This window comes from Xyrauchen texanus, chromosome 26 (assembly GCF_025860055.1).
Source record: "Xyrauchen texanus isolate HMW12.3.18 chromosome 26, RBS_HiC_50CHRs, whole genome shotgun sequence".
Lineage (NCBI taxonomy): Eukaryota > Metazoa > Chordata > Actinopteri > Cypriniformes > Catostomidae > Xyrauchen > Xyrauchen texanus.
Genome location: NC_068301.1, coordinates 21,346,175 through 21,634,532, shown reverse-complemented (window position 1 = coordinate 21,634,532; position 288,358 = coordinate 21,346,175). Strand labels below are relative to the sequence as shown.

The 288,358-nt window shown below is 41.0% G+C and overlaps 2 protein-coding genes across 2 annotated transcripts; one reads left to right on the top strand and one right to left on the bottom strand.

Moving 5' to 3' along the window:
- Positions 1-138,573: 138,573 nt before the first annotated feature.
- Positions 138,574-278,264, top strand: LOC127620394 (disks large-associated protein 3-like). Its single transcript, XM_052093619.1, has 11 exons — positions 138,574-138,625; positions 239,191-240,308; positions 260,002-260,219; positions 260,875-260,977; positions 261,746-261,935; positions 266,621-267,129; positions 267,242-267,336; positions 268,838-269,313; positions 270,631-270,722; positions 277,279-277,425; positions 277,965-278,264. Exons 2-11 carry the CDS (start codon positions 239,262-239,264, stop codon positions 278,262-278,264), a joined length of 3,177 nt encoding a protein of 1,058 aa, XP_051949579.1. The 5' UTR covers positions 138,574-138,625; positions 239,191-239,261.
- Positions 278,265-282,627: 4,363 nt separating this feature from the next.
- On the bottom strand, positions 282,628-287,179 carry LOC127620395 (interleukin enhancer-binding factor 2 homolog). The gene is made up of 14 exons (XM_052093620.1): positions 287,096-287,179; positions 286,533-286,592; positions 286,409-286,451; positions 286,213-286,317; positions 285,928-286,005; positions 285,709-285,811; positions 285,515-285,580; positions 285,238-285,354; positions 285,086-285,164; positions 284,912-284,999; positions 284,754-284,815; positions 283,375-283,489; positions 283,215-283,305; positions 282,628-283,102 (listed from the first exon to the last, which is right to left on the bottom strand). Exons 1-14 carry the CDS (start codon positions 287,098-287,100, stop codon positions 282,951-282,953), a joined length of 1,164 nt encoding a protein of 387 aa, XP_051949580.1. The 5' UTR covers positions 287,101-287,179; the 3' UTR covers positions 282,628-282,950.
- Between the last annotated feature and the right edge of the window lie 1,179 nt (positions 287,180-288,358).

The following is a 288,358-nucleotide window of genomic DNA, read 5'->3' as shown; positions in this document are numbered from 1 at the left end:
GATATAAGAATCCATACAGGACTTTAAATGTTACAGGACTTTTGAAACAGTGACAGTAGGTTTTATAAAGCATGATCTTGTTTCATTTTATTCTGCATTAAATATAATTGGGCCTGTGGGACATTGTTCAAGTTTTTCACCATAATAGTTACTAGAAACTGGTTTCCAAACTTCTCTTCTAATTGACAGATTCGTCCAAGTCTGACAAGCATCCTTAAAGTGATAATTCAAGCAAAAATTATTGTTCTGTCATAATTTACCCCCCTCATATTGTTCCAAACCTGTGTGACTGTGTATTGTTTGGAAACCAAAAAAGATATTAGACATAATGTTAGAGACTGGCAGACTTAGTCACCATTCCCTTTATTGTGACTATAAGGCTAACATTCTGTCTGACATCTCTTTAATTGTGTTGCATTGAAGATGCAACACAATTATCTGTTGCAAGATTCTGAGATAAGTAAGTCGTTAATTCAGAAAAACAGAGCAAAAACCTTTTTTTTCCATGAAAAATTATCTCGTAATTCTGAGATAATTAAGTCGTTAATTCAGAAAAACAGAGTAGATTTTTTTTTCTCAAGTGAATGCAATACGCTTCCGTAGGTAAGTGAGGTCTTTAAAGCTGAAGCATAATTTCTGCACCACTAGTGTCACCAAGATGTAATTCCAAAATTAAGCACATTTTAAAACAGCTTTCCGAGTATAAAAATTGTCATTATACGCCCTCATGTTGTTTCAAACCATATAAAGTGGTGGCTGCAAAGGATTGTTTCCAATTTCCAATAACTCAAGAGCGTTGTAAAGTCCAAAAGTCAACATGTTTTGAAAAAGGATAGATGTAATAATTTCCAAAATTCACAACATGTTTTTATCTAACGAAATATTCCGCCTCAATCCATGTTTGTGGGCGTTTAGACTTTCAAAACCCTTTTCACTGTGGTGGAAAAAACTTGCTGTACACAAAGCGAGGCACGCACCTTCCGGGCAGTCTAGCAGCTAATATATAATATATAGGCCTATGTATTTGTATAGTCTAGCACTATTATATATTACAAAAAAAGATCGTATTATGTAGGACTATCTGCGTTCAGCTTGGCTCCATTTGATCCATATTATTCTATTTTATTCAATAAATTTTTAGGGTGATGACGCCATAAAATATGACGACAGACTTTAGAAGCTTCATTCTAAAACCTCAATAGAAGTTTCGAATGTAAATATGACATGACATTTGGTACAGTCTAGTATGAATGGTCAGAATGACCGCTATGGCCATTCTAGTAGTTCTAGAATTCCGGTAGTTCTTGTGTTAAATGCAAGTACAAGTCTATTGCTTGATTAGTGTCCTTTGGAAGATCAAAGCGTGTCTCAGCCATGGCAGTATTACAAATGTCATAGACAGTAATGTCTTTGTATTGAAGGCCAAGTTTAAAATAAAATATAAAATATATATAAAACTGGATTAAACTTGAAAGGTGGGACATGTTTACTTCCATGCAATCCAGCTAAAATAGAGCTCCTGGCAGGATTTTGAGGGATCTCATTAATTCAGAAAAACAGAACAAAATATATTTTTTAATGAAAAATTATCTCATAATTCTGAGATAATTAAGTCGTTAATTCAGAAAAACAGATCAAAAACTTTTTTTCCATGAAAAATGATCTCGTAATTCTGAGATAATTAAGTCGTTAATTCAGAAAAACAGAGTAGATTTTTTTTTCTCAAGTGAATGCAATACGCTTCCGTACTTACCAGAACAGAACTGTGCAAAAAAAAACTGCTCTTTATTCTTTAGATTGCGGTAATGAATTGAGCAGTCCAGTAGCTGCTTAGTCACTGCTGGCACTGCATTAGAATTCTAAGACTTTGATATACTGTCTTTGCATGACCTTGGATCAGCTACAATCACAGGAGTTAAAGATTTCCCTCATCTTTCTTTTTTTGGTGTTAACATGGATATACCAAACCTTATCACTACTGCACCCTGCCAATGTACCAGGGATGTTCTAATTCCAACAACGGTCTTCATTTGCCCCTTACTGATCCATTTATTGACCCGTCCCATTGAGTGGCATCTCTTTACCATTCATTCTAGCGCAACAGTGACCGCTCACGTTTTCAGCCATTTGTGTACACTCACAATAACAACAAAACCTTGTACTTTTGTAAAATAAAGAAAATAAAAAGGGTGAGCTGTCAGCAGTCTCTGTGTAACGCACGGTGCCCAAGGAGTCAAGAGGAGACGCAGGAGTAGAAACTTTAAATCCTTTAATCATAATAACAGGAGTGGAACAAACACTGGAGTGGAACATACGCTGGCGTGACATCAAACATAACAATTCAAGGACTGACAACTACTGACAAAACTAGAGGGTATATACTCTTGGAACTTAGTAAGGGAATGACATACAGGTGGGGATAACGAGAGAGTGATCACGGCAGTGACTTCTGGGAAACGTAGTGCAGGAGAGAACTTCAAAATAAGAGTCTTTGAATGTGGTGAAGACAGACTGTGACACTCTGTGTTCACGAGCATATATCTGAAACACGTCACAATAATGAACTGAAACTCTGCGAATATTTATCACACAAACATGAAACATATGTCTGAAGAAAGCTTAAAATGTCTACTTTTAAATAAAACAATTCAAATTTAAAACAAATATTCTCCTGCAATGTAATATGTATGAAACAAAGCCATGTACAGTTTTTACTGGCTCTATTGTGATCACACCCACCAGCAGAGTGTTCCATTCATACTCTAATGTGCTGAGAAGATCAAATCAAATGGTAAACGCCCCCGACCTTAAAAATATAGCCATTCACTTTTCTGCGCGTTTGGAAGACAGCACGATACACAAGTGAGAAAACTCCTGGATAGTGACGAAGAGTTAACATTTTCCTCAGAAAAAGAGTGGGACTCTGATGAACGTTTGTATTTTGAAGAGAGACATGATCCAGCTGAGGATACAATTTCGGATGAGTAAGTCATTTAGTTTTCATTAGTTGACATGCTATTTTATATAAACATGTACATATTTTACTAGTGGTACTGTTTCCAGACTTGCCAGACAGGATTCAGAGTATTGAAATTTGAAAGATGACCTAATAAGCAAGTTTTAGTTACATGTAAATGCTGTTTTGGCTAAAGCAGGTATTTAAATTGTATGCTGTATTATATAAATATGATATGTAATATGATATAAAAATAATATGAATGTTTATATTATATTTTAACTAGTGTATATACTGCCTCAATATCATCAACAAAGCTTGTGCTTGCAAATATGTGTTCAGGTTAAATGAGTAAAATGCACTTTAAATATGCCCATATTAGAAAATCACCATCTTATAATGATTTCTGAAGGATCATGTGATACTGAAGACTGCAGTAATGATGCTGAATATTCAGCTTTGATCACAAATCCATTTTACAATATATTCAAATAGAAAACTCTTTCGGTCAGTTTTATAAGGCCTCCTCGCATATGACCTTTCTAACACTAAAAGTGTCTTTCAAAAGTTAAATTAGTATATTGTTTTGTATGAATGAGTGATCAGGATGTTTTTCACATCATTTTGTAGCAAAAACTCTAGGCTACAAGATCAAAAGTATTGTGGATAAATATTTAGTATGTGTTATATGGCTTTATTTCAGTGATTTAAAAAATTAGTTGTTTCAAAAAACATATATAAACTTGTAAACTTGTAAATTTTCTCAAAAATACAAACATGTACACACTAGGGTTGCAACGGTATGAGATTTTCACGGTATGATAACCGTCTCAGAAAATATCACAGTTTCACAATATCACGGTATACGGTATTACACAATTACTATTATCAGTGAAAACAGAAGGGTTATTTTATTTATTTATTTTTGAGCAAACACTTTATTATAATTGAAACTTGAAACCATTTATTTTATTGAAGTATGTGTAAAAAAGTCTCCCTTTTTGAAAATAAAATAAATAGAAAAAATAAGAAAGCTAACAGAATTATAATAAACCGAATTATAAATATGATAAAAAATATCAGGTAACTATAACATGTTATATAACTAAAGCATGTTAGTTTATATGTTAAATGATCTAAATGAAAAATAACATAGCTCTGTGAGCTTTTGAAGTAATGTCCTATGATTATTAACAGTGAATATATACTGTAGGTGCACGAAAGTGAGGCCAGACTGCTCCTGTCTGTACCTTTAACTCAGTGGTTCTCAACTGGTTTTGCTTCAGGACGCAGATTTTACAGTGGCGACCTGCCATAGATTAAAAATAACCTGTATTTAATGTATCTTGGGTGCAATTCTTTTTATGTTGCATAGTTTTGTTCATGGTTTTACAGTACAAGGACATGCATCAAGTGACATTATTTTTGTTGATGATGTCAATGTTTGACTTTCAGCACACAACTGAATAACACAGACTGACTGACTATGATAAATGAATACTGCAAGAGTTAGATTAACATACAGGCGCGAAGGGACTTCAACATTTCTAAATTGCACAAATAATAAATACATATACATATATGTCTCTGGCTTGCTTTTGCTCGCATGTCAGTGATTACCCCTCTGTGTGTCAATGATGCCGAGATCTACTTTTATATTTAATTTAATCACTGAGAAGGTTTACCTGCAAAATTAGTAGCACCAAACATCACAAGCAGCCTGAAGAATGGACACAGAGTAGCTGTAGAACACTTTTCCTTGTGCAGAATATTGCACTACAGATCGCTACATTTGTTCAAAGGGGAAAGCCAGATAGAAATGGCGCACTCGCTTGCATGATTGTCAGATTGCACAAAATAAGTATAACATTAGGCAGAATATTTCCAATTTGCGCAAGTATAAATCTCAAACTGGGGGTGTTGCGTCTCTTATCTGGCAACCATGAGCATGGTAAACGCTTGTGGATACGTGTTATGTCCCAATGCAAGTTAACTGAAATATCCAATGAAAAATAAAAACACTTTTACGATAAATGAGCCACGGGCCACATTAAACCATGTGGAGGGCCTGCACCAGGCCGCGGGCTGTATATTGCCCATGTCTGCTTTAGCTGTTTGCGAGATTATCATTAAATCTGCCTTGGCAGTCCTAAATGGTCTATCACTTGGGCGGCCGCCGAAATATCTTCAATGGGACAACCATGGCATTGCTCTTTCCCTGCTGTCCGCGACCCAGTCCAAATAAACCAGTTGAGAAACACTGCTTTAACTCACACACATGTCAGACACAACACTGCTTTAACTCACACTCATGTCAGACCCACTTCGCCTCGCTTCTCTCTGACATTTTCTCCGCTGCATTTGTGTGTGTGTGTGAGATGCAAGTTGGCGAGTCTGACAGGCAGACAAGGAGGAAAGGAGATGCGCAAGTGCATGTGAGATTCTCCATCCCGTTGCATTTTTTCTCAATACCGTAGATAAGAAAATGTACATGGTATGATAACCGTCAATTTTCAAACCGTGGTATACCGTGAAACCGGTATACCGCTGCAACCCTAGTACACACATGTTGCTCACATATTATTGTAGCCCAGTTTGTGTTGAATACAGTGTTATCAGACTTTAGCCATTAATGTGTTTTTAAGCAACTGAAAAAAGCACAAATGTCAAGGCATGTCAAAACTTCTCCAGGGCCCAAAACACCCTCAGACCCCAGAGGGTTAATCAATGAAGTTGAGATAAAACAGACGGATGGCTTCAACAGAAGCATATACCATCAATGAACAACCTCTAAGCTCACGGTAGGTCTGTCTTTAAAGTATCATTGAAGTATTTATAAGTATAGTTGAAAATCAATTTGTCTAGGGATAAATTAATGGGATTTTTACTTCCGGAACCAGACTGTTGTGCTCTTTTGGCCAGCAGCATTCGTCCAAGAAAAGATGCAAATTCAACAGAGTTCAGAAAAGGGGGATAAATAAAAAACACCAAAAACAAAGAGCAAGGCTATTTATCAGTCACTTAACAGAAAATCAGTTACAGCAATGACCATTTTCTAACATACAGTGTAGGCTACAAATTAGAAGAATAGAAGCCTTTATTTTGGTCACACATTATACATACATTTTTGCATATATACAGTGAAATAAATATATATATATATATATATATATAAAATAATACTTTTACTTCCTTTGCAGGGGTATAAACCTTAATTAGGTGGGTCAGACCACCTCTAAACCTCCTCAAAATTCATTTGTTTGATGGAGGGTCGGATATCATTGTCTTGTCATCGAATTATAAAAAAGAAAATTCAAATTTTTTTACCCAATCAGCATCACTTATGGATGCGCACAGAAGAATTTGAGTTTCAGAAAAGCAATGGTTAGAAATTCTAACTGCCTGATTGTGCCTTTGAAACTCTGTGTCCTCTGTTATCATCTGCCTGCGGTACCCTGCAGGCCCTCTCAATCATGGCCAATGCATTAATCTTTTCAACTGAGCCGAATCCCCATATCCAGTGATTTTGACCAAATTACTATACCCTGAAATAGCTCACACTGTTCAGCATTCAAGTGGGTGTCTGAGACAATTACAATATCAGATGTACATCGTCATGCATGAAAAAATAGCATGAGATGCCATTAACTTGCATCAGTACAGTAAACAAACAAAAAGTAGCCTAATACTGTAAGTAAACTCAATTCACCCTACACCTCAGCTCTTAGCACTAAAGCTAAAGTTATAAAACAGCCACAGAGCAAGAAAACATCTTAAAAAAATTATGAAGATGGGTACTCTGATGTGACGTCAACCCAGTGAAGTGCTGTGGATTATTTACTTGTGATATGAAGAGAAAGGCATCAAAGATATCTCTGGGATTACTTAATCAATTGCGTAAGAATGCATTATTCACCATTTTTGAACACACATGGGGGGATTCACTAAGAATGAAGTGTACTGGCACAAACACACCCAAAAACTTGTGCTAAATACAAGTTACACTACGCATTGCTCTAGTTTGCAGGCCGGTTGTGGAGGATACAATAGTGAATTCTTTAATGGGATTTTACAGTATCTCTTCACCACTGAAATTTGGGCACCTCAATGGGATTTTAGAATATATGCCCAGTTATAATATTCTTCACCATAATTTGATCCTCATTTGATAATTTATTACTTCCATCATGTTCGCTAAACATTTTCACAAACAGACCTTTTAAATAAAAATGTGTTTACTGCCTGCTTTTCTTCTTTTTTGAATACGGCACATTCTAACACATATAAGTCTCTTTGAAGTAGAAAGTCAAAATGAATGGCAATTACTTACTTGAAATCCTTAAACACTCTTTCATTGCAGATGATTAAACTGGATTGTGTTTTGTGAATTTCTCCCACAGTACGTTATACAAATAGGTAAAGCAGAATACTATTGACACTGGAAGATAGTAAAAATAATAGAGAAACTAATAATGCAGAAACATACTATGCACTGATGTGCTCATTTGACAGAGGTCAGGGTTATGTGACATGAGTCCGTTAAGGCTAGATGTCCTGTGCATTATTATGATTAAATCATTGTCCCATATACAGGACTAGATAACTGCCATGGTGAAGACTCCAACATATCTAACCTAAAGGATGGAGAGGGAGAAAAAAGAGAGCAGGAGAGAGAAAAGGAGAGGACAGGATACATGCAGGCAGGCAGGTGTTAGTGGTTGAAGCTCAAAGCCAGAGCAGAGCAATGGATGACTCAGTCAGTCACCATGGCAACCCCATAAAGACCAGTCCCCAATGCAATTTGGGGCGCTTAGGGTCTGGGGTTTAAAGGCCGAGATATGGTAAATAATTGGAGAAAACAACAACACAATGCAGAGTCAATAGAGAACAAAAGGAAGCTAAACAATGAGCATGTGCTCTGTAATACAGATGACACAGAGCATTGTGTGGACAGGAGAATGAGATGAGGCTAGCTGGCATAAACTGGACAAGAAGAACAAAGGTATCTTATTAGAAGTACCCAAGCCATGCAAATGGCCCACACAAGCAAAACTCGGTGTCCCACCACAATGGTGCTCTGCAGTAGAGATCAATATAGGAAGACGGTTAAGCTGTGGACCAATTAGAATTGAAATTAAAATAGAGCTGAGAGAAGCGGGCTAATACAAAAGCTTGGCTTGGAGTTCATGTCAATTTTGGAGGTGCAGAGGGAAATGTTGGATAGTGGAATGTGGTCCAACATTCAGAGGGACAGGAGTACTAAGGCAGAATGCAGAGGAACACAATTGAGTGGAAAGAGAACATTAGCTACCCAGGAGCCCTTTTCACATTTTTATTTTCCACTTTGTATCTGCAATGGAGCTACTGAAAGATTCTTGCCCCAAAACATAAGGGGATTCACAAAAGTATTCAGCAACTGATGCAGTGTTCTGTGGACCTGAATAAATAGTTTTCTTTCTGAACTTGTCACATCATTGCATGGTGCAGAAGTGCTTAACATGCTGATGCACTTTGTGAAGTGCTGTTACTGATCAAAGTTCCTCAATCTTGTTTTCAGTACAATCACTTCTCCCGTAAAATAGTTTTAAGCTCTGAATTTCCTGCTGAAAAAAGTCTAGGATGGTTTGATGGTCCAAGCTCTTCTTTTTGATGGTTTTTGAGGGGTTTTGGGTACTTGTCTGACTGGATGAGCAGCTGGCTGGCCAGCTAAACAAGCTGAGCATCAGCTTCACCAAGCTAGGAGACCAGTTAAACCATATGAAGACCAGCTAGGCCATGTTGGGAAACCAGTTAGACTAGCATAAACCAGCTAAGAACAGCAAAACATCTCAGGCTGGTTTAAATTTATTTTATTTTATTTTTTTCCTCCTCAATGGGTGGACAAGACTTCAGACCCCTGAAGGTGCATTTCTGCTTCCTGGTTAGTCTTTAATCACTTATTCAAAATGACTGTGTTCTGTTGCCTCTTGTTACTTCTCATCATTTAATGTTGCCACAAAGCCAATTTCTCCTGGTTCTGGTTTTATCCCTCTTTCTGGGTCCCACAACACTGCTGGACCCTTCTCTGATGTAGACTAGGTCTTAAGACATCTGAGATACAAGCAATGAGTCACTATTTCTTCCTCATAGGATGCTGTCTAACTGATTTTTGGATTGTTTAATATTTGCAAGCTATTTTCACAGACCCAGGGACCAGTCAACCCAGAATCAATCCAGATTCTCAGTCAACACAGGGACCCCCATATTACAATTTATAATATATATCTGTCTATTGGCCCACTATAGGACCTTCACAGACCCCCCAGGCTCTACGAAATTAACATTCCTTGTGCAAAATAAAATTATAGATTTCCTATTGCAATGTGGTGTATGTTTTTTAAATCACATCCAATTAAATATTTATTATTTTGAGCCGTATCTTTTGCCTCCAGGATGGAATGGCATCAGTGTGGTGGATAATAATGCCATTATAACTAATTACATTGTTTCCACTGATAAACGTATTGAAAGACATCAACGGAAACAACACTTTTAGTTTGAAGGAGCTCAGAGAAATGTATATGTCTTTATGCTTATAGCTCTGAGACCCATATTAACCCACCCACCCTTTTGTGCTAGCTTCCATTTTCAGATGAATGACAACGGATATTGAACTGTCAATCAAACTGTTTTCTGCCATTTATGACAGAAACTGTCAAATTTCATCTTTGCAGAAATCAGGTCTCAAAAGATGTGTTTGACATATGGAAATAGTGTCTTACATTTACATTACATTTACATTTATTCATTTGGCAGATGCTTTTATCTAAAGCGAATCATCAGTGGTACGAAAAGTGCCATACTACAAAGTTTCACTATCATCAGAATAGTATACAAAACAGATTTAAGTGCAACAAGAATTGTAAATGTTTTTAATTTTTTTTATAATTTAAAAAAAATGTTAGTGACTGGTTAAGTGCTCTTGGAAAAGATGTGTTTTTAGCAGTTTTTTGAAGATAGAGAGTGAGTCAGCTTCACGGATTGAGTTGGGAAGGTCATTTCACCAATGTGGTATGATGAAACTGAAAGTCCGGGAAAGTGTTTTGGTGCCTTTTTGTTTTGGTACATCAAGGTGACGTTCCTTAACCGACCGCAGGCTTCTGGTGGGAACGTAGCTCTGCATAAATGTTTTTACGTTTACATTTATGCATTTGGCAGACGCTTTTATCCAAAGCTACTTACAGTGCACTTATTACAGGGACAATCCCCCTGGAGTTGAGTGCCTTGCTCAAGGACACAATGGTGGTGCCAGTGGGGATCGAACCAGTGACATTCTGATTAACAGTTATGTGCTTTAGCCCACTGCGCCACCACCACTTTTTAGGTATGCTGGAGCAGACCCAGTGACTGTTTTTTTATGCCAGAATCAGGGCCTTGAATTTAGTACGTGCATGAACCGGCAGCCAGTGGAGAGAGACAAAGAGTGGTGTAACATGTGCTCTCTTTGGTTCAGTTAAAGACCAGACGTGCTGCTGCATTCTGGATCATTTGCAGAGGTCTAATAGCACATGCAGGGAGGCCTGCAATGAGAGCGTTACAGTAGTCTAGTCTAGTTATGACAAGTGACTGAACGAGCAGTTGTGTGGCATATACAGAGAGGAAAGATCTTATCTTCCTGATATTGTAGAGTGTAAAGCTACATGATCTTGCAGTCTTTGAGATGTGGTTTGTGAAATTTAGCTCATCATCAATGCTTACCCCTAGATTTCTGACCGTTTTGGAAGGCGACACTGTAGTTGGACCCAGCTGCATGGTGATGGTTCAACAGCAGGGTTGACTGGAAAGAGTGAATGGTGAAAGGAGTTCGGTCTTGGCTGGGTTGAGTTGCAGGTGGTGTTCCATCATCCATGCTGAGATGTCTGCCAGACAGGCAGCGATTCGAGCGGTCACTGTGGTGTCGTTGGGCTGGAAAGACAAGTAGAGTTGCGTGTCATCAGCGTAGCAGTCGTAAGAGAAACCATGTGACTGTCTTAAAGCTGAGGTTTGTTTTTGTACCACTAGTATCACTAAATGAAATTGCAAAAATAATGAATGCTTTCAAACATGCATCCCAAACACTTTCCACCTTTGCCATTGATCGGACAACAGGTTGCCCTGCCCCAAACCCACACTATTGGATGTGCCAATGTTGCTGTGTCAGGCTTATTGGGATGCTCAGAGCTCAGTTTTGATAGCACCAAAGTGTTTATGTCAGCCTAAAGATGGCTTCCTGGCTTTCATACAGTTGTCTCTGCTTAATATAGTGGTATAGGTTGGTATAGGAGAAAGTATTTTAAGACTTTTTGTTTGTCTTTTTATCTTTGTATTTTTTTATACACGTATATGCAGGGGCAAAGACAGTGAAATTCTTTTCCTGCAGGTAAGCTTCAGTTTAGCAATTATGCATATAAATGTGTTAACATCATATAAACAAGAAGAGAGTATTTAAATAATAAATAAATCAATAATAAAGGTCTTAAATAAATGAGAAATAATACAAGTATTGGTGTTTTTTATGACACACACAATAAATATTTTAACATAATCAAATTTGTCAGAGAATGTCAGAATTTCAGAGAATGAAATAGTCTCAGGACCCAAGCACAGAGATTATAAAAATACAAATATATATAAAAAAACAAACCAAAATACCCACAAGAGTAAAATAAACATACAAATCCCCATAGGGGAAAATAAATAATCCAGGACTGGGGCAGAGGGTAACGAGGAATCAGGACTGAACAGACAGAACAGGAACAGGGCTGAGGAACAGGACCAACATGAATGAGACCAACAAAAAAGACCAGCTGGAAAACACAAGACTGGAAACCAGATGAACTGACACAGGGCAGCAAACACAAGGAGACTAAAATAGGAAGAGAAATCGTATCGGTTACCTAACGTAACCTCGGTTCTCTCTAGATGAGGGAACGAGTATTGCGTAAGCTAGCTTACGCTACGGGAAAGATTCATCTTTTCTGAGATATTGAAGCCAAAAAATTATCCTTAATTTTTGTATCCATTGTCAACGCAGTGCGGCAGCTGCAGACCTTGAGCGGGCTAGCTAGCGAGCTCATAGGTTGCTCTGTGGCAACTGCTGCAGCCTATAGACGAGCTTGGGCGAACTCGCATCCAATGAGAGGCGTCCGCGCGCTCACTGCATGAAAGCTCGCCAAAATGGGCGTGACTAGAGTGCATATAAGTGTAGTTCGTAGGCTGGAACCCTGGTTTTCATTGACTGAAGCGAAAAGTCGCTCGTGGCGCGAGCACGGCCGGCTACGCAATACTCGTTCCCTCATCTAGAGAGAACCGAGGTTACGTTAGGTAACCAATACGTTCTCTTACGAGAGGTTCTCTCGTATTGCGTAAGCTAGCTTACGCTACGGGAACCCATTGTCAACGCCGTGCGTGCCAAGCATCCACTGTATGAGCCCCAGGGAATTAAGGGGGACCGGGGAGCCCTTATGAGTGGGGAGAAAATATTTGGCCGGCAAGAATGCGGGTCATTGATTGTGTAATACATAAGCACATAGTGGGAAGGGAACGACAGAGCGGCGGTGCCGGTCTGTGTGGAATGTGTCCCATCGGTGCAGCTCACCAGGGGAGCTGTAGCGTATTAAACCGCTAGTAGTTTTGCCTGCAGAGCGGGCACTTCCATATTGTAAACTCTGACAAAGGTGGAGGGGGAAGTCCATCCCGCTGCCACACATATGTCGTGAATGGAAATCCCGCTGGACCATGCCCACGAGGATGCCATGCCTCTAGTGGAGTGAGCCCTAATGCCCAACGGGCATGGCAGGTCTTTTGACGCGTATGCAGCAGCAATAGCGTCCACTATCCATCTAGATAGTGTCTGTTTCGAGGCGGCGAGACCTTTGGTGCGCCCTCGAGCGAAACGAAAAGCTGCTCAGAGCGTCTGAAAGCAGCGGAGCGCGCAGTATACAATCTCAGTGCTCTGACCGGGCAAAGGAGATTGGCGTCGCGTTCAGCTATCGGGTGCTGGCAGCGCCGATAGGAAATGACCTGTGCTCTGAAAGGAGTACCGATCACCTTGGGAACATAGCCGTGTCTAGGCTTTAAAATGACCTTGGAGTCACTTGGTCCAAACTCAAGACACGCAGCGCTGACAGACAGCGCGTGAAGGTCTCCCACACGTTTGACTGATGTGGTTCGAAAGGGGGGGCTTTCATAGTTTCGAGAACTATAGAAAGATCCCAGATAGGAACCGATGGGGGGCGCGGGGGGTTCATCCTTCTAGCTCCGCTGAGGAAGCGGATGACCAGCTCGTTTTTACCCCATGACTGGCCGTGCAGGGGTTCAGCGAACGCCGCAACAGCCGCCACATACACTTTGAGCGTGGATGGGGATCTGCCCTTATCCAGCAGCTCTTGTAGAAATACGAGCAGTGACGACACCCCACATGTCCACGGGTCCAGGTCTCTGTCGGTGCACCATTTTGAGAACACAGACCATTTTGACGCATAGAGTCTTCTCGTGGAAGGGGCTCTAGCGTGTATGATGGTGTTTATTACTCCTTTTGGCAGAGCGACGGGTAGTCGTTGATCACCCACGCATGCAGCGCCCAGCGCTCTGGGTGGGGATGCCAGATTGTGCCGTGAGCTTGAGAGAGGAGATCTGCTCTCACTGGGATGGGCCACGGTGCTGTCAGTGACAGCTGCGTAAGCTCCGGGAACCATGTCTGATTCTCCCAACGCGGGGCTATGAGGAGCACCGAGTGACGCGTTTTCCTGATCCTCTGCATTACCTGTGGCAATAGCGAGACGGGAGGGAAGGCGTAAGCGGGCGTCTGGGCCAGTCCTGGGCCAGCGCGTCCTCGCTTCGAGAAAAATATTGGGCAGTGAGAGTTCTCTTTGGACGCAAAGAGGTCTATCTCTGCTCTGCCGAATAGGTGCCATAACGTCTGGACTGTTTGAGCGTGCAGGGACCATTCCCCTGGGGAATATTGTCTCTGGACAGTCTGTCCGGGCCGTCGTTCAGGTGGCCTGGCACGTGCGTCGCCCTCAGCGAGCGCAGGTGGCACTGGGACCAACTCAGTATGCGTTTCGTCAGATGGAAGAGGTTCCTGGATCTGACACCGCCCTGACGGTTTAGGTAGGATACCACAGATCTGTTGTCCGAACGGACCAGGACGTGGTGACCCTGAATGACCGGGAGAAAGCGCACGAGCGCGTACTCGACCGCTATCATTTCCAGACAATTTATGTGAAGGAACTTTTCCTGAACTGACCATAGGCCGAAAACCGGAGAGCCCTCGCAGACCGCGCCCCAACCCGTGTTGGACGCGTCTGTCGAGATGACTTTTCGGCGAGATACAGCTCCCATTGTCACTCCCGCTGATACCATTCGGCCACTGTCCAGGGCTGCAGAGCTGATATACAGGTCTGAGTCACCTTGATGGGCTGGCGGCCTGTGGCCCAAGCCCGGTGAGACGCGCTGGTGTTTAGCCAATGCTGAAGCGGGCGCATGTGCAGTAAACCCAGCTGAAGTACTGCTGCGGCTGAGGCCATGTAACCTAGCACTCTCTGGAATTTCTTCAGAGGCATGAGGCTGTTCATCTGAAAATATGCGGCTAGTCGCTGAACACGGCGTGCGCGCTGTGTAGATAAGCGAGCCGTCATTGCCACGGAGTCTAGTTCTATTCCCAAGAAGGAAATGGTCTGACTGGGCTGTAGTGAGCTCTTGGTCCAATTGACTGCAAGACCCAAACTGTTCAGATGGCTGAGGAGAACTGCTGAAACAGAAGCTCCATATGTGACTGAGCCATAATCAGCCAGTCGTCCAAATAGTTCAGAATTCGCAAACCCTGACTCCGCATCCATGCACTTCGTGAAAGTACGGGGTGCTAAGGACAGGCCGAACGGAAGGACGGTGTATTGATAAACCTGGCCGTCGAAGGCGAATCTCAAGAATGGCCTGTGATGGGGATTTATCTGAATCTGAAAGTATGCATCTTTCAGATCGAGAGAAATAAACCAGTCCCCCTGGCGCACATGCGCAAGGAGTTTCCTGATTGTAAGCATTTTGAACGGTCTTTTTGCAAGCACCTTGTTCAAAACCCTGAGATCTAATATGGGTCTGAGGCCGCCGTCTTTCTTGGGAACAAGAAAATAACGGCTGTAAAGCCCCGACTTCGCTCAGAGAGGGTGGCACTTTTCTATGGCCCTTTTGCACAGAAGGCTTGCTATTTCTGAACGAAGCATGCACGCTGCTTCCGTGTTCACAGTGGTTTCGAGCCGGCTCTGAAGCGAGGAGGGCGGCGATCGAACTGTAGCAAATAGCCCTGTTGTATTGTGCTTAACACCCACTTGGATATCCCTGGAATAGCTTCCCACGCTTTGAAGTGTAACGCTAGAGGGTGAATGGCCAATTCTCTCTGATTGCCGCACACAGAGCTGAACAAAATGTGTGAGCGCGTTTAGTGTGTTTATGCATGATTGCCCGCAGACAGCATGAACAGGCTGTTTTGTGAGTGACTTCCGATTGGAATGAATGGGGAAAGAGTCACATCTGTTACGTGATGCGCAAGCATAGTCATGGGCACGGGACTTACACACAGAGGAATGTTTGCTGGCCGTGTAACAGAGCGGGCAGAGAATGGCGCGCGCACGCATTTGTGGGCGCCTTCATTGACTCTGGCGCTTCGAGCGGTTCATAACCGCTTTATGTGAGCGTGCTCTGGTGGGGACCACGAGACATGCATTGCTTGTGTGCAGAAGTGAACACTGGATTGTGGGCACATTTTCTACACATAGGGCTGGTCGTGTGACAGAGCGGGCAGAGAATGGGCACGCGCACACATTTGTGGAGCCTTCATTGACTGACGCTTCGAGCGGTTCGTAACCGCTTTATGAGAGCGTGCTCTGATAGGGGCACGGGATGTGTTATGCTTGTGTGTAGGGGCGAACACTGGGTTGTGGGCACTTTTTCTACACATAAGACATGTTTGCTCTTTACAAGATTTATTTGGGTCGCCGTGAAAGCGGCGTTTGAGTGCTGAGCAAGCGGGCAGTGTCACCGGCTTGTTGGCTGCTAAATTCACCACTGTAGTAGCCTGAGAGAAGGGGACTGACAGGGGCAAAGCTTTGACGGTGGTCCGGCCGCGGCGGGACTGAGCCGTCGTTTGTTCAACAAAGTTAGGAAGACTTCGGTTGCTCTGGTTTCAACGTTACCTTAAATCGAGGCCCGCGGGGGGGCGGCGGTCTGCGGCGGCTGTCTGAGCGCGATCGAGGGCGGCCGCCCTGTCGACGCTGAGAAGTCTGAGATTGTTGAACTGGGCGCTGTGAAGAGGCTCGTGCAGGAGGCTGATCACGTGAGCGGCCTGCAGAGGAGCTAGCGCGACGCGGCAGGAAGAGGTTCATGGCTTGGGTGGCTTTCTGGACTTCTGAGAAGCGGTCAACAATGCCACTCACCGCGGAGCCGAAGAGACCGGTCGGAGAGGCGGTGCGTTGAGGAACGTGGAGCGCTCTGCTTCTCCCATGTCGGCTAGTGTTAGCCATAAGTGTCTCTCGGTCACAGTCAGCGAGGCCATGCACTTCCCTAGAGCTTGGGCTGCAGCTTTGGTAGCGCGAAGGGCGAGGTCTGTCGCGCTCGTAGATCAGTAACAGCCTCTGGGTGCCTGCCTTTCTCATCCCACTCCCGAAGAAGGTCTGCTTGTAGGATCTGTAAAACGGCCATTGAGTGCAGAGCAGATGCGGCTTGGCCGGCGGCGGAATAGGCGCGGCCAACATAGGCGGAAGTCGCTCTGCAGGCCTTAGACGGGAGCACAGGCTTGGAACGCCATCTCGCGGAGGGCGGACAAAGGTGTGCTGCTACCGAGTCCTCGACCGGGGGGATGGCGGAGTAGCCCCTCTCAGTGGCGCCGTCCACCGACGCGAGAGAGGTGGAGACGTGGGAATGGGTCCTGGCTGAAAAAGGAGCGTTCCACGACTTTGCAAGCTCCGTATGTAATTCCGGCAGGAAGGGAGCGGCCCGGGCCGCGGGTGTAGAGCGGCGATGGCTTTGAAGAAAGCAGCCGTCGAGTCTGTTGGGTGCCTGCTCAGGGGGCGGTGACCACTCGAGCCCGAGGCGGTCGACGGCCTGTGTGAGGAGGCATGTTAACTCCCTTCGACTCGGCGCGGGTCCTGCTGGATTCCTGGGCCGAGGAGGAGGCTTGGGAGCCTGACCACTCCTCGCTGTCCGAAGCCATGATGGAACAGCGGCCCTTATCCTCCGCCTCGTCATCCGAGATGGCAGCAGTGCGGCCGCTCGGCGGCAACTGCGCGGCGTCGGGGCGGGGAGGGTGAAAACGATGCTCGAGAGAGAGGCTCCGGTGAGGCAGTCGCTTCAACCACAGTTTCCGGCAGCCTTTGTGAGCGGCGCTTCTTCCTGCACGGCTGAAGGTAAGCCGGCGCGGCGGTTTCTGCTTTGAGCGCTTCGAGTCGAGCCCGCAGGGTCGACATCGGTAGCTCCTCGCAGAAATCGCATCCGCCCTCAGTGAGGTCGAGCTCTGCGTGCCCCAGTCCCAGGCAGAGAGCACAGATGATGTGGCGGTCTCCTGTGCTGAGAAGGGCGCGACATGAGGCGCAAGTGGAGCGAGGCATCTTGAAAAAGACGCTCGTACTCTTTTGTGAATAGTTCGTGAGAACTAGCTTGCTGAATAAAAGGATACATCTCGGATGGCGTAGCTCGCAGGATGGCTGAAGGTGGCTGAGACGGCCGGCTTCTTCTAGCGCTGTCCACGCTTGCTTGATGCCCCTCGAACGGCGACGCGGCTTCCAGGTCAGCGATGCGAAGAGCTTTGCTGAAGAGATGAAAATCAGGGTTCCAGCCTACGAACTACGCTTATATGCACTCTAGTCACGGCCATTTTGGCGGGCTTTGATGCAGTGAGCGCGCGGACGCCTCTCATTGGATGCGAGTTCGCCCAAGCTCGTCTATAGGCTGCAGCAGTTGCCACAGAGCAACCTATGAGCTCGCTAGCTAGCCCGCTCAAGGTCTGCAGCTGCCGCACTGCTTTGACAATGGATACAAAAATTAAGGATAATTTTTTGGCTTCAACATCTCAGAAAAGATGAATCTTTCCTGTAGCGTAAGCTAGCTTACGCAAAACGAGAGAACCTCTCGTAAGAGAACAACAGGTTAACAAGACAGGGAAGGTGTGACTTATAAACTAATAATGTTCAAACAAGGAGACAGGGTATGACCTAAGACAGAGAGACATGCAGCGATACAGAAACAAAACAAAGCCACGTGCTCTTACAAGACAACAAAACATCTGAATGGCATGAGTGCACATCGCCAAGACAATAAGGCAATATACGCTCATGCCAACCAACAAACAAGACGAGAGAACTCGTAGCAATGCCAAACAAAGCAATATTATGCATTCTCACACTAAACGAATCATGAGCGTACATCGCGATGCAAATGGCAGATGAACCAGACAGGAAGTCAGGATACAGACACTGTGCTGCAGACATGAAACATGATGGACCAAAAAGCACACGGCAGGGAATACAACCGACCATGCTCACACAGAGACAGACAATGAAACACAAGACAGACATGGGGTGATGATGCCACGGTCCTGACAGACTAAAACCCAGACTGACATAGTGACATGACCTTGACCCAAATTAAGTGTATGCAGATGTGGTTTAAATTACAGGAACATCATTTTCAATCTATGTCTGTATTATATTGTTAGTCTTTTTATTTTTTTTTACCAGTGTATCTTGATTTTAATTTGTAATGGAGGTTGTTTCAGAGATTAGTGTTTATTGGCATTCATTTCTGTGTGTGTCTATAATCTGTAATATGGTAAATCTAAATCAAAAAAATGATCTGATTGAGAGCCAACAGATAATTTGACCTTCTTAAAAAATGTAAGTGTTTTCCAGTTACAATTTGTTTTTAGTTTTTCATTTTCCTCACTGTTGTGGCTCACTCTCTCCAAAGAACATTCAGACAAATTATTGTTTTGATGTGAAATGTATTAAACCATGAACAAATGTACTGTCGAAGCACAGGTGCACTATTCCATGTTTTAAAGATCCCTTTCAAAGGCTGAAACAGCAGTGGAAATGATCGGTTACAGCATTATTGTGGTTGAAAGGACATACATTGTTTCCAATATTTTGGAACACTTTTTACATGATATTGAGAAAATCATTGTAGGGTGTTTGCACTGCAGTGGTCCTTGTTTTGAGCCTTTCAGTATCACTGAAATAACATTTAATATAAAGTAATGGAGCCACAACCTAAAATATTTATTTTTTTCATCACTCATCTAAAAAAATCGCTGTGTAAATGCAGTTAATAGCTACACACTCATGACCAAATATCACTGGTGAACATGCAATACATTTTAAGATTGACAAGCCTGTGATGGAATCATCTGATCTGTGATGAGAATGCTACTGCAATGACATTTTAATGATGCAGGCAAAAAGTCATGAGTTCATGAGACTGCCCTGACTGTAGCATTCAGCTATGCAACATTCATTTTGATCAATACTATGTATAGATTGGAACAAATATATATACATAACAATGCAGAATTAATGAGAAATGTCTCAGTTTACTTTACTGTAACCCTTGTTCCCTGAAAAAGCGGAGCTGATTCAGCACTTTGGGAACATTGTTTAGGAATGACCAGCTGTGAATATGTGTGCAACATATCAATAAAATTGACTAGAATTTATAGCCTCTGTTGGTGACATCATCAGAATGTGCCAGTAGCAGGGCTATAAATAGATGTGCCACAGGTGCATGTCAGGTCTTTTGTCTAAAGAGCAGTCCTGGGACATGAGTCCTTGCCTCCCATTCCGCTTTTTCAGAGAACAAGGGTTACAGCAAAGTAACCCGAGACTTTCTCTTATCAAAAGTTGCATTTAATGCTGCACTGATTCAGCGCTTTGGGAACGAGAATACTCACGCCACCGCACTGTGGGTGTCTGGACCCCTTACGGTTGTGTTGTGTGTGCTCACAAGAGCGTGAGAGGTCTCAAACATGAGCTTGTGATGTTGACTCAAGAACGTAAGAGCCCGGAGTGGCATCATCATCCAAACTATAAAATCGGAGAGGACCAGCCTGCCTCATCACAAACATGCTGTAGAGGGACACCCCCAGCCAAAGCTTTAGAAGAAGCGGCCCCTCTGGTAAAATGAGCCCTGATGCCTGCTGGGGAAGCTTGACCGCGTGCCTCATAGGCCAGGGCAATAGCATCCCTCACCCAGTGTAATATTGTCTGTCCCCTTGTTATGGCCCCCATGGCAGATGAATAGTTGAGGTTCAAAGGGGGTCTCAACCAGACCCTCAAGGACTATAGCTAAGTCCCATGAAGGGATCCTGGTCCTAACGGGAGGCCTCAGTCACCTAGCTCCATGACCAAAGCGAGTAGGAAAAGGATGTTCAAGCCGATAGGCCGGCCACATAAACCCTGAGAGGGTTGGGGCATGTGCCTGCTGGTAAGTTTTCCTTTCAAAGACACACCATTTATTGGCATAAGTTCTTCTAGTAGAAGGAGGCCTAGCATAAATAACTTCTTCTAGTAGAAGGAGGCCTAGTCTCAATAACTTCACGAGAAAACCCAGTGTACCTCAGTTGGTACCCTTCAGGGGCCAAACATGAAGGTTACACAACTCAGGCCGGTGATGAAATATAGTCCCTTGCGCTTGAGACAGGAGGTCCCTCCTTACCAGTATTGCCCAAGGCGGACCATCGAGGAGAGCTATTATTTCCGAGAACCATACTCTGTTTGGCCAATGCGGCGCCATCAGTAGGAGGCAAGACCCTTGTTTACAAACTCTTGCTAGAACTCCCGGGAGCAGAGAAACTGGAGTGAATGCATACAAGCATATTTTGGGCCATGTATGTACCATTACGTCCAGACCCAGGGGGGGCTGGATGGCTCAGAGAGAAGTAGATGGGACATTGCGCTGTCTGTTAGGAGGCAAAGAGGTCTACTTCTGCTTCGTAAAATCTTTTTGCGTAAAATCTACCTGTGGTTTCCAGAAAAATCTGTATTTTTTGTCTGGACAATAAGTCCGCTCCCACATTCAGGCACACAGGGATATATACTGCACTGAGTGACAGGAGCTTGCCCTGGGCACAAAGGAAAATCTGTCGTGCCAGTCTGTTTAACTGGCGTGACCATAGACCTCCTTGATGGTTTATGTAAGAGACTGCCGCTGTGTTGTCCACTCGCACCAGGACATGGCAGCCTCTCAAATGCTAGAGGAAGTATTTCAGGGCCAGAAATACAGCCATCAACTTCGACACAGTTGATTTGCCAGTCGAGCTGATAGGCCTCCCATTCCCCTTGAGCTGGACGACCACTTAAGACCGCTTCCCAGCCCGACAGGGAGGCGTCCGTCGTTAGCAATCTGAAATGGCAAGACGCACCTAGAGTGGGTCCCAAAGCGAGGAGCCGGGGTCTGAACCACATAGAAAGGGTACATAGCTCGTGGCACGTAACCCTTATCTGCCTTCAGGGATTGGCCCTAGGGTGAAATCCCCTGGCTTTGAGCCACAACTGAAACTGTCTCATATGCAGATGACCCATAGGAATCACAGAGGACACAGATGCCATGAGACCTAAGTAAAAATTGTTTGGCCTAGCCTGACTTTGCTCAGGGTATACTGAATGGTCTCGATTCTAGCGGGAGATAGCTGTGCCAACATCATGACCAAATTCCATATGATCCCTAAATACGTCATTCTTTGGGTAGGAGCAAATGCTTTTCTTGGTGTTGATTTTCAACACCGAAGCAACCAGGTGAGCTAAGATAATATTCCTGTGCTGTTATGTCAGTTCTCATGACTGTGCTAGAATCAGCCAGTCATCTATATAATTCAAAATGCGGATGCCCCGGAGTCGTAATGGAGCCAGTACTACATCCATGCACTTTGTGAATGTGCGAGGTGATAAGGCTAGGCCGAATGGAAGAACCCGATATTGGAAAGCTTCGCCCCCAAAAGCGAACCTCAGGAACCTCAGGATGTTGTATTTGTGACATAACCGTTTTGACAGTTAACATCTTAACCTTGAGTTTCTTGACCAAACAGTTCAAGCCTCGGAAATCTAAGATTGTATGCAATCTTTCATCCTTCTTGGGAACCAGGAAGTATCTGCTGTAGTAACCTGACTCTCTCCCTAGAAGGGGAACATGTTCTATGGCCCCTCTGACCAGAGTATATTGCAGCTCTTGCTTTGGAGGCTGCTGAGGGTGGCGAGCCGATCCCCATTCTTTGCGAGGGGGAGTGCGACTCGCCACACTCTGCTTTTGTACCTCCCTTCTAGAAGGACCGGGGAAGCTAGGTGGCCGACAACCCCTCCCTCTGAGTGTGGTGAGGAAGGAATTGCACAAAGGCTTCCTGGTTTCTTTTTACCTCCCGAAACCATGTTATGACTGTATTCATATAGTCACCGAACAGGCCAGAAGTTGAAATTGGGGCATTAAGTAGGAACACTCTGTCCTTTTCCTTAATACCTGAAAGATTTAGCCACAGATGCCTCTCTGTGCTGACCAAAGCAGCCATTGAACGGCCGACAGTGCAAGCCATTTGTTTGGTCAGACGGAGAGATCAATCAGTGGCTCGACGAAGCTCTGAAAATGCTTCCTTGTCGATAATACTCCCCACACTCAGGTCCTTCAATAGATCAGCCTGGTACGCTTGTAACACCACCATGGTTTATAGAGTGGCACCAGCCTGACCTGCAGCTTGATAAGCTTTATTATTACGTGAGGAATTCTCAGAGTGAACTGAACTGAAATGAACTGAAGAGGCGCTGAGGCAAGCTTCGAGATCATGCGAGGGACCGGTTGGATCTGGAGAGTGCGAGTGATAGGGACGAATCCGTCTCTCGCTCCTCAGCCAGATCCATACGTGAGCCCCACGACAAAATGGTGGGGCTGGCTCTTGGAAATAAGCGAGATGAGTGCGCAGCATCTTCACTGTAAGCAGCTGACAATGCTCATACCCACCTCGCTCTAACGCAAGAGCAGCATTCACTTCCCCCAAACAAACAAAATAAAACTGGTGTGTGTCATAGTCAGCCATATGGCGTAAACTGGGAAACACACACCGTTTGCTTTGTTTATCACTCATTTTCTCTTTGTCTTTCACACAGGTTTGTATTTATTATTATTTTTTTAAGTGATAGAAGAAAGAAGAAAAATATTTCTGCACACTGCCTGACAAATCTAACTCCTAACAGAGGTTGAGAGGCTTGAGAAGCATAACTCATCACAGAGTGGTCTGAAGACAAAGGACCTGACGAAGCACCTGTGGCACATCTATTTATAGCCCTGCTACTGGCGCATTCTGATGATGTCCCCAACAGAGGCTATAAATTCTAGTAAATTTTATTGACGTGTTGCACACATATTCACAGCTGGTCTCTCCTAAAAGATGTTCCCATTCGCTGAATCAGCGCCGCATTAAGTGCAGCTTATGATAAGGGAACATACTTCAAATAGCTGAAACTGATGTAAGAATACTCATACACTTAATTTGGGTTACTTTTGGGTTAGTAAGTAAATATAGTGGTCAAGAAATATTATGCTTGACAACTTTCTTTAGGTAGTATTTAGGGGTTTTCGGTAATTAAGAAAACTGATTCCTAAACCCATGCCAGCCTTTTCAAAACACACATTGCACACTTAGTAAAAAAACACAAATATGTGGTAATGGATACTTTCACTGCATTCAATTAAACCTAAATGTATTCTGTCAGTGTGCTGTCATCAGTGTTTGTTTTACTTTAAAGAAAAAAGGAAAGCTTTTGTATTTGTTCACTGCAAGTATTTTGTGGTAGTTATTGTTTATGCAGATGGTGAGGGAGAAATTATCTCATTGAACTTTCATTAGGCGCTTTGTGTATGTGGGTGTGTGCGTGACTGCAAATTATTATAATTTTTTTCTGTTAAGACACACTTCATTGAAAACCCATTTGAAGAGAGATCTCATTTGTGTGGGTATGGTTTATTCAGTAGAGCTCATGGCATTGCATACTCTATACTGTGCTACCTTTTACACTTTAATTGCCACCAGTTACAGCTTAAAAATTCTAACAGGGAACACAAACTCAAATACTTACATACAAAGAGGTTATTCTTAAGGAGTGTTGAACAAGCCCTTAGTGATAATATCATATTAATAGGGAATTAATTAATTATAATGATTATATAATCACGTTTACACAGGGCTATAAGCGCTTAATTGGGCATATAAGTAAAACAGTATAATTTTCAAGTGTCCTTGAAACAGATCCACTCGCTACACTTGTCATATAGTATAAGAAGAAGCCAAACTGAGACACACATTCGTCTGAACTATGGACTCTTTAATGCAGAAAAGGGCAAGACTACACTGTATGTCTGCATATGCTCACTAGTTATAACTCTCTTCTCCATTTTCTGTTGAATATGATCAATATATGAATGCAAACATGTCTTTTAAATAAAATTCTGGTTACCGTCTACTTTCCATGGGCATTAATAGAGGTTTGTGAATAAAGCACAATCTATTGTATGCCCAATTTACATAGATAGAAGGTATTTTTGCTAAAAAAAATTATGACAATGATTTAATTAGTACTCAAAACAACAGCAGCTTTTAGCACATGGTTAAACTGGATTTTGGGTTGTCAGTGAAAAAGATGTAGGTTTTTGTGCTGAATTACTGCACACAACTGCTTAGTGAATTCGCCACTCAGATTCGTGCACACAAAAATATCATATCCCCTTATAATGAGCCTGCTGAGAGTGCTCTTTCTTGTTTCAGAATGGAGCGAGGTGGGACTTTAGATAAACAGAATAGCGCTGACTGCTGGTTTTGCTGCATTGGTAACGCTTTGGCATAGGTTATTAGGCTGTGCGCCTGTGAAGCTTTTCCCTCTTTAATACTGTATCATTGCCCCTGGGTTTTACCCACACTGTGTGTGAAGAGACAGGAGAGTGAGGACAATACATTACAAACAGAAAGAAGAGGCAACCTCTCTCCAGCACCTGAGCTTACAGTACCTCACCAAGTCTCCGTCACAGCTTTGGACAAGAGTCCCGCCACCCACAGGCAGTTGGAACACTTATTCCCATGATTATGCAGAGCGTAGCTCACTGCAAACGTTGGCTTACCAGGCTAAACAGTTGATAGAAGAGATAAGACGAAAGTATGAGGAATTTAAAGGCAGATAACATGGCTGCTCCTGGCCAAGATCCAGTATAAACCAGGAGAGACAGCATGTAAAAATATATGTGGCCTATATTAGCAAGCAGACGAGGTTAAATGAGTTAGTTTGTGTGTGGGTAAGTTTGTGTGTCATTTGGACAGCTGTGAATGATGATAGGAAGGTGAGCTATGGTTCTAGCACTGTCTACTTAACAAGATAAATGTATTGCTATTATTAAAAAAACAAAAATGTGTGACAAAAGAATAAGGCATTTAATCACGCCCCCTGACCTGTACACATTCTACATCAGACAGCTTTATTGTGTTCCGCAGAAGAAAAATAGTAATAAGTATATGAGTTGGCACAAGGGTGAGTAAATGATGAGAGAATTATAATTTTTGGATGAGCTATTAATTTAATTGTGGCCAGTAGCGGTTCTAGCTTGTATGGCGCCCTTGGTGAAACTCCCTTGGCCACTGGCTAGTAAATGTTCAGATTTCACTCACCAGTTATTGCAACACTCTCACGGTGAAATCGTCAGGATTTGTACGACTTTTCTAAATTTGGCTAATTCGTTTGATATCATGCGACTGCACTTGTTTGGATTCCTATGACTTTTACTACAGCCAATGATGTTGCTGGACATCGTTTCCATCAATATGTGACAATTTCTTGCTTCTGTCACACACAACAGCTTCCTATTATGTTTACACACTCTAATGATTGGTTTAGTTTAGATAAGGGGTTTGGGTAAGGTCATAATATTAATAAGTATATCCTTAACGCCCTGTGCACGGATCTTGTGCTTACTTCCGCATTAGACATCCGGGAATTTGCACATGATGAAGTCGTAGGAGTTTATGCAAACAACATCGTGCAAGTCCATATTGTCATAGTCTGTCTGCACCTTATTCAAGGACTCTTATTTTGAAGTTCTCTCCCTCACTACATTTCCCATAAGTCACTGCCCTGATTACTCCATTATCCCCACCTGTGTGCCATTCCCTCGTTTAATCCTAAGTATATACTCTTTAGTTTTGTCAGTCTGGGTCAGTCCTTGAATTGTAATGAATCGTGATGTTTGATGTTACTCCAGTGTTTGCTCTACTCCAGTGTTTGTACCACTCCAGATTTATGATTAAAGGATATAAATTTCCTACTCCTGCGTCTCCTCTTGTTTACAGTGACACCCAAACGTTACAGAAGGACTGACCGATACTATGGATTTACCAGCGGTGAGAATCCTCCTCCTCGAACAAGGAGATCGTCCAGTCGAGTTTTTCCATCTTGTTGATTTGGCGCACTATTAGGACCACTCTCTGGTCTATTTCTTCAGAGCTGGACTAAATAGTGCACTGAAGGAGCGGATGCCTCCGGCGGGTCCTCACTGGACGCTGTGCGACTTTGTGGAGATTGCACTCGAACTTAGCGGCTCACCTTTCACTGTGGGTGTGGAGGATGAGAACTTTGAAGCTCCTCCCACAGTGGACATCCACAAGCCTCCCACGGCCCCAGTCTCCAAGCCTCCCACGGCCCCAGTCTCCAAGCCTTCCACGGCCCCTGTCTCCAAGGTAACTCCACACCATTCAACTTCCCTAAATTATTTTTTTGGGGGGCTCACCCGATCCTGTGTCCTGTAGCCGATTCACTACTGCAGTCAGCAGTAGCAGCCATGGTCAACGAGCCAGAGCCCACGCCTGCCACGATCAACGAGCCAGAGCCCACGCCTGCCACAGTCAGCGAGCCAGAGCCCACGCCAGCCACGGTCAGCGAGCCAGCGCCTGTAGCCTCGATCGTCCCAGAGCCAGCGCCTGTAGCCTCGACCATTCCATAACCACACTCCCGGTTGGCCAAAGAGAAGAGAAGGAAGAGGGCACCTTCTCCCCAGTCTCTGCTTGTGCTCAAGACCGCAGAGGTCATCCCCGGACCTTCCACGGCTCTGCCTGCCTCTGCTCCGCCCCCAGAGCCTTCCACGGCTCTGCCTGCCTCTGCTCCGCCCCAGAGCCTTCCACGGCTCTGCCTCCCTCTGCTCCGCCTCCCGAGCCTTCCAGGGCTCTGCCTTCCAGGGCTCCGCCTTCCAGGGCTCCGCCTCCCGAGCCTTCCACGGCTCGGGCTCCATCTTGGGGCACCAGGAGTCTATCCCAGGCCTCGACTGGGACATATCCTAAAGATCACACCCACCAAGAATAAATAAATCAATCTGACTGTTTGATGAATCTGACAATCTGACTTTAGATGCGCATTCATTTGCACTGTTTAGGGATTCTGGAAATTGTGAAGGCCTGAAGGGATGGAGCTCTGACTCACGTGCTAATTCTGCTAACAAGCTCTGCTTTGGGCATGAAATTTGTGTGGAAAGCTATTAAAAATACTTAGGCAAAAGGTGATTGAGAATGAAAGGATGGAAATTATTTATTTATTTGTCATGTTACGTCAGCACAGAAGGCTTTGCTGGCCCTGGGAATTTGTTTTTTTACCGTCAGCTGTTGATAAAATAGGCTGCTAGTCTTAAAGAGACAGTATGGATAAAGTATGTGATCTACATATGGAAATATTGTAAATAGAAAAAATTATTCAAGTAAATAAAAATTTAACAAACATATATATGCATCATAATTTATGAAACTTTAAGACATTCATTGATGGAATAGATCATTTCTGAATTATTTGTGCAATGTTTAATTATATGGAAATAAAGCAAACATCTTGACTTTTTATGGCATTTTTTGGAATGTCTATACAATCTACTGTTTGTCTGACAAAATAATGTAATATTATGAAATATATTTGTTTGGGGCCATGTTTTCAGGAAATATGAGTATTGGTGATTCATTTGATTAAATAATTTGGGGAGGCCTTTCCAATGTGTTTATCAATATAAAATTATTTAGAAAATGTCCTGTTGAAAAAAAAATGCATACCATTTGTTTGCTACTACATGCAAACCTGCAGTCTGTGAGAGTAGAAATGCTGGACATAAGAAAATGTGTGTGGTAAAGATTGCGGTATATCATACTAATGCCTAACAATTATAATATTGTGCTTAATATGTAATTCCACACTTACTGTACATTTATCACATGCTCTGACAAGCTCAAAAACATAGTGAAATTTACCTGAAATAAACATAACCTGCTCCGGAGTAGGTTAGGTTCATAGTTGCTATGGTTACTGGCCAGCAGCCATGTTATCTTGTAGCTCAAGACCAGTTGCCCACTGAATCTAAGCATGGTTGAGCCTGGTCAGTGCTTGGATGGGAGATCTTGTGGGGAAAACTAATTTTGCTGCAGGAAGAGGTATTAGGGAGGCCAACAGGGGGTGCTCACCCTGTGGTCTGTGTGGTCGTAATGCCCCAGTATAGTGATAGGGACACTATACTGTAAAAAGGTATCATCCTTTGGATGAGACATTAAATTGAGTTCTTGACTATCTGTGGTCATTAAATATCCCATGGCACTTCTCGTAAAGATTAGAAGTGTAACCCTGGTGTTTGGCCAAATTCCTCCCATTGGCCCTTCTCAAACATGGCCTTGTAATAATCCCCATCCATTAATTGTCTCTGTAACTATATTCTCTCCTCTCCATTAATAGCTGTTTTGTGGTGAGTGTACTGGTGCACTATGGCTGCCATCGCATCATCCAGGTGGATGTTGCACACTGGTGGTGGTTGAGGAGAGTCCCCTGTTCACTGTGTAAAGTGCTTTGAGTGCAGTTTCAGAAAAGTGCTATATAAATGTGAAGTTCATTCTTTCATATTAACACCCTGAAAGTTTTTTTAACAAAAAATTGAGGTTAACAGCATAATTTTAGTTAACTTACCCATAGAGATGCACCAATTGCAATTTTCTTGGCCGATTCCGATTTCTAATTTTTTGCAAGTGTGACCTGCCGATACCGATTTTTTTCCAATTCCGATTTTCTTTCTAAGAACTATTATTGACCGCATATACAAACAAAATCTACGTTTCTTCAATGCAACATTTTATTTTCATAATAAAATAAATTATTAAACATTACAATTTCCCCCAAACTGCACTAAGTTACAGGATCTTCTCTCACTTAAACAACTCTCAAAATAAAGTGCTATGTGACTGGAAAGAGGTAGAAATAACAATTAACTGCAAATGAGTTGCTTTATATAACAAATGTCATTTTCCACTATTTTTATAAATGGACCTTTTTCTCTTTATTACTCGTCTAACAAAACAATTCCAAAGATCTGAAAAACTGAAGTGTCCAATACGCTCAACTTATGTTAGATGTCCAAATATCAGTTGTAAAATTGAGCACTGCTTCGGGAACGGCTCAACACTCCCGTTTGTCTCGGGAGTCTCCCGTTTTGTTATTTCTCCCAAAAAAACTCCCATAATTTGTATGGCCCAAACCACGTTATATTAATAATAACATCAATATATTATTCCAAGGAGGTCCAGTTGCCAGATCTTGAATGAAACCCATCCTACTCACACAATCGACACATCATACACATTACAAATCATTTATGACCTCAACCTGGCAACCTACAACCCAGTTGCGCTGTTGATATCTGCGCAGGCAGTAGACGTGGAATGTTAAATCAAGCATCACATTTAGATGGGAGGAGAAGACTCAGCTGGTGCTCCGGTGAAAAAAACAAAATATACATGTACATTTAACAACAGCTGCGGTGGGAAAAATGACGTTACTCAGCACATTAAATCATAACGGCACAATTTCTATAGTATTTAACCTGCCTCTGCCATCCAGCACCCCAATTCCCCTCACCCAGATTTGTGTACCCAAATGTTGACAGATAACAGGCTCGGACAACGCGACGTCGGAAAATAACCACCTACTCTGTATCGAGGAAATTTATCAGATTTCTGAACCCTCTGTCCTCAACTATGGAGAACAGCTGGTCATCCAGGGCCATGAATTCCATAATTTCCCCCGTAATTGCTTTGGTCTTTTCGCTGCTCATTCCAAGGGATGATAGGAGAGGCTGCTGACTTGTGACTGGCTCTGAGCTCTGGCTAGCTTTAGCCACTTTCCCTTTTTAGCTTCTTTTTTAAATTGGGCATTTTCAGCTGGGTGATGGTGTTTTAAATGTCTAATTAGGTTTGTTGATCCGAAAGTTATTGTGGTGGTTCCCCCACGGTTTACTTTGGCCTCACAATTATTACACATTTCGAACTTTATGTATTCTTCACAGTGATGATCTTCCACGCCAATGACATGTTTACGTGCGGCTGTGACATTATTACCTGCGCCGCTGGCAACAAAACGGACTGGCTTGTTCCGGCCGAGCATCCGATCACCGGTCCGGCCGAGCATGCGGAAAATCTGCTAATTCCGTTCCCTGGCCGGTCGATCGGTGCATCTCTACTTACCCAGTTTAGTTGCTAAGCTTGCTTTCTGAAATATCCCCCTGGTGTGTCTTTATTGTGCTTGTTTTGATTGTGTGTGCTGTTACTAGCTCAGTGCCCCCATTGTCCAATTAAAGTGGAGGCATCAGTGAGTTTAGCTGTTCTAGGAGAGGGAGAGTACAGGCCTCCTTCTGTCCAGCCTTATTACCACCGTGCTTTGCTAGCATGTGTCCCCCAGGGGGCCTGTCTTTCCCAGCACCCCACCAATACCCTGCCTTTATTAACTCCTATTCACAACTCCAAAACAGCCAGATTATTCTGCAGGCCCTCAGCGAAACAGACATATTATTTAAATGGAGAGGAAAATAAAAACAATGGTATCTCATTAGACCAGCCATATTTACAGCAGGTTTGAGCTCAACCATGCCTTTAAAGTTTTTCATTTCTTACCTCTAGTTTTCAGGCAAGTTAATTCTATTCAGCCTTTGATGTCAGCTGCATCAAACCACATCTTCAATTCTTCTGTCTTATATTACCTAGAGGCTTGTGTTCTGATGAAGTTGATGTATCTAGTGCTTATCCATTAATGCATAAGAGAACTGCATTACTGCATGAGAAGCTGTTCATACTTTGATCCTATGTTGGAAAATCCTAGACTGCTTTAGCTTGGTCCATCAGACAGAAATGTGTCATTGCTTTCTTTGAGGGATGAAATGCTCTCACAATCCCCTCCACAAACTTTTCTGGTGTCCATCTCTTTACTTTACAAACAGACTCAGTCACTGACAGCCGGGGTGTCTCCATAGCTCCCATATCCTCAGTATTTCACTCAAGACCAGCATGCCATTTTTCATTTTAACTGTGTGACTACTTTGCATACAGGGTTGTTTCTGTATGTCATTTGATGATCTACCGTATATACAGTAAGCACTAAAAATGCTCCAGTACCAAAAACCGATACCAGATGATGTGCAAATGTCATATAAATATTCAGTGCACAGATTCAAATCACATCATGTCCTTGTGAGATTATTTAACAGCAAAAGCTGCGATTTAATGAGATAAATAGATAGTTTGCAAATGCAGCATTATACATGTGAGTGCTTGTGAATATGTGCAGCCAGCGTTGTGCTGACATAGAGACACAAACTGCTCATCCCTTTAGAGATCCTTTGCTCAAACACAGAAAACACTATTATGAGTATCGCATGTTCTGTTTGTAACAGATGACAGCAGGCAGAGCGCTAATTCATTTTTAGCATGAGTCATAAACAGATTACATATTTATTTATATTGAAGCCTTTTGCGGTTTAATAATTACTGTGATTCACACAGGGATGGATTATGACTTGGCCCTGGGGCCAATTATCTCCATGGGCCCCACTTCACCCAAAAGTTCACCAAACTAGATTGTGCAGCCTTACAGCCCGGGGCAACCCCGGGCTGTCAAGAGCCCCGTGGTTGTCAAGGGCCCCTGGGCACTGACATCATTGGCCCGCTCGGTATTCCGTCTCTGGATTCACATAGCGACTGGCTTTTCCGGTTTGTGAATCGTCATTAGTCAGAGCAGAAAGTAAACAGAAACACTTAAAAATAAAAGCTCTGCCAAAATAAGAGCTCAATTTAAATTAAAAATGTATGATAGAAATAGACCTCCTTGTTAGAATCATATGAAAAATTATGATTAATGAATGTCTGTTCGGGAGACGATCATTTCACAATACAGTTATGCTGCAGTTAAAATTAGGCTTGTTTGAGCATCATGTGTTGTTTCAAGTTTTGGCTTTAGTGCGTGGACGTGTTTTTAAAATGTCAATTGGTATTATTAGTTAGCTGCGACATAATGTATGATGCCCAAATGCATAGAGTGTCTTTTTACTACAGTTTTCTTAATGGCATGTATCACACTGAAGGCATAAACATTAAATGCACGGCCCACTACTGTGTAATATTCACTGTTATGCTTCTACTACTACTTAAAATAATAAATCAATAGTAACTGTGTTATATTTAGGCATTATATCACATCTGTAATGCTCTATTATGCAGAACTTTATTTGACAAAAAAATAACTCCAATGTTGTATTTAGGATTGTGCTGTGAGGTTCTGTATAACATAACTTAATTTGATAAAAATAATACAATTTCATGTTGAAAATCAATTGTTATTCTTTCATTTGATTAAAGGTTGAATTAATTAATTTATTTAAAAAATATTTTGATGATACAATTTAAATAAACTGCTGATATTGAGTTCAGAAAAAAAGAAGAAGAAGAAAAAAAAAACAGGTATCAGGGAGTAATAAAAAATGGAATATCATGACTAGTACTCATTCTCAAAAAAAGTTTTTATTGGAACATCCCTAAAGTTAACCAATCAATTCTTGCTCAGCTCCAAATGGTGCAGAATGCTGCTGCCATGCTCTTGAGTGGTGTACGAAAACATGAACACATTACACTTAATTTGTCACTGGTTACCGATTCGTTATTGTCACGATTCCCTGTTGTCTGCTCAGTGTTTCTCCCCTGTCACCTGTCCTGAACTACACTTCCCATAATCCCCTGCCCTCATCACTGCCAGTGTCATTGTTCTCACCTGTTAGTAATTGAATTATCATCCATGTGTATTTAAGCCCTGTTGTTTGTTAATTCGTTCGGTCGTTGTATGTTATGGTTGTCTTTGACTGTGTTCCTGCCGTGCCCTCCGTGGTTGTTTCTAGTGTTTACATTTTTGTTATCCCCTCGTGGATGTTTTGTTTGTTCCCTGTGCTTTGATTTATTCTGTGTTTTCTTGTTTAATTAATAAAGAACTGCATATAGATCCTCCCGCCTCGTCTGCCCTCGTCGGAATCTTAACAGTTATATAATTTAATTTAAGTTATTACTCTTTGTTTAAATAAATACATAAATTGATCTATTGGCTGAACACCATCCAGTGAGATCTCTTAGGTCTTCCAACCAGAGACTATTAACTGTCCCAAAGTCTAGACTGAGAGGTGACCGCGCTTTTGCTGTAGTAGCACCCAAGCTCTGGAATAGCCTACCTATTTCTATTAGAACTAACTTAACAGTACACAACTTTAAATCAAAGTTAAAAACTCATCTCTTTATTTTAGCTTATAATCAACCCTGATATACTGTGATGTTTTAATGTATTTTTGTATTTTACCTTTATTTTTTTACATCTATTTTTATATAGTATACTTTTATATTTTTCTACTGTAATGTTTGTACAGCAAATTGGTCAACTGTTGTTGTTTTTAATTTTGCTCTATAAATAAACTGACATTGACATTAAATGTCCACAGGGCTACGTGTTTGTTAAGTCCTGCCCCAAATCAGGTTTACTGGTAAACAATGTCAAATTGCAAGAGGAGGGAAAGCAAATTATGTATGAACACTGAGATTAAGAAATGAAGAATATAGGACAGAAGATGGAGAATGTAGTGCATGCAGGAAGAAAGACAAGAACAAAGTAATTTGAATGGGAGAAATCCTGGCATTTAGTGCCATGAGGAGAATATATATTTAAATCTCCCCACATTGTTGAGAAGAGAAATCACTCTTTTAAGAAATATATTGAATTCACAGTAGGGCTGGGCGACATGACATGACATAACCGGATATTGACGATGTCTTACAAAGATCCCGATGCGAAGGGATGATGATCAACAATATTGGGAAATGGCAAAACCATGGATCTGGGAAGTCGCCAAATATATTAAACAGTGGCCAGGGTGTGAAAATAGCATCTGCCACCCGCCAAATGCGACGAGGCAGTTAGCAAGCTCCTCATCCAAATGTATTTCATGTATTGGTAATTTTGCTCATCTAACCGCAACAGGCGAGCGACCTGTCTCGTGTGACACATGACAAGATATGCTGTTAGTCACAAAGACATGCACTTGAAGAAACACACTTTATTCTATTTTTAAAAACAGACAAAAGAAAAGCCGTCAATGCTTGTGTCTGATTTACTGTTTGTTCAGTGGTGTGCAGCACAAGCCTCTCTCGTGGAACAAGCACAAGTGTTTTTATGTCTGTTTCTCTGTTTCGTTCATCTGAAAACTATTTGCAAGAATAATGTCATCCCTGCGAATGCTGAAAATTATCTACAATCATCTCGGGAGGTGCTGTGAGTTGGCATGCATTACGGATTCCGTGATGCAAATGGAGCCGATGGAGACAGTAAATGTTTGGATTTGGGGAGGTGGTTACGCAAGATTTTTTGATCACTCCGTTATTTTATTGCTTTTTTGTTTAGTTTAAAGTGCAATTTGAATTTAGAAATGTCTTTTGTTTATGTTTTTTGTGTTCCAATGAATACATATTTGAAAGTATAATAAAGTTTAAAAAAATTACAACCCTCGGCAGGGGCGTTGACGATGTAATCGGATATCGCAATGTTTTTTTAGGGCAATTATTGCAAAAATATTTTTTACATATCGCCCAACCCTAATTCACAGTGTTCCAATGCCATGGGAGTGATTGCAGGCTTGGTGTAGGTTTTAATCTATTACTACATCAAGAGCTCAGGCTTCTGGATTGTACAATGAATTCTATCCTCCATCTGTGCCTCTTAAAGTTGTTTGTGCATCAAGCCCTACTAGTGCCTCTCCAATTGTGTGGAACGCTGTAAATGGAAGAAATAACTCTCTAGACAATGGCTTCTAAAATCAAAAAATGGCATACTCTCAGCCCAGGACTTGAATCATGTTTCTGCTTTAGCCTGCTGCAGGGCTTGACTGCATTAAACACTGGCGGTCCTCTTAGCAGTGTTATGCAAAACAGTGCACTAGCAGTCAATTTAGCTTTCCAAGCATAATATTTTAGAGCCCTGCACATAATTTATAATGCAAGCAAGAAGGAAAGGAACAGAAAATGGTGAAGATGCCCCCCATTAGGGATGAACATATTGGACCGATGTCTTTGGCTGCTGCATTGCATCCCATTGTTGTCCAGTGTCTTGCATAGCCATTATTAAAGGTATGTAGCCTGTTACAAAAAGTGCAAAAACTGTCAAAATATAATGCCTCATATTATGCCATTATGTGAAGTCTCACTAGCCAGCTCAATGAAAGAATGCTCAGAAAGTACTTCTCTCTGCTCTTTCTTCATGTTACTGTTATGATCTTAATAAGCGCGCACTATGGTTTTCTTCGTGGCTGGCTAACCATATATTTTCAAATGACAAAATGTCATTGCTTGACCGGAGATTCCATAACAATTGCTTTTTTAATACGCAGTGTTGAAAATAGATTTGAAGACCCTGCATTCTGTTCCATTCTAGAAATGAAAAACTTGCCTGGTGTGTGTGCACTTCTCTGGAGTGTTGAGTGCTGTCTTTGCCCTGGACAGAAGTCACAGTATGTTGTGTTGAAACTTGTTGCATTAATGATTGAGACCACAAGTTCCCACTGAAAATCATGGCATAATAAATCTCAAAATTCCAAATAAGGTCCCTCTTTGACAGGTTTGTGTAAAATTACCAATGCTTTTCTAATTTTCTGCAAAGTTATGTCATTCTTGATCATTATTTGTTAATCATTTTCATGATTGATCATTAGTAATCGAGAACTCTTGTCTGTGGTGTTATTAATGTTCTCATAGATCAATTGATAGAGCATGGAGCTAGCAATGCAAGAATAATAGGTTCATTTCCTAGTCAATTTGGACTGAAATTTAGGATTATCCATGAACAAAGCCATCAAATGAACACATCACATTCCACAGATCAGAGAGGTCCCCCAACTAGCCATTAGAGTGTCATAAAAATGAATTCATGGCACCTACATTGCTGAAAAAGACCATCTCTCCGATGCCTGCTTAATCTCAATCTAGGGTTTGTAATGACAGAGCTGACCAATAAAGAAGATCCTTCTTTGTTCCACAAACTTAAACCCTCAGCATGATCTTCTGAACTTCCACACAGAGCTAAAGCAGGTTTTATTTGAAAGGTTTCCTTGTGAGATCCTGATGAGCTCCTCAACCTAGTCCCAGTACTTGTGATATAACCCTATAAAATATACACCACTAGCCTTGCTAGATAATTCTAATAATGACTCTATGACCTGTGATCACTTGTATAACTTAGAAATGAATGATTATAGCCGATTTACCTTTTAAAATATGTGTAGTGATTGGTTATGACTTATAAACGACAACTCGATGATTATAATTATAATCTGGTATGATTCATCTCATTCTACTAAGAATGGTAACTATTCAACATGATATTATACCCCGATAATCTGGTTTCTCATAACGTGTAATGTATTATTCATGTTGTAAAACCAATGAATTAACCAGTGTGATTTGCAACCAGGGATGTTTTGTTCATGTTTTGTTACTTAAACATATAACATTCATGAAAGAATGTCAAATTTAGTATGTAATGCTTGCTTGTTTACATAGAGAATGTTGATGACAACGAATGTCATGTCTCTTGTACTGTTGTCAAGATATACAAATTAATGATTAAACATGCACTTTTTTAAGTGGGAGTTTGTAAGAATCCTCCACAAAGGGTTGTAAATCAACTTTGGAAATGGACAGACCAGTCGACCATGTTTCTCTGAAAAGCCACTTATGATTGGCTCAGGACACCTATGGGGTGCGGCCAATTTTCAGTTTAAAGCTGCCCTCCTTGCAGAAGGCCTTGCTTCATCCACACAATAACTATCCGCATAGTTCAGAACATCGATGGAACAAACTTTCGAAAAAGAGCCAAAGAACCAAGCAACACAAGAAACGCAATGCAAGGAAATGCAATGACACGAAAGTACATCTCCAGACTTTTGCTCAAAGTGCTGGTGTATTAGTTAAATACTTTGAGTAATCCGTTTCAAATGCCGATGCATATCGATTTAAACTCAAAGAAGGATAAATGGTTCTTAATGCATTGTCAACAGACACCATAAAGTTAATTTTCTTTGTACTGATAATTTACTTCACATTCTGTCACTACTCGCCAACCTGTTTCATGTTGTTTGTGTTAGAATAGTTTTATGTTTAGAATAGCAATAAAGTTTGTCTGTATTCAGAGATAATTTGAATGTGGTATATTTTGATAAATAATCTCATCCCTGTTTTTAAAAGATTTTGATTCAAAGCTGTACCTAAATATGTGTAATATTGTTTTCAATAAACCATAAGAATAATATTACTCCAATAAGTGAATTACTCATAATTCCCTTATTAAAGCTAATTCCTTACAATAGAAATTGTGAGCTGATACAACGAGACGTTGCATTACAAATTTAATGGTGGAGAATTTTATTCAGAAAAATAATCTAGTTATTTTTCATTTATCTTTCTTATAATGATTGTCGAACGTGACTAATTCCATTATAAATTTTCTTAAATAATAATGATGTAGAATAAGGACATTGTAAATTAATCACTAGCTCACATACTGTTTTCTTACATATAATGGTGGGAGAATTATGGCACTTTAATCTGTACTGTGTTCATTTATACTACTAAATTCTGAACAGATGTGTCTGCCAAGTGCATAAATGTATCTTCTGTTTGTCCACACTTGGCTTCCCTTCCCAAAAACAGCAAAGCTAGTCACCACATTTGTTGTGTTTTGAATGATGGTCCCCACTATGGGATGCTGGAGTAGTGGTTTACATGGCTGGCTTGAAGCCGTTTGATCAACTAATCTTTCTTCATGAGAAATACAATGCTATTCAACCAGCTTCACCACCTATGTTTTGACAAGGTTATTCACAGAGGTAATTTGTAACATGCAACATTTACTAGATTAATAGTAGTAATCTTTTTACTCTTATTTGAGTAAAGTTTGAATGACAATTTACTTTTATTTTGTAACATTGAATTGGACTAAATTCGTAAAATTGATGTCTAGCCTCAAATCCACATTTACAATCTGAGAAGAACAGTGAAATGGAAGCGTACATATTCCTTTGTTAAATTTACCCACTATGTGTAGAAACTAGCAAGTGGGTGGTCAAAACAGACTTTAGACATTCTGTCTCTTTAGAGAAGAGCAATAATTCAGCTGAGAGAGAGTAACAGATGTAGTCAGGGACCAGTTTGTGTGAAACATTGCTTCTCACTAATGACCAAGGGCGAGTCTAGCCCCTTTTTAGGGGTGCTTCAGCACCCCTAAAAAGGAGCTCAGCACCCCTAAAACTTGGAGTAAGAAATGTTGTTATTCTAAAAATGTTGTTCGTCTTTGACAAGGTTAAATAATGTCCAAAACATACTCCGTAGTTTGTGGTTTAAAATGTATGTGTTAAGGATGAAAATGAAAACACCCCCGCTTAGCAAATGGTATCATCCTCTTCTCTTCTTCTACTTCTCTGTACGTGCACCGCTCAGCACGACCGTCATCCAGCGCGAAACACACGCAGAGGGAGGACCCATTATGTAGTGTTGTGAATCAACTAAGCTGCTCCAAAGCTGTGTCTCACACTTCTTTCCTTTTACCTAAAGTTGTTCCGATTCCGAAACCATATCGGTGAGTACTGGAGTCAGTATCCTGAATCACCATGGTACACCTATAATAAGTGTTTATTTTTGGACTATTTTAGTCCAGCGGGTCGCCGCCGCTGTGGAGTAGCACAGGACCTGGGTGACTCGTCCATAGTCATAAACGGAGAGAAGTAGCGCCAGTTACAATGTTCTTCCGCAAGATGCATGCAGTTCTGTTTATTAACTGCTAGAGTGTGAAACAAAAACAGCAGCGCAACAAATAAACTGCGTACCTGTGTAGTGCATACGCGTGTCTCTGTTGGTAAAGTTTATCGTTAATTTGATACTCATTTTAACAATCGGGAGTCATGTAAACATGACATCACGTGCGTCTTTTCTGGTCAGTCGTCATGGAAACATGAAGCCCTGGCGTTTGGACCAGAGTAAAACAAACATATCACTGTATATCACCAGTATGTGTGAAAACACTCACTGTGGCTTTTTAAATGAATTGTTATTCATTCCTAGATTTATATCTGTTATTTTTTCAGTTGTGGCTGACTATCAAACTAGACAATAAAAGAAAGTTTAACTCCTGAACTCCTAGCATTACTCTCTCTCTCTCTATCTCTGTGTGTGTGTGGCCTGCCAGTGAGCAATGGACATACGACAGTTTTTTAAAAGAAAAAAGACAGATTCAGGTGAGAGACTAGGGACAGTCCATAATGATCTCTGTCTTGTTTTTTGTTTTTGTTCTTCTTCAGAAAAGTGTTAAGCTAAAGTAACAGATAATGCAAACCAGCTATCTGTTGTTGTATCAAATTACTTATCTAGGCAATGGTCCCCTGCTTTTATTTTTTTTATTTATTTCAAACCCACAATGGAGAATACAGCTTCTCTTGTGAAAGGAATTTGTGATTTAAAAAAGTTTCTAAGCCCAATAATAATAATAATAAAGACATTTAAAATGGCACGCCTCTGTGTGCCTTTTGATCATATCTTTAGAATCTGTAAATGGTCTCCATGACATTTTTGTGACATGACAAACTGACCTCAACTCTCCGGACTACAATATATTTGTGTATGATTGTCAGTGCCAAGGGAAAGAGAGGGAGATGGAGAAGGAGAAAGGGAAAGAGAGAGCATGCAGGAAGAACCAGGTGAGGAAACAACAACAATAAATTGACATATAGTGAGTAGTGGCAAGCAAAACAGTAACTACTCATACTCCTATACTAACTTATTGGCATTAAGTAGCCTATATTACATTTACTTTTTATAACATTATTTTACCCCACATTTTTTCATAATAAAGGAGGAGGAAAACAACAGGGAGAGTCCATAAGGGATGAGAGGGAATTACATTTTGTTGTCCAAGTACTGTTCAATGACAATAAAGTTGAATCTAATCTAACCAATCTGATGACTGTTGATACAAAAGGAGGCACATGGAGTTAACGGTCAGGAAAACCAGCTGAGTGAAGAAGGTTTTGTGTTTGTTACAGGGGGCTGTCTGTGTGAACTCTCACAATTAAGCTGGTGCTCTGAAAAGGTCTAAAAAAAAAAAAGAAAAAAAAAAATCTGGATTTTGGAGTTAGTTGAACCAATGTTAAAACGATAAAGTTATTTTTCAATAGACATATTTTTTGTTTTTGTGTGAAAAGAGGGTGGGTGGTGGCAGTGGGGCTCATTGGGTGCTCAGCACCCCTAAAGCTCTGACCCTAGAATTGCCCCTGCTAATGACAGAAACAGGCAATAACTTTTCATTCTCCAGACAAAGACACCCTGTATGTGAACTGCTTAGGAACCATATTAGAGCAGCGCTGTAGACTATTGACGCATACTGTAGTCACCAGTGTATTATGGACTCTCATAGTTGGATTACAGCACCAGGCTTTATTACAGAACCTTTAGTAAAATGGTATTATTGAACTGCAAGTGAGCCTCTCAAGAACCATTAGCAAGGAGGGATAAAAGGATAAATCAATTGTTATTCAGTGTGTGCCATCTGAAGGTAAGTATATATGTGTGAGAGATCAGCCAAGCTTGATTCCACCCTCCACTCAACGATCACTCTCCCCTGATGACTAATCACACACACCTGTTCACTATTAGCAACCTCATCAACACGCACTATAAATCACTCACCATAAGCCCAGTTCAGCGTTAAGCCTCCAACAGGAACAGACCCTTCATCTTCTGAACCCCTGATGCATCCCGATCGCTGAAAATGTAACGTTTACTCACCTGAAAACCTCTAACCCTTGTGTCCTCATTCTGTTGTTCTCCAGGACTCCTGTTCGTATCACCTACCGCCTGTTCTCCAGTATCCCTCCGATTCGCCAGTTAGTCTTCCGAACCTGGGTGCTAATGACTGCTTCTGAAAGAGAGGATTGGTATCACTAAACTGTTACTACCCAATGCCCATATTCCCGAAGTGTTTGTGCTTACCTGTTGCCTGCCCTGCACCGAGTGATCTTCACAGTATCTGCACCTGAACTTACTATATACTCGCCTAACACTCTTGCCACCAAAAATAAAGCTATGTTTGGATTCACTTACCTCTGCCTCCTTGCTTATATCCTGACAATGTGATTAGAGGATGTTGAAATTGAAAGTTCAGTTAGGGGTTAGGGATTTGTTGGATCCTGGGATGGGGATGGAAGAGTGTTTGTGGATGCGTGAGTGTGTGAAATGGGAGGGCAGGATGTGATTAACAAGAGGCAAGTGAGCGAGCAGAGTTTATGCTGTGTGGTTCAATATCCAAGCAATAAGCAAGTGGTATTGCTTGCAACTTTGTGTCTCGCTAGACTTTTGTAAAGATATGATAAGACTCAATGGCTTGTAATGCCCATGTTGGCTAGTGAGCTCATACTATCGTTAGCTTGCTTCCAAGCCTCAAGCTCTTTCATGTGCTATCTCATGTGTAATTTCGCCTTCATGCCCACCCCCTTCTTCGACATTGTACATCTCTTACATTCCTCCGATCCTCTCCTTCATGCTCTTATCTTTTCATTGCATCTTTTGCTTGAATGCTACATTTTGGCCCTTGGCCTTCTCACTTCCTCTATAACCATGATTCCAATGATATTTTGTCTTAATTCACGTTTCTCTTGGTCATTAACTGTGTTCCAAAACTTAGTGAGCTGTCTTGCTGCGTACTGCCTTCTATGGCAGTATACGGTTATGGAAGCTCATAAATAATGATTTGGAATTTTTTTTTATTGACAGGAACTCATACAAATAGTGATCTGCACGCAAAGCACATGAGACTTAACTAACATTTAATTTCGATACAGCCGACAAGCAAGCAAGCAAGTTAAAGTCAATATATTAATTGCAACTTGCCTGAATAATAACAAATGCAGTTTAATGACTTTTGAAGGTTTTGCAACTCTACTGTCCCTTTGAGAACTAAGGCTTGTTACTGCCTTGGTAACGCTAGAAAGCACGTCAAGCACATTCAACCAGACCGTGCATTGATTATAACTAGCTTAAGTAAAGTGTCTGCAGCGTCTGTCTGCGCTGCATTGTAAAAAACATTTTTCTATTTAAAAATTTGATGGACATCTTTGACAGTTGCACTACTTCTCACAGTTTTTTCAGCATCTTGAGTAGGAGAGCCATGTTTTTAAGACTGCATGTTGAGAGCCCCTTATATTTTGCAGAAAACAACATATCTTAGGAGCCAGCAAAATTATATTACTTACATTTTGGAACAGGCTTTGCATTGGAAGTGCCTAAAATGGCTTAAAATGCTGCATACAGAGGCAGCTCACTAGATTTTGGATCCTCACTGTCACCTCGTACAACTAGTTTACACATTTGTTAAAAAAAAAAATATATATTTTAATTGTCGTCATCTCTTTCTTGGCTAACCCCTTCTTTTCTCCCTCAAATGTCTCAATTATTCCTTGTTTTTGGAGCAGGCTACTTTTGTCAGAATTTGGGATTCTCCAAGTGTCCTCAACATTCCCCCAGGATCTCAAAACAGGCATGCTGGTTATTGAAAGGTTTACAGCTGGCAAGTCAACTTTTGGATTTATCAGCCCCACACTGGACAGTAACAGATGCCAGCTTGACTCCCACTCTTTTAATCCTTTCTTTGCCTTTCCTCTATCGCTCTCTTTGTTTTCCACTGATTCTCTTTCTCTCTCTTTTAAAGGTGAGACAGGGAAAGGTGAGCGAACACAATAGTTGCCAAGTCCTGCCTTCATCATGTGCTGCTGGGCTTAAGGCTTTTGCTAATGTTTGACTTGCAGAGAGAAAAAGAGAGGCAGAAGGGGAACAGGCATATGTGAGGGATATATATATATTGTGAGGTTTTGGAAGGCTACCCAAAACTACTGGCTACTGAAGGCTACTGTATATATATATATATATATATATATATATATATATATATATATATATATATATATATATATATACAGTTGAAGTCAGAAGTTTACATATATCTTAGCCAAATACATTTAAATTCATTTTTTCACAATTCCTGACATTTAATCATAGAAAACGTATGTCTTATGTCAGTTGGGAACACTACTTTATTTTAAGAATGTGAAATGTCAGGATAACAGTAGAGAGAATTATTTATTTCAGCTTTTATTTCTTTCATCACATTCCTGGTGGGTAAGTAGTTTACATACGCTTTGTTAGTATTTGGTAGCATTCCTTTTAAATTGTTTAACTTGAGTCAAACGTTTTGGGTAGCCTTCCAAAACCTCAGAATACATCCTGACAGAATTGGTGTACAGTAACTGGAGTCAGGTTTGTAGGCCTTGTGAAGTGCATCATTCCCTCCTGCAGAAAGCACCCAAAACATGATGTTGCCACCTCCATGCTTCACAGTTGGGATGGTGTTCTTCGGCTTGCAAGCCTCACCCTTTTTCCTCCAAATATAACAATCTCGTTTTATTGTGGATATAGATACTTTTCTACCTCTTTCCTCCAGTATCTTCACAAGGTCCTTTGCTGTTGTTCTGGGATTGATTTGCACTTTTCACACCAAACTACATTCATCTCTAGGAGACAGAATGCATCTCCTTCCTGAGCGGTATGATGGTCCCATGGTGTTTATACTTGAGTACTATTGTTTGTACAGATGAACGTGGTACTTTCAGGTGTTGCTCCCAAGGATGAACCAGACTTTTGGAGGTCCACAATTTTTGTTTCTGAGGTCTTGGCTAATTTCTTTTGAAGCAAAGAGTTTGAAGGTAGAAATACATTAGCAGACTCAATATCAGAAGCTAATTGGCTAAAGGCTTGACATAATTTTCTGGAACGTTCCACGCTGCTTAAAGGCACAGCTAACTTGGTTTATATAAACTTCTGACTCACTGGAATTGTGATATATTCAATTAAAAGTGAAACAATCTGTCTGTAAACAAATGTTGGAAAAATGACTTGTGTCATGCACAAAGTAGATGTCCTAAACGACTTGCCAAAACTATAGTTTACTAATATGAAATTTTTAGAGTGGTTAAAAAATTTGTTTTAATGACTTTAATGACAACATAGGTGTATGTAAACTTCTGACTTCAATATAAAAATAAAGTATATATTACTTTAACAGGGAGAGAGAGAGTTAAGAGATAACAAAACAAAGAGTGGTCTTGCGGAGCTTATTTTTTCATAGTTGGAGTCTTACATACAGGGCCCGAAATGAACTTTTTAGCTCACGAGCCAAGGTGGCTGGTAGATGAATAAATTTACCAGCCTGTCAGATTTTTTCCACAATAATAAATAAATAAAATTGTATTTTACAAGTACAGACATATGTGACAAATAAACAAAACTGTATGCATTTTTAAAAGTGAACTGCATTTTTTTCAAGAATTGTATTTAATATTTAATAAATAATAAAATATTTAATTGCCAGATAGTCCGTTTAGAATAATTCTTCATATTATTCACTTATTACAACAAAACAAAATTAGTATTTTAAAGTACATGTTGTCATAAGAACTGATGAGACTAAAGACAACAATTGTAACGTTGCTGGCATAGACAATGATGAAGACTTTGACGATGGAGTGACAAACCCAAGTGCAGTTTATTAAACAAAACGTGAATTTCAAAAACCCTAACAATAAACGAGAATTAAACATGAACTTGACTTGAACTAGACTTAGGGCTGGGCGATAAAACTATATAAATATTTAACAAGATAAAAAAAACTCCATGACATCGACAATAAGCTTTTGAGTAATTTTCAAAATTTAGCCTGTGTTCCCTGGCGTTGGGAGTGGCTTTGTGCGGATTCAGTGGAAATGCAACCTCAGACTGTATGAAGTTGCTATTGCCCCCGCTTTGCAGGTCACCGTGTTCCGGATCCCAGATTGACTCCATCTTGACTGCAAGACATCATGATGACGGTTACGCCCTCTCATCGTCTCTAGTGAGCAGCACGACTAAACAACAGAGCCAGTTACATCATATCTGATCTTTCTGCGCTGCATTCTTGAATATTTTTCTCTAGCACTGAAACACGCTTCACTGATGCCCTGTCCCAGGCCGCACCCGCTTCCTCTTTTCCCCACATGTGAGTAAACATGAGGTGCGTGTTTCCAGAGCACCTTTAGATCATAAAGTTTTTTAGGGACTGTTTAGGATTTAGTTTTCTCTGTGCAATGTGCAAATGTGATTGAATATCGTGATAAATATCGATAACGAATGATATGAAAAAGAATATTGTGATAATATTTTTTGCCATATCGCCCAGCCCTAACTAGACTTGGCTTGGCTTGGCTTGGCTTGGCTTGACCTGGTTTGGCTTGACTTGACTAGAACAAAACAACAACATAACATTCACAATACTAGACAAGAGACAATGGCAAACATGAGGGCTTAAATACACAGATATTGGGTAAAACAATAACAAGTTAACCAATGAACAGGCAGGACTATAAACAAGATAACAAGATTAATAAACTAAAACCAATTACAAGCTAGAAATGATAACAACCTAATGAAACAATAAACCAATGTAAACAAGATACATGAACATGGAGAGAAACATAAAATCACATGAAAAGGGAACCACATGACATGAACAGGAACTAAACTTTTCAAAATAAAAGACATGAAATACATGAACACACATATTAAACATTACTACAACAGAGTAGCATTCTTGGTTCACTTTCGAATCTTGATGTCTCTTCTCGTGCTGTAGATTCAGTAGCGGTATTTTAGTTTGGTTTTCTGTCTGCATGGAATAATGCACGTTCAAGAACCGTTAACGAAACGGAACATCCAAAAATAATTAGCTTTTTATTATAATGCAATCATTACCGTAGAAGTTGTATGTGTGTTGGTGGGTAGTTAAAACATACTCTGTAGTTATATATATATAATAGCACATCCACTGTAAATCTAAGAGTGGTCTTCCCTTCATCCCTTTATCCCGATGGCATTAATGCTCCTGTACATACTTTCATCTTGGACGTACCATTAGTTTTTCAAGATGTACTGCTAATGGTACGTGCCCAGTGGTGCGAAAGAAATCCGCTCAGGCCCACCCACCGCACAAGAGAACTGCCACATCAGGGTGAATTTGCCAGTGTGTATTTTCTACTATTACCTTTCAGTACACGAGCAATGATGTCATCTTAAATATGTGTGATTACAGTTGGAAAAATGCCAATTTAATTTTCAAATGCCCAAAGTATACAAAACATGTTTGCTTACCCACAAAGGTATGCCACAAAGAATGCGTGCAATCATCATTTGAAGTCTGGATTAAAAGCACTGAATCCACCTTCGCTCACCATGCACCAGTGGACACACAGCATTTGTGACTATTAATTAGAAGCAGGACTACATGCTAATAAGAACCGTTCTATGTATACACCTGTGTTACTGACTGTTCTGTAGGTCTACACTGAGCCTTGAGGACAAAACTAGAACATGTGGCCTGTGATTCACTGGCCAAGTAGAAAATGTACCTGTATTTGGCACATAGTGGGTGTTAATTTCGGAACCTGCTTACATATAAGGTATCAATAAAAGGACTCAAGTTGTGGTTTCAGCTTGGTTTAAGACTGCTTCAGTTATTGAGAGTGTGAATGATGGATTACACTCATAACAACCCATAAAAAAAGCATAAAACTAAATATTAAATGCAGTAAAATGCCACCACATCCTGTTGTCTTCCTATAAAAGGTTGAAAAATATGCTCTGATATTTATGACAAAATAAAAGTGAAGAGACTTTTGTGGAACATACAGAGCAACCAGTTTTCATGGGCAGAGATCCCTGAATTGCAGCTAATATGCTTTGTTTTCTTTTCTGATTTAATATAGGCCTAGATCAATGTCAGTTCCCTAGCAGCTTTACTGCAGTAATCTATGCCATATGAATAAAAAATGAATAAAACAAATGGATTACTGGATAATAATTTGTGACAGGACATACACTCACTGAGTACTTTATTAGGAACATTATGGTCTTAATAAAATGACCAATGTGGTCTTCTATCATTGTAGCCCATCCATCTCAAGGTTTGAGGTGTTGTGCATTCTGAGATGCTATTTTGCTCACTACAATTGTACAGAGCGGATATCTGAGTTACCATAGGTCTGGCCATTCTCCGCTGACTTCTCTCATCAACAAGGCATTTCCGTCCGCAGAACTGCCCCTCACTGGATATATATATATATATATATATATATATATTTTATATAGTAAACACTTGAGATTTTTGTCTGTGAAAATTGCAGGAGATCAGCAATTACAGAAATACTCAAACCAGCCTTTCTGGCACAATCAATCATTCCACTGTCGAAATCACTGAGATCAATTTGTTTCCCCATTCTGATGGTTGATGTGAACATTACTGAAGCTCTTCAACAAATCTGCATGATTTTGTACATTGCATTGCTTCCATACGATTGGCTGAGTAGATTACTACATGATTAAGTAGGTGTACAGGCGTTCCTAATAAAGTGCTCAGTAGAGTGTAGAGTGTTTTTTGTGTGAGGAACCAAATCTCTCTTGGTTTGACCTACCAATACATTAGACATGGCAGACAAAATATACTTTCTGTCTTCCAATGTAGATGAATTGTGAAAGTTTAACAGTCATAAATATTTATTATTTGCAATGATTCTGTATTTAAGCAAAGAGGTAGAAGAGGCCATGCTATATTTTGAATACAATGTAAATAATAACAGAATATTATTTTGTGTTATATCTTGGTTATTCCATTATAATGCACACTAATATATACAGTAATTAGGTGAACAGTTGTTTTGAGTCATAGCTATTATTATTTTGTGTATTTAAGTACAGCTGGGACAGTACTGACCAATCAGCATCCAGGACCAGAAATCTCCATTTTATAATTTGCACTACATAATTCATGTTTTGGTGGCTTAAAAGCAGGGGCCTGTTCCAGAAAACAAGTTTAGCTTTCTTTGACACAAACCCTGAACTCTGGGTTGATTAAACCAATCATTGCTTACTTGCAGTTACTGGTTCCAGAATACCAGATTTGGGTTAGTTCATTCAACCTTGAGTTTCAAACTAAAATTTTCATGCATTCACAGTGAACTCAGAAAGGCATTCTCAGCAAGTCACCATAGAAACAGACGCTAAGAAGAAATGTACACCATATATCAGTGATGCAGAACATGACATTTTAATGACCGCAAATGAGCATTATGAAGTGATCATTACCTGTAATAGTAATAAGGGCTGCATCTGTTTAAGAGTTGCTGCTTCAAGGAAGCATACTGAATCAATTCATGAGTTTTTAAATTCATAAAACTATAACTTTTTACTGTACTTGCAAAAGCCTAATTTAACAGTTATGTTAAATCTCTCTCACCCACATTAATGTTTAATAGATCCACTGTTTTGATATTTGTTTGCACTGAACTTATTTATTGTACTAATTTTTATGAAACAATTGGTATTATTCCATGTTATTTTATTTTATGTTATTTACCCAATTTAACATTTGGGTTTCTAAAAATGTATCTTATAATCTTCCCACGGTTACTGATTGTATTAATAGACCCTCTCTTAATTGTAGGAACTCGCACAGTTGTGATAATGTTTCATAGATTTATTGTTATGTTTTCAGTAAGCCACACATTATAAGTGCATTATAAGTTGAAGATCTACTCTAACAAATGTGGATAATATTGGGAGGCCCACAGAGTTATTTGTCCATATGTCCTTTTCTTATTTGTCGTGGCATTAAAACTAGCTTGTTGTCTTGTGCCCTAAAAGGCCATGAAAAATGAGTGATGAATTTTATTACTTAAAGCTAAAGTATGTAATTTCCACTGAAGGAATTGCAAAAATAAACAATGTTTGAAAAACAGCTCTCTGAATATAACACTTGTTTTCTGTTGTTCAAACGGCAGATAATCCCTCTCCCAACTCATACCATTTGTGGAGTAACGTTGTTGGGGTGTGTCTAAGCGGGTCGCTCAAAACAAATTGAGGAAAATTATGGAGCCACAGATTCACAGTGTTTTCAGTTTTAAAGAAAATGTTATTATGCATGGCTTACTTATAGTCTCTGCATATTAAGCTGGGATAGAAGAAAACATTTTAAAACAGACAAAGCTTTAAGCTGTGAATTTGCAGACATTACCTGCATAGTGATACTATGTAATGTCATTTTATAATTAACATTAACATTCATTGAAAGAATGATCTGTAAATAGAATGTCAGTTAAGTAATTTTGTTCTATGATATTTGAAGATTGGTTAATAATTAAAAATATCATAAAATAATTGGTTAGTAGTGCTAAATATAAATTCATAAATCCCTCTCTTTACAGTGTCTAGAATGGAAGCCATATTACAGCAAAAAAATAAATAAAAAAATTACACATTTGTTCTCTTTAAAATAATTTAAATCGGCGGTGTGTGAGAATGGAAATGCTGGGCAAAAAAAAAAGATTAGTGAGCTAAAGTAAAGATTGCTGTATATCATAAAAATACTTTAACATTAGAATGTATTCCACAACCACTGTGTCACTGTCAAAAGCCCATGCATGCGATGACAACCTCTGAAATATAATGACATTTACCTGAAATAAACTAACCCTGGAACATAACCTACTCTGGAGCAGGTTAGGTTCGCAGAGTAAGATGCTATGGTTACTAATATACTCTGAAATATAGTCTGAAATATATCACTAAACCTGCTTTCTGGATCATGCCCCAGGATTGTGTCACCACACGTATAAAAACGACTGATGGTAATTTCTGTACAGAGGTACCAACTGTTAATTAACTTAAACTTGTTGAGTGTTAACCCTACCTACCATCTTCTGTATGATTCTTCCCTTATTTCATTCATCAGGCACTACCATAACGCTCTTGATGTCTTTATCCTGGTCTGTCTGGCATAATCTCAGCTTTGATATGGTGTTTCACAAAGATATGATGACAGGATATGACAGAGTCAACAGATTAAAATGGTCTGTGTTTAGGCATATTTGTGTGTGATGATGTTACACTCCTAATTCGTCCATCCACACTTGGGAAAAGAAATGACAAAAAATAAAACATGTGGACAGAAAACAAGGAGCTTCAATGGCAGGCTGAAAGACCTGGAGTGGCAAATTATTTACTAAACAGCATCATCCAACTATTAAGTTATTTAAGGTGACCATACAGTACGTCCTCTTTTTCCTGGACATTGCCTCTTTTCGGACCTGAAAGAAGCATTGACAATATGGAGAAAACATTCAATATATTAAGAATCAATTCATTTTAAACTAATATGATGGCAAAAAGTCAGAAAACACAATGAAAAAGAACGCAGGTGAGGCCACGTGAGGGGAGAAACAAGAAACAAGCTCTTACATTTTTAAAACTGGCTTTATTGGTGACTGTCTCAAAGGTTTTCAGGGTTCATCTAGTGTAATTAAAACTATCCGATGACAATTGTGCATATACTAAATAAACTGGAACTCTGAAGAATAAAAGCTCATAAATGGTGGTGGAATGGTGGTGGTGTAGTGGTCTAAACCACATAACTGGTAAACTGGTAATCAGAAGGTCGCTGGTTCGATCCCCACAGCCACCACCATTGTGTCCTTAAGCAAGGCACTTAACTCCAGGTTGCTCCAGGGGGATTGTCCCTGTAAGAAGGGCTCTGTAAGTCACTTTGGATAAAAGCGTCTGCCAAATGCATAAATATCTAAATAAATATATAAACTAAATTTGCAGAGCTTGTTTCCCCCCTTTGCTGGATGAAGGGGCTGGTTAGCTTTAGCAGTTAGCCTCTGCTGGAAGATGTTAATACTGGACCATTATGCTGGCAAAAAGCCTTTTACTTCATTGCTGGCATTTCGAATGTAGGTGTGTATTCTCACAAATAATTATAATGGGGTTCCATTAGCTAATCAGAGTTGTCCTGACATTGTTTTTCTGTGGCCTATACGGCTCTTGTGATTGGCTAATAGCCGGATCTGTGTGCCCATGAAGCAAAGATGGCAACACGCAGGTGATGCATGCTTGTAGATATTGCAGAGTGATACGAGAAGTAGGAAAGATGACTTGCAATACCCGGTCGGTAACACTTTATTTTGATGGTCCCAAGTAGATATCTCTATTAATGACCTACTTACATTATTGTTCATTAAAAGTCAATTAAAAGGTCATTAATGAAGATCTATATATAGGCTACTGAAAGTCTACTGAATATTTGTTGAAACGCTGTTTACTAGCTATAGCAAGTCAGTCGATAAGCTGTTATTTTGCAGTTGTTATACAGACTATTGATTGTCTACTGAATATTTGTTGAAACGCTGTTTACTAGCTATAGCAAGTCAGTCGATAAGCTGTTATTTTGCAGTTGTTATACAGACTATTGATTGTCTACTGAATATTTGTTGAAACGCTGTTTACTAGCTATAGCAAGTCAGTCGATAAGCTGTTATTTTGCAGTTGTTATACAGACTATTGATTGTCTACTGAATATTTGTTGAAACACTGTTTTCTAGCTATAGCAAGCCAGTTGATAAGTCACTTATAGTCAGTTAAATAGTCACTTATAGTCAGCTAAATATCTACTTGGGACCATCAAAATAAAGTGTTACCAACAGGTTTGATATGAATTAATCATCGAATGTAGGGTTGTTACTCTAAATTCTTCTTCTTCTAATTTTCTAAATTTCTATTCTAAAAAGCTGTGTAATAAGTATAAATGAGACAAGTGATTGAAGAGAGTGAGAGAGATAATAAACTTGCACAAATATGAAACAAGCATGATTGATTGCAAGCCATTATTTAATAAAAAAAAATTCTGTATTGTGAGGCTCTGTAGAGAAGTAGATTAAAGTGTCCAATTTTCCAGTTAATGCAAGTATGGTTTTTGTGCGACTGAGATCAGTAAAGGTTTTTTTGTTGTTGTTTGTTTTTTGTGTGTCTGAATGAGTAAATGTGACTTAAGAATTAATATACTTTTGCTTGTAAAGACATCAAAGCCATGCATTTTTCGAAAAAGCTTTATATAATTTAAAAACACTATTTTGCTATTTTGCTGCTGTTGTTTTTAAACAAACGTTTCTGTGCGATGTCGCTTGTAATAAAGCTCAGTTGTTATCTTTGGAGTGTAGGGTTTTGGAACGAGGGTGTGTGGCTAATCCAACGGCTCAAAATCTAAAATCAATTACAGCACCTTTAAGGTAAAAATTTATATGAATGTATCAGGGCAATTATTTGACTAAGCTTCTGTGACTAGTTATTATTTTCTTGTAACATCCCAAAGTATATGAACTACCCTCTGGCAGTATTAGTTGTTAACAGTCGAGGCTGCCTGATATCAGTTTTGAGAAGATTTATTACTTTTTCATTGTCAGTAGAAACAGTCTGTTATTGTGGGACAACTGAATCTATTTCAGTCTTAGTTTCCCTGTGTCTTGCAGCTCATAAATTGTTTGTATGTATGCGATAGAGATGGGCATCTTTTTCAACTTTTTCATGAATATGAACCCAAATGTACCAACAAGTCTACATATAATTGTAGCTCTGTTGTTTCTCTGCTTGAAATTATCCTGCAGAGAGAGAGAGAGTGTTTTGGGGCCAAGCACAATGATATTACTGCTGCAAATCACACCACCACAGTGCTGTACCCAACACACTCCTGTGTTTGTACCAGACTAAAGACAAAGTGTAGGGAGAGACTTTTTTGGTTACAAACTGGTAATTACAAAGTTAATATGCTATAAATGGTTTATGAGGACATTTCTAGTGTCCCCATAATTCAAATCACTTTTATTGAAATTGTAAATATGCAGAACGTTTTTTTGAGGGTTAGGTTTAGAGGTAGGGTTAAGGGATAGAATATACAGTTTGTACAGTATAAAACTCATTATGTCTATGGAGAGGCCTCATACTGATAGCTGCACCAACATTATTTTTCAAACTTTTTTTTAATTTCAAAAATAGAATGATAATCTTACATTTTAAAAAATGTACATAAATAATCCTGGATGTTGTGATTTAACCAAGATATTAAGCTTAACCTGTCCCAGAAAAGCAAAACACAATGTTACAAATGTATTGCTTAAAGATATTGAAATACTGCACTACTTCATCAACATTTTCCTACATAATAGATGTATTATCTTCTTCTTTCCCTGAGGGCAACACAAATTATTTCACAATAGTTTCTTGTTCTCTCATCACTATTTTTCTTAATAATGTCTGTTTTATGCAGTAAAAATAGAGATTAATTAGAAAATTGCTGTAGAATCTGAGTGTGCAGACACTGGATATTGTTAGGCACATTTTTTTAAGGGGGAATTAATATATATTTATTTATATATAACTGAAAACAAATCAATGTATTTTAAGAGTAATACCAGTGTTAAATGCGTAAAATACCACAGTAAACACCAGCAAATGTATGATGCAAATTATCTTATAATTTAAAAAATATTAAACTAAATATGAAAAAAATCAGTTCACATGGTCAAAGACACCTTAATTGAGAAATATCTTGAGTAGCTGATCAAAAGACCACAAATTATAGTAAAAGGACTGCTGTGCAATTTTGACCCACATATCGTTTTTTTTTTTTTTACCAATGGCAGATCTCCCCGGTCTGCATTTGGCCATTGTATTTTGGAAACCTGTTTGTAAACAGTCATTATTGTTCAGTTCTATTTGGTGACACTAGTTGTGCAGAAATTACACACTTCACCTTTAAATAAAATACACTCATTGGACTCCATACAGTATATACATTTAGGAGTTGTTATATATTTTCCTTTTTGTCAGGGCATTTTGTGGTCCTAGTGATGACTCTGTAGAACCATTACTTTAGTCAGATATTATTTCTTTGTATCGAATACATCTTTCTATCTCAGTCTAGTGGATGTTGGTGTAATAGTGCGTGGGTCCAGGAGTTTCAGAACAAATCAGCACCTCTTCTGTATGTAGATGCACATTTCAGTGTAGTTTATCTGACAGATGTTCTCTTGAAAGTTGCAGAATAAACTGCCCTGTGCTGTCATGGAATCAAATGTGTCCAATGATGTATCTGTCCCTTCTGAGAAACAGACAGAGAGAGAGAGAGAGTCTTGTCTCTTGTTAGATTGCTCCTCAGGGAAAATTGATCTATTCTCTGCCAATTTCTAGCATTACAAAAGAAAACACATCACAAAAGTGGTTTATTTGATGCAAAAATGTTACATCTTGTACGATAATACAGCATCTTCAGATTTTGTTTGTTTCCAGAGTTTTTTGTCGAGTGCAGTTATTTTTTCCTTGTGACATTTTATTTAATATATTTCCTATTGAAAAATCTATGTTGGAACTCTTTTAAATAGCCAATAGCTTTTTGTTATGACACAGCCATCGTTGGAGGAGGGCCGTTCCCTATCGAGAGGTCTCTCCTATTGCGTAAGTAGCTTACGCTATGGGAAAACTCAGTTTCTCGAGAAATATTGAAGTCTTTATGTAAAACGCATTGCAGCTGCACAGCAGACAGTAATGAGCGAGGCAGCTCGGTCATTGGCTGTGCTGCGGCAACTGCTCGAACCAATGACGGGCGACTCTGAACGCACGACCAATGGGCGCGCGCCTGCGTTCACGGCTCAGAGCCCGCCGAAATTAGCATAGCCAGGCTATATAATGGGCACCCCGTCATGCGAGTTCCTTTAGATTTAATCTCCTTCAGCAAAGACCTTCTCTTCGCTGGATTCTCCGGATTGTTGGAGTCTTTCGCCCGCCGTCGAAAAGCCTACAGCAGGACCGCTAAGAGGACGCCGGCATCTTCAGCCGCCTTCGAAGCCTTCTGCTACGCCATCCGGCGCGCAACGCTATATCCTTTACTGCAATCGCTCGCCCCTGCGACGCTTTTGATTAGTAAAAGAGCAGTTTTTTCAAGGCGTTGTTGCAAATGCCTTCAGCCTGCGCCTCATGCAGAGGCCCTCTTCCTGATGGGGATCATCACATCATTTGCACTCGCTGCCTGGGACCGTACCACGCAGAAGCTGCTCTCATTCAGGGCGGATGCCCCGAATGTGACTCCCTGGGCCTCGCTGAGCTGCGCGCTCGCTTTGCCGCTTTCGCCGCAATCGAGCCTGCTTCCACCATGCTGCCGCCCCCTCCGTTCGAGCCGCGCAAGAAAAAGCGCCGCTCACAGAGGCTGCCAGAGCACATAGACTTCGGTGACGTCACACCGGCACAGTCCCCGCGTGCTTCACCGCTGCCTGAGATCTCCCTGCCGCCAGTCCATTTTATGAAGACGGACCAGCACCCATCCAGCAGAGCGGTGGGTCTCATCTCGTTCGGCGCGTCAGGGGACAACGATGAAATGGATGACAGCCTCTCTATTGACGCTGCATCCGACGACTGGCCGGGCTCGAGTTTCGACCCCGCGCTATCGACATCAGCGGACACGAGCACGGGCACCAGCATGGACTCTGAGATCGTCCGCATCCTGTCCAAAGCCGTAGAAGACCTCGGGCTCGACTGGTCTTCTCCGGAAGAACCCGCCCGCAGCCGGCTGGACGAGTGGTTCCTGCAGGGGCGCCGGCAGGCCCCTCGACAGAGACCCTCTCCTTTCTTCCCCGAAGTGCACAACGAACTCACAAAGTCGTGGAAAGCCCCGCACTCTGCTCGCCTGAAGCCTTCTTTTTCTTCCTCGCTCTCCTCAGTGGACGGCGCAAGAGAAAGAGGCTACGAGGAAACTCTGCCCCTCGAGGAGGCTGTGGCCAACCATCTGTGCCCACCCTCCACCGCCGGATGGAAAGCCAAAGCTTCTCATCCCTCGAAGCCCTACAGATCCACCTCAGCTCTCGCCGGTCGCGCATACGCCGCCGCCGGCAAAGCTGCGTCAGCGCTTCATTCAATGGCGGTTTTACAAGTTTACCAGGCCAAACTTCTCCGCACCATGGACGAGTCTGGACCTGAACCTGAAGCTTTCAAGGACCTGCGCAGCGCCACTGACGTAGCCCTGCGAGCCACGAAGGCCACCGCCCAATCCATCGGCCGGGCCATGGCTAATTTGACTGTCCTTGAGCGCCATCTGTGGCTGACGCTAACGTAGATGAAGGACGCGGATAAGGCGCCATTCCTTGACGCGCCTATCGCTCCAAGCGGCCTGTTCGGATCAGCGGTAAAACAATTCGCTGAACGCTTCACTGAGGCCCGGAAGGATTCGCAAGTTATGCGTCACTTCCTGCCCAAGCGCTCCAGCTCGTCTCACCAGAGACCGCCTCAGCAGCAGCAGCGAGCCAGGGCGGCCCCTCCCGTCTCCCAAAAGCCTAAGAGCAGACCTGAAACAGACGCTCGACGCTGCTTGCGTTCCGCTGGCCGAAGAAAGCCGCCTGAGCAACGAGGTCCTCGGCCCAAGATCGTGCTGAACCCAGAGCCTCGTAAGTCTTCCTAGCAATAGGAAGAAAAAGAGAGAGTACGTGTCTCGCAAAGGCCGGACCACTCTCTCTAAAACATGTAAATCATTACCCAGTCCCCTTACAGGCGGTTGGAAATGTCTGTACAGCAGTCAATGGGCCAGTCACAGAACTCGCTCACCTGCAATCAAACGCCGTTTTAACGGCGACACACAGAAATCACGAAAAGAGTCATTTTCTGCCTGTGTCACTAAGGGTTCACATGTCCACACTAAAGTGCGCATTCCCACATACCAATACTGTCCAAACAGTGCCAAATACAGTACTCTCACACGCACCTCTGCACTCGGTACTCGATACGGCTGCTCAGCGCACACCTGCGCCTCTGAGAGCTGTAAACTCAGTGTTAGCACAAGGCAATTTGCCGGTGGGGCCCATACGTCACAGAGACATGCCCCCAGCCAGCATTCAGCCCATATCTGTGCGAGCAAAAGCCTGGGAAAAAAATCCCCGACGTGCCGAAATGGGTTTTGAACATAATAAAACATGGTTACTCACTTCAGTTCGCTCGCAGACCACCCCGCTTTTCAGCGGTGGTCGAGACGAAAGTGAGGAAAGATGTGTCACATGTTCTACACACCGAGGTGCTCAAACTGATAGAGAAGGGCGCTATAGAAACTGTTCCTCCCTCTATGAGCGAGGCGGGTTTTTACAGCCGCTTTTTTCTCGTCCCGAAAAAGGACGGTGGCCTCCGCCCCATCCTAGATCTCAGACATCTGAACAAAACTTTAATGATTCGCTCGTTCAGAATGTTAACAACCTAACATATCCTCGCGCAAGTTCGCCCCGGGGATTGGTTTCTATCAGTGGATTTGAAAGACGCTTACTTTCACATTCCGATAGCGCCTCATCACAGGCCTTTTCTGAAATTCGCTTTAGAGGGACAGTCATACCAGTACACAGTACTACCATTCGGCCTATCATTGGCCCCCCGTACATTCACGAAATGTATGGATGCGGCACTTTCCCCCCTGAGACAGCGGGGAGTGCGAATACTGAATTACCTCGACAATTGGCTAATCATAGCACAATCAGAGGGTCAGTTAACGACGCACAGATCTTGGATTATCAGCCATCTAGAATGCCTGGGTCTGAGAATCAATTTTGCAAAGAGCGTGCTATCCCCCAGCCAGAATATCTCTTTTCTGGGAATAGTGCTAGACTCAGTGCAGATGACAGTGCGCCTCTCATCAGAGCGTGCGCTCTCTATTCGACGCCTTGCAACATCATTCAGAATGGGCGCACACGCCCCCATCAAACGATTTCAAAGAATGCTTGGTCTCATGGCCTCGGCATCAGCGGTACTCCAGCTAGGATTGTTGCACATGCGTCCTCTCCAGCGCTGGCTCAAGAGCCATGTCCCCACTCACGCGTGGCACTCAGGCCACTTTTTGATCAGAGCGAATCACGGCTGTATAAAAGCCCTGATGCCCTGGAAAGCCGTCAACTGGTATCAAACCGGCGTGAGTCTGGGCGTAAATACGCGGAGAAAAATGATCATGACAGATGCCTCCAAAATAGGATGGGGGGCCCTTTACGAGGGCAGGCCTGTATCCGGCTTTTGGTCAAACCCGGAAAAGTGCCTACATATAAACTGTCTGGAAATGAAAGCGGTCGCCTTGGCTCTCAGAGCCCTGCTTCCGTACCTGAAAAACGAACATGTCCTGGTCCGAACGGACAACATGACGGTAGTTTCGTATATAAATCGCCAGGGTGGACTCAGGTCGAGCTCCCTGCACTCTATGGCCAGGGAGCTCATCTTATGGTCACAACACCACCTGTGCTCGCTGAGAGCAGCGCATGTGCCAGGCGCCCTGAACCAGGGAGCAGACATGCTGTCCAGAGACAAGGTTCTCCCAGGAGAATGGTCTCTCCACCCCCTGATGGTTCAGTGGTTATGGCAAAACTTTGGCGAGGCAGAGGTCGACCTCTTCGCCTCCAGGGAAAACGCGCAATGCCCCTTTTCTTCTCAAAGAGCACGGACGCTTCGCCCAAGTCTGGCCGAGCCACCCCTTGTATGCTTTTCCCCCGATCACGATGCTACCTCAGGTCATCAGTCGGATCAGGGAAGTGAGATGTGCAGTGCTCCTGGTAGCCCCACTCTGGAACAACCAAACGTGGTTTCCAGAACTGATACAGATGATGCAATCTGCCCCATGGCCGATTCCGTTGAGGCTAGACCTCCTCAGGCAGGCCAACGGGATGATTCTTCATCCCCGCCCCGATCTGTGGGCCCTCCATGCATGGCCCCTCAACGGGTTCCCGAGAACCTCCCCAGTGGAGTTTTGAGATCCATCACTGAGGCACGAGCACCCTCTACGAAGCGCTTATATGCCCAAAAGTGGAAAGTGTTCAGTGACTGGTGTGATACCAAGAGCTTGAACCCCAAATCGTGCGAGATACCAAGTGTACTCGCCTTTTTTCAAGAGCTGCTGGAGGCGGGCCGCACACTCTCCACGCTCAAAGTCTATGTGGCTGCCATAGCGGCGTCACACAATCCTGATAAAGGACGTTCATTAGGGAAAAACGACCTAATCATTCGTTTCCTAAGAGGCTCTAGGAGGATGAACCCTCCTCGCCCCCTCGGTGCCGATCTGGGACCTGGCCACGGTCCTGGACGCACTCAAGAGTGCCCCGTTCGAACCTCTCCGAACCGTGCACCTTAAACAGCTCTCGCTCAAAACTGCGCTCTTGCTGGCGTCGCCTCAGTCAAGAGAGTGGGCAACCTGCACGCACTGTCATCAAGCGCTGCTTGCCTGGAATTTGGACCTAACGACTGCAGAGTTGTCCTTAGGCCAAAGCATGGGTATATTCCTAAAGTGCTCTCCACACCCTTCAGAGCACAGGTGATATCTCTGGCAGCCTATCGTCCCCAGCAGACTAAAGCGACGCTAATTTACTCTGCCCGGTCAGGGCGCTCAGAGTATATTTGGAACGTTCTGCCCTGTTCAGACAGACGGAACAATTATTCAGTATGCTTTGGCGGCCGCACTAAAGGTCTCGCAGTCTCAAAGCAAAGAATATCGTGCTGGATAGTGGATGCTATAGCGCTAGCTTATGAAGCCAAGGGCCTTCAATGCCCCTTAGGCGTCAGAGTTCACTCTACGAGGAGCATGGCCTCCTCGTGGGCTTGGTCGAGTGGGATACCCATTGAAGATATTTGTCGTGCGGCGGGCTGGGCCTCGCCTTCGACATTTATCAGGTTTTATAACCTACAGGTCCCCTCATTGCATTCCAACATTCTATCAGCCTGACTGTAGAATGGACTGGAGTATGTATATGCTGAGCATTATCTCCTCCCTTATAGGTCCGTCTCTGACCGACTTAGAGGATTTTTTATGCATATCAGTACATAGAAAAAATGCATTCCAACATTCTATCAGCCTGACTGTAGAATGGACTGGAGTATGTATACGCTGAGCATTATCTCCTCCCTTATAAGGTCCGTCTCTGACCGACTCAGAGGATTTTTTTATGCATGCCAGTACATAGAAAAATGCATTCCAACATTCTATCAGCCTGACTGTAGAATGGACTGGAGTATGTATATGCTGAGCGTTATCTCCTCCCTTATAGGTCCGTCTCTGACTGACTTAAAGGATTTTTTATGCATATCAGTACATAGAAAACTCAGTACATAAGATATGTGCTTGTGTTTGTACAATGAGCGCCCCACCTTGGGGCAAAGGCGCTCTGTGTTATCCCGTTATATAGCTCGCCGTTGGCCGGCTCGTGGAATAATCACTTTGCTTTAAGGCTCAGGCATCTGCCTCTGGCTTTATAGAGCGAAGTCAGCACGCACGGCGTTTTGCAGGGTGTTCCCATAGCGTAAGCTACTTACGCAATAGGAGAGACCTCTCGATAGGGAACGACTCGGTTACTAATGTAACCTCGGTTCCCTGAGAGGAGGGAACGAGTATTGCGTAAGCTGCAGTGCTTGTGCTTGGTCAGTTCGCTTCAGTCGATTGAACCTAAAGGAACTCGCATGACGGGGTGCCCATTATATAGCCTGGCTATGCTAATTTCGGCGGGCTCTGAGCGGCGAGCAGGCGGCGCCCATTGGTCGCTGCGTTCAGAGTCGCCCCGTCATTGGTTCGAGCAGTTGCCGCAGCACAGCCAATGACCGAGCTGCCTCGCTCATTACTGTCTGCTGTGCAGCTACAATGCGTTTTACATAAAGACTTCAATATTTCTCGAGAAACAGAGTTTTCCCATAGCGTAAGCTACTTACGCAATACTCGTTCCCTCCTCTCAGGGAACCGAGGTTACGTTAGTAACCGAGTCGTTCTGGTTCTAGAGAGCATTTGATTAGACTAAATGAGTGAGTGCAGGATAAGTCATCACTATTTTTTTATCTGTTTTCAGAGAAAGACTGGAAAATTTAAATGTAAAAATACCTGCTAGTTATTTAGTTTTGTCAACTTTTATAAGGTCACTATCATATACTGTTGATGGCCTCAAAGCGAATAGACATGGACTAAAAGTTAAGATGCAGTGTTTTTGTCTGAACCACTAAAAGCATTTTGCCATGTTGAGATGTGGTGAGGTAACACACGACTGAGGGCTTATCCAGATGCATTGTGCTGATCCATGGAGCTCAAGATGAGGCAGCAGGCCAGCAAGATGTGGAACACGTCAAGCCCTCATACACATATAAAAAACAATTAATCTTACACACTGCTCCATCTGCCCCTCAGCTGTTGTTTCACACAGCAATGGGACCTCCCGTTCCCTGAACCCCACCCCCACCCCCTTTTTTTTCTCACATACTAACTTTTCTTTACATCAATCATAAGTTATTTTTTTCCTCTTTATCATTACTCCTTCTCTTTGAAGTACTTATTCCCTCCCACCATACCATAATTGCACTTGGTAGCTGTGGGAACACTTTGTTTTTAGTTGAAAGGGAGGTCAAATAATTATTGAAAATCTATCTATCTATCTATCTATCTATCTATCTATCTATCTATCTATCTATCTATCTATCTATCTATCTATCTATCTATCTATCTGTCTATCTGTCTGTCTGTCTGTCTGTCTGTCTGTCTGTCTGTCTGTCATCTATTTTGTTTTATCCTGCAGTATTTGCCTCCTCTGGTGCACTCTGCAGTGAGCTGAATCAGTAATACAGATGGAACATTTCTAATCATTTTGCCTGCACTGACTCCTGCATCGGTTACAGTACTCAACAGCACTATTGATTTAACCATGGGCTACAGTCATTTGCGTTGTGACTGGGGAGCAAAAATAGAAATAACTGCCTTTGGCTCTCACTTCAAATATAGAAAAATGATTCAGGGTAATCTGTGGTCTTTAATGGTTGTGTAATTATTTTGTAGTGAATAGTATTCTTACAGTATGCAGTATGTCTTGTGCTTATGCTGCAGCATCTCCTCGTTTGTATACATGGCTTTCTGTGTGTGTGTGTGGTTGTGTTTTCTATTTCTGTTTTTCAAACTATTTTTGATTATTTTAGCTCTGAAAAATGTATGTTTAGTAGAGTAATAATAAAGTAGTGTTTAGCTACCTTTGACCATTGATTCCCAGTTGAGCATGGGAATGGCGTCACTCCCAAGTGAACGTGTGTTGTCTCTTTCGCTCCGCAAGGTGTAACAGTGGAGGATGTGGCAGTGGGGGAACAAATTGGATGTGAAAACATATCATCAGCATCAAGAATGAACAAAGCAGTTGTAGTGTTTCTTAAGGATGAATCATTAGTTGCTTGAGTGATTGAGAGTGGATTATTGGTTAATATACATTTTTATCAAGTTTTTCCACTGGCTGCTTTAACATTGAAAGTTATGATTTTCAGTATGCCACCATTCATTCATGATGATGTCATTGAGTGAGAACTTACTCGCTTTAGTAGGATTGCTACTCCATTCAAAGCCATTACATTGGGATGCAGAATTTTGTTCAGTTATGCCGTTTAGATGGCAACTGTTTATGTTTTCAAAAGAGCCTAAATTGGACATTTCTGTGTCTGGAATGATGGTAAGATATTTGTGATTTATGTGACTACGGGAAGTATGACATTTTTTGAGTGCATTGACATTGGGCACAAACAGTTTGCGTGTACACACAAGGCTCACAAAAGCTCTAGTGCCGAGGGTAACGCAGAACATTTATATTGACGTAAAGATGAGAAGTCTGAAGAGAGAACAGTAGATAAACAGATTGAAATAGTCAAAAGTGTGAGTGAGGTAAGACAGGCCATGATTGGAGTAAATGAGAATGCAAATTAAGTTGATGAACAGGATTTTGAGACAGGAAATGTAGGCGAGACTACTGATTTACAGAATACTCTTGAAGGAGATTAGTGGGAGTGTTGAAATAAAGTGTACTGATACTAACGCGATGAATAATGTTAATTTATCTGCAAAATCAAAAATGTTAGCAGCTGAGGTACTGGATGATGACAGTCAGGCAGAAATGAGGGACGATGATACACTTTTACTGATATCAGGTGTCTCTGAAATTAGTTTTCAGGCTGAAGAAGGATAATTTTATTCTATCCATGTAATCAATGATTTTTTAGATGAAACATTTGGCAAAACTCTAGATAACTAAGATTTTTTTCTGATGTGGATACATTTGTACTATTAGTAACAAGATTGCAATGTAATGTAGGACTTGATTATCTGAATGAGAAAAATATATTCCATTTAAAAATATACTGACTAAATTAAGGAAGTGCAAGGATTTATCTTCAAATAAGTAAGCAAAATGTGTCAGTTTCACTGGGTGTCTTCTCTTTTTTTTTTTACATCTTTCTCTTTTATATGGAGCTTATAAGAATAGGTTCTTTAAATATAAATGGAGCAAGAGATCAGAATAAGAGGGCAGTTTTATCTGAGTTTTGACAGTTAGGAATATTGATATAGTGATGTTACAAGAAACCCATTCTGACAGATCTAATAAGGTAGAATTGGGTATGTGGTGAGAGGGGTAGTATGCTCTTAATCATTGGCCAAATGTGAGTGTTTGGTTTTCAGTTTTATTCTTAGAAAGACTGACTTTTGATATTGTAAAAGTGGAAGAGGACACTAATAGTTAAGACTGAAGTGGGAGGCATAAAGTTAAAAAAGTTGTACAGAAGATTTCAAAATTGATAGAAATGGAGAGGAACCTTATTTTCTGTCATGTGTTATGCTTTACAGTATAGTTCGAGAGAGTGACTTAAATGATGTTTGCAGAAGTAGAAATAATGGAATAAGACAATATACTTGGTTAAAAAGGAATTATAATATAGTAAGTGGTGCCAGATTAGATATGATATATTTGAGCAGAAGTTTTAATAGTAGAGCAATACGTTTTAATTTGATCTGATGACCGATTTTTGTAACAGCTTCAGTGGAAGAGTTCTCCCCAGCCTGAACTGAGACAGACACTGGAGAATGGGACACCATTGGTGAAATATGACCCTTTTGCCATTCCATATTGGAGCATTTAGTAGAATGTGTGTGCAACTCATGCAATGAGTGCTTTGCTCTTATTGAACGGTATACACAGAAAAAATTTTCATCTTAGTGCCGGAGGATGGATAACAATTAGGATGTCACAGACCACAAATGACGGTGATAGCATCCAGTACATACCTCAAGTGTGATAAATAATAATTACTTTCCCTACTTCGGAAGGGAAGATTAACATAACCGGCATATGAACTGAATCGTGCAGCTGTGTCCGACCATTTTTAAAACCAAGTCGGACATGGCCGAGAGGGCACGCCCCTCATCCACGGAGCGGGAAAACTGCATGTCAGCTCACTCACTATATGAGACTGAGTGCCGCTCACCACCATGAAGCGTTTGTGCACAGTATTCAATACATGCCTTAAAGTGTGATTAGTAATGAGGAAGGAAATAATCAGGATGTCACAGACCACACAGGGTGGTGACAGCAGTCAGTATACACACCTCACACCACACATAGATGAGACTGAGTGCCGCTCGCCATTAAGAAGCAGTTGTGCACAATATCCATTAATACACACCTCATATGTTATTAATAGTAATTATTAATTTCCCCACATAGTGAATTTGGGAGGGAAGATTAACTGAGAGCTAGGTGGTCAACGTACAATCTGAATTGTGTAGCCATGTGGACCCGCCACGCATCCGCGGAAGGGGATAACGGGCGTGTCGGCTCGCTCGCTAAATGAGACTGAGCGCTGCTCGTCACCGGGAAGCTGTTGTGCACAGTACTTGTTTTAGGAGGGAATCAACTGACAACATTGGACCATCCGCAGTCTCTAATGCTGTTGGGGACATGGCATCATCTTCATAATCAGAACCGCCAAACGTAACAAGGTACCGCACTCCAACAAAAGACCGAAGCTTGTCAAACATATAATATATAGGTGAAGCTGCTTCAAGTGAAGATCGAGGGGCTCGCAGGGCTTGCGCCAGCATGAGATCCACCTCTGATTCATCTAGCTCAGCCTCTCTACCCCACTGTGCCCCCTCGTGTGATCCCTCGGGAGTCACAAAAGGGGCAAGTGGGAGAGCGTGTGAGGCGGAATCATCCCTCAGAACGAGGCCAATCCGAGAGCGAAGCATCTTGAGGCTCATGCTCTCACAGTGAGGGCAATCTGTCTCCATAAGAGCTGCTTCAGAGTGGCTGTGGCCCAAGCAACGAACACAGCTATCATGGTTGTCTGACGACTGGATGTGCCACTTGGAACACTTATGGAACGACGTCTTTAAAAAGACGTGTACATGCAAGTGGCTCTTTTGTGATATATATAGATACACCAATTAGTCACAATATTAAAACCTCTTCCTAATATTGTGTAGGTCCCCCTCGTGCCACCAAAGAAGCACCTACCCGCATCTCAGAATAGCATTCTGAGATGATATTTTTCTCACCACAACTGTACGGATTACCGTTGACTTTGTCAGTTCGAACCAGTCGTGCCATTCTGTTGAGACTGTTATGCGTGAAAATCCCAGGAGATCAGCAGTTACAGAAATACTCAAACCAGCCCATCTGGCACCAACAATCATGTCACGGTCAAAATCACTGAGATCACATTTTTTCCCCATTCTGATGGTTGATGTGAACATTTCGTGAAGCTTCTGACCCATATCTGCGTGATTTTATGCACTGCTGCCACACAATTGGCTGTGTTAGATAATCGCATGGATGATTGTTGGTGCCAGACAGGCCGGTTTGAGTATTTCATATTCAGAATGGTGTCAAAAACAAAAAACATCCAGTGAGGGGCAGTTCTGTGGACAGAAGTGCCTTGATGAGAGAGCTCAACAGAGAAAGGCCAGACTGGTTCGAACTCTCTCTCTCTCTCTCTCTCTCTCTCTCTCTCTCCCTCTTTCTTTCTTTGTCAGACTCTCATCTCTTGTAAGGATTGAGGTTTCTGCATAGTTGTGAGGATTAAGCTCTTTGAAATACCACAAGTATTGAAAACAGTGAAGTATGATTAATTCAAGAATTTAGCTTTTGCTGCCATTAGGAAAAAGCTAGGATAATGTTGCACATATAGACTGTCACTAACTGTGCACTTTGTGTGTGTGTGTGTGTGTGTGTGTGTGTGTGTGTGTGTGTGTGTGTGTGTGTGTGTGTGTGTGTGTGTGTGTACATGCCCAATTCATGTCATGCTAGGGCATACTTAGCCCATATGTGTGAAGTTTTTCCATCATTAGCTGTAGGTCATAATTAGTCCAATATATCATTACTGTACACTCGTAAATTAGTCTTACTGCTATACAGTGTGTTCCTGCATATCTCGTATCGATCACCATAGTTCTTTTGTTTCATCTTCTCTTCCTTCTCTTTGTGTCTATCCCCCTCATTTTTACACTCATGGACACACTCATGCTGGGGTTCTAACTTGGGCACAGGTTTGCTTATACTTGCTTTGAAAACCATTACTGAAATCTGTAAAAATGTATCAAGCTGCACTTTTGAGCTTGCAAAAAAAAATGTTTTAAGCCTAGAGTATTAAGCGTCTACTGTGTTCCAAATGTGTTACCTGGCATAATGTTTTTTTTTAATCGTGCTACAGTTACGATGAGTCCTATTATTATAATAGCAGCTAGATTTGTTTTTAAAAGGCAAAAATTGAAGACAGGTGATGCACAGAATCAACAAATGGGCTTGCCATAGAGACACACACATGAGTACAATAAGAGTACAGGCTGTGCTCGTGCTGCACACAAAGTGAATAACACTTCATGCACTAACAGTTCCTCAATTTGCAAACCATCACAACAAATTTCAGTGAAAATCTAAAACCTACAAACCGTTATACCTGCTGTTTGAGATCCCAGGATGCCAAAACCAAAACGTTCTTGTCATTGTTTACTTAGCCTCAACCTGTATGACTTTCTTTATTCCATTGAACTAGAAAGGAGACCTTTTACAGAATGTACTAGTCACTCTTTTTCTATCAGGAGAACTTGCAGACTTGAGTGAGATTTAAGATGACATTTATTTGATAAAACAGAAAAGTAATGACTCTCTTTGGCATAGGCCCTTCTGGCGGTCCGAAGAAGATGTACTCGGAACCGTCATATCCTGTCGGAGATAGGAGTCAGGGGCGAGGAGCCTACCCCCGTGCAGGACGGGACTCAACTGGTAGTGGTGGGGTGGAGGAGGTTGCCATGTTCGCACACTGAAACAGCAATTTGATAGATTGTGAGCAGACTTATAAAGAAACGGCTTACATGTGATTGGCTTGGAATTACCCAGCTAATAGTGTGATGATGTACAGCTGCTAGTCTTCCTGCTAGAACTACGCTGCGCTTACATTTCTTGCAATTGCAGTGAATAAGGACTGGAGCTTTCAAGCTTCAAAAAAGGACATGCTGCATAGAAGTGTCATAAAAGTGGTCCATATGACTCGTGCACTACATTCCGTGTCTTCTGAAGCCATACTATAGCCTTGTTCATGGAGCAAATTGAAATTAAAGTCATTATTCACTGAAAAACTTGTCATTCTCCCTAGCTTTCCTTTATTTACTGTATTTTCATTCATGTTAGAATGTGCAATGTCCGATTCCATGGATGAAAGGAAGTAATACAGATTTTGAACGACATCAGGGTGAATAAACTATGACAATTTATTGTGTATGTGTGTGTGTGTATAATGTTAACTAATGCTTTGGCAACACACTGTAAACCTTTGTTTAACATGGCAATAAGGTTTATGTGACTCTTAAAACAAGCAAAAATGACACAATTTGAAATAAGGGGAAGGAATGATGAATCCGTACTCATGTATGGAGGGAAGGATTCATCATTCCTTCCCTTTGCATATTTTTGGATCTACGCACCTGGATAATTGGATTATATCTTTGTATACTTGGACTGGTGTTTGGTGCAACGTTGTTTGCCACAGTGACAATTTGAAGCAAGGCCATGAATTCTCTTTTGTACTATTTGTGCTGGGATTCTTCCACTTTCATTCCATTCTCATTTTCAATGTGCATGTGCCAGTGAAAAACATGGTAACGCACGTAGTGGTATTTCTCGTCACTCAAGTTCACTTGGCACACTCTGTACTTTATTATATGTGCAGTGGGGTCTTATTGAATTAGCTGGGCTCGTTTAAATGTACTTTGTCATCCGTATGTGACTGTGGAATCACTCATCTTTTTTAAACCCTCTCTTTCCATTCTATCCTCTCTTTCCAATACACAATCACTCACATTTGATTAAATGCTAAAAACAGTTCTCATTTGAAATGAGGTTGGAGTCAGAGAACAGGAGTGCATTGGTAAAGCATTCTCTGAACAGTTCATTTCCCTTAAAAATTATTTGATACAGAACAAGAACACTCCCCCTCAGCATTGATTTGGCTAAGTGATCATTTATATCCATTTATAAGGCTTTGGGCATAAAGCTTTGTCTTGTTTGTTGCAGGCACTAGGGTAAAGCGACTAAACAGTTCAGGGACAGCTGTGTTATTGCTGCTCTCAGTATGTATCGGTATCAGCCCTGAAGCTCAGTTCTTAACCCAATCCTCTTATCTGAAATAACTTTAAGGGTTCAGCTGTACATGTTATTGTATTAAATATTTACTCATGAGCAGCAGCAGCTCAGAGGCTGAAATTTCACCTGTGTGTTATAATCAGTGAAATAACATACACATCTGAGGATGGGGTTATCTTTACAGTGAATGCTAATAATTGGAGTTTCTAATGCAATTTTGAGAGAGCATTGTCTATAGAAATATAAAAGAGTGATAGAATGGCAGTTAGGGGTCCCTGGATGGTCTTTCTAAATGGTTGTTATGATAATGCTTGCTTTCTTATAAGTGGTCACATGACAGTGGAGAAATAGCTACAGAAATAGAAATATACATGAGTGTGACGAGGAGGAGGGCGTGACCGGCCGTCAGGGTGCTTTATGTTGTTTTAAGTTCAGTTATGACATTAAAAGTTATGTTTACTGTTCAGCCGGTTCTCATTTTTGCCCATCCTGAACCCATTAAATTGGTGCCAAAATCCAGGAAAGAGGAGGGATACGCTGTCGCGGACCCTTGCCGCCTAATGTCCACCAGAATAGCAGCTGTGGCCATCTGGGGACGGAGGGTTCACTGCCAGCCGCCAAGAGTTGGAGGAACGGCTGCTGTCCGTCAAGAATGGAGTGGTGGTGGCAATTGAGTGGTGGTGGCCTAGTGGACTAAAGCACATAACTGGTAATCAGAAGGTCGCTGGTTCGATCCCCACAGCCACCACCATTGTGTCCTTGAGCAAGACACTTAATCCAGGTTGCTCTGGGGGGATTGTCCCTGTAATAAGTGCACTGTAAGTCGCTTTGGATAAAAGCGTCTGCCAAATGCATAAATGTAAATGTAAGAAGGGAAGGAGCTGTTCTGTTTGCCAGGGGTAGGGGGACTCACTGCCATCCACCAGGGGAGGAGCAAGCTGTTGTTTTCCAGAGGGCAGAGGAGTGGCTGTGGACCAGGCGACAGCGTGTCCGGGGACCGGCGAGCAAGATTTTCTCTCTCTGTCATCTCTCTCTCTGTTCGCCTCCCTTTTGCCCTTTCCCTCTCCCCTTTCCCTCCCCTCATCTCGCTTTAGGTTCCCAGGAGGTGGGGTGGACAATCGCATCTCCCCTCCAGAGGAGGGGGAGAGAGTAGGTCAGTCTGGATGGCACCCCAGCCTAAATCTGGTGGGTGAGGAGTGTGATGAGGAGGAGGGCGTGGCCGGGCCATGGGGGTGCATGGCCAGCACTAGGAGTCAAATAGTGGGAGAGAAAGATAAAGGGGAGCCTGAGATAGCAGTTCGATAGAGACATACGCATATGTGTGTGTTTATGTTGTTTTATGTGCAGTTATGACATTAAAAGTTACATTTACTCTTAAGCCGGTTCCATCCTCCTCCTTGCCCACCCTGAACCCATTGCAATGAGTCATAAGAGCACATTATATTATTAACTGTACTCTATGTCTTGTTAAATTTATGCTTGTTAATATATTTAAGTGCAAGCCACTAGCTGACACTAACATGTATGTGCGTGCTGGTAGGGATGGACCAATCAGAGTCGTTTACATAATTTTATGTAATTGTTATTTAGAGGAAGTAGGGGATTTTCATTAGTATCTCAGGTCAGATTGAGCGTACTGTGAATTCAGAATCAGTAGTTTGAACGTTTTGCTGCTGAAATCGGTCTGTGCTTTCCAAAATTCAAATCAATAACACCCATTGGCTGAAGCTGAAAGTGTTGCTGAATATAGGGGCATGTGTGACCACCAGTTTCTGGGTGAAATGGCCACAGAGTGGCTCCAAAAGCTAATATAGTATGTTTGTTTTTTTCGTAAATGATATAGCACAGTAAGGAGGAATGCATATTTTAATATCCCTGCCTCTAAACCCACACCCCAACCCTAAACCTTATTGTGGAGTAAAAATTTAATTTGAGAGCAAAAACGCATCCTATGAATCACCCTCAACATTGTTTTTGTGAATTAGATTACTTCCTGCTCTCCACAGGATCAGATCTTGTGTCTTGTAGGTTGTTTGCACATCATGCTTTCAGTAGCACTATAGGGATATTTGATCACACTAGAACTGACGCAAAAAATGTTTAATGGGGAATGCCGCTTGTCAGTTCTTTGGCGAAATGGGATTGATTTCATTGTACATGAATTTTCAGAAGCAACATGTCTTTTTCCTGTGTGATCATGTTTCTTTAGAAACAAATCCTTGGGAAAGTAATCCTAAAAAGCACATGTTTTTGTGTACAAATGGATTTTATGATATCTTATGCTTGTGGCCCTCCATTCCAGAAAGTATACCAAACCTGTCTACCTTTTTCCATTACATGACCATGTGACTTGTAAAATAAAATTAAAGGAGATGATTCAATATTGGGCTTCTCATTCCCACATTTCATAAAAATGATCTGTGATTTATTGCTACATCAGGAGTCTGGTACTTGTTTAGAATTACGTGGTTGACATCTTCAACTCACTTCACTATGTCTATCTCCTCACAGCTTTGCTAAATATAGTATCAAATGGTGTGGGATTGCTATATTGGTCATAGTGATGGAGTGTCATAAAGGGGACCTCAATCAGTGGCAGAGGCTTTCTGAGTGCCATATCACATGGACCAATTTGCTTTATTCCATTTGTCGGGAAAGTGGAGGGGAGGGTTAGAATCAGCCATGACTTTACCCTGAGCCCTGAGAATATAGTACATGTTGAAATGAAAAGCAAAGAGAATGAATAACTAGTCTGGCTAGCATCAAAGTTCACATCTTCTGCACTTCTACTGACCCTGGATCATAGTGAAGGATCCACAAATCCTCTTTTAAAAGAACACAACACAAATTAGATCTCTAGATTGAATATCTCAATAGTTTTTCCTAAACAGTAAAACGTTTAAATGGAGACCAGATGGAAACTATTGCTTTTGCTTTTCTGTGGTTTCTCCTTAAAAAAACTGTAACTAACAAGTAATCTCACATGTGTGTGTCCTCTAGAGTTTCACCAATGTCTCAAACTGTGCAAATAATTGGTATATTGCTATATATGCCATAATACCAAAGTATGAAATCAACAGTCAGAGATTTCAATATGAACTCAAACATTTCACAACCATTTCTTCCAAGAACAAATGATCTGACCAATGTAAGCCACATTGATTTTATTGCTCTATACTTTTACTGTATGTAAACAATTGTCTCATACATGAATGTTTATGTTTGTATTTATAATTTTTATGAAATTTTTGAAGAAACAAAATTGATATTTAAATGAGATAATACAAAAATATAATTTTTGGGGCTATGAAAGAGAAACTTCTAAGCATTAATTTGTCTTCTGTGTACATCCTTGAGTCAGTTTGGCAGACAGGTGAGAAATATTTGGAGCTTTGTAAAAGACAGCAACCTAGATTTATATAGGATTTTGGAGTGGATCATTTTACAAGTATTATTTTTGTAGCCATCAGTGTGTACCAGACTGTGTTGTCTCTGAGAATCACCATAGCTCTTTATTGTACGTAGTGAAGTAGTGAAGGAAAAAGAGGCTTTATGCAATATTAACTCAGGAGCTGCTCTAAGATCAGATACATTTCTGGTAAGGTTTCCCTTCCTGTAAAGTGTTTTCCCCCAGCTATCCGTTCAATCATTAGCAAGGGAAATGTGCTATTAATGGAAGATTGAAGAAAAGGCACAAAGGGAGATTTAACATAAAAGATTTTGAGGTGTAAAGTAAGTGCTGATCCTTGTTAACTGCAACTCATCCTTCAGTACCTGTCTTATCATCCGCACAACTGGCATGCCATACTAAATGAGGCAGATGAAAGAGAAATAGAACCAGAGAAGAAGAACATGTGGTGGTAATGTGCTTACAAATATGGCGTTATTTCCCTGTCAAATGTCGAGAGCGCATTATTGTAGCGCGAAAGTACATTAATGTTATGCGCGAGCGCGAATCCCTCTGCTCGCGCGCGGAATATAATGCGCCGAGCGCGAATCCCTCTGCTCGCGCGCGGGAACTGGGCGCGCGCTCTCAGATACACGCTGCACTTGAAAGAATTTTCTCTGCGCTCGCTCAGAGAATATGCCTGCACTTAAAACGTGTTCATTGCAATCGCGAATCTCTCCTCTTCGCTTAAAGTAAGCGTGTTTGTGCTTAGACTGTGTCCCGTGCGTTCGCGCATGCCCAAGTACTCTTCTCTTCGATTTCTTTCTCTTTGCTCTTGGCATAAACGCTGTCAAAACGGCAACAACCAATCAGAAAAGGCTTCAACGACTGACCAATGAAAACGCGACATCGTACATGGAATCTTATTGGTTGATATTGAACCGCACATGTTCATGTGTTCAATCAAGACGATTCAATTCAATCAAGACGAGCCGAGATGGATCCGCAGAATCGACGATCTCAGGTAAACAGTTTTATTTGTTTTGATGTTAAATATGTCAAATGTATCTTAGAAATGTCTGGGAAGAGGGCTGACTGGATTATTTTACATATAAATGACCTAGACTGTCAACCACATTCATACTACAGAGCTATGCCCATTGTAGTGAGATTTTTGAGCCAAATAGATTTGAAAGCCCATTCCAAAAGGCAAAAATAATATTTTACGTCTGATAATTAACACATTGTCTCGTGCAATCACACCAGTGATTAAACATTAAGTACGTAGCGAGATCAACTGCTAAATTAAAATCTGAAAAAAGACTTGGGGAAAGATAAGGTGGCAACATGCCCCGTAAAATTATGCTAGTCCTATATCTATTATGGCTGTCACGAATGAAGTGATGTGAAATGAAAAGTGTCATCTGCAATAGATTTTCTTTATCGCGGATTGCAGCGTTGAGTGTTATAACGTTAATCAATCACCCACTTTCTGTTGAGCTTAATTAATGCAGTTTGGCCAATCAGAGGCATTTTGATTAAAGGACAAGTTCAGTATTTTACACTTAAAGCCCTGTTTTAAGATCGTTTCTGATGAAATAGAACGGTTAAGATTAAAATTTGGACCAAGGCGTCATAAAACCAACGCACATGGCACCCTTTAGCGTCAATATGAGACGCAGATATATATGGGCCAGAAGGCACCTCCTAGTGGTCTAACCCTAACCAATCTTTCAATCTTAACCGTTCTATTTCATCAGAAACGATCTTAAAACAGGGCTTTAAGTGTAAAATACTGAACTTGTCCTTTAATCAAAATGCCTCTGATTGGCCAAACTGCATTAATTAAGCTCAACAGAAAGTGGGTGATTGATTAACGTTATAACACTCAACGCTGCAATCCGCGATAAAGAAAATCTATTGCAGATGACACTTTTCATTTCACATCACTTCATTCGTGACAGCCATAATAGATATAAGACTAGCATAATTTTACGGGGCATGTTGCCACCTTATCTTTCCCCCAAGTCTTTTTTCAGATTTTAATTTAGCAGTTGATCTCGCTACGTACTTAATGTTTAATCACTGGTGAGATTGCACGAGACAATGTGTTAATTATCAGACGTAAAATATTATTTTTGCCTTTTGGAATCGGCTTTCAAATCTATTTGGCTCAAAAATCTCACTACAATGGGCATAGCGCCTGTAGTATGAATGTGGTTGACAGTCTAGGTCATTTATATGTAAAATAATCCAATCGCCCTCTTCCCAGACATTTCTAAGATACATTTGACATATTTAACATCAAAACAAATAAAACTGTTTACCTGAGATCGTCGATTCTGCGGATCCATCTCGGCTCGTCTTGATTGAATTGAATCGTCTTGATTGAACACATGAACATGTGCGGTTCAATATCAACCAATAAGATTCCATGTACGATGTCGCGTTTTCATTGGTCAGTCGTTGAAGCCTTTTCTGATTGGTTGTTGCCGTTTTGACAGCGTTTATGCCAAGAGCAAAGAGAAAGAAATCGAAGAGAAGAGTACTTGGGCATGCGCGAACGCACGGGACACAGTCTAAGCACAAACACGCTTACTTTAAGCGAAGAGGAGAGATTCGCGATTGCAATGAATACGTTTTAAGTGCAGGCATATTCTCTGAGCGAGCGCAGAGAAAATTCTTTCAAGAGCAGCGTGTATGGATTCGCGCTCGGCGCATTATATTCCGCGCGCGAGCAGAGGGATTCGCGCTCGCGCATAACATTAATGTACTTTCGCGCTACAATAATGCGCTCTCGACATTTGACAGGGAAATAACGCCATATACAAAAGAGTGAAGTAAATTGAGCCCAGTAACAGGCTCAAACCTAACAGCAGTGGAGAGCAGATGGTATCTGTTCTTTCGCCTACAGCACTCTGAACTCAAAAACTGAACAAGAAAAAAAAAACACACTTTTAACAATGCTCAAACAGGGCTGACAGAGTCCAAGGCGAAAGGCATGACGCATGAAAGATGGCAGCTATTGTTGGCTTGTGATAATTCTCAGTCAAAACCCTGTAGAGGCGTCAAGAAATAAAAAGACAGTGTGAGTGGCTATTTGGATGTGTCACAGCTGGTAATTGCGAAGAGCTTGTTGAACACTCGAACAGCACGGTTGCCCATTTAGAACCTACAACCTGAGCCGAGGTCTCTCTGAGTGAAGTGCCGTGGAGTAATGATGTTGCAGGGAGTGCATTTTCACAAGGGTTTTACAAATTGCCAGGCAACCAGTGATGTGAATGCTGTTTGTGCCATATAGATTATTTTCTATCCGAGCTGCAGTGCATTGAGCAAATCTTGCAGAGTATCTCGGCTGTTAACCACCCTGATTTGAGATAATGATCCAAACCTGTAAAAAGGAGATAACCACAGGAATCTACATAGATGTTAATGGAGCCAAAGCTGTGACCATTTTTCACTGATTCAATCTGTCCTAAGGAATGAGCTGTCAAAGGATCACTCAAAATTAAGATCAAGTTGCAGCACATACAGGGCAGAAGCTTTCATTCATAATATGGAGCTCTTTTGTTTCAGGATCTAAGTGCTGATATTTGATGTCTCTTGTCTCTATACTATGTAGTTGCTAGTGGTCATTCCTGCTGCTGTCGCTCTAACGTTATTGGTGGACTGCACGTCTGGCCATGTCTTTTGAAAATATTATCACAGATGAGGCATTTTGCTAATAAAATTATGATTTCTTTCTAATTTGACGAATCAGTTTTCTTGTCCCTAAAAATGCACATTCTGAGTGTTTTTTTATGAACTGCAGCAGTGCTCAATGCATTATAACATTAATAAGACGAACGGACTAACAATGTATGAATTCAGACTGCTGACCATTTCTTTTCAATGCGTAATTTTTGCTATATCCATGTATGTGGTTACAGACGAATCACATAGAACAGAGAAATTGCTAACAGAAACTTCTCTTGTGTCTTGCCAGCACTTGACTATTATCTCATAGGAGACGGATGATGTGAGATTTACTGACACCATCTTAAATCCTATTGGTTGTCATTCCCGAAAGTCGCTCCTCATTTGCATATAGTTGAACTTTTCTCAACTTTGTCATGTCGTGCAATGGCCACATCTAGTCGCCAGAGGTTCACTGTCCCTTGTGTCGCGTGAAGTCGCCAGCTCTCATTGACAGTGAATGAGATGAGGACGCTTTGTCGCTGGAAGTTGCTGCATGTGTGCACAGGGCTTAAGACTTGTCAAGATCACACTTTGGGCTCTTGACCCATGACGCCTGGATCTAAAATTTCTGGTAATGAGATTGACGTTGGAAAGTGTCGCTGTTCATTACATCAGCCTGCAATTAATAATTATGTCATTTTACTTTGCAAGTTATTTAACTGATCAATACGATGAATGTTAAGCAAAGCAAGAGTGAAAACAGTGTATGGCGAAAAAGACAGATCTCTCTTAGGGAAATTAATAGAAGAAATTGTAATGTTCAATATGGCAGCTGTACTGTAGGAATAGTTTACTCTGTTACGTACACACACATCCAAGTGAAATTGCACTTGACCCAGCCCATTAGCGATTTCGCCAAACCTACTTGCATCTAGATTTTTGCTTGCTCAAAAATGACCAAAATTTCATGGCCATGCCCATTGACTTTGAGCTTATGACTTATGCTATAGCACTGCGCTAATCGCTAGTGTTCTTAAAATAGACCCCTCTGGTATATGATTCCAGCGCCACTAGCCTCAACAAACGGAATTGAAAAAATAAATATTGTTATCAAATATCTTTATTAATACAACCTCCTTATGCCATTGGTCGAACAAATAGATAGTACCGCCCAAACTCACACCATTGGTTCAGCCAATGTTACTGCATTGGGCATGCCGGGCCACTCAAACAGATCAAAATGTCATGTGCCAATAGCTTTGTTTCCATCCACTTTTCGTGCTTTTTTGTTTTCGACAAAGTGAAAATGTGTAAACAGTTTTTTGCTGTAACCAGTTTCCATTCAAATGGTCTTTTAGCGAAAAAATGTTGTGTGATGACGTCATGCATAAAAAAAACACTTTGTCGCAAAAGAAATCTGTCCTTAAGCTGTTTCCATACATAAATGTGTGTTTATCGCTAATTCACCTTCCAGATATCCCTAACTGATTTCCTCCAAAGTTTTGGTAAAATGGGGAGAGTGTTGAGACAATTAATTGAAATTAGCCAGCTTACTGTCATTTTAATTTCACAAATAAATGCAATCAGAAGAGGCGGAATTTCAATCAAAAGGAAACAGTTGCGCTTCTGATAGGACTATAATATTGGTCCTGGTGTTGCTCCTATCACAGGTTGCCACCGGTTCTGACCCAAAAGCAAATCGCCATGGCCCTGTTCAAGCTGGCAACCTGCATCAAGTAGCGGAGGAACATTTTTTACTTAGTATATGGACCATCCATCAATGTGTATACAGCTATTAAAGAAAAATGTATGCAGTGTAATATCGGGTTTTACATTTGATACATTCCTGATATTCAATAGCATATTTTGAACAATCATCTAATCTAAAGCATTGCCATCACAACAGTATTATGTCCGGCATATTTGTCCAGCAACTTTTAACAAGCAACTGAACTTGATTATCATCTAAAATCAATTTTAGTGTCACAATGCAATTTACATTTTATGAAGAAGCTCAGCAAATGCGATCCGAGTTAAATAGAGTTATATTTAAAATATCAAGTTTCAAATCTCGTTTTCTGAAAGTGAACTCATTGGACAAATAGTTCTGATAGTTTATAGTTTTTTTAAATGTGTAGAAAGTTCTGAGAATGTCATTCAGCTGACTTTTTTTATCTACAGAACAGGGTAATGATAATTTAAGTATGTGTAAAGAAATGGTCTAAAAATAAAAACATTTAGTTTGGTAATTTTTTTAAAAGTATGCTAAACAATAATTGTATAGAATTGGGCTACATGTTTGTGTTCCAAAAAAGCACACTGATGCTTTTCTCCTAGTATTGTGTATTTATTTTTAATTTAAAACCTTTTATAGAAATTATATGTTTTTTTATTTTTATTGTGGGCTAATTCCGTGACAGCTCTCTATTAATTTGTATGGTGTGTAAAGGCAACTTTAATAAATAATCAGATGTTTACCATGATTAAATTAAATCACAAAGATTGGCCATTCATTTGTTCTCTGTGCACTTGTTGATGTGCATGATATGAGATATTAGTGTTGGCACTCCTGGAAGTGTCATGTTTGCAGATCGGATCTGTGCAGGTATGCTGTTAAGATCAATCCATAATCACGTTCAATAAATTGGCTTTAAAGCACGTATACCTTGTCGTCATTATTAACACAGGTGAACGATTGGGGAAAATTCTGTCATGTGACACTACATTTTTGTGTTAATGCCAAGTTTCTCTACAAAAAGTGTTTCCAAAGCAGTTTTTGCACATTTGAAGTATCGACAAATTTTATACACTAGAGTTAAATCGAAAAATCGTATTTTGTCACTTTTTACATTTTTGCGATAATTTGCGTTTCCATCAGCTTAATTTTGATGCGCTAAAACTTTTTTTTGCAAAAGATCCTTGGAGGGAAACGTAGTTACTGAGTCTCAGTGTTTACAGTTTTAGGGAAGTCAACCTACAAATGGTTTACATATAGTTATCTCTATGTATTAAGCTAGTATAAATATTTTAACATTATTTACACATCAGCTTTAAGTAAATGTCTTATTTTAATGTTCAGATTTTATTACTGGAAAACAAGAAAAAAAATACTTGTAATGAATATGCTTTTGAAATTGTTTTGTTGATTTAAAGTATGTTATTAAAAGATAATCTTGGGAAATGCTTTTAACATAATAGTCTTTCCCTATTCATGTAGATAGAAGCTATATTTCTATGCCTATTGCCTAAATAGAAAATAGCTGCCCAGGAGCATTACCAAGATGGCCGCTGACTAAACTGACATTTCTTAAAGGGACTTTTTGTTAAGGAGTCCATAATTAAATGGTAAAAAACAAGTGAGTCAATCAAAGAGTTAGAAAAGGTGAAAAGAGCAGGGGTCAAAGGTGAAAATTATTAATCTGTCGTAGATGAAGGATGGCAAAGGCATAAGGACAAAGGTCAAAGGAAGATAATAGAGATACACAAATTAACAGAGACAGATGGAAATATAGGAATAAAAAAGTCTGTGAAGGAGGTCTAGAGGATAAAGAAAGCAGAAAACTAAAGGTAAACAAATGTGAGCAGAATGTGCTTGCTGTAAAAAGGTCAAAGTCAGCAGAAGGTGCTACTTGTATCCCTGTGTCCTTTTCTGACTTGCCATGTTTACAGTTGTGCCCTGTCTCAAGTATGATGTTTTTTTGGCCGATGTTTCAGATGTCTTTTATTTAAGAACTGTTGCAAGCCCAGTCTTTCGTTATCACTCCCTATTTCTCTCTGTCACTCTGCGTCCACCACGGCCCCTCAAACAAGCAATTAAAATCGATCCGCTCTATTTTCAAAGAGCTTGCTTGCAGAGATCTGGGGAGGGGTTGTCTGCAGGACTGGATTTCCAGTGTCTTGGGGAATGTTATCACTTCATCATCTCACCAAAGCAATTGGACCAATAGATTCATGGACACAGTATTATTCCCACTAAAGGACTCCATTTCGCTTCTTTACAAACAATGTTACCCTTACCAGAAAGTACCATTGCACAGTGATGTATCAGATACTTTGACATAAACTGTACCTGCATTACCCTAACCAAAAAGTATTGTGGCAGCACCATGGTACTTTATTGGTACTAGATTGTATAACCTACATTGGTACGTTGATATATGTACAGCATGGTATTGAATAAAGACCATGTTAATGTACTATGGTATTTAAAATGTTCTCCAAGGTGCTTTGTAAAATACCATGGTATTACTATGGTATGTTCAAAAATCCATTGTAACACTGTACTTTTTTGTTAGTGTATATATTCCAGTTTTGAATGTGTACTCCATCCTGAGCAGAATTAATAGAAGAATATTGACAGTGATCAACATTAGTATGCAGAACATTGTTTAATGAAGTATTTAGGATTCATATCATTTTCTATGTTTAAAGCTCCATAAGCTCAGCTTTAGATTTAACTCTTGGCCTAGAGTTTGGGTTTGGAAGCTTTGGATGAAAAGTTTCTGTCTGGTTTAAAGTCTACCCTGTTGAGAAGACCTGCATTGCTGTCAACAGCATATGTTGCACCTGGCAAGGGATGATATTGTGCTGGTGTCCTCTACAGGCTTCTTTACTACTGTAGTCAGCAAGACTTCCATGTTCAACCAGATTCATTATAAAAATACAATGCTGGCAGACCAATATTTTTCAGTTTCTGTATTTTAATTTAATTTATTTCATTTATAGAGCACTTTTTACCCTACACAGCAGTCCAAAAGTGCTGTACAAGATACAGCATACACAATATACAAAATTAAATTAAGAACAATAATAAAACAAGCAAGCCCATTTTAAAAATGGGACATATTGAAAGCCACAGAAGGCAGATAAGACTTTAAGCAACCTTTAAAAACAGTAATGGATGTAGTAGCTCTAATTTCCCATGGTAAACTATTTCATAAACTCGGACCAGCAACAGAGAATGCAGGAATGCAGTGTCCTACCTGAAATACGTGGTTTAATCAGTTCTGTAACATAATCTGGTGCCATACCATGAACAGCCTTAAAAACATAAACTTAAACTAGACCCTGTACTGGACAGGTAGCCAGTGAAGAGAGAGTAATAATGGCGTAAAGTGATCTGTATTTTTGGCATTCAAAAGTAGCCTCGCTTCTGCATACTGTACCAGCTGAAGTCTTGAGATAGATGCCTGACATATCCCATTATAAATAACATTACAATAATCCAACCGTGAAGAGATAAGAGCATGAATAACCTTTTCTAAATAATTTATAGAGTGAATCGGTTAAAGTTTAGAAATAATCCTAAAATGAATAAAACTTCTCTGCACTACTGCATTTATCTGTTTATCAAATTTCAGTGATGAATCAAAAACTACACCTTGGTTTTTTACATGATTGTGCATGTTTCCAGCCCAGGGACCCAGCCTGACTTCTGTAGCCATACTGCTTACAGTTCGTCTAAAGATCAAAATCTGAATAATCTTGAATAAGATTTTGAGCCATCCAGTCTTTAACTTCTTTCAAACAATTCATCAGCAGATCATTAGAGCATTTATCACCTGGTCTCAAAGGCAGATAGATCTGTGTATTGTCTGCATATAAATGATATGAAATGTCATATTTCCTAAGATTTGTAAGCAAAGGGAGCATTTACAATGAAAATAGAACTGGGCCCAAAATTGATTGGACTAACAATATCCACCATTTTAAAGGGTTAGTTCACCCAAAAAAATAATTCCATGTTCGTCACTTTTCACTGGAGTTTACGCTACGCCTATGTCATATGCCGGAATCTCGACTCTCTCGTGAAGATGGATTGAGGGTGAGTAAATTTTTGGATTAACTAACCCTTTAATAAAAGACAAGATGAAACTACATCACTGGAAGTCTTTAAATGAACTATGATATCTGTAATCTGTGATAAAGTAACTAATTTAAACTGACAAAAACTCTCGCTATTCGATGTCATCAACACAGGGTCCACTTTATGGGCTGGATTAGAAATTTGGTTAATAGTGCAAAACAAAGGGGGATTTGTGAGCATTGATATTGGAAAAATATATTGTTCATTGATATTTAACAGCTTTTTGATAATTTGACAAATTTTCTCTTACAATTTGCAAGGACACTTGTAGCTTGTCTATCTTCCACCTACTTTCTGCTTTTTTACACTCCTGCCTAAGAGTGCAAGTTTGCTCATTAAACCAAGGTTAATGTTTTACTTTCTGTCACCTCAATTATACAGAGTAACTAAGTCAATAATGTCAAAGCATACAGAATTATACAGCGTACATAACACCTCTGGGTCAGCAGACGCTGCAGAAGACTCAATACAAGCAGTTACAGATGAGGCAAAGTATGCATTTGAGAAGTCCAACGCTGTAGATGAAGTAATTATACGAGAACAGAAAAGTGGAGATGAATACTTTGGAGAACCATTAGTGAATTTTACAGTGAAAATTATAGGCAAATGATCATTAAAGCTGTTTGGAATGATATCAACATTATAATTTATAAAGTCCAAGTGATAAAATAAGATCAAGTATATCGCCCTTCTCATGAGTTTTACATGTTATTAATTGTATAAAATTAAATGAGTCCACCAATTCTAATAATTCGACCACCAGTTGTTTCCCAGACAACAAACATCTACAGTATATTAAAATCATCAAGAATTAAAATGTTATCTGACAAAGGTACAATGTAGGACAAAACTTTAAAAAGTCCTTAATAAAATCTTTGTTGTATTTAAGTGGTCTATAAACAACCGCACAGAGCACTGGATTCTGTAAATCCTCCATCATCAACTGAGTTTCAAAACTCTTACACTTTACAGACTGTATTAACCGGCACTTAAAGTGCTTGTTAAAAACTGTAGCAAAAACATGGAATAACATCTCCAGATTTCAGCCAAGTTTCAGAAATAAATAAAAAGTCAAAATCATGAGATGTTAAAAAGTCATTCAGAATGAAATTTTTATTCGAAAGGGATCTAGCATCTACTAATGCCATCCTTACCAAACCACTTTCTTCTGTAGATGCCGGAGATTCACTGCATGCTTTTGACGAACTAAGTTGCCGTAAATTATTGTAAACCACGCCACCATAACAGCGCCACTCTGGCTTCAGAGTAAAAAGCCTTGGAGAATAAGTCCAGGAAGTCGAAAAGATAGGACGCCGGCAAGAGACTCTCCAACCCTGCGCCGCCACACAATCAGCCCCTGCACCAGATCTGTTCATGGAGGAAAATACAGCGTGGTTTCTCTTCGCTCTTGTGGAAGTGCCAGCCCTATGGCCCCATCTCCTACGACGTTTCTTTTTGCAGACGGCATATCCCAAAAACCTAATTATCTCTTTAGGGACCAGCCAGGTGAAATGAGGATGAAAATAGCATTTCCCACTGCTGGAGAGGTCAGAAAAAAATGTGCGTATATGGAGTAAAGACTGGCGATCGTAGATCCACTGAGAGTGGATCAGTGGCAAATACACACACACACTAATAAAAACAAAAAGAATAAATCAAATGAGGAGTGATGGCCAGCCAACACACCACGGTGTGCCATACTTAAACTGTATGTATGAAGTATGAATTTTTAAATGAAATTTGAAGAATAGCTTTGCTGATCCACTAGCCAGACCAGCACCGAACTAGCAATAACCAGCAAAAAACAGCCTTGACCAACAAAAAAATAATAGCTGGTCTTTTCAGCAGTATGTGACCTTTCTAGACAACCTAAACCTGTTACTGACTTAACTTATTCCATAGCCAGAATATTTATAGTGTTCCAGATGTTTGTATTAGCAGTGTCATTAACATCAAGCCCAGAAACTTGCGCTTCCCTCGGTCTGGAAAGAAAAGACTCCACTAGAGTTAAGACCACTCAAAAAGAATAAACTATCAAACAATTTCTTTATCCCCTGTTTCTGAAGGCTGTGTCGTCCCATGTGTGTCTGCGTCTGGGGAACTGAGGAATTTCCACAGAGTCATTCAATAATGAGACTCCAATGTCTGATCTTCGCAGAGTGCGCCAGATAATCAGGCTGTTTGTAAGCAAATTACAGGTAGAGAGTGCTAACAAACATTGCCATAAAAGAAGAGTGTTATCTCAGAATATGTATCCAGCTTCTATAATATGTGTTGCTACCTTCACCCATTGCATTCACGATTCAAGAGCCATGTGGGACATTGCCTAAAACAGGACTGATTTATTACTTGTCAGGTAAGGATTAAAGGTATAGTTCACCCAAAAATGAAACTTCTGGCATCATTTACTCACCTTCATATTGTTCTAAACTCGTATGAATTTCTGTCTTCCATGGAAACTCAAGAAGAAGTGCAGCAAACTGTTGAGGGGGTTCAAGCTCCATCAAGGATACAAAGCATTACAAACACATGACTACTTGTACACTATATTCCAAGTCTACTTAAAGGGATAGTTCACTCAAAAATGAAAATTCACTCATAATTTACTCACCATTATGCCATCCCAGATGTGTAACACTTTCTTCTGCTGAACACAAAAGAATTTTAGGATAATATCTCAGCTCTGTAGGTCCTTACAATGCAAGTAAATTGGTTCCAAAATGTTGAAGCTCCCAATAGCACATAAAGGCAGCATAAAAGTAATTAATATGACTCAGTATTTAAATAATTGTTTTATTATACATTATCCTCCCTGCCCAGTAGGTGGCGATATGTGTGAATCATCAAGAACAAAAGAATAAGAATGTGAAAGTGGACGTTTATATAAAAAAATGACTTAAATATTGGTCTGTTTCTCACCAACACCAATCATATTGCTTCTAAAGAAATGGATTTAACCACTGGAGTCATATAGATTACTTTTATTCTGCCTTTTAATGCTTTTGGACCTTCAAAGTTCTGGCCACCATTCACTTACATTGTGAGGACCTACAGAGCTGAAAATATTCTTCTAAAAATCTTTGTTTGTTTTTAGCAGAAGAATGAAAGGAATGCCTTGAGGGTGAGTACATTAGGAGATTATTTTCATTTTTGGTGAACTATTCCTTTAAGCATTGCATGCAATTCATTATTCCAACCATAGAATAACATGAATATAATTTTTTGTGCCTCGTTGTACATATCGCAGTAGTTTCCTGGTAAAATAAACACTAGAGGAGTTTTAAAAACAATTACTATGTAAAATGACTTGGTTGCTTTAGCAATTGCATTTTTTCATCCCACATTTGCTTTTTACGATACTACTGGTTCGGTTTAGGTTTAACGATTATGGTAATGAGGTAGGTTTTATTGATTTAAAACTTGGTTACAGCATTAACCTTAAACACCTCAACATTAAACTCTCTTTTAGCATCACGCTGTAAATATTTCACTCCAGAACTTAGGTGATACGTATAATGAACAGCGTTGTATTATATTGTATAATTGTATAATATTGAAAGTCACGTAATATTCATCAGATTGTGCTGCATTATTCTTTGAAAATCTTGCTTGACAGCCATGGTCATCATAGACTTTTATTGTATGGATAAGAGCAGCTTAGGCATTCTGCTATCAATCACTCCTATTGTGCTCCACTGAAGAATGGTGATACGGAGTTGGAACAACATTTTGGAGAGTGAGTAAATTCTGACATTTGTTTTTTTTTTGTTTGTGTGTGTGTGTGTGTGTGTGTGTGTGTGTGTGTGTGTGTGTGTGTGTGTGTGTGTGTGTGTGTGTGTGTGTGTGTGAACTATCCCAGAAACTTTTAGAACCAGAGAGTACTAATATAGTGAAAATATGTGCCGTACTGTGCTATGTATACAGCTACATGCTTTTTCTTGGAAACCAATATAAATCTCAGTTACCTTATTATATAAAAAAATTCAAAGAGCTTTATAATAACATTTCTACATCCCTGCTAGTCACATGAGCACATCTTATTACATTTAGCAGATTTCTACATCTCCCATTTCTGCATTCATCCTGCATGGCTGAAATGTTCTTTCACGTTTATCCAAAGGTGAAAGTCTGGGTTGTGGCTGTCTGCGGGTGTGCTAAAGAGCGAGGAGTTGTGTCTCTGTGCGTTGCATGCTCATGTGGATATGACAGCAGGCAACGTTGATCACACAGCTGTGCCTGCCTGTCCCATCAGCCATCACTTTAAACAGAATGTCCTCATTCTGCCTCTGCCTCATCTCAGGGGGTATTATCACTTTATAGGGTTGCTCAGGGATTTTCATTTATGCAATTTGCGTATTGTTATTGAGTGCAGTATGAGTCTTCAAGGTGAGCACAATGTTAGCTGAGATCTATGATAGCGCAGTGTAAAAGCTGCTTTCTCTTTAAGGTTAAGTGGATTTATAAATGTTAGATTGACTTAATATTTTATGGTGCTTCCTAGTAAAAGTTTGTTGCATAATTCAAGTAAACGTGCATATGTAATGTATGCAGGGTTAGGAGGGTTTCTTTTCAAATGTATTCCACTACAGATTACAGAATACATGCTTTAAAATGTAATTTGTAACATATTCCAATAGATTACTCAAGATCAGTAACATATTCTAAATACTTTGGATTACTTCTTCAGCACTGGAAGATTTTTTCACTTGTTTTGACTATAAAAACTCTCAGTACAGTAAGACAAAAAGCACATGTTACAAATAGATTCTCTGAAAAACCTAAATATCTTATGCAGTGTTGTTTCTGAAACAAGATAAATCTGATTGATTATTGTTTAAAGGAAAACAATAATAAAATTATCAAGAATATCATTTTTGCCCTCATATCAAAGGTCTTACTAAAAAAAAGAAATTATGTTCCAATGTGAATTTTCTTGATAAAAAATCTGATCGTGTCTGGTAACGTGCATGTAAAATGGCTAGAAATAACATTTTAGCTTAGTGTAAAGCTGACAATTTACACAAGGTTTATTTCTAATTTCTGCATGTGTGTGTGTGTGTGTGTGTGTGTGAGTGTATATACTGTATTAAGTGTGAGAACATGGAAAGGTAGCATCTGTAATACATTAAACACATGACTATTTGGGGATCTAGGGGCCTCGCTTCACTCTAACTCCCATTTAAATGCCCATCTCCACCTATCACACTCTGTTTGAACTTTTCCCTTCTGCTGTCTAGTATTCCTTGTCCACATATTTCAAGAGTTAACCTACATTACACAAACCTGTTTCACTTTTATTTTGAGTGTTGTTTCCCACCTAAGATCATTTACACATCTTCATGTTTTATCTGTCCCTTTAATGTGCTGGCTATAGTGAACCTGGACTGCATATGCAGCTGTTAAAATGACAGGCAGGCACCGTTGACTCCATTTTGAGCACACGGGAAAGGTGGGAGGAAATTACAGAATAGCTCCCCAATATCGGACAGGACCGATAGAATGATGAATGACAAAATAGGCAGAGAAAGGTTGAATGAGAAGAGTAGAAGAAAAAACCTTATACAGTATATCCATTATTATAAAGATTACTTGGAGGCAGGGGTGTAGACCACCACCAATAATCAAGTACACGGACAAGAACAAGCAAGTACAACCCACCAATATTTATACCATGATCAATGTAAAAGTAAATTCTTCACACTGTACCCCCCCCCCCCCAATGTTCAAGCCAAATCTTCGCCCTTGCTTGGAGGCAAGAATGTGCTTTCTCTGAAAATGATACATCTAGTTCAGGAAAGACAATTAAAAATCGCAGGGCATCTCATTATATGTTCACATGAAGCAAGCTATGACCCATTTTTGAGTGGGTGATGGTATGCAGGGAATGATGGAATTGATAAGTTTGATCCCCCCCAGTAACAAATGGGGCTACCTTCATCTTTTCATCTACTATGAAAAACGTTACAGCTGGAGATGGACTTATGACATTTGGTACATCTGATGGTAGTGTGTGCAGTATGGTCGGCTTAATTTCTATAAATGTTGGCTTTGGTGTAATTCCAGCTCTGATACCTCAGTGTTACAGACAGTAAGTAGCACAAGTGTAAAGTAACAAATTACTACTACTCTCATAACAGTACTTGAGTACTTAAAAAAATAAATTTTTGGGAATTTTTGAAAAAAAGAAATCGGCAAGTTATAAACTCTATATATGTTCATAAACAAAAAAAAAATCGCTTTTTTGCGGCATGACGGAAGCCCGCAGGGCACAGCATCCTGATTACAGCAGCTTGCATAAACTGCCGCCGATGTCCTCTTCTCTAGCTTCTTCAAGACTTTCTGCCCTGTCACTATACAAGAACTGTAATACTGTGATTTTCTGCATATTTCATTTTATTCTGGAAAGGAGACATTCATTCAGGTACAAGGGAAACATCTTTGAGCGCACAGACGGTTTCTCCGCTTCTGTCAATCAGCATCAGTTTGTTATTTTACTACCGTGTTAAATTCCATAGCTGTTACCCTGTGCTGTCCTAGCGGGTAACACTCTCGCTCACGGTGCTGTACTGTACTTTCCCTACCCTATGCTGTTTATTTGTCTGAAAACCTCAACTGCTAGAAGCCAAAAGTGTGTAAGGGATGGATGTTATATATAGAAGGTATGAGAAATCACAAAACATAATGTAACCAAATGCTACAATTCACTTACAAATATCTCAATATGTTAAATAAACATAATGTTAATTAAGACTTTATTATTACAACTGTAATACAATAATACATATACAGAACAACCACTTTTAGTGTTTGAATCAATCCTATCTCTCACTAAACTCTGTGTGAAATTATTATTTTTGCCTTATTTTATTCAGATGACATGTAGTAGTTGATAACAGTTTGCTTAAAAATCTCATTCCATATCTGGATAATTGCTGCAATATCATAGATGATAAATTTCCTCCTCTATGACATTGCATTATATTAGTTTTGTACTGTATGTTAACTCATTAGCCAAAATACTTGTCACATACGTGAATTAGTATAAACCAGAAATAGGAATTTGTTTCAGTCACAATGCACATTACGTAGTTTAGAGACGATTTAGAGACATTTAAAATGTTACAAATGGCTATTTCTATTTAAATAAATGTTGTATTCTCAAAATTGTTCTAGAATCCTCATGCAGCAATGCAGGTCTTTGGCATTTAGAAGCTGCTAGTGTAGGACCTGTATGGAGTCTGTTTCTCAAACTAGAGACTGTGTGTGACAACTTCCTTGAAAGAGGACAGGGAAACAGGTCTCCGGCACAAGGTAAGCCTTTTTATTGACACTTTATACTGTGCACACACACACATATCGACACAGAAACACTGGGTTGCTGTAGGTCCGGCTCCCTCTGCTCTGTGGCCGCTGGATTTTTATCCGCTCTCCTCACTCTACTGCAATTAGAGACAGGTGTTAGACATAATTTAGCTCAGGTGTGAGCGCCCTTACCGCTTTTCTCTCCCGGACGGGCGCTTGACCATGCCCCCGCTGCCACATACCCCCACCGCCCGACTCAGGCCGGGGCGTCATCCGGCCTGCCTACCACTCCCCCCCCATTTCTGGAGAGAAAGTCAGCGGCAGCCATCTGTACCCCCGGTCTGTGGACCACCTTGAACTTAAAAGGCTGGAGGGCCAGATACCAACGGGTGATCCGGGCGTTAGTATCTTTCATGCGGTGGAGCCACTGTAGTGGGGCATGATCCGAGCAGAGGGTGAAGGCCCGCCCCAGCAGGTAGTATCGGAGGGTGAGGACCACCCACTTGATGGCCAGACACTCCTTCTCTATGGTGCTGTACTTAGTCTCCCTTAAGGAGAGCTTCCGGCTAATGTACAGCACCGGGCGCTCCTCTCCCTCCACCACCTGCGAGAGTACGGCCCCCAGCCCTCTGTCTGAAGCGTCCGTCTGCAATACAAAGGGAGAGAGAAGTCAGGTGCATGCAAAAGCGGCCCCCACAAAGTGCAGCTTTAACCTGCGTAAACGCCTGTTGGCACTGCTCTGACCATTGGACCGGATCTGGAGCCCCTTTTTAGTGAGGTCAGTCAGCGGGCTGGTGACGTCCGAATAATTGGGTACAAATCTTCTGTAATAGCCAGCCAGCCCCAGGAACTGCCTCACCCCCTTTTTGGTCTTAGGTCTAGGGCAAGTCGCAATCGCCGCGGTCTTATCAATTTGGGGACGCACCTGGCCATGACCCAAGTGGAACCCCAGATACCGTACCTCCACACGCTCAACCGCAGCACTTCTTGGGGTTTGCGGTGAGCCCGCCCGCCGCAGCGATCTCAGGGTGGCCCTCAGATGTTGCATGTGCGCTGCCAATCATTGCTGTAAATGATAATATCATCTAAATAGGCAGCGGCGTACGCGGTGTGCGGTCTGAGGATCCGATCCATGAGTCGCTGAAACGTGGCTGGTGCCCCAAACAAACCGAAAGGAAGCGTCACAAATTGGTGTAATCCAAACGGCGTAGTGAAGGCTGTTTTCTCACGGGACATTGGTGTCAAGGGGATCTGCCAATAACCCTTCGTTAAATCCAAGGTCGAATAAAATCGAGCAGTACCTAACCGATCGAGCAGTTCATCAACACGGGGCATTGGGTACGCGTCAAATTTAGACACCGCGTTGACTTTTCTGTAATCCACACAGAATCGAACAGACCCATCACTCTTGGGAACAAGAACAACCGGGCTGGACCAATCACTGTGGGATTCCTCTATTACGCCCATATCAAGCATCGCATCTAATTCCTCCCGTACTATTTTCTTTTTATGTTCGGGTAAGCGATAGGCGGCAACGCACCACCGCCCCGGCTCGGTCTCGATGTGGTGCTGTATGATGTTTGTGCGGCCCGGTAGAGGGAAAACACGTCCGCAAATTCTTTTTGTAATTCAGAAACCTCTGTGAGCTGCCGCGGTGAGAGTTGGTCTCCACAAGGAACCGGAGTGTTGAGATTGTAGTTTTTGTTTATCTCCGGTCCGAGCTCCGCCCTCTCGGAACTACCGTGGCCAGCGTCACAGAGGCCGCCTCCTCCTCCATAATTTCAGGAGGTTGAGGTGATAAATTTGGCTAGCGCCCCTCTATCGGTACGTCTAACCTCATAATCGAGATCCCCACTCGTCGTGGTGACCTCAAAGGGTCCTTGCCACTTGGCGAGTAATTTAGAGCTCGATGCTGGGAGTAATACGAGTACCTTGTCTCCCGGTGCAAATTCCGTAGCCGAGCACCCCTGTCATACAGCCGGCGTTGGCGTTCTTGAGCTTGGAGCAAATTCTCCTGTGTTAGTTGCCCCAGTGTGTGGAGTTTTGCTCTAAGATCGAGAACGAACTGAATTTCATTTTTACTGTTAGAAGGTCCTCCTCCCACGCCATGGATGACGCCAAGGACACCGCGGGGCATCGCCCGTACAGCAGCTCAAACGGGAGAACCCGGTGGAGGCTTGCGGGACCTCTCGTACTGCAAACAACAGGGGTCTAGCCACTTATCCCAATTCCTAGCGTCATCGTGTACGCAATTTACTGAATCATGTTCTTGAGCGTTTTATTAAATCGTTCCACTAGGCCATCTGTCTGAGGATGGTAAACGCTAGTGCTGAATCGATTTGATGCCCAAGAGCTCGTAAAGTTCGCGAAGTGTTCGTGACATAAAAGTCGTGCCTTGATCGGTGAGGATTTCTTTCGGAATCCCCACCGGAGATTATCTTGAAGAGTGCCCCTGCAACACTACGTGCGGAGATGTTGCTCAGAGGCACTGCTTCCGGATATCGCGTCGCGTAATCCACTAGGACTAACACGAGCGATGTCCGCGTGCTGACCGCTCTAATGGCCCGACGAGGTCCATTCCAATTCTTTCGAAGGGGACCTTGATTAACGGTAGAGGGCGCAATGGCGCTTTTGGGGTGGCCAGTGGGTTTACCAACTGACATTCACGGCACGCCGCGACACCACCTGCGGACGCCACCGCCAATGCCCGGCCAATAGAAACGGGCTATTAGACGGAGAAGTGTTTTCCGCTCCCTAGGTGACCGGCCATGGGATTATAGTGAGCCGCCTGGAAAACCATTTCCGGCGGCTCCGTGGAATCAATAATTGGGTTATTTCCTCCTTTGTTTGGGCGCCCTGCGCCACCCTGTATAACCGATCTTTAATAAGTGAAAAATACGGGTATGAAACGGCGACACCCGGCCGGAGATGTTGACCATCGATTACTCTCACTTGGTCAAAGGCGTGCTTAAGGGTTTCATCCCGCGACTGCTCCAAGGGAAGTCCCCTCCGAGAATTCCCGAGAGGAGGAGCGTCCACCTCGCCCCTTCCCACGTCACTCGGAGCAGCAGAGGACGGCCCTGGCTCCGCCTCCCCGCCAAAGCATCGCACATCACACACCCCTTCACTTTCACGCAGGACCCATCCGCACAAACTCCCTCCAATAACTTTCTAAAATTCGGCCAATCTGTACCCAAAATTAGCGGATGGGTGAGGCGGAACTAACCGCTGCCTCTACACTATGTTTTTCTCCCTGAATTTGATCGCCAGAGTCACCACGGGATATTTGTGAACATCCCCGTGCACACACCTTACCCTCACCAGTTTAGCTGAGCCCAAAGCCCGGGTTGAACCAAGCGTTGGTGGATGGTGGTCTGGTTACAGCCGGTATCCAACAAAGCTTGGTATGTACCCCCTGGATTCTTACTGAATCTGCACGCTCCAGCCCGATCGGGGCAGCCTGCGTAACATCGGAGACCCGCACCACTGCCCCTATTTCCATCAGCGGACACTGATCCCGGAAGTGGTCCGGTCTCCGCACCTCCAGCAGACCGGCCCAGGCGCTGCGGCCGCACCCGTGCTGGCGGGTGCCCCCACCTGAGGAGGAGAGCGGCTGAAGGATGGGGAAGGGCTTGGCGGGTGTTCCCAAGGCCGGGAGCTGGGTGCGCAAGCGCTCAGCGCCTGCGGGGCAGGAACGGACCCTGGGGAGAGAGCAGAGCGAGAGGGAAGAGGGAGGGAAAAAAACAGGGGAAGACACAGGGGAAGGGGAGACAGACAGAGAGGGCTCATCCGCCCTGGGAATCGCCGCCATGTGGTCCTCCGCGAGTTGGACGGCTTCCTCCAGCGACGCCGGGCGGTGGCACTGGACCCACTCGGCCGTCTTCCGGGCAGACGCTGAACAAACTGCTCCAGTACCACCTGGTCGATTAGTTCCTCGACGCCGCGGTCCCGCGAGAGCAGCCACCTCCGACAGGCATCACGGAGCCGCTGAGCTGAACGCAAACGGGCGGTCGGACTTTTCGAGCTTCAGGGCCTGGAAGAGCTGGCGACTTTCCTCCGGGCTCCGACCAACCCGTTGCAGGATGGCTTTCCTCAGGTCGTGGTAGGCCAGGAGGCTTGTTGCCGGCAGTTGTTGGGCCGCGAGTTGTGCTTCCCGGACAGAAGAGGGACTAGACGGGCCGCCCATTGGTCTTGGGGCCACCCCAAATTTCTGCTGTCCGCTCGAAGAGGTCGATCGAACGCCTCAGGGTCATCTGCCGGCCCCATCTTCTGCAGCGCGGTGGGGGCAACGTGGCGCTGGTGTCCGGGGTCGCGGCTGCGGCTGGAGCGGCCTCCTGGCTGAGTAGGCTCCGGATGGCGTGTCGGTCCTCTGCTTGAGCCCGCATGATTTCGAAGAACCGACGATCCTGGTCTTGCCGGAGCTCAAGCAGGGATTGTTGGTGGCTCTGATGGAGTGTCGCGAGGGACTGGAGGACTTCCGCCAGCTGGGAGGACTCTATGGGGCGACTTTGTTCCATTATTAATGTTCCCGGGATTCGGCACCAGTGTGACAACTTCCTTGAAAGAGGACAGGGAAACAGGTCTCCGGCACAAGGTAAGCCTTTTTATTGACACTTTATACTGTGCACACACACACATATCGACACAGAAACACTGGGTTGCTGTAGGTCCGGCTCCCTCTGCTCTGTGGCCGCTGGCTTTTTATCCGCTCTCCTCGCTCTACTGCAATTAGAGACAGGTGTTAGACATAATTTAGCTCAGGTGTGAGCGCCCTTACCGCTTTTCTCTCCCGGACGGGCGCTTGACCATGCCCCCGCTGCCACACTGTGATTTACTTGTCTTTTTGTTTTGCATCTGGCTGTCTACTTCCCTCTCTATCCAGGTTAGAGATTCCTTTTTCAAAACCGTAATTCATGGAATAGCCTTCATCTCTCCAAAATAATAGACTTGAAGAGAAAATAGAATTTTAGGAATTTGTTTTTTCTTTTTGCCTATTTTTAAAATAAAAATTTGACTAGAAGGGGAAAGCAACTTGTAAGAACTAAAAACCTCAGCAAATGGGGAAAAAAAAACTCTGTATTGTGATTTCCGCATGGTAGCACAATCATTTGCAATTTAACAGGAATGCAGAGGCTCAGGACCCAAACACAGAGTTAAAATAAATTAATTTATTATTTCAAACAAAAAGGGCAAAAATCAAACCAAAATTCCCACAAGGGGAAAAAAACAAACATGAACAACCCCATAAGGGAAAAACAACAAAGGAAGTCATCCGGGCTGGGGAAGAAGGTAAACGGGGCACAGGACCGACCAAACAGGAACAAGGTAGAGGAACAGGACTGACAAGGAATGACCGAAAACACATACAGGACTGACTAGATCACAAGACGAACTGGCATTGGACAGCACACACAAGGAGACTAAAATAGGGAGAGAAATCAAATGGGTTAACAGGACAGGTGAGGAAAATTAACTAATAATAAGCAAACAAGGATACGGGTATGACATAAGACAGAGACAAAGCAAAGCCACATTCTCTCACAAGACAACAAAACACCCGAATGGCATGAGCGCACATCGCCAAAACAGTAAAGCAATGTATGCCCATGCCAACTGACAAACAAGACAAGAGAATGCGTAGCAACGGCAAAAGAAGCAATGCCACACATTCTCACACTAAACGAAACCTGAGCGTACATCGTGAGGCAAACGCTATGCGATGCACGCAACAGTAGACAAAAAAAAGACAGGACACCAAAATGACATAAGTGCGCTGCACCCATGTCAATAACAGATAGACATGGAGCATGAGTGCCTGGATCCCGCCTCAGACCAAACAGAACCAGAGAGGAAGTCAGGATCCAGACACCGTGCTCCCAACATGAAACAAGACAGACTGAAGAGTGCACGGCTGGGAATAAAACCGAAACTGTGTGCTCACCCAAAGACAGACACCGAAACACAAGACAAAATGATGCCACAGTCTGACCACCCCAGGTGACAGGACCGTAACACAATTGTTCTAATAAAAAGAAAATTTTCTTGAGTACCAAATTAGCAGATTTGAATGCTTTTGTAAGGAATAGGTGACATAAATACCACTTAAAACAATTACTTCAAACCATTTGCAATTAATTATTTCGGCAGTATGTTTCATTAATTGAATGCACCCTTGGTGAAAAGAAGCATACATTTCTTTCAAGAAAAAAAATGTCTTTGTGTTCTAAAAACGGAAGTGTAAAGTATATACTATATATGTATAGAATAATTTGCATGAATTAACTTGCAACATAATTACTTGAGTAGTTTTTCGGCAAACTACTTATTTACTCTTACTTAAGTCATACTATTTCTCTGTACTTCAACTTTTAGAATTATTTCTTCAGTAGCAGAACGTGGCAGGGTGGAGGGAGGGGCCGGGTTGTGATTATATACACCCAGTTCCTTATCAGGCTAATTAAGCCTCAGAGAGTGATAAAAGGAGATGGCATAAACCTATACACCATCGCATGGTCCTCAATCACTTCTCCACCCTCTCAGGCGGATGACAGCCGCTTCTCCCCGGGCAGACCGGAGTCAGACTCATGACCCCCGGCGGTCAGAACAGCCCTCCGTGTTCTCGGCGACTCTTGGGGACACTCCTCCGCCCCTGGCAGCGGCCCTACTGCTCCAGGCGGTCGGGGAGACACTTCCCTCCTCCCCTCGCAGACGCAGGTCTTCCTTCGACCCCTCCTAATTTCTGGGGGATGGCAGGGCTCTCCTCCGCCCCTGGCAGCGACTCCATCGCTCCAGGCGGTCGGGGAGTCCAGTCCCCACTCACCTTGCAGACGGCAGCCGTTCACCGTGACCAGGGTCGGTCTACTCCCTCCCCCGGTGAATGGCAGCGGCGCTCCCCTGGGTGGATGACAGTGTTGAGGACTCTGCGATGGGCATCCCTCCTCCTTCCCGGGCTTCGGCACCAGTGTAACGTAATTCAATGGAAAGGAGGATGCGAGAAGCGGCTTGATAATATAAATAATGGTTTAATATAAAACTTAAACAAAAGACAACAACACACACATGACGGACATGTCCATAAACATCTCACGTCGCACCACCATCTGCCATCGGCCTTTATCCCTCTCGGAGGCTTAATTAACCTGATAAGTGACCGGGTGTGTATAATCACAACCCGGCTCCGCCCTGCCACACAGTACTTTTACTTAAGGAAAAAAATAAATAAAAAATCAGTACTCTTTCCACCACTGGTAAATAGACCGATTTTGTGTAACGAGATATTACTAAACCTATAATTAAAATCTACATGAAGGCAGATAAGACCTATCTTTACATCAAGCAGGGTTTAAATAATTAATAGCTAACTATTAGTAACAGTGTTAACATGCACAATCCTATATTATGCTTTATAGGGCCATTTGAAATCCATTTTTTTCTCTTCCAAATTCCAATATATGTATTTTTCCAAATACCATGTTTTCCTTTTTTTCTGAATTCTTTTTTTTCAATTTCAATTACATTTTAGCATCAAAATTATGTCTATTCAAATGAATTCATAAAACCTCAATCAAATAAAAAAAAAAATTAAAAACTTTTCAACATACCATTGCATTATTTTAATTTAATAAAGTGCTTCTATAAAATCCTCACAGCACAATCCAAAACACAACATTGGAGTTATGTTTGTGTTTTTTTTTATACATTATATACATTACTGCACAACAAAATATCACAATATTAATTAAAGCAATGATGAAAACTTTTATTCAGTATAACCACATTCTTGCTTGTGAGATATTGTTTACATTTTATGTAATTATTATTGAGATTATTCTGCATGTGTTATTATTGTTATTATTATTATATTGAATATTACATTTTACCATAAATTGAGCTTTTATTTTGGCAGAGTGAAGCCCTTTTAGTTTGTATGTTGATGATAGCTTCACACCTCCAGGTAAACCGTAAACTGCATGGCCAAATGTGCTTATTAAAGTGTAGAAGGCTGTGATTTAATTATGTAAATATATAGTCTGCATGTGCTGCATGCTTCATATAATCACCTGGTTTTCACAATCATTTTGAAGCACATGCAGACTGTTTTTTTTTATTATTATTTATATAAATCTTAAACTTTTGTGGTTAAATAATCATGCTAGGACATATCACCATTTAATTTTAGTAATTGTGTATTCATTCATTCATATTATCCCATATATGTATATGATGGCTTATATTATTCCATGACATTCCACATTTTATAGTTAATAATTTTTTTTTTGACTCTGTTCCATGATTCAATGTGCATTTTTCAAAGGGCCCTACTTTAAAAGTAGACAAAATATAAGATCATGTAATGCCTTAAACAGTTTCCTTTATTGGGGTAAGGACGTAAATGGTTTAAGCAAAAACTGATCGGCACACAAAGATTTTTGACCATTATACCCTGAATTTCTATTGAATGTAAGGTAAACACATTTACTTGTGCTCTTATGGCTTATCTAGTGTTCACCAGTGTTGTATCACTCTCAATTTAATGTGGATCTCTTATGTTGTCTGATTGTTTTTTTAATAAGCTGATTATTGGAGTCATCACCGTATTGTTGTGCATGTTAACACACTCAATGTTGTAATAACTTGTGAACTTAATGAGCTTATCACAAGGTGCATGTCTCAGTATAATTTCCAATTGCATTTCCAAATAGCTTATATTCTCCAAATATTCCAAAACATAAACATCTTATGTCGTAGTTGAGAAACAACTAAAAATGACCTTACCTAACTTGCTGAAACTGACCCATGGACAAGAAATAATGACTTAAAAAAAACCAAACTCTGTTTTAATTTAAAGTGCATGTTTCTTGCATGTTCTGTGTCTGTTGCGAAAATGTTCATGTAATACTTTCAGTATTTTTTTTGCGTTGATAATTGATTATTAAATTCCATAACTATGCATTAAATTTTCATTCTCAAATGCATTTTTACACTAGTAAACATTAACTTTGCTGTTATTCGTTGCTGGTAATTATCAAACTGTGCTTAATTTTGCAATTTTACCAAATTTGAAATAAATTGGTGCCATTCCATTTGAAATTTTGCTACCTTGTTATTTTTTTTTTACCGGTATACCACACAAACAGTGTGTGCTGACATGTAGGCTACTGTATCTGCTTTACATACTTGTGTATGGATCCATGTGAGAGGCTCTGATTTTACGAAAGGTAGCATATAGTTTCTCCTATCTGTCATACTGTATAGATCTCAAGCTGATTTGGAACATATGCAGAAAACATATGCAGGCCTGTTCCTCTTTCCGCCTTATGCTGTCACTCACACACACTTCTCATCACATCAGGGAAAGTAGGTTGAATCTTCATAAGCGGATGTGCTCGAGTGGGTCATGGTGAGATATCAGCTCAAAATTGCTCCAGCCCACCATAAATTAAAAGTGACTTCCAACTGAGCCTCCATACCACATAGCGACAGTTGACAGCTCTCTATGAAGCTCTGTGCTACAAAATCATCTTAGTCAAACATTATGGGTATTTATGCAGACACTTCTACATTTTTGGTAATCTCAGATTTACTGAGCAAAGAATTAACAAGGACTTGAATATTTGAGCCTCAAAGAACATTACCGTTTATAAGATTATGCCATTTTTGTGGCACAATTTTCACAATTACTATTTTTTCTTTACAATCTTCCATCCACTCTATCCATCTACCATTTAAAAACAAACAAATAAACAAAAAAAAAAAAAAGATAGTCCCATCCCAAACTCATGCCATTGTTTGAGCCAATGTTGCTGTGTCGGGCTGGTTGGAAAGCTCAAACAAACAGAGCAATGTTTGAAAGTGCCGCAATGTTTAAACATTTCGGGGGAAATAACCTACGAATGTCTTGTAGTTGTATCTGCATATTAAGCTAGATAGGGAATAGATTTATAATCAAGTGAGCTTCCTGTTATGTTTAATGAGGACTAACCAGTGAATTGGCTCTTTTTCTTTCTCTCTGGTGCATCAGAGCTGTGTTTGGTTAGAATGACATATTCGGCACTAGTAGTTTTTTTACAGCCCGAGGGCACAGAAGTTCAGGCCTCAATAAAATATATGAACAATTATTGTGAGTGCATGTGTGTATGTGTGCATATTTTTCAAGAAAAAGGGAAAGAAGGCGTCAGTGGTCTATTTGCACATTCATACAGTGAAAGTGCTTAAAAAAAGTGCTCGTAGATCAATATAACATCTAACTTGCACGCATATACACACACTTGGATTTGACAGCAATGCAATCTTATCTTCATCTCATCGCTCCTTGGAGCTCAGCCTAAGTATAGCACTGTGATGTCAGCTTTCCCAGCTAATGTAATTTGTTCATCATAAGCAAAAGCAAACCTCTTAATCACTACTTCAGTCAGCAGTCATCCTAATCATTATAATCATAAAATTACATTGAAGGTGGATTGTTTCCCTTAAAATAATTGCTTATGTTTACTGTTGCATAAAACTCCCTTCATCAATAGGCACCTTTAATCTGTAAAAATATCTAACTGAAACATTATTCTAAGTTAAGTCATAATACTCAACATTGTGCAAGCTGATAGGTCCTTTGACCATGTAATCAGTTGCCAATCAACTTGAGGCCAACTTGCAGTTTCACTGCAGTGCAAAATGAACGTTTTCTCTTTGTAACCAGAACTACTTGTCTAGAGCCACTATAGTGGCTCGGCTCAGCGACATGGCTGGGAGGACACAACGTCTCGTTCCCTCCATCAGGGAACGGAGGTTACATCCGTAACCTAGACGTTCCCCGTCTGACGTACATTTCGACGTTGTGTCGAAGAAGCGACACTAGGGGTCCAATTTAAATCACGCCATGCGCTGAGCCGTGTACATGTACTGCTGACACAGGAGCGGGCAGGTACTTGACGTGCCAAAACGACCAGCTATATCAGACTCCACGTACCCTTCCCCAATGCCCCATAAAGTCGTCGGAAACCCTTTTAGTTACCCTAGACAGGGGAACAAGGCGACGCTTGCCAACATGAGAACGGACCGAGCCTAGCCGGGCCTCTTTTCTCTCTATGATTCTCACATAGAGCAAAACGGCTGGGGCCCTTACACGCATCGTGGGAAGGGGGTCTTACCCAGTTTCCTCTTCTTTCAGGGTGAAAAGACCCTGCGGAGACCACAACCCCCAGAGAGGGGGAGGTAAAAGTGGCGAAATACACCACATGGGCTTTTAGGTCACATGTGGAAAGTGGCACGTGGTAGATCCCGCCTCTTCGGAGGGAGGAGTTGCTACAGACACGGCGACCAGGGTGCAGCGGGAACTGCCCAAGGGAGACGTGGGTCCACTCGTAAGGTGTACTGCGGAAAATACACACAGGCGGAATGTCCACATAGGAGCCCTAACCTGCGGAGCACCTATTCCAGTACAGGGTAGATTTGAGTACCCGCAGTGGATTGGGTCTGCGAATTCCTCCGCTGAATTGCGGACCCACAGGGCTAGAGAGGAGTAAGCGGGGAGACCTGCATGCTAAGCTAAAGCTAAACCCACATCGCCCAGCGCTACAGAGAATCTTTCTCGCTAATGTACGGTCTCTGGCAAATAAGATCAACGAAATACGGCTTCGGATTACTCAGCGAATGTTTTTGGACTGCAATGTTATGGTTTTACGTCTTTGCTCAATAGCACCATTCCAACCAGCGTGATTGAGCTAAAGGGGCGCAGTATCCATAGAGCTTGGTGCACCAATGCTGGTATTACCAAATCATACTGTTCTGCTGATATTGAGTACCTCTTTATCAAGTGCAGACACTTTTACCTGCCCCGTGAATTTACATATACCATAATCGCTGCAGTATATGTACCCCCGGATGCTAATGCTAAGCTAGCCATGAAGGAACTCTCTTCTGTTGTTAGTACACTGCAAACAACACACCTGGACGGAGCTTTTATCATTGCTGCCGCAGAGCAGCACTCCTCAAATTTTATCAAAATGTTTCTTTGCCCTACAAGAGGAGACAACACATCTCTGATGCCTACAAAGCCACCCCCTCCCCCATGTTGGACAATCCGATCACTTATCCCTGTTCCTTTTCCCCATCATCAAACGTGTGAAACCCACAGTGAGGACTGTAAAAGTGTGGCTGGAAGGAGCAGACTCTTCACTACAGCATGAGTTCCAGAACACGGACTGGAATGTGTTTGCTTCTCAGGCCAACCTGGACTTCCACACCGACATTAACAGCTACACAAATTCTGTTCTGCAACACATCAACAGGTGTGTCGACATGGTAACCACCCATAGAACAATTAAAACATACCCCAATCAGAAACCCTGGATGAACAAGGAAGTCAGACTCCTGCTGAAGGCACATGATGCTGCTTTCAGATCTGGTGACCGCGAAGTCTACACTTTATCCAGGGCCAATCTGAAGAGGGGAATTAAAGCAGCCAAATACAACTACAAACTGCGGCTTGAGGACAATTTTACGAACAATGACCCCTGACATATGTGGACAGGCATCCATGACCTCACAAACAACAAACCCCCCCAACCAGTAATGCCACCCTCCCAGACGAACTGAACACCTTTTATGCCACTCACTTTTTCCTCCAGTGACGTGTGCTTCACCTTGAGCAGAGTGAATGCACATAAAGCTGCTGGCCCTGATGGCATCCTGGGCCGAGTGCTCAGGGCCTGTGCAAAACAGCTGGCTGACGTCTTCACCAACATTTTCAACCTCTCCTTGGCCCAGGCCATTGTCCTCACCTGCTTCAAAACAGCCACCATTGTACCAGTACCAAAACATGCTGCTGCAGTGGCCCTCAACGACTTCCGCCCTGTTGCTCTTACTCCCATCATAGCAAAGTGTTTTGAGAGGCTGGTCCTCTCCCACCTGAAAACATGTCTGCCCCCAACACTGGACCCATATCAGTTTGCCTACAAACCCAACAGGTCAACTGAGGATGCTATCGCCTCAGCTCTTCACCCCGCCCTGACTCACTTGGACAAAAATAACACGTATGTCAGGATGCTATTCATTGATTTCAGTTCTGCCTTCAATACTGTGATCCCATCCAAGCTGATCTCCAAGCTCACTAATCTTGGCAGCAGCCCCTCCCTCTGCAACTGGACCTTGGACTATCTCACTAACAGACCACAGTCTGTTAGGATAAGCAACCACAAATCCTCCACCCTCACTTTGAACACTGGTGCACCACAGAGCTGTGTGCTGAGTCCAATCCTCTACTCCCTCTTCACCCTCGACTGCATACCTGAGCATGGCTCCAACTCCATAATCAAGTTTGCAGATGATACCACGGTGGTAGGCCTGATCAGCAGCGACGATGAGACGGCCTACAGGGAAGTGGTACAGCACCTGGTAGTGTGGTGTGCCAACAACAATCTCACACTCAACACCCAGAAGACCAAGGAATTGACTGTGGACTACCGGCGGACTAGGAAAGGACACACACACACTCCCATCTACATTGATGGGGACTAAGTGGAGTGTGTGACGAGCTTCAAGTTCCTGGGTGTCAATATTAATGAGGATCTTTCCTGGACCTACAACACCTCCACTCTGTCCCCCCACATCCTGCTGAACTTTTACCGCTGCACTATTGAAAGTGTCTTAACAAACTGCATCACAGTGTGGTATGGCAATTGCACTGTCTCAGTTCAGAAGGCACTCCCTTTCACGGGTGGTGAAAACTTTCCGAAACATCACTGGTGTCCAGCTACCCTCCATCAAAAACATTCACAATAAACGCTGCCTAAGGAGTGTGAGAAGCATTATCAAAGACACCTTTCACCCCAACCACGGTCTGTTTACTCCTCCACTATAGGAGTCTTCGCTGTCACACCAGCAGACTCATATAATATAATATTATATTATATATACATATTGCTTGTAGTGTCTTCCAGTCAGTCACTTCGGACGCCTCAGGGGTTTCAATAGATTGTTCGTTTTATTCCAGTATAGCATTTGATTATCTCGATAAATAAACCGACAAGTAAATACATTGAAAACCATATGCCTGCTGGCGTCCATGCATTTCCAATGTTAAATTCCAAAAAACTGTTCAACACATGGATTCCTCCTTTGTCTACCTTTATGCCACTAATTGGCACAGGTGTGCAAATTTAACTCCTTCTGTTCCAAGGCCTTCCAAGGCCGCAAGATCATGATTCACCAGCAGGGGTTATTAAATTAACTTCAACATAAATGTCACAAATGGCTCCTACATTGCTATTTGCACTTCTGGTTAAATGCTAACTGCATTTCCTTGGCTCTGTACTTGTATTTTGCACAATGACAATAAAGTTGAATCTAATCTAAACTAAATCTACTATTTATATGCTTAAAAAAACTGTATATTATGCAGTCAATATACAATTTTGATTTTGTTTTTAATATGTTTGTGATCTCTGGGATAGATGGTCATTTTTTATTCCAATAAACTGGGCGGTGGGGGTTCTGATGTTTCGCACACTCTGATGACGTCTTCAGAACATTATTATATCGCATATTGCATTTTCCAACAACTTCACGCATATTGCAATTTCCAACAACTTAACGCATATTGCATTTTTCCTCAATATTGTGCAGCCCTATTACTCAGATTGACGAAGGCATACTGCACCCTTGTGACTGTTTAAATGTCATTATAGAGCATGTCATTCTGTACTGGAGGCACATCCCAACTGATTAACTAACAGAAAAACAGACTCTCTATGACCTTGTCTGCTCTTCTGTCATTTCAGACGCAACTATCCATACTCTATGATTTCACTTTGCAGCTTTTAAACATGACCTAGTCAGACTTTCATCTTTTTCTTTGATTGCTTTAGTGTCTCTGTTTCATTATTCTCAATAAATTTCTCTCCCTCTAGCTCTTTACCCTTCACTTCATCACCGATGGATTCTGTCATTCTGTAGTATGTCTCTTTTTTATCATTCTGTTAAATTCTCTTTTCCTTGTCTTCATGTAAAATTATTTTATCTCTCTGTATTTCCCTCACCTTTGGTTGTATGATCGAGCAGATCTATCATTGGTTGGTCTTCTAGGCCTTTTAGTCTCCCGCTGGGCATTCTCACAACTCTGTCTTTCTGTTGTTGAAAGATTTACATGACAAGTATGTCACACAAACTCACTGCTGATGCTGCTGTGCTGCTACACACTTCCTCTAACAATTGTATTTGAGTGAAATTTTACTTCACTCAAAAAGATTTGACAAACAATCATTTTTTTTTATGTAAACCCTTCCCTACAGTAAATGTTATGCAATGGTGCTCTCTTTAGATGTTGTCAGCAGTGTCCATGCACACAGAGTTTGGTTAGTTGGAGATTTCATGCTGCGAAAACACGTGCATCTCATTTGCAATCCCACTAAAGAGAACATTCACAACCACTTCATAAAATATAAATAATTTTTGCATGCAGTGCATTAGCATTAGCATTTTTAAAACAAGGCTTGACAAGTGTGGGGAGAGGGTGAGAACTTTCAAATATGTTTCATAGAGCCTCTGTTGATTAGTATAGGATTAGATTCTTGTTTCAAACATGTTACATGTTTGGATTGATGGAAGATATTAAATAATTTGAGAGTGGTGGTGGCGTAGTGGGCTAAAGCACTAAACTGTTAAGCAGAAGGTTGTTGGTTCAATCCCCACAGCCACCACCATTGTGTCCTTGAGCAAGGCACTTAACTCTAGGTTGCTCCGGGGGGATTGTCCATGTAATAAGGGCTCTGTAAGTCGCTTTGGATAAAAGCTTCCGCCAAATACATAAATGTAAATGTAAATTTGCTTGTGGTGTCTCTTGATACCAAAAGCATGATGTCAGTGCCTGTTTAATGTGTTTATAAGATGTTGGATGTCTGCTATTTGCATATTATTATTTTACATTTTTACATAAAAATTCACAAACTAAGGTTGAGATTTGCCACAGGATAACACTCACGGCATGTTGCCTGTAATCTGCTATATGTCATTACCTTAAACATAGTCTAACAGAAAGCATGGCATCTATCGCCCTAGAGATGAGATGGCTCATATTAAAGGAATAGTTCACCCAAAAATGAAAATTTGCTGATAATTAACTCACACTCAGGCCATCCAAGATGTATCTGAGTTTCTTTCTTCATCAAAATAGAATTTAAGATTTTTAGGATTTCATTTCAGGCCTCATCCTTTAAACAATGCAAGTGAATGTACAACATTTTTTGATGGTCCAAATTGCATAGTTAGGGTGCATCAAAATAATCCACATGACTCCAGTCCACAAATAAATTCTTCTGAACCCAAAAGATTGATTCTTTTTAAAAACAAAACAATACTTATATAGTAAGTGAGTAGTAGTAGGAGAGTAAATTATCAGCAAATATTCATTTTTGGGTGAACTATTCCTTTAAATAAGCCAATAAGTCATGTTGCAGTCACACTAACAGATCAATGTGTGCGTATGTGTTTGTGACTGAGAAATTAGCAGGCACTGGAACAACAGGCTGTGATTGGATGAAAACTCTGTTCACAGGATAAATGTGTAAGGAATAGTTTGTTCCTCTCACTTTTAGTTAGGGCTGACACAAATCAAGTGTGGTTGAGAGGGAGATAATGAGAACATGACAGAGCAGAGACGAGCATGCGGTGCACACACTGCAAGTTTGGTTTCAACGTCCTATGGTTTAGAAACTCTCCAAAAGAATCCAAACAAAACTTGTTTTATATATATATTTATACATTACCTTGTACATTTTTGCTGTAGCATGAATTGTTTTGTTATATAATTGTTTTACTGTTTAAATGTAGTTGAAAAACCTATTATAGGCCGTTTAATTGTAGGTCCTCATTGTGACAACTTACCCCAAATAGTGTGACAAAATTCCTTGATATTTTGGCATGTTGTCACAAAAGGTTGATATGTATTTTGAACTGTATCTTTTTTCCCAGACAATAATGGTGAAAATACTTTCCTTCACATGGTGAAATACACACACGCATGCAGGCCCACAAGTTCATTTGTCATACTGACACGCTTGTGCATGGCATGTTCTATTAAACCTGCTGTGGATCACCCACATTCACGCATGCTGATGGACAGCCACAAGCCCACTCTCTCAGCATGCCACCTTTAATCTGCTGCCCACAAGAATAAACATGCTTTCACACTGTGTCACACAATCTCCTCACTGTATGTTTTTCACTTTTTAGTTCTGACACAACACCACAAACACTTGCAAACATTAACTACCTTCTAGTTTGACTTTCATTTTGAATCTGTGTGTTACTGAACAGCCCATCATTAGCAGCAAACCCAGTATGTGTACACAACTTTAGACTGTCTTTGAAGTGGTATGCTAACTTCTGCTTAATCCATGCTCTGTGTACATATATGTAACGTATTCAGTGGAAAGGAGGAGGCGAGAACCAGCTTGATAATATAAATGATAGTTTAATGGTAAACTTAAAAAACAACATAAACACACATGACGGACATGTCCGCTAACGATCTCTCTCTCCCACACGGCCCTCTGCAGTCAGCCTTTAAACCTCACTGAGGCATAATTAGTGTGTTGCTGCAGGGTGTGTAGGATCACGACCCGGCCCCGCCCTCCGCCCTGCCACATTCCTCCCTCGTTCTCTCAGGCTGGGGAGCCCCCGGCCTGACGTACATCCCCCCCTCTTTCCCTGGGGGAGGGCGCGCCTTCCGCGCTGACTGCCAGCAGGTCATCCCCATCTACCTGGATGAGGGAGGGGACAAGGGGAGGGAAACAGAAATTATTAAAATGGGAGGGTACTCCTGTAACAGTGTAGTACCCCCCCAAAAAACTGTAAAATTTAAAAGAGGATAAAGGCCAACGCAGAGCGACAGTGAGAGAGAGAGAGGAGAGAGAGATGAAAAAAAAAAACTTACTCGCCAGTTCTCCGATACGACGCAGCTTGTTCCTCGGCCACTCCTCCACCCTTTATCGGACGACAGCCGCTCCTCTCCGGGCGGATCTGAGGCAGTCCTCCAGCCCCTGGCGGACGGAACACCCCGCCGCGTTCTCGGGGACTAGAAGGGATCTCCCCCGCCCCTGGCAGCGGTTCTCTCGCTCCAGGCGGTCGGCAGTGAGCGCCTCCCCGCTCGCGGTCTTAAACCCCACCGCGTTTCAGCGGCCGGTAGGCAACTCCTCCGCCCCTGGCAGCGGCCCTGACCGCTCCAGGCGGTCGGCTAGGAGCCCCTCCTCCCCTCGCAGTCGGCGGCCATCGTCCTCGTTCAGGTGGCTGGGCTCCTCGTCCCCCGGCAGATGGCCGCGGCTGCTCCGTTGGGGTGGACGGAAGTGGCGAGAACTCTACTACGGCGTATCCCTCCTCCTTCCCGGGCTTCGGCACCAATGTAACGTATTCAATGGAAAGGAGGAGGCGAGAACCGGCTTGATAATATAAATGATAGTTTAATGGTAAACTTAAAAAACAACATAAACACACATGACGGACATGTCCGCTAACGATCTCTCTCTCCCGCACGGCCCTCTGCAGTCAGCCTTTAAACCTCACTGAGGCATAATTAGCCTAATACGGGACCGGGTGTGTAGGATCACGACCCGGCCCCGCCCTCCACCCTGCCACAATATACTATTATTAAAAACAAAAAATTGTATCTGAAACAATTTGCTGTACACAACTAACTGTTGTATGCTATATTGCTGTTACATTACCTTACCATGTTGTATGTTTTATTGAGCTCTTAGTTATTAACTTAAAATACCAATTATAAGTCCAATTTTTGGATTTGGGAAAAAGGTTTTGGCAAGAAAGAGATGTTAAAACCGTAGTTGAATATTACTTTGGGTTTATTTGTCACTAGAAGTGGAATTAGCTGGTGTAGACCTTATTTACAGTAGTGGCATATTAGATGTTTTTACGTGAATAAAAATGAGACTGTGATGGATATGCTTAAAGTTTCTGGAGTCAAACAGGGATGCAAACTACTCATCTTTTGGCTAAAGTCACCTTTTCTGAAGCTACTTTGCCGAAATTGCCACATTTTCATTATTAAAATGACTTGAAGATGTTCATTTAAACCTAAACACACAAAACTTAAAATACAACAAAAAGCTTTAATTACAACAAACAATTTGACTGAAAATATACATTCAATGAGCACTTCATCAGCAACACTATGGTCCTAATAAAGTGCACAATGTGGTCTTCTGCTATTGTAGACCATCCGCCTCAAGGTTCAACATGTTGTACATTCTGAGGTGCTATTCTACTCACTACAATTGTAGTACAATTGTTGAGTGGTTATCTGAGTTACTGTATCCTTTCTGTCAACCAGTCTGGCCATTTTCCATTGACCTCTCTCATCAACAAGGCTTTGTGTCTGCCAGAGCATGTAAACGGAGTGAAGCGAGTTGTTTCTCTGCTTAAATATTCGCTCATGTGCGATCACTCAACTCTAATGCTCAAGTTCAAAAGTAATCGCTGTTGGAGCGGAACGGCATAAAATGAGAAAGAAATAAGGCATAGTTTCTTTTTCAACATTCTTGTTTATTTTTTTGCATCAGGTACAAAAAATCCCCTCATGTTGGCATACAACCTAATATGTCATGGCGCAAATAACAACGGCACAAACAATGCCTTGTTGTAGGCTACTTAAAAAAAATAGCCTTGTTCTCTGCCCTATTTGGACGTGGTTATTTTATATGGGGATGTGGGATAATGTAACAATTACAATAAATGTAGCTAATTACCAGAGCTTCTCATTTATTTTAATCCTGTGCTAATCGTTTGTCAATAATTTTTCTGCACTCTTTGCACGCTACACGTTCCCGTATATATAATAGCGTCTTTTAACTATCAATCTTTTTCAAATTATCAACATATTTTCTGTAAAAATAACCCGTTACATTATTTAAAAAGATTGTCTATATTTTTAATTCAAGAGTGCACTGTAGGATTACTGGCTTGCTAATATAACCAGTTCTGTTGTATTTTACCAGATATTCAAGTCAATGTCTTCTAATAAACCCAGATACATACGCATTTGTTTAATACTTCATAATTAATCAGCAAAGCTAAATAGCATAAATTTTCTGATGGGTCAGTTTGTAATGTTGTATGTGTTTGTTGTTTGTTGTCATGTGGTCCCCTGGTCATGTGATTTCAAGTTTCCCTCCATGTTCATGTGTCTTGTTTTCATTGGTTTATTGTCTAGTTACCTTGTTATCAGTTCTGTTTTGTCATTGGTTAACTTGTTTGTCTTGTTACCCTTGTCCGTGTATAGAAGCCTTATGTTTGCCATTGTCTGTGGTCAGGTATTGTTTGTTTGTGTAATGCCAAGGTCATAGTCATGTAGTTTATGGTTTTGTGTTTGTTCACATTTGTATTTAGGGATTCTGGATATCACGTTTGTAAATAAAACTGCACTTGGGTTCATCACACATCATCATCTCTTCGCCTACGTTACACATGACAGCAGTGTAAAGGCAGTCGACACTCATCTCTGTGATTTATACAGGTATTGCTTATCCCATGCGAATTTATGCTAAACCTTACAGACATCCGTGCTAGCCTTATAAAATTATTTTACTTTACAGATGTATGTCCGGGAAACTAATCTGTGTTTTGAACTATCTGCGCTGTCACCTCACTGTAGTTTGTTACTTGCTAACTCATCTCTGATAAACAACTCTTTAAAATCTTGGACCTAATACAGCCACAAACACCAGATATTTGTCAGTGTAGAAGCTCACACATATTAATATGGCCACCCGCAAAATGTAGCGCATTCAAATTGGAGTGGAAAGTAAGCTGCTGGAGTGGGGCTTGGCTCTCTGCTCCCGCTCCGCTCACATGCTCTGGCGTCCAGAGAACTGTCACTTACTGGATGTATTTTTGGCTCCATTCTGAGTAAACTCTAGAGAATGTTGTTTGTGAAAATCCTAGGAGATCACCAGTTAAAGAAATACTCAAACCAGCCCGTCTGGCACCAACAGTCATGCCATAGTCAAAATCACTGAGATCACATTTTTATCCCATGCTGATGGTTGATGGGAACATTAACTGAAGCTCCTGACCTATATCTGCATGACATTATGCATTGCACTGCTGCTGAGTGGGTGATTATATTATCACATTGAATAAGTAGGTGCACAGGTGTTCCTAATCAGTGCTCAGTGAGCAAACATTTGAAACATATGCTATGGCTTTCTCACCTCTAAAGAGTTTGCATCCCAGGTGTACCTCTTATATACCATGCCTACTGAAATTCGTTTTTTCTTAATGTTTTGTCAGCAGAATGATTACAAATTTGAAACAACAGTAAACACCATTGTAGGCACTTCAGTGTTTCCCTCACAGCCTCATTGTTATTCCTGTGAATAATTTAAGATGTTGCTATTGTGAATAAGGTCCATAGGCTACAGTATTCCATGCAGTGTGCTCTTGTTGTTTACTGCACATATTGTCAAATATATTAGGTCATCAGGGTCCTCTTTGCAAACAGATAATTGTCCTACTGTGCAACATATAGAGTTGAGTGAAATTCCAAGCAAACCCTTTGACCAAAAGCAACTCTAAATACTCACCCTCTAATGTGAATGTGGCCTTTTTCTTTGCCAGTCAGGCACAGGGCCATGAGAACACCATATTCCCGTCTGCAGTCATCAATACTGCAGATTTGCTTTGAAGAATAGTCATATTTACTCTTTTCAGATACTACTCTTTATAGTTTAACCAGCTGCTACACCTCCTGCCTCTCATCCTATTCCACTCTTCCTCCTCTCCATCCTTCTTTCTGTGTGTCAAGAGAAATAACAATTTTCATCCTTCCGTATTATGTGTGATGCATTACTACGATCACCTCTTGTACTTTACACCCTATCACTTTCTATATATAGTACTATCTCTCACATACTCATGAGTGGTTTTCACCTGGTTTTGCTTTAGAACCCAGATTTTGTACCAAAATGTATCATACAAAGCAAATGTATTAATATCACAATGAGATGCCTAGACCTAACAATATGAAAATGTATCAACATGGCATATGATTGTTCAATTTCAATGGTAATTCAATGCAAAAATCAAACTGTTCATCCTCGCTGGAAGTGATTTTATATCTATTGTCTTAGTCGTATCTTATTTGAGCTTGTGTCAATTATTATTTATTTATTTTTTGAGGATGAGGGTTTGTTGGGCAACCTGTCCATATTGTCAAATTATTATGCATCAAAATACTGTAGGGCTTGATTGGACGCACAGCCTTTGATGTGAACAACAAAAAAATAATGGAAGTGTTTTCTTCTGTCTTTTCAAAATCTGATAAATATTTTTACATATTTATATATACATAAGCAGGTCAGTCTCATTAGCGAGGCATCACCATAGCGATGATTTTTCTGCACAATGAAAATATCATGGAGAGTACGGTCTCTCCTCAGTTTGAATGATTTCATCACAGGCTCAGCAGTCTTCAGATATTATCGCAAAATGCTTTAATATAAAACTGAATATATTTTATATTATTACTTAAATACATTATGCTATCATATTTTAGATCCCCTCACCCAACCCCATTCCTTAACCAAACCAATTATCAACAATGTCAAACATCTAACATGCAGGTTAATTTAGTTGCAATAATTGTGTTGTGAGACGTTTCATCATGAGAGTTTGTTGACATATCCTAATAATCAATGTTTATATGGTTAGATGCATTTTATGACGCAACATAAAATAATCAAACTAACTACTCTGTCTAACTTGACGCAAGTTCCATGCACAAACGATACTTTCTATTCAGTAAATCTGTCTGAATCCAAATGATTCAAGCATTTTATAGTCTGCACTTTCGGGGTTGGGTTCTGTTCTGGTTAGATAAATTACCATTTGGGTGTAAATATAAAGCCCTTCCTCATGTAAATTATATTTCATGACAGTCAAGTGTGTAATAATTCTCTATGGCCAACTCCTGAAAACCATTTTATAATCTATAGTCAGTTTTAATAGAATTACTCAATATTGTAACCTAGAAATCATTTTATTTTCTCTACATAGTCACTATAGAGTTTATTTCTTTTTTTATCTTTCTCTCTCTCCAGCAGAAGCACTGTCATTGTGATGGCACAACATGAGTCTGCATCACATACGGGTTGCTCTGATGTACAGTGTTACTCTTTAAGCATGGTTTGTGCAGCTCCCTTGCTCTCCTTTCTCCATGGCCTGATCATAGAGGTGTTAGAGTGATGTGGGCAGACATCAAAAGCCACGTGAAAGAGCTGCAAATGAGAATATCTGATATTACAGTCGGACAGCGCTATGAGCACGACTTCTCCACCCTTAGATCTCATGCAGAGGGTGTAAAGGAAACTCTTTTCTGACATATCCTTTACATCGCTGTGACCCTCCAAGCCGTTACCAGTGAATACTAGCAAATTCTGGATGGTCACAATTGGCTACTTACAATATGCATTTTTGCAAGCATTGAAACATGAAACATTGCAACTACTTTGACACCAATGTTAAAAAAGAAAGACTTGCGTCACTGACAGCTCCCATCATGCTTAGCTTCTCTCAGTTCAAAAGATTTTCATCATCTGTACATTCACTTTTTGGTTATGCACCAGTGATTTCAATGTTCCAGTTAAGCAGTCATTAGAGAGAACTGAAGCTGAAGCCCCAATGGAATATTATATATCCAATATATATTTTTTTTGTATCACTTTTGGAGCTAGCTGCCAACATTTTATACACTGTACAGGACAAGAAGAAAGCAGCCATTATTAGCCTGCATAAAATGCATTATTCCATTTTGATAAGATTATCTGATTTTGTTTTGTTTTGTTACATGTATTAAATTCCCATGTCTCCTCAGTAACCTTAATTGCTCATATCTCCCATTCATTTTCTTGCTCGGTGTCAGAAATATGCCCCCAGCACTGTAGTGAAATGCCAAGCTACACACAGCTAACATAGCTGATTTAGCTCTATAGCACATATTATGTTTAGTCTCTTCTGCTTAAGAATAAAGTCTTGATTCTTAATCAGGTGTCAAAAGCCATTAAATTCAAAAGAAAGAAAAAAAATATATATGAATGATTATACAGCAATTCAAGGGTGGCCTCTGTTGGCTTGTAACCAGTCATGCTAGCTAAGCTCTTGCTAGACAGTAACAGAGCTTAATTAATGAGCAGAGAGAAGAGTCAGGCCATGACACAACATTTCCCTTTCTCCAAACCCTCTGATGTTATCCTGTTCTCTGCAGTAATTAACATGCTAAAAAGCATTTCAACCTTTCTTTTTTCAACTCTCTTTCAACTTTGTATTGTTTTGTTTTCATGGTAGATTGTTCATTTGCAGCTCTGTGGCCTAGTAGTCAATTTTCCATTACACAATTATTACTCTGTATAGGCTACTGAACTAGTCTTAAGACAACTGAGGAAAGGCAGAGATCATCACTGTGGTATAGCCTGTTATGTAATTTTGAGAAGGGTTGAAAAAAGGGTCAGAGTCAGGATGATGGGGGCAGTCTCAGCCTAAAGTTTACCCACAGTTATTACACAGATTGTCAGATGCATACAACAACAAAAAGTTATATTCTGCTTTGTTTGATACCGTTAGTTGTTTATAGTTATATCTGTGAATAATCATTACTTATTAATTTTGGATGGACATTCTAGTGACAAAGTCTACACTGCAAATAATAATTCCTACCCCACCACCAAATTATTTGTACTTGTAAAAAATAAAATATATAAATACATAATAATAATTAAATAACTATTTAGTGAGTTTTACTCTTAAAAAACAACGACAACATCAACAACAACAATAATCTGCTATTAAAGGTATGTTGCCTGCAAATAAGTTTTGCTAATTTAGTTTTTCAGGTAAATATATCTTGTTTTAAGGATAATAATTTTTTATAATCTTTCTTACAATAAAACAAGACAAAATGTGTCTTCTGTATAACTGTCTATAAAGAAATATTAATTTAATTATAGGAATTTTATTCTTTGAGGTTTTTTTTCTCGACAAAGCTGTATTTACAAGTGGGAAACTCAGAAATCTTGATGAGACCCGAATTGCTGAGTTTTCATGTTGAAAGGGGCATGTCGGCATGAAAGATGATGGAAAGCAATGATTTTGATTTTTAATTGCAATCATATTAATTTGTTTAATTGTTATATGTATTGGAGCTTTTAGTCAGCTGATTTACAGCTAACTACTCAACCTTCATGCTTTGTTAAATGCATATTAATGATTTTTTAGCTACCATGCATTGAAGGGATAGTTCACCCAAAAAATGTAATTCTATCACAATTTACTCACCCTCATGCCATCTAAGATGTGTATGACTTTCTTTCTTCTACTAAACACAAAGTTTTTAGAAGAATATCTCAGCTTCTGTAGGTCCATACACTGCAAGTGAATGGTGATCAGGCCCATGAAGCTCCAAAAAGTAGATACAGTCAGCATAAAAGTAATCCATATGACTTGAAGCAATCCAGTTGGTTTTGGATGAGAACAGACCAAAATGTAAGGTCTCGGTTACATGGAACATAACCCTGGGTTTCTGAGTGGGAACAAGCTGCTGTGTAATCACTATGGGACACATCTGAGTGTCACATGTTCTGAAGCCTTATACAATCACACCAATTTTATTGGCTCCCATCTCCTCAGCGTCCACACCAGTCTCTCATGGGTCAACCTTCCAATGCGGCCTCCGCTTGGCGAAATCCCAGGCAGGCAACATGTCGTGGAAATCTTCACCATTGATAAACTGCGTGCACAGAGGTAAGCACTTGAAGTCAAGTTTAGTCAAGTCAAGTGGTTTTTATTGTCGTCCAACCATATACAGTTAGTACAGTACACAGTGAAATGAGACAACGTTCCTCCAGGACCATGGTGCTACATAAATCAACATAGGCACAGTAAGAGACAGTGCAGCGCCGACCAGTACACATTTGTAATCTGAGTACAAACGTGTACTGGTCGGCACTGCAACATCTCTTACTGTGCCTATTGTCCTGTTCCTTTAAGTAATTTATTGTACTGTCCCGTACTTTTTGCACACATTTACATGTTTGTCTTACCTCTTAAATTCCATCCTGTGTTAACACTCAAATGGGAGAATAATTAAGATCCTCGCTTCGACGTGAGTCGCTAGTTCATCATGGGCTAGACGAGATCATGCACTGAAGAACAGAAAATTTAGTTTTTTAACTTGATGCCTTGTCATAATAACAAATGCCCAGCGTAGGACTTTTCCAGCATATTTTTGTGATATTTTTTTCAGATTTGCATGCACCTAAATGACAATTCAAACTGAATGGTTGTTGATAGCTGTACACAAGTCAGATCTCTTTATGTCTAAATTAATGGTTCCTGGCCAGAACAATCTAAAAAGTGGACCAGACTCTACAGTATGTCTGTAAGTCTGGCTCTGCAAGACTACGGTATGTGGTGGATAGCTCCACTACTATTATGTCAAACCCAACAAGTTCCCTGGTGGCATTATTGATGGGATGCATAACACTGAAATAAAACTAAAGTATATCTGCACACTGTTTAATTAGTCCCTTTTATTAATTTAAAAACCACAGCATTGTTTTGATCACAATGATATTCGTCCGACACACATCAATAGGCAACAAATCAATTAAGTACTTTTGTTACAACCAAACACATCATTATGTTCACCTCTTAATAATCATGGTCAATTATCTCATTATCACTCAATCTCACTTAATGAGAACAATTGAGAACTTATTAGATATAAGTTAAAACGTAAGCAAAACATACATCAGTCTCCCACAATTACAAACAATTCACAAACATCGTTGAATCACATGAATGAAAACGTTGCAATTTAAGAAAAAAAATTTCAACCATGATGAATAACATTGCCCAGACAGGACTCTAATCCATCATGGGTACCAATTTTGCTTCTGCTGCTTGTACATGGCATATTGACAGAGCTCAGAACTTCACTTCTCCCCTCCTGCTGAAGTCCAACAAGCGGAGTGGGCCAATATTGCTATATTGCCAACATTCTCCCCAAAGACTCTGACAGCCTTGGCTTTTACAGACTGTTTAATTTCTGCTCAAGATCACACAAAACACACCAGGATACTGTATGTTTTGGATGGTTGTCTCCAGAATGGGATTCTGGTGTGCTGGTGTTCCCAATTCCCAGCAGGCTTCTAAAGTCGTTAATCATTCTTTGTTCAACCAGCATCACCTGAAAGACCATGCTTTGGTTGACCAGCATGGCCATCTACATTTTGACATGACTGTGATAGCCCACCGGCTAGACCAGCACCAAAACATTCTCAGCGCCTACCAACATATACCAACCTAGACCAGCATGGAATTTTATGCTGGTCTAAACTGGTACTTTCAGCAGAGTTATGAAGACAATTTATTTTTATGATTTTTGTGATTATTAATATCAGACGGCCCCTCCCTCCATCCTTGGGGCACCAGCTAAGAAGTTTCATCTTAACAGTATAAAAAATATCCAAATGAACAATTCAATAAATAAAAAATCTGAAGCATTCGAGAGCAGCCTAACCATTTAGAGCTCTTCTGTATCATTTCACAGAAAATAGTTTTACTAGCAAAATCATTTCACTTTGCTATAACTTCAATTACACGTCCTGGAGAATTAATTAGTCTCAGGACTTTTAGCTCAGTGTGTTTTTGTATCTTCCAGTGGTGGGGTAATCACAGACTGTAGTGTAATAATAATCTGCAGATTGCCTGCTGTCGTCTCGGCTAGCTGCTCCATATTCCGTGGAGCTCTTTCGTTCAGTGTTATGCTTCAGTTCTCCCAATTAGATGACACTGCTGCATTATTAGAGGGGTGAGAGGTTACTGAAGCTCTGCTTTGACATAACTGACTCTTCCAGTCAGAAAAAGACTCAGGTCAGAGCAACAATGGCCCGAAGCCTTCTGCTTCATAGGTCATAGATACTGAACCCCACCAAGCTCGATAGGTTAAATGAGACACCTAAAGCCCTGCTGAGATCTGAGGGCAGCATAGCAGAACAGGAGAATTGTATCTGATATGATGTCTGTCAACTTGGAAAACACTTAAATTAATATAAATAATAATTTTCACATTTACATACATTAGCCACCAAAATGTGGACAATCCACACTTAAAAATGTTGGTAATACTTTACAATAAGGTTCCAGACAGTCCCTTACCACACCCTCCATAGTTTTAGCAAATTTTAGCACAATGTGAGGACTTTTCAAATGGCAGGCACAATTCCCAATGAATATCAAAATTATTGATTTTGGCATAATGCCATCGTACCGGCTTTAATACGGGACCAAAAAAAATGATCTGTTAGACCTAACCAGTTGATCTGTTAGATGTAACCAGTTGGTTAAAAGTAATTGAAACCATGGCTAAGACAATTTAAGTTAGTTCTGAGAAGAGGTCTAGGATCATTCACAGATGCCACTTTTTTGCATCTAATGCAAAAATATTCATACATTTTTAAGTGTGATTTATATGTTACATTTAACAATACATTTTGGGCCCACATTATTCTCTTTCCACTATTTTTTGAGCTGTGATTTCATTGATTTTGTTTTGCCATATTAAAATAAAAACTATCCTTACCAGTTTCCCCAAAACAATCTCACGTCATTTAATCACTCTCTCTCGCTCCCAGAAAGCTCCAAATCATTGTTTACAGGAAATAACTCTAAAATGTTAAATCAACGAGACCATACTGAGACACCTTAATCTGTAATTAGCTACACAAACATATGTAAATATGCAAATCTGAGAGCAGCAGGCTGGGGAGATCTCGGCAGAGCATGACGGATTCTCCGCCAAAGCTCTCTCTGTTGAAGTAGGGGACAGATGTAGTGGGGTGAGCAGGCCAGCTGGGAGGGTTTACATAAACTCTATATATCTCTCCAATAATCTATTTATTGAAAGCAAGTACTGTGCCAGGTGAGGCATGGGTTCACCAACAGGTTTTCTAATAAAGAGCACATACAAAAGGGAACTTCACAGTTTTGTAAATTAATTGCATATTTCTTCTGTATTTCACTTTACGATAAATATGCTCATGACCATCCGGGAAGGCACTGTTATTAGGCTTTCCTTATCTGTCACTCACTTGACGTTGTGTCGATGAGTTGACACTAGGGGTCAAACTTGGGAGCCCAGATATGTCTGATCTTTAAGAAAAGGCCAATGAGATTTGGTGTGTGGGATTTGCATGCCACTCCCCTGGATATGGGTATAAAAGGAGTGCTGTTTGCAAACACACACTCAGATTTCTTCTTCGGGGCTGAGTGGACGTATTCACAGAGCTGAATTCCTCCTGCTGTTCCATTCATCTCTCTCTCTGGAAGGCTGTTGGATCTACGGTGCATTACAGCGGTTCTCCCCCTCACACACAACGGTTGTGCTAAGTAAACACCCCTCGGCGCTTCGACAGCTGAGCAGAGCTTCTTATATATACATATATATACACACACACACAAATAAAAGAGTATATTTTCCTCTAAAATAGTCTCGCAAACTAAAGTGTCTTTTTTGTTTGTGTGTGTTTACCTGGTTGCGATCGTTACCTCTCTGTTTCCCACAACCACTATCCCTGCCTCTTGTGTTGGGCACTCCCCACAGGGGGGACAGTGTGCTTGAGCCAGTCACTCCAGCCCAGCCATAGCGCCTTTCCACTACAATAGATAGACAATAGATAATAGATAGAAGGCTCTGGCTGGGCCAGCCAGTCCTTAAACTTCTGAGCAGTTAGCCGCTCCCCCAGGTGTAGGGGACCGCTTCATGCCTGCCAGTGTATTGGGGTAGTTACACGACGGCTTGTTGCTCTGGCTACGAGGCACACAGAGTTCTGCCCGTCTCGCACCGCCAGTCTGTGTAACCCGGTTGAGCTCTAGTGGCATTTTCCACTGGGACTCTAGTGTGAACTCATCGACACAACGTCGTTTTTGCTCTCGGTGGGGCACATGCTGAGTTGTGAGTGGATGCCTCGGAGAGTAGCATGAAGCCTCCACACATGCTATGTGTCTGCGGTAATGCGCTCAATAAGCCATGTGATAAGATGCATGGATTGACTGTCAATATGCCACTGTGAGGACTTAGACTGGGAAATTGCCATTCCAAATTGTGGAGAAAAAGGGAGAGAGAGAAAAATAAAAAAAGATTATATATTATGCATGCATTAATTTATACCACCATAGTTCAGTTTGTGTGAACTATTGTGCACACAATTGAACAAATTGAATTCACAATTGAATTCTGTGGCAGTTGTTGTCCATGTTAGGAGTAAAAGTTTGTGTGTAAAGAATTGTCTTTGTGGCTTCTTTGTTTCAGCTTTTGCCACATGGTAAGTTAATGCTGCTTTGAGTGGTCTTGAAGAATTGTGATGGTCCTTAGCTCAACTCTTGTCTTTGGTCAAATCTTAGCTTGGGGGTTTAAGATTTTGCTAAGAAACCACTAATGGCCCAATGAGAAGTATTTTCCAATGTATTGAAATATCTTTCCTGCCTTGTAAGAGGTGTCTGGCAGTTGTCTGAACAGTTTATCTGATGGCTGTGCTTGACATTTGTTTGTGTTGGTCCTGCCACAATCCAATCAAAATGGAGCAACTCTTCTTTTCCTTGACAGTTAGGGAGGAGCTCTACCATAAACTGTCTCCTGGAATGTCATCTGATCCAACTGTTCACCACATTTTGTTTTTCAGGATTTCAGATATCTGACTTGAACTCCAGAAGCTACACATATTGTAAGATCCCTTATAAAACATTACAGGCAGAATCATTGTATAATGATTGTATGATATATGTATCATGGTGCTAAATGATTATCATGGTAATACCATTGTATTATTATTGCACCTGTCCAAAAACATGGTACTATCATGGTGCATGTCTTAAAACCATGGCATTATCATGGTAACATGTACAGTGATTGCGTCAGATGGATGATAGTTTGATATTCACCATAACACTGAAGTATTACCATATTCATATACCATGATATTTACATGGTACTCCAAAGTACTTTAAAATATACCATTTTATGACTGTTGTACATGTCGAAAAACTATGGCTTTACCATGTTATCATGTCCAAATAAACATCCTAATATGGTAGTTCTTGGTATGATTTTGTTAGTGATTATAAGAGTAATTTTCTTAAAGATGTTGTAATGACTCCAAGTATTTAGAATTGGCATTTGGTAATGGTACTCATGTCTCCAAATCTAAACTGCATGTCCAGTTGTAGACAGAGAGAGGAAGTGCACTGAGATGACACAGATTTTCTACTGGCTCTGAAGCGACCTATTAACCTCTCTCGATGTTGTAAACCAAAGCTTTCTTCTGCTTTGAGCAGAAGTGTCACATTTCCAATATTCTGTCACTAATGTCCACACAATCAATTCATCAAATAACCATCTAGCACCCACACAAGGTCAGGCCACAAAAGAGTCTGGTACCTAACATTTGAAGGGGCATTTAACTAAATATTTGGAAGTTAATGCTGATGAATCGCCATTGATAACAGCTTCTAGTCTGTCGCATGGCTCCCTGCACAGCAAAGTGGAGAATAGTGATAAATTAATTTATTTATTTCCAATAATTTTGCTGATGTGCATTTCTGTTTTTTGTGGTAGTCTGAATTGTGTCTCAAGTCCAAGATTTGATATTTTCTATTGAGTTTGGTGGGGCAAATTTAGTTTGAGGCAAACTCTGTTACATTATGATCTAACTTTGTGAAAAGGGGACAACTTTTTTTTATCCATGTATTTGTTGCCAGAATTGTGTTTTCAGTGTGGAAAGAGAGTAATTAATAAATCACTGCTTTGACAGTCTTTAAATTGCCTGCTTATATTTGTGACGTAGCTGGTGGAAATTTAAAGATGGGAAAAGACGTGAGCTGTTTGAATTCAGGATTTGATTGCATTTTATTTTTGTTGGTTGTGCTCACCCTGTCCTACTTTTCACAGTCATCTTAAAGATAGTAAAATGCACTGTGCATCAATTGGGACAAGGCATTTTGCACAGTTTACCGCTGCGCTGCTACTGAATCCCCAGCACCACGGCAAAAGAAAGATATCCAGGTTGTTAGCTTGAAGTCTGAATTGAATGTGATGAGATAGAAAAAGAGTGTGCCACGAAGTAACGTTAAAAAAAAGCATGTCTCTCTATTGCATTTTTTGGGGTGGAACGATCAATCGAAATAACATTTAAATCAAGATTTGAGTCAAGTCAAGTCATTTTTATTTATATAGCGCTTTACACAACACATTGTTTCAAAGCAGCTTTACAGAAAATCATGCTTTAACATAAAATGAAACTGTAATATCTATAAAGTCTTTATAATCATTGTGTAATGTGATTAAATATGATTGTAAATTGTGTATAAAAATAAATAATTAAATAGTTAAATAATAATTGTATTTAGAACCCCAGTGAGCAACCCAAAGGTGACTGTGGCAAGGAACACAAAACTCTATAAGATGTTGGTTAATGGAGCAAAATAACCTTGGGAGAAACCAGGCTCACTGTTGGGGCCAGTTCCCCTTTGACTAAACAGCATGAATATAATGTTTAATGAGAATATAATGAGAGGGAGGGAGATGCTGAGCTCAGAACTGACCTTAGACTAGCATAAGCATTACTCTTTTAAACTGTTAAAACTTTATTTCCCTTAGAAATGTACCATGTAAACGTACCAACACACTAAATACATGCTAGTACACATGTGCACACTCACACTGGACATCAATATTTAGACATTGATTAATCAAGATTTTGATTTTATTTGGAGACCGTTGATAACATGTTTGGAAAATTAGACCAATTTGTACTTTTGGCAAATGGGGAAGCTACCTGATTTGTAAGCTGGTTGTGCATTTAAAGGGCTGGAAAAATGTTTAGTGCATGATTTACCTTAGCAAACCACAGGGGCTCAATTAACCATTTAATATAAAGCGAATCATAATTACTATAGATTAATCCTAAACCTAAATGAAATCCACTTTGTATTTTTAGAATTAAAATGTATAAATAATTACTTAATTTATTTATTAACCATTTATCCAATTTAGGATATCCCAGAAGGGAGGTTTTGTCTGAATTAGCTAAATTCTGGAGACAAAAATAAACACAAAGTGATTATATGAATAACAGAATAATCATGATTGTTGCCATTCTCTGGGAATCTGGTCTCTCATATGTATCTTAGATCAAGGTACCTCTGTTAGAGCATGTTGATACTCATTAATAGGCCTCTTTACCAGGACTGAGCTCTACAGACTTTCAGCAAAGTGGCCTAAAATTGCAACATAATTGGGCCATCTTGGAGTGAGAGGCTAAACATTAATTCCCTTTCTCCCAAAAGACTAAGACTCTCTCTCTCTCTCTCCATGTACTTGTCTTTCTTTATAGTCATTCTCAAGAGTTAATTTGGTATTGCAGTTTTGTTCAGTTGTGGCTGCTACCTAAGTTAAGTTGTGAGGTACAGTTGACAGTTTGTGCTGTACTTTGTGGAGATTAGGAGAAGGGAGAGTAGAGAATGAAGAATGTTCACTGACCGGCCACAGTCCATTCACTGACCATCTGATGCATATTGTATACAGAACTGTGAATTACTTTCTTGATATGGCAAGTTCTTAAAATGTTTTATGGGCATATGTGATTATTTAAACGCAACAAGACTGAAATATATATATATATATGGTCTATGTGCGCTTCAAAGTGAACGGCTGACACACTGTTTTGTGTGCACAGGTGTCGCTCATGATATGCTGTTTTCAGCAGTCCTAAAGTACTTCAAGTGCATTGTGAAGGCAAAGTGCTGCAGGCTCACATATGTCATCCAAACTTAAACTACTACAAGTTATTAAACAAACCTTAAAACATGACACAGTATAATAGAAAAGGAAAAGATGACAGCATTTCTTCAGATTTCTAATGAGCAACATTGTTAACTGTCTAATACACAATGCTTTTTTAGTTTTTCACCAAAATAAAAGCTCCAGGTGAAGTAAATATAACAGAAATATGTGCAATTGGATAAAAACTGAATTACATTGTAGTAAACTTCACCAGGACCCACAATACAGGGCTCTACAATAAGGATTGCCTGGTGGCCTGGGCCAGTGTATGAGAGATTGGGGTCAGTTGCTAGAACTGTCACTTGCCCAATCCGGCCAGTGCTACATTTATAACATTAGTTCAAGCAACAACAAGTGAGAGAGCACAAAAATTAAATGGAGCGAACAAAGTCTTCTAAGTGAGGAGAGAGCGTGAGTAAATTTATCTAGCAAAAATGCGCAAATGCATAATATACTGGACGCGCCAAGGCACAGTCGCATGCACACACAAGATTGTGCAGACACAGAGCGCACTCTCCTAGCACTGTCCTCGCAGCTATTACCAATGTGCAGAAAATAGTAGGAAAAAACCCACTTAATGAATTTCGTAGAGTTTTGCAACATTTTAAGTATTCCCGCACATTCCGTGTTCACAGTGCGCAACATCCCCACATTTTTCGTTTTTACATGTTGGCGAAAATTTGAAATCAACACATTGGAACACAAGAAATCAATAGTTTCTTTCTATGGGACTGAAAATCCATGTCTCTCCGTGCATATGTCTCATCATCATCTCTCTCCATGCCGCAAAGTCTATTTAACATGCTTGTGCTCTCGTAAAGGGACAGAGTGTTAGTTTTATTCCCACTGTGAAAAAACAAACACATTTTCTCTCATTAATTCGACTTTAGAGATGAAGCGCTGAATGAGACGTAACAAACTTTGTTAAACCAGTTATACACGTGTCTGGAAATCCAGAGCTGCTCAATATCCAAAATGTAAGGATACATTTAATTAGGCTATGTTTCAAAACGTAAACATTAATTAGATATGAAAAGAAGCAAGATCACTATGGCTATTAGGCTGTTATTATCAGAGCTCTTTAGCTGCAGGGTGAAGATGAATATTTGAAACAGTCTACTTCATATCATCCTCATAAAACACCTGTTCCCCATCTGTCGCTCACTCGACGTTGTGTCGAATGAAGCAACACTAGGGGTCTTTCTTGAAGGCCTCAGTTACCACTGAACTAGAGAAAAGGGCAATGAGAAACTGGCAGACAGAATTTGCATGTCCCTCCCCCGAACATACGGGTATAAAATGAGGGAATCGTGCATCTGTCCATTCAGATTTTTCTTCGTAGCCGAGTGGTTGTGGGATCAGCGAGCTGAGATCACTTCTGTTCCATACACCTCTGAAGAGCGTTTGCTGTTGGATCTATGGCGCATATCAGCGGCTTTCTCCTTCTGTGCACGCCAGTGCAGCTTTGCCCCCGGGCGCTTCTGAAAAGAGATATTTTCCCAAAAAGAGTTTAATTTCTCTAAAAGAGCACACACAGCAGGCGTCAAACATCCTTTTCAGGATGTGTCTTATAAAGATGCCCTTTTAGTGTAGTTCCTGGACGTGGTCGATATCTCTCCGCTTCTGAAGGTCATAGATGCTGCCTCGTGTGTCTGGGCCGCAATCACACCGAGGCGGCGTTTGTGGATGGTTCTTGTTCTCACTGCGAGAACTTAACCATGGCAACGTTGCGGTCGTGGTTTTCCTTCCTAAAAAGGAAAGCCACTCCAGCCGCCCCCCATGTCGCTCTTTCTTCCCACGGGATTGAGGATGACCCGGCTGGCGATGGAGTTGATTTGGGGATGGCAGCGGGTTCGGATTTACCGGGTAAGTCCCCACGAACCACCTGCCCCCCAGCACTCTCGTTGACTTCCGTCCAGGCTCGAGGTGAGAGCGGCACGCCTCACGGCCAGTCTGACTACTCCCTCGGACCCGCCGAGCTGGTTGAGGAATTCACTGCTGCATCAGCTTCAGGTACACTGGGAAAAGTGTACTCGCCCCGGTTCAGAGCATCTCTTTTCTCGGCAAATCTCAACCTTGAAACCTTGTTAGCTAGGATAGGCACAGCAGTTCCTCTAAAATAATTCCAGTGGTTCATGGGGCATATGGCATCCTCCGTGGCATTCGTGTTGCTGGGGTTGATGCATATGAGACCGCTTCAGCACTGGCTTCAGACTCGAGTCCTGAGATGGACATGGCGCCCCGGCACATACCGTGTGTACATCACCCCCCATCACCCCCTCCTGCCTCCAGACTTTCAACCCCTGGACAGACCTCTGTTTTCCGCAGACAGGAGTCCACCTACAACAGGTGTCCCGGCGCTTTCTGTTCACCACAGATACCTTAAAATGGGGTTGGAGCACCATGTGCAATGGGCACGCAGCCGACGGCTCCTGGAAAGGGCCCCGGCTGGGTTGGCACATCAACTGCCAAGAGTTGCAGGCTGTAATTATTGCCCTGTGGAGGTTTCTTACGCTACTTCGGGGCAAACACGTCTTGATCGTTCAGACAGCACCACCATGATAGCGTATATAAGCCATGTGCTATTGCCACCATCTCCTCCTTTGGAGTCAGGTCTCAGGTCGTTGTATTTAAAACATAAGATATGTAAATAAATATTTATCTTCAGACATATTTTTTAAAGCCATGATGTAAGCAAGCTGTAGCAAACAGCTATTTGTCATTTTAGTGTTGGGGCCAGTGAAAATTTTGAGAGGGCCAGAAAAAAATCAGAAGCACTGACACAACCGGACCAGTAGAAAAAATCCTTAGCGTTGAGCCCTGCAATAGCAATTTAGTATTTGAATACTATTCAATAGGGTTAAAAAAGGCACACACTGTCCATTTACCAATGAAATAAATAAAGAAATAAAAGGTTTTCTTGAAAATATACGCAGACAAATCTATATTTTTTTTATTCAATGTATTGGTCAATATCGGTGCATAAAATAAAATTTATTTAATATTCTTACTTGTTTTCATTTGAAAAATGGCGGTAAACATAACTTATTGCATTATTTTTAACTAGATTTTTACTTCATGCATTACATTTTGAATCTACTTGGCTACAATGTGTTATAGGTTTAAATGATGGCTCCTTTGATTAAAAGAAATGATCATATTTATGTAATTTCAGAGGAAATATTAAATTATTGTAGGGCTGTCAATCGATTAAAATTTTGTATAAAATTAATTACATGGTGTCCCAAATAATTAATCGCATTTAATCGCATATACAAATATTTGCTGAGAAAGCCCCTCATAAAACAATAATTCAGTATATAATGATGAAATTATTATACATAGTTATCTTTAAATATATATTTTTTATATATATTTATCTGAATATTTTTATTTTTATATATATATATATATATATATATATATATATATATATATATATATATATAAAATAAACATTCAGATAAATAAAATGCATTACATTCCTGTAGCAGAAGAGTTAATCATTGATAAGACAATACAAAAAAGTGGATTTAGAATACAATGTATTGTTTACTACCATATTATTGAACATAAGCCAATCATTGGCATACAGTTCACAGCAATCCATTTCACAAGTGAATTTATCAATCAGTTGGAGATTTATTATGAGGGCTTGTTTAAGGACCCATCAATGTACACCTGCATCAGACATGCTTGTGTAGCGTCTCGGGTGTGTTGCGTCATAAACATAAAATTTTTAGGTCACTGTGTCATGTTAAATATTTTCGTTTAATACTTACATCTTGAGATCCCTTAGTTTGAATTTGTGCTCCATCAAGTAATTGAACGCAAGAACTTAACACATGTTTGTTTTGTACTGCCTGCTGAAGGGTTGTTTTCTTCACTGTATAAACTGCACGTTGCACATACAGCTGAAGTTTCACTTACTGATCTCTGGAGTAAACATGTTGTACTACAAGATTGCATTTCTCAGGAATCTTCCTTATTACTGTCCGGGGACATTGCGATTAATTGTGTTAATTTTTTTAACGTCTTATTTTTAATAAAATGAATCGCACTGAATTAACACATTAAATCAACAGCCCTAAATTATTGATATAAATACAGGTGTGCCTTGCATTTAAAGTCTAGGCCTTCAGTGTGATTCATGCCATTAATAAAACACAGTTTCACAGTAAGACACTCTATGCCTTTAGGCATCATACGTTATGTCACAGCTATACTAATAATACCAATTGACATTTTAGAGTCACAACCATGCATGAAAGCCAGAACTTGTCACTTAATGCTCAAGCAAGCCTAATTTTTGTGAAATGAACATCTCCTGAACAGACATTCACAAATTATAAGTTTTCATATGAATCTACCAATGAGGTCTATAATGCCTGGAAAACCTTTCAGGAAACTTTCAAATGTTGCTTGCAATAAATTTAGCTTTGTCAGGGTACATGGCTATGCTGTGTCCATTCAAGGTGGACGTGGGATATTCCTACTTGATATCTCCGACCATAAATGCATTCTATTCCCCGATATTTGGAAGACGTGTAAGGCAACAAATCTGCAATGCTCCTGTTAGCTTAACAGGTGTTTGACTCTCGTTAGAGATGTCTCCTAGCAATCCAACTGATAAACTATACTACAGCGCTAGCATTTGTACTTCAGGTGTATGATTATCCAAAGAGATTATAATGTTTTATACACCTGTTTCTGCAGCTCTACAAGCTTTGATATCATGTAATGTTGAAACAAACTCATTTCTCGATATTACATAATAAAGTGAATGCTTATCACTTCCTTTGCATATCTCCCTGAGTGTCAACATGTTTGTGTGACATCATGCCCCTGCATCTTGGCGAAATCTGAGTTGAGGATTTCTGCATGAGCCTTCGAGTTGTAATATTGACTTATGCATTCCATTGCACGTTTCCTAGTAGGAAGTTGTAAAATCCGACTTTCCGAGTTGAATGGAATGCAGCACTACTTTTCAAAACTTGAACTGACTCTGAATTCTCAAGCAGTCGAATTTACACTTAGAAAATTCCTAATGTTGCTATAACAATGCAAAAAGCACTTACCAATTTACTTGAAGTGAAAATCAGTCCTCATTTTCTTGTTTAATAAATTAAGCAAACACACGGTCATGCAGAACTTCTTTTAAATACATACAGTATATATATATATATATATATATATCTACAACAGTTAGTTACTGTCCTCGAATCTGATTGGATGAGAGACATTCCATTCTCACGCCATCAGCACTAGGATGCTTCACTGTGTGTATCACTCCGCTTGTGTTCGTGCCATTCTAAACTAAAGTGTAAGAGCAGTGCTGATCTGTTAAGAGCCATCTGTCTCTTTAAATTTTATATTGTGACAATACATATTTTAGCCAGCAGGTGGAGGCAAAAAAATGTTTTGTGTAAGTCGGCGTCACTCAGTGTTTATGTTCAACAGCACGCTGTGATCTCTCATATTACTATTACACTACTAAAGCTAGAAAATCGCTTTTTAATCAAAAAAGCTATTAACAGCTTTAAACTAACAACTTCAGCATTAAGGCTCATCACAGCGGAGGGACACAAAAGACTGATTAATTACACAAACTCAAGGCGCTTACCTCTTACCAGAGTTTCCACATTGGAGAGGACAAAGTGGTGGAGGCGATTGTGGTTTCTATAGTGAAAGACACTTGCGTGCCGGCTAACACGAAATAGCAAAAATGACATTATCTTTAGAAAGCTGGCTAACAGACTATACAGCATCATCAACAGTGTGATTGCATCACTCAAGGCTAGCTAGAAGGCCTCGACCGGGACATATCCTAAAGTCCACACCATTTACATCTTTCCCTCTCTCTCTCACTCTCTCTCTCACACACACACACACACACACACACACACACACACACACACACACACACACACACAAATACATCCTTGTTTCTCCAATAACTTGTTAGAAACAGCCCAAGCTATGATACTAGTTCTAAAGAGACATTTTTGAAATGTTGTACCAAATGTGTTTTTGTTTTTACCGTATTTGTTTTTTCCTAATTCTTTTTAAAATGTGCTTGTAATTGTTCATTAAACCGTTGTTTCAATAGGCTGAAAAAATCAAGATATATTTTGTGTGGCCATATTGCACAGCCCTAATTCTGGGAGGTAAGGGCACACAAGGTTTTTGTTGTATTTAAAAGGTATGAGGGATGACACAATAAATACTTCTGAGGATGAAATAAGCACTGGATTTGTCAACGTTTGCCAGGTCAATGGCAAAACAGTGGCACTTAGTAGCAAGTAAATTGCATGTCTATATAGTGAAGTAGACTGTCTATATAAATGTCTATATACATTTTTTGTTATTTCCTGTACTGCTCACAAAGACTGCCGCACAAATGTATTATTTTTAGATAATTATTTAATTCTGTTCACACCAGTCTGTTATTGTGATACATGATATGTCATATTTCGCCACCCCTAAACGACACATAAATCCAATACAAACTGTGGCTAGTCTCTTTGCATGTCTATCTGATGGTCTCTTCATGTCTATGTGGGAGGTTTTTAGCTGGGAGCTTTGTCTAGACCATACATTTAGCTGTTTAGTTAAAAGTCTGGCTGTGCAAGACTAGTGAGCATGGCCAAACAAGTCATGAGAGAGGCGTGTCAGTTTCCGAGGGAATGAAATTCGTTTTCTCTTATCACAGAGTGGGAAATATAATAAAAGTGAGTGATAGGTGAGATCGACACAGAACGGGACAGTGTAAGACAGCCTGGACTTGTTCCTGTCCACTGTCCAATGAAGAGGTGTTTAATGAGAACTTGAGGAGAGGAAAAGAGACAGCAAAGGAGTGAAGGAGATGCTAGACCAGAGAAATTGAATGTGAAGTGTAAGGTAGAATGAGAGACGAATTTGGAATATGAAACTGGTGGGATATTAAATATTAATCTTCCTCAGGTTTGGGAGAGCTGTATGTCTCTCTCCACAGTAACAGTATAACACTCAGAAAAGGGTACGAACCACAGGAGAAAATGTAGCTCTCACCCATGAACCAACACGAGTACGCACACACAAACACACATGCAAACTGAAGCAGATTTTCTCTAATGAACTGTCATCCACAAGCATGAACATTTTAAATCAGTACACACCTGGGTCCATGGGCATAACACACAAACACACACACTCACACACACACACTAAGTGAGCTGTCACATTCAGATATGCAAAACATCTCACATAAACTTTCTGCACTCAAACTCAGTATTACATCACTCTAAGATCTTCAGTCAGTGAAACAGAATTTTACATCCAACTGTGCACTGCCATGTGTTCTGAAAATATACACATCCCCCATCTATTTAACTACAAACACTCTTTTCCTATTTTCTTCTGCAATTTACCTCTGCATCCGCACACTTCCACAATGCATGACTACAGAGAGAAAGAGAAAGACTAAGCTATTGTAATTTACTCTTTGGTTAGTGCTTTTTTAATGCTTTGTACTTTGTATTTTAACTCTTTATACTGCCATGTAAAAACACAGTAACTACACATTTTGTCAAATCTGAGTTATGACCGTGATCGGGTCTCTTAGACTTTGATGTGTCATATGAAAGATGGATAACAGGTTTGTGTCAACTATGCTGAGATAAAAAAACAACAATATTGGTGGTACAAAATCCACTCCAAAACCAAGTAACTCTGAAGACATTATTCTCAGTTTCAATGTTGTCATAGTTACTTCATTTAATGGGGCAGTTCAGTTTTGTCAATAAAACTTAATTTACACATTTTTCACCTGTATAATATAGCAAACCAAAAGCTACATACAGTCTTTCCCTTTAAAATCCACAAGATCCACTTTATACTGAAAGATGAATGGTTAAGAAGATGATGGACAGGACAAATCAAAGGTCCCAGATGAACAATAACAGTTCCCAACCCCTGTGTCATTACCCCAACTCTCCAGATCCCATCTATTGCTTGTGTAATGTAATATGTAATTCAAGCAGAACCATTCACTTTTATAATAAAAGATAGCCTTGCAGACCAGTGTGGTTCAAGGAGAGTGTCTGGCCCGCATTAGATAGAAATAGGAAACAAAATGGGAGATGGGTTGAGCTGCATGTGTCAAAGATTCTTCTCATATACAGTAGGTCTTACATTAACATAATAATTATGTTTTATGTATGTATATACTGTATGTATACAAGGCCAAGTAGGTCATGACAGTGATTGTATATGGTGCCCTGCTTCATTTGCAACTATGATAAAGGTTAAAAAACACAATTGTAAATTTTCCACATTCAGATCGAATGGTTCTCTTAGTGAAACTGTGCCATTCCATGCTGATCCAGGTCAGTTGGCACATTTATGGCTTCTTTTTCCGCTGTGGTGCTTGAATGTACACAACAGTTGTCAGTTGGCGACGCCAAGAGAGGTAAACTTTGGAGCAAGTTGATTGCATTTTCTAGTTTTTAGGACTGCTTTTCCCCAGGTTTTTACTGTGCTGAAGCAAAGGAAATACATGTCCCATGTCACAAAAAAGGAAAGCAAAGTCAAAAGGCAAGAGGTTTACCATCATTTTCTGAGGGGCTGTGCATGCCACTGGACATGAACGCACAGAAAGGTAAAAGTTCCCAGAATAGCTAAAAAGGACATTTATTGACAAAATATTATACAATTAATGTAATTATATAATATTTGAGTTTTAATGAGCTAGCTAACATAATCTACCTCCCTGAGTAAAAAGGTGTGTAGAAAATAAATGACTATACTTGTTAAACTGTCATTATGAGGAAGATACACCAAACATACAGGTTGATATACTTTATAATAAACTTCATCAACCTCACAACAGCGATATTTGCCAGCTGTCTAGAAACAAATGAATTACCATGGTGATGCAAAATGACAATCTTGAGTCGCCACATACTAAACCCACTCATCAAGCACTGTTAAACATGGTATAGCACGGTTAGCTAACCACGATTTGTAATCGTTCTGAACCAAGCGCAAGCGAAAATGTTACTATAACCGTTCCTCACTGTGCTCAGAACCATTCGGCCCAATGGTGGAATAGAAGCTAATGTATTTTTGTGTATTTGAATAGACACTTAAAATATGAACAAAATAATACCTGTCAGGGAAGAGAATGGGGTCAAAGTTCTTTTAAAAATAATTTCTATTGGTATCAAAAGCATTTAGGAGTTTGTGCACACTACCTTTGCTGATATTGACCTGATAGTGACAAGCACTTATCTTCTCTTATAATACTGGATGATGTGGGAAAGAGCACATAATAGGAACTGTGGCCATTCCTCCATATAAAAATCATCCCAGTTTCATTGGACTCTCATCTTTACCTTCAGTCAGTTTTCAATAGGTTTATATCTGGGAACTAGGGACTAGAGAAGCTTCATTCTGTTATTATTAAGCCCTGTTTATGGATTTAGAGGTATACTGTGATCAATATCTTGACCTTAGCCTTCTTGCATATGCTAATTACTACATATTAACAGGCTCTTTAGAAAAATAAACAACAGCAACAGAATCACCAAGAAAATAATATTTTGCTTCCAAATGTTCATTTACCCTGAAATCCAGAATTACTGACAAGTCCTATCACCCATCACCCATTTGCGTCCATTTTATTGTGATCACCTTTTCCTCTATCATACTGAGTGTGTTGTGCGAGCAATCTCTGAGAAATAGATTCTGGTCCCATGGAAACCAGGACGTTTTTGTGTTCACATAACAATGGTGAGCATGATTTAGAGGTTGCATTTTCATTCTAAATTGACATTTTTACTCCACTGAAGGTTAGGTTTAGGGTTGGGCTTTGGGTTAGGGGTAGAGTTAAATATAAATTGTAAAATATACATTGCTGTTGACTGTATTACATACAGTAATTTACAATAAAAAATAAAACCCGCTTTTGCTGCAACTTTGTGGACATTTCACCAGGAAACTGGAGCTCACATGTGCCCATACGTTCAATAACACTTCCAGCTTTGGCCACTGGGGGCAGTAGTTTGAATTTCGGTAAGCAAAGATCGAGTTCAGCAACAGAATTTTCAAAATACTTTTGCCAAATGTCCCCACAACACCACAAATTCAACTTCATGCTTTCCGATAGGGATTGTTTTTTTTTCTCTATGACTTTAACTCTTTATATGTCAGACCCTCATCTGGTCTTTGTTGTACAATGGCTGTATTTGTGTCTTATATGATCCTAGAAACTGGATACAATCAGTTCCGATCATGTTTGGTAAACTCCAGCTGCATTTCCAGTTTGAATACAACAAAATCTTTCTTTAAAAAAAATAAAAAACCTTATAATTCACATGTCATTCATCCACATTTTTTAATTATGTTTTATTTATGTTTTACTACAGGCAGCTTGAAGTTCCAGATGTTTTGTTCAGAATGGAAAATGACTAGAAAGGGGGAATTCTTAGGGGAATAACAATTTAATTCATTACATTTTTTAACATTCAAATAACTTTACATGTATAGTAGAGCATTTATCTTCAGCTATAGGAATTGGACTAGTCAGCAGACCTGCTTCTTCTTGGGGGATTTTTTTTTTTTTATCTACATATTGTAGTGGAGCTGCAATGCTGGATTTATGGCCACATCCTCTTGTGAGCCTGGATGAGGGCCAGGTCAACAATAATTGAAAGATAGTTCTTCTCCGGCACACCACTGTATGTAATGTATACTCATAATGTTTGAAAAATGAGCTCCATATTGGGTACATTGTGGGGAGTCAGCACTTCACCTATTTCCCCCCTGAAAACAATTGCTCAGCCTTCTGGGAAATTCCTATCGTTAAGCTTACCCCTGATTAAAAACCCTGCAGTCTCTCATTAGTGACCTGCTGCCTTGCAAAACGAAAGAGAGCAGAGCTATTGATCACATTATCATAAAAAGCCACAGTTGCAGGTGACCTGAACTTATTGTTCCTCCCCAGCAGAATAATATGGGCAGCAGACCTCTCTTTAATCCCAAAGTTACAATCTAGCTTGGGCTCCATGAATACTACATGATGATGGCCACCTGTGCCATTACTGCATTGGCTGTGGGTCAGTAATGAAAGAACAATATAATAGTCAGAGGTCAGACAGAGACTGGCATTTGGTCTCTGATATACACCATTTGACTTCCCTGTTCTCTCATTCTTTCTATTCTTTTTTCCCTTATGTAATATCAGCACTCAGTCATGGACACTGTTGCAGTAGAAATAGTACAGTCTGTATGTTACAGAAATCGAAGAGGGAGACACTTTATTTCAAAGCTATGATAGTAAATTTTTTGACATTTTGGGCATCATGTCATGACCCATTATGCCTTTGGAAATCAATTCTCAACTCAGCCTTCTACCTATATTCATAAAATGTACCAAACATTTGAATATATACATTATATTGTCAAATGTTTGAGGCCATCCAAATATCATACATCATGTGCTTATTGAGCATTTACATTCAAAACCATTGGCATAAGAGCTTCCACGCTTCTGGGAATGTATTTTATTATATATTGGATCATTGCTGCTGGGATTGTCTCCCATCATTGCCATTCTGTTATAGAAAAGGACCCATCCATTAGGCTGTTGCCATATACTGTAGTTGAAACACACATATCTATAAAAAGTCAATGTATGCATAGTTTTAATGATTTTTTCTTCGCTGGAATAAAGGGGTATCCACATACCTTTGGCCATGTATCACAGTTTAATCCTAAACTTTACCAATTTGTAGATTGCGGCAAATAGATGTCAACCTCATTTTAGTCTTTCTGATACTTTGGGACTAGGTAAGTGGTTCTAAGCTGTTTATTGCTTCTCATTACCCAGAAGGAAAGACACTGATCTGTTAAATAGAATTAGGGAAGCACCAGTTTCTGTATTTAAAACTGAGGCCATAAAAGATTGGTAATCTTAAGCAGATGCACAGTTTGTGAACCGTGACAAAAGCAGTGGAAAGGAATGAAAAAGTGAGTGTTTGTCCTTTATCAAAGTCTGCAAGTTAAGGACATTCTGTATGGAGAGAGAAAAAAAGAAAAGATTAAATGAGCTGGCTGAATTTTAGAGGTCAAAAACAATAAGGGCAGAAGAGAATTAATTTTATTCGATCTCTCGCACTCTCTCTCTGTCACACTCGCATTCATTCTTGACTGTTTAGAATTAGGACTGAAAGCCTGTGCCAAATTCTGTGTCAAAAATAATTAGGAAGAAAAAAGAAAGAATAAGAAATTAATGCAGTATTAATGATGCAAAAACTGGCTCTCACAAACACTCAAGGGGACACAAGTGCTCCCTCACTGATGCATTTCAGTTCACTGTGAACCCATATGCACAAGCGCACACTGACATCTCTTCGCTGCGCCAGCCTCCAAACCCAGATGCGAACAAGCACATTAATTGTTAATTGTTTTCCTGGAGGTTTTGAGTTTATAATCATTTTTGGAGTGAACTTGGTGGCAGCACAAATGACTATAGTGACCTAAATTTGCTCTTGCCCCTTTTTGGGACAATGGAGAAGCTGTGTTTGAAATATTCTGGCCCTAGATGCAGCCTCAGATCAATGTGAGCTTAAAACCGTGATGATCAAACTTCTGTCTCATACTTCTATTAAAGGGCTAACCATAGTTCACCTAAATGTGGAAATTCTGTCATCATTTACTTACCCTAATGTTGTTCCAAACCCATTTTAATTTCTTTCTTTCATTGAACACAACAGCATTTTCTTTTTTTTTTTAACTGCATTATTTTCTTTGTTCTTCTATAATGTCATGTGTTTTCTCATATTTAACATTTCAGGTGAGACTTTTTAATGTGGATAACATGCAATAGAGTGTTGAGGTAGGACTGCATTAAATGAATCACAGTGGGAAATGTAAACCCCACAGATTGGTTTCAATGTAAGCATTGTAATGAGGGTAAACAGTGTGCATGATGTTCCCAATAGACTGTCTTGCATGGTCCATTACCGTGAGTCCCTTGGCTTTAACCCATCACACATTCTCCAAATCATTTGAGGGTACCTGGAAGATATACATAGCCAATTAATTCCTAACGCCTGCTTCATTTTCCCTTTTTATTCCTATTTTTTCTACTTGTTTCTTTCTTTTCCAATCTGGAAACACTTCACAGGCTGATTTTCTTGTGAAACAGGGTTGGTAAGAAGTAGAAAGGGGGCACATTACACCCTTGCCACAATAAATAGACTTTCCAGCCAAGAAGTGCTTTTAATGCTGGAACAAACAGGGGTGAATTCACTAAACAGTTGCACCACATTTGCGTGCAGTGTTTTTGCACAAAAACCTGTGTCTGCACCACTATATTATTTTAAACAAAACCTCTATTTTATGTATATTAGGCATATAAAAAATGGCTCCTTATTTATTTAAGTTAATGCTATTTACTTTATGGAATTAACATAGTACTATTACCACCCACAAAAAGCAGTAAATGGAATTATGTTTAAAAGGGATGTAATTTTGTGTACATTTTCTATTAATCATGGCAGCAGTAATTCATGAAATGATAATCAAACTATGGACAATACAGCATTTGAACCAGGTGTATATCTAATGCACATTGCATTCAAGTGCACTTTGAGCCATTTAAACGGCCTATTTAGGTGCCTGGATCGCAGTGGTGGAGAGAGGCTGTTAGTGGTGGGGATTTTAAATCATCAAAAAGATTCACCAAATTAATTCACCAAAAAGATTAGTTCAGACTGCGGGGCAGTGGTGGCTCAGTGGTTGAGGCTCAGGGTTACTGACCAGAAGGTTGGGGGTTTCAAGCCCCAGCACCACCAAGATGCCACTGTTGGGCCCTTGAGCAAGGCACGTTGGGGGGATTGTCCCTGTAATAAGTGCACTGTAAGTTGCTTTGGATAAAAGCGTCTGCCATATGCATAAATGTAAATGCATTAAACCGAAAGCATCAATTTATTTACGACCAGAGCAAGACTAATTATCCTTTATTAAAATGTGCGTGTCTACAATTCTACTAAGAGCATTTCCTCACAAATGACAACAAAGCATATCTATCATATTGTGAACTTCTAAGCACAAATTGTTATCAAGCTATTAACAAAAAAAAATAAAAATAAAATACTAGTCCAAAAAAATAATAATTATGAGTTTCAATAAAGTTTGTATGTCAAATGTGTGGTCATCACTTACTTTTATTCATAACTAATCCGACCCTTTTTATTGCTGAACTGAACGAATGACTTGCCTCCTCCTCCTCTTTCAGCAAGTCAGCAGATCTTTTTTCATGAACAAGATGACTTATTCATTAATTTTGTTTGTAATCTAATGTGCCAGTACGTTCAGTTCATACAAGAACGACTCAAATGACATGGTTCAGTTACGGGGTGTGTTCTTTCAGTGGGTCAAACCAAAGATATGCTTCTTCACAGCACACATTTGAATGCTATTTGCTCGTGCTAAAGTCAGTCTTTAAAAGCAGGACAAAGCAACACAATTGAATTTGCTTGTCTACAAATGTGCAAAGACACTTTAAAAAAAAATTGGTTTAAACACTATAACAGTTTTTGCCACAAATTACAAAAAAGCAGATCTTATTTTTCTTATATTTTGTCAAATGCTGGGCTTAACGTTTACCAAGACATAGAAAAGTGTATACAATGTGCACCAAACACATTTCCATCAATAATTCATGTAATTTTCAATGAACTTCTTCAGTCATTTTTACACATTTATATAAATTGGGGATTTTGTGCATACCTATAAACTTGTCTTAGTGTATTTCACCCCTTTCTCACCCCTTTCTCTCCCTGTTGACTGACACATGCAGAACCTAACGTATGACATGCCACCTCTCATTCAGTCAATCAGCAGATCCTCAGATTGATTCCTTCATTTTGTTTGCGAATGAGTATACCAGTACATTCAGTTTGTTCATAAATGAGACGTTTCGTCTCGTTCAGACTCAAACGACTGTCTCGACTGTTTCAGAAAATCATTCAGTGGGTAAAACCAATTATATGCTTCTTTACAGCCCACACTCAAATGCTATTGGCTCATGCTATGATCAGTCTTTCAAGACAAGAAAAGCCACCAAAGCAGCAGCACTTTAAACTACAGCTCATTGGCTTTGAAAAGGAGAGACGTCAGTGAACGAGAAATATGAGTCAGTGGTACGAAAATGACTCATTCACTTAAAAGATTTATCCAAAAAGACAGATTTGTTCACAAAATAAACAACACTAGATGTTTTAGTCCTTGTAAAGTATGCCAGATCATGGTAGTTTGCATCCTCCACAACAGCATTTAGGACTCACCTACGAGATCAGAATTTTTGCAAATTACTTTAAACAGATATTTTAAGCCTGTTAGCACCATTAACTGATTTGTTTAGTTCCAAATGTGAGTAAATTAATGACACCATCATCAAGCACAATTCATTCTTAGTGAATTCCATCCACAGTGAATTCTCCAGACAATGTTTGAGCAAAATAAGATTGTGTGGTAAAAATACATTACAAATCATTGATGCTTGTTTGTCATCTAGTTGTTTCTGTCTAACTTCTTTCTTTCTTTCTTTCTTTCTTTCTCTCCAGATTGCTGAGTGTTTGCAGACAGCAGAAGTGTGTTTTGTGCGTCCAGTGAAGAGACCGTTTCCCCTCTGCTGATTATGAAGCACCATTTTCACATGAGGAGAGAGTGAGTATTTCATTTCTGTGACTGTTGCCACATGTGCATGCCGAGCTATTAATTACCTTGGTTCACTCTATGTCTTTGAAAACTGTCCCTCTGTGCTGCCATGGAAAGCCATTCTCAATTTCAATCTTCTATCAAGTATCTGGCTGGGATTACACAAATGTCATTATAATGCCCCCAGAACCTTCACCTCAAAGGTTCCCATGCCTCTCATGTTCTTTGAAACTGTTCTTTTTATTCTCAAATGTTTGATGTGCATATTGTTTAGCAAAAAGAGAAAAAAAGACTCTCTGTAGGGGTCGTTATATAATATTTAAAAGGAGAGTTCACTCAAAATTTTTAATTCTGTCATCATTTACTCAGCCTTATGTTGTTCCAAAACCTATATTTCTTTCCTGTCTTCAATGGGACACACAAGGAGATGTTAAGCAGAAATATTTTTTACCTACAACTCTGGCTAACATTCTACCTAACATCTCCTTTTGTGCTTCACAGAAGAATTACTGTAATATATAGTAGGTTGATGCTGCGTAACACATGATACTGGAACATCATGGTATGGTGGGGTGTGGTATTGTGGTTGTCCGTAAGGAAGCAGTGTGTTGACAAAAGACATTATTCAACCCTGGTCAGTCAATTATTCATGAAGCTGACATAATGCCACAAGAGAATGCTACCTCTGTTTGCTGAGAGTGGTCTTTTACTAAACCTCATACAGTGAGATTTCACTCATGCAGTGCGTGGAATGGTGTGATTAAGACACTGCCTCAGAAAGTATAGATAACATCTTAGGACATGGTTTAGATTAGGTTGTAAATTGTCATTATATTGGTAGCCAATTTTGGAATGGATTAGCCAAGCCATAATATTATGTATCTTTCCTTTCTGAATGAATTCACATTATGCCTGAAAGGTTTCCATTGCATATTTGCTATAATGTACATTTTCAAACAAACCCAACAGGCTACATGTTGAAACTGATCTGACATTTTGCTCATTGTAGACAAGCTTATTTTGCTAAAACTCTTAAAGATGGAATTAGTTAACTTAGTGACCTTTGACCTTATATATTTAATTTTGTATAGGTTTTATCTTAAAAGAAAGTATATGTACAAACATCACAGATATATAAACATTTATTTACAGTATGTACATGTAATTTTTAGACATATTTCACTCCAGACACGTGATATGCCCATGTTTAAAAGCAGCCTTCTAGAAACTAGGAAAATACTGTAGGAGATGATAGAGGCTGTACATGTTGTCCGCTCTGATAAGAAAGTAATTACACTGCAAAAAATAAATAAATAAAAATAATTCTTAATCATGATCTTTTTCTTGTTTTCTCTGTAGAAAGGAAAATCTAAACATCCTTATGACAAGATAAATCTGCTCGAGAAACAAAATTACATTAGATGTTGAAACTTGTTTTCAGAAAATAATATGTAGAATATTCTGTACAATAAATGTAATATTATAACCCCATTAGCAAGCAGATTTTGTTTGTTTTAAGCATAACCTAAGTTTCTTTTCTGGGAAATTTATGGTTTTAGAGATGTTTAGATATGTTTTATCTATTTATCATTGCAATTATGTTTGGGCTTATGTGGGACAGGCAAACCATTTCTCTGTGCATTATTTTGACCTACCACACATGCGACCACAATACACCTTGCGGCTGTTTAGTACAATTACAGAGCCATCACACCACCACAAACCCCCTGAATATGACCACCATAAACCCACTGAATATGTCCGTCATCATACTATCTTGCTGGGCTATGTTAGTCAAGAGTAAAATGCACATCTTTATTAATTATTATTCAAGTGAAAATGTTTTCTCTTAACTCAAACCACTATTTCTGCAATTTAGAATACCCTTCCAAGCAGATGTTCTTTGGGAATTGAGCCATAAATCCTCGCAGTCATTAAAAATGTTGGTCCTACTTTGTATAAGGTTTCTTTAACTATTAAGTTCTTACATTAAAATGCATAATATACAATGCTATTATTGTGTAACTACATGCTGTTCTGCAAAATTCTCACAAGATTCACATTTGCTGCTAATGTGGTTCAGGTACGGGTAGGTTAAAGAGTATGGGTATGGGTTGGGTTTAGGGTAAGGGTTGGGGTAGGGGTAGGCTTAGGTTTAGGATTAGGGGTAAGGTTAACAGTGTAGATACGGCTGTGAGCGGCGCACATGCCCGGGGAAGCATAGGGGACCTCCGTGCATCAGGCTCAGACTGGGCGGAGACCCGAAGGCGAGTTATCTGCATCCGACGCCGCTGTTACGCTCTCCGATGCAGCGGTGATGTCATCATCCAATGCCGGGGAGCTCGAGGGACCGGACGGTAGGCCGTTAAGCGGACCGCACTAATCCCGAGCTCGGACGGAACAAGCAAGCGTGCCGGGGAGGCGGGGGGTTTCGAGGGGGTTCACCCGGTGAAACGGAGCCCGTCATTGTCTCCAGATCGTTTTTATTGCCCGCGCCGCCTGCCTCAATCCCGTAGGAAGGAGGCGGGGGGCGGCTGAAATTGCTCTTTTAGAATAACTCTTTTGAGTAGTCTGCGCTGTCGAAGCGCCCAGGGGCAAGAATGCACAGCCGTGCACGAAGGAGAAAGCCGCTGTTGTGCGCCGTAAAGTCCAACAGCATGCAGAGCATCAGAGGATTTAAACAGGAACTTGGTGTGTAACTCGCAGCAGACTGCATGCACGACCATCGGCTCCGAAGAAATTTACTGAATGAACTCCCATATTTGCCCCGCTTAAATACCCCTATGTCCGGGGGCGGGACATGCAAATACCGACTTCTCATTGGCCTTTTTTCATAGATCAGAGATGAATATCGGCGCTCGAGAGACCTCTAGTGTCGCTTCTCTTACACAACGTGGAGAGAGCGACAGAAGGGGAACACCTATTTATAGGGTCACTGGTTTTCTTGTGTTATTTCCTGAAAGTAATTATTTAGTGCAGTGAAAAATTGTACAGCTGAATTTTTAAAAAAGGTAATTGGTTGAGACATTATTATACAGAATACACTTTTCGTTATGTTGCATTTTTGCAGAGGAATATTTTTATGAACATAATGCATCATCCTCCATTCAATCTAAAACCATCTGCTAATCGTTAACCTAACTCTTCTACTAACATTTACCCTTTCAATAAACAACTTTTGGATGCTATATAATAACATTATTTTGACTGGTTATGATGCTGTTTCCTTGTCAGGAAGTCAGACAAGTTCTTTGTTTACAGTTAATTTCCCCCACAAGTAAAGCACACCTACTCACACACACTCTCCAATTTCAGTCCAATCAAGTCTTTCTCCATAAGAGCTCTTCATCATTTTCAGCACTGGCTAATATGCTGCATCACAGTGGGAGAGTGTCTCTCATACAGTAGACTGTGTGATTGGTGCAGCACTCTGGGTCATACAGATAATCGTAACACTTTACAATAAGGTTCCGTCTGTTAACATTAGTTAACATCACGTTAACATGAACTAATAAGTTAACAATGAATAATACTTCTACAGCATTTATTAATCTTAGTTCATTTTAATTTCAACATATACAGATGACACCTTTGCCAAATACATTTAAACTCAGTTGTTTCACAATTCCAGACATTTAATTGTAGAAAACATTCCATGTCTTAGGTCAGTTAGAATCACTACTTTATTTTAAGAATGTGAAAATTCTGAATAACAGTAGAGAGAATTATTTATTTTACTTTTTATTTTTTTCATCTCATTCCCAGTGGGTCAGAAGTTTACATACACTAGTAGCATTGCCTTTAATTTGTTTAGCTTGGGTCAAACATTTTGGGTAGCCTTCCACAAGCTTCTCAAAATAAGTTGCTGGGATTTTGGCCCATTCCTCCAGACAGAACTGCTGTAACTGAGTCAGGTTTGTGGGCCTCCTTGATCGCACATGGTTTTTCAATTCTGCTGACAAATGTTCAATCGAATTGAGGTCAGGGCTTTGTGATGTCCACTCCAATACCTTGACTTTGTTGTCCTTAAGCCATTTTGCCACAAATTTGGAGGTATGCTTGGGGTCATTGTCCATTTGGAAGACCCATTTGCGACTGAGCTTTAAATTCATGTCTGATGTCTTGAGATGTTGCTTCAATATATCCATATAATTTTCTTTCCTCATGAAATATTGCCATCTATTTTGGGAAGTTATGCACCCCAAAACATGATGTTGCCACCCCCATGCACGACGGTTGGGATGGTGTTCTTCAGCTCACAAGCATCATCCTTTTTCCTCTAAACATAATGATGGTCATTATGGCCAAAAACTCTTGTTCTTCAATATTTCATCAGACCAGAGGAAAGTTCTCCAAAAAGATCTTTGTCCCCATGTGCACTTGCAAACTGTAGTCTGGTTTTGGAGCAGTGGCTTCTTCCTTGCTGAGCAGCCTTTCAGGTTATGTTGCTATAGGACTCGGTTCACTGTGCATATGTCTAACAGTTTCCTCCAGTATCTTCACAAGGTCCTTTGCTGTTGTTCTGGGATTTAGTTGCACTTTGTGCACCAAACTATGTTCATCTCAAGGAGAAAGATTGCATCTCCTTCCTGAGCGGTATGATGGCTGCGTGGCCCCATGGGGTTTATACTTGTGTAGTATTGTTTGTACAGATGAACGTGGTACATTCAGGTGTTTGGAAATTGCTCCCAAGGATGAAACAGACTTGTGGAGGTCCACAATTTATTTTTTTTTTATAAATATAGTGATATAGTCAATTAAAAGTGAAACAATCTGTCTGTAAACCAGTGTTTCCCAGTCATATATATTATTGTCCATATATATTGTTCATTGTTAGTTTGTGTTACCTAATGCATTTACTAATTATAAAAGTGTTAGTCAGATAATGCTACAAACTGTACAAATGTCAATGAATCAGTTTTATGTTAGGTTGTTGCTCTCATTGTTCTCTTTCACGACTTTGATGATGTCAGGCTCAGAGCAGGGGCAATATATTTTAAATATATATAACTATAAGATTATAAAATTAATAATTTAAATATAATATTATTTTATAATGAGACAGCATTAAACTTGAACAAATGCATTTACACTAAAGAAAAAAACATGTAAAATGTAGTTAAAAACATAATGAGGAACAAACAGCAGTACCTGTCTAAATAGTTCACTAGAAAAAAAGAGGCAAAGTTCTACAATGAACCACAAAAGAACCATCCAAACAAACTGATTCACTTTAATTAGCCTATCCAACTTTCCAACTCAAAGGATATTTGAGGAGAGTGCTTAGCCTATAAAGTTCTAGCACAATACAATGTAACATTAAAAACAGCAATGTAGTGTGTTGTCATAGAAAAGAAGCTTGTTACTGGAAAAGCTATAGAGAACAGCTAAATTGTCGCCCCCACTGAATAATGGAGTTAATTTAGTAGCATCGCTACTTTTAGTTAATAAATCTATAACACAGGATGATTCAGACCATCCTTTTAAATATAATTTCATATTTCCCATCCTTTGTTGCTTTTTGTAATAGGCTACTTTCTGTCCTTTGTCCAGTGTAGAGGCAATTTCTGACCTCTGCATAACCTGCAATGAGTGCTGTTAGTGGGTGCATTGCTGTGAGCATGCTCACTCTCACTTTTGCTGTTGTCCCCACTGTACTGCATGCAATAGTGATAATGCCTGATGGAGGCAGGAACTCTAGGAGTTTTGACAATGATGTCACTCTAGGAGTTATGAGTCATGTCTAATATGCTGTTAGGCATTTCTTAGTCTTGCATAGCCAGACTTGTAACTTGTGGCGTAAAGTCTGACCAATGTGTAAAATTTAGGGACAGGTCAATTGAAAAATGATTTAAAAATTATTTGAAGCGGCAGACTCTGAGAACAGAAAACACTGAACAAAGCAGCGAAAATATGTAAACTGTGTGATTAGTGTAACTGTCTATCCAACAGTAATAGGTTCAAATTAATTTACTGAAAGAAAACAAAGAACAATGCATAGTTCTGCACTTGATTATGTAGATTGCTTGCTTCTATGTGTCTAAAACAAAATTCTGATTAATGGTAAAAATATATGAAGCAAAACTGGCAAACCACAGCAAATCTAGTCCTTCCTCAAAATTGTTTATAATATCAATCCGTTAGCTTTTATACAATATTGTTTCCCGGAAGTCGCTCTTATTGTCATGCAATCTGATTGAAATTTGTGATTTTCACAAGTACTTTCCAGTTGTGTGGCAATATGCATCAGACAATCATTGAACACACTGTGGGCAATTTGTGGGCATGCTATCTGACCTCATTTCTATGCTGTGTCAGTATGTATGGGGTTATTTGTCATAAAGCAAATTATTATTTTTTTGTTGCCAGGAATTGTTTTTGCAAAGAATTGCAAGGGCTGTTCCCCTTCAGTCTCCGTTCCAAGTTGCCCCTTTTTACTATTGAACCTGCTACCGTTGTGTTGCTACCATAGTAACTTAACTATAAATGGTTTGTTTGGTCCCATGAGCTCAAAAATCAATCGAAAACCCTATGCTGCAAGCCTTTAGAAAGAGATTCATCCATCAAGGTCACTCTGCAGTTCGTAATGGTCATCTAACACCAGCACTTTGATTAACAACAGCTTTATGAAGTATTTTTGTGTTTTTCAAGGATGTTGATCTGCCTCTTCAAGAATGGATATCAGCTTTTCAACAGCTTTCTATTCCTCCAAGTTTGCCTAACATCACAGACAAACTGACACCCTGTTTAGTAAGGCAAGCTGTTTATAAAAATATACTATGAAAGCCACATTGTTTTATCCATGAACAGTCCCAATTTGATTATGTAATTTATTCTCTTCATAAAAAGCATTAAATATATTTCTGGCTACAAAAAAAGGGCTACAATATACGGTATATTTTGTAAATGTCACTTACTGTTGTATATGGTAAAATATGTGTTCCTAATAAGAAAATAATCCAACAACCAGGCCTCCTCAGTTTGTAAATACATTTAAAATTGTGTTGCTTTTCCTTCCTAATGTTATTAAAATTCAAATCATTTTAACTGCTAGTTTACTGAAGCACTGTGTGACGCTGTTTGATATTGAAATGTTTAATCCAAAAGCAATATGCTCACAAGTATGAGCAACAACTTGGAAATTTGCTGATCCATCACTGTAAACTGTCGATGTGAGGCATTAAGATAAACAACTCTCTCTCTCTCTCTCTGTATTTTCTGAATCCAGCTTATTCGTTATTTTGGTACTTAAGTCCTTCCTAAAGTTTGAAACATCCGTGTAAGAGCAACTTTCCACAAATTATTAATATGTTTTTAACCAGGCTGCAAATTAAAGGTACCTGCTTGCCACATGCTGCTTATGTGTACATTTTGGTTGGCTGAATTGTTGTTTTGCAAATCTGCATGCTAGGAAAATAAAGCTTTTGAGTTAGACGTTAAAAGGTTTGGCCCATATTTTGAAGTTGGTAAAATAGACTCTGTAAATTAATATTTTTGCCCATCTTCTCAGCTCAAATAGTCATTGTGTCATTGTGCTTATGTAAGAAAGGCACCAGATTTAGATGTTTATGTTTAAAAAATAGGAATCTTTTAACAATCTTTTCTCTATTACACTTAAGGTGTACATTTACATGTGGATTCCACTAAATACAAACTTTGAATGTGTGGGATCAATCAGAATGAATGTCAAATTAAATGTTAAAGTTTGCATGGTGGCATCAGTGTCGATGCAGCAGGTCAAACATGTCCTTGACTGGCATCTGCGATCTCTTCACTGACCTAAACCCTTCCCAGACAACCAGATATTACATCTGATGATCTTGACATCAGGATGTCATTGGAGCATTCTGACCTTATATGTTGGATAGCTGTCCAACACTACTCACTAAAATCAGTTGGGTTAAAAATGACCCAACACATAGCCCAATGGTGGGTTGATATAGCACCGACCCATTGTTGGGTTATTTTAACCTAATGCATTGGGTAGCAAGATTTACACAATATATTGTGTTATAAAATAATTAATTTGTTGGGTTTTATTTTGGGGGGGGCAAACTGTTGCTTTAACCATCCATATTATTATTGTTGACATTATTATTATTGTTGATTGTGTAAATAAATTATAATGCACAAGTTACAAATATCTTGAAAATGCTTTATTTCCATTAAATTGCGAAAATTTTCATTAATTAAGGAAATGGATGCAATTGTGTTATCAATTTACTTCCTTTTTATCATTAAGTTACTTGCAATCATGTTTCAATTTACAAGAACCACCACAAATAAAAAAGTAATAAATAAGTAGGCAATGGTGTAACGTTGCTGGCTAGGATGAAGACGATGATGATGGAGAGACGAAACAAAAGTGCAATAGAATACATGAACAGGATGAGAGGCTTGAGGGATGGAGCCAAGGTGGAGTCGTAGGGATGGAGGTGGGCCTTGACCATGGAGCAGAGGCTAGCCTGGACCGTGGAGCAGAGGCGGCATGGACCGGTGAGCAGAGGCGGCCTGGACGGTGAGCAGAGGCGGACCTGGACCGTGGAGCAGAGGCGGGCCTGGACCGGTGAATAGAGGTGGACCTGGACCGGTGAGCAGAGGTTTGCTTGTGACATGGAGCAGTCTGAGGTTCGAATGAAACATGGCATGGAGCAGACTGCGGTTCGGCTGTAACATAGTATGGAGCAGTCTGGAGCTTGGCTGAGACATGGCATGGAGTAGACTGAGTTTCGGCTGTGACGTGGCATGGAGCAGTCTGGGGCGTGGCTGCGACATAGTATGGAGCAGGCTGAGGCATGGCTGTGACATGGCATAATACAGGCTGAGGCGTGGTTGTGACATGGAGCAGGCTGACCCGTGGCTGTGACATGGCATGGAGCAGGCTGACCCGTGGCTGTGAAATGGCATGGAGCAGGCTGAGGCGTGGCTGTGACATGGCATGGATCTGACTCTGGCGTGGCTGTGACATGGCCTGGAGCTGACTCTGGCGTAGCCAGGCATCTTCCTGCGATGGTAAAAGAACACCATCAAAATGTTGTTGCTTTTTGGCATTAAAAGGAGTTACATACATTGTGATAAATGTCACAACGTGAAAAAAGTAATAACCATTGTGAATTCAGGGGCGCAGAACTATCTGAAAAGTGGCTTCTGATTAGGCTATCACCTAATGTAGATGCTGGCTATTGTGCAATACATGTGTCGGCAACCTATGGCACGCTGCCAGCATTGGCACATGGAGGGTTAATCATTGGCACGCCAGCAACGGCAAGAGAGGAGTAGACTAAATTTAGATAAATTCCGCACCTGCATTCCAATCTACATCTTGATGTAAATCCTTCCTCATGATTACAATGTGTTTTCATCAGCAGAAAGGGAAGCTAAACTATTAAAGTGTGATGAGACTTGCGCTGCGTGCAAGCCATTCGCACATCACGAGCCAGCAGCACTTCTCTTTCGATTAATCTCGCTAGTAAATGCTTTGCTTCAGTCAGACTGCACAGATGACAGCCTACATTCTGTGAATCATTTCTTTCTTTTTGCTTTCAGATCAACACGTGATGTAATAAGGAAAACACCACTATTAATCCTTCATCAGCACAGCCATTGACTAGTTAATAAAAAAATGGCACTCCATGTCAAAAAGGTTGCCATTCCCTGGTGTAATATCTTGTTGGGTCCAATTTGTGTATTATATAATTTAGTGCCTTGCAGATATAACTTTCTAGATAAAATGTTTCAGATTTCCGCTTTGAAGTATTTTAATGTTACACTATACTTTTAAAATGACAATATACTTTTCTTTCAGTTGATGAAAAACTGCCGTGTCTGCAACACCGGATAATGAGTCTTAAAGCCGAGGCGTCTTACAATTTCTTCACACGTCGGCCAAATATATGAAATATTATGTATGATTTACAAAAAAAGTTTCGGGACGAAAGTGAGGGGGAGCATCCCAATTAATAGTTTGTAATAGTTTAAAATAGGCTGGCTTTATAGCAAGTGTTATGTCGGTAGCCAAGTGAGCAGCAATACAGCAGACCATATAACATGATATTATTAACTTACCTCTGTATCTTCTGTTGTCAGTGGCACTGGTCGACCGTTGAAATGTAAAATGTCCTTGCGAGACCAGTTTTAACTCAACTGGGTGCGTTATTATAGAAATAACCCAACAAAAGTTAGGAATAACCCAACAGAACGACCCAATATGTTTAACCCAGCTATTGGGTAAAATAAATAACCCAACATTTTTTGGAGTGTAAGGCACTAAGAGATATGTTTTGTAATAGAGTTTGAAATCAGAGGTTGGAGAGACAGGTTTCAATAGTGATACATGAAATACATGAGAATTCTTAAAGTTCATGGTCATTGTAGCATCTAAAATCATCTATTATTTGGGTACAGTTTGATACTTGTTCTTTTGTTCTTTTTTTCTTGTCCTCACACTGCCCTTTTTTTTATAAACTCTGTTTTCTGCAGTTAATCCAGTCATTGACTGCTTGCACCTCAGTGGATTTTACCAACCATGTTAATTATGGATATAGTTAGAAATATTTTAGTTTAGTCCCTCTACCTTGCCAGTGGATGGTACCCAAAAGTGAAACTAACCAATCTTGTGTTGATAGCCAAATCCAGATGTGAAATCTGATACTATACAATGGCAATGACACCTTGGCTGCAGTAATCTATTCAGGGTCAAAGGCAACCCACTTTCTTCACAAAGGTTCCAAAGATTTTTTTACAAAGACTCCAGTTGCCTTTAAAGTGTTAGAAGGCCTATTAATAGTTAACATAACATAGGAGAACTTCTGATCTTCCATAGTTTTATGTTCAGGAGTTCAAACACGATAGATCTTATTAGTTTATGTCCCAGATAGTAGATGGATGGCATAGTCCCACAGTTTGTGGAATGTAAGCATGCAACTCTGCATATTGTTGGTAATATGATGGGACAGCAACTTCCTGTTTTCAGTGTAACGAGTGAAGCAAGTGACAATAAGTTTATTAACAGTCAAAATGTGAAGATTGGGGAAAAGTCCGGGGTGACGGTTTAGTGGCGCAGGAACTCCAATGGTCAGATGAATCCGGTGAGAAGCGTGGTGAGGAGTGCTGAACAAACACGACGAATCCACATAACATCCACACGAACACGAACAGAAACAGGAACAGGAACAGGAACAACGAGGGAACAGAACTGGAGCTTAGAGGGATCAACACAACCGGACATCACAAAACAACGATCTGACAAAGAGATCAGAAAGTGGTGCGTATTTAAGGATGACGAAATGGGTTGCAGCTGGTGAAGGGAAGTGATTACAGCTGATCGCTGAACACGTAAACGAGCAGTCACGCCCACACACATCCACACACACACACATGTAAACAACAGAGCACGAGACGAGGAAGAGACAGGATTTATGAACTGTGACATTCAGTGTCTTTGAGCTACATTTCATAATAATAATAATAATGAATTCTACCTTGTTGAACAACTCAAAAGCTATTGAGAGAAGGTGCTTCTCTAATTACTCTTCCACTAAAGAGTTTGGCATCTGATGTTTTAATACATGCTGGAGGTAGTAGGGATTGCCACAGATATTTAATATCTTGATATATTCTTGGTTAGTTGTGTCCCCAGTGAACTGATTCTTTCAGATTTTACACATTGTCATAAGAAGTGCTTTCGTTATTTGCTTGTTGGAAATTTAAATTGAGGTTTTGACACCAATGGTTTTTGCATGGTTTGAGTCAGGATGACTAAGTCAGGAGCAGTGTTGGGCAAGTTACTTTCGAAATATAATCCACTAATGATTACTAATTACTTTTGAAATGTTTTAATTAGATTACTTTACTAATTAGTTGATATGAAATGTGATTAGATTACTAATAACTTTGAAGTTACTTTCTAAAACCAATCAAACCTGCGGTAAAAAAAAGCAAATGTGACACTAATTGCTCTTTTAGTAATTTAATATTGACTAAAATAATAACCAGATTACAGCAATATTACAAAGACAGCAACTTTGCTAAAGAGATCCAATGCATTTCTAAAAATGCAGTTTAACTTTCTTATCTCAAATATACTGTAGTACAGTAGTATCTTCAGGGGAGTACAGTAGTATCTTCAGGGGTGTATGTATATGTGTATGTGTGTGTGTATGTGTGTCCACTAACTACAACCTTCTTAGCTGTGTGTGGCATGTATGCACAGTATGCTTGTTTACCTGTGTTTTTGTTGGTGTGTAAGACTGTAAAACAAAAAACATTTCTGAAAACCTATTTGCAGTCAACTTTGATAGTAAAACCATTGTGTATTTGAATGCCTGTTGTTTCTTTTCGGTGTGAATATACAGGTTACTTGTGTGTTTCATCATGCATGTCTGTGTGCATGTATGTCTGTTTTGTGTGTGTACATGTGCATCATGTGTGTGTTTACACAACTTTACAGGTAGTGGATTATTTCTACTTCCCTGCCTGTGCTCGGACGAATTGTGTATCCTTTATCACTTGCATATCTGTAATGCTATTTCATTGTGTTTTCCATATACACCCGAAACCGGTCCCCTCTCCTCCCACGGCAGCTGCAGAGGGACACCCGAGGGATGCGTGTGAGTATGGGGTAGAGCGCAGAGATTTGACGAGGATTTGTCGGCGAATATCTATATTTTTATAAAGAAAATTTATATTGAGCATAGTTGAATGGCTTTGAATTCAGGTGTGTTGTAACTATGGTAATTATAATTAGATTTCTGGGTGGCAATACCCCCTACTGACTAACCGAGGTATCCACAATAATCTCAGTTACTCTCTTGAGCTTCATTGCACAGCCTTGAAGCAAAAGGATATGCAAGGTGTGACTGATCATCTTGGTTACAGAGAGCTTTCATGGCTCAATTCAAGATGGCGCCATGCAGTGTGTTGGCTTGCCATCGCTCTGTGTTTAGGATGTTTGTCCTTTGTTTGTTTGTTTTACTTTTATGTTTTATAAATCACACAGATTGCTTAAAATTGATTTATCTTTTATTGTTAAGCATTCGATCTACGGCTTTGAATATGTGCGTCCGTGATTTGAATACAAAATTGTTTGCTGAACAGTCATGCACGTTCCAGGTGCTTATGAATGTCTGTCATGTATTTGGCTGTGTGTGCTGAAAGAAAAGACGTCATAGGAGAAGAGGCATACAGGCTGGAGTTTTAATGAAACTTAAGAAACTGAAGATCCTAAACAGTGGAGTTAGATCAAATGTGGCGTCATGGCCTTCCTTTTTGATACATGTTTTTTTCAGTTATATCAACACAATTGCTTTGGACTACACAGAAAGGAACAAAGCGTCCTGTGAGATGAGTTGGGTCAACGAAGCTAAGTACTGTTTCTTCTAATCAGTCGGTCGAGTCGACCACAGTGCATATGGCTTTGATAAATGCATGCTCAGTTATCAACAAAACATTCATTCTGAATGACTTTTATTGAACACATGGGCTGGACTTTCTCTTTATTACAGAAACTTGGTAAAATGATGCTGGTATGAGGCCTCTTGTTGAGCTTTTACCATTGGGATGTAATTATTTAAGATCCTCAAGTATTACTCATTGGAGTGGTGGCTTGGCTGTTATTTTTAACAATATGATTAAGTGCAAGTTACTGCCTGTTGAAAGTTTCAAGACTTTTGAAGTTCAATTGATGAAGATTGACTTGCCCTCATCAGTGCTTTGTGCCTTGATATATAGGCCTCCTGGTTATAATAAGAATATTATGAGATTTATCTGTGGTCGTTCCATCTGCTGATAGGATTTTGATTATGGGTAATTTTAATATCCATGTCTGTTGTCCTTGTAAATCTATGACCAAGGAATTTTTTTATTTAGTTTATTCTTTTAATTTATCTCAAAGTGTCTTTCGACCTACAAACGATCATGGTCATACTCTTGACTTGATATTTTCTTTGGGGATAATGATAGAAAATATTTGTGCCGAAGAATTAGCTATCTCGTACCATATACCTATTAGTTTTAATCTGACTTCTGTAGCAAATGTACTATGCTATCAGCTTCTTTCATTCTTGTCTCGTGTTATCACTACTTCTACTCCTAGTGCGTTCTCAACTGCTTTTAGTACTACTGAGTGATCTTCTTTTTCTTTTGAGTCTATAACATTGTCCGCTATAGAATCTGATGAATTGGTAAACTCTTTTAATCATGTTTGTTCAGAGATAATGGACAATGTTGTGCATTTTAAAATGAGATATCACAAATTGAAAAAAACAACCGTGTTTATATGATGTTACCCGTAATCTTTGGCAGGTCTGTTGGCATGCAGAGCGCAAGTGGCTAAGATAAACTGCAAGTATCTTATGATATTCTTAGAGAATCTCTATGTAACTATAAATAAGATGTTAAATCTGCTAGATCCTTGTATTTTTCATGAATTATATTGCACAATGCAAATAATCCGAGGGTATTGTTTTGAACTATAGATAAGGTATTGAGTACATCTATTAATGTTTTCTCTACCCCGTACAAGGATTTGTGTGAGCGTTTTTTAAAGTTGATCATATTCGGTCCAATATATTGTTTATAGGGAATGTTGTAGTTGACACAATTAATCTTTCTCATTGTTTGAGTACATTTGTTATGATTTGTTTAGCTCAGTTGAAAGAAATTATATTGCATTTAAAGCCGACTACTTCACTTTATGATGTCCTCCCATTCGGAATGCTTAAGGAGGTTGTAGATACTATTGGTCCTAGTATTCTATCAATTAATAACAGTAGTTTGTTATATGGCACTGTACTATAAGGGTTTAAACATGCTATTATTGATCCAGTCTTAAAGAAAATTAACTTGGATCCACAGGATTTAAAAAATGTCAGGCCTATATCAAAATTTCATTCTGTGAATAAGGTCTTAGAGAGAGTTGTCTATAATCAACTTCTTGAATTTCTGCTTGAAAATAACATAATGGATATTTACCAGTCTGGTTTAGGACCAAATATAGTACAGAATCAGCTTCATTAAAAGTTGCAAATTATATTTTGTTAAGTATTGACTCTGGGAAAGGTGTTGACTTAATGATGTTAGATTTGAGTGCAGCTTTTGATACTTTAAATCATGTAATTTTAATAAAACGTATCAGAGATTATGTAGTGATTAATTGTGTAGCCCTTTAGTGGTTTTCTTCCTATCTGCAGGACAGGACATGCTCTGTTAAAATCGGAAATTATGTTTCTGCATCCGCAACTATCTCTTGTGTGGTTCTCCAAGGATCCATTCTTGGTCCAACTTTATTCTCTTTATACATGCTGGCTCTGGGGTAAATTTTTAGGCAATACAATATTAATTATCACATGTATGCTGATGATTTACAACTGTATTATCCTTTGGAGTGTGATGGCTGTACATCTTTTACTAATTTTTATAAGTGCCTGACTGATGTAAAGGGATGGCTTGCAAATAATGTTCTACATTTAAATAAGGATAAGACTGAGTTTATTTTGTTTGGGAACAAACAGTCTGGAAAAGGTCTGGTTGAGAGTCTGGTTGTCCAATAATATGAATGGTTATGTGAAGAACCTTGGAGTAATTTTCAATTCTGAAATCTGCTTTGATTATCAAATCAATGGTGTTGTGAAAACATCTTTCTTTCAGTAAAGGAAACTGTCTAAACTAAAACATATCCTATCAAATAAGGACTTGGAGACGGTTTTGCATGCTTTTATAACCCCACGGTTGGATTATTGTAATGCTCTATACCTAGGCATAAGTGAATCTCTAATTACTCATCTTCAGTATGTTCAAAATGCTGCAGTGAGAATCCTAACAAACACCAGAAAGCGGGATCATATAACACCTGTGTTGATATTGCTTCACTGGCTACCTGTAAGATATAGGATACAGTACAAGGTGTTAATGTTTGTCTACAAAGCATTGCATGATCGGGCTCCTGAGTATATATAGGACATGTTAATCCCCTGTGGCAGGGCGGAGGGCGGGTCCGGGTCGTGATTCTACACACCCGGTCCATTATCTGGCTAATCAAGCCTCCGAGAGGGATAAAGGCCGTCTGCGGAGGATTGTGTGGGAGAGAGAGATAGTTTATGGACATGTCCGTCATGTCTGTGTTTGTGTTGTTTGTTTCAGTTTATAATTCAAATCTAATTTATATTGTCAAGCCGGTTCTCGCCTAAACTACGTTACATCCCCTATCAATCCCAACGTCATCTGTGCTCATCTCTGAGGATGCTCCAACTGTCCTTCGGTCATGCTTGAGGCGTAGTGGAAATCACACCTTTTCTGTTGTGGCTCACGCACTTTGGAATGTGTTGCCATTATCTTTAAAATCATCATCAAGCTTGGACATTTTTTAAAAGGGACTTGAAAACATACCTATTTTATCAGGCTTTTGGCATCTGATTAGGTCTGTAAAATGTGAGTGATTGGTTGTATGATTTATTCTGGTGTTATGTTTTTGTTGCATTTTATTTTTGTATGTTGTCAGTGTTATTTATTATTTATGGACAGCACTTTGGTCCATTTCAATGGTTTTGAAAATGCTTTATAAATAAAAGTTGAGGTGAGTTGAGTTATCAAGCAAAATGACACTGGCCAAAGGAAAGAGGCTGAATGATTCCCAAGACATCTGACCTCAGACCAAAGGATAGGTGTGGATATGTATCATTGGCCTTTGGTCTGGAGTTGTGTGCTAGATGTTCAGCAGCATATCAAGAACAGGTCACAATCTATAGACAACCTGAATAGTTTGATTATAGAGTACTCAATAATAGTTAATCTGTCTCTTGCTATAAATAGTTAAAAAATAATTTCATATATGATTTCAATAATTTCAAAATGATCACATCAATTGATTTTTTTCTTCCATATTCCTTAATTGTGACTGCACAGATCGAATCTTGAACTTTCAGTCCCTATAGATTTAACACCTAAAATGTGTTTTACAGCAGACTCTATGTTGTGGACTCATATTTGGTTTATTGTGTCCTTTGGTACTGTTTACTTCACTACTTTTTTGCTGCAGGTTTGATTGGTTTTATAAAGTAACTTCAAAGTAATTAGTAATCTAATGAGAGTGCTGCTTCTGTCATGCTTTTCTCATTTAAAAAGCATTGTGGAATGACGAGTTTCAGGTTGAGTCCATTAGCCACCGCAGACTCATGCCAATGTCATATTGTGTGCATTTTTGGGAGAATGAGGTCCCACTGGAAGAATCAACACCTACATTGATGGGTGGTTAAATTAATGCATAAGTGAACTTTTCCATACTACACATCAAAGCATTTTTGGATTGTGTAAGTGTTTTTTATGTCTGCACTAGGGGCATTTCTAGGTTTTCAGTCTTAGGGTGACTTAGTCCCTTATCTTTAAATTATTAAAATGAGCTGTAGTGGCTCAGAGGAATATTTCTACCTTGAAAGGGACTTATATACTGCATAACAGACCTTACATTGAAGTCAGAAACAGTAAGTTGACTTTTCTTTAGCTAAAATCAATCTGTGCTTACCAAAATTCGAAACACAGCCCCCAATGGCCAAAGCAATATGTTTTGTTGAATGTGTTGGCTTGTGTGAGCTCCATTTTCTGGTTGAAATATCCACAGAGGGGAGCCAAAAGAGAGTTTTAAACCAAGTTGTTTTTAACTGGACAAGATGTAGTACAGTGAAGGGGAATGCTTCATTTATAAACTACCCTCCAACTCAAACCCTAAACCTAACCATCATCAGTGGATTAAAAATATAATGTTAGGTGGTAAAATGCAACCTCAGAATCACACTCATCACTGAATATGCCAACGCAATTACTTCCTGGTTTCAAAGTGGGATTCGAACATGAGTCTCCCTCCTTACCCAACACTGTCCTGTACACAGTACCGCTGCTCCCTATAAGCAGACTACACAGTCTGCGTAGGGCACCAACTCCCTATGTGGGCACCATTTTACCCTAGAAGGGCACCAGAAAGTCCACCGGCTGCCCTTACTCACATGTTATACGTTATTTAAGGACCCGAAAGCAGTTGCGTAACACAGATGATCACTTCGTGCTCATATCATGCGATTTTCTAATCGTAAGATCAGCATTGCAAAACTTTAGCCAAGCATAGTTATTTTAAAGGTTTCTCATGGTCATTATTTATTTTTTGCCGCTCTTTCACTTCCTGTCATTGATACTGCCTTGTCTTATTCTTTTTCTAATGAATATAACTCTACTGGCCAGTGCTTTGTTAATTCTGCATGGTAAAATCAAATTTGTTGACCTTGCTTTTTCCTTGAAAGTACTTTTGTAATCAAGTTCGAATAATGTGATCTTCTCAAAGAGGGAACTTAACAATTAAAGTAGTTAACTAGTTGCATGTAGACTTAACTTTTCTTTTGAAGCATCATATCTTTGTTTTTTATCTAGTTATTTGAATTGAATTAGCTACATTCATTCAACAATGAAGAGAAAGATTGCTAATTATATGCTCATTCTCTCTCTCTCTCTCTCTCTCTCTCTCTCTCTCTGTTGATTTATATATCTCTTGATGCTGATGTGTGGACTTGTCTAGCCTTAGCTCTTCAACATCCATCTTTTTCTTCATACCTAGTTCACAGTTTCTGTGTGTGCGCATGCTAGTGAGTGCATGGGACTTGTAAGTTGTAAGGAGCCACTCAGATGTGAGATGTTGTGAACTGCTGAGCTCTAATCAAAGTGATCCATCATGTTGGTGGTAAGTGAAGAGAACAAAAGCACTTACCATGTCTGGGGGGAGATTTCTGCTCACAGTTCTGCCACTCGGGATATCAGTCTGTATCCAGCAAAAGCTGATATTGATATGTTGTAACAGTTCTAGTAAACTGTTCCATTTATTAGCTAATGCTGCTATGTTATTCCAGACCTTGAGGGGGTACTACATTTACATTTACATTTATGCATTTGGCAGATGCTTTTATCCAAAGCGACTTACAGTGCAATTATTACAGGGACAATCCCCCTGGAACAACCTGGAGTTAAGTGCCTTGCTCAAGAACACAATGGTGGTGACTGCAGGGTTAGAACCTGTGACCTTCTGATTAACAGCCCTGTGCTTTAGCCACTACACCACCACCACTCCCATACTACGGAATTACTCAGACAGGAAGGAGTTCCCTTCTTAAAGCAGAGAGCAAGACTGGTTAGAGTGTTGTGCTGGTAGTGGCTATAAGTGTTTGCTCAACTGTAGCAACTGTACTTTTTGTGCTTTGTTTGGCTCAGAGTGGACAGAATGTAGAAAGACAATGTGGATTATGTAAAGGAGTAGAAAGAGGAGTTCATGATCACCTTCAGAAGCAAGACCTTCACCTGAATGCTGTAGAGGGACAGGTTCTAGAAATTACAAATCAGATGACAACTCAAACATGGCTATTCCACCAGAGTCAGCAATAACTTGAAGAAAGGCATGGTTGAAAGGCAATATAACAGTTTGAAGCAAATTCTTGAAGACCAGTTGCAGGATTTGAATAAGGCCATAAGGGACTCCTGAAAAGAAAAGACAATCAGCTCCAATCCAAGATATATTCAATACCAGATGCTATTTCTAGTCCTATGGCTTCACAACGCATCACAACATCATTTCCAGTCAGCCAGGTAACTTCCGCATCTCAGCCGATTGCTGATCAAGATAGAATTCCCCAAATTGTGAAGCACAGAGTGTGAAGATCTGATAACTAACTTAGAAAGGTGTGCAGAATACTTAGCTGTGCGACTTATGAGTGACGATGAGATAATGGCAACATTACCATTAGTATTGATGCATATGGCCAAAGGCTGGTGGGTGGCAGAGAAAATTCACGTCAGGACATGAAGTCAGTTCAAAGCTGCATTTCTGCTATCCTTTTTACCAGACGACCATGAGGTGGAAGTTGAAAGGAGAACAAGAGAGAGGAAGCAAGGTGTGGGTGAGAACATACAGACTTTTGCTTTCCAATATAGTGCCTTATGTCTCAGACTAAAACCATCTATGACAGAGAGAGATGTACTGCAAGCTACATTGAGGAATTATAACCCCCGTCTCGCTAGTATTTTTAGAGGCACAGCAACAACCTTGTACCAATTAACAAGAAAAGGTTCATAGATGAGGAGATTGAGACTATGTTGAACAATGGCATAATAAGACCATCCACTTTGCTGTGGGCAGCTCCAATAGTCTTAGTACCCAACAAGGATAGGGGTGTTTGCTTCTGTACGAATTACTGAGCCTTGAATGCCAAAACACCATTGGACGGATTTCCTATGCCACAAATTCAAAACATCTTGGAGTCATAATATGAGGCATCTGTGTTTAGCACCCTAGATCTATGAAGCGGAGACTGGCAGGTAATGATGGAGGACTGCAGCATCCAGAAAACTGCTTTCATTACCAAGCACAACCAATTTGATTTTGTTCGTCTTCCATTTGAGTTGAAGAATGCAGGAGCAACTTTCCAAAGACTGATGAACAGAGTCTTTAAATGCTGATCAGTAAATGCTGATCAGTAAATGCTGCTTCGTATACATTGATGATTTTGTGGTATATTCCAAAGATGTCCAAAAAAACATCAAAGACCTTAAGAGTGTTTTATGAACTGGAATCTGCCGTCTTTATGCTAAACCTTAAGAAATGCAACCTTGTTAAAAGATCACTATCATTTCTGTGGATGGGATAAAAATTGAGTAGTCCAAGGTAGAGGCTGTAAAAAGCTTTCCCACACTAGAAACCTCAAGGAAGTTCAATGCTTTCTAGGTTTCGCCAGATGGTATCATTGTTTCATACCTTACTTTTTCAGAACATACTGCTCCGCTTCATGCACTTAAGAGGAAGAATGTGCCATGGAATCAGAGTAAGGAATGCCAACATGCCTTAGAAAACCTGAAGGTTTCTTTACAAAGTGCCCCAGGCCACCTGACACCAACAAAATCTGTAAAGTGCAGACAGATGCTAGTGACATTGGACTAGGAGCTGTGTTGACACAAGAATCAGATCAAGGGGAACATGTCGTTGCCTATGCCTCCCGGCTGCTTCATGGAGCGGAGAAGTCATATTCTGCCTCTGAGTGGTGTGGGCAGTTGAGAAATGGTGAAAATATCTGGAGGGAAGACAGTTTGAACTTCTTACAGATCACACTGCTCTCTCTTGGATATTCAACCACCCTCATCCTACTTCACGACTTACAAGATGGGCCATCCGACTCCAAGGGCTTACCTTCATTGTGAGGTACAGGAAAGAGCAGTGCAACATTGTCGCTCTTTCATTGTCCTGTGTCCTGCCTGGAGAGGATCTCCTGGGACAAGTTGCGATATTCCAAGTGCAAGAGGTAGGTAAGGATTTGACTATTGACTGGGAAGAGGTAAAAGTCAGAAAAGTGACCAAGCTCTGCAAGATTTATGGTACGATGCAAAACTTGTCCCACAAAATCCTGATCACATTCACTACATTGTACAAAACCACTTCTTGTTCAGATGCATTTCTGACTGTCAGAAAGGTCAACTTTTGCAAGTGGATGTCCCAACAAATCTCAGACAACAATTTCTTGAGTTTGCACATGACAACCCATTGAGATGGGCATATGAAGACGTTACATCAGCTACTCAATGTGGTGTATTGCCCAGAAATTCATTGGGATGTTTGGAATCACTGGAAACAGTGCCAGATCTTCCACCCGTACAAACCACGCATACCCAAACTCTCTGAACACCTTCAGTCTACACATATAGAGGAACCTGGATACATGCCCAGTATAGATCTTATGGGACCATTCCCTAAGAGCAAAAAATTGAATGAGTATCTGCTTTTCGTCGTGGCCTACTGCAGAAAATGGGTGGAGGTATTTCCTTTACATTGAGCAAAGACTCCTGTGATAGCTGACATCTTTATCAAGGAGATCTTTACCTGTTGGGGAACTCCGATCTACCTGGTGTCAGACTGTGGACCTCAGTTCACCTCACAATTTCTGAACACCACTTGCAAGCAGTGGGGGATAATCCAAAAAATCATCACCGCATATCACCCTTAAGATCACGATCACCTCCTATATCAAAGATAACCACCGAAATTGGGACTGATGGATCCATGAATTCTGGTTCACAATCAATTCTGCATGGCAGGAATGTACTACATATACCCCGGCAGAAATTGCCATAGGGCGCAGACTAAAGGGACCATTGGAATGATTTGAATACTGTCCCCCAGATCCTGGCCATTCTGCTTATGCCGTTATTGAATGCCAGCAATACCATCTGGAGAAAGTGAAAGAAAATGTCACGAGATTCCAGAACCAACAAGGGAAGTATTATAACCAGAGAAGAACTCATGAGATTTTTTCAGGAAGGGGAACTTGTCTGGGTTCGTACTCACCCGTTGTCTCGTGCAGGAGATGCATTCATGGCCAAATTAGCTCCTTAGTGAAAAAAGTTTTTAAAAAGTTGAAACAAGTAAATTACAAAGTATAAATGTCAACCAACCCCAAGCAGACAGAGACATACCATGCACAGAGTTTAAAAAGGTTTTACGGCTATGTCAAGCCTTCTGAGGGTGGGGGAGGTGGGATGGGGGTGGATTTGTAACAGTTCTACTATAGTGTTCCATTTATTTGCTAAAGCCGATATGTTATTCCACTAGGGAATAACTCTAGCAGAAAAGAGTTCCCTTCTTAAAGCAGAGAGCATGACTGGTTAGAGAGTTAGATGACTGGTTTCCCTCATTTATATATGTGACCAATTTGAACTGTTACAGTTTGGATATATTTTTAACACAGAACTTTGATGAATGGTTGTTTAGATATATCCCATACATTAGCTATCCCATACATTTACATGCAGCCTAATCATTTATAAATTTGACAAAAAAATTTAATATTTAGCTTGATCCAAATGACAATCCAATCCAATTGAAGGAGGTGGTTCAGATCTGAAATAATCCAATGAAACAGAAGAATAATTGTCAAGTAAATCATTAAAAATGATCAATTTCACTATTAGATTAAAAAATGCATTGCAGGCATGCATAGTGCAGTCCAGGACAACTCTTTCACCAAACTTTGCTAACTATTTTCTTTTTGGAGGAATAGGTATGATGCTATTTTTGGGACACTTTGTTTAATTCTCAGTTATTCTTCATTAAATTTAGCATCATAGAGAAGAAGGCTTTATTTTCATATTTGAGATATGTTAGGAATTACAAGCACATGTATGTAATCCCAATGCTTGTCTAGGCTGGTGTATGCTGGTTTAGTGCTGGTCTTGCTGGTGGACCACCATTGCCATGTTTTTCCCCAGCAAAAGTTTAGTTTAAAAGCATGGTAGGGTCACCAGCATACTATAATCCCATCCTGGGAGACTAGCACCCAAAACGCAACATAAACTGGTGACAAGCAATGCTGGTATTTTCAGTAGAGATACAGGATGCTTTCTTGTGCTTGAAAACAGATAGATCGAATGTGTGATGCAGTAGGCCTTGGCTGAACCACCTTTCTCAAAACTTTCTCAAACTTGCTCAAAGAATGGGTCCACTCGGACCCACTGGGGTATGTGGAGATTAAAACGTGGATATTTTTTTCCTTAAAAAAATAAGGGAAACATTATGGCTTGACCCGCAAATGCACTTCTGGTGCAATATGGAATTTAATTTACAGTACACCAATAAAAATAGATGAATCCAAACGTGAAGTAATATTTACAGCTAGAGCAGATCATGGGGTCCACATAAAGGCAATTCCATATTGTAGAGCACACCTAAATGCATTCAGCGAGAGATGCGGATATAAACACGGAGACAGTGCTACCACGTAAGCACAAAATCATTATGCAACACTAGCAACAAATGCTGTTAGATAGCTGAGATTTCTAGAGACAGGTCACAGCTCCATTTCAGGTTATCATAGTATTTACAATTTTCTTTTCTGCTCTACCAGAGGTTATGAATTGTTGCATCTCAGTGTATTGCATGCATCTCTGAAAATAAATAGTGTTGTTTGAGGGTTAAGCTAAGGAACCCAGTGAAAAACCACTAGATTATCTCTTCTAGGAAGCACTGCCTAACGATTTGCAGTCCAAAAAACACAGTCTAACTCTCCGAGACATGTACGGATTTGAACACTGCTAATATTTTCTAGATATTTCCCTTGGGCCTAAGCTAACCAGTGAAGTGGATTGAGTACACAGGAGATTGAAGCTAGTTATCAGAATATAGTTATCAAAAGACCACTGCAGAAACATTGTCAATTATGTACTAATTGCACCTTAAACCTCTACTGATGGAGCTGGAGATGCCCATTACCCTGCATTTGTGACATAATTATATACTGCAGTGAAGAATTAGAGGTGGGACCTTCCAGAAGCAGTTTGATTATTTTAAATCACTATCTCAGATGTGTCATACCTTGTGACAGTCTCAGGATAAATAACAACAAATGACTTTGGGAAATGAATTATCTGTCTATTGTTGATCTGTCAAATCTTTTTATGTGTCTAACTGTATTCAGGTCAACTTCTAGGGAAACTTAATAAAATAATTTGATAAATAACTTCATATTTTTTGTTGAAATACATTGTCCTTCTGCTACTGGCAAAGAATTTAAATTTCAACAAGTATTCCCTTCCCTTCTCCTGTTATTCTGTTAATCAGAGCCAGCAATTCAGAGGTGATTTATCAGCCATCACGGCGTAGCTCTAAACGCACTTCACTAGACAAAAATTAATGAATCACCCTACCAAAACATCACAAACAAATAAGCTCCAAATTGCATCCCAGTCAAAGGTAATGATGGGAAATGTTTTAGAGTTTTGTGGTGATGAAGAATGAGACAACTGCTAATTATTTTCTTATTCAGTGAGGCAGCCAATTAGCTAATAAAATCAGTTGTATCTTATTTATATAGTTTTTTAAGCATACCATTTGCACTATTTGCACATGAATTAATGTGCTATCAGTGTGCTTGTGTGTGCCTGTTTACGTTTGCACATGAGTTGTTTTGAGTCCTAAGGGTGCTGGCAGCCTGTGTACATTCTCCTGAAGTGACCGCTGGTCACATTGTCAGCTGATCCTATACATGCAACATGCATATTGACCCCATTTAAACCATGTATTAAGATACATCTTGAGTGATCTGATCACAAGTCAACAGCACAAAATACCAGCCTGATCTATTAAAAATTACATGACTGTGGTACCATTTTTGCAAAATGATATTATGTGGTTATTTACATGCATTGTGGCAGTTCCGAGTTAAAAGCGGGATACATTTCCCCCAGTCAGATTATGTTTTTAAGGTTAATGATTGTAAAGGTTGGAAGGGAAGGAGGACACGGAAGGAGTGTTGCTCCACTCAGGTAATGCTTTTTACTGAACAAACTGCAGCGTTCACAGCTTCACAATAATGTCTCAGAATAACAACTCTTCAACTTCACAATAACAACTCTACAGTTCAACAATAGCAACTCTACAGCTTCACAATAGCAACTCTACAGCTTCACAATCTCATATGTTCAGGACCCCGACTCTCTCTGCCTTCTGCTGGTGGTGTGGGTGGTTTTATCCGCTCTCCCCGTGCTCACTAGAACTAGAGACAGGTGTTAGTCATAATTTAGCTCAGGTGTAAGTGCACTTGACCACACCCCGCTGCCACAATGATATATTGTGTTTTAAATCTACAAAATATACCTTCCTACCCTAAACCTTAAACCTAAACCCACAGGCATTGAAAGCCCTATTTAGGGGGCTTGAGCGAATCTGTGCTTGCCTATTGTGACCTCTCTAACAGTGGTAGCTCTTTGGTGGCATTCATTTCCTGTAAAGACTATCACACGAGCTGATAGCATTTGAGTGCAAGCTGAATGAGACTGGATGAATTATAAGTAAAAGGGACTGATGACATTGCAATGGTATAATGATGTAATTGAAATGTATAATTATTTGTAGGCCAAAATGTTTTTGTTTTGTTTTTGTAAAGCTTGATTGCTATGCATAGCAGTTCACAGAATCATATATATTCGCTTTTTTGTCATTTGTGGGGAAAATACTTATGATGCTTAAACACTCTGCTGAAGTCTCTTAGTAGATTTGTAGACACACACAGTTTAATTTAACACAATGTGCTTTATTAATGGTTTACTGACTCATTCAAAACACATAAAATACATTAATTTGTTGCCACTTACTAGTGTAAAGTTATAATTTACAAAAATGGTCATTGAACGTATCAGTGAATTAATCTAAACAAGTCTTTTTGATGAACAGATTCAAAAGACTCAATTCAATGATAGATATAGAGAAACATCATCTGGAGTTAATTTACTCTCCTAAATAATAACCAGACTAAATGTGATAGTTGCTGAAGTAATAGGTTTTTGTGGTGATTGATACAACTTTAAACTATAGAAGTTGTGAAATGATTGATTCATGTTGCACTTTTTTTGTTAATAAATTAAGAACAAAAAAGGAATGATTATAAAAGATGAAACATGTTGCCAATCAATAGACAGTTGCGATAATTCTGTTACTGGTATAGTTTGTCTACATTCATCAAGTGGTTTGTTATTTTTTTATAACTGTGTAGCTATTTATAATAGGTAATTACAATATTCTGGATGAATATTAGCTTAAATTATGTAAATCGAAAGTGCAATGCCCTATTAGTTGAGTGCAAACAAGCATGCAAATATAGATGCTTATGTAATGAAAATGTTATTATGTATCATCTTATAAATCATGCACTGTAGTAAAAGTGTTTAGAAGTCATAAGTCATCATTGTGTGAGTAACAGGTTGAAAGGTGTTTATAAACTGACAATCTGCAGTTTTACAAATGATTTGTGTGAAAGGGAATACATGGCTTTGTTTTAGCGGCTAGTGTTCAGAAGTTCGTAAATTAATGTAATCCTGCATTTAGGATAGTGTAAACGTGTTTGGCTCGCTGTCCTGGGTGAAGGACTCAAGGCTCGAGACCTGAAATTGTGAACTAATCTCGAGTGAGCTCAAGATTAGTTATTGATGGTCAAATCATTTAGCAAAAATGTAGGTATAGTGGCATGATTATTTGAGATCAGGTTGCAAAATACAGGTTTAAATGCGAATTTAATCACTTTAAACACAATCAGCTGTAAAGAAAATAACTATTTGTTTGAGCACTCAGGAGCTTCAGTTTATTTTCACATCATCCATCAGAATGGGGAAAAACATGTCACGTGACACCATGCGAGGAGCAAATGTGTAGGCAACAAGCTCTGCACACTTTGTTAATTTTTAGATATTTTTGTTTTATAATCCAGTTAGGTTTGATACAGCCTGCTACATATATGCTCTTTGAAGTCAGTATGTTAAAAAATTCAAAACCCTTGGGCTCTGGAGATATTAAACAACACTTACATGCTCAAGCTGATAAATCTGATGGGCCTGTAGACCGGGGACTCGATTTGAATAGTGCGGACATGGAAATCCAGCATCAACTGTCTAACATGTTCATGCTGTTGATGAAAGTTGTTGCTGACTTAGAAGATCTTGCTGTAATACATTGATCGAATACGGTTACAAGAGTGGCAAATGTTGAGAAGTGGATAGATAATCTGGAGTCATAGGAGAGGGAATTATCTGATAATCCACTGGTGACCAAAATTTATTTGGAACACATTCTTTAAATATTTTTGGAATTCCTGAGCATGAGGAGAGCAGAGATATAGTGAAATTCTTAGACAAGCTCTTCCCGAGTCTGCTCGACATAACAGGCCACAAGCTGGATATCGAGCGAGCTCACAGGGTTCCGGCTCATAGATCAGTAGAGGGTGACAGGACCCGATCAATATTGGCCAAATTTCTGAGATAATCCAATAAAGATCTTGTGTTACCCGAGGAGAAAAAGGAAAGCTTTCTTGGAAGAATCACAACATTTTCTTTTTCCCAGACTGCGAATTCGACAAGAGAGAAACGTGATCAATTTAAGGAATGCCAGAAACTTTTAAATCAACAGAAACTTTTGCACTGATGTTCCCGGCCAAACTGAGTATAAATAAAGTATTTGTATGCCCCAAGGTAAAAGCACTGGAGTGATTAAAGTGGCTCTCATTTGAGTGGATTGACTCGCTGAATTTATTCCAGCTGTCTGAGGAAGCTGGGCGCCATTTTTGTTTCTTTTTGTGTTGGTTCCGCCTAGTGGCTGGAGTTTGTTTTGTGGAGTGACACTCCTTCTTGAAACGTTTGCATTGACAGAAGATCGCTTTTACACTGAGGTTCCCAGCTAGTGATAATGATGAAAGCAAAATAGCTACATGCCTACAACAAGCGATATCTTTTATAGAGTTGATGACTGAGGAAATCATGGTGTGTTTCTTATGTGGCCTCTGAGTCAACTCGACTCGTTAAATATACACTGGACCGCCCGAAGAACTGGGACGCCTGTTTTGTCTGTTTTTGTGCTGGTTCCGCCTGGCAGCTGCAGTTTGTTTTGTGGAGGTACAAAGGACAGCTGTGGATTAATCTGCTTGTTCTTTGTGCTTATGCATTCTATTGGCTAGAGATTGTTTTACAAATTATTTGCTGTTATGTACAGTAATTGGGCCTCATTGTGCGCAACAGGCTTGAGCAATCTGATGGAAATGTTGTCACTGGGGTTCTTGTAGGCCTGCATGGACTCTTTTAGTTTAGAGGGATCGACGCTGGTTGGCACTGTCATGTGCGGGGTTAATGAGCACGTTTTTATTTTTTCTGTTTGTTTTGTTCGTGTCATTATTGTTGCACTAATGTTGTAATGTGGTCTTTATAATTTAGTTTTTGAACAACATTTAATTTTTTATTATGTAAAAATGTCAAATGTTAATATGTGAGATTTATCTCTCTCCACATGGAATGTGAATGGGTTGGGGCACCCCATAAAAAGAAGGAAGATTATTTATTTTCTAAAATGTAAGAAATATGATATAGTGTTTCTTCAAGAAATGAATCTTTCCCCGCAGGAAGCAGAACAATTTGGGAAGATATGGGGTGGACATATTTTCTTTAGTGCTGGCTCAAGTAAGAGGAGGGTAGTCATTACACTGATAAGTAAACATCTACAATTCCAATTTCTCAAACAGTTTAATGATAAATAAGGAAGAGTCTTTATTGTTTTAGCAGAAATTCAGGTGCAAAGGTTGATTTTGGTTAATATTTACTCACCTCATGCTGATGGTCAGGGCTTTTTTATAGATCTTGAAGGGATGTTGCAAGCTGCTGGCACCCCTCTTGATATAATATTGGGAGGAGACTTTAATCTATTGATGGACTCAGTCCTTGATCAAAGTGAAACAAATGTGTGTAAGCCCCCTAGAGCAATATTGACACTCCACATGATGTATACAAATCTTTAGAACCCATCTGGAAGGGACTATACATTTTGTTTTCATCAGTCCATAAGATGTATTCTAGAATAGATCTTTTTTTTGTTATCTAAGTCCCTCATTTCATCTGTTGTGGATTGCTCAATTATAAACATCTTTGTTTCACATCATGCCCTGGTGAGTTTAGAGGTGTTGCCACATACAGAGAAAAAAATATATATATAGTTGGCACCTTAATGTATCCCTTTTTTGTAAAATCCTAATTTCCAACAAATGTTTAAGATTGAAAACAATGTTTATATGGAGACCAACTGTCCTCAGTATCTTCTGTGGGTGTGGCTTGGGAGGCACTTTAGACAGTTCTTAGGGATGGGGGATGCTTGACAAGGTAATTAAGTCCCTGCCTACTGGCAAGACTCCGGGGCCAGATAGCTTTGCCGCTGAATATTTTAGATCTTATGTTTTTTAATCATTAAAGAATGGGAAGCTTCCTCCAACCATGACACAAGCCTAGATCAGTCTGATTCTTAAAAAGGACAAAGATCCTAGCGAGTTACCATCCAATTTCCCTGATCCAGTTAGATGTAAAAATGTTGTCAAAAATTCTGGCTTACTGATTAAATTAAGTTATGACATCTTTTATACATATAGATCAGGTGGGGTTTATTTGGGGCCGCAACTCTTCTGACAATATTAGGCGTCTCATCAATATTATGTAGTCAGTGGCAAATTATCAGACATGGCCATCTCACTGCATTTGATATGATAGAATGGGATTATCTTTTTAAGATTTTGGAAATATATGGGTTTGGAAATACTTTTATTGGATGGATTAAGTTACTTTATAGACACCCTGTAGTGTCGGTACAAAAAAAATATTAATTATAGATTATTTTACTATGGATAGGGGCACTCAGCAGGGTTGCCCTCTTTTCCCATTATTGTTCTGTCTTTCCCTGGAACCATTAGCAACCGCGATCGATGGAGGATGATTTTCCAGAGGTGGTGGCGGGAGGTGTGGCACATAAGCTTTTACTTTACACGGTTGATATTTTATTATTCGTCCCTGACCCCACTAGATCTATGCCTTTCCTCCAGACAATTATCAATTCATTTTCTAAATTTTCGGGATACAGAGTTAATCGTTCTAAATCCGATGCTTTGGCTTTTCAGCTTGGCGCCTTTCAATGGCCCAAACAGGGCATGAAGTATTTATGTGATTTATGTTTTTTATTTATTAGTTTATTTTGACCCTATAATAAACAGGTTTTCGAGTGATGTGAGTGGGTGGACTTCATTACATTTATCGATGATTGGAAAGGTTAATTTTATTAAAATGAATTGTATTCCAAAATTCAACTACCTACTACAATCTCTCCCTGTAGATGTCCCCTTCTCTTATTTCAAGCAATTTGATAGCATAGCAATTAATGTCCTTCATTTGGAATGTTAAGCATCCCAGGTTACAATTCAATAAGTTATATAGGCTGGTTGACAAAGATGGGCTAGGCCTATACAATAATTTTTTTTATTATGCATTCGGCCTCAGACTTTTCGCTCATTGGTCACTTCCACTTGAGAGAGCCCCTCCCTGGTTTGGAATTTAACAGAAAATTCTTGCTCCTATTGTACTATTAAAAAGCCTTTCTATGAAACTAATTGGAGAAGTAAAGTCGCACCCCATTATCTCGAATCTGCATGCGCTGTGGACAGATGTGTCCATAGTGTTTAATATAGACATTTATTTAAATATTTCCTTGAGCATATGGCTAAACCCAAAGCTGCGTATTGGTGAGCCCTGTTTCTGCTGGTCGGAGTGGATTGTGAGGGGTGTTAATATGCTTGGTGATCTATATGAAAGTGGTGGGTTGAGATCTTTTGAAAATTTGGTCCAACATTTCAGGATTCCTAGATCTCAGTTTTTCAGGTACTTACAACTGCGCCACCTGCTCTGTACTATTTATTGCGTAGCATACACCCCCCCTAAAAGGGCAGATACTCTAGAAGTGATGATTACTGCTTTTGGAAAAGCTCATGAGGCATCAGTGTACTACTCCCTGTTAATTCAGAGTCTGAGAGATGGAGCTTCAACTTCTCTGAAGAGATTATGGGAGAGAGATTTAAACTTGTTATTGGAGGAATGATTGTGGGCTAAGATTCTAAAAAAAAGTCAACATATAGAGATTTAAGGGTGCGTCTGATGCAATTTAAGATTTTGAATAGATAATATTGGACACCCAGTAGATTGTATAGACTTTGGTCTTGAAGACACACCCACCTGCTGGTGATGCCAATCAGAAGACAGGGACACATCCCATGTTTTTTGGGGATGTGTTAAAATACCGGAATTTTGGTTGAAGATTCAAAGATTTATGTGTGATGTGTTGGACACACACAGTTTTCATTTTGGCCCAGACTCTGCATTTTGAGTGATGGGGAGGTCATTTATTTTTGGGATAGCCACTTGAAAGGTTGGGTCCTGGCCGTCCTGTGGCAAGGTGAATAATTCTCAGGGGGTGGAAGAAGGCTGGGGCACCCTCGTTTTGGGAGTGGTGCGGGGAGATGGGTAAGGTTTCGGCATTTGAGGAGGTTATCCATAGAAGGTTTGGAAAGTTGGATTTGTTTAATAGGAAGTGGGGGGGATATTTTGATTTTTTTGGAGGGATCTCGGGGAGTATTATTGTAAGAGGCCACTGTAATGTGTGTTTGTGTCGGGTGGGGGGGGGGGGGTTAATTTATATAACTGTTTCCGTATTGTATGTTGTGTTTATTGGTTTTTGTGGACTGAATCAATACTAATGCTAATAACATCCAGATGTTTTACTTTTGCTATTCCTCTTGTTTTTAATAATGATTCTCATTATCATAACGCATCAAGATGTTTTACTTTTGCTATTCCCAATGATTCCTATGATGATTCTCATTACTGAAAAACATATAGATGTTTTACTTTTGCTATTCCCATAGTTTTCAATGATAATTCTCATTACCGTAACGCATCTAAATGTTTTACTTTTGCTATTCCCATAGTTTTCAATAATGATTCTCATTACCATAACACATCTAAATGTTTTACTTTTGCTATTCCCATTGTTTTAAATAATGATTCTCATTACTGTAACACATCTAGATGTTTTACTTTTGTTATCCCCATTGTTTTAAATAATGATTCTCATTACTGAAAAAAAAAAGAAAACAAGGGGGAAAATATGTGATCACACCTGTTCGACTGTGGCATGATTTCTGGTGCCAGACAGGCTGGTTAGAGTATTTATGTTACTGCGGATCTCCTGGGATTTTCACACACAACAGTCTCAGAATTTACTCAGAATTAAACATTTACTCACAATAGTGCCAAAAACAAAACAAAAAAACATCTAGTGAGCAGCAGTTCTGAGGATAGAAATGCATTTGATGAATGTTGATGAGAGAGGTCAACAGAGAATGGCCAGACTGGTTCCAGCTGACAGAAAGGCTACAGTAACTACTCCCAGAATAGCATCCCAGAATGCACAACACATCAAACCTTGAGGTGGATTGGCTACAACAGCAGAAGACCACATCAGGCACTCAATTGGAACCATAGTGTTCTAAATAAAGTGCTCATTGAGTTTACATGTACATGCACAAGACTTCATGGAATTTCTTCAGAGTGACTGAAATCAGCATGCAGTTCACTTACATAATAACTGAAAATTTCTTGGAAATGTTGTGACCCTCTCCTCGAGTGTATCTCAGCTGACCACTTGTGGTTGGACCACCCAGATGGATAGATCTTACTGCAATACCAAGTGTAAACAGGGCTATACGGTAACACAAAGCAAATACACATTCACTGTACATACATAGACACACTTTACAGGATCTGCTCACTCAGAAGATCATGCACATTATCCTAAACTCTGTATTACTCAAACACACACACTGTAAGTGGATGGAAACTTGGGAGTGTGTTTCTGTGCGTAGTATGCACTCAGCAGCACTTTGACGCAGCATTGAGATGTTACACATTATGTTTCATATTAGAGAAGTACTGTATGTTAAGTGTCACATGGGAGGACTCAAACTGTTTCCTCCCTGCTGACAGCGAGAGAGAGAGAGTGTGTTGATGTGGAGTGTGTGAGTGAATGTCTGTGTGTTAGCCCGGTCTCTGAGGGACTCTGTCATGTCCCTGTCACAGTGATCCGAAAATACTCAGAGAATGGTGTGAATTATGTATGACACTTCTCTCTGTCTCTGTCTATATCTCTGTCTACCCTCTGCTGAACAGAGACACCACCAGAGGAAATGCAGCCTGGAAGGACTTTCTCAATGTAATATTATGATGCCAATTTTTGATTGTGCCTCCTGATGGTTGGAGGCTGCAATTCAATCAGCATATTGATCAAGGGGTCAAGATTTGCTTTGGCATTTAGCCACCATTATGGGGGCAAAAATGCTGTTTCTCTATTAATGGCTGTTCAAAAGCACCTGTGTATTCTCTGTGTGTGTATGTGTGTGTGTGTGTGTGTGTGTGTGTGTGTGTGTGTGTGTGTGTGTGACTATGATATTTTTATCAAAATTTTGCAGGACAGTATAAAGCGTTGAAGCCATTTCTCTATTTGTAAGTGTTGCCATAGTTACTGTGTTTCATAGGGCAGTATAAATTGCCAATATTCCATTATATTATAGAAATTTTACCACTGCCTGATATTTTAGCAATGCAGATTACTTACTTCAAGAGTAAACTGCTGTTGAATTGAACGGTAATACTAATGGTTAGATTTCTCCAGGCATGCTAGACTTTTTTAAAAGCAGCTTGTAATCACTTTCTCGCTGTAATATTATAGTGATATTTGTTCCCCCTGGTGCTTGGAGGCTGCATTACAATCAGTACACTGAACTGTGTTCTGGATCACATATACAATATTTAAAAATTAAGACTACCGACATTTCTAAAGAGTTATATGTTAGAGCCATGAGATTAGTTTATTGCATTGTATATGTCCCAATTATGGAGTAAACAAGACAAAATGACTTGCTTTGCATTGAAGCACAATGTATGTTTTATTCATGTGTTGTATCAGTATGATCAATTAAGAACACAGTAAATAATTCCCAATGTCAAAGAAGCCTTTCAACTCAACCCTCTCCTTCACTTCTCTCTTTATCTTTTTTCTCTTAGGAAAACACACACAGAGACACACACACACTCACTCACACAGACAAGCTCTCTGAGCTCGGTCATGTTTGGAGCATCTTTAGGTCAGAGACTCAAGGCTTGAATTTACTGAATAAGATATGAAAGAGTACTTGGAGTGGCACCTCAGATATCGCACCATTCAACTAACCTGCTCTACTTCATTACATTCCGCTCCTTCTCCCTTCTCAACCTTATTTCATGCACAGCTCATGAGAGTGCTCCCTTTAGTAACCCTCTATATAAAAGCAGAGATGACAATAATTGGTCTGGAGATATGAATAAAAGAATTTAAGTATAATCTTGAGCTGACATCCTCTTATGGGTCATACCTTGCACATACATTACCACTTGCACATGTACATACACCATTCTGTTATATGTCCTATTATTTGTATGTCTATTTATACTCTTACCTTGTTTTATATTCTGTGTCTCATTGAAATGTTTTGTGAGCACTTGTTTCTCCTATCACCAAAAAAAAAATTCCTTGTGTATGTAAGAACACTTGGCAATAAAGCTCATTCTGATTCTGTTTCTGATTGTGATTAATACTCCTGTGCTATCCACAAAGCATTTGCAATATTATTCCAGGATAAAAGATTGCATCAAGAGATAATCCCAACGAGGAAATAAGGATTTGTATTTTATTTGTATTTTTTTATTCAAACTGAGTGTACTTTCTGTTACACCTGAATTCAGTTCTGAAATTAGTTTTTGAGGTGTGTGAGACTGTGAGGCTGATTTTATTCAAGTTTTTTGGTCGTTAGAAGGATGCTGTCATGAAGCATGGATCACTTGGTGTGGAAATGAGATTCAGGGACACAGTGCTGCAGAGCTTATAGCCTGTAAATGGGCCCTCGTGTTAAAGTGATTCACATGTGAGAATACAGACTGCGTAAAGTGATTAAGAAAAAAGGATTCAGACGTGAGATCATTCAGAGATGACGCATACTGACTCCTTAGAGGAAAAGCTGTTAACGCTCGTGTTCTGTTGAGATTAATTTTTACTTCCTGATTGTTATTTGCCCCACAGACCCTAATGCTGTATGTATAAAAATAATAATAGGTACAGTATTTTGAAATCAACCTTTAATGTTCCCTTTGATTTTATTATGTTTAAATCTTTTCTTCTGACCTAATTAAAGCCCAGTAGACAGATATTATTGAAGCCTAATCCACATAGACCACTGTTCTGCTACACTGTGCACCAATCAGATAATTTTTGCGTGTGGAAATTAATTTGATTTATTCATGTTTTACACCTGGGGGTAAGCATAAATAATGTGAATTTTTTGCTTGAGGGCTTTTTAAATGTTATATGGTTAAATCCTGTTAATAAAATTTATATTTCAGATTGTGAATGAATGAACCACATTCAGAATCACCCGATATACACAGCCGAGATTCACCCTACGTGTGACAGCACATTAGACAAATTCTATATCAATACACCAAGTCTGTGTATCTACAATATCACTTACAGCTAGTCTCATTAGCTGTACTACTTGGTTGTAAATATGTTATTGTGATTATTATTAAAGGAATGTTCCGGGTTCAATACAAGTTAAGCTCAATCTACATCATTTGTAGAATAATGATGATTACCTGTAACCCGCACAAGAAGAGACAGTCACAATGTAAGTCAAACTGCGTTTTATTGCAGGCAGGCAAAAGTACAATCAAGGGGCAAATCCAGTGAAGAGTAGTCAAGGGGAGCGAGAGGTCGAAGCCGGGGAATCGGAGAGAGTAAAGGGGGCAAATCCGGGAGAGTAGTAGAGGGGAGCGAGGGTCAAAGCCAGGGTAAACAGGATCAGCGAGACAGGACTAGAGGGAGCAAAAGACAGGGGAAGAAGGGGAGCTGGCAAGCTAAGAGGTGAACGAGAGGAGGTCAAAACTAGACGAGACTAGCGGGGGCAAAGACACGGGAAACTAAATACAATAACCAACAACCGTGAGACGAAAGGGTAGTGATATATATAGGGGCGAGTGCAGGTGTAAACCATGACAGGTGATGAGACGAGTGCAGGTGAAACTAATGTGCAGGAGTGCAGATGACGTGAGTGCAGGTGGTCATAATGTTCTGGGGGATTGGAAACGCGTGAGAAACTCGAGGAAGGGAGATCGCCTATGAGCATGTGAGCGAGTAGGAGCAAAGTGGGCGTGAGGGCTCGAGCGAGCAAAAAGAGCGTGCGAGCTCGAGGGGGCGGAACGAGCGTGGGAGCTCGAGGGGGCGGAACGAGCGTGGAAGCTCGAGGGGGCGGAGCGAGGGAGCGGGGTTCGTGACATTACCACAGAAAATTATTTAGGACTATAAAGACATCTTTAAGTGTCTAAACACCTTAGGTGAAATAGTACTGTATTGCATATCAGTCATTGCGTGCATGCGCAAACATCTATTTATGCACGCACAGTCAAATGAAGTATACTTTGAAAGGCTCTTGATCAAAAAATCCAAAGCATACTTTGGGCTTAAGGCACTTACATTGAAAGGGAATGGGGCCACTCTAAAAACATTAAAATACTCACTGATTTTAAAGTAGAGTCACAAGAAGTAAAGATTACACACTAGTGGCCAAAGTTTAGAATAATGTATAGATTCACGGTTTCGGAAGAAAATTGGTACTTTAATTCACCAAAGTGGCATTCAACTGATCACAAATTATAGTCAGGACATTACTAATGTAAAAAAACAGCAACATCACTTTTTAAAAAAAGGAATTTTTGATCAAATCTAGACAGGCCCCATTTCCAGCAGCCATCACTCCAAAACCTTATCCTTGAGTATCATGCTAAATTGCTAATTTGGTACTAGAAAATCACTTGCCATTATATCAAACACAGCTGAAAGCTATTTGGTTCGTTAATGATGCTTAGCATTGTGTTTGTTTCTGAGTTGCCACAGTTTGCAATAGACTGGCATTTCTTAAGGTCAATATTAGGTCAAAAATGGCAAATATGAAACAACATTCTCTAGAAACTGTGCAAAGCATTGTTTTGAGGATTGAAGGCTATACAATGCTTGAAATTACCAAATAAACTGAAGATTTTGTGGCTTGGTTATGACTCCGGACTAAGCGCATGTCTTTTTGTGAGCTCCTGGCATTAATCTTGTAAAATCCTGTATACTCTCAGATAAATTACGGACATGAAGCTGATTTGAACTTTTCAGTTCTCCGAGGTGCTAATATGCCATCGAAAAAAGCTAAAAATCAGTTCAAATTGGACTCTTACCCAAATGTTGAACAGGATGAGGAGGATGCTAGCAGTGTAGATAGCTCAACAGGTATGGCTTGCAATTCCCCACAGCTCAAGGAAACTCTGGCCAATAACTGCCAAAACTCAGATGTGCTTTAAAAATTAGACATGATGAGGAGTGACTTTTCCACAAAGTTCGACGGAGTGCTGAATGCAATTCATGATGTCAACAAAGATGTGAGATTTCTCTGGGCATATGGATTTGGCCGAAGAGTGCATTAGCAATGTGGAAGGCATAGTTAATTCAGAGAAGGGCAGGATGCAATATGGAAGAGATGATGCTTTGACGGGTTGAAAGGAGGCACTTTGATGGGGTGAAGGTAAAATTGTGATCCCTGAACATTAAATATGGAGTGATTTACCCGGCCAAGTTGTGTCTGACGATTGATGGACAAATGTGTGAGTTTGAAGATCTGGCGGATACCGAAAAGTAGGGCATGGAGGGAAAATGTAAATGTTGATGCTAAACGAGAAGTGACAATACCTCCATAATATGTTGAATGCCTACTTGCTATTGGACATAACAAATATTTTTATTTTAGAGCTGCAAATTTGATGTTTATTATATTTTCATTTTAATTTCTTGCTATTAATCCTAATGGTTGTTGGTAAGTCTGCTATATTATTTAATGGTTGAGCTCATGTACCGGTTAATAATCTAACCTAAATGTTTGGAGTTAGCCTTTAAATGTGTGTTCACAACATTGAAATACTTTTTTTTTGTCTCATTCATTTTTGTTTGTATTTAGATAGTTACCAGTTTGGTTTGGTTTTACTGCTCCCTTGGTGACATTGGATCAGGATTGGCTATCTTGTTCAGGGCGACAGCTATTGAGACTGCGTTGTGGCAGGTTTTTGAGGTTTTATTATTTTGTTCTTGTCTTAAGTACGATAATTCCTTATGGTGGCAGATCTCCTGGCTAACTTACACATTGAAATATTTTCTCTATCCACTCACTCAATATGCTACACGAATTGTTTTAAGGTAAAGTAAAATCACATCGTTCAAGATGTTAAAAATTACCTCTTGAAAAATAAAAGGGGGATGATAAAAATGGTTAAGCTTAAACAAGTTATTACTAAGATTATACATCTTCAATCATCCATAGTATTTATACAGGGGTTTCATTTGCAAAGGAGATGGCCAGGTCAAGTGATGTCATCTTGTTTTTCTTCCCATTCTAGGGGGGGTTTGGTGTTGATCCATAAATAAGTACCCTTTCAAGTAAATAAACATATCTTGGATAACACTGGTAGATATTTGATAGTGCAAGGTATGTTTATAAATAAAAATATTAATTTGGTTAATGTCTATATCCGAATGAAGATAATCCTGCATTATTGTTTTTAAATGTTCTTGTTAGTTGCCTCTCTCTCAGGTACAGTAATAATAACTGTGACTTTAACAGCACTGTTCTATTGCTGGACTGCTCATCAGGGTTGGATAGCTCTTACTCTCAAAGTAGAAAGAAAATTAGACAATTTATGAAAGAACTGAACTTGTGCAACCTGGGAGGACAATAAATCCAGTAAAAAAAGGAATATTCATGTTTCTCATCTTCTTCTTAAACCTCTTCGCGTATAAAATTTGTTAATTTTAAAAACTCAAAGATATGTTATTAAAAAAAAATTATTTCATACAAAGGTGTACACAACAGTCTTCAAAGACAAAGGACAACTGGCTCTAACAAGGACAGAAAGAGATATGGAAAGCCCAGATGTACAACAAAACAAGAGGATAAGTACATCTAGTTTGAGAAATAACATCTCACTTGTCCTCAGCTGACAGCCTCATGTAATTCTACCCACTCAACACCAGTTTCATGTACAACAGTAAAGAGAAGACTCAGGGGTACAGGCCTGATGGGAAGAACTGCAAAGAAAAAGCCACTTTAGAAACAGAAAAACAAAAAGAAAAGGTCAGAGTGGGCAAAGAAACAGACATTGGACAACAGAAAATTGGAAAACAGTGTCATGGATCTTAGCCCCATTGAGCTTTTGTGGGATCAGCTAGAATGTAAGGTGCGTGATATGTGCCCGACAAGACAGCCACATCTATGGCAAGTGCTACAGGATGCGTGGGGTGAAATGTCACCTAGACAAACTGACTTGGAATGCCAAGGATCTGCAAAGCTGTCATTGCTGCACATGGAAGATTTTTTGATGAGAACTATTTGAAGTAGTTTAAGAGGTTCTGAACATTTCTTTCCAAATTGTAATAGTTATGTTTCACGTTACTAATGTCCTGACTATATTGTGATCAGTTGAATGCCACTTTGGTGAATAAAAGTACCAATTTCTTTCCATAAGAGGAAAATCTGGACATTATTACAAACATTTGGCCCGCCAGTTTACAGGTTAACTTGATTTTAAATTGGTGTGATAAAATCGCTAACAGAGTTTACTGGTCTTATATTTACTTTATTACCTATAATACTGGATTTTTGACTTCACAACGATTTCCTACACAATTTTATCACACTAATCATGTTAACACATATAATGTTTATGTATTGTCCCTATATTTATATTTTCTATATTATGCTTTGTTTCCGTTTTAAGCGCCTCACGGTAAACACGATTTTTTATTGTTTTAGAAAAAATGGGAGATGAGATTAAATTATTTTGCGTGGTAATCAACATTATGTCATTATGATTGAGCTTAACTTATATTGGACCTGGAATATTACTTTTATAATAAATTTGACCACGTATTGAATATTACAGTTACTCAAGGCTGTGTGTTAGAGTGATCTTACCACTGTTATATGTGGTTTTAAGCACTCTGTTTGTCATTTCACCTAAGGATACCACTTAAAGGCAATACATTCACTGTAATGCATTGCCTTGAGTGACTTGAGAGAATTTTACAAGAACTGAAATTACCCCTTAAAAGTTTCCTTCCAACTCCACCAGCACGATAGAGAGCGAGAGAGAGAGAGAGTCTTTGACTTTAAGAGGCTCTTTTAAATTCAATACGATCCAGAGACCTATATTTTTATGAGAACATAAATACAAATATGAATCTCATTATTAAAAAATAAATAAATAAAAATAAATAAATAAAACTGTTCTATAATACCATTTATCAATATAATTAAAACATCACATCAGATATTTAATTTAAAACCTTCATCATTAGGTTCACATAAAAAAATCATCAACACCCCAAATATAAAAAAAGAATTCACATCTTTTACAAGTTGATAAAAAGCATAATATATAGTTAACCTCTTCTTTATAAAACGCTTCACCATTAGTACAGGATCAACCCCTCCTCTTCCTTCTACTTTATTCTTCCTTGTGCACCATATCGCTAACGTTGCAACACCATATAAAAAGTTCAGTAAAACCACTTTGCGTTTATTTTTCACACAGTACTTTGGACCAAAAATAAATAATGCTTGATTAAAAACACCTGTGAACTCTAAACCCCAAGTTTTCACTAAATCTAAAATCCAAGTTAGACGAGGACACTCAATAAAAACATTTTTTTATTCGAGCATTGCACAAAACTTGAATATCCTGTTTTTTCTGGATTATCACAGTGATGTCATCAGCGTAGGCTGAAAGCTTAATGGCTTCAGCTCTCATACTCGCTCTGCTAAACATCCCTGTTAAATTTTTCCTCAGAAAACAAAGCAGGGGTTCTATTGCTAGGCTGTATAGTTGACCAGACATTGGACAACCTTGTCTGATCCCTCTCTTCATTTGAATTGTGACGCTAAGCCCTCCTCCAATTTTAACCATGTACACAGCATCTGTGTATAAAAGTTTGATACATGATAAAAAATAGCTGCCAAACCCATAACACTCCAGTGCTTTAAATAAATACTGATGATCAACATGGTAAAAAGCTTTCTCCTGGTCAAGTGAAAGCAGTCCCACATCAACACTGTATGCTTCACTATAGTATAAAATGTCCCGTATTAAAAACAAATTATCATATATAGACCTTTTTGGTGTTCAGTAAGATTGGTTTTTATGAATTAACACATCAAGAACTTCTTTGAGTCTATTTGCTAAAACCTTGTACAGAATCTTATAATCAGAACATAAAACAGCAACTGGTCTCAAGTTTTTGAGCAAACACAAGTCTCCCTTTTTTGGGAGTAAGGAGAGAACAGCATGTTGACAGCTTTTTGGAAGTATTTTAGCCCTAAAACTTTCTTGTAAAACTTCATAAAAATCTTTGCCTATAGTTTCCCAAAAAGTTTTGTAAAATTCAATGGGTAGTCCATCAACTCCTGGTACTCAGCCTGAGGACAGCTGATGCACTGCTGTTGTAACTTCCTCTAAAGTCAGTGTTGAGTCCAATTTGTTTTTTTTTTTAACTAGCACAGGCAAGTTTTTAAAAAGTTCATCTGAGCATTGTTTATATGTGAGCTCTTTAAGCTCTAAGGCTGAGTAAAAATCAACAGCTATTCTTCTCATCTCTATTGGATCTGAGGTAACACTTCCATCAGATCTATGTAAAACATGCATAAAATTATTTGCAGCACTCTTTTTTTCCAAATTAAAAAAGTAAGTTGTAGGGGCATCCATGTCACACACAGAGATGAAACATGCTCTAATAATTACTCTTTTGGCCTTTTCTCGTAGAACTCTTCTTAATTCAATGTTTTGGTCCATTAAGATGTTTTGTATACCTATGATATCCAGTTCTAGATTAGATACAGTTTGTTTAATCTTAATTGAACAGCATGACATAAACTGTTGGCAGAAGAGCTTTACCTGAGCTTTTCCCACCTCCCACCACTGAAGAACACTTTCATACTCTTTCTTTTGGTTTGCCATGCACCCCCAAAGTCTTGGGTTAACTTTGAGTTAAAACGCCATTAAAAACACTGTGGGTTTGTTTGTGACATAGTTACATGTGCTGTGATGAGGTGATGATCAGAGAACGCACAAGGCATAACACGGGCACTTGTGACTCTATTGCGCAGCGTATTGCTCATATAAAACCGATCCAGGCATGCAGCACTGACTCTCCCTGCTGCCACTTTAAGCCAACTGTATTGTCTTAAAACTTTATTATTTTCTCTCCATACATCAAACAGCCCTGTCTGTGTAAATACTTCTTTTAAAGTTTTAGCAGATAAAAGATGAGGTTCTTCGCTATTTCTATCAAGTGTAAAATTAAATGTACAATTAAAATCTCCACCAACAACCAGAAAAACATCTAGTGTGAAAGAAGCAAGTTCATCTTTAAGAGTTTTAAAAAGTCTAATTCTTTCATTTTCAGGATTTGGAGGATAAATATTAATAAATACAAATTCCATGTCTTTTATTTTTACCCTGACCATGAGCAGATGCCCCTTTTCCAACTCATTAACAGATAAAACCTTAACATTTTATCTAGGAGAGAAAAGTATTGCCACCCCTGCGCTGAGATTAGTCCCATGACTGAGAAAATACTCTCCCTCCCACCGTAAACCCCAATCTACTTCATTATTCACATCACTGTGAGTTTCCTATAAAAACATTACATTAAACTCCTTCAGGGTGATAAATTATTTTAGTAAAACCCATTTATTATTATCTCTTACTCGGTTTACATTTAGGGATACAAGTCTTAAAATACCCATGGTAAAGGAGTGTAGGATAATAGTAAAAAACAGTTGTGATAGAAAGTAGAAAAGAAAGAAAAAGATCCCCATGTGCGTTTATCTAGGTGTACCTCTGCATTTAGTCTTAACTGATTTATTCTTTTTTTAATTAATGTTATGTATTTTTTCAGTCTGAATCTTTTCTGTAGTGATAACTCATCTAAGCTGCTTTCTTTACGTACTTTCTTAACAGATATCATGAACTCGTCCAAGTCTGGAAAAAACTTCACTAGTTCAACACTTTTCCCCTTAGTTTCATCCAGGAAAGCATTAATCTGATCCACTGTGTATAGATCACTATCACAACATTTATCTTCATCACCGTCAGTACCCGAATCATCATCATGGAAACTTTCTTCAGTTGCTTCTGAAACTGTGACCATTTCATCACACTGTCCTTCATTCATTCCAGCTTCTGGGTCAGCCTCACTACAGACAGAGTTATTACTCTGAATCACACGCTTTTCAGCATCACTGCAGCCTGGCTTCTCATTATCAGCACCATGCACATTGTTCTCAGCCACATTAACCATGTTCGCAGCAACATTCACTATATTATCAGCATCATTCACATTATTATCAGCCACATTCTTCACAATCGCGGCCACATTAGCATTAATCTCAGCCATATTTGCTCTTACCTTTTTGTTGGTATCACTCTATACCTTCACTGTATCTTCCTGATCTGAGCTGTTCTCTCCGGTTACAGGTAATCCTTGCTGATCAGCGGCACGTGTTTTATGTGGACAGGTTAAATGCTTATGTCTGATATCTCCGCATTCAAAACAGCGCAAACTTTCAGTGCTAGCGTACACCATGTAGGAGTTCTCCCCACTAGTGACCCGAAAAGACACCTCCAGAGTTTTATTGGGAGAGTTCAGGAACATGTACACCTGTCTCCTAAAAGACAATACATGTTTAAGTGTGGCGTTTTTGCAGCCTAGCAGGATAATTTTCACCGCTCCGGCGATTTTCCTGAACCTGGTCAGCTCTTATATGATGGCCTCATTATTTATGAACGGGGGGATTTTAGAGGCCGGAGCAGATAAAGGTGTGACTGCGACATACGTCTCCTTCACCCACATACCACTCTCAATCAACCTGCTGACCAGATTCAGTTTTTAGGAAGATCACCACTGCTTTGTTCATTCTCGAGCCTGAGTTGATGTTATCATTGCCCACCTGCTCTCCTACAGCGAGGAGAACATCCTCGATAGACGTGCTCACCTCCGGAGCACACCTGATTCCAACCCGGAGGGAGAGAGGCGACGCTCCCCCCGAAGGGGTAGACGCCATGTCGCCTCTTACACTCACACACAAACTACTAACTAATATTACTAACCTACTGCAAACTAAAGTGCTGAAAAGAGAAAATAAAGAAAAGAAAATATAGATAGATAAATCTAATAAAAACCAACAAACGGTCCCACAGCCACGCTCCACTCACTCGCCACTCACGCGCATGCACACACACACACACACACACACACACACACAGAGAGATAGAGAGTGTGTGAAATTCACACACTCATTCACTGTGAGAAATGTAGAGTTGAGAGAGAGATACCTTCACAAACTCTCAAACCTCATGCCACAGAATCAATTGCAGCTAAATTCATTTTTGAGCTGCACACCCTCAGAAACCAATTACTGCCTTAATGTACTTCATTCACAGTACTTTTATTTTCTTATGTCCATAATGTCCTGTTAAATGCATATTTTATTTTATATTGTATAGTGTATATTGTTATTATAGTTTTTATTTTATTTGATTCATTACCTGGCACCTTATTTTATACACTATCTTATCTAATCTTATCATTATTATTTGTCATTATCTGTTTTGTGTATTAATGCTTTGGCAGTATTGTATGTAAACACAATCATGCCAATAAAGTACTTTTAAACTGAAATTGAATTGAAATTGAGAGAGAGAGAGAGAGAGAGAGAGAGAGAGAGAGCAAGTGCGAATATGAACTTCTATAAAGATTTTAAATTTGCTGCATAAACATTTTACCTCTCCCTGCACAGAGAATTAAATAATTATTGTGATAGAGACATGGACCTGTGGAATGAATTATACATCAGGCTGGATCCCATGTACTTTGCCAGTCTCTCTCTCTCTCTCTCTCTCTCTCTCTCTCTCTCTCTCTCTCTCTCTCTCTCTCTCTCTCTCTCTCTCTCTCTGGCTGTCATAGCAGGGCTTTGATGCACTGAACTGCACTGCACACACCCTTGGCTTGGCAAAACGTTCTAGCATGGGGTTGGTGAACAATAGTTTATTCTGTTTAATCTTGTTCATCGATTGGTCTCTCTTCTGTCTAATCTCTTCTGTGTGCGTCTACCCATGTATTTGTGTTCACCGAATCATGCTTAACTCATTGTCATCATTCTGACGCAATGAACACAATGTTCTTCAATTGACTTGCATGTATTCTAGAGGTAATATGTGTATGCATTTGCAAGTGTGTGTTTTCTCATTTGCTTGAACATCGCATTGAATACCTTGTGTAAGAGCATGTCTTTGGTTAGATTGTTAGATTATTCTTCAGTTAAACCTCAGATGCATTATCAATACTTAGAAACAGCATGCTTGGTATGTTTTACATGTCATTTTAGCTTTAATCTAGCTAACGAGAGTGAATTCCTGATGCATTTGCTACTTTCTCTGATCAAGAGGGATAGTAATATAGTATATAATAAGCCACTTAAACCATATCAACCTATTCTAATTCATGCTACACTTCAGTATCAGTATGGATGCTGGTATACAGCAGTCAGTAGAGGCCATTGCAGGATTGTACATAAATTATTAACAGATTCCGTATGCCCATGCTTGTAAAACTAGATAACCAACTGCGGATATGAGGATCCTGTGAAGCCTGGGGTTGCCCCACATTCTCTTGGGCAGGGGCAGGACCATACTGACTGTGCCAAGCACTGAGTTGTCCTGGGGCCTCTTTGGAATGTGTATTTTGTGTGTGTGTGTATCTGTTTGTGTGTGTTGGGTTTTCTGTATATGTGGGTCTCTTGGTATATAACAGGCAGTCAAGCTTAGAGTGAAAACATATCAAAGGTGCTTTGTATATACAGTATACACCGATCAGCCACCACATTAAAACCAGCTGCCTGGGTCCAAATTGGGAAGAAATTTTAAATAAATAAAAAAAACACCTGACTAATATTGTGTATGTCCCCCTTGTCCCACCAAAACACCACCAGCACACATCTCAGAATACCATTCTGAGAAGCTATTCTTCTCACCACAATTGTACAGAGCAGTTCCCTCTCGAGAGGTCTCTCCTATTGCATAAGTAGCTTACGCTATGGGAAAACTCCGTTTCTCGAGAAATATTGAAGTCTTTATGTAAAACGCATTGCAGCTGCACAGCATACAGCAATGAGCGAGGCAGCTCGGTCATTGGCTGTGCTGCGGCAACTTGCTCGAACCAATGACGAGGCTGACTGAGCGCGCGACCAATGAGCGGCGCTCAGCTCGCGTGCTCAGAGCCCGCCAAGATGGCGCGGCTAGGGCTATATATTAGGCGCCCGTCATGAGAGTTCTTTAGATTTAATCTCCTTCAGCGAAGACCTTCTTTTCGCTGGATCCTCCGGATTGTTGGAGTCTTTTCAGCCCGCCGTTGACAAGCCTACAGCAGGACTGCTAAGAGGACACCGGCGCCTTCAGCCGCCTTGAAGCCTTCTGCTACGCCATCCGGCGCGCATCACTGATATCCTTTTTTACTTACAAGTGTTAGCCTCTGCGGCGCTTTTGATTTAAGTAAAGAGCAATTTTCGAGCGTTGTTCCAAATGCCTTTAACCTGCGCCTCGTGCAGAGGCCCTCTTCCTGGCGGGGACCGTCACGTTATCTGCACTCGCTGCCTGGGACCTGACCACGCAGAAGCTGCTCTCATTCAGGGCAGATGCCCGAATGTGACTCCCTGGGCCTCGCCGAGCTGCATGCTTCGCTTTGCCGCCTTCGCGCCAAAGCGAGCCTGCTTCCACCGTGCTGCCGTCTCCTCCGTTCGAGCAGCGCAAGAAAAGCGCCGCTCACAGAGGCTGCCAGAGCACGTGGAATTCAGTGGCGTCACGCCGGGCCAGTCCGCGTGCTTCACCACTACCCAAGATCTCCCGCCGCCAGTCCATTTCACGCAGGCGGACCAGCACCCTCCAACAGAGCGGTGGGTCTCGTCTCGTTCGGGCGTCAGGGGCGGCGGTGAAAAGGATGACAGCCTTTCTATTGATGCTGCATCCGGCGACTGGCGGGCTCGGCCTTCGACCCGTGCCGTCGACATTAGCGGCCACGAGCACGGGCACCAGCATGGACTCTGAGATCGTCCGCATCCTGTCCAAAGCCGTGGAAGACCTCGACTGGTCTTCTCCGGAAGAACCCGCCCGCAGCCGGCTGGGCGAGTGGTTCCTGCAGGAGCGCCGGCAGGCCCTCGACAGAGACCCTCCCTTTCTTCCCGACGTTCATGGCGAACTCACAAAGTCGTGGAAAGCCCCGCACTCTGCTCGCCTGAAGCCTTCTTTCTCTTCCTCGCTCTCCTCGGTGGGCGGCGCAAGAGAAAGAGGCTACTGAGAACCCGCCCCTCGAGGAGGCTGTGGCCAACCATCTGTGCCCACCCTCCACCGCTGGATGGAAAGCCAAAGCTTCTCATCCCTCGAAGCCCTGCCGATCTACCTCAGCTCTCGCCCGGCCGCACATACGCCGCCGCCCGCTAAGCTGCGTCAGCGCTTCATTCCATGGCTGTTCTACAAGTTTATCAGGCCAAACTTCTCCGCACCATGGACGAGTCGGGACCTGAACCTGAGGCTTTCAAGGACCTGCGCAGCGCCACTGGCGTAGCCCTCGCGAGCCACAAAGGCCACCGCCCAATCCATCGGCCGGGCCATGGCTAACCTGACTGTCCTTGAGCGCCATCTGTGGCTGGCGCTAACAGAGATGAAGGGCGCGGATAAGGCGCCATTTCTTGACGCCCTATCGCTCCAAGCGGCCTGTTCGGACCGGCGGTAAAGAGTTTGCTGAGCGCTTCACTGAAGCTTCGGAAGGATTCGCAGGCTATCGTCACTTCCTGCCCAAGCGCTCCAGCTCGTCTCAGAGCCGCCAGAGACCGCCTCAGCAGCAGCAGCAAGCCAGGCGGCGCCTCCGTCTCCCAGCCAAAGAGCAGACCTGAAACGGACGCTCGGCGCCGCTCGCATTCCGCTAACCGAAGGAAGCCGCCTGAGCAACGGGGTCCTCGGCCCAAGATCGATGCTGAACCGGAGCCTCGTAAGTCTTCCTAGCAATAGGAAGAAAAAGAGAGTGCGTGTCTCGCAAAAGCCGGACCACTCTCTCTAAAGCGTGTGAAACATTACCCAGTCCCCTTACAGGTGGCTGGAAATGTCTGTACAGCAGTCAATGGGCCAGTCACAGAACTTCGCTCACCTGCAATCAAACGCCGTTTTAACGGCAACACACAGAAATCACAAAAGAGTCATTTTCTGCCTGTGTCACTAAGAGGTCACGTGTCCACACTAAAGTGCGCATTCCCACGTATCAATACTGTCCAAACAGTGCGAATACTTCCCCAGCTCCAGCTAGGCGCACCATATATGTAGATCGTGTGCCTATTGTCATGTATGCACCACTACACGCAAGCACTGTTCCCACAGTTATAAACACTTCCCCAGTAAAAGCGGAAATACTATAAAGGTAGCGTGCGTGCCTGCTGTCCTGCATGCACCCCTACACACAAACACTGTATGCATAGCCAAAAACCCCCGCCCATGGCGGAGGCTTTATGAAAGTGGCGGCGTGCCTACTACGGTATATGCACCCCACCCATAAGCACTGCCCATACAGTTTCAAACAGTTCTCTGTCTCATGCACTAAGCATCACAGATCGCGGCGCGAGCCAAAACTCCCGCTAAGGCGGGAAGCTTTATGAAAGTGGCGGCGTGCCTATTACAATGTATGCACCCCACCCGTAAACACTGTCGATACAGTTTCAAACATTTCTCTGTCTCATGCGCAAGCATCACGGATCGCGCTGCGAGCCAGAAACTCCCGCTAAGCGGGAAGCTTTATGACAGTGGCGGCGTGCCTATTACGATGTATGCACCCCACCCGAAAACACTGTCCATACAGTTTCAAACATTTCTCCAGCTCATGCTGCGAGCATTTCGGAGATAGCGGCGTGCCTGTAATCTCACACGCACCCCTGCACTCGGCACTCAACAAGGCTGCTCAGCGCGCCGCGCCTCTGACAGCTGTAAGCTCAGTGTTAGCACAAGGCAATTTGCGGTGGGGCCCATACGTCACTGCGACACGCCCCCAGCCAGCATTCAGCCCATATCTGTGCGAGCAAAAGCCTGGGAAAAAATCCCGACATGCCGAAATGGGTTTTGAACATAATAAAACACGGTTACTCGCTTCAATTCGCTCGCAGACCACCCGCTTTTCAGCGGTGGTCGAGACGAAAGTGAGGAGAGATGTGTCACATGTTCTATGCACCGAGGTGCTCAAACTAATAGAGAAGGGCTATAGAAACTGTTCCTCCCTCTATGAGCTGAGGCAGGTTTTTACAGCCGCTATTTTCTCGTCCGAAAAGGACGGTGGCCTCCGCCCCATCCTAGATCTCAGACATCTGAACAAAGCTTTAATGATTCGCTCGTTCAGAATGTTAAAGACCAAACATATCCTCGCGCAAGTTCGCCACAGGGATTGGTTTCTATCAGTGGATTTGAAAGACGCTTACTTTCACATTCTGATAGCGCCTCATCACAGGCCTTTTCTGAGATTCGCTTTTGAGGGACAGTCATACCAGTACACAGTACTACCATTTGGCCTATCATTGGCCCCCCTTACATTCACGAAATGTATGGACGCAGCACTTTCCCCCTGAGACAGCGGGAGTCGCGAATACTGAATTACCTCGACGATTGGCTAATCATAGCACAATCAGAGAGTCAGTTAACGACGCACAGATCTTGGATTATCAGCCATCTAGAATGCCTGGGTCTGAGAATCAATTTTGCAAAAGCGTGCTATCCCCAGCCAGAATATCTCCTTTCTGGGAATAGTGCTAGACTCAGTGCAGATGATGGCGCCTCTCATCAGAGCGGCGCTCTCTATTCGACGCCTTGCAACATCATTCAGACCGGCGCTGCGCCCGTCAAACGATTTCAAAGGATGCTCGGTCTCATGGCCTCGGCATCAGCTGTACTCCAGCTAGGATTTTTGCACATGCGTCCTCTCCAACGCTGGCTCAAGAGCCGTGTCCCCACTCACGCGTGGCGCTCGGGCCACTTTTTATTCAGAGCAAATCACGGCTGTATAAAAGCCCTGACGCCCTGGAAAGCCGTCGACTGGTATCGAACCGGCGTGAGTCTGGGCGTGAACACACAGAGAAAAATGATCAGGACAGATGCCTCCAAAATAGGATGGGGGGCCCTTTACGAGGGCAGGCCTGTCTCCGGCTTTTGGTCAAACCTGGAAAAGCGCCTACATATAAACTGTCTGGAAATGAAAGCGGTCGCCTTGGCTCTCAGAGCCCTGCTTCCGTACCTGAAAAATGAACACGTCCTGGTCCGAACGGACAACATGATGGTAGTATCGTATATAAATCGCCAGGGTGGACTCAGGTCGAGCTCCCTGCACTCTATGGCCAGGGAGCTCATCTCATGGTCACAGCACCACTTGCGCTTGCTGAGAGCAGCGCATGTGCCAGGCGTCCTGAACCAGGGAGCGGACATGCTGTCCAGAGACAAGGTTCTCCCAGGAGAATGGTCTCTCCACCCCCTGACAGTTCAGTGGTTATGGCAAACCTTTGGCAAGGCGGAGGTCGACCTCTTCGCCTCCAGGGAAAATGCGCACTGCCCCCTTTTCTTCTCAAAGAGCACGGACGCTCTCGCCCAAGTCTGGCCGAGCTGCCCCTTGTATGCTTTCCCCGATCGCGATGCTACCTCAGGTCATCAGTAGGATCAGGGAAGTGAAATGTGCAGTGCTCCTGGTAGCCCCTCTCTGGAAAAACCAGGCGTGGTTTCCAGAACTGATGCAGATGATGCAATCTGCCCCATGGCCGATTCCGCTGAGGCTAGACCTCCTCAGGCAGGCCAGCGGGATGATTCTTCATCCCGCCCGATCTGTGGGCCCTCCATGCATGGCCCCTCAGCGGGTTCCGAGAACCTCCCAGTGGAGTTTTGAGAACCATCACGGAGGCCTGGCGCCCTCTGAGACGCTTATATGCCCAAAAGTGGAAAGTGTTCAGTGACTGGTGTGATACCAAGAGCTTGAACCCCAAATCGTGTGAGATACCAAGTGTACTCGCCTTTTTGCAAGAGCTGCTGGAGGCGGGCCGCACACCCTCCACGCTCAAAGTCTATGTGGCTGCCATAGCGGCGTCACACAATCCTGATAAAGGACGTTCATTAGGAAAAACGACCTAATCATTCGTTTCCTAAGAGGCTAGGAGGATGAACCCCCTCGCCCCCCGGTGCCGATCTGGGACCTGGCCACGGTCCTGGATGCACTCAAGAGTGCCCGTTCGAACCTCTCCGAACCGTGCACCTTAAACAGCTCTCGCTCAAAACTGCGCTCTTGCTGGCACTCGCCTCAGTCAAGAGAGTGGGCGACCTGCACGCGCTGTCATCAAGCGCTGCTTGCCTGCAATTTGGACCTAACGACTGCAGAGTTGTCCTTAGGCCAAAGCACGGGTATATTCCTAAAGTGCTCTCCACACCCTTCAGAGTACAGGTGATATCTCTGGCAGCGCTATCGTCCCCAGCGGACGAAGCGGCGCTAATTTACTCTGCCCGGTCAGGGCGCTCAGAGTATATTTGGAACGTTCTGCCCGTTCAGACAGACGGAACAATTATTCGTATGCTTTGGCGGCCGCACTAAAGGTCTCGCAGTTTCAAAGCAAAGAATATCGGCTGGATAGTGGATGCTATAGGCTGGCTTATGAAGCCAAGGGCCTTCAATGCCCCTTAGGCGTCAGAGCTCACTCTACGAGGAGCATGGCCTCCTCGTGGGCGTGGTCGAGTGGGATACCCATTGAAGATATTTGTGCGGCGGCAGGCTGGGCCTCGCCTTCGACATTTATCAGGTTTTATAACCTACAGGTCCCCTCATTGCATTCCAACATTCTATCAGCCTGACTGTAGAATGGACTGGAGTATGTATATGCTGAGCATTATCTCCTCCCTTATAGGTCCATCTCTGACTGACTTAGAGGATTTTTATGCATATCAATACATAGAAAAATCAGTACATAAGTTATGTGCTTGTGTTTTTACAATGAGCGCCCCACCATGGACCTCCTTGGGGCAAAGGGCTCTGTATTTTCCCATTATATAGCTCGCCGTTGGCGGCTTGTTGGATAATCACTTTGCTTTAAGGCTCAGGCATCCGCCTCTGGCTTTATAGAGCGAAGTCAGCACGCACGGCGTTTTGCATGGTGTTCCCATAGCGTAAGCTACTTACGCAATAGGAGAGACCTCTCGAGAGGAGCGACTCGGTTACTAACGTAACCTCGGTTCCCTGAGAGGAGGGAACGAGTATTGCGTAAGCTGCCGTGCTTGTGCTTGGTCAGTTCGCTTCAGTCGATTGAACCTAAAGAACTCTCATGACGGGGCGCCTAATATATAGCCCTAGCCACGCCCATTGGTCGCGCGTTGAGAGTCGGCCCGTCATTGGTTCGAGCAAGTTGCCGCAGCACAGCCAATGACCGAGCTGCCTCGCTCATTGCTGTATGCTGTGCAGCTGCAATGCGTTTTACATAAAGACTTCAATATTTCTCGAGAAACTGAGTTTTCCCATAGCGTAAGCTACTTACGCAATACTCGTTCCCTCCTCTCAGGGAACCGAGGTTACGTTAGTAACCGAGTCGTTTTCTGAGTTACTATAGACCTTGTTAGTCTGGCCATTATCTGTTGTTCTCTCTGTTGACATCCAGCAAGGGGCAGTTCTGTGGACGGAAATGTCTTGTTGATGAGAGACATCAACAGAGAATGGCCAGACTGGTTCGAACTGACTAAGGTAACTCAGATAACCACTCTGTACAATTGTGGTGAGAAAAATAGCATCTCAGAATGGCATTTTGCACTGATTTGGCAGCACAAGGGGGACCTAAACAATATTAGGCAGGTGGTTTTAATGTTGTGTCTTATCGGTGTATATTCGAATCACTGGTCCACAGTGACTGAAGCTGGAAGTGTTGTTGAACTTATGGGCACATGTGAGCTACAGATTACTGGTAAAATATCCTCATAATGGACCAAAAACTAGTTGCATTTTTAGTTAAATACAGTCAACAGGAATGTATATTTTATCAGCCCTAAATGTAATTCTATTTTAATTTTAATGTGAAAAGGAAACCTCTGATCTGCACTCACAATTGTTTATTTGAATGAAATTACTTCCTGGTTTCCATGTGACCAGAACTCGTGTCACTGAGGCTTTCAGTGTATATATGACTACCTCATAAAATCACAGTTAAAATCACACTTGAAAGTGTTAAATATGTACATCTTAACACTGTAAAAGTGTATTTGTATATTTGACAGCAGTGTATATTTAACTCTCAAAGTGTTTTCTTTCTCTGTGTTAAATATGTACTTTACTAAGAGTGTACATTTTAACACTGTGACATTAGTGATACAAAATTGGTGTTAATAAGAGCTATTATTTCAATACAGAACCACAGTTTAAGTAACACTGAAATTGAACGTGAAGCAGTTCACATTTAATTTTAACTTTAAAATCTACACTATGTATTAACCTGTTGATACGCACCCCCTTTTTGAGCACAAACCATGAAAATTATATACCTGAACTTAAATGGTTGTATTTACTTGACCCTTTGGAGTATGGACACAGTTGTAGTATCTTTTGAAAGAAGATTGTTTGGGCTTTATTTCCCAAGTTTCAGAATTAATAATGTTGTTATTTTTTTAAAGTTAGTATAGTAATGGAAATATTTTGTGATGAACATGTTTTTATAATCTAAAAAAACAATACGAAAAGTACCAAGACAACTCAGAAATACAACATGGCCTAGCTGCCCAGATCTTGTTTTCTTTGGTAGCAGAATGTGCAAAGTCGCAGGAAAGTTGTGTCTTAGTCCCATAATGTCAGAAGCAAGAGAGTTTGCCATCAATATGCATTTTCAGACAAACTTACTTTGCTTGATTAAATTGCCCTACTTCCAGGTTATAATACGTTTTTTTTTTTTTTTTTATGTTTTTAAAAAGTAACAAGTTAAGGATTCAGTATCAAGATTCAACTCACTAAACTATAAATATAAATTTGGCCATTAACACTGTACCTGGACACTCATTCAATGATTCAGTGTATTGGTTCCTTGCTGACTTCAGCAAAGGTTCAAGCACTCATGAGGAATTTAGGGTCTCTGCTTCTCTGATTATCGTTTTTTTTTTGTTTTTTGATAGAGAGTCAGACAATTTTCAAACAGTTTGGCAGCTGTTTCTGGTGCAAACAGGAGGCTTAAGTCCTGAAATCGGTATAATCAGAAAAATAAAAACACTTTACTGCAATTCACCTTTAAATGGATTCTAACTCATTGCTTGCTCTTCAAAAATACATGTTGTCAAATATAATGACTATGTAAGAAACATTAATAAGATAACAGCATTATCCATCTACATCATCTTACACATATGACAAATAAATAGCTTATATATCCTCTCTTGGAAAATTGATCCTTAAGGTGGCACTACCCATTGCATATTTCTCTTTAAGTTGATGAGGGATTCTCCTGCAAAACACAAAATATAGAACTAGTCAGTTTATAGACCTTTACAAATGTAATTGCTATCTAATCTGCTCATGTGTATAGTGATTTGGTAGTCATCCCTAAAATGTGATAACATCATTCAAATTAGTTTGGACCTTATGAACATCTGTGCTTCAGAAATGTACATTTGAAGAGGTTCACCGTGGCCAACACTGGAACAATGAAATATGCATGACGTTAGTGATAACAGAGACAATGCAAACCCACATGAAAGATTAAGACAAGAGGGATGTGACCAGTTGCTCAGTTAATGAAATTACTGAAATTGGACATTTAATAGTGCTTGGTTGGGGAGACACAACTGGTTACCTGATCTTCAAATACCTGAAAAAATATCTGAACAGGTAAAAAATTTTCACTATGGTACAAATTATTTTTGTTAACAAACCTATAGAGTCCTGGATGTTTGGATAAAAACATCTATATGTACTATAGCTCGTTGAACATGAGGTTACCTCTCAGTTTCAACCATAAGTGCTGCAAGGATGTTAACATTCTGCCTTCCAGTACAGTCAGTCTGTGTCCCACATTTATTATATTCTTCAAGCACTGTTGTCTCACCAGGTTGTCATTCGAATCTGCTTAATTAGCTGAACAGATTAAAACCATATTGTGTTAGAGATATAACATTTTTTTTTTATATGATAACTTAAGCTTTGACCATTATTAAATCTGTACACTAATAGTAGAGCGTATACACTTACATCTTTGGCTTAAGAACTTTGCAACTGTTCATCATCTCTTCACATTCATGGGTAGCGTTGATGTTTCTCTGTCAATGCTGCTCATGGAACCAGAGCTTGAGCTCAGCCCACTAAATGAGGAGACAAAAACAGGGGTGTGCTGGAGTCTGAAGACAAAAACAATAGAATGAGACTTTTAGAGTGAAATTAAAAACAGGCTGAGATTAATTAATTACCTCAGTTCTACACTCAGTAAAAGATTTGTGTGTTATAAATGGTTATAAAAAATACACTATAAAACCATTCATTCTCTTTCATCACTATTATGTACAAATAATTAAATAGTAAATTGTATTTATTCTTTAATAATCTGGGGTTTGTCAGTGCAGTTAATTTAACAGAAAAACGTACTAGATTCACATTCTAACAATATTTTCTGGATCAACAAAACTAAATCTGTAAACTTTTAGTATGCTCTGCATATGACACATGACATATTCTTAGTTTATCTTATTTTGTTACTTGTCTTCATGAACTCATATTAAATACACATTCAAAAATGTTAACTTATTTTGGTTTTCACCTTACAATGGGATTGTAACAGTTTAAGGATGGGCAAGGAGGAGGTGGGAACTGGTTAAACAGTAAACAGAAATTGTAACGATATCAATTAACTTAACACAAACATAAACAGACACACATGCAATGCCGCCACATGCGTCTCTCTCTCTCTCTCGCTCAAACCGGCGCCTCCGGCTGCCCCTTATCTTGCTGATCAGCTGATTCAGTACTGGTTGTGCTCCATCATGGCCCGGACACACCCTCCTCCTCGTCACAGGGATCACATTCTATTTATGAATCCATGTAACCATCTGGAATGCTAGAAAAATTATAACTAAAATTAATTGGTTTAAGCGTTCCAATTTTATATGATCTCATATTCAGGACGGTTGGCAAAATTTTATAATAAATAGCACAAACACTCTCAGATAGTCAATGGCCACTGCTGTAATTGAAGCTGTGTGGAGCCTGTTTGCTTTTTCACAAGTAAGGTCCTTTCACAAGGTCCTTACCCTTTGTACTTGGATAGTTTGGTGCTCTTGTCCAGCCTACTTATTAAATAGATTAATTTTGTTCATTTGTAATGAATTCATTCAAGACAATGTTTTATGCTTTACATCTCTGTACACCAAGAATTTAACAAAACGAATTAATTTAATAATGCACTCCAACACCATGTTTCTTAACAATAAAGTAGTTGTAGATGTAAGTCTCATAGAGAGAAATGGCCTGATATTACTGAAAGCTCTTATGAAGACAAATACATTTTATTCACACTAATGTGTTTTACCTCAGGCTCTCTTCACTGTCTGTGGTAGCATAGATTACCCTGAGAGCTAATATTCTAATGGGCAGTAGAGTGCTGATCTCATTCACTTTTGAATAGACTTTGCATCTACATTCTCATTTCACTTATGTAACCCAATTTAGCTTGTTCTTTATGAAGATGAAATATCAACATGAAAAGATTTGGGAGCACCAAAGGAATATTACACTGATAACATTGTGGAGTAATGAATGCATTCTCAAACATGTTCTTTTGTGTATCGCTCAGTGTTATTGTAAAACAGACTGCTCTTGACAATGCAGAATTATCTGTATAATTTAATCAATTCAAGACGTTTGAAAGGCCTCACCTTGTAACAATGGAAAGAGTCTGTCTCTTTGGTCCTCAATAAAATGACTTGAGGAAAAATGTAGGCGGATACTTTGTGAAATTGCAAGTTTATTCTATTGTTCCACATAGTAAGGGCTGTGTAAGGGTGAATTTGATCAAATAAATGATTGTGCTCTGAAGGGTAAATGCTTCACATATATCATCTAACTCTACACAATTAGCGATATGTATAGCTGATCAGGTTGGTGCACCACTTCCCAGCCACCAAGTAAAGTAGTCTTTGTGTAATCAGAAGTTGGCTTTTTTAGTAATAAAGCAGTAATAAAACAGTAATAAGCAACATTATGCTTTAGAATAGTTTAAACAGCAAAATAGAACAAAATTAATGAATTTGTAGATTCAAACAACTCTAGTTTAAAGCAAAATATTTAATCCCAGAGGTGTGAACATTAGCAGGCTCGGTAGGAAGGCCTTGATGATGTTGAGACACTTTAAAGTTGAGGTTGCATCTTCACATTCTGAACTTCAAAGGAGCATGAAAGGAACTTTAATTTCTCAGGACATTAAACCAATACTTCCTTAAATCTCTCTCACACATATGTGCTGCTGCGGCCACATATGATTCATTATGTTATTTATTTACCCACTGTTACACTATTGCTAACACTAGGCTTCACAAAAAAACTAATTTACCACAGTAATGCCATTTGTTTTACATGTACCTTGAACCATCGTATTCTTTAATGTACCATAGCACAGAATATGGTAGTCATTTGGTAACTTTTAATATTTAGCAAAAATCTATTTTACAAAATTGATATGGCCAAACAGGCAGCAAAAGACAAACAGCAATGTTACAAACAGACAAAAAAATCAGTTTAAGGACAAGTATTTTATATAATAATAGACAAACAAAAAGCTAAAAGAGAAAAAACACTGAAAAAGTGGTAAACTGTCATTTTTACCTCAAATATCTTTTTTTTTTTATTTACATTTTTTTTACTTGATCTAGCCCATACAAATTATTTTTGTTGGTGTAACCTAATTTGTCAGGTATATTTAGTAAGATTAGATCCCATTGTTAACTTAAATAAGACCAGTTAATTTAGATGTTACCATATGAAACATGTTTTAGGTTACCTCACAAATTATTTATTACATTGCAGGTATTAGTATATCCGAAATGTAGAATTACCAAAGCAACTGCACTTTAAGTCTTATTAGTTCTGTAAATTAATTGAAAGATGGGAGTGTAGCCAATTTTGTGTTTACTTATGGAGGCAGAGAAAGATTCACATGATAATACGGACACTGGTGCTCCTTGTTCTGTCTGTTATTGGCATGAGTGTATTGCACTTATGTCATCTTGGAGTCATGCACCTGCGTCAATCACTTCGCTCTGTCTTGTTTCATGTCCAATCTCGTGTCTCATGTCTGGAGCATGATGTCTGGATCCTGACTTCCCTGTCTGGTTCGATTTCAGATTTGGTGTCCGGATACTCATGTTCTATATCATGTTTTGTATTTCTTATGTCAGTGTGATGATGGAGGCATGGTCGAGTGTCTGTCTGTGGGAGAGAGAGTGCTGTCACCTGGGTTGTAATTAGCTCTAACACCTGTCTCTTGTTATAGTGATGGCAGAGGGAGACTTAAAAGCCACCAGCACTTGAGTCAATAATTTGTATGTTTCTGTCTTGCGATGCGCACCTGGGTCTCAGGCTGTCTATACATTGTGCTGATGTTCGGTCACTTCGGTCTGAGGTGTCAGATTTATGTGTGGCCGAACTCTTGCATAGGTGTCCTGTCTCATTTTGTCGCCTGTTGCATGCGTCGCGTGGTGTTTGCCTCGTGGTGTACCCTCAGGTTTCGTTTCATGTCGGAATGCGTGGCGTCACTTTGTTTGCCGTTGCTACACATTCTCTCGTCTTGTCTGTCAGTTGGCATGAGTATTGCCTTATTGACTTGGCGATTTGTGCTCATGCCATTTGGGTGTTTGTCTTTTGAGAGCACGTGGCTTTGTTTTGTTTCTGTATTGCCACATTTCTTTTAGTCTTGTGTCATACCCTGCCTTCTTGTTTGCCTATTATTAGTTTCTTAGTCACACCTGCCCTGTCTGTTAACCTGCTTGATTTCTCTCCCTATTTTAGTCTTCACATGTATGCTGTCCAGTGCCAGTTTGTCTTGTTTGTTGGTCCAGTTTATGTTGGTCCTGTTATTTCTCCCATCACTGTTCGGTCAGTTAGGTATGTGTCTAGTTATGTTCTGCTCAAGCCTGGATTATATTATTCCCCTACGTGGTAGTTTATTTTTGTGTGGGGGTGTGTCTAGATATGGTAACAAAGGAAATAAAATGGCAGAGCCAAATATCATTTAAGTGTGGGAGGGAAGGAGTAAGGAAAGATGGCTGGATCAGTTCTAGACAAGTGGAGCTAATACCACATGAGGATGTGATTGAGCAGACACACAAAGGAACTGACGAAACAGGCGGGAGAATTTGAAACACCAGCCTGAGTTGGAAATAAACCACGGCGCTGCTCACTCCATGAATATCAGAGATTTAGAGAGAGAGCAGACAAATAGGGGTGCATTAAATCTAATTGAGGTTGACCGTACATACCACAGCACTCAATTACTAGTTAAGATCCCTCAACAAAACAACATTTCACTCAAAAAAATTATGATTTCACAAATCAAAACAGCATACAGCGATCAGAATGAAACTTACAAAATTATTCTCAAAACATAAGCATTTAGAGTCAAATATAAGATTTAGATGTGCAAGAAAAGTCACAGTTTCTAAACAAAATCTGCTCAGATAACAAGCCTTACTTGGGAAATCCTGTGTGATTTCAGCAGGGTTGTCCGTTCGAATTCCTGTAGCATTGGTCAGGAGAAACAGTCAGGATTGGTCCTTGGTCTTACGCTCTTCAGGGTCCGGTGATGGAGAGAAATGCAGGAGATAGTCAACGTTGAAAGAAAACGAGGAGAAAGGAAGCTGGTCACCTTTGTCCATTTTCAAAATAAATTCACTGTTGTCTTACAGTGACAAATGAATGAACCGGTTATTATAATTATACTAGACTGGTTAGTGTTAGTGACTGAGTAAGTTAATCTTACTCTACCGTGGCCAAAAGGTGAGGTTAGAAAAACGTGGTCTCTTTGTTCTTTTTCCAAAAAGGAGGGGAAAGTCCTTCAGAATGTGCACAAATATAGATGTCTCTTTAACAGCCAGCTGGAGCTTAGCACAGAGAGAGTGAGCTACATCTATCCACGGGTTTTATTAAAAAGATGACGTCATCGGTCAAAGGCTACGTTTGACCAATGGCGTTTGAGACTGGGTCCATTGGTGGGACTTCACATCCAGCTGTGAAACTGAGTTCAATGTCTTTCCTTTGATTATAGAACAAAGAGCCATGCAGTTTCTACTGCCATTTTGATTGGGTCAAGGCCCTACACAGTTCACCGTTCGCCCCACTGAGAGCAAACCATGTTATAGTGATCACGAGGAGGTTACCCCATGTGACTCTAACCTCCCTAGCAACTGAGCCAATTTGGTTGCTTATGAGACCTGGCTGGAGTATCTCAGCACGCCCTGGGATTCAAACTAGCGAACTCCAGGGGTGGTAGCCAGTGTCATTACCACTGAGCTACATAGGCCCTCTTTTTTAGGGTGTTTTTTAGAGAGTAAGTTGAATAACTATGCAAAGGCCTGTTTTGTGGGTTGCTTCACAAAAAAAAAAAACTTGTCACAGCAAGTCACTCCAAATCAAGACTGATGATGGAGTACTGTGAGGACATGGGACCGATGCTCTACTGAGTGTTTATACCCGTGCAATCAGAAGCCTAATGTCATAATTATTAAGATTGCAATTAATTAGATTATGATGAGTGTGAGATGAGAAGCTGTTTGGTTTGATTAGAATTCACTCCCCCGTGAAAGGCAGAACTAACCACCCCATGGTCCGAGACAGTGTTTCTTCCAAAAAAATATCCCTCTCTCCACTTCCTCTCTCTCGCTTCAAATCTTTTTGATTAGATTACGACACTCATCCTCTAATGGAATCTTTAATGTAGCTACTTATTAAGATACTGTTGAGATGGTCAGGATGTGTTACTTGTTAACATGAGGCAGTCAGGTCAGGCCATTATTCTGTCCACTGATCAGTACAATTATTGCTTTTTAACTGACTTTTCTAGATCAGTGACAATGAGGCAATCCTACACCGATTGTGCTTAACCATAATTTTCTGTTGAAATCGACTTTTCGGCTTTTATGTTTGCGGTTCCAGAGACCCCCAATGATGTACATCTAAAATAAAGTTTATTTATTTATTTTTAAATCAACCTCTTACTTTCCCTTAATTTATTTTTAAATATGTTAATTTTACCTAATTAAAACCCAGTAGGCAGTCACCATTTTAGCTTTATCTCTGCGTTTAATAACAAAGTGAGCATGCAAATCGCAAATACAGTATTGTAGCATTTTGTCTGTGTGGGGTCACTTTGACCACATTAAAGACATTTTGGAAAAATAGCAAAATAACAAACAGCTGGCAAAAGTGTATATCTACAGTACAGTGTACACCAGTCAGAGAATATAGCATGTGGAAATACATTCCATTTATTCAAGTTTCAATCTGGGGTCTCTGAGACCCTAAACAGATGATTGTAAAATTTTTCATGGAGGATAATTGAAGCATGCTATCAGATTGAAAATTATGTTTACAGTAATTTCTCATAAGAAAATGTCCCCTTCAGTTTTTTTGGCTGGTGGTTGAACATTAGAGACATTATTGGTAATTCAGTGTTTCAGTGAAATAGTCTAACAATAAAGAGGTCAGAGATTTAAAACTTGCTGAAAGTTAGCAAAATGTAAAATGTGTTCATATGTTTAAAAATCTTAACATATAATAGTCAAAGATGACTTCTGTGTTTGCTCACGTCTTGTCTCAGGTAGATTGCAGCACAGTGTCAGTCCCTACTGGCAGGCTGTTGGGCTCATTAATATTAATCATGTTGTCTCGGTTCACTCAAACTGATTTGCTGAAAACAAACATGGACTGTGAGTGCTAGCCAATGGCATTAGTGCTTTTGAGTCATTTCCACCCACTGCCAAAGCAACCAGCTGGCAGAGGCTTCTGATGTGTCTTAAAGGCTTTGTTTTAGGTGAACGGCAGCACTATTTTCCCTTGCACTACAAAAGAAATGTATTACAATATTATTATTATTTCTTAATGTGAGAGGGACATGTCCCCCTCAGTTATAATAGTTCCTATGCCCCTGCTCTGATGATTCATCATATCATGTAAACACAACTTTCTGGCATTGTTTGGTTTATACAATAAGCTTATTTTTAATAGTTGTGAGTTTTTTGTACAGTACATGTAAACAATCAAAGAGATGACTTGGAGAATGAGGTGTTTGTTTCGTTTGGTCTTGCATCAGTCAGGGAGATTATTAAAATAACTTCTTTCATTCTCTCTCTCTCTGCCTCTGAGCCTTATATTTTCCCCTTTTGTTCTTTTCTCTGTCCCGCTCTCCCTCTTTCTATCATTTGGGCTCCTGCAGTGAAGGGGGAAAGATTGAATTCTTGTTCTCTTACACTCCCTCTCTCTCACTTGTGACGCTTAAAAGCCTTTAGCATTTCTATGTTGACTCAGTGATTGACAGCTTCCTCCTGCTTAGGCACACAAATCTATAAGGCACAAGAGCCAGACCCAGCGCGACACTGGCATTAAACATAGAGAGGACCCTGTGGCGTCAGCACAGCTTAATCACAAGACATAGACACACACAGTCGCTTACGCACTAAATCACTTCTCTCTGTCTGCGTCTCTATCTCTCTCACTATCTATCTGTCTCTTTCATATACACACTCATGTATGCCTGTAAATGCATAATCGTTCCCTTCTCCACTTACTCAAGGCTTGAGTTTTGTAACTCTATTTACATGTAACCCTGACTTCTGCGGTGCATTCAGAGTGCTGCTCTTTAGCTCGTGAGTGACAGCTGTGTCTGTGCTGGATATGTCTGTAGAGTGGATTTGGTAATAAGAACTCTCTTGGGTTCTCTCGTCTTTCATGTTTAAACCCATTATGACACATCCGTGCTATCACATAACCACTCATTAAGAGCAGTGATGATATGGCTGGAGGTTTGATTTAATTTGCCTTGTGTAGCCAGACCTTCGACTTAACAGCATAAGGTCTGGTCCACATTGCAGCTAATTATGTCCAAGAAGCATTCACTTAAAAACTCACTGATTGACAAAGTAAAGCAACCAACCATAGTTTGTTTTTAGATGTTTTGTTTGGTTGATCTAAAATATTTTAGATTATATCACAATAGTAGAGCAGTGTGAAAATGAATCATTTAAATAATGATTATTTATAAAGTATATAGCACTGCTGGGCTCTTTTGCCATGATTCTCTGATTGGTGGATTTTCTCCCTCAGGATGTTGTTGTTCACCTGGAATTTCACTATTTAACATGATTCTTTTAAAAATGAAGCTGGAATAACATGGAATATTGGGTTCAGTAGAGGCATATACCATTGATTAACAACCTCAGAGCTCATGGTAGGTCTGTCTTTAAAGGTCTATAACTTATCATTAATAATCAATATCCCTATGGAAATAAAAAGTAAATGGGATGATTTTTACTTCCAGAACCATACCTTTGCACTCTATATGCATCAGACAGTCATCAAATGGACTGAGGGCATGCCATCTTAGGCTCAGACTAGATTTTAAAAACAGCAGGGAGGGATCTATCTTTCCCCTTCAATGGCATTTTATTCTACCAATTTTGGGCCCCTGCTGATTAATAGTTGGGCAAATGCATTCAACCTTTTCTGTTTTTCTTTTTTCAATTGACAGATGGACTACAAAAGAGAGGACCATCAGTGCAAAACCCAACTCATACAATCACACCAGAAATACCCAGCTGAAGCTGTTCTATTTATTCATTCATGAGGGAATCGATCCTTTTGACTCCTAAGTGTAATGTTGTAATCTTTCATTGTGAGCTTAAGACGAGAGCCTTTACGGGGGCAACTAGTCACTTAAGGGGGATTATTGAGTAATTACCTATGTGTTTATATGTTTGTGTATGTTTCCATCAGGAGAGATAAAATTATCACTCTGAATTAGAGGGGGGAAAAGACAAGAGAGGAAAAGTGGAGCATGTTGAGCTATTACTCATAAATTCATACTTCAGTGTGGAAGAGCAGCAGTGACCTAGTTCTATTAGAACTAAATAGAACTGAAGGGTGTGTATCTGTGTGTGTAAGTATGTGTCTGTGTGCAAGTGGGGACACTGCATGCATGTATTTCACCATTTGTCAATGCATGCTTGTTCACATTGTATCTACTAACTCAATCTAACAGATGCACAATAATCATGCACTCTCCAAAAGTTTCTTAATCCGAAACTCTCAACAATGGAATGATCACTTCCACTGTAAGTGTGTAACAGGATTTCATATGTGTCATGTGGAGCCCTGCCTACTCTCCATGAGTCTAAGAGGGCTGTGCACACCCCAGGCCAGTTGTGTCTCTTAATAATTTAAAAACATTTCTTGCCATCAGAAATGTTGCCTCTAAGTTGCACACATCTGATATTGTTCTGGTGCAAACAGAAAAATAATGTGTAAAATATGTGTAGGACAATGCTAGAGATGTATTGAATCAGAGCAAAATAAATGGACATTGTTTCAGTCCATCTGCATGTCCATTGACTTTCTGTATGGAATTTAAGCTGTTAGTAATCTTGTCTGTGGAAATAAGCGGCACTGATTAATTGACAAGTTAAGGAGAAAGAACAGAGATATCAAAGCAGCGGAATTGTAAATGTAATGTTTAAATACAATTAAATATAATGTTTCCAAAAAATACAGAAGTCTACAGAGACCATGTATTATTATTTTAACATATGTGGTGAAGACAATTACTCACAATGCATTGTACTCTATTACAGATAAGGCCTTCACTTAGAACTGTCTTGTAGTAAGGAGAGAGAGAGAGAGAGAGAGAGAGAGAGAGAGAGAGAGAGAGAGAGAGATCAGCTTGTCATCGTGTCTTCTTAAAAAAATCCAATACATCAATCACACCTTGGAAACTTGATGCATGGTTTGCAAGTCTGTAGATGTCTTTAGTATAGGAATTTTTTTCTCATCAGCATTTATAGATGTGCTTTCATTATGCTAATGTATACATGTAGTTATTTATCCATGAGTAAGGCTTGAGGGATGCAGCTTAGCGACAGGAATCTGTATTCCACAGGTTGAGTTCACAAAATGAACAGTGTCTATGTGTGCCTGCTAATTAGATGATAATGCTAACCACAGATTAGCCCTGAAAACACCCTGTTCTTCCTGCTGTGCGTGTTTGTTTACACCCATAGTTATGCTAGATTCATGAGGGTCTATTTACTCTACACCGTTCCCAACTAGACATGATAAATTTACACACGCTATATAGTTTCTTCCATGTTAATCAGAGTATTTGTCCTAATCAGCCGCAACCATGACAAACAACAAGTGACTGGACATTTTATTGATTAATTGGTATCTATTAAGCCGATCTCATGAAGAAAAACATTTGACTTTGGAGACATTTTTACAAAATGACATTATAGATTGAGGCTACATGTCACGGTCTTGTCACCCTGTCAGGTTCGGTTTCTATCTGGTGGGACTGTGGCATTATCTTCCCCCATCTGCCTCGTGTTTCATGTACATTCTTTATGTGAGCACATGAGTGAGCGAGCGCTCTCCGGTGATGTCACGGACCTGTCACCTTGTTAGATGGGGTTTTTGTCTGACGAGGACTGTGACGTCATCGTGCTCTGTTTGTTTTGTTCCGAGCATGTTGACGTTTTGTTCCTCATGTGTTTCAGGTGCCGCTGGAACATGAAATCAGTGTTTCCATGGGAACACAGATTGTTTCCATGGGAATGCTGATCATGCCATCTTTCAGCTGGCGAGCAGCACCTGTTCCTTGTTTGATCATGCCTTTTATAATCCCCTCGTGTTTCATGACCTTCGCTGGATTGTTTAATGTTGAATGTTGTTTGTTGTAGTTTGTAATGCGTGTACATCTCAGATAGCTGTTTGATGTTGAGTACTAACCACACTCTCTCTGCCTAGTCGGCCCCAGGGACGGACTGACAATCTGTGCGTTCGGGAAAAGTCCAGAACGGCCGTCCAACCGAGGGCCGTCCGTCGGCACAAAAAAAAGTATAATAAAGCAATATGAACAGCCAACAGTAGGGACACTAATACGATCACTTATATGCAACGTATAAAAAAAAAATAAAACTGAGGAAGAAGAGTCGGCCTACTAGCCAGTTTGTGATTTGTCCCCGGCCGCAGTCAGATTTGTAATGGAAGCAGGTCAGTTTAGAAAAATGTACAGTTTTGTACATGAGCTGCAGCCAGGACGAAATTAACCCTTTCGCGCACGTCACGCATCACACACACACACACACACACACACACACACACACACCAGTGTGATTAGAACGGTCAGTGCACCGTGATTAGCTGCTAATATTAAATGTGCTTTGCTGGCGTTGGCGAGAGACGGACGCGCTCAGCACTGTCATATCACAACTTAGTTTTCAGTGTTTTCAACCACATAATGTTTCTTTTAGGTTTTAGGTTTCAGACATATAATTTCATTTCACATACGTAGGTACTAAACAAACAATACAATACATTTAGAGAGACATAGAGTTTGTAAAATACACACTGATGTCTATGGAAACGGCAATAATATTCCTTTCCATAATAATTAGACACGTTTTATTCATACTGTATCAATCAGATACACATTGTGAAAGTAACTTTAAAGTTTACTCTATTCTTCTCCCAGTTCACCGGTCACTTACTTTCATGTATTTTGGGAGAAGTGGATGAATTAACGTGTTGTAGCCTAATGAGGCTTCATTAATAAACAACCCCAATTATTATCATCATTGGTTTTGAGATGTTACTTGCTGTGAATACCTTGTCTGATACAGTATTGTGGCATATTATCAGGACATCCTGGCTAGTGTCTGTTGCGCGGCTAGTGGCGAATGGCCGGATGATGGGCCTATTTGGGAGAAAGTCCAGGGCTGTTTTTTAGCCCCAGTCCGTCCCTGGTCGGCCCTGTCTCGTGTATCTGTTGGTTGCCCGCGTGTCGGGTATGTTGGTACCTTCCAGTTTGCTGCGTGTCAGCTGGTCATCCACGTAGGATACTTATGCTTGTTCTAAAAAAAAAAAAATGGTATTGGGACTTCCCTTATCAAATCTTACCTTCCTACCTAAATTAAAAATTTGATTAGGGTTGGAGCTAAACTCTGCAGGACAGTGGCCCTCCAGGAGCAGGGTTACCCACCCCTGCCTTAAACTCACCCTTCCAAAAATTGAGACTTCTGGCAAACTCCCCTCAAACTTACCGGAGATTTGACGCAAATTCGCCTCTTATTATATTTACATGCAAATGAGCTTTGCGGCAAAATCTTCATTGTTGTCAAAGGTATTCTACAGGTTTACCACTATCGGTGTAGAGCTGCAAACTTCTGGCAAACATTTGCTGCGAATCACGAGCTCATTTGCTTCTCGACAGCCTGACCCACTATGAACTCTTATTAATCTAAAATCCCACTGCTCATAACTGTAGATTTATCATCAAACATGTTCTGATTGGCTGTGATTGTGCCACTTAACGCATCATTATCGTGTTTAGTGTGAACAGACAATTTCATCTTGTCGCTGAAATCTTTTTGCATAATGTCAGGTTAAGACACTGTGTTATCCTAATTTACTCAACCCTTTATAGGCTATTTGTCCACACGTCTTTTAACTCCTTTGTCCCTTTTCACTTTGTTTGAAAGGTTTTTTATTTAGCTAAGCTGCAAAATCATTGTCCATATAAATTGACCATTATCTGTCATGCCAATAAAGCACATTAAACTGAAACTACAGTCTGTGAGGATGAGAAAATTCCTACCTTTATCAACACCCTCTTAGTCTACTCCACACAATATGACAGCTCTAAGCTTCAAACTGACATTTGCTGTCATCTGCCTGAAGACAACAAATTGATATAAACAGGAAGGATTACAAAGATCATATGTCAGCCTAGTAATTAGCCAATTGAGCCAGTTGTCGCAATTTATTTTTATTTGGATGGCATATCCATGCCACAGCCCCTAGTAACGTAGCACGGTTGCCATAAAGGCAAATTGTGTGGCAATTATTATAATGCCATTATAGTTTATTATACACTACTGGCATGTCAGTGCAATTACTTGTAGTGTCTTTGTGTGTGAGAGAGAGCAATATGATCTCAATAGTATTTGTAGGTATTCATACATAAAATTTGGATCTAGCACACATACATTTTCATACCTTTGGATAGACACTGAAACATACAATATTAACATATTGACACCTAAAATGTAATTTCTTTTACATATGAACAAATTTAGCGACAAACGAGTCATTTAAGGGTCATAAAATATTGAATATGTTTAATGCCATCATGTTTATTTAACAGTTAACATGTTTACCTAATTTAACATTATAGCAGTTTAATCCTGTTTTGTGTGATTCTGAGTATCCTCACAAAGGTTTCCACAATTTTTGTGATGTATTTTACATTTTCAGTGGAAATGTTTACAGTAAAGATCTAAAGTTTCTAAAGTTGCACATATGCAAAATGTTTTAGATGCTGTCAATATGTTGATATTGTACAATTGAGTGTCTGTCCAAACATACAAAATCTACATGTACACTCTTTGTTCAAATACCTACGAATACAAATGAGACCCTGGTGTGAGCAAAGGAAAAACAAGCTTGTGACCTTCACCAGAGAGAATGTAGTACTGCAGCCCTGATTTTCACAACTGTGTGTTATTAGCTTTTATTTGCTATTTAGCCCAGAGAGATCAGAGGAAGGAGACAGCAATGATCAACATTTGCCTGCCATTTCAGTCCCCTCTACTGCCAATGTAAATACATCAAAGCACTCTGAACCAAGACACGCATTCATGCATTCAACATTCACACTCACATTAAATTAGCAGCCATCTCATGCTGTCTTGTTAGTTGATGATGAACTTGAAGTTGATGATAGTGTTATCTTCTGCATGAAGCTTTTAAAGCTAGGCAGCTGTTTCCAACGCAGGAAGATGATCTCCTTAAAGTCGCCCAACAGGACACACTCTATGAATGTTAAAAACCAACATGCATGTGTGTGCATGAAACATACTTCAGTAGGCTTCTTTTTTCTTTCTTTATTTCTTTCTTTCTTTCTTTTTGGAGAATTATGCAAATCAGGTAACAGTGCAAATGCACCCACAAAATTAGTACTGAGCAAGCACTCAGTGTACAATTTGCATACCACAATTCCCCATCTTGCAGGCCGGTTCTGTGTGTAAGGTTGTGGGGGATCCAGCAGACTACCAGAATCTGCCATTCTTTACTGGAACTCTACAGCATTGCACTGTGATCCAGGCACCTAAAATGGCTTTTTAGTACACCAAATGTGTGTATGACTTAGAAGCTTTACATAGAAGATTATATATATATATATATATATAATATATAAACTTAAGTTATTTTTAACTTGACACGGTGTCTAAAAATATGGTGGTCCTGCATGAGGTGCTGAAAAAACAGTGAGGTGTGGTGCAATGATCAAAGAAGTACATCTAGAGTATTAAACCATATTAAAACAATTGGAAAACAGTGCATACACATGCTAAAACACGTTAGGTTTGAACAGCCCCTAACTCTGTTTGCATATATAATTTTTCATTAATAACAAACCCGAACCTGAAGTTATACTTGAAAAACTGACTCGAACCCTGTTGGTTCCATTGGGCTTGGGTTAGGCAGCATACCTCTAGCATGACTACAAAGCATGTCTAGATGTATGTTATAACACTCTTCTCCAACAACTACTGTAATGATCAATAAAAAATAAAAAAAATAAAAAAACAACTCTATTAAATGCAGTTTAGTTAATTGCATGTGAATTGCACCATGTAAAAAGCGCTGATTCTTATGAATATGGCATTCTATTAAAAGCCTAATTTGTATAGGAAGGAAGAGCTTTTCTGTTGTAAAAGAATGATGAAATACTCACAGTGCAGTGCTATTTCAATAAATGTAGCACCCGATTAACCATACTCTTGCATTCAGTATCTGCATACACCTTTTGCATTCGCGGGTCAATTTTGACCCGGTGGAATTCAAGCTTTGATTGTTAGCTTTTGATTGATAATAATTAACATGATGGTTTTAATCTAAATATAAAAATGTTATCTAAATATATAACATAATATAGAATTTATATTAACATCTAATATGGGAATTAATAGTAATTTGAATGAATTTCCTATTACTCATAACTGCTCATTACAACTTGGTGGTCAAGGTTATAAACATCAAACAACTGTAAAACTGTAAAATTGTATAATACATTAATACTTCTTTTCTATGTTTTTTGACTAAATATATTATATTTACTTGCATGAACTGCCGGATTTGATTTTGAGGATGCTGCAAGCTGATTCGGCATCAGATGGCTGTAAATTTGGACAATATGGACAATTTCCTCTTTGAAGTCCTATTTAGACTTATTTGTGTTATATTTATATATATGTGTGTGTGTATTTTGATAGTCTTGAACAAGGTTTGGTTCCTGTACTAAAAACTAAAGAGAGCAGGAGGCTGTTTAAATCCCTCTAAACCCTCTGTCGCACTCACACTGCTAATAGTGCACAGGCCCGTAATATGAATAATGAGCATAACATCCATTAACACAGGTGCACCTGGGCTCATTGTACTGTCTGGAATGGATAACAGTGTGTGAAAAGGAAGAAATAGAGTGTATGTGTGTGTCTGTGTGTGTATGCATGCGTGCGTGCATGCGTGTGCGTGCATGCGCGAGAGTGTGTATGTATGAATAGTCAATAAGTCTGCACCAAAGCACAAGCCTACAACAGGCTACTAGATCAAAAAGAGCAAAACAGACTGGTCAAGTGGTTGTGGCATGTTCTATAGTCTCATCACATCTTGTACACACACATTACTTTTCAGTTTTCGGATTACTTTTTGCAGTTATCAATGTATTCTCCCTCTATTTTCCTTTTTTTGACCTTCCATTTTGTCCTTCAATGTCTTCGCTCTTCCCATTTTTTAGCCTTGTTTTTTCTCTCTATACCGCTCTGGGTGGAGGGCTGGAGGGGGTTGGGTGTGCTATCTCTCTTTCCCCTCTTTTCTCTACATGAAAAGAGGAATATGTTTGGAGGTGTGTTGACCTTGAGGGAGACCAACATCGATCTGTGTTAAAACCATCCTGCCAATAGCACTGCAGCGTTTCCCTAAAACCTGCCCTTAATACCGCTCCACCGTGGTGCAAGGCGAGGATGCCTCTGTCTTTGGTGCTTTGGGTGGAGGTCGCCACCCTTCTGGCGAAGGGAGTGATAGAGCCCGTCCCCTTAGTTGAGTCGCACAAGGGATTTTACAGCCCTTATTTTATTGTGCCCAAGAGAGGGGAGAGGGGCTGTGCCCAATTCTGGATCTGCATGCCTTACACAGGCTTCCGTTAAAGGGACTACATCAGGATTGGTTTGCGGCCATCGACCTGAAGGACGTGTACATTCATGTATCGATCCTTCCTCGACCCAGACCCTTTCTTCCGTTTGCCTTTGAGGGATGAGCATACCAGTACTAGGTCCTCCCTTTCAGTCTGTACCTGTCTTCTTGTGTCTTTACCAAAGCCGCAGAGGCTGCCCTTGCCCCGCTTTTGGGAGAAGGGCATTCGCATACTCAAATATCTCGACGACTGGCTGATCCTAGCTCACTCACAAGATCTATTATGTGTGCACAGGGACCTTGTTCTTCAGGACCTTGACCGACTGGGGCTTTTTTTCGGTATGGAGTTGGACTCGGTCACCATGATGGCCCACCTTACGAATTAGCAGGCACAGTCGGTGCTGGCCTGCCTGGAAACCTTCAGTCGGAATGTAGTGGTGCCATTAAAACTATTTCAGAGCCTCCTGGAGCATATGTCATCCTTGGCGGCAGTACTCCCCCTCGTCTTTTTGCAAATTGGTGTTCTTCCCGTGGAGAAGATCCACAGAGATGCGTATTTGGGTCTGTGTTGTCCTCCCTACAGGAGGGGCTGGAGAGATGGCTGTGTCCCTCCACCCTGAAGGTGTACGTGGCTGCTATAGCAGCGTATCATGATACATCATGAGACCCTGACGGCAACACGACCTGATCACCAGGTTCCTCAAGGGCACGAGGAGATTGAATCCTCTTGGGATCTCTATGTGGTCCTATCTGCCCTACAGAGAGTCCCCTTGAACCCCTTGAGCAGGACGAGCTCAGCACTTTGTCACTGAAGACGGTCCTCCTCATGGCGCACACTTCTATCAAGAGGGTTGGGGACCTGCGGGCACTCTCTGTCACCAGCGAATGCCTGGAGTTCAGGCACACGCTCACACCCGTTACATGCCCAAAGTTCCCACCACTCCCTTTTGGGATCAGGTGGTGAAAAGCACTCCCTTCAGAGGATAAAGACCAGGCTTTGTCATTGCTGTGTCCAGTTTGCACCCTGTGCATCTATCTGGCAGATAGGGAAAGCTGTCTTCAAAACAGAGGCTGGCCCATTAGATTGTGGATGCCATTTCTTTGGCTCACCAATCACAAGACCTGACGTGCTCCGTGGGAGACAGGGCGCATTCCACTAGAGGTGTTGCAATCTCCTGGGCACTGGCGACGGGCGCCTACCTAACAGACATATGCAGAGCAGTGGGTTGGGCTACACCCAATACATTTGCAAGGTTCTACAACCTGTGTATAGAACCAGTCTCGACCGGACAGCCGGTCGGGTGTATCACTTGCATGTGTGCATTTCCCCTTTCAAGGTGATAATATGCACTATCTTGTCCACAACAGTTCCCCACAACTGGTGAACAGTGGACACCTCTTTAATTCTTAAGCACTGTTTGGTGACGAACTCGGCTGCCAGGCCCAGTACTGGTGGTACGCCGCATACTTGGGCTCAGTGCTTCATACTTGGTGATCCCCCTCTCGGTAATCCTGTATAGTGCGTTTCCACTGTTCTGTTTCCCCTCAATATGAACGCTGTGTTTCCTCTCAACAGAGCCTTGCTCTGCCTCGGCCACTGTTGCTGTGTACTCTCTCTGTAGATAGGGTCCTCCCCAGTGGCATCATTCCATATGTGAACTTCCCTGTCGGTACATCCATGTGAGGTATTCTCCATATGCGAGTTATTCTTCTCCTGGAGAGGGACAAGCAATTCTCCAGCACTATTCTAGCAGGTGCTCGGCAGGAAATTGCTTAATACAAAAATAAGGAAAGGCCACCGCCTGTTGCCTCCTCGGGTAAGTGCTTCTCCCCACGGTACGAGGGAGATGCCTTACATAACTCGATGGAAGGTCATGACGTGGTAGATGCTCGCTGCGAGGTACGCAGCAGCTTGCCCATGTCCGCTCCTCTGCACCTTTTAACATAGTTCAGCGCCGGCGGGATTTTGTATAGGAACCCCTAGTGTCACTACTTTGACTCAATGTCGAGTGAGTGACAGACAGGGAATGTGTTGGTTACTGATGTAACCTCTGTTCCCGGATGGAGGGAACGAGACATTAGGTCCATCCTGACGTTCTAGCGTGGGCTGAACCAACCGCTGACATGGCCAAGACTCTCTCTCGGCACCTCAGCACAAATCTGAATGTGTGGTGCACGCTATCTCCTTTTATACCTGTATGTCCTGTGTGTAGAGCGGCATGCAAATTCAACTCTCAAATTTTCATTTGCCTTTTCTGAATACAGAAAAGGTTTTTGGGGCTCTCAAGAGTGAACCCCTAGTGTCACTACATCGACACAACTTCTCATTTCCTTTTATCAGGGATCAGAGGTTACATCATTAACCAAGACGTTAATACCAGCTGTGTTTTAATGCTCTCGCTCATAAATGTGTTTCAGGTGATCAAGTCATAAGTGTCACAATGTTCAGTATTTGAACACCCTTACCAGTGATCGAAGTCGTGTTCATGATATATTGAATCATGACAAAGGGAGTTAGGGAGCTGATTGAGATACACCCACAGCGATTCAGTATCGGTAATCAAATGATGGAGAAGCAACTCAGTTTGGGCTTGTAATGGGACAGTAATCAAGTACTTTGTAGGGTGCAATTTAATTACCACAAAAGCATGTCAAGTCTTAACTATCACCAAAACAGCAAAATACACAATATATGACATTCATGAGGAACCGGCCGGCTAGCTTGAACTTTGAACCCATTGCTGCTGATTTTTCGAAGCCTCAGCTAATAAATATGTTACAATCTGGATGAAGAATCATTATAAGTGCAGTGTCAAAACTAGAAGCATAACTCTGCAGTGCTTTTTATGTTGCGTTTAATGTGCTGCTTGATGCCCTACACGAATAATGTGCGCTCCATATCCACAGTAGATAGCCAGAGCCTGCTGGTCAATTCATATTGTGGAGGATAAGGGTTTAAGAGATTTAATGTGCATTGTAATGAATGCGCAACCTATGTGGACTAGTTCGTTCAATTAGTAAACTTCCAACTTAAATTTTGGGAAACATTTAATGTTACTTAAATCAGTGCTATTTTAGTGCATTTCTATCTGTATACATTAAAAGGTTTTGTTTGTAAAATTATAATTATGCATTATTGTTGTATATTGTTTTGCTTCCTTTCCTAAGAAGTAAAGAATTACATTTTTACAGTAAAAATTTAAGTAAACAGAGTCAAATTTCCACACTGTAAAAATCTATGATTAATCGTGATTAACTATGAAAAATTATGTGAATAATCGCGAATTGTGAATTATGTGAAAATTATTGACTGACAACACTAATCAAACACAAGCAATAATTCAAACTTGGCAAGTTCAGCAACCATTTTGCTTGAGATACGACTAAGGTCAGTGGGACCTTCTTATTTTTGTTCCAGTAATGATTTGTTACATATAAATTACATTTCAAAATGTATTATATAGTGTATTATATTCCCTTACAACAAATTAGGGCCCTGTATGAATACACAGAGGTCTGAGTAACTAAGCCCTGAGTATCCATTGACCCTGTAACCATCCCTGCTGCACAACGCTGGACAGAAATGATGCTACAGGCAGGAAAGGTCATGTGCTTTCTTCATCTTTTAAACATTTCATCATATCTTATTCAACTTTCAGTTTGTTTGTTCGCAATCCTTCTTCGGGGTGCCACTTTTCCAAGATGGACACAATCTCAAAGCCTCTTCTCCTCATGAACATCTAGCCTCACCTGCAGAGAGTAGAGAGGTAGAAGAAAGTGTGGGAAAATTAAGCAAGAGAGAGAGAGAGACAGAGAGAGAGAGAGAGAGAATGCCCTCAGGGTGTGAATTCTCATTTATCTGTTACTGTCCATCTCTCCATGCCGCAGGTGAAGGATCGAGAAAGGCAGGAAAGGGATGAAGCAAAAGCTTATCTCTTTCAGAGCGAGGAGAGGACAGGGATTTAGAGAGAAATCATATTAAAGCCCCTCACCTGTGTTGAGTATATACCAAGTGTGCCGCACAAGCCCTCAAAAGTGAAGCCAAAACGTCTCGATTGCCCCCCAGTGACTGGTCCTAGTATAGGTCATAAACCCCGCCTCCCCATGTTATTCAACGGGACGTGAGACCAACTAAACAATTAAATTACACTTCACATATCTTTTTTGCAAAGATAGTTTCTGTCATTTACTGTAGCTTCTATCACGTTGATGTAATTTCAAGTGTTTGTTTTCAAAATAAGTTTGTTTTTAGTTAGTTATTTGATGCTATAATAACGGTGCTGTGACATCATGATTGACAGCAGTGATTGACAGGTTCTCTGAGTGAAGTAGTCACTGAAGCACCAACTGACTTTTTTTCGGGAACTTCGGAGGACTGAGGAGATTGGAGATTTAAATTTAATATCTAAATTTCTATAATTAATTATTTCACACTATCATAATTCAAAAGTCAAAAATGCAGGGTCGTGTGCTTGCGATTTATTCAGCGAGAGTGAGGGCGGGGCCTTGATTTCGCGGCTTTACTTCCTGCTCACTACTGCGCAGGTCTGGTCCCGAAATCGCAACCGTGCAGACTCAAGTCCCAAGATGTCAGCGTCATATCGGGACACTGGCAGCTTCAGTTCTCACCAATGGAAAAGAGAGAAGGTGCATCGTCCATCTTTTTTTACAGTCTATGGTATATACATGTAATGGTCTCACTGTGTCCACACAAACATTATACAAGTACATCCAGATTTCTGTGTGTTTTCATAGTCCAGGCATAGCAAGTTTAGGTTCACAGCTTTATGTTAAAGTAATAGTTCACCCAAAAATGTTAATTCTGTTATTCTCACTTCCTTTTTTCCATGAAACCATAAATATCCTGTCCACTCTTTTCTATATAATACAAGTTAATGAGGACTAGGCTTTCAAACTCCAAAATGACAAAAAATGCACTATAAAAGTGTTATGGAAGTGGTTCATACAACTTGTATGCTATATTCCAAGTCTTCTGAAGTCATATAATAGCTTTCTGTGAGAAACAGACTGAGATTCGTTACTCCCTAGCTGGGTTTCCATCCACGTATTTTTATTTTTGGGATATTGCATAAAATCAGCTGGGTGGAAACACCAAGATGAAAATTAAATCTCCAAAATGCACATCAAAAACATATACGCTCGCTTGAGGTGGATAAAACTATTTTCTTTTTTCAATAACAAGAAATCCGCATAAACTGTGATGGAAACACATTTACTGAATAAACTCCTATTGAATTTATTTGGAATACAAGATGTGCATCAAAAAGTCATGTGACTGAATAACTAGTTCATAACTGAACTAACCAGTGAACCAATCCTCACATTTGAAATGTTGCTCTGGTCATTCTGAAATACCGGTGACCTGAAAATCCAAAGCCTGTAAAGAGTTTACAGAGAAAAATAAGTAAAAAAAAAAAAATTAACTGTGCTGCAGAGCACTTGAAAAATTAACACTTTTGAAAAATATATATTACCTGCATGGTAAAGACATAAGGATGGAGAAACACATACACATTGCACTTCCAAAACTGAGAAAAATTTATTTACAGAGGTTTGGCAATAAAATGTAGGATCTCTTTTTTGGGATCTCTCTGTGGTCCTACCTGCCCTACAAAGAGCCCCCTTTGAGCCCCTGGAGCAGGCCGAGCTCAGCACTTTGTCCCTGAAGACGGTCCTCCTCGTGGCGCTCACTTCTATCAAGAGTTTTGGGGACCTGCAGGTGCTCTCTGTCACCAGCGAATGCCTGGAACCGGCACACTCTCACGCCCACTTACATGCCCAAAGTTCCCACCACTCCCTTTTGGGATCAGGTGGTGAACCTGCAAGCACTCCTTTCAGAGGAGAAAGACTGTTGCTGTGTCCAGTTCATACCCTGTGCACCTATCTGGACCGCACGCAGATATTTAGATGCTTGGAGAAGCTCTTTGTCTGTTTTGGAGGGCAGCAGAAGGGGAAAGCTGTCTCCAAAAAGAGGTTGGCCCATTGGATTGTGGATGCCATTTTTTTTGGCTTTCCAATTACAAGACTTAATGTTTTAAAGAAACATATTTTCTAAAAAAAAAAAAAAAGAGTACAATTTCCCTGTATGTGACGATTTTGTTATTTTCATTGCATTGGATGGAAACGCAGCTTTTTTTACACTTTGTTCTTGCAATTGTTCAGATTTTTTTGCAGAAATTTAATTAGTAACTTGCATGGAAAAATAGCTACTGATAATATTCCTGTTAATGCTGCAACTGGATCATTGAAATGTGTCCCGCGAAACCTCTAACCAATGATGCCATGCGCCCAAGGCCAACCGGACAACCAGCAATTCTCAGTTACCGATGTCAAAGTTCCATTCTGATGGTGTTAAGCGTTGCGGAAAAAAGGCACATGGATGCATCTTTCCATCTGACGAAGAGTGCTGCAACAGGACCGCTCCAACACCAACCTCAGACACATTGGCGGTTGCGTTGACCAATCCGAAAGGCATGACCAAATATTCAAAGTGCCCCTGTGGGTGTTAAAAACTTTCTTCCTCCCATCCCCCCTCCTAATCCGGACAAGATGATAAGAATTTCCAACTTTGTTCAACTTTCAAAAGTCCAACTTTGTTAAGACGGAAACTCCCTGCAAAAGTATGAAAGCTGAGGACATCAATGGCAAATGATAGTGATTCTTCACCATGATGTCATTTAGCCCTTGATAATCTATACAGGGTCTAAGCAAGCCATCCTCCTTCTCCACGAAGAAGAACCATGCCCCTGCCGGTGAGGAGGAAGGGTGGACAAGACCAAATGCTGGAGAATCATTGATATACCTGTTCATGGCCTCGCTCTCTGGAGCCGAGTGCAAATACAACGGTCCCCAAGGAGGCGAGGTGACAGGAAGCAATTGTTGTACGGGCGATGAGGAGGAAGGGTCACTGCGCGGGACCATCTTAACACTAAGGATGGCTGGCGCGAAACAGACGTTCCGAAGCTTTGCGAGATCCCGAAGCAAAGATGATTCGAAACACTGATCCGAAGCGTGATTCAAAACACCCACGTCACGTGACAACGGCTAAATGAAGCGTCTAAGTGTTTCATCAGGTGTAGTGCTCCGCCGAATCAGGGTTTCATTGATTGGTCGGTTCGGGAACAAATCACACAATCACACAGTATAAAAGTTTTGTCAACGCATTTTCATATCGTGGGTTTTTGTGAGAGGAGTTTGGTTTTGAGATAGTGGATTTTTGGTGATATAGTGACATTTATAGTGCGATTTGTTTAGTTATATTTAGGATTTAATTTACATTTACACATTGACTTAGAGACACACAGAGTACATATAGTGACACATGAATAGATGCATTGATAGAAATATATATATATATATATATATATATATATATATATATATATAGATTAATAGATAGATACATATATTACAGATACATATAGATTATTAGATAGATAGGCTACATATAAAATAGATAGATAGATAGATAGATAGATAGATAGATAGATAGATAGATAGATAGATAGATAGATAGATAGATAGATAGATAGATAGAAAGAAAGAAAGAAAGAAAGAAAGAAAGAAAGAAAGAAATGGAGGCTCCACAGAAGAGATGCCGTACATCTGTGGTGTGGGAGCATTTCCATTTGGAAACCCCAAATAAAGTGAGATGTGTGTATTGTGATCGGCAGCTCGCCTACTGCAACAATACATCATCCATGATGCGCCATTTGAGGAGCATTCATCCTGCCATTCTGCAGGGTGCAGAGGATGGTAGTGTTCCCCTGTACCAAGGCCTGCTACTGACACTGCTGGACCCAAGGTTTAAAAATGTGGCTTTTGGAAATCCTGCCAAAGCCCTGGATGCTGAAAAGCACATCACACTGGAGTGTGCTTCACTGATGCGTTCAAACACAACTCCTGGTGAGTTTCAGTCTATGTTATCTTATGTAATGTGATTCATGAAATTTATACTTCATATGTGTTGTCAGTTTATGATTTGTTACTAATTGCCGTTTTCTTTTAATTCAGAACCACAAATGTCAACATCAGGCCCATCATCAACACCAGTTGAAACACAAGACAGTTTATGGGAACATTTTGACAATCGTATCCGTGAGACCCAGATGATACACAATCCTACAGCTGATGCCACAGTGGAAGTGAAAAAATACCTCAGCGATGCGTTTTGCCCAGAACTCATGATCCTCTAACTTACTGGAAAGAGAGAGCAGTAATCTTTCCTCATTTGTATGTCCTAGCTAAAAAATATCTTTGTATGCCAGCAACAAGTGTCCCTTGTGAGAGAATTTTTCAAAGGCTGGAGACATTATCTGTAAAAAAGAAGTAGGCTGAGTCCTTCAACAGCAGAGAAATTAATATTTTTGAATAAAAATCTATAAGAAAGGGAGACATTGTGGCTTGATTTATTTTTATTAATATTCATTTTTCATGACCAAAATCACATTATGCAATGTGAAGAGACTACAGGTTACAAGCTTCATATATTACAAAAATACAATAAAAAAAAAAAACAACACATTTTTTTATTAGCTCTTTGTAAAGGTTGTTTCAGATCAACACCTGCAAGTGACCACTAGGTGTCACCGTGGAGACGGGTTTCGGATTGATTCGAAGCCTCGAAACAAAATGGCACATTTGCTTCGACTGTTTCATTGCTTCACGAAGCCTCGATCTGCCCATCACTACTTAACACTGCTCTCAAGTCATGGTTTGTCATCGGTACTCCGGATAAATCTGCCGGTTCATCCTGCAGTGAAACACAAGGCTGGACGTGGGAGACAGCAGAATTACTACCAGCCTATGTTTGGAGTGTGCGTTACCAGTGCCAAAGGAGATTGGATCAGTTAAAAGGACAAATTCTCCAAATGATTTCCAGAGACGAATGTGACTGGCTTGGTGGACTGGGTAATGATGGACACGGTTGTACAACTGAGGGTGTGGGCGGTGATAGGTTCATCCAACTTGACCATAGGAAGCCGCCATTTAGAAGCCAAGTTGATGTCCATAAAGTTCCCTTCGGCTCCAGAATCCACCAGGTCTGAGAACGTGTGACAGGAAGATCCATACTGTAGCCCGGGAGAAGTCAGGGGGTTTTGTCCAAAGGTGTAGCACTCGCCAGTAACACCATTCCTATTGACAAGCAGTGTCGTTTACCAGACAGGAAGCAGAGAGATGAACAGACCGGGCACAATTAAAGCATAGTCCATTAATGAGGCTTAACTGCTTCTCCCTAGCAGTTAAGCCTCAAACTTAGCACTGTGAGCAGTGAAACTGAGCAGTGTGAAATCTGAGTTCTTCCGACTTGCATGGCCTCTGTGTCGGGCCGTGATTTTGGAGAGCTGGCCAAAGAAGCAGACCAGGTAGGATGGCCCACCGACCAAGTAGGTGGAGAGCAGAGGTGACAGCGTAGGGCAGGCATTGATTGACTCGGATTGCCAGATTCACCAAATCGTAGAAGCGTGGAGGCAGATCCAAAGGATACATTTTATCCTGGATGTCTTCGAAAAGCCCATGCAGAAACCTGTCCCATATGACCTGGTCATTCCACTCACAAGCACCACCCAGAGTGCAAAATTTGATAGCATAATCTGAGACTCGTCGATCTCCTTGAGACAGTCCGGATAAGACCCTCGCTTCCTCCCGGCCTTGAGCCGAGTGATTGAAAACTTGGCGGAGCTCCATGGAGAAAGCATGAAAATGAAAAGGCGCAACAGGGATGTCTGTTGTCCCAGATGGCGGTCCCCCATTCACCGGCCCTTCCGGTGAGGAGTGTGATCATGCAAGCAACCTTCACTGTCTCTGACGGGAAAGCAGATGGCTGTAACGTGAAGAACGGGGAACACTGTGAAAGGAATGTGCTACAGGATCCCACCTCACCTTGAAGCAGGATTGAAGGTGGGATTCGAGCCTCTGAGGGCCCAGAAACATTGGGCTATGGGCAAATCCATGAAGAGTGGTGGATCCATAGGTGAATGTGTGCGTTGTGGAAATCAGGAGCATATTTGTAAGAATCCTCCTTTGAAGTGTAGAGATTTCTTTAATCAAATTATTTATGATGTTTCCAGGAGTGTTGGCCATTCATGTTTTTGAGACATTACAGCTGATTTTCTGTAAAGCTGAATATATAATTCATATTCAAAATAATGTCCAGCATCATCCAATCACTTCCAACCATGTTAAAATAAAATGTAGCATTATCAAATTAAAATCTCTGTACTGACTACCATTGTCCCATGTCTGCCAAAACATCTGGTCCAAACATCATCTGCAGCCTGAAACTGAACTTTTGGTTGGATTTTAGGATTGAATGCACTTAGCTGCATACAAAGCTATAGGATGCTCCCTTGCTCACTAATTAGTGAATGACTTTGCCTCCAGTTTACTATCTGTCTTCACTGGTCTCAGAACAGTTCAAAATGCACCTTATTTCCATCCTAACTTTATATAAATCCTCTGAAAGCAAAATTTTTCAGCTTTTGGATGAACCCATTTATTCTAAATGTGAAAATGCAGAGTAAATATATAGGAATAGATTTACTAATGTTAATAAATAGAATCATTTTGCACATAGACATAACAAAATGTATATTAAAATGAAGCTAAATGGCCCACAGATGTGTTAGCGTTGAATGTTATTCTTATTTATTTTTTAAAGTGACATATCAAACGAAACTAGAGACTCTATTCTTTACAACCAAACAGGTTTTAATGAAAACACTTTTATTTAAAGATATATCAAGATATTTCTTACCAGAGGCCCTTTTGTTTGGCTGCATCCGCAGGAGTACTTCAAGGAAATCGATGGCATGCTGTTGTGTCACGTGACTGGATGCAGCAAATGTTAACCCTTTAAATGCCTGTCTAGAGTCTTGTGAACAGATTTCAGTTGGTTTTATTCATTTAAATTATGCATTGCATATAGCAAAGCAAAAATACAACATCCACACATGTGGATGCGGGGTCGCACAAGGTTAAGAATATATTTATTTTTATATAAAATAAATATTTACAAAAAGGAAGACGCGTTCCATTAGATGAAATTATATGAATTATCCAGTTGCAGTTCATTTTACTAATTTTAATCAAGATGTTTCAACTTTATGATTCACTGGAATTGAAAAGGTAAGGGTGCCACCTAGAGCTGGTGATATAGACCGTATATAACAGAGGTCTTAATGATGAGCTTCCTTTTAATATATGCTGTGATGATGAATTTGAGATGTGTTTTGTACACAAACATTTCTGCAAATTTGTACAATAGATGAAGTTACTGTTTACAAACAAACACTTTGGTAGCCCAGAAATAACTGCTGTCTATTGGTGCTTCGCTGAAATTGTGCTGAAACTGCTCAAAAAGTGCAGTTCTCTTACGAGAGGTTCTCTCGTATTGCGTAAGCTAGCTTACGCTACGGGAAAGATTAATCTTTTCTGAGATATTGAAGCCAAAAAAATTATCCTTAATTTTGTATCCATTGTCAACGCAGTGCAGCAGCTGCATACCTTGAGCGGGCTAGCTAGCGAGCTCATTGGTTGCTCTGCGGCAAGTGCTGCAGCCTATAGACGAACTTGAGTGAACTCGCGTCCAATGACGCCCGCGCCGTCCCTGTATCAAAGCCCGCCAGAATGGGCGTGGCTAGAGTGCATATAAGCGTAAGTTCGTAGGCTGGAACCCTGATTTTCATCTATTCAGCGAAGCTCTTCGCATCTCTGAACTGCAGAAGCCACGTCGCCGTTCGAGGGGCATTTAGCAAGCTTGGACAGTGCTCGAAGAAGCCGGTCGTCTTCGCCACCTTCAGCCATCCTGCGAGCTACGACATCCGGTGACGTATCCTTTTTAGAGCAAGCTAGTTCCTCAGCGGACTTCACAAAAAGAGCAACGAGCGTCTTTTTAAAGATGCCTCGCACCACCTGCGCCTCATGCCGCGCCCCTCTCAGCGCCGGAGACCGCCACCTCATCTGCGCTCTCTGCCTGGGACTGGAACATGCAGAGCTCGCCCTCGCTGACGGCGGATGCGACCTCTGCGAGGAGCTTCCGATGTCGACCCTGCGGGCTTGACTCGAAGCACTCAAAACCGAAGCCGCCGCGCGCCTTCGTTCGCCGCGCAGAAAGAAGCGCCGCTCCCAAAGGCTGCCGGAACCAGTGTTAGAAGCGACTACCTCGCCGGAGCCTCTCCCTCGAGCCTCGCTTTCAACCCCCGGGATCGCGCAGTTGCCGCCGAGCGGCGCACTGTTGCCATCTCGGATGACGAGGCGGAGGATAAGGGCTGCTGTTCCATCATGGCTTCGGACAGCGAGGAGTGGTCAGGCTCCCAAGCCTCCTCCTCGGCCCAGGAATCCAGCAGGACCCGCACGAGTCGAAGAAGAACTAACGTGCCTCCTCACACAGGCCGTCGACCGCCTCGGGCTCGAGTGGTCACCGCCCTCTGAGCAGGCTCCCAACAGACTCGACGGCTGCTTTCTTCAGAGCCGTCACCGCGCAGCACCCGCAGCCCGGGCCGCTCCCTTCCTGCCGGAACTCCACGCCGAGCTCTCTAAATCGTGGAACGCGCCTCTCTCGGCAGGAACCGATCCCATGTCTCCACCTCTCTCGCTTCGGTGGACGGCGCCACTGAGAGGGGCTACTCTTCCATCCCCGGTCGAGGATTCGGTAGCAGCACACCTTTGCCCACCCTCCGCGAGATGGCGGTCTAAGCCAGTGCTCCCGTCTAAGGCCTGCAGAACTACTTCCGCCTGTGTTGGCCGCGCCTATGCCGCCGCCGGCCAAGCCGCATCTGCTCTGCATTCCATGGCCGTTTTACAGATCCTCCAAGCGGACCTTCTTCGAGAGTGGGATGAGAAAGGCAGGCACCCAGAGGCTGTTTCAGATCTAAAAAGCACGACGGATCTCGCCCTTTGCGCCACCAAAGCTGCAGCTCAAGCCCTAGGGAAGTGCATGGCCGCGCTAACTGTGACCGAGAGACACCTATGGCTAATGCTAGCCGACATGGGAGAAGCTGAACGCTCCACGTTCCTCAACGCGCCGCTCTCTCCGTCCGGTCTCTTTGGTTCCGCGTTGAGTGGCATTGTTGACCGTTTCTCGGAAGTCCAGAAAGCCACCCAAGCCATGAATCTCTTCCTGCCTCGTCGTGCTAGCTCCTCTGCAGGCCGCCCACGTGACCAGCCTCCTGCACGAGCCTCTTCACAGCGCCCAGACTTCTCAGCAAAGCCAGACTTCTCAGCGTCAACAGGGCGGCCACCCTAGAACGCGCTCAGACAGCCGCCGCAGACCGCCGCCCCCCCCGCGGGCCTCGGCCTAAGATTGCGCTGAAGCCTGAGCAACCGAAGTCCTCCTAGCTTTGTTGAGGAAACGACGGCTCAGTCCCGCCGCAGCCGGACCACCGTCAAAGCTTCGCTCCCTGTCAGTCCCCTTCTCTCAGGCTACTGCAGTGGTGGATTCAGCAGCCAACAAGCCGGTGATACTGCCCGCTTGCCTGCACTAAAATGCCGTTTTCACGGCGACCCAAAGAAATCTTGTAAAAAGCAAACATGCCTTATGTGTAGAAAATGTGCCCACAATCCAGTGTTCACCCCTACACATAAGCATTACACCTCCCGTGTCCCTATCAGAGCCCACTCACATAAAGCGGGCACAGCCAGCTCGAGTGTTAGAGTCAATAAACGCGCCCACGAATCCGTGCGCGTGCCCCTTCTCTGCCCGCTCTGTCACACGGCCAGCAAACACCTCTCTGTATGTAAGTCCCATGCCCATGACTATGCTCGCGCATCACTTAACAGATGTGACTCTTTCCCCATTCACCTCAATCGGGAAGTCACTCACAGAACAGCCTGTCCCTGCTGTCTGCGAGCAGTCATGCATAAGCACAGTAAGCGCACTCACACATTCTGTTCAGCTCGCTGTGTGCTTCAATCAGGGCGACTTGGCCATTCACCCTCTAGCGTTACGCTTCAAAGCGTGGAAAACTATCCCAGGGATATCCAAATGGGTGTTAAGCACAATAAAACAGGGCTATATGCTATAGTTCGATCGCCGCCCTCCCCGCTTCAGAGCGCGGCTCGAAACTACTGTGAACACGGAAGCAGCCTGCATGCTTCGTTCAGAAATAGCAAACCTTCTGTGCAAAAGGGCCATAGAGTGCCACCTTCTCTGAGCGAGTCGGGGTTTTACAGCCGTTATTTTCTTGTCCCCAAGAAAGACGGCAGCCTCAGACCAATATTAGATCTCAGGGTTTTGAACAAGGTGCTCGCAAAAAGACCGTTCAAAATGCTTACAATCAGGAAACTCCTCGCGCATGTGCGCCAGGGGGACTGGTTTATTTCTGGTTTATTTAGAAAGATGCCTACTTTCAGATTCAGATAAATCCTCGTCACAGGCCATTCTTGAGATTCGCCTTCGACGGCCAGGTTTATCAATACACCGTCCTTCCGCTCGGCCTGTCTTTAGCACCCCGTACTTTCACGAAGTGCATGGATGCGGCGCTCGCACCCCTGCGGAGTCAGGGCTTGCGAATTCTGAACTATTTGGACGACTGGCTGATTTTGGCACAGTCACATACGGAGCTTCTATCTCACAGGACAGTTCTCCTCAGTCATCTGAACAGTTTGGGTCTTGCAGTCAATTGGACCAAGAGCTCACTACAGCCCAGTCAGGCAATTTCCTTCCTTGGAATAGAACTAGACTCCATGGCGATGACGGCTTGCTTATCTACACAGCGTGCGCGCCGTGTTCAGCGACTAGCCGCGTCCTTTCAGATGAACAGCCTCACGCCTCTGAAAAAATTTCAGAGAATGCTAGGTTACATGGCCTCAGCCGCAGCAGTACTTCAGCTGGGTTTACTGTGCATGCGCCCGCTTCAGCATTGGCTAAACACCCGTGCGTCCCGCCGGGCTTGGGCCACGGGCCGCCAGCCGATCAGAGTGACTCAGACCTGTATCTCAGCTCTGAAGCCCTGGGCTGAATGGTATCAGCGGGGAGTGACGATGGGAGCTGTATCTCGCTGAAAAGTCATCTCGACAGACGCGTCCAACACGGGTTGGGGCGCGGTCTGCGAGGGCTCTCCGGTTTTTGGCCTATGGTCAGTTCAGGAAAAGCTCCTTCACATAAATTGTCTGGAAATGATAGCGGTCGATGCACGCTCGTGCGCTTCCTCCCGGTCATTCAGGGTCACCACGTCCTGGTCCGTTCGGACAACAGATCTGTGGTATCCTATCTAAACCGTCAGGGCGGTGTCAGATCCAGGAACCTCTTCCATCTGACAAAACGCATACTGAGTTGGTCCCAGTGCCACCTGCGCTCGCTGAGGGCGATGCACGTGCCAGGCCACCTGAACGACGGCCCAGACAGACTGTCCAGAGACAATATTTCCCCAGGGGAATGGTCCCTGCACGCTCAAACAGTCCAGAAGTTATGGAGCATATTCGGCAGAGCAGAGATAGTCCTCTTTGCGTCAGAAGAGAACTCTCACTGCCCAGTATTTTTCTCGAAAAGCGAGGACACGCTGGCCCAGGACTGGCCCAACCGCCCGCTTTACGCCTTCCCTCCCACAGGTAATTGCCACAGGTAATGCAGAGGATCAGGGAAACACGTCACTCGGTGCTCCTCATAGCCCCGCGCTGGGAGAATCAGACATGGTTCCCGGAGCTTACGCAGCTGTCACTGACAGCCCCGTGGCCCATTCCAGTGAGAGCAGATCTCCTCTCTCAAGCTCGCGGCATGATCTGGCATCCCCACCCAGAGCGCTGGGCGCTGCACGTGGGGGTGATCAACGACTACCCGTCGCTTTGCCAAAGGGGGAATAAACACTATCATACACGCTAAAGCCCCTTCCACGAGAAGACTCTATGCGTCCAAATGGTCTGTGTTTTCAAAATGGTGCACCGACAGAGACCTGGACCCATGGACATGTGGGGTGTCGTCGCTGCTCGTGTTTTTACAAGAGCTGCTGGATAAGGGCAGATCCCCATCCACGCTCAAAGTGTACGTGGCGGCCATCGTGGCGTTCGCTGAACCCCTGCAAGGCCAGTCACTGGGAAAAAACGAGCTGGTCATCCACTTCCTCAGGGGAGCTAGAAGGATGAACCCCCCGCGCCCCCCATCGGTTCCTATCTGGGATCTTTCCGTAGTTCTCGAAGCTATGAAAGCCCCCCCTTTCGAACCGCTTCAATCCGTGGATTTGAAATACTTTTCACTCAAAACCGTTTTTCTAACTGCCCTGTCATCAGTTAAACGTGTGGGAGACCTTCACGAGCTGTCTGTCAGCGCTGCGTGTCTTGAGTTTGGACCAAGTGACTCCAAGGTCATTTTAAAGCCTAGACACGGCTATATCCCCAAGGTGATCGGTACTCCTTTCAGACGCTGCCAGCATCCGATAGCGAACGCGACGCCAATCTCCTTTGCCCAGTCAGAGCACTGAGATTGTATACTGCGCGCTCCGCCTCTTTCAGACGCTCTGAGCAGCTTTTCGTTTCGTTCGGAGGGCGCACCAATGGTTTCGCCGCCTCGAAACAGACACTGTCTAGATGGATAGTGGATGCTATTGCTGCCGCGTATGCGTCAAAAGACCTACCATGCCCGTTAGGCATTAGGGCTCACTCCACTAGAGGCATGGCCTCCTCGTGGGCATGGTCCAGTGGGATTTCCATTCACGACATATGTGTGGCAGCGGGCTGGGCTTCCCCCTCCAACTTTGTCAGATTTTACAATCTGGAAGTGCCCGCCCTGCAGGCAAAACTACTAGCGGTTTAATACGCTACAGCTCCCCTGGTGAGCTGCACTGACGGGACACATTCCACACAGACCGGCACCGCCGCTCTGTCTTTCCCTTCCCACTATGTGCTTATGTATTACACACACACTGGCCCGCACTCTTGCCGGCCAAATATTATTCCCCACTCACAAGGGCTCCCCGGGTCCCCCCACCCCGGGGCTCATGCAGTGGATGCTTGAGCGCGCACGGCGTTGACAGTGGGTTCCCGTAGCGTAAGCTAGCTTACGCAATACGAGAGAACCTCTCATAAGAGAACGAATCGGTTACCTAACGTAACCTCGGTTCTCTCTAGATGAGGGAACGAGTATTGCGTAGCCAGCCGTGCTCGCGCCACGAGCGACTTTCGCGTCATTCAATGAAAACCAGGGTTCCAGCCTACGAACTTACGCTTATATGCACTCTAGCCACGCCCATTCTGGCGGGCTTTGATACAGTGATGCTGTCATTGGACGCGAGTTCACTCAAGTTCGTCTATAGGCTGCAGCAGTTGCCGCAGAGCAACCAATGAGCTCGCTAGCTAGCCCGCTCAAGGTATGCAGCTGCTGCACTGCGTTGACAATGGATACAAAATTAAGGATAATTTTTTGGCTTCAATATCTCAGAAAAGATGAATCTAGCTTACGCAATACTCGTTCCCTCATCTAGAGAGAACCGAGGTTACGTTAGGTAACCGATTCGTTTTTGGGGTTGGAACACCCCGTTTCCCACAGATTATTGGAGAGAGGGGCTTCTTTAAATTTCCACCAGGCCGATGCATCAGGATAAACACATTTTACATAAATTATGATAATTCACAGGTCACCGTCATTGTTATCGATTAGACACAATTTACCCGCAGTAGCTATTGTTCGATGTGAACTTCATTACCCAAAAATTACCTAAACTCTGATTGTAAACTGCTTTTTTTAATTTCCAAAGTGCTGTCACGGTGACAGATATGAGGTCAGATATGATCAAGACCACCATATACAATATAACAGGAGGAACAGATCCCATCTCCACCAGCGCATGGACTGCTGTTTGTGAAAGGATTTATTTTGAATGCAGTAAATAATATTGTTCAATCGAAAACCGTTATTAAGGTATAATATGGAATATGAACATATTGAAGTAAGGATATTATTATTTGTTGGTTGAGGGTTAATAATGTAAGCAATAAAGACATATATTGCATTTCTAGTGGTAGTTTTTATTTTATACATCACATTTCTTAGGCTTTAGAATTGTGTTACGTGAGGATGTGTATTCATCAAACTGTTAAGGTTCCATTTGTTAACATTAGTAAATGTATTAGGTATCGTGAACAAAAAATTTATTTATTTGTTACATCAGGTATTAATCTTTGTTAATGTTTGTTAATAATAATACCATTTTTCATTGTTAGTTCATCTTAGTTCATAGTGTATTAACAAATTTTAACTAACACAAATTTAATTAATTAGTAAATGTAGAAATTAACATTAACTAAGATTAATAATTGCTTAATACGTGTTGTTCATGTTAAATAATGTTAACTAATGTTAACAAATATAACCTTATTGTAAAATGTTAACAAAATGTTTTATTTTATATAGAGAGATTTTTTAAATTATAATTATCATTATTACTTCTTTTGCCTTGTTTTCCATTAGACATATTTAAATATCCTTAAAACAAGGCATGTTTACTTGAGAAGCAAAATTAAATAAGATATTTGGTTTTGTTTTCAGAGAAATCCAATAAAATGTATTCTTAAAACAAGACTGAATATATATATATATATGTTCTCTTTGAATTCAGAATGAACAAAAATACTGATTTTGTTTTGCTGTGCTAATCCTATAATCAGTGCTTCCAGCCAAAATGACAATTATCTCTTAAGGTCTCTTTTTTATTGCACCACAAATGTAGCTTGCACTTGAAAATCAACATGCATTAATACCATTGGATCCTGGTGAACACTACTGGAATGGCCAGCAGTTATCTGTCATCTCTCCCCACCCGCATTGGTTCTTTGCATTTTTCAATAGCTTCCTCTGTAAAGGCCAGCTATATGTGACTTTCAAATGCGAGAACTATATTAAGAAACCATGTTTGTCAGTAAAATATAATTCTAAATGTATGTAGAAGCTTGCATTCCTTATACAGCTGTAACTGGAATAGAATAGCCAGACAGTTTTGAAGCCATGAAAAGCAGGCATGCATTTTTTTCAAGGGCTGGATTAACATTTCACTGCAATCGATCAGTAATAACTAATGATGGTATTGATAAATTATATGATTTCACAGAGGGGATTAACTGGCATCCTTTAGTAATGCAACATATACAGCATAAAAAATCGTATAATTTCAATCAGACTCAAAAGACGTATTTACCCCTTGATCTATAAATTCATGAATCCGTCCAACCATGTATGTGAAAATAAGACATATGTCTGAAGGGCATGGACTGGACAAAGTCTGTGAAGTCCTTTCCTCCTCCGGCGTTGTAAACGGCGGGGAGCAGAAGACTTCGAGAGTGACCGGATGTACAGTCGAGAAAGGAACCTTAGGCAGGTAGTCAGGATGAGGGTTCAAAATTGCTTTAGCCATTCCTGGGGCAAAATCTAAGACAGACAGAGCTTGTAGATCCCCGATTCTTTATAGAGAAGTAATTGCCATAAGAAAAACCATCTTGAGAGTCAGAAGTTTATCAGACACTGACTCTAGATGTTCGAGGGGGTTCTCAACCTGACCCTCAAGGACTATTGCTAAGTCTCATGAGGGGTCCTGGTCCTTGCAGGAGGTCTCAGTCGCATGGCTCTACAAATGAAGCGAGCAAGCAGAGGATGTCTCCCCAATGGCACCCCGTTAATCAAGGCGTGGCAAGCCGATAGAGTGGCCACGTAAACCCTGAGAGTTGCAGGCCATGTGCTGACAATTTTTCCAGCAGAAAGTCCAGAACTGAAGCAATCTGGCAGTTAATTGGATCTGCATTATGTGCACTGCACCATCTTTCAAAGACACCCCATTTATTGGCAAAACCTCTTCTAGTAGAGGGAGCCCTAGCACTTAGATAGGTCTCGATAACTTCAGGTGAAAGCCCAGTGTCCCTCAGTTGATACCCTTCAGGGGCCAAACGTGAAGGTTCGACAGCTCGGGCCGGGGATGAAATATTGTCCCCTGCACCTGAGACAGAAGGTCCCTCCTCTCCGGAATCGCCCAAGGTGGAGCCGAGGAGAGACATTATCTCCGAGAACCATACCCTGTTCGGCCAGCGTGGTGCTATCAGTAAGAGGCAGGCCCTGTGCTGGAAAACTCTGGCCAAGACTCCCGGGAGCAGAGAAACCGGGGGGAAACGCATACAGGCGCATTCTGGGCCATATATGCGCCATCGCATCCAGAACCAAGGGGGCTGGGTGACTCAGAGAGAAGTAGAGGGGACATTGCGCTGTCTGTTGAGAGGCGAAGAGGTTCACTTCTGCCCTGTAAAATCTCACCCAGATTGTTCCACTACCTCGGGGTGGAATTTCCACTCCCCTGTCAACATTTTCTGTCTGGACAGTAAATCTGCTCCCACATTCAGGCATCCAGGGATATAAACTGCTCTGATTGACAGGAGCTTGCCTTGGGCCCAAAGGAGAATCTGACATGCCAGAGTGTTCAGCTGGCGTGAACATAGACCTTCTTGATGATTTATGTAAGAGACTGCTGCTGTGTTGTCCACCCACACCAGGACATGGCAGCCTCTCAAATGCTGGAGGAAGTATTTCAGGGCTGATGACCCTCCCATTCCCCTTGAGCTGGATGACCAATTAAGACTGCTCCCCACATAGAAAGGGAATGAAGCGTGCAGCGTGTAACCCTTATTAGCCTTAGGGGACTGGCCCTTGGATGAAATCACCTGGCTTTTAGCCACAATTGAAACGGTCTCATGTGCAGAATGCCCAATGGGATCACCGAGGACGCAGATACCTAGAATTCGTTGATACTGACGAACAGTGCAACCTTGGCCTAGCCTTACTTTGCTCAGGGTGAGTGGACACGATTCGAGCGGGAGACAATTGTGCCCGCATCATGATCAAATTCCATACAACGCCCAGATAGGTAATTCCCTGAGTGGGAGAGAGAACACTCTTTTTGATGTTGAGTCTCAGACCCAGAGAAACCAGATGAGCTAAGACGATATCCCTGTGCTGAACTGCCAGTTCTTGAGACTGTGCTAGGGCTAGGCCGAATGGAAGAACCCGATATTGGAAGGCTTTGCTCCCGAAAGTGAATCTCAGGAACTTCCTGTGCTGTGGCAGAATATCTATATGAAAGTATGCGTCCATGGTATCGATCGTGATCAACCAATCGTGACGTTGGATTTGGGACACTACCATTTTGATAGTTAGCATCTTGAACTTGAACGCCCTGACTGAGCGATTCAAGCCTCGAAGATCTAAGATCAGACGCAACCCCCACCCTTCTTGTGAACCAGGAAGTTTCAATAACCTGACTCTTTCTCTGGAAGATGAACATGTTGTATGGCCCCTTTGACCAAGAGATTTTGCAGTTCTTTCCACAGTAGACATGCTTGCTCCGGTTTCACGGTAGTGGAAACCACGCTGTTGAAACGTGGAGGATGGCGAACAAATTTAATTCTGTAGCCTTTTTCTACTGTTCTTAGGACCCACATAGAAATACCTGGCAGAAGTTTCCATGCTGAGATGGGTATTAATTTTGACACTTTCTGTTGAGGGGATGTCGAGTGTTCCGTGTCCTGGACTAAGGCAGGAAGCAACGGTACACCCAACATTTCGCTGGAAGCCTCTAACTCCTGAAACACCAGAGGCGGTGGGAATGAAGAGGTTTTGTGGGGTATGGGAGGGTACAAGTGGATGATACACGCGCCCCGTTTGAGGGGGGCTACCCCCACAAGGCTGGGCGTAAGACCTTCAGGGTTTTTTCCTCTTAGAAATGACTGCCCTGGGGTCTCGCTTTGGGGGCTGCTGAGGGCAATGAGCCGGTAACAGTATCTACGAGGGGGAGCACGACTTGCCATGCTTTGTTTCTGAGCCTCTCTTCTAGAAGGGGCGGGGCTGGGTGGCCGATGGCCCCTCCCCTGAGTGCGGTGAGGTAGGAATTGCCCGAAGGCTTCCTCGTGATTTTTCGCATCCTGGAACCTGGTGATAACTACATTCATAGCATCACCAAATAAGCCAAAAGACGAAACCGGGGCATCGAGAAGGAAAACTTTGTCCTTGTCTCTGATGCCCAAAAGGTTGAGCCATGAGTGTCTCTCCATGCTGACTAAAGCAGACATAGACCGGCCAATGGCGCAGTCCATCTGCTTGGTCGCGTGGAGAAACAGATCCATGGCTCGACGAAGCACGGAGAAAGCCTCCTCGTCGACCGTGGTGCCTAAACTCATGTCCTTCAGCAGATCAGCTTGGTACGCCTGTAACACTGCCATAGTGTGCAGGGCACCACCAGCCTGACCAGCTGCCTGATAAGCCTTCCCCACAAGCGTGGAGGTGGTCCTGCACGGCTTTGTGGAGAGAGTGGGTCTTTTTAATGATGATACCGAGCCAGGCGAGAGATAACCGCAAGTGTCTCTTCAACCGGCGGCATCACCGAATAACCCCGTGGCTCAGCAACCACGATAGTCAAATATATCAACTTCAAGGGCACGAAGACAGGGAAGTATAAGGTTTCCTCCATGATTGAGAGAGCTCGTCATGGAGGTCATCAAAGAAAGGAAGGGACTGATGAGGCATTCCCTTCCCTTGGCCACCAGACAGAAATCTGTCCTCCAACTTGGAATGTTTGGTGGTCTCTTGTTCACGTGGCCAGTCTAACTGAAGCCTGGCCACCGCACGATTAATCACCTCGAGTAATTCCTCTGATGATTTATTATCATGCCCGGAATGCTCGGAGGTAACTCGAAGTCCGCAGACTCAAGTGATGCATGGTCCCTCTAATGAACCGAAGAGGCGCCGGAGCGCGCTTCAGGATCACTGGAAGGACCAGCTGGATCTGGGGTGAGCGCGAGCGATAGGGACGGACCCGTCTCTCGCTCCTCAGCCAGATCCATACGAGAGCCCCACGATGGAAGTGTGGGCGCTGACTCTCGGAATTAAGCAAGACGATTGCGAAGAATTTTGACTGAGAACAGATCACAATGCTCGCACCTGCCCCTCCCCAACGCAAGAGCAGCATACTCTTCCCCCAAATATACAAAACAAAACTGGTGTGTGTCCCTCTCAGCCATAGAGCATAAACAAGGGAACACACACCGCTTGCTCTGTCTTTGAGTCATTTCCTTTATTTGGAGGAAAAAAGAGAAAGGTTTCTGCACACTGCCTAACAAAATCTAACTCCTATCACAGTCATGTTCTAAAATATAATTCATATTTAAAAACGCTTTTGTCCACCAAATCAAAGTCATGGTATAACCAGCATGTTGGTAGTTATTTTGTTGTTTATGTTGACCATAAAAACCATAAATCAGAGCAGAAACCTTTAGAACCTCAAGACTGAGCTTGAAGTTAAAAAAATATATATATATATATATAGTGTATATGTGTATATATATATATATATATATATATATATATATATATATATATATATATATATATATATATATATATATACAAAGATATATATATCTTTGACAACACTATCCTCCTTGAAATTGTTTTACAAATCGACCACTGCAAATATACCTAACCTGGGTCAACCTCTGCTGTTTTATAGGTCTAAAGTGAATTGTCCAATTTTCTCCTATCAGCTCTGCCTTTTTCTCTCCTCCGTAATGACAACCCCCCAGTCCAATTACAGAAATTTAAACAAAGCCCTCTATCTGTTGAACAACTCTAAATATTTAACGAGAGAGATCACCATAAGCTTGTAGAGCTGAATGAGGCCATCGCAGGGATCAAATGGGTGTTAGGTTATGTGAGAGTAAGATAACATTCTTGTAAGCCTGGAATATACAGTATCTGCTTCTTTGTATTACTGTGCTTGGTTTAGGTATAGTCTCTTTTGGAAAAGGCGCAATGGCCTGAGCTATTATGAGGACAGTATGTGCATTCTTAGCTAGCCGTGCGGAAGACTTACATCACTAGCATTGTCTCTGTAGTGAAAGAATTTTATTTAAATTGCATAGTGTCTCAAACACAGACGACAGAGCTTAGATTTGCCTTGCATAATCATAATAAAGACCTGTACCAATCTGCTGCTGCCTGATATTATAGTCATTTCTTTCATTACTATTGACCTGTAATATTTTGGTTTGGTACATTTCCTCTCTGGTTTCTCAAAACTAAAGCTAGACAACAAAATGAATCCTTAACATTTGTTTGGCATGTCAGCCATCAGTCTGTAAACCTATACACAGATGCTATAACCTTGAGTGAATGAGGAGGAAAAGGCTAATATTTTCCTGCAGGACGATAACAAACTCAAATTTGAAAGTATAAGATTTCACTACATATGCATGGTAGAAATTGACTGTCCCAATATGATTTGGTGGCTGCTACGCAATTTCTGTGAGTTGTGTGCACACGTTTTTATCAACCAAATTGGAAACAATGTCGTGTTTACAAGGTACATGGCTGATATTTCTGAAGAAGAACAAGTCACTTGTTTTGCTGATATTTCCCAGGTTCATGACACTAAAACTTTGAACAGAACAGACTTATAACGAAGTCGTCACCATAGCGGTTCTTTACCTGCATCACCAAATTGTCATCGTCTCATTTAAATTCTGTCACAGTCTCTGCAGTCTGCGGATTTATTGTGCACGTTTAAGCGCAATATACAGTGGGTACGGAAAGTATTCAGACCCCCTTAAATGTTTCACTCTTTGTTATATTGCAGCCATTTGCAAAAATCATTTAAGTTCATTTTTTTCCCTCATTATTGTACACACAGCACCCCATATTGACAGAAAAACACAGAATTGTTGAAATTTTTGCACATTTATTAAAAAAGAAAAACTGAAATATCACATGGTCCTAAGTATTCAGACCCTTTGCTGTGACACTCATATATTTAACTCAGGTGCTGTCCATTTCTCCTGATCATCCTTGAGATGGTTCTACACCTTCAATTGAGTCCAGCTGTGTTTGATTATACTGATTGGACTTGATTAGGAAAGCCACACACCTGTCTATATAAGACCTTACAGCTCACAGTGCATGTCAGAGCAAATGAGAATCATGAGGTCAAAGGAACTGCCTGAAGAGCTCAGAGACAGAATTGTGGCAAGGCACAGATCTGGCCAAGGTTACAAAATAATTTCTGCTGCCCTTAAGGTTCATAAGAGCACAGTGGCCTCCATAATCCTTAAATGGAAGACATTTGGGACAACCAGAACCCTTCCTAGAGCTGGCCGTCCGGCCAAACTGAGCCATCAGGGGAGAAGAGCCTTGGTGAGAGAGGTAAAGAAGAACCCAAAGATCACTGTGGCTGAGCTCCAGAGATGCAGTCGGGAGATGGGAGAAAGTTGTAGTAAGTCAACCATCACTGCAGCCATCCACCAGTCGGGGCTTTATGGCAGAGTGGCCCGACGGAAGCCTCTCCTCAGTGCAAGACACACGAAAGCCCGCATGGAGTTTGCTAAAAAACACCTGAAGGACTCCAAGATGGTGATAAATAAGATTCTCTGGTCTGATGAGACCAAGATAGAACCTTTGGCCTTAATTCTAAGCGGTATGTGTGGAGAAAACCAGGCACTGCTCATCACCTGTCCAATACAGTCTCAACAGTGAAGCATGGTGGTGGCAGCATCATGCTGTGGGGGTGTTTTTCAGCTGCAGGGACAGGACGACTGGTTGCAATCGAGGGAAAGATGAATGCGGCCAAGTACAGGGATATCCTGGACGAAAACCTTCTCCAGAGTGCTCTGGACCTCAGACTGGGCCGAAGGTTCACCTTCCAACAAGACAATGACCCTAAGCACACCGCTAACATAACGAAGGAGTGGCTTCACAACAACTCCGTGACTGTTCTTGAATAGCCCAGCCAGAGCCCTGACTTAAACCCAATTGAGCATCTCTGGAGAGACCTGAAAATGGCTGTCCACCAACGTTTACCATCCAACCTGACAGAACTGGAGAGGATCTGCATGGAGGAATGGCAGAGGATACCCAAATCCAGATGTGAAAAACTTGTTGCATCTTTCCCAAAAAGACTCATGGCTGTATTAGATCAAAAGGGGCAGTGGTGGCTGAGTGGTTGAGGCTCAGGGTTACTGACCAGAAGGTCGGGGGGTTCAAGCCTCAGCACCACCAAGATGCCACTGTTGGGCCCTTGAGCAAGGCACTTCACTCAAGGTTGCTCCGGGGGGATTGTCCCTGTAATAACTGCACTGTAAGTCGCTTTGGATAAAAGCGTCTGCCAAATGCATAAATGTAAATGTAAATGTAAAAGGGTGCTTCTACTAAATACTGAACAAAGGGTCTGAATACTTAGGACCATGTGATATTTCAGTTTTTCTTTTTTAATAAATGTGCAAAAATATCAACAATTCTGTGTTTTTCTGTCAATATGGGGTGCTGTGTGTACAATAATGAGGAAAAAAAATGAACTTAAATGATTTTAGCAAATGGCTGCAATATAACAAAGAGTGAAAAATTTAAGGGGGTCTAAATACTTTCCGTACCCACTGTATTTCATTATACTCATAAATATGAGTTTAGGAGCTCATTATACTATCATATTGATATTTTATACATAACATATAACAGGCAGGTAAATGTAGTCACAATTATTTTATTTACATAACACTATAATATAGATATTTTTGAACCCCTAGCCCTACCCCTATGCATGAACCTAACCAATACTAGAACAACAGTATAACCAACCAAAAATATAAATCAGAAACAAATACAGTCACAATAAATTATTTATAATTTATTTTAAAAAATGACCAAAAAAGTGCCATAAATGTATTATAAACATTTGATGCAGCATTTAAAGTCTTCTGAAACCATGCAATAGCTCCAGAGTGAAACAGAATGTTTTCATTGCTGAAAATGTTCTTTTCTGTGAAGGAAGTCACATCTTATTCCAAAATATAAAGGTACATCCAAACATTATCATCAAAATCGGTCACTTGACAGCCATTTGCGTTGAGCTTCACTGACATCAAACTTGCGTAATACTTGTTGAGGTGGCTGTTCGTACACACTAATGTTAGTTAGTGCACTAGCCTGTAATGTTTTTAGATGCAGTAGTGATATGATGTTTGTGTTTGTTTGTTTTTTGTTGTTTTTTGGTTGCTCCACATGTCTGGCCTATGTTAATGTGTTGGCAAGGCAGTACTACATGGCTGGAAGTCTAAATAGCGAGACAGGCATAGCAAGAGGCATAAAGATACAGACAGAGAGATGAATAAAGATACTGGCATTCAAGCAGCTGGCGATGAAACAGACAGACAGTTAGGCTGCCTCATAAACTGAAATAAAATAAGTAGGTCAGATGCAAGAATGAGAGAGACAGAGGAGAGGAAGAAACGAGAGAGAGAGTTTGTGATTGGAGAGACTGAGCTCATGAAGAAAAGATAAATGTAGATGGGTTTCATGTCCTCTTTCTTCTTTCTGGTGTTGGGCTTGTGGAGGGGTGGGGTGGGGGATGATGATGCTATGGGAGGCAAACAGAGGCCAACTGGCGCCTGAAGTGGAAACCAGTGACATTGATTGACAGCAGCCTCAACTAAATTACCAGACTCTGTGTTACAATTCAGTGTTCCTCGGGCACACACACACACGTACACATTCATGTCAGTGAACAACATTTAACAAGAGGAGTAAGCAAGTAAGCACCATGTTATTTTGAGCACTGAGATCATGACAAAAAAAGATCAAGCTAGCTGTGCAAATTTAGCTCATTAAAAGTAACAGGCTAATCTCCATCTAATGATCACCTCAACATCTGTCTGCAATAGTTTGCCTTTGAAACACCACCTGCTTCAAAAACCAGGCCCATCTAAAAGGCTACTAGCTGACAACCCTTGTTTGAGTCTTTTCGCTCTGTTCCTTTTCAGGTTTTTTTTTTTTTTAATCACAGAGATCCCAAAATGGGTGTAGATTGTGAAACAATAAGCAGATTTATCAGCCATGAACTAGATTATGGGTTGAATTAGCAGAGAAGCATTGCCTGCTCTGCCAAATGAGCAGATTTTGAGAGATAATGACACAATGACTCACTCCAGCAAAAGACAGAGAGTGAATTAATAAAAAGAAAAAGGAAAGAGTAATTTCTGCACAGCATTTGCCCACCTTCAATCATTGGTGATCAGGATAGATTGCAATATGGCAATGCTAGACAGATTAAAACACACTTGTTCTGCATCGTCAGCTACCTGAGTTATATTTGTCACATTTGTTTGAATATATAGCACATTCCAGAAAATGAAAATGATATAATTTGCTATTAATTAACCATTTATTCATTATTGAATGTACTTCAGAGCTGTAATCATTTTGAATTTAGTTTTTTTTATCTAGTTTATTGTGTTACACTATTTATAAGTGAGATATTGAGGAATACCAAAGAGGTGTGGGCATGAGGGTGGAATGAGGTCCAGGGTAACTAAAGACCTGAGGTATGCGTTTAAGGATTACATGTTTTTGTTAACATTAATAACGATGGTGAGTGCAACATAAAATATTGTTTAGTTACATCATCAATACATTCTCTTTTCTTCTCTGTATCTATAGTTGACTCCAGCACAGCCCTGTCACGCCCACAGCGCCCCCTTTCGGCCCGGGCGGCCCACCATGCCCCGGCCATGAAAGGTTACCAGGTGAGTCGTAGTCTGTCGCAACACTCCTCTGGTCCTTGCTACTACAAGCCAGAGGACTGCGACACTACACGGGACTACATGCACCACCCTGACCACTACCAGGGGCACAATGACCACCCCTACTACCCGCCCGGCGGACCTCCCGAGCCCCTGGCATTGGCCCCGTCCGGGGGAGGAACCTTCCCCCGCTCACACCCCACTCACCCACAGCCCTACGACTCCACATGTGAGGAGTGTGTATCCTCAGCAGGGCACGGCCATGGCCATGGCGGAAAGATGCACCGCATCCCATCCAACCTCCTGGACCAGTTTGAGAAACAGCTGCCCTTCCACCCTGATGGCTTTCACACCCTGCAGTACCAACGCACATCCAGTGGGGAGCAGCGCAGTGAAAGTCCAAGTCGCATACGGCATCTGGTCAACTCTGTGCAGCGTCTCTTTGCCAAGTCTCATTCACTGGAGGCACCCTCTAAACGAGAGCTTAATGGCACCCGTGGAGGAGAGTATCGGGAAAGGGAAAGGGGGCACCGCAGTGGAGGGGAGGAAGGGGGTGGACATCATTATTCTGGAACACACCAGTCACGCTCTGCCCGCCGCAGCAAGAGCCGAGAACGAAGTAAGAGCGGAGACTCTCGCCATGAGTCGCGAAGTTCTCGCCACCGCAGCAAGACGGCTGGGTGGTGGAGCTCTGATGACAACCTGGACAGTGACAGTAGCTTTCTAGTGGGTGCAGGCAGGGGGGGTCGTGGGTATGCCACTGGTCATGAGACCCTGGATGCTGCCATTCAAGAGCTGACTCTGAGGAAAGCTAAACCACCTCCTCCTGGAGAGTGCTTGGCCTGCTCCAGCATAGCAATGTCAGGAGACAGTGGACACTCTCTGAAGAGGAGCACATGGTCAGCCATGACGGTCAGTCAGGCTAGAGAAGTCTATCCATCCACCTGTGGAGGAGGAGGGGGAGGAGGGGGATATGAAAAAGCATTGGTCCCCCTGGATCCCAAAATGAAGGAACGATCAATCCACTATCTGCAGGCAAGTTTGTATGTATGTGTGTGTGAGTGTGGGTAAGGTTTTGTCTACATTGTGTGGACCAAATGTCTCCATAAGTATAGTAAAACCTAAAATCAGCTACATTCAACTAAATGTAATTATCTTCATCACTAAAATCAGCTTTTCATAATGGAAATATTTTTATATACGTAATACATAATGTCTAGAAAATATAAAAATGCAAAAAAGGTTTTTGTGAGGGTTTTGTTGAGGGGTAGGGTTATGGGATAGAAAATATCATTAGCTCCTCTTATAAAAATGGCGCTGTGGTAGTACTGTGCAACAGTGATGGTATCAGAATGTATTACTATAGTACATTTACACATACCATGCTACTGAATGATAACTATATTCATATATCATGGTATTTACATAGTACAAGACCATTGTATTAACATGCCCAAAACTTGTGGTATTAACGTGGTACATAGAAATCATGATGTTACTTTGGTGCATGTCTAAAAACAGGGTCTAACTATGGCAGATGTGCAATAATCATGGTAGTGTCAATGTCCAAAAACCATAGTTTAACCATTTTACATATAAAAAAAAAAACATGGTATTACCTTGTACATGCCCAAAAAACATATCACAATTGTCCATGTCTAAAAACCATGGTATTACCATTTTGCATGTTCAAAAAGCATGGTATTTCCATAATACATGTCTAAAAATAGGGTATAATAATGGTAGATGTGCAATAATCATGGTAGTGCCTATGGTACATGTCCAAATACCATAGTTTTACCATTTTACATATTAAAATAACCATGGTATTACCATTTTACATGTTCAAAAACAGGGTATATTTATGATAGATGTGTAATAATCATGGTAGTATCAATGGTACATGTCCAAAAATAATGGAATTACCATTGCACACTTTCAAAAACTCTGTTATTACCATGGTACATTTATAAAATCCATAGTGCCATTGTACATGTCCAAAACCATGGTATTACTGTTGCACATGTCCACAAACTATACCTTTACCATTGCACATGTCCAGAAATCATAGTACTACCTTTGCACATGTCCAAAAAACATAATTTTACCAATGCACATGTCCAAAAACCATCCCTTTACCATTGCACTTTTACAACATGTGAACACATAATAATTTCAGTGCAGTAACCCCAACATTTTAATATTTATGTGGAGTCTCTATTCTGAAACACAATTACTCTGCTTTCATTATTGACTGTCATAGATTAATTTCATTGTAAAAAAAAAAAAAAGCAATTCTCAGATGGGGATCTGCACTAAATGACAATTTCTCTGAGTGAAAGAAAATAATAACTAAATGAATATGTTTGTTATTGTTATGTATGCTGTGAAGAATAGAAGGCTGATGCTATTTCCAGCCTCTGTCAACTCTGTGTGAATGGGTGAAAAACAGCATGGGGGGATACGGGAAAACAACACATTAACCCTTGGCCTCCACAAAACACACTGTGTACACGTACACACACTGCTATCGATGTCAACAGTGAGCTGTGTGCTTCATTTCTCCCACTCATATGCTCAATTACACACACATCATTGACATCCTGCTTTGTGATATCAAGTGTCCTATAAAGCAAGACACTTCTTAGCATGATATCATAATTAAACATTTAATAATGCAATGTGCAAGATAATGGCTTCACAGCTATAAATAGGCTGATGCATAAAAAAAATCAATTTTCTTTATGTTTGTCAAGCACACTATTAAGTCATGTCAAATACAGGAATATTCATTCTAACACAAGAGTATCATGGTATTACTGTTTTGTTGTTGTTGTTGTTGTTGTTTTTATGTTTTTATAATCTATCATGGTAATACCATAATTTTTTATTTTATTTTTTGACATGTCTCATAATAAAACCATTGTTTCTTTTTCTTTTTCTTTTTTGGAAATGTACCATATTTATACCATAGTACTCTCAAATTAGAGTACCATGTTTGGTTGTAAATAAATATGCTACTTATTAATTACCATGGCATTTATTAAAATACCATGGTATTACCATCTTCTACCATCACTGTACCATGATACTGCCAAAGAGCTTTTTGTAAAGGAAAGTGTATGTCTTGACAGACATAAACGGACTAAACTGGAAGTTTTGTCCAGAGCTGGATAACCTGCTGCTTCCTTGATGAATGAGCACAATATAATTGGCCTCAAATACTGTCTTCCTTTCTGTCTTTCTCTTTCCTCTCACACATAAAGACTGTTAGACCCATGTACAATGTGTACATACTTGGCTGTGCTCACACAAATACGCATTTATCTGACATGACAACAGGTTAAATGAGGATCATTTTCTTATGGTCATGAGTGACTTATGGTCATGTTTCTACAGTGACAGGTTCTCTAGCTCTTGGAGGTTGCACTCCAATAACAGTGAGACATAGTTGAATACCACTGATAAAATAAAGGCTACAGATTCACAATAATCCAGTCTGAGTTCTGTTGTTTAAAAGAAATGTAACAAAGCTACACTGAAAAAAGTGGAAACATGCATTTGCTACCTTAAGGAGTTATTTTTACTTGAACCCTTAAAATTGCTTTAGTTTGTGTAACCTACTGTGATGTAGTCAGGTTGAGTCAGCAACTTGAAATAAACTTTTTGACTTGAATGAATCAGTTAATTTAGATGTTTTCACCTGAAGCATGTTTTTACACTAGGGCTGTGAATCGATAAAAAATGTTTAACTAATTAATCGCACAGTTTTCTGTTATTATCGCGATTAATCGTGGTACATTGTACATTAAAACAAACATTAAAATCTTGTATATATTTACTTAATACGTCTCAAATTGCTTGCAAGAAATTTGTTATTTTAATTATTGAAACGCAAAAATGTTACGTTTTTTGAAGATAGTTAAATTATAAACATTTTTACAGGTATAATATATGCAATATTTATATACAACCATTAATACTTTGATGCAAATATATCTATACATGCCATAAAATTAGTCTACATACTGAAATTATATGTTTGGCTAAATCTTCTGGCTTTTTCCAGTGGACTTTTTGTTTAATTATTCGAATCAAATGGGCAGATTCGATTCATATCAAACTTTATGGCAAGATAAACTTAAGTATACATTTCTAATGCATTATTAGACACATTTTATATACTGATTCAAACCAAATCAAATGCTGAAGTTTTATAAAACTTTTATTTCCTCATAGCTGCCGTTTAGTCATGATTTTGCTGGCGATATAAAATTAAGCAGCATTGTGAAAATCACAATGATTTCAATGGTCTTTTTATTTGGCCATGAGTGCATAAGTGTTAAGACAGAAACATCAGAAACACAGAAACAGTGTTAACAAAAACCCTCTCTAATTTGAACTTTAACTCTTTTTTTCTAGTTTTGCTAGTTTGAGTCTTTAAGTTGAATTCATATCCATTATAGAGTTCAAATTGTTCATTAAAGTGTATCCATTTAAAGTACTGGCTCAACTTAAAGTACTCTGATTTATCCGATATGCCATTTTAAATTTAAATTGTAGGTATTTATTGCAAAACGCCATGCTGCTAAACACAATTCTTTCCTTATAAATCCTCTATTTACTGTGCATTATCACAATGAGAATCAACGGATTCATCCAAAACGTGAAAAAAAAATCATTTCGAACTGTTCTGAGATCAGTGCAGACAGCCAGCACACTGGAGGTTAAGTCATTCACTACATAGGGGGCAAGGGAGCATAGCTTTCTTATGTAGCTAAGTTAATTCATTACAAAACTCCAACCAAAAGTTCCGTTTCAGGCTGCAGATGATGTTTGGATCACTCAACCTGTTTGGCAGACATATGACAATGGTAATCAGTACTTAGATTCAGAATTTATAATGTTAAATTCAATTTTAACATGTTTGGCAGTGATTGAATGATGCTGGCCATTACTTTGAATCAGAATTAATGATACTAATTTATGATTTAATGCCTGTAACGTCTCAAAAACATGAATAACCAACACTGGAAAAATTATAAACTATTTGATTTAAAAAATCATACTTTCTATAGCTTGATATTATTTAAAATTTCACAACTTAGTCTTGCTGTCCATATGTTGCCATGCATTTTTAGGAAAACCATTTTCTTAAGAAATTTTTTCTCTTAAGAAAGTTTTTTAACTTAGGTGCTACTAACAACAAATCAAATCAAAAAGGGAAAGGGAAATAGGACACAGCACGGGTCTTTTTATACATATAAAAGATTAAATATAATTCTTCCTTGTTATAATTGAGTGAAAACCAGTGTTAAAATAACTGTGTTTAAGTTTTTATATGTAACATTTTGAATCTACTGTACTTGCCAACTACATTGTCTTTTAAAATGATAGTTACCCCTGATAAAAGTTTTAAGCTCTTTCAGACCAAATACATAAATATCAAGTCAAGTCAAGTGGTTTTTATTGTCATTCAACCATATACAGTTAGTACAGTACACAGTGAAATGAGACAACGTTACTCCAGGACCATGGTGCTTCATAAAATAACATAGGACAAACACAGAAACACATGAGACTACACAGACCAAATAACATACCTATATAAAGTGCACATGCAAACATGTGCAAAAAGTACGGGACAGTACAATAAATTACTAAAAATGAACAGGACAATAGGCACAGTGAGAGACACTGTAGTGCAAAAAAAATGCCAAATGTAAACATAACATACTATGGGATGAGTGTTCAATGGACATAGCAGTTATTGAGGTAGCAACCAGGTATAAAGTGACAATAATTAAAGTGCAACTCAGGACACGTGTGTGTGTGAGTGTGTCAGTCCAGTCTCTGAGTATTGTGGAGTCTGATGGCTTGGGGGAAGAAGCTGTTACACAGTCTGGCCGTGAGGGCCCGAATGCTTCGGTACCTCTTGCCAGACTGTAGGAGGGCGAATAGTTTGTGTGAGGGGTGTGTGGGGTCATCCACAATGCTGGTTGCTTTGCTGATGCAGTGTTTTTTGTAAATGTCTTTGATGGAGGGAAAAGAGACCCCGATGATCTTTTCAGCTGTACTCACTATCCTCTGCTGGGCTTTGCGGTCCGAAACGGTGCAAGTCCCAAACCAGGCAGTGATGCAGCTGCTCAGGATGCTCTCAATAGTCCCTCTATAGAATGTAGTGAGGATGGGGGATGGGAGATGTGCTTTCCTCAGCCTTCGAAGAAAGTAAAGACACTGCTGGGCTTTCTTGGTAATAGAGATGGTGTTGAGGGACCAGGTGAGGTTCTCCGCCAGGTGAACACCAAGGAATTTGGTGCTCTTGACGATCTCCACAGAGGAGCCTTCGATGTTCAGCGGAGAGCGATCACTCTGTGCTCTCCTAAAGTCAACAACCATCTCTTTGTTTTGTCCACATTCAGAGACAGGTTATTGGCTCTACACCAGTCCGTTAGACGCTGCACCTCCTCTGTGTATGCTGACTCGTCATTCTTTCTGATGAGACTCACCACGGTTGTGTCATCGGCGAACTTAATGATGTGGTTTGAGCTGTGCATTGCTGCACATTCGTGAGTCAGCAGAGTGAACAGCAGTGGACTGAGCAGACAGCCCTGGGAGGCCCCAGTGCTCAGTGTGGTGGTGGTGGAGATGCTGTGCCTGATCCGGACTGACTGAGGTCTCCCAGTCAGGAAGTCCAGAATCCAGTTGCAGAGGGAGGTGTCCAGGCCCAGCAGGTTCAGCTTTCCAATCAGGTGCTGAGGAATTATTGTGTTGAATGCTGAGCTGAAGTAGCATTCGAATATATGAGTCCTTTTTATCTAGGTGTTTGAGGGCCAGATGGAGGGTGATGACGATGGTGTCATCTGTTGAACGGTTTGGACGATACGCGAACTGCAGTGGGTCTAGTGAGGGGGGCAGCTGGGTCTTAATGTGCCTCATGACGAGCCTCTCGAAGCACATCATGATGATGGGTATTTGTGCGACGGAACGATAGTCATTGAGGCAGGACACTGAAGACTTCTTTGGCATGGGGACGATGATGGTGGCCTTGAAGCACGTTGGAACGACGGCGCTGCTGAGATAGATGTTGAAGATGTCGGTAAGGACATCTGCCAGCTAGTTTGCACATCCTCTGAGCACTCTGCCATGAATGTTGTCTGGTCCAGCAGCCTTCCGTGGGTTGACTCTACGTAGAGTTTTCCTCAAATCAGCTGTGGTAAGACAGAACACCTGGTCGTTGGGAGGAAAGGTGGTCTTCCTCGCACCACGTCATTCTGTGCTTCAAACCTAGCGTAGAAGTTGTTTAGCGCATCTAAAAGGGAGGCATCTTTGTCACAGGCAACTGATGTTGTCTTGTAGTTGGTGATGGCCCGGATGCCCTGCCACATGCGCCGCGTGTCGCCGCTGTCCTGGAAGTGACTGTGGATTCTCTGTGCGTGTGCGTGCTTTGCCTCTCTGACGGCCCGGGACAGATTGGCCCTCGCTGTTCTTAGGGAAGCCTTGTCGCCTGCTCTGAAGGTGGAGTCTCGGGTCCTCAGCGCACGTACCTCCGCAGTCATCCACGGCTTCTGGTTGGTGTGTGTGGTGATGGACTTGGAGAAGGTAACATCATCAATGCACCTGCTGATGTAGCTGGTCACTGATGCTGTGTATTCCTCCAATTTGGTAGAGTCGCCATATGTTACAGCCTCCCTGAACATGTGCCAGTCAGTACACTTAAAACAGTCCTGAATAGTAGAGATGGCTCCTGCTGGCCAGGTTTTCACCTGCTTCTGGATGTGTTTCTAATATTTTTTTCAAAAGGCTGAAAAACAGAGAAATATACAGTTTTTTTTTTTACATTTTGCTCAGTCCTATTACAAATTACAAAGGGAGAAAAGTGTCTATGGGCTGTAAAATGTGTCCTCATAGTGACAGCGGAAGTAAAGGTCAGGGTAGATAGGAACTGGTAATTCCAATAGCTTGTAGCCTGGAGCGTGGTTATGATTTTATAGCAGCTCAGCTCTGTTGCATCATTCCTGGACCTCAAACACCTGGTGCAAGAAATAAGGGAGACCAGTTTCTGCAAAGTAGAGACAGTGGCTGCTGTGAAGGAGAACAATAAGCATCAGGTCCACCCCATTTAATAGTTGCTCTGTCCCCAGGCTCCTGAGTGGGAGAAAGAAAAGTCCATTCTGCCAAATGGACATTACCAACTGTGCTATGTCTCGCATTCTTTGCTTTTGTTGCCCAGGGCGACGGGAACATGCAGGGAAATCTTGACCCTAACACTAATTTAACTTCCTGTAATATTAGAACATGCATGCTCCAATTACACAGAACATCAGCTTTGCTATCACGCACACACACAAACACGCACACACACACACACACACACACATGTTGGTGCAGCTATCATTATGAGGACTCTCCTTAGACATAATGATTTTTACTGTACGAACTATAGATTCTATCCCCTAACCATACTCCTAAATCTAACCCTCACAATAAACTTTCTGCATTTTTACATTTTCAGTAAAATATCATTTAGTATGTTTGTTTAGTGATTTAAATTATGAGGAAACTAGAAATGTCCTCATAAACCACATTTATAGCATAATACCCTTGTAACTACCAGTTTGTAACCTAAAAAAGTCTTTAACCACATAAACCTGCCCACACACACACACATTTGATCTGTCACATTCTTTTTTTAAGCTACGTTGTCATGGCAAGACATCCAATCAACTTGCACACCCTCCCTATCAAGTGTAGTGCACATAAATATTTGGTCAGTCACCACTTTCTGCTTGTATACATTGTCAATGCCAGCAGCTTTTCCAGTAACAATCTACTTTTTACAACGAGATATGTAGTGTGGCAAAATGCAACATTGTTGTTTTTGTCACATTGTATAACACATGCAGCTTTACTGCCAAGTGAGCAGAGGCAGTTAGCAAGTGCACTCTTCGAAGTTGTTCCCTCTCTCCCTCTAATATGTAACATTGGAATCACAGCCCCTAATCACATCCTCCACAGTTTCAGCAATAAATGCATTGAGTTAATATGCGTTATTAAAAAAAATGGTAAATCCTTTCTTATATTCTATAAGGAGAACTTTCTTGACGCATGACTTATAAAAACAAATTACATAATTTATATGTTAAAAATATATTTGTTAAAAAAACATCGATTATTTGTCTTCTTTATCTTATTTATGTACACATTTTGGGTGATTTATACATATTTTTAATATAATTTCTTGTTATTTTATTTGTTTATTTTTTTTCCTTCACCTGTACTTGTCTTTATGATTGTATTCATACATAGTTTGATCTTATTAAACTTTTATATAGTAAAAACTCCACAGTTTTACCACCATTTTTAGACATTTCAGATGGTCCCTTACCCACCTTAGTCACAATTTCCAACATATATCAATGTTAAACTGGTGATCTGGAACGATTTCACCGTGACGCCATCTGACCAGCTTAAATACGGGACAAATCGCATCATTTTAACTTTACATAAATTATTCACATATTTTATGGGACAATCCCCTATTTTACAGGACAGGTGGCAACCCTAAGTTTATCTCACTTCTTTAAGAGTGTACTACTAAAATATGAAGGACTTTGAGTAAATTTACTTTTAGTAAATACTTCTTTAAATAATGAATATCTTGTACTGCTGCATTGGAAACAGTTTCAAAGTAGCCTCACTAACACTGATAGCTATATAGCTAATCATTATATACTCCCCACCGATTTTAAATCTTTGTTTCATCATAAAAATCAACTGGGCCTAAAGAAGCTGCATGCGGTCTAACAGTGATAGCTGAAGGCAGAGCAGCTGACTCTGCTACCATGAGCCCCAGGGGAGGAAGAAACCCATCAGTGGTTTCCAGCTTGGTAGGGGGCTCATCGTTTGAGAGCAGTTTTTTTATCTGATCTGAAAACAGGGGGATGCAGGAAATGAGTCCTCTGTTACAAGTCAACCTGTCTGTGTTGTAATTAGCAGGGGAGCAGGAGGAAGTGAAATGTGTCAATACAATAAGAATGAATATTAGGGGCTTTAGGGAAAAAGAATAGGATGATCGTAAAATGATCAGAAGGGCAATGATTTGACAAACAATCTTAAATGAATACAGTGATATTACAGTTACATGTTTGCAGAAACATGGAGTCATTATATGAAATAGTACATTTTCCAGTTTGAGTAGGTGATTAAAATATTTTGTTGCTAAATTTTAAACATTATTTTAGACGAATGATGTGTTTAAGTGTTAATAAATTGCAATGTGCCATCCCAAGCTAAATTAATACATGTTTTGTGTAATTCAGAATGGTAACAGGGTTCACATATTAATATTACAAGCTTGAAAGGTTGATACTACAAGATGCTTATTACAAATGTAATTTAAATCTGATATTTCTAACCACCTTTTTCAATTATCAGTTCGTTTTGTACAAAATCACAATGGCATGGTTGACATTTTAAATTTATCTCCTACTGACAAACATAAATCAGAAGATGAAGTAATACAAATGAGGAGACTTTAACTTGACCTTGAAGTGTTCAGTTCTTGAAAGGACATTGATGTCGTTTTCACAAAGATTTTATTTTATTTATTTTTATGGAATAGTTTTTATGGAACTTAAAAATTGAAATAAAAATACTTTTAAAGAGAAAAAAATATTGTGATCACATGGGTTATGTTCACACTGTGCCAGTTTAAATAAAAAGACAAACCACTTGCTTGTATTTCTGTATATTTTCAAAATTATGTTTGGATATGGGTGTGTCTGTGTGTGCTTCAGTACATATGTTTGTATTACACAAAGGGTAAGAGAGGTGGGGCCAGTAGGAACAGAGATGGATATAGAGATCAAGCTGCATCATCCTTTGAAAGAAATGACCTTTAAATACCCCACTGAGTGGCCAATTGATAGATAAGACATGTCTTATCATATGTGTGTGGGTCAGGTTTTGCCTACAAATGTTCCTCACAGGACAGAACAACCTGAAATCACCTAATGTGGGGACCAGACACTTGTCCTATAGTCACTTAGCTATAGTTTGGGGATAAAATGGAAAAAAACACAAACACACACACACACACCCACACGTTATAATTTAGGAATTGGGTTTCATGAAGGCTCTGTAGTAATCAGGATTGGGCAGAAAACTTTAAGAAAGTATTATGGGCTGAATACTAGAAATTATTTATTAAATGTATGCAGTAATGTATTCCGAATACATCACATAAAAAAGCAACACATTCAGAATACTTTTAGAATACATATGTTTAAGGCAAAGCATAGTTAGAGGAATTACGTGTAATATGTCGTTATAATCTTATCTGAACTGCTACATCTCCTCTATTAACATCTAAGTGAATCTAAATAGCTAGTTTCTTTAAATGTTATGTTTAGTTGGACACTAATGTTTGCAGAAGGAAAACATAAGGCAATTCGTGGTCAACTATATTATTTTTATATTTTAACAATATTTTAATTGTTTTACCCATTATTTGATTAGACTGGCCACGACATATTAACTCATGGGAACGTGATAATATGCTGTGGCCACGAGATATTCATTCATGGGAACGTCATATTAACTCGTGTGAACCCCATGCGGGTTCGAGCACACTCTACGAGAAGTAGAGAAGCCCACGACATCTGCAGAGTGGAGGGCTGGGCAACACCCAACACCATTGGTAGGTTCTACAACCTCAGGGTTGAGTCGGTCTCGTCCTGTGTTTTGACAGGTCCGAGCAAGTAGAACTCGGTAATACGGAACAACCGACCGGGTGTTCCGCTTGCACCTTGCGCCCTTCACCAAGTTGATCCAGTGCGCCTTTTCTCCCAGGTGAGCCAGCAAGCTCTCGCTTCCGGGATGCTCTTCCTCCCTAGCCCTCTGGCTTCAGATTCAGCAGAGGAATTCGCCGCCAGACCCACCACGAGTCGAGTGCTCCGTGTTGGGCTTGGGCTCCACAGGCATAGTTCCCGCTTCAGGCAACTCCCTGTGAAGTATTTTCCGCGGTACGGTCCCTCCACTGGCATGTGTCTGTAGCAACTCCTCCCTTGTCATGCAGGATCTACCAACGCACCATGTCCACGGGTGGCTTGACAACCCCTGTGTGTATTAACCACAAGTTTATACCCATATGTCCGGTGCGGGGTATGCAAATTCTTACACACACACACACTGTGTATTTAAAAGAGCAATTTCTATTAAAAGAGTAATTTCTCTAAAAGAGCAAAACACAGCGGCGTTGAACGTCCTTTTCAGGACGCGTCTTTTTCAAGATGCCCTTCCGCCCCTGTGTTGTTCCTGGATGCGGTAGAGTGCTCTCCGCTTCAGATGGCCACAGGCGCTGTCTCGTGTGTTTGGGCCGCGATCACACCGAGGCGGCGTTTGTGGATGGCTCATGTTCTCACTGCGAGAACATGACCATGACCACGTTGCGGTCGCGGCTTGCTTTCAACAGAGAGCAAGCCACCCCAGCTGCACCCCGCATTGCTCCTTCTTCCCATGGGATTGAGGACGATGCGGTTGGCGCTGGGGGCGATTTGGGGGCGGCAGCGGGTGCAGTTTTGCCGGGTAGCCCCCCGCGAACCTCCTGTTCCCCGACACGCTCGCTGGTCCCTGTCTATGCTCGCGGCGATAGCGGCTCGCCTCACTGCCCGGCTGTCTATCCTCCCGAGCCCGAAGCAGATGAGCTCGCCGCTGCATCGGAGAGTGTGATGTCTGATGCCAAGGACTCCCCTGGACTGCCGCCTTCGGGCCAGCAGGCCCAGGCTGAGGCCGACGCTCAGATGTCTGACATGCTTTCCCGGGCCGCCGTGAGCGTGGGGTTGGATTGGAACCCTCCATCCTCCCTACAGCCTTCACGGTTGGATGACTGGTTCCTGGGGGCAGCGCGCTGTTCGCGGCCTCGCATCCCCCCGGTCCCGTTTTTCCCGGAGGTGCATGACGAGCTGACATCTACGTGGAGAGCCCTGCTCTCCGCTCGTCTAGGTGCCACCCGCTCCACTCTCACCACCCTCGACGGCGGAGAGCGCCACGGATACGGGCCGATTCCCCAGGCCGGTAGGGCAGTTGCGTACCATCTATGCCCCAGTAGCCCTACCTCCTGGCGTGGCCGCCCTGTACTCCCATCCAAGCCGTGAAGGACAACATCCTCGCTCAACGCGAAGGCCTACAGTGCGGCTGGACGCGCTGCCTCCGCCCTGCATGCGATGGCCCTCCTGTAAGTCCACCAGGCCAAAGCACTCAGAAGCATGCACGGGGGTGGACCTGATCCTGATGTGCTGCAGGAACTGCGCTCAGCGACCGACCTCGCCCTGAGAGCGACGAAGGCCACAGCGCAGGCACTCGGATAGACGATGGCCACCCTAGTGGTCCAGGAACGCCATCTCTGGCTCAATCTGGTCAAGATGCGTGAGACTGACAAGAACCGCTTCCTGGACGCACCTGTCTCCCAGATTGGCCTTTTCGGCGACACCGTCGAGGACTTCGCCCAACAAATCTCCGCGGTGAAGAAGCAGACGGAGGCCATCTCTCACATCATGCCCCGCCGCACACCTGCCGCTACGGACCCTGCCCGTCTGCTCGCCGAGGGCATCCCCCTGCGGCGAAAAATCCAGCTCCTGCTCCGCCCCAACCCGGGCCCAGCTCTCAGCCCCAGCGTCGAGCACCCCGCAGGCGGCGTACGCCCCCTGTCTCACAAACCCCCTCTAGGACCCAGAAGGCTCCCAAGCGTTCCTGAGACAGTCGACCCAGAGCCGAAGACGTTAGCTTCGGAGGTGGTAAGACCGCTCAGTCCCCCGGTGGAGGGCCGGGAGGAGAATCCTTTGTTTTTTCATTTGCCACACCCCCTGACGGGGGCTGTGGTACCCACATTCTCAATAAAAGAGCTATTTTCTTTGCCTCTGGGTCACCTGGCCCGCAAATGCCATTCTCACGACAATGTGCTTTCAGATTGCAACAGTCCCAGTACACCGGACACGTGTAAAAGAGCAATTTCTATTAAAAGAGTAATTTCTCTAAAAGAGCAAAACACAGCGGCGTTGAATGTCCTTTTCAGGACGCGTCTTTTTCAAGATGCCCTTCCGCCTGCCCACGACTGTCCCCCGGCTGGCCGGTTCAGACGAGTCCAGAGGACGCCAACATGAGACCTCCTCCTCAGTCACGAACCCGCCCCCTGCCGGGCGCGCGGAGCAAGGTACGTGCTTTGAGCCTATTCTCAGCACCTCAGCCTCAGGCCGCAACGAAGCCGCCCGACGCTGCATTACCTGTTCCGCCCGCTCGCGAGGCCCGCCGGTACGTCCAAAATACTCGTCCCTTTGGTGCCCCTAGTGCAGAGCTGGGAAGCGTGGCTTTACGCTTCCCAACGCACCACGCTGGCTGCACCGGACCATTCGACTTCGATTCACGCAATTCAGTTTGCCCGGCTCCGCCCCCTTCAGGGGCGTCCGCTTTTCCGCAGTACACGGCGAGCATGCCAGTTCCCTGCGCATGGAAATCGCGACCCTCTTAGCCAAGGGCGCGGTAGAGCCCGTCCCTCCAACCGAAATGAGGAAGGGTTTCTACAGCCCTTACTTCATTGTACCCAAGAAAGGCGGCGGCTTACGACCAATCCTGGACCTGCGAGTTTTCAATCGGGCCTTGTTAAAACTCCCGTTCAAGATGCTCACGAATATTCTGGCTGGTGTTCAGCATCTAGATTGGTTCGCAGCGGTAGACCTGAAGGACGCGTACTTCCACGTCTCAATTCTGCCACGACACCCACCCGTCTGATGGTTCGCGTTCGACAGCCAGGCGTTTCAGTACAAAGTCCTCCCCTTCGGCCTGTCTCTGTCACTTCGCGTCTTCACGAAGGTCGCAGAGGCGGCCCTTGCCCCGCTACGAGTAGCCGGCATCCGCATTCTCAACTACCTCGACGACTGGCTCATCCTAGCACACTCTCGAGAGTTACTATGCGCACACAGAGACCAGGTGCTCCGGCACCTCAGCCACTTGGGGCTTCAGGTCAACTGGGAAAAGAGCAAGCTCACTCCGGTTCAGAGCATCTCTTTTCTCGGGTTGGAGTTAGACTCAGTCTCAATGACAGCACGTCTCACGAGCGAGCGTGCTCAGTCAGTGCTGGACTGCCTCGCTTCCTTCAAGCCAGGCACAGTGGTCCCTCTAAAACTTTTCCAGAGGCTCCTGGGGCATATGGCGTCCTCCGCGGCGGTCGCGCCGCTGGGGTTGATGCATATGAGACCACTCCAGCACTGGCTCCAGACTCGAGTCCCGAGACAAGCATGGCACCACAGCACGCATCGGGTAAGGATCACCCCCGCCTGCCTCAAAACACTCCGACCTTGGACAGACCTCTGCTTTTTTCGGGCAGGAGTGCCCCTGCAGCAGGTGTCCCGATGCGTTCTGGTCACAACCGACACCTCCCGGTCCGGGTGGGGTGCCGTGTACAGCGGGCACGCAGCAGCGGGCCGTTGGAAAAGGGCCCCGCTGTGTTGGCACATCAATTGCCTGGAGTTGCTGACCGTCCTTCTTTCTCTCAGGAAGCTCCTCCCGTTAGTTCGGGACAAACACGTCCTCGTGAGATCGGACAGCACCATGGTGGTGGCGTACATAAATCGCCAAGGCAGCGTATGCTCCCGCCACATGTCACAACTCGCCCGCCGTCTCCTCCTATGGAGCCAGCCACACAAGTCACTGCGTGCCACTCACATCCCCCGCAAGCTCAATGTCATAGCGGACGCGCTATCACGACAACGCCTGCCCAGTGGGGAGTGGAGGCTTCACCCCCAGTCGGTCCAGCTGATTTGGAAACGGTTTGGCAAGGCCCAGGTAGACCTGTTTGCCTCCCAGGAAACCTCCCACTGCCCGCTCTGGTACGCCCTAACAGAGGCTCCCCTCGGGACAGACGCGCTGGCACACAGCTGGCCCTCGGGGCTGCGCAATTACGCATTTCCCCCAGTGAGCCTTCTTGCACCGGTGCTGTTCAAGGTCAGGGAGGATGAGGAGCAAGTCACGTTAGTGGCCCCCTACTGGCCCACTCGGACTTGGTTCTCGGAACTCAGGCTTCTCGCGACAGCTCCTCCCCGGCGAATTCCCCTGAGAAAGGACCTCCTCTCTCAGGGACAGGGCATGCTCTGGCACCCGCGCCCAGACCTCTGGAACCTCCACGTCTGGTCCTTGGATGGGATGCGGAAGAGCTAGCCGGCTTACCGGCGACCGTTGTGAATACAATCAACCAAGCCAGAGCCCCCTCTACCAGGCACCTTTACGCCCTAAAGTGGCGTTTGTTCGCAGATTGGTGTTCTTCCCGAACTGAAGACCCGCAGAGATGCGCGATCGGGTCAGTGCTCCTGTTCCTACAGGAGAGGCTGGACAGGAGGCTGTCCCTGTCCACCCTCAAGGTGTATGTTGCCGCCATTGCCGCCCACCACGATCCTGTAGACGGCAAGTCTTTGGGTAAGCACGACCTGATCCTCAGGTTTCTGAGAGGCGCCCGGAGGTTGAATCCCTCCCTGCCAGGCCTAGTTCCCTCCTGGGATCTCTCAGTAGTCTTGGCAGGACTCCAGAGACCTCCCTTCGAGCCACTTGAATCAATCGGACTCAGGGCCCTCTCTCTTAAGATGGCCCTGCTGATCGCGCTCACCTCTATCAAGAGGGTCGGGGACCTGCAAGCGTTCTCTGTCAGCGACACTTGCCTGGAGTTCGGTCTGGCAGATACGTCTGTGATCCTAAGACCGCGACCGGGCTATGTGTCCAAGGTTCCTACCACACCCTTCCGAGATCAGGTAGTGAATCTGCAAGCGCTGCCCCGGGAGGAGGCAGACCCAGCCCTTTCTTTGCTATGTCCAGTGCGCGCCCTGCGCATTTACCTGGACCGCACACAGAGCACTAGGCGCTCTGAGCAGCTCTTTGTCTGCTTTGGGGGACGGCAGAAAGGGAATGCCGTCTCCAAACAGAGGCTCACCCACTGGGTTGTCGACGCATCACACTGGCTTATCACACCCAGGCCGTGCCCCTACCCTTGCGGGTCCGAGCTCACTCAACAAGGGGTGTTGCGTCCTCGTGGGCACTGGCCAAGGGCACCTCCCTAGCAGACATCTGTAGAGCCGCAGGTTGGGCAACACCCAACACCTTCGCAAGGTTTTACAACCTCCGCGTTGAGTCGGTTGCGTCTCGTGTTTTGTCAGGTCCGAGCCCGTAGAACTCGGTAACACGTAGACCGACCGGCCGGGTGGATCACTTGCGCCCAGCGCCCTTTTCCTGACGTCAAGGTAAAGTAGTGCGCCTTCTTCCCAGGGCGCCCCACTCCGAGTCGGGACCCTGGTCGATTCCTCCCCAGCCCTCCGGGTCCACGGTTCAGCGGAGGAAGTCACCGACCCAAGCCACTGCGGGTACCCTGATGGCTACCCTGTACTGGTATATGTGCTCCGCAGGTAAGGCCTCCTGCTCAGACTCCCCCTGTGTGTAATTCCACGGTTCTGTCCCCTTATGAGCGGACCCCCGTGTCCCGGTCGCCGTGCTGTAGCAACTCCCCCCTTTTGAGGCTGGATCTACCACCGCACCATACTTTCCACACGAGCACTAAGACGGCCGTGTGACGTGTCTACCACTTTTCCTCCCCAAGAAAAAGGGCAGGTGTGGTCTCCGCAGGGTCTGGGTAAGACCCCCTTCCCTATATGCATGTAAGGGCCCCAGCCGTGATTGCTCTATGCAAGAAACATAGAGAGAAAAGAGGCCCAGCCAGGCTGGCCCGTTCCCATGTTGGCAAACATCGCCTTGTTCCCCTCCCAGGGTAACTAGAAGGATTCCGATGTTCTTATGGGGCATTGGGGAAGGGTACGTGCAGCCAGGTACAGACGATGCGCGGCACTGGATGAAATCCCTGCCCGCCTCTGTATCGGCGGCTCACGTACACGGTTCAGCGCATGGCAAGATTGGAATGGGTCCCCTAGTGTCGCTTCTCCGACACAACGTGGAGAGAGCGACAGAAGGGGAACGTTTTGTTACGTATGTAACCTCCGTTCCCCCAGGGAGGGAACGACACGTTGTGTCTTTCCTCCGCCATGTCGCTGAACCGAGCCACTGTTGTGGCCGGACCATTTCGGCTCCTCAGAAAAATCCTGACTAAACTTCCGTATTTTCCCGCTTAAATACCCGTATGCGGGGCCGGGGTATACAAATACTGACTGCCAACTCTCATTGGCCCTTTTCAATAGGTCAGAGGTGAATATCGGCGCTCAAGAGAGACCCCTAGTGTCGCTTCTCCGACACAACGTGTCGTTCCCTCCCTCGGGGAACGGAGGTTACATATGTAACCAAACGTTTCTTTCTGATTAAGCTGGTTAAGCCATGCTGGGGGACCAGCACCCAAAACACAACATAAACTGGTGACTAGCACTGCTGGTCTTTTCAGCAAGGAAACCTTGAAATAATTTACATTGTGGGGACCAAACAATGGCAAACAATGGATGCAAGGAAAACAACTTAATAAACATAATGTCATAATGAAAATAGAATGAAATTGTAAAAATGTAGAATAGATTGGTTTAAAGAATTAAAAAATACCAAAAGCTCAGTATTAAAACAATAGAAGTCAAGGGGATCTTGCTGAAAAGACCAGCATTGCTGGTCACCAGCATATGTTGTATTTTGGTGCTGGTGTTTAAACTAGCTTCCCCAGCTTCATCAGAAAGACCATGCTGTTCAACCAGCGAAAAGTTGGTCCACTATCTCGACCAGCACCAAACAAGCACTAGCCAACATAATCTAGCCTAGGCCAGCATGGGAATTTCATGCTGATTAATCTGGTCTTTTTTGTAGGGAAAGTGCCCACCATGATAGAAAACAAATGTGTGGGTGGGCAACTACATCTCCCTTTAGTAATTTGGTGGGTGAGCCAGGGAGGATTATTGTCTAATGTCTCTGAAATAGAGGGGTGAGAAAGGATGCATGAAGCAATTGTTCCCTCTGCTAAGCCACCATCATACTTTCAAATCCTATATTGTTCACACAGACATATTAAACCCCTGAGACCTTGTCATTGTGTAACAGCCCCATTGATAACTCTTTACCTACGGTCTCAGGTGCACTAATTAACTTCAGTTGGTTAATTTATAAATTCAATATTCATATCTCCACTCTAAGAGTCCTAAATGATAAGCAAACATGTAGCCCAGAGAAAATATATCACAGTAAGTTACATTTCAAGTTTAAGAGAGAACATACTGCTGTCAAGAATAGACAATACTGATGCTGTCTCCTCGGTGTGGATTGATAGAGTTATTAGTTCTCTCTTTAAATATCTAGCCAACTTATAGTGACTGAATAACCCACAATGGCTTATAAAACAAAGCTATTTTATATATGTACAAAATATGTGTCAGAAAGCAAATATGGGGGGGGGGGGGCAATAATACACTGCAATAATACACAGTGATGGTATCAGAAAATGACATGGCTCTGAAGAGCAGAGTTCATGAAAATAAGTAATATTTTGTCTCCCCTCCATAACCTGCTATCTCCCCACATCTGTGCTCAATCCATGCCTCAGCCAAGGGGCAGCTCCAGTATGATGACAACTCTAAATGTGCAGCTGGTGCCTTTCATCCTGTAAGCCAATCAAACGTAATTTTACTCAGCTGCACTCAGTTCAACCCTGCGTTCCCACTGGTCAACCAATCCCCTGCTTCACAGCCAATAAGCCACAGCCCTATAAAGGCTATATTTCTGATGCAGTAACATTGTATTTTCTCCTATAGCAGTGATTTCTTCATATATTAATAGAAATGCCTTCCTCAGTTTCATTGGAGTGGAGAGACCTTAAGGTGACCCTCACCTTTCTAGTTCAGCGATCAAGATATCACTGACTCTTCCAATGTTATTATCTATAGATTTAAAAGCGGGTCAATTCCAGTTTTGAGAAACTTATGAACTCGGAAATTCTAACTGCTATCTCCAGTGGCCGAAGCGGGAATGTTTTTTTGAACGTACGACACATGTGAGCTCCCGTTTCTAGTAAAAGTTCCACATAGGGTGTGGGAGTTGTAAAGCAAGTTTTAAAGCAAATAGCTTTAGTTATAAATGATGTAATACAGTGAAGAGGTATGCATATATTATTAACTCTACACCCAAACCGAAAACTTAACCCTAAAACTAACCGTCAGTGGAGTAAAAATGGGATCTTAGAGGGAAAATGCAAACTCTGAATCACGCTTATCAGTGATTATTCGATTACTTCCTGGTTTCAATGCGGAACGAGTACCTGGATCTTTGAGAGTGCTGACACAAGGTGCTATCAGTCACACCACAATAATAGGTAAACAAGTTTGAACTGATGCAAAGATGTTTGATAAGAAATGCTACTTGTCAGTAAATCGACAGAATGGGGTCGATGTCAGAGTACTGGAACATTCATAGCAGCATATTGACGTCTGTGTGATCATGTTGGACACCCTCGTTCTGCTCAATCTAATGCTTGCTATTGCAAGCAGCCCCCTTTGTGGATCAAAACAACCACCACACGTTTCAGATGGTAAACTATAGGCTCTGATGCTGGGTATTTATTGACACACTAGGAATTATTTCACTTTGAGGGACTGTTTTCAATGCATAGTCAAAAATGGGAGATTTCTGAAGACAGCTTCAGTTGGACAAAACATGGATGTCTGGTTACCCTAAAAGTCCAGACTGACAAAACAGTCATGTGTAACTCTTGCAGGTGCCCTCAGATGACTGGTGTGGTGGTGGTCCGTCCGATAGTGGTGGGGAGATCCCCTGCAGACGTATGCGCAGTGGCAGCTACATCAAGGCCATGGGGGATGACGACAGTGCTGACTCAGACACCAGCCCCAAAGCCTCGCCCAAATCAGCCCTCATCGCCCAGAGAGAAGCTTTCCGTCGCTCTGTCAGCATGGACCAGCGCTCCTCTGCATCCAAGTCAGTTGTCACATTAGTTAGTTTTATTTTTAGGTTTTGGTGACCATTTTGCATTTATGTTTTGAGATGTAGGCCAGAAATATGCAAACATTGATGACTGGTCAGTACATTGCAAGCACATGGTCCCATTGTACAAATTTACTGTAATATGCATTCCTGAATGGTGGTGATATACCTCAGTACTCAAATGGGCAAAAGAGTTACCTTCAAAATGTCTGTGCCATCAAAATGGATGTGTAATGCAAGTCGCTAGTGAAACGTTTAACTAACTTTAGCTTACTTGCTCAGCAAGATTCTCTTCCAATTGTAAATTTATAATTCACCATTACAGTCATTGACCTGATAGAGAAAACCTACCATAGAAGAAGACAATTTACGTAAATGACCAAAATAGCACCCCTCATGGCAACATTGAGAATGAAGAGCATATTTGTGTTTTGCTATAAATTCTGTTCTGACACATTTCAGATTGTAACGACACATAACAATATTTTTTAGGTAACTAGAAGAGTTTTGAATTAAAATCATATTTTATTGATGTACTTATTGATGTATGTTTCAGAAATTACATTGGTTAAGGTTTATGTGCTTTGTTTAATAGAATCAAGCAGTTCTGATGCCAGCTGTCGATTTAATAGAAAACACTTCTCCTCAGGTACTCCTGTAATCAGTGTACAGATGCCTACCCAAACAGCCGTACAACTCCAAAAAGCCAATCCCGGTCCCGCAGCTATACACGTTCTCTGACCAGCTCTCAGGTATAACACATTCACGCTGCCCAAGTCCTGACTTAAGTGTCATTACACTAACTTATGCTGTGAGCTCTTGGTGATATTCTGCACACACTGTAAAACTGTTTTGTAAGGTATCCCAAAAAATGCTGCATGTGGAATTTACTGATTTTAGTCAAGTAAAAAATATACATTTTAAGGGTTAGGTCAAGTAAAAATAGAAATTTAATGAATGAACCTAAAGAAATGAACTGTAATTTTAAACATATATAATCATGAGCACTCACATGAAATGAAGAATCCAGTCATATCGGGAACCTTATAAAATCTGTTTTATTCTACATGGAGAGGGTCCCCTCAGGGGGCTTCCATGTTAGAATCACATGACCAGCCAAATACTACTTGCTTAATCTCAGTAACCAGCCTGTTATTGGGCACTTTCACTCTTGGATTAAATGAATCATGGCTGTTTGTGAATAGTGAATTTCTGCAATGGCAACATTAATAAAGATAAACAAATGCTTGAAATAATTATTTATTTTTAATTCATGATACCAATTTAAAATATGTAATACATGTTGTACATAATGTAGCTAATGTTGTACGTAAACAGTCTTATTGTTAAGTGTTTCCATTCATAAAATCATAACCCCCAACTACTGCCGATTCCTTGACTGCTTTGTTTAGTTAAAGGAATTTTTTTTACTGTTACGTAATCATTTTGCTTATATCTTCTAACAACTTGATCTGCATGTGGACCATAATTTAAAAAGCCAGCTGTGTTTTGTGTTCTAGTTTGGAGACACTCTGAACCTGTTTGGAGAGATGGAATCACAGGCTGTCGATGCACTAGATCTGCCTGGATGCTTCCGTACCCGCAGTCACAGCTATGTAAGGGCCATCCAAGCCGGCTGCTCCCAGGATGATGACTGTCTGTCTGTGTTCTCCATGTCTGGCCCACAGGGGAGCATGAAGGGCGAAGCAGGTGATGGGTCATCATCAGCATGTGTTTGTGTGTGTGAGAGAGTCTGGTGTGGTGGTTTACCTAGCCTCTATGCTGTCACAGGGATTAGATTTTGTGACTTAATGAGTTTTTGGATCAGTCTCATAGGAATAGCTGGGGAAACATAACTTAAGCTAAGGGATTTAGATCAAAACGGCTTCCTTTTTACCTCTCCTCAGTATATGAAGTCTGTAAACAAATGTTAAGTTGTGAACACTGTAAACTGCTCAAATTCCCATGAGAATGTTCAGACTCCTCATCTTGTAGTCAACATGATGGGCATGATTGCAGTTGCACTCTGTTGGTTAACTGGTAGAGCATGGCACAGGTAGTACCAAGGTCATGGATTTAGTTCCCAGAAAACACACATACTGATAGAATATTTATTTTAAATGCAATGTAAATCACTTTTGATGAAGCGTCTGCTCGTTGCATAAATGTACATCTCTCTCTCTCTGTGCATCATGTAGATGGCTTTATTTATTTTTCCATTGTCTCTTATTCTCAAGAGATTTATTAAAGCCCTTGTGAAGTGTCAAAAGCATCCATCTGCAGCTTCCCAAGGCAACATTCATGACACACACTGTCTGAGTGTCTTTAAGAGAGAGGGATAAGGAGAGGAGAAGAGAGATAGAAGAAGGGCTTATGCGTGCTTTTTAAAAACTCCTTTAATCTCTGAGTGTGTCCCACAGAATTTTGTGTCTCTGCTCTCAAGAGCTTGTGAGTGTGTGTGTGTGTATGTGTGTGTGGGGGGGGGCATGAGTGAGTGTGTGTGTGTGTGTGTGGCTGTTATTTAAGTCATTAGGATATTTCTAAAGCTTTTTTGAATGATAATCCTCAAGTGGGAATTTCAAGTTAAAATGTATATGTGTAATTCATGTATTTATATTCTCTATATTCTATGTTTTTATGGATTCCCTCCATTTCTCTGAATTCTTTTAGAGTTTTACAGTTCTCCATAGTTATCCTCTCTCATATTTTTTCTATTGTACATGAAACATTTAGCATGCCACTTTGTTAATACCAATGAAAGAATATGTACAGTGGCCCCAAAAAGTATTTGGCTCCACACATTTATTAATGTCATAAACAAAATATTATACCAAGTGGCCATTATTTTAAAGGTGCAGTATGTAAGATTCATAAACCCTTGTTCCCTTTACAAAAAGCTTCACTATGATGCTGCGCTTTGCTAAGCGCTTTTGGGAACAATCCTGCATTGTGACCAGCTGTGAATATGTGTGTAACACATCAATGAACATTGCCCGGAATTTATAACCTCGGCTGGTGAGATCATTAGATGCACCTGTGGCCAGGCTATAAATAGACGCGTCACAGGGGTGTCGACAGACCGTTTTCTTCAGAGCAAACTGTGCTGTGTGTCTCACAAGCCTGACAGAAACTTTCTTTCCTCTGCTAGGATTTAGAATTTGTTAGGCAGTGTGCAGTGAACCTTTTCTCCTTTCCCTCTTTCTATATATATATATATATAAAATATATATAAAATAGAAAAGAAGAAGGTGGAAAAATGTCGGAGAAGCAAAGCAAACGATGCATGTTTCCCTGTCAACGTTCTATGACTGTCAGGGACACACATCAATTTTGTTTTGTTTGTTTGGGGGTTTGTTTGCTCTCGAGTTGGGGCAGGGCGAGTGCGCGCATTGCGACCTACTTTCGGGCGAAGTGCTTCCCGCTCACCTCGCTTACTTATTTCATCGTGGGGCTCTTGCATATATCTGGCTGAGGAGCGAGAGACGGGTCCGTCCCTATCGCTTGCTCTCTCCCCAGATCCAGCTGATCCTTCTCGTAATCTGAAGCGCGCCTAGGCACCTCTTTGTTTCACGAGGGGGTCGCTGAACCTCTGTACATTTCACGTATAATAATAAAGCGGCTGAGAATTTACTCGAGGTGGTTACTTGGGCTGTGGCCAGACTACAGCTAGACTGTACCCCCCCTCCCCCCAAACGCTCCAAACTATAAGACAGATTTCTGTCTGGTGGCCAAAACAATAATAATAATTAAAAAAAAAAAAAAGGGAACGCTATATTAGTCCCTTCCTTTCTTTGATGACCTCCATGACAAGCTTTCTCACTCATGGAGGAACCCATATACCTCCGTGTTCACGTACCCTCGACGTCTTTATACTCGACTGTCGACTGAGACACGGGGGTATTCAATGATGCTGCCGGTCGAAGAGACGCTTGCGGGCTATCTCTCACCGGGTTCGGCATCATCACTCAAGAAACCCGCTCTCCCCACTAAGCCATGCAGGACTAACTCCATGCTAGTGGGGAGGGCTTATCAAGTGGCAGTTCAGGCTTGTGCTGCTCTGCACACCATGGCCGTGTTACAGGCGCACCAGGCTGACCTACTGAAAGACCTGAGTGTGGGTGCAATGCTTGACGAAGAAGCCTTTTCTGAACTTCGTCGGGCCACAGATTTATCTCTCTGTGCGACCAAGCAGACAGCCCGTGCCATTGGTCGGTCTTTGTCAGCTTTAGTCAGCTTGGAGAGGCATTTATGGCTTAACCTTTCATGCATCAAGGTTAAGGACAGAGTTTTCCCACTCGATGCCCCGGTTTGGCCTTCCGGTCTCTTTGGAGACTCCATGAATACGGTTATCTCCAGATTCCAGGAGGCGAAAAGCCATGAGGAAGCCTTCGGGCAGTTTTTTCCTCGCTGCACTCAGGGGGGCGGGGCCGTCGGCCACCCAGACACGCTGGTGGCGCGTCTATTTATAGCCTGGCCACAGGTGCATCTAATGATCTCACCAGGCGAGGCTATAAATTCCGGTCAGTGTTCATTGACGTGTTTCACACATATTTACTGCTGGTCACAATGCAGGATTGTTCCCAAAAGCGCTTAGCAAAGCGCAGCATCTCGTTCCGCTTTTTTCAGGGAACAAGGGTTACATAAGTGTAACCCGAGATGTTATTAATGAAACCTGTGGCCGTTAAGTGAACTGCAACCAGCTACCTGTTGCTTGTGCTCGCTCTCATGCACACACTCTATAAGGATGCGAGCATCAACATAAACAGTGACGTAACTTACAAACAGAAAACGTGATTCACGACAGATGAGGTAGCATAATTAAAATGACACAGTTATGATTGTTATATTACAAACTTTGAGACTGTATATTATATTTGAATCTCCAGTGCTGGAACAGGTCTAAAACAAAGTGTGGATATAGGTCTGATTATGCGAGACTGTAGTTTGAAGTAATCACTTTTCTTTGCATGAGACATTGACTGCATTTATACGATAGCCTATGTCAGCATTAGCTAGCTAGCCAGCTTTATCAATAGCTGTTAGCTAAATTTGGTGGATGATGACATAAGCTTTTTATCAAATTTAGTACATTATAAATATGTTGACACAATTCAGTATTGATGTTATTCCATCACAACTGTCATTTTGATATATTGATGCGCTATTGTTTTATAATAATAGATAATATATATTTTCTGTGTAACCAAGTTATGTTACACAAATTAATGGGTCTTTTTGCATTATCTTGAACATTGTCTAGCATTAATTTCATGTGTTATTGTAGTTTTGCTAAAATTACACAGATCAATCCTTATGGCACTTTATTTCACATGCTTTGCAGTTATGTAAGCTTACTTGTCCTATAAGAAGAATGCCAATTCAGGGTCAATTTTTATCCCCAAAACCTAACGAAGGTCCCTCCAGGAAACAAATGCCCTGCCGATGTTCACTCTAGTTTTCAAATGACCACGATCACATTCCAGCTTAGCCAGATGGTTTTCAGTAGGTAGTAGTAGTTTTTTCTTTGTTTTTTGGCTTACTCTGAGATTGTGTAGGAGTCTGTGTTGTGCTGGGAGCCGGACGTTTGCTGGATACCATCTCTAAGATAACGTTACCTAGTGTTGCAGTTTGTTGTCGCAGTTGAATAGCGGAAGAGACACTATTACTGAAGTGTGTCATAAATGTCACATACTTTGGATTTTCCTGGCAGAAGCGACCTGCTCCCTTCGCATGAAAATCAGTCTAAAGGCTTTAATAGGCAACCTAGGGAGTCTGGGAAGGGCTAATTTTTTTAAGCTGCGTTACAAGCCGTTCACATTGGCAAAAAAAAAGGGTAAATATTACACCTTTAAAGAAAGAAAACATACATTTTCATGCAAATAATTTCACAAAAAGTAGTTTGTTAGATTTAAAATGATAAAACAATATATGTGCTGTTCAAACTTAAGACAAAGATTTGGACACTTGCTGGTCCAAAAATAAAGGAACATGTCTAAAAACAATGTGATGAACAAGACCTGTGTTCAATCTACTGGGACACTTGTGTGATCTTGAGGGTAACTGATTTAATACATTCACTAAAATGAATTTGAGACCAGTTGCTAAAAAGAGTAAAATGAAGTTAGTTCTGAGAAAGAGTTTACAATTATTTGTTTGCTGCTGTGACTTGCAGTTGCGTTTGATATTTTGTTATTTAATGCAATGAAATCAATACATTTTAAGTGTGGTTTAAGTATCCAAATACTTTTAGAAATCCAGAGAAAACGGGCCACACAATTGTACTTGAACCCTCTGGCAGGCATTGTACAGTTGAAAGCTGGTGTATCCTCACTTTTCTTTTCCAATGAATGACATAATTGTGTAGTGTGTAAAATATCCTGTCTTTGTCTTTATAGTATTCACATACAGGAAAGGCCCCCCTCCTCTGCCCCCACGAATGTCCAAGCCAATGATCTCTGTGACTGCTCAGAGCAGCACTGAGTCCACTCAGGACGCTTACTTCCAGAGCACAGGGCAGCCCACTCTGGTCCGCCCCAGACAGCATAGTAACTCAGTGGACCTCACGGAGAGCAGCGGGGGCCGTACCTCCAGAAGTGGCCACTATCTGGGTGGAGGACCAGCACGGGTCAGACAGAGCAGCAACTCTGCAGAGAGTTTGAATGGCAGGGCCCTTCAGACAGTCAGCTTCACTAGTGGACCTGTTCCGATGAAACCAAAACACAGCAGCTCGGCTGAAAACCTGCTGGAGGGGCCAAGGGTATCCAGGGACCGGGCTGGATGCAGCCTGGGCAAATCCACCTCCCTTCCACAGAACAGCATGTCCCTAGCCAAAGCTCTGGCTGGAGGAGAGGACTTCAAACAGGATGGAAGGGGAAGGAAATGGAGACCCTCCATAGCAGTGCAGGTATAAAAGGACACTATCTCGTGAGCACTATAAAGCCCAGCTGCTTAAAATTGATTATATCTCTGTGTGTCTTGGTCTAAATGCTTTGTTAAATATCTCTCTGTGTGGACAGGTGGACAGCTCAGAGACATTGTCCGACTCAGACCCAGATGGCAAAGCGCTGCGAGAGGTGCACTCCATAGGTGTTCAAGTAGAGGATGATAAGAGGTAAACCTTGCTTGTTGATTAATTCCACACTAAATGCCTTGACGAGTTCAGGGTTGTGTCCGAACTCTTATAAATGCTGCCTTAGGAGACTGTAAGTGGAACATGGCATCAAGGCACATCATATCTTGTCTTCTGGGATGCTTTCACCTAATCAGTTTTTGATTAGATATTGTGGTTTCCGTAAACCGCTGTATAACCAAAATTTCTCATCGTATTCTGCAGTCTCTTTCTACTCAAATATTTTCAAATCCGATCAATATTGAATATCCATTTATTGACTTGTATGGAAAGTAGCAGGATATTAAGTGGCATAATGTACAGTCTGCCAGATATTATCACAAAATATACCCCATTTAGGATGATAGTGACTGGCTGACTGTATATCATCCTGCACAAAGTACATTTTGTCAACTTTTAGTAAAGTGTGCTAGCATATAGGTAAGCCTCAAAGGTAATAGGCATTACTTAAAATCACAAAACTCCAACTCTGATATTTCACTTTGTTCTCCTATTTAGTAAAAAAGCAGTGAGGGTAGTTGGTTTATTTCTGATGTTGGGTGAAGTGTGAATGTGAATGTGTCACAGTGTTAGATGAGCAAGAGGTGCAGGTGGAAGGTTCACACACATGCAAACAAATGTACACACACACACACACATATGGGGTGGATGTGCCGGGAACACTGAGTGAGTTGAGAGGGTACAATTAGGCAGCTATGGCGCAACACAGCAAAACTTGTGAAATGATGTCATTGTCACTCATCCACTAATGAGCTTGTTATAATTTCTGTCTTGTGATCATTAATTATACTTGTTAGGCTCTTCCTTAATTTAGCAGAAATGCTTTTGGTTTTGAGTCAGAGCTGTTAGGGAGCTTGGTGTTAACAAAGCTTTAAAACATTTGCTATGAAAGTGTCTTAGTAATGCAATAGGGTCATATATAATGGATTTTATTTTTGTGTTGACAAATTTATTAATCAGTACTATGTCACATTTATTTAAGCTATTGAACAATGTTTGTCAGGAAACAGATGACTTTAAATAGAAACTTTTTTTTATTCTACCTCCAGGTTCACCCTTTGAGCAACAATTTATTTGCTGTCAAAAGCTATGACTGTTTCAATAACCAATGCCGATACATAGGAATGCCAATATATGCACTACCAGTCTAAAGTTTGGGCACATTTACTCATTTTATTATTACTATTTGCCACATTTTTTATATAGCTGTAAAGTAATCAAAACTATGAAATAACACAAATAGAAGTATGGAACTGAAGACATTTGACAGATAGTGTATAATATATACAATTCTCCTAATTCTCTAAACATTTTCTGAGAAAATGTGAACTACGAACTTCAGATTTCTGTTTATTGGCCAGCAGGCATGGTTATTGGCTAACGTTGATTATCTCAAAATGTCCAATATCAGTCGATTAAGCTGCCTTGCCAATATATCATCTACCACTGCACAAAGGTTAGTGGTCCTGTTGTTTGTTTCCAGAAGAGCTCGTTTCAAACGCTCCAACAGTGTGACCGCGAGTGTCCAGGCTGATCTTGAGATGGAGGGTTTCGCTGGGCAGACCGTCCCCACAAAGGACAAGGGTCTACAGTTTGGCTGCTCATTCCAGTGCCACCCTTCTGAACCAGAATCAGCTGGCCAGTTTGCAGAATACCGCACAGTGCACACACAGGGCCAGTGGGCCTACCGTGAGGATTTCCACAGTGGTTACTCTACTGAGCTCGGTCCAGAACTGAGAGCCCTACCTCGCTCTCACTCCCCCCTTCCTCTGGCACCCGAGCGGGGAGTGGAAGTCTGGAACGAGGGCCCACGGAGCCTCCCTGACTCAGGCAGAGCCTCGCCATGCTTACGGGATGGAGAATTCTTCCTTCGTCTCTTGCAGACAGAGGTGGAGAGGATGGAGGGATGGTGCCAGAATATGGAGAGAGAAGCAGAGACAAACGAACTGCCTGAAGAGGGTGAGTATGCAGGAACAGAACAGAGGGCTTTGGGGAGGCAGGGAAAATGGCTGGTGACAAAGAGGGAAATAAAGACGTTAGCAGTATTCCAAAACCTAGTGAGCTGCCTCGGTGCCTCCTGCCGACATATAAAACTGGCTTCAAAGGTAGCATCCTAAATATCACGGAACTTCATAGTGACTAATTTGGAATGCTCTACATAGCCAGAATCTCCACACGCCATAAAAATAGCAGGTGAGTTACAACGTGATAATCTAATAAGCATAAACGTTCATGGCTCACACAAGTTTTGAGTAAAAAAGATGGGTAAAATCTGTTTTTAATTATATTTTATGATGGCATTTTAGTGGCAAGTTAAAATAATAAATAAAAAAATAAAAATATGATTTCGAGAATACAGTTGTAACATTACGAGACTATAGTAAGATTTTGAGAATACAGTCAAAATTACTGCAATAAAGACAGCATTACATGATTAAACTCACAATATATCAAGAATAATATCGTAGCATTATGAGATTAAAGTCATAGCATTACAATATTATTTTAGTATAATAATATTATCATAATGTCTGCATTTCAAACCGCAAACTATCTTAACCATGTTACCAGACAGGGCTTCGGGAAATTGCCTCTTTTGCGGCATCCGAAAAGGCAACCTATGGTCGACTCGTAGGTTATCGATGGTTACATCTGCTCCATTTGCTGTTCATTACCGAAATACAATGACTTTATTCTCATAATTAATTGTTACATTGCAAATTTATTTACTTAATATTATAAATTTAATCTCATAATGCTATGGCTTTATTCTAATCATTTTTTACTTTATTCTCATAATTATTCTACGTTATTTAAATCTCTTAATGTTATTCTCAAACTATTTTTACATTAAAGATGTTGTTTATTTTATTGTGGCACTTAAACGTCATTGGAATATTTAACTTTGTTTGTAATGATCAACATTTCTCTTATTCATCTCAAATCAACATATTGGATTTATTTGTTTCACTGCATTCTAGGATTTCTGGGAAGGGTACTTGCAATGCTGCCTTAGAATTTGGCCAAAAGAAGATATCTTTTGGAATGTTCTTTGAGTTGGGAGCCCACATACTAAATGATGCCTTAAAATGCTTTGTCCATAAACAGCTCACTAGGTTTTGAAACATAGCAGTATAGTCGATGAGTGTAATGAGAAACACCACCTGTGCTAATCCGTTTTGATTAGGATTTCTCAAAGTACAGTTCTATTTCATCTGGTCTAAATGTTGATCTTTATTCTGAGTGTCTTAATTTGTTTCTTTTTGTGTGGTTCAGTGCTGGAGCTTATCAGATGTGCTGTTGGTAGTGCTCAGATGCTCATGTCACAGAGAATCCAGCAGTTCTTCAGGATGTGCCAACAGAGTGTGGTGAGTGCTTTGCAGTAACCTATATATTCAGCACACGCCATCTAAACATAAGGAATTTCAGCATTTGTATTGAAGTTTTGTTTACAGGTTCTTGTAAATAACTAGAATACTTGTAAAGACATAAAACTAATATATATATATATATATATATATATATATATATATATATATATATATATATATATATATATATATAGGGTTGTCAATCGATTCCATTTATATATATATATATATATATATATATATATATATATATATATATATATATATATATATATATATATATATATATAAATATATATATATAAATATTCTGATAATTAAAATGCATTACATTCTTGTGGCAAAAGAGTTAATCATTGATAAGACAATATAAAAAGCAGCTTTAGAATACAATGTATTGTTTACTACCATATTATTGATCATAAGTCAATCATTGGCATACAGTTCACAGCAATCTATTTTTCAAGTGAATTTGTCAATCAGTTCCAGATTTATTATGAGGGCTTGTTTAAGGACCCGTCACACCTGCGTCAGACATGCTTGTGTAGCGTCTCGGGTGCATTGCGTCATAAACATACAATTTTAGGTCACTGTGTCAAGTTAAATACAGTTTAATACTCAATCTTTAAACACATCTTGAGATCCCTTAGTTCGCATTTGCGCTCCTTCAAGTGTTTTGAACGCAAGATCATTACGCATGTTTGTGTTGTTCTGCCTACTGAAGTGTTGTTTTCTTCACTGTATAAACTGCACGTTGCTCATTTAGCTGAAATTTCAATTACTGCCCTCTGGAGTAAATATGTGGTACTACAAGCTTGCATTTCTCAGGACTCTTGCTTATTACGGTACGGGGGCATTGCGATTAATTGCGTATTTTTATTTTTGGTAAAATTAATCGCACTGAATTAACGCATTAAATCGACAGCCCTAATATATATATATATATATGCTGTATATAAATGTCAAATAGAATGGCTACTTTTACTATTGCTACTTTCTTCACACAATTCTTATCAAATTGAAAACTTGAAGTAAAATGTATCCCATTTAACCCTCCTGTTATCCTCAAATTTACTCACATCATTTTATCCTTTGGGAAAATTTGACCCCAGCCATTTAAACCTCCAGAAAAAGGTTTTTACCCAAGTTTATTTGTCAGGTACTTTATGTTTCTTTGTTGGCTACCAAAATAGTCATATTATTTTGCCTACAGCCCACGAGAAGGTACAGTCCAGCCTTTTGTCTGCACTATTGTACACATGATGTGCAGAGAGTGTGTCCGTGCTCCTTGCAGACGTATTTCTTGGATTTCACACAGGTGTTGCTGGTCTTGGATTAATTTCTGTTGGGACAGACCAGGCACCTGCCTGTTTCCAGCCGGCAGTTTGAACCAGTGGGGTGTGCGTCTCCATTTGGATGTCCTTCACAACAGTTGCAGCAGCTGTTGAAGCTCTTAGAAGGCACTTATTCTCTTGATATGAGGTTTCACCAGCGCGTAACCCAGCTGCTCCGGAAAATCCTCGTTCGACTCAGTTTTCTGCAGTTCGCTCTTTTATTTCGCTCCATAATACAAAGGCATTGTTGGTGCTCACATCAATGATGTTGAAGAAAATTACATGGGGCCAATGGGCAGTCATGCATCGGCAGCTGTAGATGGCTGTGACCTTGTCAAGATTATCAACCCCTCACTTGTAGTCCAAGACCATTCATGGTTTTCTATCTTCTCTGGTGCTCAGGACAGCATCTTTGTGTATGGTGCTCATCAGTAGGACATATTTTCCCTTTCTTGGGGCAACAGGAGATGACAGTGGCTCTTCCAGTTAAGGCAAATATTGAAGATGTTACTGTAAATGTTCCAGCAAGAAGGTAGCGGGGTGGCAGTCCAGGTAAGTCAGCTTTTTATTCAGCATTTTCAGCTTCACAATCAGAGTTTTGGCTTTTCAGCTTCACAGTCAACGTATACACTTTAGCTTCACAACAATCACAAGCTTTAGCTTCACAATAAATATACACTTCAGCTTTACAACTTCGTGTTTCTCTGTAGCTGACTCTCTCTGTCTCTCTGGTGTTCTCGGCAGCCTTTTCAAGCCTGTCTCCATTGTCAATGTAATGAGACACAGGGGTTAAACATCAGTAATCACCAAGTGATGGCCCTTACTGCTTCCTCTCTCACCAGTGACAGACACACAACCACGTCCTGCTCCACATACCCCTACCACCTGATTCAGGCCCAGCCAACATTCTGGAGAGGAATTCAGCCTTTGGACCACCTTAAATTTGAAGGGCTGAAGTGCCAGGTACCAACGAGTGATCTGCGCATTGGTATCCTTCAGGCGGTGGAGCCACTGAAGTGGGGCATGATCTGAGTGGCGGATGAAGGCCCACCCCAGCAGGTATTAGCGGAGGGTTATGACTGCCCAATTGATGGCAAGGCACACTTTCTCTATGGTGCTGTACTAAGTCTCTCTCAAAGAGAGCTTACGACTAATGTACATCACGGGGCGCTCCACCTCCTGTGAGATCACACCCCTCAACCCCCTGTATGATGCATCTGTCTGTAAAATAAAGTGGAGAGAGAAGTTAAAATCATGTAAAAGTGGCCCACCACATGAAAGCCTGTTGGCATGCCTCTGTCCACTTGACTGGATCTGGCACCCCCTTTTTAGTGAGATCAGCCAAGGGGCTTCAGAAAAATCCAAAATATTAGGAACAAACCTTCTGTAATAGCCAGCCCCATGAACTGCCTCACCTCCTTTTTAGACTTGGGACATGGGCAGGCCGCTATTGCTGCTGTCTTATCAATTTTGGGATGTACCTGATCATGACCCAAGTGGGAGCCCAAATACCATACTTCCACCCACCCAATTGCATACTTTTTCAGGCCAGAGAATCCTATTCATGAGGTGCTGGAATGTACCTCAAACAAACCAAACGGTAGAGTGATGAATTGGTATAATCCGAACGGGGTGGAAAAGGCCATTTTTTCTAGGGATAATGGAGTTAATGAGACCTGCCAATATTACATAGTTAAATCCAAAGTGTCAAATAAAATTGAGCCGCACCCAACCTATTGAGCAGTTTGTCAATTTGGGGCATTGGGTTCATGTCAAATTTAGACACCGCGTTGAATTCACAGTTGAGTACAGTAATCAACACAGAACCGGACTGACCCGTCACTCATAGGTACAAGAAAAACCGGCTTGCCCAATCGCTGTGCGATTATTCTATTACCCCCATCTCAAGCATTGCCTCTAATTCATCACTGAATCATGAGGTATGCCCTCTCTGGAACTACAGTCACCATGGACACAGGGACCGCCTCGCTCCATAATTTAAGGAGGTTGAGGTGGTAAATTTGACGTTCTCAGCCTCTATCCATTCGATTAACTTCATAATTGAAATCCCCAACTGTAACCTCAACGGGTCCATGCGTGCAAATTCCCGTAGCTGGATACACCTATTATACAGTCGGCTTTGTGTCTCTTGAGCTTGGAGCTAATTTTGTTGTGACAACTGACCCAGTGTGTGTGGCTTTGCTCGAAGATCAAGGAATTTCATTCTTGCTTTGGGAAGGTCCTTCCTCCCACTCCTCCCATATGATGTCAATCCCCCGCGTGGCCGGCGTCCATACAGGAGCTTGAAGGGGGAAAACCCCGTGGAGGCTTGCGGGACCTCCCTGACTACAAATAATAGGGGTTCCAGCCATTTGTCCCAATTCCTAGCATCCTCGTGCACAAACTTGCTAATCATATTTTTCAGGATTTGATTAAATTGTTCCACCAGCCTGTCAGTTTGAGGTGATAAACGCTGGTGCGAATCGATTTAATCCCCAGCAATTCATAAAGTTTGCGTAGTGTTTGTGACATAAACGTGCCTTAGTCGGTGAGGATTTCTTTTGGAATCCCCACCCGGGAGATAATTGTGAAGAGTGCCTCCACCACACTGCGTGCTGATATGTTGTGTAAAGGCACTGCTTCCTGATACCATGTTGCATAATCCACCAGGACTTATACAAAGCGGTATCCATGTGCTGACCATTCTAATGACCCAACAAGGTCCATACCAATTCTTTCGAAGGGGGCCTCGATTAACGGTAACAGGTGCAATGACACTCTTGGGGTGGCTGGTGGATTCACCAACAGACATTCGCGGCATGCCGTACACCACCTTCTTACATCCCCGTGAATCAGCCAATAGATGCCGCAGTGTTCGTTCTTGTCCTAAGTGACCCGCCATAGGATTGTGGTGAGCCACCAGGAAAAGTGTTTCCTGACGGCTCCTCGGGACTAATAACTGGGTTGTATGTTCTTGGGTTTTCTGCGTTCAGTGTTCTGCATCACTCAATATAACCGGTCTCTAATAATTGAAAAGTATGCATATGTGAGGGCAACGTCCGGCTGGAGTTGCTGGACATCGATTACTCTCACTTTCACCCAAGGCTTGCCTAAGGGTGACTGCTCTAGAGTGAAATCCCCCTCTGGGAACTCACTAAGGATGGGAATGCTGGAGGATACCCCTCCTGCATCATTCTGATTCTGAGCAGACGTGGATGGCCCCGGCTCCGCCTCCCCAGCCATCGTGTCGCACGACACATAACGAGACTTTGGTTTGCCATCCACACATAACACATTTAATAATCTCTTAAACCCCAGCCAATTGGTTCCAAGAATCAGTGGATGGGTGAGGCGGGAGTTTACCACAGGCTTCACTCTATGCTTTACTCCCTGAAATTGAATAACGGTAATCACTACCGGATATTTGTGAACATCCCCATGCAAACACCTCACCATCTCCTTGTGTTTTGTACCCAAAGCCCCATCAGGAACCAAGCCGTGGTGGATCTATGTTTGATTACAGCCTGAATCCACTAGGGATTGGTATGTACACCCCATAATTTTTACCAGTATACGGTATGTCCCTGCTCGTTTGGGGGCAGTCTGTGTTATGTTGGGTATTTGGATCCATGTGTCCACCTCACTTACTGGACACCGGCTTTGGAAGTGTCTCGGTTCCCCGCAACTCCGGCAGACGGGCCCAGGCTTCCCGGCTGCACTCGTGGTGGCGGAGACATCAACCTGGGAAGGACGACAGAAAGGGGTAGAGGAGGGGGCCGACGCGTAGTGCATTCTACGAAGGCGAGGCGCCGATTTGGATGGCACCACTCCCCATTTCCAGGGAGGAGAGGGAGGGGCAAGAGGAGGAGGAGCAGCAAGAGGGAGAGAGAGAGAGATCTGGACTGCTCGTCGGCTTCCGGGTAGGCCGCCCTGTGGGCTTCAGCCAGCTGGATGGCATCATCCACCAACATGGGGCGATGGCACTGGACCCATTCCATGGTTCTTCTGTGCTGGCGAATGGTTAGCTGCTCCAGCACCATCAGCTTGATGACATCTTCCACGCCGAGGCATTCTCTGGCTAGCACCCATCTTCAACAGGCATCAAGGAGCTGCTGGGCAAACGCAAATGGGTGGTCGACTTTGTGCAGTGTGAGGGAGTGGAACCACTGGCAGTGTTGTTCTGTGGTGTGGCCAACCCATTTCAGGACATCAGTCTTCAGCTTCATGTAATCCAGGCGGTCCTCAGGTGATAGAAGCTGCGCCCCCAGGAAAGCAGCAGAAGCAAGTGGAGGACCCACTGGGCTCGCAGCCAGCCAGAGTCGGTGACTGACTGTTCAAAGATGCCCACGAATGCCTCCATGCCAAAATGAGCAACCCAATGTAGGCTTGCAAGTGGGTCACATCCAAGTCTTTCCAACTGTCCAACTTTTCCGCCTCCTCTCTAAACTTTTCATCTCAAGTAAATCCTTTTCGATTGATGGTGTTACGAAGAGCTCAAATGCTGAATTTATGTCTTGGACATGGCTGACAGCATATCTGGTGGGGCCTGGAATCATTTTGAGGACATTAGCAGTGCTAATTGCAGCCTCCATCTTGCCACCATTGACTGCACCAAATAGAACTCTGCCCGTTTCTTTGGACACTCGGAACAGAGAAGAAACAACATCAATTGCAACACTCCTGAACATCCATGTTTGTTTACATCGGTCATGTGTCTCCTAGAACAGTGCGTGTTTCCATGTGAGTTTGTGATCGGATCGGACTTGAAAGTCGGAATCATTCTTAGTTGTTTGGTGTTTGATGCCCAGTTTTTGTCTGAAACCATTAACGTAAATAGTCAGTAGTATTTGAATTCTGGATATAATTTAAAGTGCTATAGTGTAATTCAGCCTAAAAAACTTCTCGTCATCCAAGGGGATGTAGAAATTTGTTGACTGATAAAAAACAAACTACATCTCAGAGATTAATGGAATTTTGGAGCTGATTTGTGAATGTTCGTAAAATGGAGAAAAAAAAGAGACGGAAACCATTAACTATAAATCATATGACTTGGCTCATACGAAAACATATGTTTTTGTATGAGTCAATATTATTGATCAGTATTATCTAACTTCCCAACAGTAATCACCTTACCCAATTTAGGCATTTCTTTCTGTACAATGTCTGTCCCTAATTGGTTCTGCTTGATTAGTAAATAATATATCCCTCTCTTCTCATAGGACCCCTCATCATATCCTCAGCCCGCCACTCAGGATCTGGCCAATTACTGGGAGCTCCTCCAGCTCGCCATTGAAGATGTTCGAGTGAAGTTTCAGGACCTCCAGCAGCTGAAGGATTCAGGCTGGAGGTTGCCCCCTGAGAAGAAGGTGAGAGAGGAGATCTGCTTTGCTCCGGTCCCTCCACAGCACCATTTCAGTACTAAACCAGCAGTGGGCAGGAGAACTGCTCATGTGTTGGGGCCCAGCAGCTCTCTGCCATCAACCAAACACAAGAGCAAAAAAAGGAACTAAACTCTAGATAATTAAAGACCTGCATATTCTGGAATAAAAATCAACAGCTGGTTTACTGCCTAGAGAGCTGTTCATTGCTTTTAAATATTAAAGCCTAACAAATATGTAACCTTTTTAGTGACGTAATTACTAATTTTTCTGTTTTCTTTTCTTTTTTTTTCCTGTCTGCTGCTTTCATAATGTCATGTCTCACCCTGAATACACTAATCCAATATCATTATTATTTTGCAACTTCATGGTGCCGTACCTGCTCTGTATCTGTCCTGGTCTCCATCCTCTCTTTGACATATCCTTTGCTTTTACGTGTGCGTGTCCGGTGTCCTTCCCCACGTTTTCCGTCCATCCCCGCATTGGTCATCCTTGCTGTCATGCCACTCTCCTGCTATTCCACTCAGGAGGAAAAAAATGTTCCACCTCCATTACCAAAGAAGCTGGCTGGTGGTGTGACGGGCAGCCTGCGGGCCGACAGCACGACTGAGGCCGGGGTGGGCGGTGGTGGAGGTATGCTGGTGGTCTCACGTGGGCGTAGCGTGCCCGAACGGGAGAAATCGTTGGACACAGGCGACCGCCAGAAGCTGGAGTCACGACGCAGACTTCTCCAGACCAAACGCTCCGCGTCTTTCCGCCAGAATTCTGCCACAGAGAGCGCAGATAGCATCGAGATCTACATTACCGAGGCTCAGACGAGACTCTGATTCATCAAACCCCCCTAAACAACCACTAAAACTCTTCTCTGTGACAAAGTGGTGGCAATTTCTCACTTTATTGTGCCAATGTGGTTTAAGAAATTGAGGAAAGATTGTGTAATATTAGTATGCTGCTGGAATTAGTATTTTTCTCGTCTGTGGATGTGAGCTTAAACATACATGTTTTGTTATTATTCTCAGAAAAAAAGGGCTCAACCAGCACAACCAAGTATTACATAATCGAGACTTTTAAATCCACAAACAAAACAAAACTAACATCTAAGGACAGCTTAACTATACCACATCAACAAATAAACATACGGGTGCAATATAATTTATTAAGAGGATCTTTAAACTATCTAATTGCATTAAATAATAGTCTTTGGATAGGTTCAGAAGTAGCAAAAATCCACAGTGTGGAGGACACAAGGTAAGCATAACCCCTTTCACTGTGACACGAGCGCACTCCTGTGACCAGTGGGGAGCATTGCAGTCTGCAAGCTCAGGCTGTTTTGAGGTAAATGTGGGCCTGATGCTGAATGTCAGTGCAGTAAAGTGGTAAAACTCATGAAACCAACCTCTAAAGTATAAGTAAATGCCTTTCTGATAGTTTTAGAAATGTATCAGGGTTCTTTCTCCTCTTTAGTGCAATATCATGTTACAGTTGCATTCAGGCTTTTGAGAAGACAGGCAAACACAGGAGAATAAACACAAAAAAAAAACATTTAACCTCTGAAGGCAACAGCCAAGCTTCCTGAAACAGGACTGTGTTCATCATAAGACATTATTTTTTACAGCAATGTGTTGGTCCACAGGGGTGCAGAAGACAATCCTCAATTTCACACTTGACCTGCACACTGAACATATATAATTAAGAGAGGAAGGGAAGCATCTTGTTCATTTCTCGCCTCTTTTACTCTAATGTGAAATCACTGTAGCTCACATTTTGCTTTCTTTTCATTCTCATTTTTATTTGTTTGTTTATTTATTTTATACTCTGATTTGTTCTCTGCTCTAGATAGAGAAAGGAAGAAGTTTTCTCACTTTAATTTTTGACACTGGTCTTTTCACTTTCTTTTTTTACAACATTGTTTTAATTTTGTATAATTGTTATTATCTTATTTTTTTAATGTTTTCCCTCTATATTCTTCTATAATCTTATTTTCAAGGTTTATCCGATGGTCACAGTATGGTTGAATATTTAAGGGTGTTTTTGGAGGTGATAGACTGAAATATTTTTTGAGTGCATACAAAATATTTGTAATTTTTAAGATTTATGCATTTTAATTATATGACACATTTCCATCAACCTGAATTGATTATGCTTTATCAAAATTAATTAAGCATGATGTGAATTATTTAATTAAACTTAAATGCTTCACTTTTATGCTTAATTATAATAATGTAGATTATTTAATGATTCGGTTTGATTGAAATTTGAAATGCATAAATCTTAAAAACTGTCTTAAAATTTATTTATTTATTTATTTATTTATTTTTGTCGTTTGTGTGCGTTCATGATAGAAATGACACCTTCATGAATATACAATGTGATAGGAAGGATGGAGTATGTGTTTTTGTCATTCAACTTCCCATATACTGTAGATTAAATGAGATGCTGACTTTGCAGCACTAGAAACAAGATCCTCTTTGCAAACAAATGTTACTTAAAATGGAAGATGTTTGAACATGGAATAAGATGGAAAATATTTTATTGGGAGATGTATATTTTTAGATTAGAATATAATCATATGTTGTCAAATGTGGTGTTTAAATATGTTATAAATGAGTTTTAGAAATTACAAGGGAGGGAAGCAATAGCTCTGTGGACTTACTATAGTTTAACTTAACAGAGTGAACCTAAAAAAAAAAAGAGTAAAGTGTTTAACTTTGGGAAACATTCACAGCTATAAATGTGTGTGCTTTTACTTTCATTTCTTGTGTCAACTTTGAAATGGACTGGCTAATGACTTTTGACAACAGAAGAACAGACTGTCGATGGGCACTTGCTCTGTTGTTCACAGACAAATATATAATCTGTTTTCTATGTCTTGACACATGCCTAACAGCACTATATGTGGCTTTCTTTTTTAAAACAATCTATTCAGTATTATATTCAATACGGAATATATAGCTCACACAAAATATGTATTGTTCTAAAAATTTTATTTGTTACACCCCATCCAGCTAATAATCACCCCACACTGGATGTTTCTATGTAACTTGCATGCTTGTATTAATCCATGAAAAAGAAAACAAACTCTTCTATCAAACTGTAGATCTGTATTCCCTGTCTAGAAAAAAAAGACAGGAGTATTTACTGTATCTATCAATTTATTTAGAAAAACTACATCCACATTTCTCTATCTACACTCATTTGATTTTCTAACAATCAAAATGCTCTAACATTTGTTTCAGCTGTATGCAGTATTCATAGCCTATCAACTGTTTTATTTTTTATTTAATTTTTATAATTTATGATTTATTTATTAAAGCTTTAATACAGTTGTAATGTTTTCAGACACAGCAAGTCTAAGACAGAAAAGCACAAAAGACTATTTCCTCTTCCACTGTGAGGGATTCCTGCCTTCTCAAAACATGGAAAGACAGACTATGTACGACACAGCGTTGGACTTTCCAGTGAGAGAAATAGGATTGTATCTTATCAGGGCCATATGTTCTAATTCTAACCAACATGTTTCCCAATGTAAATGGATGGTTGATGGAACCCTCAAGCCAATACATAACTAAAATGGTGTCTCTCTACATAATGCATAGCATCTCGCGTCAAACCATGACTTGGATGGTTTGTGGATTGTTACAAAGTCTCTTAATAGGTCAGGATGGATGGCTCAACCTCTTTGCCAAATGTTGCTGAATGTGTTGTGTAGCCCCTGTATTTGCCATAAACGGATTTATCTAGAGTAAATGACGAATACATCGTAGTAGCACAGAGGAGCTTGTAGCAGTGTGTAACAGTGACATAGACTTTACATTTGATTCTATACTACTGCATTACTGATCACTGGAAATGATGTGGGTCATAGACTTACAAACAATTACTGTGTAATTACAAATACCTTTTCACATTCTGTTTTATTATGTACAGTAAATATATCTGTTGCAATTGAAGTTGTTCCTATTATTAATATTCAATGGATTGTTATGAATACTGGTATTAATAATTTCAGATATAATGAGAAAAATATTTATTGCAATTATGACTGAGAATAACTGTTCTGTATCCTCAAGGGTGGTAGTGTGTAAAGAGCCACCATTTTTAGATTTTATTATTTTGTTTGTAATTGCTGCTAATGTAGAAACTATTCACTGGAGGATTAAAAAAAAGAACAGTTCGCTCGATCTCTTAGCAGTTGCATGCGAAATATCACATGCCAGGACAGAAAACATGAAATGAACAGAAATCCGCAATTGAGCATACTTCCCCCTCTTATTGGGAAAAAAAAGAGAATATCTGGCAGTTTGTGATGTAGCATTTAATTGATTTTTTTATGTTCATTGCTCATTTAGAACATTTACCCATGTTATATATACTATTTATTGTTACTGTTCTCACAACAAAAGGTTGTATTTTCTTTGTTTTATTTATAATTAATATATTTGTTTGATACAGTGCAAAAGTAATATGTTGATTTTGTACCTATGCGTTTTACATTGTTACTTTTAACATGCTGGGCAAATTACAAAAGCTTACAGATAGAGCTTGTTCCATATATAATTTACTGATCTAAAATAAACCTGGAACGCTCACTGATTTGTTAAAAGTGTGTGAGCCATATTAATGGCACATCTGAAATGTTCATGAATCATGTTTAATCTTAATTTGGTAACACTTTAAAATAAGGTTCCATTATTTAATGCATTAGGTACCATAAACAATTAACATTTTTTACATTTAGATTATTTTATTTTTTTTTTTGTATTTATGGTTTATAAAAAAATATTGTTCATTGTTAGCTCATAGTGCATTAACTAATGTTCACAAATAAAACTTTAGATTTTAAAAACATATTACTTTGTTGAAATTAACATTAATAAATGCTTATGAATTGTTCATTGTTAACTAATGGAACGTTATTGTAAAGTGTTAAACTTAATTTTAGTCTTTGTTTAAATGCCACTGATATGTACTTTTCAATTTGTACTAGCATTAAATCAGAGATGGCACACTGTGATGTGGTAAACCTAAACACAGAATGTAATATTGTCAACGGTTGTAAGCGTTTTCTAGAAATGATAATAAAGCTATTTTAGCAATGTGAAATAACTGCTGTAAACTAGTGTTTTTATTTTCCTCAAAGAAATTTCAATAAACACTCAGGCAATAGAAAAAAAAGTAGCAGACTTCTAGGACAAAATTGGAAATAAAAACTTTAATTGTTCAGCGATAAAACATACAAACAACAGAAGAAAAAAAAAAACATTAGGGAAATTTCTATTTCCCTCCACGGACAGGACCGTATTAGCATGGTTTGGGATACAAAGACAGAAATGGGCCAGTTATTGCCTTTTGGTCCTTGATTTAGCTTGTTAGCCACTTACTGAAATAGACTTGTAAGAGGTGCAGTACTGGGGAGACACCAATTTAGATGCAATGGGGAATTTAGGGTAAAATGTGTGGATATCAGAAACAGCTTTGATAAAAACATTAAATAAAAAATAAAAAAAGCCAAATTATTCATGGGTCTCCATGCTTTCCTCTTCTCCCTCTCCTCCTTCCTCCAAAGCTTCATCTTCCTCTTCCTTGCGCTCTGGGGGCTTCTCATAGGCTTTTTCAGATGGGGTAACAATTACTCCATCCCATGTAGACATCTCGGTGGTGAGGTCTGCAGAAGGCATCAATAACATTAGTCTCATAGATAATTACATATACAATACAAAGGCGAATGGCAGAAAACCGGTTTAATCTGATAATATTATTTTTTTTTAAATACTTACAACTAGCATCTCCTTCAAGGCCCAAGACCTTGCGGTGTCCTCCATGAGAGAGCACCCTCACCAGTGTTTGGGCTGTGAAGCACACCATGTCCTGAAGACAAAAGATAAATAAGATTGTGTTTTAAAGATCCAATGATTAAAATTTAAATCTATACCTTACCTGCTGCTCCAAGGTCATGACAGTGTGCACGCGGAAGTTTCCACTCTCACATGGATCAGTGATTCCAACAGAGCCTGGCAGGAAAAGACCTGCGGCGAGCATCTGAAGACAGCGCCTGCAATACACACATCATTTTAAAAAGGAATGTTCCAGGTTCAATACAAGATGCAATACAGACGCATTTCTGGCATATTGTTAAGAACCACAAAAATCTATTTTGAATAGTTCCTCCTTTTCTCTATAAAAAAAATCTAATCTAGGTTACAGTGATGCTCTTACAATGGAAGTGAATGGGGCCAATACAAGTGAAAGTCACCAATTTTTGGAGGGTTAAACAGAAATGTGAAGCTTATAATTTTATAAAAGCACTTGCAATATTTCTTGTTAAAACTTGTATTATTTGAGCTGTAAAGTTGTTTATACTGTCATTTTTACAGTCGATTTAGTGTTGACATTACATCATCATGGTAATGAAGTTGTGAAATTGGCTATAACGTTACACAAGTGATTTTAATCACACTTAAATCATGTTTACTCTCATATCCTCAATGTCTTGTGGTTATGCTTTTGAAAAAGGGAGTATTTTGCTTTCGTAGTTTCATCATGATACAATCTTTAATCAATTCTCTTGGCCTGTGATCCGATATTTGAAGATATTATGTGCCTATTTTACAAAATGACATTTTGTTTTTCCTCAAATGAAACAAATATAATTTGATTATTTTATTCAGCTCTCTATATACACACTGGGACATCCACAACAAAAAGTACTTCAGATGTTGTCACGAAGGCTCACATTTTAAGGAACGCCAGGTTGATGTGCTCACACGGATCCTTGTCAATGCAGCCCACATTTCGGGGGAAGCCCGGTTGATGTGTGCGCATGCTACATGGATAGCGGAGCACAATTTGGCATCAAAGACCCTGCGCAAATTCGTGTCCGACATGAAGTGGATTTAATGCTCATTAAGTGAAATGATTGTAATAAGGTTGCTTCATCGGAAGTATTCATCGGAAATGCGTACAATGGCTGACATAAATATTAAAATAAAGGTACATCACAAAAAAAGTCTAGCGATATTTACGCATTGTATTGAAAAACATTGGATTGATCCAAATCGATGGATCGTTACACTCCTAGATTTTTTACGTAAAAAATAATTGGATGGCATTCATTTCCATTGCAAGTGCCTCACTGGAACATCGATTTTTGCCTCTTTTTTTATTTTTTAAAGAAGAGGAGGAACGAGTCTAAACCAATATCTGTGGTAATCAACATTATGCCACAAATACTTTAGATTGAGCTCAACTTGTATTGAACCTGGAAAATTCCTTTATCTCATGTTCCAATTGGTTCAAATCAGAAAGCACAGACTTGCCTGTAAGCAACATTGAGTGCTAATGGCTGCCTGGATGGGTTGTTCATAACAGCAGAATGTCCCTTAGAATACAGAAACATTTTAACAGTCAATCCACTAGTGCACAGTAGAAAAGTTTACAAGCATAACTTTAGAATTTTTTTTATACTGGTGCTCACCAACAGATCAAGAATCCAGGGCGTGAGAGGCTCAAATCCAGGGAATCGGACTCGTAGGTCTTTTAGCAAGCGGATCAGAACTTTCACGCTGATTAAAACAAACCAAAATGTCACAAATAACACACTTTTATTAATTAATTAAAAGCCATTAAAATGTGCAGACGTGAATCTTACGTCGACTGAGAGGCGTTCTCCTCAAACCAGCGAGCATGGCGAATGGCAGCCAGAGCACTTTGCAAAACCTTGATGTCCACTGTAAAAGATAGATAAGTAAAATACCTCAATAAAGAACACAAAAAGAACAAGAGTTTGAGGACAGGACATACAGTGAAGCTCTGGATCCAGTTTGCGCAAATTGGGTGGAACTGTGGTGATAAGAATTTTCACCGTGGCATCGGCAGAGCTGATCTCAAATCCGGTCTCATTGGTCAGCATGGAGAGCACTGAAAAGAGGGGAACACAATTAACTGTGAATGCCATAAAAGTGTAATCCAAAAAATAGTACTGTACTGAGTTTCATAAATTGAGCTTCATTTGTTTTTTTGCAGGTGCTTCACTTAGAACCCTCTCTGACTGGCACGTCAGATTAAAATCCATACTCACCCTCAGAAGGGTCCTGGGTACGCAGGGTCTCCACTACTTTGTTTCCCAAAGCAGCAACAGCTTCCACTACACACAACAAAAAGGTTATCAATTAGCCCAGCACACTTGGTCTTAAAGGGGCCCATTCAGCAGCACAGATATCAATAAAACATCAAAACCTTAAAAGCACTACAACAAAACTTAGTGCAACTTACAGGTGGGTAAGATCTTCAAGATAACCACGAGGTCGGCTACATTGTGTCCTGTCATCATAGTGCCTTTTTTATAGGAGCCCACCTGCCGAACTTCCTCAATTTGCTGTAATAGGGAGAAAGTAAATATTATGTACTGCAAAAATAAAGAATATTTATATTATTGTTATGCCATTTGGACTACCGGTACAAGTTTGGTGTGATTTAACACACATTGCTCACCACTTCAAAGTTTCCAGGAGCAACGATAAGGTTGTCTATGACGTTGTTAATCTTAGTGACCAGAGACAAAATTGAAGCCTGCGACAAAGGAATTAAAAAAAGGAGTGTGAATTGTTAGGCAAATACGCAAGTTTCTTTGAAACATAATTACTTATAATTGAAATATGGCCCTGTTTGCAATACTGCATACAGAGCAACAACCTTTAACCAATCTATGACACAGCCTACATGGATAGGACTCACAGGAATGTCTATTGATTCACTAACTTAACAGTAAATCTGTACCTGTTCAGTAGGGGAAGGAGTGAGGTCTTGGTTCCTTTTCAGCAGGCACTCACTGAAAGCGGTCTCATCAGGGGCTGGTTTCACTCGAGGGAAGGCCATCTCACACTAACACATAAATACTAATTTACACGCAAGTTGCTTTATAGGTGTATCGTTTCATTTAGTTCAAATTAATCAAATGTAGACATGCACTTACAACATAGAAGTCAAATGGTATGTGAGGGACAAAGGGCCGGTACCTGAAAGTACATGGTCAACATTAATTCAAAACATGAGTGAGTAGACATTAGATGTACAAATATAGACAGTAAACAACTCACCCTTGGATGAGACCTCCCCGAGAGCCAAATCGGCCGCCCCGACCCCTGCCGCGATCTCCTCTGGATGGATCAAAAACAACGATGTTTAATAATTCTTTTACAGCAAACATTCAAAACGGTTGTAAGTACAAATCAGGTTAATTAAACTAATCATATACAAGCATTTGATCCTTGATATTTTTTTGTTGTTGTTCAAAACAAAATGCATGCCGAGAAATTAGAAATTAAACTGCTAACTGAAGATGAACAATAAACCATTAATTCACTCGCGCATTAACAGACTAACTATTCAGCTATATGGCATTTAAAAAAAGAACAAAATATAATAAATGTATTCTCAATGCACCAATGCAAGTTGGTTTCTATACATTTTCAAATAACATGCATTTTATTTTAAAACCCATCAATAGTACGGCGGCTAGCATAGCAGCATGCTAACAAGCATGAATCAGGCAAGCTAGCTTAACAAAAAAATCTTACAGTTTCAAATAACTTCAAATGTTAAATTATTATACATTTCTATTAATTGCAGATGGATAAAAAACGAATTGGCTCGTTTATACCTCATTGCGTAAGACGTTTTGGCAGTTTAAAGTGAACACACGCTGGTGAGAAGTGACTGCAGCGCACCGCCTCTGGTATCCGTCTCTTAACGGAAGATGCTTTTCATAATAAAAGTGTCTCATAAAACTCTTTACAATAAAAGTCCCAATCGAACAAACAACTGAGCTAAAAAATATTTAATTTGGTCTAAATATTTCCAAAATACATTAAGAAAAAATACATGGTTTTGAATATACAGTGGGGGCTAAAAGTATTTTACAAATGCTCCTAATTGCATTTCTCCAAGTATTAATATATGCACTGATCAGCCACAACATTAAAACCACGTGCCTTTTATTGTGTAGGTCGTCCTCGTGCCACCAAAACAGCGCCAACTCGCATCTCAGAATTAGGGATGAGCAATACCACCACTTATTATCTTTTCGATCCAATACCAAGTACTTTTAGGCCCATATCTCCGATATCGATACCAATACCGATACCTCTAATACATTTCATTTTTATGAATTATTTGGACAAAATTAGTAACTTAAATTATTACTTAATTTATATATATATATATATATATATATATATATATATATATATATATATATATATATATATATATATATATATATATATATTTATAGGCCTAAGCAGAAAATTATTAGGCTGCTTTGTTTACCTTTTAAAAATTAGTAAGAATACGTAACAAATAAAACCACAAAATTAACCATAGATATTGTTATGTGGTTACTATTACTAAAACCAAGTTACAATATGGATACTACAGTAATGCTGTAGCAACGCAATGGTTAATTGTATCAAAACCTGGTTTACTGCCAAAAATAAATAAATAAATAAACATGGTTACTACAGTTGTGGTTACTATTCATGGTTACTACAATATTACTACAGTAAATCAATGGGTAGTTTTTATAAGGGTATCATTTATTAATGAGGATTAAAGATCATTATCAATGTTTTAACACCTATGAATTTAAATACGTCTGTAAAAATGGTCACACAAGCTCATTAGAATACATGTCATGTCTAGGTTTGTCATTACTTGGTGTGAATAACTCCAGATGCTGTTTTTTTGTCATTACCTCAGGAGAGCACTGCTCCCTCTTTGAATGAGCACTATTACTGAAAGGATGAGTGCTGTCTGACTGCTCGTGTATTTTAGCATTTCTGAGCATCACGATGAGCGGAAGAAAATATCGTTCCGGTGCCATGCAACAATTTGCTCATATAATTTTTATTTTCCACTTCGAAGC

Coding starts and splice junctions, on each gene's coding strand:
- LOC127620394 (XM_052093619.1), top strand. CDS start 239,262: ATGAAAGGTTACCAGGTGAGTCGTAGTCTGTCGCAACACTCCTCTGGT. Junction 260,220..260,874: donor CAGCGCTCCTCTGCATCCAA/GTCAGTTGTCAC, acceptor ACTTCTCCTCAG/GTACTCCTGTAATCAGTGTA. Junction 277,426..277,964: donor GGTTGCCCCCTGAGAAGAAG/GTGAGAGAGGAG, acceptor TATTCCACTCAG/GAGGAAAAAAATGTTCCACC.
- LOC127620395 (XM_052093620.1), bottom strand. Junction 285,165..285,237: donor ACTGGATCCAGAGCTTCACT/GTATGTCCTGTC, acceptor TATCTTTTACAG/TGGACATCAAGGTTTTGCAA. Junction 283,103..283,214: donor CCTTGAAGGAGATGCTAGTT/GTAAGTATTTAA, acceptor TGCCTTCTGCAG/ACCTCACCACCGAGATGTCT.